The sequence below is a fragment of the Lissotriton vulgaris genome, chromosome 4_1, assembly GCF_964263255.1.
Source record: "Lissotriton vulgaris chromosome 4_1, aLisVul1.2, whole genome shotgun sequence".
Classification (NCBI taxonomy): domain Eukaryota; kingdom Metazoa; phylum Chordata; class Amphibia; order Caudata; family Salamandridae; genus Lissotriton; species Lissotriton vulgaris.
Genome location: NC_141691.1, coordinates 851464595 through 851752952, shown reverse-complemented (window position 1 = coordinate 851752952; position 288358 = coordinate 851464595).

The following is a 288358-nucleotide window of genomic DNA, read 5'->3' as shown; positions in this document are numbered from 1 at the left end:
TGGGGGGTTTTTACATCCATCTTGGGGGAACGTAGGCCCGAATTGCTGCCCGAATTGCCGATTTATCAGTCACGGATCATGGGGTATTCAGTATCTCACGAGGGCAATCATTGGTTTTGTTACGATAATATTTTCAGAAAAGCGAAAGAGCATGATAAGAACTTAACTTGGGATTGTTATGATTCTGTGTCCTGGTCCAAAATGGAGGACTCTGGTATGTTGAAGGTGCCATTGGTAGGGAGTAACGTTGGTGAATCCTCCCGCCAATATGCGGGGACGCCCTTTCGATCAGGTACGAGTAACGACAATCACTCGAGGCCAACCGGCAACACAGGTAAAAGGGGGGTCTGTTGGAACTTTAACAGGGGGAAATGTACTAGGCCCCAGGGGTCATGCAAATTTAGGCACAAATGTGGGGGGTGTGGGCAATCATCCCATCCTGAGTCCATGTGCAGAGCCAAAACGGGTGATAACGGGGGTAGAGGAGGCGCCAAACAGGTCTGACATAGTCCGAGGGGCGCCTTTACCTACCCCGATTGATACCATGGCAATGATTCCCTGGCTCAGCGAATACCCGGATCACGCTTCCGCTGGGGTGTTGCGGAACGGATTTTCATATGGTTTCCGCATCCCTGTGGGAGAGTTTCAGGGTATAGCAAAATGTAAAAACCAGATATCGGTCTTACAGCATACGACCGTGGTACAGGAAAAGATCGGGAAGGAGGTGGCTCGAGGTCGAGTCGCCGGTCCATTTAATGTGCCACCAGTTGCTAACTTTGTTTGTTCCCCTTTAGGGGTGGTCCCCAAGAAGGACCCGGGGGAGTTTCGGCTGATACATAATTTATCAGCCCCACGTGGTCTTTCAGTAAACGATGCGATAGACCCGGAAGTGTGTTCGGTGCGGTACGCATTCTTCGATGATGCCGTAGCCATATTGAATCGCCTGGGGCCCGGTGCGCTGATGGCAAAATCTGATATCGAGTCAGCGTTCCGGTTGCTCCCGGTACATCCAGACGATCAGCGTCTCCTTGGTTTCATGTTTCAGGGTCATTATTACATGGATAGGTGTATGCCGATGGGGTGCTCTATATCTTGTGCCTATTTCGAAAAGTTCAGTTGCTTCCTGCAATGGGTCTTCACGAGGAAAACGGGGTTTCAACAAGTGATGCATTATCTCGATGACTTTTTGTTTCTGGGGGCAGCCGGGGATCCCGAATGTGGACAGGCTTTGACTGCATTTTGTGTTTTGATGAATCAGTTTGGCGTGCCATTGGCACCAGGTAAGACTGTGGGTCCCTCGACTTGCCTCGAGTTTCTGGGGATCGAGCTCGATTCCGAGGAAGGTTGTTTTCGTCTACCAGGTGACAAAGTGTTAAGATTCAGGGCATCCCTGCAAATGTGTATAAGTGAGTCTAAGGTTAGGCTACATCAATTACAGCAATTGGTGGGACAGTTGAATTTTGCCCTAAGAGTTATACCGATGGCCCGCCCCTTTTCTCGCTCGATCGCTCAAGCCATGGTCGGCCTGAAGGAGGGTCATCATCGCACAAGGCTCTCGGCAGAGGTTCGCCAGGACATGCGCATTTGGTTGGCATTTCTGGCGGATTTCAATGGCCGAATTGTCTGGAACAAACCGGCCGTGTCCTCTGAGGAGCTGGGGCTGTGGACGGATTCGGCAGGGAGCATTGGTTTTGGTGCCATATTCGGCACTCAGTGGTCGGCACAAAAATTGCCGTCATGGTGGCATGAGAGTGGTCTGACAAGTAACATTGCTTTCCTAGAACTTTTTCCCATTCTGGTGGCCCTGAGAACTTGGCCCGAGGGGTTCAGAGATCACTCTGTGGTATTCTGGTCTGATAACATGACCGTTGTTGAGTGTATCAATAGCCAGGCAGCATGATGCAAGTGGATTCTGAGATTGCTCAAGGAAATTGTGTTATTGTGTATGCAATTGAATGTACTATTTAAGGCAAGACATGTCCCGGGGGTGATGAACCAGGCGGCTGATGCGCGTTCTCGTTTTCGTATGCAGGCCTTCTGGGGTTTTCTGCCCACAGCGGACCCGGTGGCAGCACCCTTTCCCGAAGCTCTCTGGTCTCTCGGTGCCCCGAACTACAGAACCTCGTGGGAGAGAGTTTAGCACCCAGGACGAGGAAGGCATATGAAGGGGCGTTCCGTCCCTATTGGGCCTTTTTGGGGGCAGCTAGAGGGGAGCTTTGGGGCCAGGAGGAGTTGGTAGTGAAATTCCTGCTGTCTTTACGTCAGGCAGGCAAATCAGTGGCTACGGCCCAGAGGCATCGGGCCGCCATTTCCTTTGTGGCGAGGGCTCATGGGATCCAGGACCCGACAGCGTCTTTCGTTGTGCAAAAAGCGCTACGTGGGTGGCAACGCCTTGAGGGTCGCAGAGTAGATGAAAGGCGCCCGATAGGTCTGGATAGGTTGGCTTTGTTGTTATCTGTACTTCCTGCAACATGTTCATCCCAGTATGAAGCAGTGTTATTCCGAGCCGCTTTTGTGCTAGCATTCCATGGGGCTATGCGGGTAAGCGAACTAGTGGCAAGGAACAAGCAGGATACCATGGGGGGACTGTGCCGAGAGCACGTCCAAGTCAGGGGGGAGACAATGACTGTCTCATTTGTCAAGTCCAAGACCGATCAGGGTTCGATGGGGGACTGCATAATGATACGAAGGATCCCCGGGTCCTCCATGTGCCCGGTGAGTTGTGTAGAGGAGTATTTAGCACAAAGGGTGGCATCATGGGGGGGGACCTTGTTGAGACACGCTGACGCCACCCCACTGACGAGGTTTCAGTTTCAGCGGGTGCTTGCGATGTCGATTACTGCTGCGGGCTTGACCCCGGGCGAGTTTGGGACCCATTCCTTTCGGATAGGGGCTGCTACAGAGGCTACGGCCAGGGGTCTGAATGTTGAACAAATTAAACGTGTGGGGCGTTGGTCCTCCAATTGTTATAAGAGGTATGTGCGGTTGCACATGTTGTGAAGCCGTAACGATGTACTCACGCTTCTTGTTTTTTGTTTGGTTTCAGTTGCGCAAGCCTACGAGGCGGGGCGGACTATGCAGTCGACCCAACACCGGGCCAGCGGTCGCACTTCACCGGCTGTGAAAAAGGAGGTGTGGGTCGTGGGCCACTCATACGTGAGGCGTGCCGCGGACGTATTCAAAGCAGGTGACATGAATCACGTGGCTGGGGAATACGGGTACAGTGTGTCCTTCTACGGAAAGGGCGGACTCTGTATTGACCAGTTTCAATCATTTTTTGAGGGTTTGCTAGGGCGGACGAGGTCACCGCCGTCTATAGTCATAGTACATCTTGGGGGCAATGATTTGGTCACCACTGGTAGACGACTTCTTCTTGAGGCGATGCTTTCCACTGTAAGTTGGTTGGCGAGGAGAGTTCCAGGGTGCACGATTGCATGGTCACATATGATCCCACGAAAAGTATGGCGGGGGGCTATTTCTGTTTCTGCTCTGAATCATTCAGTAAGAAAAATTAATAATAAAGTGAGTAGATTGTTCCGTTCCAATACACTGCATTCTATTTCGCATGGTTGTATTACTGGTGACAGTATGTATTTGGGGGATGGTGTTCATTTGTCCCGGGTGGGGAACGAGTTACTCATAGGAGACTGTATAGCTTGGCTAAAGACTTTAAGACATGACCTTTAGGTAGGAGTGTTGTGGGGGGTCCGGATAGCCGGTCAACTATCCGGCCTGTGGCGGTAAGGTCATGATCGGTGAGCACTAATTGGAAGATCCCTATGAGTGGGCGTCACCCATTACGGATGGGAGCGCTCGAAGGAGGTGGCCATTGGCCCCTCAACGGGGAAGGCAGTCCCTTCTAAGGATGGGACGCCGAAAGGAAAGGAAAGGCGGTCAAGGCCCCTTCCTGGGTAGGAGGGGCTACAGCCCCCTCCCGGAGAATTTCCCGGGGCCAGGACATCTGCGACGGCAGATGTGGTAAGTTGTGTGGGGTTTGGGGGGGGGTCTACGCTACCTTCTAGATTCCTCACACGAGTCCTCGGACGACCTTTAAGTGGCGTCGAGTTTATTGGGGCCCCCGTCAAGTCAAGGGAAATTGGTAGTTGCACTCGAGGTACACCTCTGTGCGGTCGCCCCTCACAAGTGAGGGGGATATTTCTGGTTAGGGATCTTGACACCGGTTACGACCTTGCCGTTGGCCCTTAAACGTTAGGATGTACAATTTCAAAATTTCAAGTTAGATGTTTTGTAGGATGTTAGTTCGGCTAGGAGAACCTTTGTATTAGAGAATATGTTAAGGTTAGCCAAACATCGCAATGTGGTAATGAAATTGTACATAATATGAAACTGTTATTTTAATGTTTTAATTTTGTTTCATATTTTAATAAATACGGCCGGGAGGGTCACTCCCTCCCGTCTTCCAAAAGTTCAGAACTGTTTCCGGTTTCCCATCCTTGGGGATTGTGTTGAGAGGGGGTGGCGGGTATCTCAGCCATATGGAAAGGGGCGACCATTCGGTCCCCCCGAACGTATGGCGGAGTACCACGATCCCCCCGGGAAGCCATCTTGGGCGGGAGGCGAGTCTCGGCTGGTATGCCCGAAGCGGCGTAGCCGGGGCGCGCCTTTTTCCCGCCCTGGAGTGGGCTGGCCTAGACACTGACGCGGCCGGGCCACGCCCTCGGGGCAGGCCGGGGCGGGTTTACGCCCGCCCTGAAGACGGATAAAAGGAGCAACAAGCCAAGGAAGCATCCTCTTGTTCCTGTGCTCTGAAGCTGCACCACCTCGCTGCACGTGAGCTCGAGCCGGAACGAAGAGCCAATTTTGACCCACCCACCAGCCCCTGAGGACAGCAAGTAGTTTTGAATAAAGTTTGATGTGGTAACTCTTTTGTTTGCAGGTCCGGATTATTATCGTGATAACCTTGAATATGCAATAAAGAAATGGTCAATTTGTGGTATGTTTTGCAAATAAAGTAATCCTGCTCTAGTGTTGATCAGTAGCATGTTTTTAATAAAATTGTTGCTTTTAACTGTCTTTTAAGTAATTTAGTCATTTAGTTTAGAACTCATTTAGTTTAGAACTGTCGTATTTATTTTGGTCGGGCGGTAAGGTCATGATCGCTGAGCACTAATTGGAAGATCCCTATGAGTGGGCGTCACCCATTACGGATGGGAGCGCTCGAAGGAGGTGGCCATTGGCCCCTCAACGGGGAAGGCGGTCCCTTCTAAGGATGGGACGCCGAAAGGAAAGGAAAGGCGGTCAAGGCCCCTTCCTGGGTAGGAGGGGCTACAGCCCCCTCCCGGAGAATTTCCCGGGGCCAGGACATCTGCGACGGCAGATGTGGTAAGTTGTGTGGGGTTTGGGGGGGGGTCTACGCTACCTTCTAGATTCCTCACACGAGTCCTCGGACGACCTTTAAGTGGCGTCGAGTTTATTGGGGCCCCCGTCAAGTCAAGGGAAATTGGTAGTTGCACTCGAGGTACACCTCTGTGCGGTCGCCCCTCACAAGTGAGGGGGATATTTCTGGTTAGGGATCTTGACACCGGTTACGACCTTGCCGTTGGCCCTTAAACGTTAGGATGTACAATTTCAAAATTTCAAGTTAGATGTTTTGTAGGATGTTAGTTCGGCTAGGAGAACCTTTGTATTAGAGAATATGTTAAGGTTAGCCAAACATCGCAATGTGGTAATGAAATTGTACATAATATGAAACTGTTATTTTAATGTTTTAATTTTGTTTCATATTTTAATAAATACGGCCGGGAGGGTCACTCCCTCCCGTCTTCCAAAAGTTCAGAACTGTTTCCGGTTTCCCATCCTTGGGGATTGTGTTGAGAGGGGGTGGCGGGTATCTCAGCCATATGACACGGTGGGTTCTTTGCCATTTAGCGCCTTTTCTTAGTTTGGTGAGAATTTGTACTTTTTGGAGATATAAGACCAAATGTGTGATTGTGGTATCTTTTTCACATTAGACTTATCCATAAAAAATGTTCAGAAGCATTGGATTGCCGTGCACAGCAGTTTGCACATGTATAGAGATGAAAAACACTCTTTAAGGTAGATTTACAAGCCCCTTCCGCCACTAGTGCGTCACGTTGTGTGACGCACCGGCTGCGCAACCTGCTGAGTGATATTTACAAGCACAGGTAAAGCCACTCTGTAATCATCCCTTTTCACACAACACTCTGTGCGTTAGGGGGTTGCCATAGGTATTGCAGTGGGTGTTCCCATGCAACACCCATGTCCACAGATGCATTTCCAGATTTACAAGGAATCGTAAATCTGGAATTGCATCAGAATGCTACGCTACCCTAGGAGTGGCGTAGCGAGGTGCAATGAGAAGAAATGTTTTAATTTCTCCTTGTTTTTTCTCTCATTCAATGCATGCTGCATCCTACAACACACATTGGAAGAGGAAATCACCAAAAATGACTGTTTTCAGGCAGGAAGGTACCCCTTCCTGCACAAAACAATCTCCTCATGGTGCAGGCATCTTTGCACCATGGAGCAAGGGTGCTTGCGCCGAAACATGGCAGCAGTTTCTGCGCCAGCGCAGGGAAAAGCACAGAGATGTGTGTATTGTTGTATTGTTGTAAATAAGTTGCATCCCTGTGCTTCAAAACTAACGCAGTGCGGTGCAGTAAAATGACTTGCCGCACCACGCTGCGTTAGTTTCTTGTAAATCTGCCCCTGTGAGTTTACAAACACTATATGAATGTTAACGTCAGAGTAAAAGCTGAATTCAAGGTTGGCCTAGGCAAAGCGAATACCCTGGTGTTCTACAGTGAAAAGTGAAACCAAACACTAAAAAGCTCACTCAAGTTTATTGTATGATTAATTAAAATCGTTACAAATATCTAAAACAGTTGAATATCATTACGTCCACAGTTAAAACCATGCTACATTAATGCTATATCCTATCAATTACAATGAGAGGTTTCTACCAATACATAAAATATTTAAAAACTAAAAAAAAGTACAATAGATAAAATTTAGTCCAGCGTTTCTGAGTAGGTCTAATTTACAGTTAAAATGTAGTCCTGCTTTTCTAAGGAGGTCTAATTTTTAGTCCTTTTATTGCACAACTTATTCCAAATAAGACTATGTCCAGTTGCTCAGACCTCTCTGGTCCCCTCCTGATCAGCTTTGAGTAATAGTTTTTTAATTTCTGCCAGGTATTTCACTCCTCGGCAGGCCAGGATAATAGAAGAGCCGTCCATCCAGGGTATAACGGCTTGCCTGCATGTGCGAATTTGGAGTTCAATAAAGATAGGTCTTAGGTAGTATCTCCTCCAAGCCGTAACTGCTGGACAAACGCAAAAAAGGTGAGCTAGGGATTCATTTTGGTAGCCGCACAGGCGACACTGAGGTATTTGTTTGGGTTGTTTCCAAGATGGCCGTAAATCTTTCGAAGCATGCAAACCCATCCTGTAGTTTATGTAAGACTTCTTTAGGTGCCAGCTAAAGTGGGATGTTAGGTAAGCTTGAGGTTTCAGTACTTTGTAGGAAGAAATAATTGTCCACCCGTGCCTACGTTTAGATGTTGTAATTTTGTCCTCCAGAAAGGATTTCTTTTTTGCTGCGTCGTTTATCACCTTACTAAAAGTTGTTTTTTCCTGGCTTTTTTCCCAATCTGCTTGTATTTCAAGGACAGCCAGGCAGGTTCTCAGGTAACTTCCCCATAAGTTTGATGGTTCTTGACCCGTCTGGGGCTTAATTTCCTCCCAACATAGTCTGTCCATTGCATCTGGTTCTGTAGATCGGAATTTGTGGCAGAGCTTTAGGAACCCGCTCATGCTCCGAAATTTTTGATTTAGAAGGCCGAATTCTAGCCGGACTTGAGATGGAGAGGCTGACTTTGGCAAATTAAAAACGGCTTTATAGATCCTTGTCTGGAGGTCATTGAGTAGCTCCACCTCTTTACCACACCAAGTGACTAAACCGTATGACAAAGTAGGCATACTTTGTGCTGACATTACTTTTAGAAGGTGATTATTATTTGGGCAGTCCAATTTACATTTTAGTTGCTGGTAAGCAAAGATTAGTGACTGTGCTTTTGCTTTAGTAAAATTTTTATGCTCCTTATAGATTGTACCCTGCCCTATTGTGATACCAAGGTATTTATATGAACCTTGCTCTTCAACCTTCGTCCCTTTTACTGTCCATTTGAACTTAATTTTGTGTGAATCCACGAAACGGACAACCTCAAAGATATGGGGTTTACTGTGCCTGTGACCCTTACCACTCTGCACCATTTTGCTGTTTGTAAGCACTAGGGGTCTCATTAACAACAAAATAATGCAGCACGGGCTGCAAGCAATTTTGCTGCGCCGAGCTGTGTTTTTTTTTAAACACAGAGATGCGTCTTTTTAAAAACAATACAATGCATCTGTGTGCTTTAGCCTGCGCTGGAGCACAATTGGCTGCCACACACGAGCCCAGGCACTCTTGATTCATGTTGCAAAGGTACCCATGCAGCAGGGCTCATTATTATTGTTCAGGAAGGGACACCTTCCTTCACATAAGCAATAATTGATGGCATTTTATACTTTCTATGCATGTTGCAGGGTGAGGAAAAACTAGTTCTCCTTGTTGCACCACTCCTATGTGTCCCATTAGATGGCGTAGGATTCTGACGAATTCCCAGCTTTACAAAATGTTGTACATCTGGGACTGTGTCAGATTCCATGGATGTTAAGTGAAAACACCCACACCAACCCTTCGAATGCCCCTTTCTTGCAGGGTAATGCGTGTAAGATCCCATATTTACAAGGCCATGAAAAGTCACGCAGGGTGGCTTTGTAAATATGGGATAGCCCATTTTACCGCTGGTGCATTAATTAAAGTGATGCTCCAGTGGCACAATGGGCTTGTAAATTAGTCCTCAGACATGTAACAATACACAACATGTATACAAAACACATCTCAGGGAGGCATGAGCTAAGCCCATGACTTGGCATTTTTTAAATACATGCCCAGCCAAATGCAAAATAACGAACTCATTGGTATGGTGTTTCTCTTTGGCCAATACCACAATGCACCCTTTTAATGTACATGAAAACTAAACATAGAATATTCACAACATAGATAACACATACACAAAATGCACACAACGTTGGATCAGTGAAAGCACTATGTTAGTGGTCCTCCATTACACATCCATACACACACACATACAGAAAACAAAACTCAGATATATGGTATTTTCCTTTGCAACACACCACTTTGCATCACTTTGGCGTTAATGACCATAATACAAACAACACACATAATACACATGGAAAACACACCTGAGCTCCAAATGGGCAAAGAACACAACTTGGCTCCCGACAGCCTCATTTACAGGAATGCACCCTTAATATCAAATTGAGGATATCGATGGCACTAAACATCGAAGCCAGAATATTTAGAATATAATATTATTGAGGTATTATCATTGGCAAGTATATTGTTTTTTCTATTTTATACAATACTTTTGAAGATTTCTATATCCAAAACCTCAATATCATTGTATTATAATAGCATTTTAAATGTTGGTAATGTATTATTTACATATATATTTTATGTTGCCTATTGTTTTATATATATATATATATGTATATAATCGTCGGCTAAATTAATGGGCATCCTAGTGAAATATGCGGAGAGCGAATGGATGAAATTACAGTTGGAAATAGAGAGTGTGGAGACCGAACTGGGCAAAATGGAAAATATTGAAAATATCAAAAAAATGTGAGAGGAAATGATGACTAGACTGGTAAAAGAAGAAGATATTATAAAAAAAAGAAAAGCTTTTAAATTTGAACGTGACCGGTTGGAATATTTAAATGGACACATTTTTACATTTGCCCGCAGATATGACAATATTAAAGTGCAGGTGGGGAAATCTGTGCAGAAAACACGAGATGGAGCAACGGCGTCAGCGTCATCTACGGACCTGAGCTCAGTAGCTGAGAGTGATACAGAAGGAGACCCTGCGAAAGCACAGCGGGTGGGGTTTACCAAGCTATCCCTGGCGCAGGAGGTAAGTTGCTTCTGCGAAAACAGCCGGGATACTCTCAGGACCAGGGTACAGGTGGGTAACAAACAAAACAACAAAGGGCCAATTGCAAGCGACTCCAGCGACGGAAATGCCATGAAAGAAAAAACAGGTGGAGAAAAGAAATCTAATTGGGGCAAGTGGAACAGGTTTCAAAATCGAGTACAGTCACCAGCACCAATTCAATAATCAATTTAACCGATATAAAGCTGACACAAAAAGAAGAGGCGAACTTGGGGCTGGGACTGACATATTGTCCACCATATGATTTTAATTATGCAAATACTCGAATGGAGGCATTCAGGTTTGTAGTAAAATTAAAGTTAAGCAAGTTCCATCGCATACAGCCACACAAAAGGATTAGGACAGAAGCAGTACAAAGTCCTTCCTTATTGACGGCAGCAGAGGGCCCAGCGTTTGAAGAGATTTGGGCACTCCAGCAGGAGAGTACCGACATGGACAATACACGGGCATCAACATCTGTGGATAATTTGGGAACCTGTAGCACTCCATTCAAATTGAAATCTACTTTTCAACCAATTATGATTCATGATAACCTGGATGTTTACCTGGAACTGATCACACATGATTAAAAAAAACTCTATATCACCACCAACAAGAAACAATCCACCATGAACAAACAGAACCAATTTTATAGAAACATGATTAAAAAATTGGATTCCGACCAAAATGGTATTGTGAGACAGGCGGACAAAGGTGGGAACATTGTCCTCTGGCCTCGCAGTCTATACATCAAAGAAGCAGAATTACAACTGGGGGATCCATCATGTTATAGGAAAAGTAACATTATGGCGATTAAAACGGCATGGGCTGAGCAAAATTCTAAGTTAATGGCATAATTTCCAATGATGAATTTTATTTTTTGAAAAACGAATATCCTGTAATTCCAACATTTTATTTAAGTCCAAAAGTCCATAAAAACACTGAGGTGCTGCCTGGTAGGCCTATAATGTCAGCGATTGACAGTTCAACGGATAATATCTCTGAGTACATTGACTTCTTTTTGCAGGATTGGGTTAAGAATTTGAATTCCTATGTAAGGGATATCACAGATTTTATTTGTAATTTGGAAAAGTTAACCTGGAGCGCTGATTATGTGTTAATGACTCTTGATGTCACCTCATTATATACGTCCATTAGGCATGGGGACGGCATTAAAGCTGTAGAACACTATTTAGACAAACGCCATATAAATGTTTCCAACCGCAACAAAATGATCGTCACCATGTTGAAATTGTGTTTGGAACAAAACTTTTTCATATTCAGCAATCAGGAAATAAGAGGTGTTGCCATGGGGGCTGCTTCTTCCCCAGCTTTGTGTGCTTGCACATAGGGCTGTGGGAGGAGCAGGTCCTCATGGGTAAACACAAAGACATCATGATTAACAATGTAGTATTGTACCTGAGGTATATAGATGATATTGTTATGGTGTGGAAGGGGTCCAATAGCAATGCTGAAACCTTTGTGAAACAGTTGAATGATAACAGCTTCAACTTAAAATTTACTTTTGAAATTCATGGGGAATCAGTATGTTTTTTGGATGTGGAGGTGTTTGTTGAGGACAGCAGTCTAGCATCCAGATTGCACAGGAAGGCAACTGCGGGAAACAAGGTGCTACATGCAGCAAGTCAACACCCGCGCCATCTCATTTGCAGCATCCCATATGGGGTATGCTGCGATTGAGACAGATCTGTACTTCTGATTCAGACCGTGCCAAAGCCCAGGAGGCGAGTAAGGAACGTTTTCTGGAAAGGGGGTATACTGAGGAAATAATCAATAAAGCCATTGCTCGTACTAGATCAATTTCAAGACAACAGGCATTAATCCCCAACACAAAGATAAACAATCCAGAGATTGACAGTACACAGATTCAATCAAGAGTCATTGTAACATACAACAAACAACACTCGGAGATCATTAAAATCTTTAACAAAAATTAGAATTTGGTGAGGAGGGATCCAGTAATTGGGGGTTTGGTGGCCAACAAACCCGAATTAACATTCAGAAGATCCCCATCAATGGCCAATGGTAAGCAACAGCCTTGACACTACAATTTCGGGCACTTAGATGGCCTTAAGCAAAGGTTTTAAGAAATGTATGTCCTGCAAGGCCTGTCGCTTTGGCATTAATAAAACCCATTATTCAAGTCCCATCAAGAGTAAACCAATGCCAATCAGCAAAAGATTGACTTGTAAAACGGAATATGTGGTCTATGTGCTGCAGTGTCCATGTGGGCTATGCTATGTGGGCAGCACAGGTTTGCCCACCCACAAACGGATACTGCAGCACATTAGAGCCATTTCAGGAAAAGACCAGGCATACCCGGTGGCCCGGCACTTTGAGTCTAAACACAAAAGGGACCCTAAAAATCTCCAGTATTTTTTGGTTGACACCATCTTACCCCTGAAATGCGGAGGAGATAGGGAAGCCAAATTTCGCCTCTTAGAGACGCGTTATATATTGGAGCTAGACAGCAAAAGCCCTGGGGGTTTAAATGCCAGTGAAGATTTCTACACCTGTCTTTAGGAAAAATTGGTCTTTATTAAATGTGAAATGTATGAGGAGTTGCGATAGAGTCATTTGTGGCATGTCTGGGTAGTGAGTTTAGGGAGTGACCAGTTAATTAACTAGGATATTATCACAACATGCTGATTGCCTAGTAAGATTTTCTAACATCTTTATTTGGTCAATAGTAGACTCGGTTGTTTTTAACACTGTACAGAAATATACATTGGTTTTAAAAGCACTTGCACTAATTAAATACATACACATGATCTACAGCACTCTGGGAAGGCGTTGACATAGAGTCATGCAATAAGAATTTACTAGCTGCTGCTCACAGTTTGAAAATGCTCACATGAGCTTAATTAAGTCTGGAGATTCAATATAATTGTTTCTGTGAAATTCTTTACAAACTAGCTGGTAGAGATTGTAAATTGCACGTAAAATACTAGCAAATTGAATTGATTTGGACTTAAATCATTTGAGATATTAATATATTAATTATTTTGTATATAGACATGTATATATTGCATATATATATGTATTTTGATAATGTATATTATTTTTTCAAAAATAGTATGTATATTTTTTCTATTTCTATTTATATAGGATGATCAAATGTTTTTTTTTTTAGACACTATGGGCCCCATTAGGATGGGTGGCGGGCTTTGCCCGCCCGCCATCCTGTCGGAAATCAGGCCCGCCCGCCCTAAGGGCGGGGGTCCCGCACACACCATTAGGATGTGCCCGCCACAGTGGCGGGCACATCCTGTATTTATAGTATTGTGGCGGGCAGAGCTCTCTGCTCCGCCCGCCACAATACTAAAAATGCTTAGCAGCATTTACGTAATCAAAGCGGCAGGCACCGCGCGGTGCCTGCCACTTTGATTATGCAAATGCAGAGGGGTACCACAGGGGGGTGCCACCCCCCTTTGGCCTTCACTCCGGGGGCCCACAGGGGGCCCTCAGAGTGAACACCGCCTGCCTTTCCGTGGCGGCATTGCCGCCGCGGAAAGGCATTGCACACTTGCCATTGTAATATGGCTAGCGGTGTCTCATAGACACCGCCACCATATTAATAATTTTCCGCCCAGGCCGCAATGCGACCGGGGCGGAAAAGTGGCAGGCTGTGTTTTGCTCCGCCGTGGTCCCCCCCACCATTCTAATATGGCGGGGGGGAATACAGGGAAGGATGGCGCCAGCCTGGCGGGGGCAATCCGCCCGCCATCCTAATGGAGCCCTATGTCTTTTATACATTGTCCAAATGTCACAGATTCTAAGTAGGATTTCTTCACTGCCTATTTCTGTATAATGAGCAGCTTGTTCGCGCACTTTTGTGAACTATAAATGCCTTCCTCAATGTCTATGACATGTCATGTGATCAAGCCTCTTGGAGGAGGCGAAACGCGTCATGGCGGACTGCTGGCTTATCATTTTGCACGAATAAAGCACTACGGATTTACACCAGTACCTGGGTCCACTCTTCGTTGTTCTTTTTCGTGAAGGGAAGCATTGAATGACGATTTTCGTATATATATATATATATATATATATAGATGAAAATCGCCATATATATATATATTACCTACTGGCGATAGCCAGTAGGTATATATAGTTAGGACCTAGTTACCATAGGAAATGCCGAACATTCTATTGGGAATACCTTTGGCGCCGATTGAGGGATCTACCTGTAATTTTCCTTAAAATTGCCTCGCTGCGCTCCGCTCCTTCCTTTAAAGTTTCGGGGGAATTCGTCAAGCGGGGGCCGAGAAAAAAGGGGGGTCCCAAAACGTGTTTTCCCCATGTTAATTTCCATAGGGACATTCTGACATGGCTACAGCTCGAACGGCTGAACGGAATTACACCAGATTTGGCAAAATGGTTGGGACTGGTATGGAGCAGTGCCTTTTGTACGATTGGTGTAAATCCCTCCAGTAGTTTATGAGAAAATTGAATGTGAAATTGAGTCCAATGCAATTTTCCATAGGAGCTTTAGGCACAGCACCAGCCCAACGGCTGAATGGAATTACTGCAAACTTGGCAAAATGGTAGAGCCTGGTATGCAGAAGTGACATTTGTATATTTGTTGAAAATCCCTTCAGTAATTGTTGAGAAAATCGACTTTTTTCAAATTATATTTCTATAGGCGGGACACGGTGCGCTCCCGTGCGCGCACCGTCTTTGCACTGTCCATGCACGTGCGCGGACCTTAGCGTGCGCGAGCTGCATGCTGATTGGCTGCCAATGTCTGTCAACACTCCAAAACAGAAATTGTTGCCAGCCATCTTGTGCCTCGGTAGACTGAGGCACAGGAAAGCAGAAAAACAAACGTGTAGAACTCAAAAAGGGGGCACGGTGCGTGCACCCCGTGATTTAAAAAAGAAACCCTGAGCAGGCCTAGGGGGTCAGGGTGCTTCTACCCTGCCCCCTTTGCGTGTTTTGCAACTTTGTTTCACTGCTTTCTTGTGCCTTGGTTCTACCGAGTCACAAGATGGCTGCCAACACTTCCTGGTTTGGAGTGTTGACAGACAGTGGTAGCCAATCAGCATGCCTTTCACAGGAAAGCAGCATGCTCATTGGCTGTCAACACTTCTAACCAGGAAGTGTTGGCATTCATCTTGTGCTAGGTAGACCGAGGCACAAAAGAAGCAGAAAAACTAACGTGTAGAACGCAAAAAGGGGGCAGGGTAGAAACACCCTGACCCCCTAGGGCTGCTCAGGTGGTCCCAGAAGGATATTAACATATTTAAACGTTATCCGCTAATAGAATTAGCATTTAAAAAACCTTGCAAATTCACTTAAAAAAACATAGGTTTCAGGTCATATATAGTTAGGAATTAGCATTTAAAAAACCTTGCAAATTCACTTAAAAACCATAGGTTTCAGGTCATATATAGTTAGGAGTTAGCATTTAAAAAACCTTTGAAATTCACTGAAAAAACCATAGGTTTCAGGCCTTATATAGTTAGGAATTAGCATTTAAAAAACCATTGAAATTGCTCCTATATAGTTAGTTGTACTAACTATATTTCGCGCACCTGCAATCCACTGCTGATGATGTCACATATTACATCATTCAAGACATGGTCAGTGACATCACTGATGACATCTCAAATGACATCAATGATGACATCACTGATCACATCATCCATGTGACAATCACATACACCTTTTCATACACTAGTAAAATCTTTCATCACTCTTTGTAAAATACAGAGTATCATATTTGAATCCATTGACACAGCAATACAAGTATCTAAAAACCCACTCATTGATTCCTAGATGTATACACACATCTAATCACTTACTTGTAGATTCACTCATACATGCTGTCAATGATCAATAGAACACTATCAAAAATACTTATACACCTATATCGACATTACACACCAAAACACAACCTATTCACATATGAAGTTATCCTACTCACTTATGCAAACAATGGATTATACTTACATACTTACTTAGCTACACACTTATACAAACACCACTTCATCTATTTATTTAGATAGTAAGTCAAATTTAGTTTAGAATAAAATTATTATTACAAGTATAGAGTTATCCATACTGTCACACACACAATCATTGAGTCTTATGTATACTTATTTATATACAACAATTGACACATACACTGCCTTTTATTTTTCTAGTTTATCTACTGAATCAACTATTCGCACATCTTTGGGCAGTCACACACCCTCCACCGAACCACACACACATTCACTCTCCCATACAAATACTCAGTTAACTAATCAATAACTAATAAAGACTTTCACATAGCTAGTAACCAACTGGAGAACCAGTTTACACAACTGACAAAGTGATACAGATATTCACACAGTTTAGTCACTATCCACTATATTTAGTGAGACACTATAAATTGTTAAAGTCCTCCATCGAAATATTTATTTTTATATATCCACTCATACTTCAATGCAAATTGCTATATATATAATGCATATTTAAATAACGAAGCAAACCACATTCACTGGATGATGTCATCAGTGATGTCATCATTAATGTCATTTGAGATGTCATCAGTGATGTCACTGACCATGTCATGAATGATGTAATATGTGACATCATAAGCAGTGGATTGCGGGTGCGCAAAATATAGTTAGTACAACTAACTATATAGGAGCAATTACAATGGTTTTTTAAATGCTAATTCCTAACTATATAAGGCCTGAAACCCATGGTTTTTTCAGTGAATTTCAAAGGTTTTTTTAAATGCTAACTCCTAACTATATATAACCTGAAACCTATGGTTTTTTAATTGAATATATATATATTTATACATATATGTATATATGTGTATATATATATATATATATATATACTAGCAGCCCGTCCCGACGGTGTCCGGGTATGAATTTCTGCCGGCCAGTAGTATATTGTTTTGTAGGATTTCGTTTTGATAGCATTTCTTATCTGTGACAGGCCTGTGAAACGCTCCGATTCACAGTGCACTGCTGATGCACTTAAGAGTGCGCGTTCAGTAGTGTGTAAACTCGAGTTTCCCTACTTTATTTTTCCTTGCAATATTATATAGCGCAAACTTGACAACATTGCATGAGCACAATTTACATTACAGAAGAACACATTCATTTGTAGTAGGCACGGGGAGACAAAGCGATTTGCCTGGAATCACAGGATGTTGAGCTGATGCCGAGATTCGAACGTAGCTCCCCAGCTCTAAAGTTCGCAATTCTAGAAGATGTGGCGGGAGGTGTGTCTAAAAGTGTATGTCGGTGCTGGCCATCAATGAGAGAGACCTGTGCCTTTTTCAAATGGGTGGTGAAAAAATATGAGTATGTTGCTAGAGATGTGGGCCGCCGTGCCACCAATGTACTTACCGGGGGAGGGTAAACACCCATTATTCTGCAACTTTTTTTCCGCATACCATCACTCAGCATACTTTCATTACGAAAGTACCATGACTCCGCAATGCCATTATAAGGCATGGCATTACATTTTATATGCTTTTACCACGCATACTTTTACAACGAAATTCGTTGTGAATGCATTAATGGTAAAAGCATGTTTTTTTTAATGTTTGGATAAGGTAAGTATGGGTATAGGGGTATATGTTTTGGGGTACTGAGGTATATGTTTTGGGGGTGTTTGGGTATTTTAAGGGTTCAGATATAGTTTTGGGGTACAGGGGTAGTTTTAGGGTTTAGGGATAGGTATGGGTTTTGGGGTACAGGGGTATTTTTAGAGTTCAGGGCTAGGTTTGGGTTTTGGGGTATAAGGGTATTTTTAGGGTTCAGGGGTAAGTTTGGGTTTTGGAGTACAGGGGTATTTTAAGGGTTCAGGGCTAGGTTTGGGTTTTGGGGTACAGGGGTATTTTTAGGGTTAGAGGCTAGGTTTTGGTTTTGGGGCACATGGGTATTTTAGGGTTCAGGGGTAGGTTTAGATTTTGGGGTACAGGGGTATTTTTAGGGTTCAGGAGTACGTTTGGGTTTTGGGGTACAGGGGTATTTTAAGGGTTCAGGGCTATGTTTGGGTTTTGGGGTACGGGGGCATTTTAGGGTTCAGGGGTGGGTTTGGGTTTTGGGGGACAGTGGTATTTTTAGGGTTCAGGGCTAGGTTTGGGTTTTGGGGTACCCGGGTAATTTTAGGGTTCAGGGGTAGGTTTGGGTTTTGAGGTACAGGGGTATTTATAGGGTTCAGGGCTAGGTTTGGGGTTTGGGGTACAGGGGTATTTTTAGGGTTTAGGGATAGGTTTGGGTTTTGGGGTACAAGGTATATTCATAGGGTTAAGATGGGTTAGTGTTTAAGGGTGTTGGGGTATTTTAAGTAGTAAGGGTGGGTTATGATTATGGGGTGCAGGGGTATTTAAAGAGAACAGGGTGGGATTAGCGCACAATATGAGACATGGCATAAAGGGTGGAACGTACCACACGCCCCCAGCATTTGTCACGCCCCAGCACACGCCCACAGCACAACGCAGCCACTCCCACAAGGGACTACTTTGCTGGCACGGTTCTTTTACCTTTTAAATGTATATGGTGGGCGTCTGCATAGCCTATGTCCCTCTGCTGCAACTGCCCTTTCCAACGCTGTATTGGGTGTTGTGATTGGTGCTGTGGTTCCTGAGATTACCCGCCTCAAAGGTTTGGGCTCTCTCTTTAGTATATTAGTATGGATTAACTGAAAAAACCATAGGTTTTAGGGGGTGGTATAGTTAGCTAGACATTTCACTTGTACAAAACCATTGAAATTCCTCTGTTATAGTTAGTTGTACTAACTATAATGCGCGCACCCGCAATCCACTGCTGATGATGTCACATATTACATCATTCATGACCTGGTCAGTGACATCATTGTGGCGGGCGGTGCACTCAGCAATGCCAGGAAGGCATGTTGTGCACTTCTTTGCACAACATGGCAGGCACCGTGCAGTGCCTGCCATGTTGTGCATGGAACTGCATGGAACTGCTGGGAGGTACCATGGTACCCCCCCATGTGTACCCCCCACCCCCCAGAGTCCCAGGGGGCCCGTAATGGGCACCCACAGTCTATACCTGCATGCATTTCCATGGCTGCAATGCCGCCACGGATAGGCATGTTACTGCACCCATGGTAATATGGCTGGGAGTGACTGACAGACACCACCACCATATTAAACCATTTTGACCAGGCAGAAAAGCGGTGGGCGGTCTTTCCATCCTCCGCAGCCCCCCTCCAAAGATATAAAAAAAACACTGGCCATGCCCCGGGCATGAATATTGCCTCAGGAGGGGGGCCATGCAGCACCTTCCATTTTAAAAAGAAAAATTAAAAATAGGGTCAGGCCCTGAGGGATGGGGTCCCCAGAGCCACTAAAATAGGAAAGGAAGGCCGGCCACCTCCCCTACTTAAAAAAAAAAAAGACCGGCATTGCCAACTAGCCCACCAGGAACATCAAGTATTCACCAGGGAGCTGCGTTGCAGAGAGGTGTTCAGAGGCCGTGCCCCTTTTTACACCTCTCTGCAACTCAGCTCTGTGGCACTTACTGGAGGTACCTGGTGGGCTAGTTGGACCCCAGGGACCCTCAGGATTCAAGAACACTTAATCCCTGGGGTCCAACTAGCACACCCTGTACCTCCAGTAAGCACCAGAGAGCGGCGTTGCAGAGTGGTTTAAAAAGGGGCGTGGCCTGGGCTACCTCTCTTCAAAGCAGCTCAGTGGTGCTTACTGGAGGTATCTGGGGGCGAGTTGGCATACAGGGACCCTCAGGATTGAAGAGGAATTAATTCCCCAATTTAAAACACGCCACAGAGCGTGTTTGCACACATGTCCCCTCCGGCCCCCCCTCCCTCCCATCACCACTGTGCAAATTCGCCCCCTGGCACGTTGTAAGTTGGGGAATTAATTCCCCTTGAATACTGAGGGTTCCTGGGGGCCAACTAGCCACCAGGTACCTCCAGTGTGCACCAGGGAGCTGCGTAGCCTATGTTTTTTAAATGCTAATTTCTAACTATAACTTGCCTGAAACCTATGTTTTTTTCAGTGAATATAACTTTTAACTGAGTTCTAATTTTATATGCACATGCATAGTATAACAAATGTTGATGTTGAGGACGTACTTGCTAAAAAATACACTGTTGTCTTTTGTTACAGATGTTGGACCCCTGCCCACTTGGGCGTTATGATGATACTGTCAATTACATATTCTACAACACATCAAATGGTGTATGCCCACTGGGGCGTTATCTTCTATTGGAAACACGCGCAATATGGATTCAATATTGTGTGACTTTCTTTGTGTTGTGTGCGATGTTGATCACAACTATTACGTCATAATTCAGGCTGGTTCAACGCCTTTCATGTCTGTAACATAATTTGAAGCTTCTTGTATTTCTGACCTACAATTGGATTGGTCTAGAAAAAGCTACACGCCTGCCTTTTAGAAATTCATTGTTTACAACTCTGCTTATACAATTCCATGCAACACTGTATTGCTAAACATATTATTTTTCATTTATCAGTATGTGTTTGATTTAATGCGGAGTACTTGTAACAATGTAACACGATCAGTATGTCTTCACTGTTTACTATCACGTGTTTTGTGTAAACACTGCACCTTTCACTTTAAAAGTTTGGCGCGTTGACTTGCACTCCACCCGTGAGCAAGAGGTAGGCTTACCTCGAAACGCGTAGGGGTTGTTTTTCTGCCAAATAAACCTATAGCACTTTAAACTTTACTTGGGCTTCGACTCTGGTGTTTCAAAAAGGAATATTGCACCAGGAACTTTGTTATATATAGGGACAATAAACCTGTTTGAATTCAACCACCAGAGTGTGGTTGATTCTTTTGCGTGCTGACAAGGAAGTTGAACCTGATATATATATATATATATATATAAGAGCAAAAGCAAAAGCAAGAAAAAGCAAGAGCAATTGTCAATGAATCACAAATCCACAAGAACTTTACTATTGCTGACACATTGGCTCTTAAGACTGCTCATTCTCTTGCCAATGATGACGATGCCCCGAATAACACCCAGGATGTATTAGGTGCTATGGGAATCAGTAGTGGCAGTGCTGGTAATAGTCCTTTTTGTCCTAAATCTACGTTTGTCCCGGTGATGCCTCGGGATGCCATCGACATCTTTAATGATAGGGTTGTGGAAGACTTAAAAGAACTGAATAAAATTGTGGCTAAGAACAAGAAAAGAAGAAGCTTTAGAGACAAACAATATTCTCTGCTTATGCGAAAAATCAAGTCAAAAGGCGACATCATTGTCAATAAAGCGGACAAAGGTGGAAATATTGTCTTGTGGCCACGTACTTTGTATCTAGAGGAAGCAGAAAGACAATTAAATGACCCAGCTTGTTATAGGAATGCCTCTTTTAATGAACTCAACAAAGTAAAAACTCTTGTACATTCTAATCTGGCATCTTGAAAGAGGGAAGGATTGATTAGTAAGAAGGAATTTGATTTCTTGAAAAAGGATTTTCCCATTACTCCGACGTTGTATCTTTTACCAAAGATCCATAAAGGCACAACACCGATACCAGGGCGACCAATTATTTCCGCCCAAAATAGCCTGTTGGAACCCCTCTCCAAATATGTTGATTTCTATTTACATGAATATATGGAGGCCTTGCCTAGTTACCTAAAAGACACTGGTGACTTTTTGATGAAATTGAAAGAAGTTGTGTGGAAACCTAACTATCTCTTTCTAGTCATGGATATTACATCATTGTACACCTCTATTAATCATGTTGATGGTTTAAATGCGATTGAATACTTCCTGTCTACTAGAGACATCAAGTATTATGAACATAGTAAAATGCTCATCAGCATGATTGATTTGTGCCTTAAAAATAACTTTTTTCTTTTCAATAATGAAGTCTTCCAGCAGCTGCGTGGTGTCGCCATGGGTGCGTGCTTCTCCCCCAGCTACGCGTGTTTACACGTGGGCTGGTGGGAGAGGCACGTCCTGGGTAGGATCCGCAGTTGTTTGGAGGAGGATGAAACTGGCATTGTAAAGATGTGGCGCTTCATTGATGATGTTTTTATAATCTGGCAAGGAGGTAGATTATCAGCTGAAGAATTTGTTAGTAACATCAACAACAATTCTCTAAATCTAGAATTTTGTGCCAACATTAGCAATGTAAGTGTCAATTTCCTAGATGTGGAGGTCTACATTAAAAATAACGAGATCATGACTAGGATGTACAGAAAGTCCACAGCTGGAAATTCAATTTTACATGCCCAGAGTAACCATCCACATCATCTTATTAAAAGCATCCCTTATGGGGAGTTTTTAAGAATTAGACGCATATGCAACAATGAGATTGACCTCATGAATTGTTTGAATGGATCTTACCAGAGATTCTTACGAAGAGGCTATGAAGTTACTAACCTCACTAACTCTCTTAAAAGGGCTTTATCAACTCAAACAGTTGCAATGGTAGAACAACCTGCCTCAGTTACTCCAGAAGAGGCTGTTGCTACAACTGAAAAATATTTCATTCGCCTAATCACCACTTTTAACAATCAACACAAAAAGATGAGGCAAATCATTAAATCTAACTGGCCCATCTTAAAAACAGACATTGTGGTGGGCCCTTTGTAGGGAGACATGCCCAATATTACTTTCCGACGAGCACCCTCCATGAGGGATGCTCTGGTTAAAACTAGCCCTGAAACCATTACTAAATCTAACTGGTTCTCTAACAAAACAGGTTTCCGGAAGTGTAGTTCATGCCGGGCAAGCAAATTTGGTGTGAACACCAGCGAGTTTGTTGAGGGTCTAACGGATGCTGTGATTCCTATTAAGAATGTGTATACTTGCAAAACTGACCATGCGGTCTATGTTCTCAAATGTACGTGCGAGTTACAATATGTTGGCAGCACTAAGTTGCAGGTATATAATCGAATCTTACAGCATCTCCGTGCCATTGTTAATTCTGACCCTAATTATCCAGTGGCACGCCATTTCAAGCTGGTGCACAATAACAATCTTAATGACCTGCAATACTTTGTTATTGACGCAGTTCCCCCGAACAAAAGGGGTGGAGACAGAGAGAAGAGACTTAGACAATTGGAAAGTCAATACATTTTGAGGTTAAACAGTAAGATCCCTAATGGCCTGAACATGGGAGAAGATCTTAATAACTTTTTGTAAATATTTTACTCCATCATATGCATGACTTTTTTATAATGGATTTTATACCTATTTATATGGTTTTAATCTATTTATCCATGTTGAGGATGGTCTATGAAGATTTATATTGTTTACTCTGATAATCAATTTATTGATAATATTGATCTCTATACTTTTTATCCATTATCCAGCTGTACTACTATGAAATTATGGGTATGCCCGATTACTTGCTGCTATATATGAATCCAATAAGGTGTGATTGCCTTTTTTCTCCCCCCAGTTTAGATATATGCACTGCCGCATTGTTGCACTTTTTTTTTGGCACTTTGCACTTTATCACCCAAATTTTTTATTCTGCTCCAGGTTTTCACCTGGATATACCATGTTTGCTCCCAACTTCTGGGATTATGCACCCTGCACTTTTCTTTGTTGCACTATAAATTCTATTTGTGGTTTTTTCATCAATTTACTGGTTATATAACATATCCCACTGACACTGGTTTATATTGTTCAGTTACAATATAAATTTTAATACTGTGGTCATCCATTGGGCACTTGCCCTTTATGCCTTCAACAGATTTAATTTTTTAAACTGTTAGAATTGTATAGTGATTTTAATATTGTTGCATTCATGCACTTAATTGCACTGTACATTGCATTTGGATTGTCCGCTTTATATACTGAAGGATATTTCCTTTATGTCTATTATTTTGTGGGAGGAGTTTCGTTTGTCTACCAGTATTTAACCACTTATGTCTCTGGGTCTTGTCATGTGATCAAGTCCGGGTTTCCCGGACGAAACGCGTTATGCTGCCATCCCCATTGATGGAATAAAGCACATTATTTTCTTCTAAAATCCTTGGTTTGTGGTCTGTACCTGGCTGTGTCCGTTTGCTGTTTCGGCGCTTCAGGATCGTGGATTCCTATATATATATATATATATATATATATATATATCCGGCCACATCGGTTCGTTTTCACCAGGAATTGCAGCGCTCACCACGGGTGTGGCTCCCTGTGGCGGAACAACACCCCTTTCAATATTCCAACACAATCCTTCTTACGAAGAACAAATACGCTGTTTAATCTTTGACCATTTTTAAATTACAGGGCAAAAAGCGAGTGATCTAGGGATTTCGGTATCGATGATACCTTGGTCACGATCAAGTCTTCACTCTCTCTCACAGCATTTAAATGTATTGCAAGTTGGTAATTGCATACTTTCCTGTCAGGTGGTTTCATCGTCCAGATGCATTATGGGTGCTGTAGTTTTTTATATTTAAAAGGGAAGAAAAAAGACTATTTTTTTACAGATTATATCACAAGTTCATGCTACTCTTTCTGGGAGTATTTTTGTCAATAGTACCACCTTCCAACTGATAGTCCCTTTATTTAATGTTTGCTTTTAATTTTGTCCTGTTTCCCTCCAGTGGAGCTTCATAAATGTATCTATCCATATTTCCTTTTTAAGTCCCTCTAGTAGGATGTGATGGTGGATATTATCTTTATTTTTCTGCTTTCATTTTGTTATAATTTTTGGGTATTTTGTTTTTCTTTTGTTTCATTCCTTATTCATTGTTCTTTACTTCCAGAAACTCTTTCTCTTCCTTTTAAGTGAATATATAACTACTACAACTGATTCAGCCTTGTGGACTCAGAGTTCGAAGATTTAGAATGTGGCGAGATTCTTTCTGCCATAAAAGTTTCTCCTTTGTTACCCCCACGCTCTTTCTTTGGGACTGTTTCGATGCCGTAGAACTTCAATCGCTTCCACTCCCCCTCATGCGATTGTTCCATATGCTTTTCAAATGCATTTGTTCTGTCTTTGTGGATCGTTGCTCTTACGTGCTCCATTATTCGTTTTTTCAGTTCATATATTGTACTTCCCACGTACAATTGTGGGCCGGACATTCCACCACATACACAGTATACTGTGTTTTGCAAGTGATCAGTTGACGTACTTCCCACATTTTGTTATTTGCCATTTTGACTTCCTTTGTTTCGCAATTTGGCACATTTTGCATGCGTGACATTTCAGAAGCCCTTTGGTTTTCAGCCATGTTTCATTCCTTTTTTGGTTCAAAATGGCTGTGGATTAGATGGTCTTTTAGATTTCTTGCCCTTCGATAGGTTGTGGTTGGATGTTTACCTACTATTTTGCTCACAGTATCGTCCAAATACAAAATGTTCCAATTTTTTCTTAAAATTAGGGCAATGTCTTTACTTTACTGTGAGTAATCAGTTATTAGCCTTATCGGGTCTGGATTATCATTTCTTGCTTCACTTTGACAATTTAGACATTCTTCTCGAGATTTCTCATTAGTTTTTGTCCAACATTTTCCACATTACCTGCGTTGTATTTCCGGTTCTTGAACCTTTTTCTTGTAACCGCATCAATGATGTCATTTGAGATGTCATCAGTGATGTCACTGACCATGTCATGAATGATGTAATATGTCAAATCATCAGCAGTGGATTGCGGGCGCGCGAGATATAGTTAGTACAACTAACTATATCAGAGGATTTTCAATGGGTTTGTACAAGTGAAATGTCCAGGTAACTATAACACCCCTAAAACCTAAAGTTTTTTCAGTGAATTTCAAAGGGTTTTTAAATGCTAATTCCTAAGTATATCAGGCCTGAAACATTTGTTTTTTTCAGTGAATTTCGAAGATTTTGTAAATGACAATTTTTAAACTGTATTAATTGTTATGTTTATTTATTTTGATACTGATTTACTAAATTTTTATTATAAATCTTTTTATTTATTTTATTTAGTTATATTTCACATTCTTAATGTAAAAAAATAACAAAACTAAATTCAAAAATGATTTTTTAATTAATTAATTATTATTATTTTTTAATATGGGCTGAAAGATGCAGCACTGAGGTCTGTCCTGATACCAGGTGAGTACATTGGAATTCGTATTTCTGCTGATTTTTGAGAAATGTTTTAAAGTTCCAAAACTCCACACTTGAAAGAATTTCCAAGTGAAACCAGTCAATGTTAGCCTATGGAAGGAAATTCAAGTTACTGTAAGTATGGTTAGAATTACATTTCAGGATCAGTACTTGGCTGAAAGATGCAGCACTGAGGTCTCTCCTGATAACAGGTGAGTAAATCGGAATTTGTAGTTAGGCTGATTTTTGAGAAATTTTTTAAAGTTCTAAAACTCCACACTTAGAAGAACTTCCAAGTGAAACCAGTCAATGTTAGCCTATGGAAGGAAATTTAAGCTACTGTAAGTATGGTTAGAATTACTTTTCAGGATCAGTAGTGCGCTCAAAGATGCAGCACTGACGTTTCTTGTAATAACAGGTGAGTAAATTGGAAGTCGTAGTTCCGCTTATTTTACAGGAATATTTTGCTCAATAGTGAAGGAAGAGGGCGGGGCCTGAGGTAACATGTGTGCAAACACACCCTGTGGTGTGTTTTAGATTGGGGAATTAATTCCTCTTCAATCCTGAGGTCCTCTGTGAGCCAACTAGCCCACCAGGTACCTCCAGTATGCGCCAAGCATCTGTGTTGCTGAGAGGTGTTCAGAGGGCACGCACCTTTTTTACAACATTTTGCAACACAGCTCGGTGGCGCTTACTGGAGATACCTGTTTGACTAATTGCCCCCTAGGGGACCTCTGGATTGAAGAGGAATTAATCCCCCAACTTAAAACGCGCCACAGGGCATGTTTGCACTCACATCACCTCAAGCCCCGCCCGCTATCTTCACCACTGAGCAAACAAGCCCTGTAGCGTGTTCTAAGTTGGGGAATTAAGTCCCCTTGCATACTAGGGGTCCCTGGGGGACAACCAGCCCACCAGGAACCTCCAGTATGCGCCAGGGGGCTGCGTTGTAGAGCGGTGTAAAAAGGGGCACGGCCTCATTACACCTCTCTGCAACGCAGCCCCCTGGAGCGTTTGCAGAGGAGGAACTAATTCCCCTTGAATACTGGAGGTCCCTGGGGGCCAACTAGCCCAACAGGAACATCCAGTATACGCCAGGGTGCTGCCTTGCAGAGAGTTGTAATGAGGCCACGCCCCTTTTTACACCTCTCTGCAATGCAGCCCCCTGGCACGTTTGCAGAGGGGGAACTAATTCCCCTTGAATTCTGAGGGCCCCTGGGGGCCAACTAGCCCACCAGGAACTTCCGGTATGCGCCAGGGGGCAGCATTGCAGAGAGGTGTAATGAGGCCAGGCCCCTTTTTACACCTCTCTGCAATGCAGCCCCCTGGCTATTCAAACCACAGGTTGCCCTCTTTGAAGATGTCTCACATGGAGAGGTTGAAACATACGCAGTGCCGGTAGCAGCAGTAGAAGCCAGCCCGCTTTCCCTCCACGATAAGATCGCCAAACGCGTTTCGAGCATTGTGCAGCTCTTGGTCACTGGCTACACCACCACACGGAGATAGAGGGCTTTAGAGGAATCATGTTTTATTCAAATTAATAGTCCCGCCCATGTGGGCGTTAGCAAACACAGCCTTCTGGGTATCGTAGTTTATGCAGATTGTTGCCAGGACTTATGATGCCAAATGTCAACCTGTTTAGGTGCCGCTACTCCGTGTAAAAAATACATAAAATGTCTAAACCCCAGTGGGTACGGTGGAGTTTTCTCTCTGAATATTACCCCCAGTGGGTGGGAGGTTAGGTGGACTTGCTGTACTGCTCACAATATGTCCCGGCAAGCAGGCCCCCTCCGTTCCAGTCAGTGGTTTTGGTTGTTAAGCACCATGGATCCGCCTGGTTCAGCGGCGGGACATCTTCGCGACTGAGCCAGCCGCTATTAATTCAAACCACAGGTTGCCCTCTTTGAAGATGTCGCACACGAAGAGGTTGAAACACACGCAGAGCCGGTAGCAGCAGTAGAAGCCAGCCCGCTTTCCCTCCACGATAAGATCGCCAAACGCGTTTCGAGCATTGTGCTGCTCTTGGTCACTGGCTACACCACCACACTGAGATAGAGGGCTTTAGTGGAATCATGTTTTATTCAAATTAATAGTCCCGCCCATGTGGGCAATAGCAAACACAGCCTTCTGGGTATCGTAGTTTATGCAGATTGTTGCCAGGACTTATGATGCCAAATGTCAACCTGTTTAGGTGCCGCTACTCCGTGTAAAAAATACATAAAATGTCTAAACCCCAGTGGGTACGGTGGAGTCTTCTCTCTGAATATTACCCCCAGTGGGTGGGAGGTTAGGTGGACTCGCTGTACTGCTCACAATATGTCCCGGCAAGCAGGCCCCCTCCGTTCCAGTCAGTGCTTTTCGTTGTTAAGCACCGTGGATCCGCCTGGTTCAGCGGCGGGACATCTTCGCGACTGACCCAGCCGCTATTAATTCAAACCACAGGTTGCCCTCTTTGAAGATGTCTCACACGGAGAGGTTGAAACACACGCAGCGCCAGTAGCAGCAGTAGAAGCCAGCCCGCTTTCCCTCCACGATAAGATCGCCAAACGCGTTTCGAGCATTGTGCTTCTCTTGGTCACTGGCTACACCACCACACGGAGATAGAGGGCTTTAGTGGAATCATGTTTTATTCAAATTATTAGTCCCGCCCATGTGGGCATTAGCAAACACAGCCTTCTGGGTATCGTAGTTTATGCAGATTGTTGCCAGGACTTATGATGCCAAATGCCAACCTGTTTAGGTGCCGCTACTCTGTGTAAAAAATACATAAAATGTCTAAACCCCAGTGGGTACGGTGGAGTCTTCTCTCTGAATATTACCCCCAGTGGGTGGGAGGTTAGGTGGACTCGCTGTACTGCTCACAATATGTCCCGGCAAGCAGGCCCCCTCCGCTCAGGAATGAAGAGGTCCTAACAGCTGGATTTACATTGGCTGGGTTGGAAGCGGTCCTGGCAATCCTCATGCCCACTGGGGTAAACATTAATTTGTGAACATTCCAAGCTGAAAAACGGTACCCAACCGGGTTGTGTATGGAACTAACAGAGAGCGACGATGGGCTACACTACAAAGACCATGATGCCCTGTTTTGCTAACGCCCACATGGGCAGGTCTGTATACTCAATTAAAGCTGTTTCCACTCAAATCCGCTTTTCTCTGCATTATGGAATGAGCCAGTGATCAAGAGCATTACATGCTCGAAACGCGTTTGGCAGTCACGTTTTGAAGATTGGAGGGCTGACTGAGAATCCTGCTGCCAGCAGCTATGTGCGCTCACCTCTTCATGTGTGATATCTTCATATGGGGCAACTCGTGTTTTTGATGTTTAGCGGCTAGCCTGGCCGCGAGGATGTCCTGCCGCTGCTTTGCGGCTCCATGGCGCTCGGATGTGACGAGCGCAGCCAGGAATGAAGAGGGCCTAACCGCTGGATTTACATTGGCTGGGTTGGAAGCGGTCCTGGCAATACTCATGCCCACTGGGGTAAACATTAATTTGTGAACATTCCAAGCTGAAAAACGGTACCCAACCGGGTTGTGTATGGAACTAACAGAGAGCGACGATAGGCTACACTACAAAGACCATGATGCCCTGTTCTGCTAATGCCCACATGAGCGGGTCTGTATACTCAGTTAAAGCTGTTTCCACTCAAATCCGCTTTTCTCTGCATTATGGAATGAGCCAGCGATCAAGAGCATTACATGCTCGAAACGCGTTTGGCAGTCACGTTTTGAAGATTGGAGGGCTGACTGAGAATCCTGCTGCCAGCAGCTGTGTGCGCTCACCTCTTCATGTGTGATATCCTCATATGGGGCAACTCATGTTTTTGAAGTTTAGCGGCTAGCCTGGCCGCGAGGATGTCCTGCCGCTGCTTTGCGGCTGCATGGCGCTCGGATGTGACGAGCGCTGCCAGGAATGAAGAGGGCCTAACTGCTGGATTTACATTGGCTGGGTTGGAAGCGGTCCTGGCAATCCTCATGCCCACTGGGGTAAACATTAATTTGTGAACATTCCAAGCTGAAAAACGGTACCCAACCGGGTTGTGTATGGAACTAACAGAGAGCGACGATGGGCTACACTACAAAGATCATGATGCCCTGTTCTGCTAACGCCCACATGAGCGGGTCTGTATACTCAATTAAAGCTGTTTCCACTCAAATCCGCTTTTCTCTGCATTATGGAATGAGCCAGTGATCAAGAGCATTACATGCTCGAAACGTGTTTGGAAGTCTGAAGGGCTGACTGAGAATCCTGCTGCCAGCAGCTGTGTGCGCTCACCTCTTCATGTGTGATATTCTCATATGGGGCAACTCGTGTTTTTTTATATATATATATATATATATATATATATATATATATATATATATATATATATATATTCACAGAAAAAACCAAAGGTTATAGACCATATATAGTTAGGAATTTGCATTTACAAAACTTCGAAAATTCACTGAAAAAACCATAGGTTATAGACCATATATAGTTAGGGATTAGCATTTAAAAAACCTTATTTTATTTGCACAAAACCATTGAAATTCCATATATAGTTAGTTACACTAACTATATATCGCGGACCCGCAATCGACTGCTAATGATGTCACATATTACATCATTCATGATCCGGAAGCAGTACCAAAGCGAATGTGAGAATAACATCCTCCATTGGAGTCGTTTCATTGATGACTTATTTGTTGTCTGGAAAGGCTCTATGTTAGACCTTAACCTCTTTCTGGCAAAAATGCAGCAGAACAGCCTGAATCTCAAGTTCACTAGTACCGCTAGTACTGAATCTGTGAACTTCTTAGATCTTACTGTTTATGTAAAAGATGGTAGAATACAAACCAAAATATACAGGAAGGAGACCTCTGGAAACACTGTGCTACATGCCAGTAGCTTCCATCCTACATGTTTGGTAAACAGTATCCCTTATGGGGAGGGTCTTAGAGTGTTGAGGAATTGTAGTGATTCACAAGACAGAGAGAATGCCCTGAAAGATTTACAAGAGCGCTTCAAACAAAGAGGATACATTGACAATTGTTTGGAGACATCCTTTAATAAAGTCAGACAGAAAACAAGAGAGGAAGTTCTTTTCAAAGATAAGAGGATTAAAAAGCAGGAAGGGAACGATTGCAGGATAATCACGAACTACAATAAGTTGCATGGCTCTGTGAGGAAAATACTTAGCAGGCATTGGCATGTCATTAAAAATGACCCAATTATTGGTCCTGCTTTAACCACAAGACCTCTGATTACTTTTAGAAAGGCAAGATCCTTTAAGCAGTTACTAGTCAAAACCACACTGACTAAGGTAAAAAAGAAGAAAACAAATAGGAGTGATTGGTTGGCCAGAAAAGATGGGTTCCTTAAGTGTAAAAAATGTAAGGCTTGTGAACATGGGAGAAATACCAGTACATACAAACCAGGCCTCTCAAATAGAATGAAAAAAATCAAAGGACAATTTGACTGTAAAACGGAATTTTCGATTTATGTTTTGAGCTGTGGATGTAATCTACAGTATGTTGGTAGTACAATTAAACCCGTCCACCAGCGGATACTACAACATTTGAGGGCGATAAAAAATGCTGACAGGTCATATCCAGTCGCCCGACACTTCAAAAAATTCCATGACAAGAATGTGAACAGTCTATCCTACTATGTGATTGATTCCGTGCCCTTGAATGAAAGAGGGGGGGATAGGGTGAAAAAACTGCGCAAACTGGAGTCATGGTACATAGTTGAACTGAATACAAAAAGCCCGTATGGATTGAACATTGAAGAAGATCTATACACTCACCTATGATTTACTTTATGACTTTAAAATTAATTTTTTGTGGTTTACTTGACTTACTGCATAACAGAGTTCATTTTCTCTAGGATAAAAGTAGTAATGAATTGTTTTTAAATAAGTGCTCTTACAGTCAATAAGTAGAACAGATTGGGTTTGCCCACTGGGGCTTTATCTTTGGATAAATTATTAGCGAATCATCTATGCACAATAAGAGTATTAGTTAAACAATATTGAATTTAGAGGCTGATTACTGTTTATAAATTGCCAACTGAGGTGGTTTTGGTGAATTAAAATAAGCCCACTTGGGCTGAATTGGCTTTACTAGAAACTGTGTGAACATCCCGAATTGGGGTAGAAGAATGAGTATATATGAAAGAAATATTTATTGTTTCTTATTCATTCTTTCACTGTTTTTTACCACTTTGATTAGAGGCTTTATTTATGTATATTGCATCTTGATACATTTATCTAAATGACATTGTAAAATATTTCTTTACTCTATTGCTGTGCACGATGAGAACTTGTGTAAATAACTCTTCTAGTTCTATGAATTTGTTAGTCACGTGATGCGTCACGTCAGTATTGAGCACTTTAAATGAATGTATGTGTTGACATAAACCCTATCGTGACCAAGCCTGCTGGGTCAGGCGAAACGCGTCGTAAGCGACTTTTGAAATAAAGAAGGTTCTTTCACTATGCTGTGTCGTCTCCTTCGGAAACTGGTTCGAAGTGTTGAGCGCTTGATATATATATATATATATATATATATATATATATATATATATATATATATATATTCACAGAAAAAACCATAGGTTATAGACCATATATAGTTAGGAATTTGCATTTACAAAACCTTGAAAATTCACTGAAAAAACCATATGTTATAGACCATATATAGTTAGGGATTAGCATTTAAAAAACCATAGGTTATAGACCATATATAGTTAGGGATTAGCATTTAAAAAACCTTATTTTATTTGCACAAAACCATTGAAATTCCATATATAGTTAGTTGCACTAACTATATATCGCGGACCCGCAATCCACTGCTAATGATCTCACATATTACATCATTCATGACATGGTCAGTGACATCACTGATGACATCACTGATGACATCTCAAATGACATCACTGATGACATCACTGATGACAACACCCAGTGACTGTATGTTTTCTGTAAAGTTAAAATATGTCTTACATATTGAAGAATGAGTGGATGTATAAGTGTCTGGATGAAGGATTTAGTAGGTGCATGACTGACTGTATGAGAGAATGATTAAATGTGTCTCACTGAGTGCATGGGTTAGTGATTAAAGTGTCTTAATTTGGCAATCATTATTTATGTTGTTCTGTAAACTGCTGCATGTTTAAATCAGTAGCTATATCAGTAACTATATGGGTTATTGAATGGTTGCCCAAGTATTTGTATAGGAGACTGAGTATGTGTGTGGGTGGCTGAGAGGTGTATAACTCTGTGCATAGATGTGTGAGCAGTTGATTCCCTAGGTGTATGGGTTCAAAAGTGCATGTAGAAACAGCTGTATGGACAGTTGACTGTGTGCATGAGTATATTGGTGAGTGAATGGATATCTCAGTGCTACATGTCAAAGTAAGTACATATGTAAAACACACTCCATGTGAGAGTTGACATATATAAATAACTGAACATAAGAGCCAGTGAATGTGAGAGTGGCTGTATGAATCATTGTGAACTTGTATCAAGGATTGTATAAAAGAGTAAATATGTGTTAGTATATGTTTAAATAAGTAAGGTGTGTATAACTGTATAGTTGAGTAAATGGAGATGTGATTGATTCTTTGCATGACTGACTAGGTGTATGAGTAACTCCATGGATGTGTGACAGTCTGTGAGTGTCTGTTTACACTGAGTGTATCTAAGGTTATATTAGAGTCTGAAGATGTATTATCACATAAATGATATCATCAGTGATGTAATCAGTAATGTCAAATGAGATGTCAGTGATGTCATTAGTGATGTCATTTGAGATGTCATCAGTGATGTCATCAGTGATGTCATTTGAGATGTCATCAGTGATGTCATCAGTGATGTCACTGACCATGTCATGAATGATGTAATATGTGACATCATTAGCAGTGGATTGCGGGTCCGCAATATATAGTTAGTGCAACTAACTATATATGGAATTTCAATGGTTTTGTGCAAATAAAATAAGGTTTTTTAAATGCTAATCCCTAACTATATATGGTCTATAACCTATGGTTTTTTCAGTGAATTTTCATGGTTTTGTAAATGCAAATTCCTAACTATATATGGTCTATAACCTATGGTTTTTTCTGTGAATTTCATTGGTTTTTTAAAAGCTAATATCTATAGCTGTAAAATATATTCTTTATTAAGTGACGTATCACGTAGCCCGTGAGACGCCTCATGATGCATCGCATAACCGTGACGTATCGTCCCTGCAGCGCAGACCAAACCCAAAACGTAAGCGCGCCAGAACACGCTTAAAGATATATATATTTTTTTAACCTTAATTAGACAAAATCCACACGTGCACATATCACAAACGTTCAAAAAACACAATATGTCGGACTCCCGTTACGCTGCCGGTTAGCTGCCCGGTTAACATACCAGGAAGCACCTTTACCGCGAAAAATCGCAATTTTTTTTTTTTTTTCACCCTCCAGGGAACTTTAACAGCCCCCTCATCAATCCTAGGGGTTCAGGAGGGGTCTGCCTTACCCCTTTCATTCATTTACACCTTTTTTTTTCCACCTCTTGTCTCTCGATCCCACAGAGAGACAAGATGGCGGCCGCTCCAGACTGTTTACAATGATAACAGCCAATCAGCTTCTCCTCAGACTCCCGTTACACTGCCGGTTAGCTTCCCGGTTAGCTGCCCGGGTAGCTGCCCGGTTCGCATACCAAGACGCGTCTCTACGGCGAAAAAATTGGATTTTTTTTTTTTTTTTTGGCCCCGCGTGGCTTTATAATATCCCCCTCATCAATCCTAGGGGGTCAGAAGGGGTCTACCTTGCCCTCTTTCCTTCATTTCCCCCTTTGTTGTGGCCTCCTCTTGTCTCTCGATCCTACCGAGAGACAAGATGGCGGCCGCTCCGGACTGTTTACAATGTTGACAGCCAATCAGCTACTCCTCAGACTCCCGTTACACTGCCGGTTAGCTTCCCGGTTAGCTGCCCGGTTAGCTGCCCGGTTCGCGTACCAAGACGCGTCTCTACGGCGAAAAAATCGGATTTTTTTTTTTTTGGGCCCCGCGTGGCTTTATAATATCCCCCTCATCAATCCTAGGGGGTCAGAAGGGGTCTACTTTGCCCCCTTTCCTTCATTTCCCCCTTTGTTTTGGCCTCCTCTTGTCTCTCAATCCTACCGAGAGACAAGATGGTGGCCGCTCCGGACTGTTTAGAATGTTGACAGACACCGGAGAGCCAATCAGCTTCGCATCGCAAAGTTCCGTTACGCAAAAAGTACGCGAACCGGAGCGCTGCCCGGAGCGCTGTTACAGATATATATCTTATTTTAAACGTTAATTTCTCAAAATCCACTGAAGCACATATATTGAGACCTAGCAAAGGCACATCGGGCTAACAGTCCCTACAATTTTGCCAAGTTTCGTGCAAATCCATTCAGCCGTTCGAGCTAAAAGTGAGGCCAACCGCCCTATGGAAAAATGAATGGGAAAAACGCGTTTTGGGACCCCCCTTTTTTCTCGGCCCCCCCTTGACGACCCCCCCCCCAAATTTTCAGGGGCTGCTCAGAAACAAAATGTGCCATTTTCCTGAAAATTTCAGCCAATTCCGTCCACAAACGCCAAAGTTATTAGGCATAGAATTTTCAAAAGTTCCATAGAGAAAAAATCCTAACTATATATACCTACTGGCTATCGCCAGTAGGTAATATATATATATATATATATTACCTACTGGCGGTCGCCAGTAGGTATATATAGTTAGGATTTTTTCTCTATGGGACTTTTGAAAATTCTATGCCTAATAACTTTGGCGTTTGTGGACGGAATTGGCTGAAATTTTCAGGAAAATGGCACATTTTGTTTCTGAGCAGCTCCTGGAAATTTGGGGGGGGTTCGTCAAGGGGGGGCCGAGAAAAAAGGGGGGTCCCAAAACGCGTTTTTCCCATGTTATTTTCCATAGGGCGGTTGGACTCACTTTTAGCCCGAACGGCTGAATGGATTTTCACGAAATTTGGCAAAATTGTAGGGACTGTTAGCCCGATGTGCCTTTGCTAGGTCTCAATATATGTGCTTCAATGGATTTTGAGAAATTAACGTTTAAATCAAGATATATATCTGTAACAGCGCTCCGGGCAGCTATCCGGTTAGCGAACCTTTCGCGTAACGGAACTTTGCGATGAGAAGCTGATTGGCCCTCCGGTGTCTGTCAACATTCTAAACAGTCCGGAGCGGCCGCCATCTTGTCTCTCGGTAGGATCGAGAGACAAGAGGAGGCCAAAACAAAGGGGGAAATTACCATAAGGGGGCATAGTAGATCCTCGTTGACCCCCTAGGTTTTATGTGGAGGTTTTAAAAGGGCCTAGAGGGTCCAAAAAAAAAAAATTTTTTTTTGCGTGGTAAGCGCCAAGTTCGCGAACCGGATAGCTTTCTGGGCAGCGAACTTTATGGATAAAAGAATGAAAGACTTTTCTAATACTGTATGTTAATTGTTTGTTGTTTTTCTTGTTTTTTTTTGTTTTCTTTGTTTATTTTTTTTTTATGATGTTTCATATTTTATTAAATTTTCTAACATTTCATTGTCAGAAATGTCATAATTTATTATAGGGTGTAATTGTTTTTCATTTTGAAGCAAGTTGTCTACTGCTTCAACACATTGTAGAAGTTCGTGGTCTCTACTGTCATCCATAAAGTCATCAAGTTTGTCTTGGCTGTTCTCCTTCAGTTCAATCGAAAATGAAACTTGTTGTTCGCCTTCCATTTTGCCTGAAATTTTGAATAAGAAAATATATATTAGTAGAGATAGGGCACTGTTGGGATTAATTTTAGATAGGCAGTTTTTATCAGTGAATTTATCTTTTGGCAGTGTATAGTATGAGAGTGGAAATAGGACTATAAAAAAGTGTATGTGATTTAACCAAGACAAGCCTTACTCCATTGATAACTATAACAGAGAAGTCTATCTAAATACATTACTACTACAGAGGGATAGTGTATATCTAGCAGAAAAAGTCTACTATATTAAGTCATAGTGCACAATATATTAAATTATAACTTACCTTCACAAAGAAGTTGAAGTTTTTTGAAGCTTTTGAAATAGGAGGTACAACAAGAAGTAGTAGTCAAAATGGCTGTGTTTCCTTCTCTCCCTTTATATATATACAGGTATATAACCAATCAAATGTCAGGTAATAAAAGTAGAAAATGAAAGTAACATTTTCATTGGTTGTCAATTCCAACAATTCAGATGTGTTTTGTGAAGTAATTTACCTCACGGTACTTGGAGAGGTCTACAGGCTAAATGGCTAAATGGAATTTCAATGAAATTTGTGAGAATGGAAGGGATTGTTATGTAGTATGAGCTAATCTATATTTGATGAGAGTGTCTCTAGTCGTTTTTCTGTAAATTACTTTCCCGCCTTTTTTTAGGACCGCTTTCCGGGAAGCTGCCCGGTTAGCGAACCTTAAGCGTCACGGGAGTCCACCATTTTGTGTTTCGTTCGCATTAAGATACAAGATGGAGGGCAAATAATGTTTAGAATGGGTAGAAGGGGTCATGGTAGACTTATCTTGACCCCCTAGGTTTTCTGAGCGTGGCTGAGGAGGCTTATATGTGCGGGAAAAAAAATTTTTTTTTAAAAAATTCCGCGAGGTTAGCTTTCGGTTAGCGAACCGGGTAGCGCTCCGGGGAGCGAATTTTGTGGAAAATTAGTGAAAAAAGTTAGAGAAAAATAATAATTGTGAGTGATCAGATGTAGGGTAGCTCTGAGAAGAGCTTTTGGGTTTATGGTACATTTAGGTACTTATAAGTAGGTACCAATGCACAGTCTTAAATTCAGAATGAAAATTCTGTTGCCCTCATCTGAGAAGTGAACTCCATCTCCTCTGTAGATATCTTGCATGTAGTAACGCAAGTTGTTGTTGTACAGAGAGCCCATTCCATGGTCTCTCATGTAAGCTGAAACAGATTTGTTTACATGCTTCCTCGCTTTCTCAATTTGTGGACAAAATTGGTTGGACCACCTCCATTTCTGTCTTTGGCATATATTGGAATATACCAAGGCAGTTTGAGGAAAAAGTGCCATTAATTGCTCCAAGGTGTCCTTTAATAGCATTTCCAGACCTACCCCTGTCAAAGTGCCCAAATCATTACCTCCACAGTGCACTATTAACAGGTCAGGTTTTGGCAAATGCATAAAGGTTTTCACCAATGGAATCAATTGGTGACATTTTAATCCTCTTTGGCCCAACCAGTTAATTTCCACATCTTGTAAATTGAGGTTGTGTAAATTTCTGCTCTCAGCATACCTTTGAGCCCAGTGGATGTAACTATGTCCAACAATCCAGACGTTAAACATGGTGGAAGAAGGTTGTTCTGCAGTCAGATGAAGTGTGGTAATGAAAGGGCAGTTGAAACAGTAGGAGTTTCTAAAGAAAAAAAACTGTGGTTTTACTATGCTAATGATTCATTAGCAGTGATTGGTGCATTTCCATTTCTGAAAACAGAAAGTTAGGGTGCATGGATGTGTTCTTTGAAAGATGTAATTTGAATGGTCAAGGAAGAAACAATTAATGAAAGATTGCACTGGATACGCAGGTGCACTGAGAGTTCAGAGTTCAATTGAAACATTGTTTTGTGAATTTGGAAACATGAGAGGTCTTCCAGGAGGTGGTTGCTATGGAAACAAGGCAGACAGGGCAGAGGGGGGAAGGGTTTTGATTTGAAAAAAGTGAGGGAAGAGGTATGATTGGCTAATATGAGAGATATGTGAAAAGAATATCTGTATTTCTGTGCTTTCAATAGCTGCAGCCTTTGGAGTGCATCCTTTTTCTTCTGCTGAAGACAATTTGGTGTATTTCTGAGACTGTTTTCAAAACTCAAAAAATATTTGCTAAGGTGAGAAAAGATTTATTTAATTTAGATAGAGAATAGTATGATTTAAGGAGAAAATGATGAAGAAAGCTGTGTTTTTAAAATGTGGTTTTGTCTCTAGTGATATACTAATAGAATTAGTTTCATAGAGAAATTATAATTGCATATTTGGTGTAACATTCTGGCATGCAGTAACACAAGATATTGTAATACATGGAGGCCATTTCATGGTCTGTTATGTAAGCTGAAACAGATATGTTGCTTTTAAAAACGATTTAAGAAATCAATTACATTTCTGGATATGTACTGCTAGAGCTTTATAGGTTGTTTTGGGCCATATTTATAAGGTATTTGAGTGTCTAAGATGTTGTGTTCGCCTTTTAAAATGTAAAGTGTTCCTCATGGGACAAGTGTCTTGTAAATACGCTCCCACTTGTGCTTCGCAAATTTAGATTTTGATTATGGGAGTTACCTAGCCATGTTAATAGTGTCCCAAAAATGGTGCTAGGGCATTCCAGAAAACACTTTCATGTGTCTCAAGGATATTTTTAGTTATTTCTTCATGAATGCAGGTATACAATTGATTTATATGCTGTGTTTAAAAACGAATTTTGAAATGAATTAAATTTCAGGATATGTACTGTTAGAGCTTCATAGGTTGTTTGGGGTCATATTTAGAAGGCATTTTAGTGTCTTTGAAGTTATTTTTCCCTTTTTAAATGGAAAGCGTTCCTCATGGGGCCCTGAGCAGTTCTTAGCCATGTTATTTAATAGGAAGTGGATAACATGGCTAATAGCATTTGCTGGAAAATGCATGAATATCGCTGATTTTTCTGCTATATTCTTGCATTGTGGCCGTTTTTTTTCACATTGCTTCATAGGTTGTTTGGGTTCATATTTAGAAGGCATTTTAGTGTCTTTGATGTTATTTTTCCCTTTTTAAATGGAAAGCGTTCCTCATGGGGCCCTGAGCAGTTCTTAGCCATGTTATTTAATAGGAAGTGGATAACATGGCTAAGAGCATTTGCTGGAAAATGCATGAATATCGCTGATTTTTTTGCTATATTCATGCATTGTGGCCGTTTTTTTTCACATTGCTTCATAGGTTGTTTGGGTTCATATTTAGGAGGCATTTTAGTGTCTTTGATGTTATTTTTCCCTTTTTAAATGGAAAGCGTTCCTCATGGTGCCCTGAGCAGTTCTTAGCCATGTTATTTAATAGGAAGTGGATAACATGGCTAAGAGCATTTGCTGGAAAATGCATGAATGTCGCTGATTTTTCTGCTATATTCATGCATTGCGGCAGTTTTTTCCACATTGCTTCATAGGTTGTTTGGGTTCATATTTAGAAGGCATTTTAGTGTCTTTGATGTTATTTTTCCCTTTTTAAATGGAAAGCGTTCCTCATGGTGCCCTGAGCAGTTCTTAGCCATGTTATTTAATAGGAAGTGGATAACATGGCTAAGAGCATTTGCTGGAAAATGCATGAATATCGCTGATTTTTCTGCGATATTCATGCATTGCAGGCCTTTTTTTATCACATTTGCAAGCACTTCTTAGCCATGTTATCCAATGGGAGGTGGATAACATGGCTAAGAGCATTTGCTACAAAGGTTGTTTGGGGTTATATACCATTTTTGGGAAATTATTAACATGCCTATCTAACTCCCATAATCAAAATCTAAATTTGCCAACCGCAGGTGGGAGCGTATTTACAATAAATTTGCACCATGAAGAATGTAAAATAGCATACTAGATACTCAAATAACTTATAAATATGACCCAAAACATCTTATGAAGCACTAGTAGTGCATATTCCCAGAAATGTATTGGTTTTCATTTAATGATTTACTTCATTGGTAGGCCTTCACATGTTTTTTTACCTTGGTTTTTTTTCAGTGAAAATCTTATCTGCAACCATGTGTTGGCCTCACCTCAAATAAACAAAACAGGTGATGGACTGAATGTGGATCAATGACACACATTCACCCCAGTCCAAAGATCTGGGCCTAAACAAACCTTTAGATAGGCTACATCTTATCGTCATCCTGAATTAATGATTTAAAATATTAGGGAGTGATTTATGAGTGTTGTATGCCTGTTTTGTACCATTGAGTGTCATTTTTGTGATGCAGTGCTGGTGGAAAATATTTGCTATGTTAAATAATTAGTACGGCATTAAGTTTTAGATGACTGTTATTTATTTACTGTTTGGTAATAGTGGTTAATAACATTTTATATTATATTTTTTCACAGATTCAACTGCAGATTCTTTCATAGTTTGGAAAATGCCTTCCAGAAGTCGAATACGAAAGGCTAGAAAACGTCAAAGACAGCAGGATGATGTTTTATTGCAGCAGTCCTCTTCCCCAAATACTTGTCAAAACACCAAGAAAGGGCCGGGTAAGAGCACGAAATCATTCTTAAGAAATATTTGTAGTAAAAAAAATTTTGCACAAAAAAATGTGTCTGTTCACAAAAAAAAACGTAATTTAAATGGAAAGGAGAGACACATCACAAATGTTACTGGTAGAGGAAGAGATAACTCTGTGCATGATAGTAGAAGGAAACAACAGTTTAGGGACATTCGACAACGAATGTTCCGTAATAGGATATTAGTTAATTTATTGAAAAATATTAAAAAGAAAGGCCAACAGAAAGCGGCATTTTATAGGAAGAAGAAAAATGTAGAGAAAATTATTGATCATGCTTTTGAAATCAAGCGAAAGTTGTTTATTTTGGTAATTAATAGAATTAGGAAACTAAGCAAGGTAATTTCTGATTTCAAAACAAAAAGTAGATGGAAGAGAGTAGTAAATCGTACTAACTTTTGTGAAGTTTTTTCTGGAGAATGGATGCATAGTTCAAGTTCTGAGGCATTTTTTAATGAAGAGACTTATTTTCAGGATAATGATTTGGTGCATGCAGTTGACATCAATGGTCGAGCTTATGAAGTGAAGGATGGTTGTCCAGTTGAAAAAGAACAACTTGTGACAACAGAGACAGAAGAGGCGCTAAGTGATGAGGTTTTAGGAAGACGTCCTAAGGGTCCTGTGTACATTTGGAAGTGTAGTTCAGTTTGCAGTGTGCGACAGGTTTCCATCAATTTGCTTTGTGATTTTATACGGACATTTAATAAGAAAAGTTTGAAGCAGAAAATGAAGTTGTTGCAAAATTTAGATCCTTGCAGAGTGAGACAAATGACAGGTTTGCGTGGTCATTCACTGGCTTGTCTTTCCAGGAGAGTATGCCAGAGTGTTTTTCATCATTTCAGGATGCTAGCAGTGCATCATAATAAAGTGAGAAATTTAGTGAGAATGTTGTATTATGCTAAGAGTCCAGCAATTATGCTTAAACAGTTATGTGCTGCTCTTTTGCATGGTTCTGAAATAGATGTGAAGAATCTTTGTGAAGAAATTGAGTTTTGTTACTTTGGTAGTAAAGATGAGAATGTTCAAATTGACCCTGAAGTAGAGGGTAATGTGGAAGATAATGTACAGGTTTCCAGTACAGATAATTTTCAGAAGGAAATTGCCACGTTTCAGATGAAATCAAGTGAGAGGCCTAATTTCACTTGTGTATGTTGTCGACGCACTTATTATAAGAATCAGACTAAGGTAGTGGATTTATATGCAAAAAGTGAAAGGGAAAATAATAGTGAATGGAAGGATTTAGCCACATACTTGATGGTAGAAAATTATTTTGATTTGGGATCGGATCAACGTGTGTGTACTTATTGTTGTAATAAATTAAACCAAAACCAGATGCCTGCTAGGGCAGTTCATAATAATCTGGAATTGGTTGAGATTCCTTCTGAATTGAAGGATTTAAATACTTATGAATCTATTTTGATTCAAAGTATCCATCCCTTTCAGGCTATTGTAAGAATGGAGCCAAAGACAGGGAAGTTGCCTCCAGCAGATTTACAGAGAGGATTAAAGGGAAGAGTTGTTTATTTGCCTCTAGATTTGAACAAAAACATTAACACAATTGGAATAGAAAAAGTGGAAGAGGAACCTCTGGTTATCTTGGTTAATGGGGTTCCGACAAAGAATAAGAAAATATGGCAAGATTTAGTGGATGTTAGGAAAGTCAAAAAGGCAACAGTGTATTTGAAGAAAAATAATAAGTACTATAAGAATGTATATGTTGCAGAAGAGGAAGTAAGTGATGAAGAGGATAGCGATTTGTGTGCTGGCCAAATTGAGAAACTAGAGGCCTCTAAAAGTGAAGAAATATATGAACATTATAGTGTTCATCCTTTGCATTCCAAGGAAGTCATGGGGAATGCTATTGAGTTGTTTCAAATGAAACAAGCCAAAGGGAGTCCCATTAGTGTTTGGGAGGAAAGTTTGGAAGCTCGGTGTTTCCCACAGCTATTTCCCACAGGTCAAGGAGGAAGATATGATGAGCGACCTCGTGAAATTCCTGCGTCTGAATACCGGACTTTACGATTGTATGCAGAAGATCCTAGGTTTCGGCAATGCATTCCCTATTTGTTTCATCTCCTGTTTGAAAGCGATCTGTCTGGACTTTCATATGCAGTGAACCACATCTTAAAAAGTGGTATACAGATGCGAAACATCTCGGCAAGTGACTTTATGCATAAAGTCAATGTCCAAGACAGTATTTTGGATTCTCACTTAATTAATCTCATGGCGTGTCAGCGTGGTACTAATGAGTACTGGTACCGTCGTCATGGTGATTTAAAATGTATGCTGAGGAACTTAGGAACTCCGACATGGTTCCTCACTCTGAGCTGTGCTGAGTATGGCTGGGATGACTTACTTGAATTTCTACGAGAGGCAAATGGAAATATTGAAAACATTGAATTCAAGACACCTGGAGAACTGTGTTCTTTGGATCCTGTGAATGTATGCAGGTACTTCAATCATAGATTTGAAGCTATGATGTCTTTCATCACAAATAAAAAGAATCCACCTCTTGGAGAGGTGTTGGATTTCTTCTGGAGAAAGGAGTATCAAGCAAGAGGTGCCCCTCATATACATATGTTGCTGTGGATCAAGGATGCACCTAAATTTGGAACAGATCCGGATGACTTAGTGATGAATTTCATCGAACAGTATTCTACATGTGCTGTTCCAAACGCAACGGAGAAGAAAAGTCTAAGAGAACAAGTTCTACGTTTCCAAAGCCATCGTTGTGGGAAGTACTGTCGTCGTAAATTCAGAAACAAGGACAAGTTCTACACCAAATGTCGTTTCAACTTTCCACGACCGGTGATTTCTAAAGGAAGAGTGAACAGTTTGATGTCTTCGCTGCGACATAATGTGACGAGGAAATCACCCAAGAATACATACAATTTGAAAAGGAACGAAGAGTCCAAGTACATCAATGACTACAACCCAGTGATTTTGTCCATGTGGAATGCGAACATGGATATACAGTTTGTGGCTGACAACTGTATGGCAGTGGCTCGGTATGTGACATCTTACATCACCAAAAAAGAAAAGACCGAACTGAAGGATATGTGGGAGGACATTTCCCATGAAAAGAGCCTCAGCAAGAAGTTGTACAGTTTCAGTCTGAAGATGTTGTCGCATCGAGAAATCGGAGCTTACGAATGTTCTGATCGATTGTCTTCAGCAAGTCTCTATGCCAAATCCAGGAGTCTCGTTTGGGCGAGTCTTGGTCTTGCTGCAACGCGAAATCGAGTTCTAAAACCTGTTCGGGAAATTGAGTATTTGGCAGTAAAGGAACCAAACAGTACCGACATTTTGAAGACCAACATGTTGGATACATATTATCCAAATCGAAGCAGTCACCTTGAGAATGTTTGTCTATATGAGGTTCTCCAAAATTATATATTCAAGAGGAACATCAAAGAAGATATTGAGAAAGGAGTGTATGCTGTAATTGGAAGTGAGGGATGCCTGGTCAAGCAAAGAAAATGCCAATTAGTAAACCATCGAAAATTAAGTGGCGAATCTCCAGAAAAAAAGGAGTTTTTCTATTTAGCACTTTTGCAACTTTTCAAGCCTTGGCGTGCAGAAGAGGAACTGCTTGGAGATTTCCTCTGTTACGAAGACTCTTTCAATGCAGCCAAGGAGTCCATAGAATGTCCTGCTTTTTCTAAATATCAAGAAATGCTAACTTTGGAAATTGAGCAGGAAGCAACGATTGCAGCCGAGATTGCCAGAGACAGTTCTCAGGACAGTCAGAGTTCTGTTTCATTGAGTCAAGATCCACTTGGAGGACCTATTATCGAAAATGAAGCTGCCACTGCTATGAATGAAGTAGAAAGAGCCATGGCACATGCTCAGGAGGATTCAGTTAACTTACAAGACTTGGAAAAACAACTCAACGTTGAGCAGAGGAAAATATATGATGAAGTTACCAAGGAAATTGAGCACGGATTAAGTCATGAGAAGAAAGAGTGCTCGTGTACGTCGTTGAAGCCTGTCCGACTGTACGTGAGTGGAGAAGCGGGAACTGGAAAAAGTTTCCTCATTAAAGCAATCTCTTGTTATTTGCAGGAAAGGACTGAGTCATCGCTGTCTTGTGTTGTCACCGCTCCTACTGGACTGGCAGCACATAATATTAAAGGTATTACTTTGCATCGTCTATTGATGCTGCCGGTGGAGCATGACAACAAATTACAATACAACAAGTTATCTGGAGATGCTTGCTGTGAAGTTTCAAGAGTCTTGAGGAAAATGAAACTACTTATCATTGACGAAGTAAGCATGGTTTCCAATGTCATGCTTGCCTTTGTGCATTTGAGAATGCAAGAAGTACTTAAAACTGAATATGATGTCTTATTTGGTGGGAAACACATTATTGTTTTCGGAGATCTTCTACAGCTGACACCAGTAAAAGGTCAACCTGTGTTCAAAATACTCACGCATGAAGATACCAGGAAGTGCCTAGGGAGCATTGGCAACGTCAATATATGGTTAAACTTCAATTATGCAGAACTGCATCAAAATATGCGTCAGGCAAAGGATGAAGATTACAAGAATATTCTACAAGATATTAGAATTGGAAAAGTGACCGAGTATGGGAAAGAAGCTTTAAATGCACGGTTACTGTCAAATTTGTATCCCAAACAAGAGATTGTGCCTGAGAATATTTTTCAGAAAATTACTGAGAAGAAATTTGGGATATGTCTCATGCCAACTCTTGCAGAATGTGCCATCTTCAACAACAAAATGTTGAATTTAGAAAAGCAAGAGATTGTGAAACTTGAAGCTATCGACAAATTAGAGCATATGGGATCAACAATTATTTTGTCAGATAATTTGAAATCAAAATTGGATTCATTAGAGAAGACTATATCTAAGACAGCGGGTTTTGAAAAGACTCTGAATGTGTGTTTAAATTGCCGAATCATTTTGAGACGGAATTTACATGTAGAAAGAGGTCTGGTAAATGGATCAATGGGTAATGTTGTTGATTTTGAGAAATACAGAAATAGAGATGGAATAGAATTTTTAAGAATTAAATTTGATGGTATTGAGGAAGTACAGAAAATTGCTTGTTGTTCTGCTAGGTTTTTGCTTGTTAAAGACTTATATGTTCGCCGTAAACAGTTTCCTGTTTGCTTGGCATATGCGGTGACAATCCATAAATCGCAAGGTTTAAGTGTAGACTGTGCATTGGTGAATATTGGCAGTTCAGTGTTCAAGGAGGGTATGGCATATGTGGCATTGTCGCGAGTTAGAACTTTATCGGGATTGTACTTGATTGACTGTGATGTCACAAACATTTGTGCGGATCTAGATTGTGTTAAGGAATACAATAGGTTAAGAAGAGAGTATGCGCCACATTTGCCTCAATATCCTTTGTTTGAGAAACGTGTGGTAGGCCGGAAACGTAGAAATAGTAGTAATAGTAGGGAGGTTGTTGCAAAAAGACTAAAAGTCAATGAACCGAAAGTTGTTAGCAGAAATAAAGTGGATTCTGTTGAAGATGTTGTCGGTTTTCAATTTGAAAACAGTTCTGGTGTCAACTGCTATGCAAATGTAGTGGTTAATGTTCTCTTTTCACTAGAGAGTTTAAAAGAACAGATTCTGTTGAATTCTGAACAAATTTTATGCTGTTTGTTGAATTCTGTTTTCGAGAAATGTAGCACTGATCGAACAAAAGTAGAAAGTGTGTCTGAAGTTCGTTATCTGTTAGATGAATGTTCAGGTCAAACAGACTTCTCTGAAAATAATCAGCAAGATTGTCAGGAGTTTTTAATGTATATGCTTGATATATTGCAAGTTGAGGGTGTAGATGTAGATCACCTGTTTGGGCTTTCTTATCAATGGCAGCATGACTGCGAGAACTGTATGGTATCAAGTACTACTAGTGTAGACTCAGAAAGATTTATATATTTAACTTTGCCAGACAGTAAATCAGTCTCCTTTAATAAGCTAGTAAATGCAGCGGATCACAACATGGAGTGTAGTCAATGTAAATGTGATATGATGTCAACATTATTTATACGTAGATATGGCCAGTATGTCATTTTAATGATGCAACGATGTAGGCCTGATGGAACAAAATTGTCAACTTTAATAAAAAATTTTGTGGCTTCTCAGCTGTCAATATCAGGGAGGACTTTTGTTACTGTAGCAATTATCTATCACGATGGTTCATCAACTACATCAGGACATTATACAGCTTACTTAAAGTCTGGAAACGGCTGGTCATTCTGTAATGATTCTGTTGTAACGTTCAAAAAAAAATTGCCGTTTGACCTTAAAAATTCTTACCTGGTGTTTTTAAAACCAAAATTTTAAGTAGAGGGAATGTAAGTCTGCAATGCTGTCTCGATTAAAAATTCAACTATATAAACCTGATGCAAGTAAGTCTGCTTCATAGTAAGCAGTATCAGTGTCATAGGAAAAGGAGAACATGAGTGACAAAGAAGAGTAAGATATTAGTAGTCCAGGATTGTGAAAATAATCTCAAATATTTTATTTTTGAAAGTTGCGAAAATAGAAAATGTCGGGATTTGATTGGAAGAATTACAAGATTTGCGAATCGCGGCAACATGATTTGGCCTAGTGGAAACATGTGATATAATGAGAGAAGTTTTTTTTCTATGTAACATATTTCACGTATCGATGGAGGTTTTCTTTCAGAAAGTGGCGGGCTGAAAATATTTAAAGCACAACAGAGTGGATGCTGTTTATAGGAGATCCTTCGACGTCATTGAAAGTAAGTTAATTTTAAGAAGTTTTGAAATCAGATTTCTTAGGTTGTATGGGTTTTTTAAACACAGTCATTTTGATTGTGTTTTTTTTTCCCCGCTGTTACATGATGAATACCTTCAAGTCACTGATTTAAGTGAAATTTGATACATTCTGAGAACAGCAAAAATAAACCATTTAACATGTATAATTAATGTTATGCTTTTTGTCCTTATGATATACATTTAGAAATGTGTGGTACATATGGGTAAGCTGAGTTCTGTAAATATCAATTTTAATGCTTAGAGTGCTGTACTTCTGGGTAGTGTTTTTTTTTTTATAAAAAAAAGAGGCCTCACCTCAAAGAAAGCTCTTGAAAGCACACATCTTATTTGCATCCTAAAACAATCATTTACAATGTTAGACACAATTTTTTTATGGCTTTACATCTTTTTTGCGCTGCTATTGCATCACTATTGTGAGACATTAGCAGTGCAAGAAAAACATCATGTTCCAAAATAGGCCTCAGTTCAGCAACATCAAGATACAGTTTCTTTCGAATATATATCTTTAGGATTGTGTAGTGAACGTAGAGAAGCAGAGACTTCTGTAAATGTCAAAGTTGTTGAAAAACTGTTTGTTTTTGAACCTTTTCCCTTGTCTTTTCTAATTTTTAAATACATGTTTTAATATTTTTTGAAATGTTTGTTCTTTGTTTTACAGATTGAAAGTATGAAAAAATATTTAAAAAAGGTAACAAGAATTATAAGGTAAATGTTTTCCACTCTTTTTACCCGCAATGCACTGCTGATGATGTCATTGACACTATCTCTCATTTACTCTCTCTAGCTGTCTTTCTTTTTACATTATTCTCTGATTACTTCCCTTATACTAACTCTTCTTTTTTTTAAAAAAATATTTTTTTAGTTCGCTTAAAGTTCGCGAACCGGTCAGCGAACTTGAAGCGAACCAAAAGAAATAGAGCTTGCCAGAGTGATAAACATTCTAGCAATTTTGTTTGAAAGGGGAGGTAGTTCTGAAAAGAACTGTTTTTTTTTGTTTTTGGTGTTTTATATTTTTTTTTTATTTTTTGAAAATTTTTTGATTTTTTTGTATTTTTAGAACTGTTTTATGTTTTTTTTGTTTTTTTTATGGAGGGGAGACAACAAAAAACAGGCTTTCAAAACGGCTCAACTGGAGCAAAAAAAAGAAAATTACTTTTTGGGTGCATTAGGGCATTTATGATTTTCATATGCAATGTTCATGAGGTTGACACTCATGTTGCCATATGACAGCATTTCACCACAGTAAACACAAGATAACTTTATGTGCTGGAAGTTAGGTTGGATGTTTGGCACAGTCTCTTGTGCCTCTCTTCCCGTCAAAGACAATGTGGATGTAGATCTTGCCACAGGAGTTGCCGTCGGATTGTCTACAAGATCCCTTAACTCAGCCCGGCTGTAGTTCAAGGGATGCCACCTGCTCATGTGACGATGCATTGTATAGTTCCCCATACTGTACTTCTTTTCTGTGCCTCTCGACAATGTGTGATCACAGATGAGGCAGGTGGCATATTTTGCATTCACTTTCTTTGTTCCAGGAGGGATGGTGAAAAACTGCCATATGAAACTGGATTTTCGTTTGGAAACCCGGGGCAACTCATCAACAAATTGTTGTTCCTCTGTCTCCTCTTCTTCTTCTTCCTCATCTTCCTCCTCTCTGTTAGTCATAATTTGTCTAGGTGGTCCTCTCTTCTTATGAGGAGGTGGAGGTGGTGGTGGGGGTGCACCAGCTGCAGCAAGAATGGAAGCCATTGTGGATCTTCAGATAAATGGTCTTTCTCTCACCAAGATGAAAGTCAGAGTGAGGAAATAAGGAGGGGTTTACATGATTTGGGGAAAACAAAAGTTCTGAGCCAATGAAAAGTGTTATTTTTAGGTCACATGACCTAGTCATACATCATTTGGAAACCAAAAGTGAAATGAACCAATGAGAAGTTTGATAAACAAGTCACATGACCTGTTCCGCTTACGTTACGCGGCGCGCGCCGCGTCCCAGATCGCTTCTGGACCGCGGTCCGGAGCACTTCCGGGAGCGCTAACGCGACGCGTCATTAGACGCATTACGCGATAACGTGATATGTCAACTCTCACATGCAGTGTGTTTTACATATGTACTTACTTTGACATGTAGCACTGAGATATCCATTCACTCACCAATATACTCATGCATACAGTCAACTGTCCATACAGCTGTTTCTACATGCACTTTTGAACCCATACACCTAGGGAATCAACTGCTCACACATCTATGCACAGAGTTATACACCTCCCAGCCACCCACACACATACTCAGTCTCCCATACAAATACTTGGGCAACCATTCAATAACCCATATAGTTTCTGATATAGCTACTGATTTAAACATGCAGCAGTTTACAAAACAACATAAATAATGATTGCCAAATTAAGACACTTTAATCACTAACCCATGCACTCAGTGAGACACATTTAATCATTCTCTCAAACAGTCAGTCATGCACCTACTAAATCCTTCATCCAGACACTTATACATCCACTCATTCTTCAATATGTAAGACATATTTTAACTTTACAGAAACATACAGTCACTGGGTGTTGTCATCAGTGATGTCATCAGTGATGTCATTTGAGATGTCATCAGTGATGTCATCAGTGATGTCATTTGAGATGTCATCAGTGATGTCATCAGTGATGTCACTGACCATCTCATGAATGATGTAATATGTGACATCATTAGCAGTGGATTGCGGGTCCGCGATATATAGTTAGTGCAACTAACTATATATGGAATTTCAATGGTTTTGTGCAAATAAAATAAGGTTAGCGCTCCCGGAAGTGCTCCGGACCGCGAACCGGAAACGATCCGGGACGCGGCGCGCACCGCGTAACGTAAGCGGAACAGGTCATGTGACTGGTTTATCAAACTTTTTATTGGTTCATTTCACTTTTGGTTTCCAAATGATGTATGACTAGGTCATGTGACCTAAAAATAACACTTTTCATTGGTTCAAAACTTTTGCTTTTCCCAAATCATGTAAACCCCTCCTTCTTTCCTCACTCTTACTTTCATCTTGGTGAGAGAAAGACCATTTTCCAATATTACAGCAATGGCTTCTATCCTTGCTTCAGCTGGTGGACCCCCACCACCACCTCAACCTCCTCATGACAAGAGAGGACCACCATCACAATTCATCTCCAACAGAGAGGAGGAAGAGGAGGACCTAGAAGAAGAGGACACAGCTGAACCTCAATTTATTCAGGAGTTGCCCCATGTTTCCCGAAGGAAAACAAGTTTTATATGGCAGTTTTTCTCAATCACTCGAGGGGAGAAGAAGGTTAATGCCAAATATGCCACCTGCCTAATCTGCAAATACAGATTATCCCGAGGCACTGACAAGAAGTATAGTATGGGCAACTATACTATGCATCACCATATGGCCAGGTGGCATCCATTAAACTACAGCCGGGCAGAGTTAAGGGACCTTCAAGATAATCCCCCGACAACTCCTGTGGCCAGATCAACATCAACTATATCTTTGACAGGAAGAGAGGCACAGGAAACTGTGCCAAACATACAGCCAAACTTCAAGCACATGAAGTTTACGTGCATATATTGTGGTGCTATGCTCTCATGTGGGAACATGAGCGTGAACTTAATCAACTTGGTGTTTGAAAACCATAAGTGCCCTAACCCACCCAAACAGTAATTTTTTTTTTGCTCCTGTTGAGCCCTTTTCAATGCCTGTTTTTTTTGTTGTTTCCCCTCCATGAAAAACACAAAAAAACATAAAACTGTTCTAAAAATACAAAAAAAACAAAAAATGTTCCGAAAAAAAAAGTTCTTTTCAGAACTACCTCCCCTTTCAATTAAAATTGCTAGAATGTTTAGCACTCTGGCAAGCTCTATTTCTTTTGGTTCGCTTTCCGGTTCGCTGCCCGGTTCGCGAACTTGAAGCGAACCAAAAAAATATATTTTTTTTTAAAAAAAAGAGTTAGTATAAGGGAAGTAAACAGAGAGTAATGTTAAAAGAAAGACAGCTATAGGGAGTAAACCAGAGATACTGTTTAATAGATCTATTTATTAATTCAGGATGACGATAAGGTGTGATCTCTCCTGAGGTTTGTTTAAGGTGAGACCTACTCAGGGTTACAGATCAATTTTACACTTGTTGAAGAATACAGAGCAGATAATGCATGTGAAGGCCTACCAATGAAGTAAGTCATGTCCTCTTATTACATCATTCATGACATGGTCAGTGACATCATCAGCAGTGCATTGCGGGTAAAAAGAGTAGAAAACATTTACCTTATAATTCTTGTTACCTTTTTAAAATATTTTTTCATACTTTCAATCTGTAAAATAGAGAACAAACATTTCCAAAAATATTAAAACATGTATTAAAAAATTAGAAAAGAAAAGGGAAAACGTTCAAGAAGAAACAGTTTTTGAACAACTTTGATATTTACAGAAGCCTCTGCTTCTCTACGTCCCCTATACAATCCTAAAGATATATATTTTAAACAAAAAGTATCTTCATGCTGATGAACTGAGACCTATTTTGGAACATGGTGCTTCTTTTGCACTGCTGATGTCTCACAATAGTGATGCAATAGCAGCGCAAAAAAGATGTAAAGCCATCATAAAATTGTGTCTAACATTTTAAATGATTGTTTCAGGATGCAAATAAGATGTGTGCTTTCAAGAGCTTTCTTTGAGGTGAGGCCTATTTCTTTTTTTTAAAAAAAAACAGTACCCAGAAGTACAGCAGTGTAAGCATTAAAATTGACACTTACAGATGACTCAGTTTCTCCATATCTACCTCACATTTCTAAATGTATATCATAAGTACAAAAAGCAGAACATTAATTATACATGTTAAATGGATTCTTTTTGCTGTTCTCAGAATGTATCAAATTTCACTTAAACCATAGGCTAAAAAGGAACGTGCGCGAAGCCCCCTCCAATTTACATAAGTGACCCCTTGCAAGGAGACCATTCACAGGCACTGAGGGGGCCCCATTGTCCAGCATTTTGACGCCCCCACAGTTTTAACTTTAAATCCACACGCATATCTCACACCTTCATAGGTGTGAGAATTGATTGTGGTCTAAAAGTTAAAACTGTGGGGGCGTCAAAATGCTGGACAATGGGGCCCCCTCAGTGCCTGTGAATGGTCTCCTTGCAATTGAGGGAGCGTCTCCTTCTCCCTCCCCTATACCTCCTGACACCATCCATGGGAGGCCCAAGGAGGGGGCCCCCTGCAATAGACCTTAATTGCAGGCGACACCTTTCTTTGTGAAAAAAACACTATATAAATAACCAAACTGCCAATCTGTACTGAAACCCAACAATGCCCTTTCTGTACTGATATATTTTTTAAAAATTCATTTTTCAGAATTGAAAATGGAAGAACAACAAAACAACATGAAAACTGAAACTGAAGAAAAAATTGAGACACAAGATGACATGGATTTCTACGACGACACAATAAATAATGAACTTGTCCAATGCGTAGATGCAGTTGATTTTCTACTAAAGGATGAAGAAAAAAATGATCACGATTTTTTAGATTTTCTTTTAAATTTTGAAAAACAAAATGAAAAATAAATTTTAATTTCTTAATTCAAAAATAAATTTAAAATAAACAAAACAAAAAAAAAACAACAAAAACAACAAATGATTAACATACAGTATTAGAAAAGTCTATCATTCTTTTACCCTTATAGTACGCTGCCCAGAACGCTTTCCGGTTCGCGAACTTGGCGCTTACCACGCAAAAAAAATAAAATATATATATATATTTTTTGACCCTCCTGGGCCCTTTTAAAACCTCCACATAAAACCTAGGAGGTCAACGAGGATCTACTATGCCCCCTTATGGTAATTTCCCCCTTTGTTTTGGCCTCCTCTTGTCTCTCGATCCTACCGAGAGACAAGATGGCGGCCGCTCCGGACTGTGCCAATCAGCTTCGCATCGCAAAGTTCCGATACGCGAAAAGTTCGCTAACCGGATCGCTGCCCGGAGCGCTGTTACAGATATATATCTTGTTTTAAACATTAATTTCTCAAAATCCACTGAAGCACATATATTAAGACCTAGCAAAGGCACATCAGACTAACAGTCCCTACAATTTTGCCAAGTTTGGTGGAAATCCATTCAGCCGTTCGGGCTAAAAGTGAGGCCAACCGCCCTACGGAAATTAACATGGGAAAAACGCGTTTTGGGACCCCCCTTTTTTCTCGGCCCCCCCTTGCCGAACACCCCCCAAATTTGCAGGTGCTGCTCAGAAACAAAATGTGCCATTTTCCAGAAAATTTCAGCCAATTCCGTCCACAAACGCCAAAGTTATTAGACATAGAATTTTCAGAAATCCCATAGGGAAAAAATCCTAACTATATATACCTACTGGCGACCGCCAGTAGGTAATATATATATATAACTCCAATGACATCACTGATGACAATATCCAATGACTGTATGTTTCTGTAAAGTTAAAATATGTCTTACATATTGAAGAATGAGTGGATGTATAAGTGTCTGGATGAAGAATTTAGTAGGTGCATGACTGACTGTATGAGAGAGTGATTAAATGTGTCTCACTGAGTGCATGGGTTAGTGACTAAACTGTCTTAATTTGTGCATCATTATGTCTGTTGTTCTGTAAACTGCTGAATGTGTTAATCAGTAGCTATATGAGTAACTATATGGGATATTCATTGGTTGCCCAAGTATTTGTATGGGAGACTGAGTATGTGTGTGAGTGGCTGGGAGGTGTATGACTCTGTGCATAGATGTGTGAGCAGTTGATTCACTAGATGTATGGGTTCAAAAGTGCATGTGGAAACAGCTGCATGGGCGGTTGACTGTGTGCATGAGTGTATTGGTGAGTGAATGGATATCTCAGTGCAACATGTCAAAGTAAGTACATATGTAAAACACAGTACATGTGAGAGTTGACATATATAACCGTGCATTAGAGCCAATGAATGTGTGAGTGGCTGTATGGATCATTGTGAACTTGTATCAGGGATCGTATAGGAGAGTAAATATGTGTTAGAATATGTTTGAATTAGTAAGGTGTGTATAACTGTATAGTTGAGGAAATGGAGGTGTGATTGATTCTTTGCATGACTGACTAGATGTATGAGTAACTCCATGGATGAGTGACAATCTGTGAGTGTCTGTTTACACTGATTGTATCTAAGGTTATATTAGAGTCTGAAGAGGTTCATCGTATTATCACATGAATGATATTATCAGTGATGTTGTCAGTGATGTCATTTGAGTTGTCATCAGTGATGTCATCAGTGATGTCACTGACCATGTCATGAATGATGTAATATGTGACATCATCAGCAGTGGATTGCGGGTGCGCGATATATAGTTAGTGCAACTAACTATATATGCGAATTTCAATGGTTTTGTGTGAGTAAAATAAGGTTTTGTAAATGCTAATTCCTAACTATATATGGTCTATAACCCATGGTTTTTTCAGTGAATTTTCAAGGTTTTGTAAATGCTAATTCCTAACTATATATGGTCTATAACCTATGGTTTTTTCAGTGAATTTCAATGGTTTTTTAATAGCAAATATCAAAAGCTTTAAAATGTCAAGTACTTGGTAGGTAAAAACATTTTCGTGTCTATGCACGCTGATGTGCTTTGAACGCTGCCCCCTCCCCCCTCTTTTCTTTTAGGAGTATTCTCTCTTTGCAGATAGTGAAGGGTAGGTAACGCAGGCCTTTGCCCCCGTTGTAATCCGTCATGCCTGCTTCCCTCTCCATTTGATTGATTGTTATCCAAGCATTTACTGTTTTGAAATTGGTTCTCTTTGGTTCATTCTCTATTTACAAACAAGCACAGAGTCGCAATACTCTGTTTAGTCTTTGCAGATAGTGAAACATCGTTAGAAACAACAAAAGGAATCAAGCAAAACCAGTAGGCCACTAATGGGATCTATTTTTGACCTTGCTAAAATAGATACATTAGGAACAACCCCTCATGAGAAATATGAAACTAGTGAGAGGAACTGAGCTCGACACCATGATGGCTGCAAGACAGCTCGGCTCCGTCGTCCACCCCGCCCAAAACAACGACAAATCCTATGCAAATATTATAAATATATACAACACACCAGCAAAGTAACAGGGTAAAACGTTTTATTAAATAACTATTTACATGGCAGCCTGCTGCAACATCGATCCAAACAAGCCTTTGTATTTGGGGCTGAAAATCAACAAGTAACAGGGTAAAACGTTTTATTAAATAACTATTTACATGGCAGCCTGCTGCAACATCGATCCAAACAAGACTTTGTATTTGGGGCTCAAAATCAACCATCAATAGTAAGATTTTCATAGGTGAGTGTTCGTGGTTTTCCATCCACAGACTAAAAGCCTGGAGTGGGAGTGAAAGAACAATAACTAGGTAAGAAGGAAGGCAGAGGCTGTGGGAAGGACTCTGGATATGGTATGTTGCTTGGTCCCTGAGATGCTTCAATGTCACTGCCTTGCACAAATGGCATAAGTCCTGGATGTTGGGTGCCATAGTTGAGGGTTCCGAGCAGCGCTTGTAACACTGTCTGAAGCTTATTTGCACCTGCTGCAGCTTCACTATTCTCAAAGTAAGTGGGGGCTGTTTGTGGACCTGACTGCATTAAAAAACAATGTGATGCGGTGCCTCCCTGAACCGCTTGACGGAGGCACCCGAGGGGCGTTGTGATGGCGCGGACTCGGAGGGGACGCTTGGCTCCTGCCTTCTCCCCAAGTCTTGTTGCCCTGGTGTGGCCTAAGATCGCCCCCGACATAGGCGGCCGGCTCCCAGGGTCAGGCGAAACTTTTTGCCTTTTAGTGACTCTTCCATTCTGGACCTTGTCCCACAATCCGTTTGACCTGAAGACACGTCCTGCGGTGCCCTGGTCCGACCATCACATATACCTGCGCCAGGAGGCGGCGTGGGGTGCACTAGAAGGGAGAGGTGGTGCGAACGAGCCTCCCCCACCTTGGATGGAGGGTGAGGCACTGTGCCGCAAGAGCGGGCGGAACTCAGATGGATGGAGGGTGAGGCACTGTGCCGCAAGAGCGGGCGCAATTCAGCTGGATGGTGGGTGAGGCACTGTGCCGCAAAAGCGGGCGGAACTCAGCTGGATGGAGGGTGAGGCACTGTGCCGCAAGATTCGGGCGGAACTCAGCTGGATGGCGGGTGAGGCACTGTGCCGCAAGAGCGAGCGGAACTCAGCTGGATGGCGGGTGAGGCACTGTAGCCGCAAGTGCGGGCGCAACTCAGCTGGATAGCGAGTGAAACGCCAAGGTGCGCCCCACTGCAGCTGAGGAGCCTCCACCTGGGGAGGCGGGAGAGGCCCGTTCGTGCCACCTCCCCCCCCCCAGGGCACCCCACGCCGTCTTTCGGCACAGCATTGTAGGATGGCCACACCAGTGCAACTTGCTGGACACCACCTCGGTGCCATCCGGATCTCGGCGCATTATGCTGCCTTCAGCCTATTCGCACATCGGTCCGCTACTGACGCCGCCTCACAGGCCAACAGATTTTGTAGGCTTTTTATAGCCCAAAGCCGCATAACAGGTCATGTGACTTGTTTATAAAACTTTTCATTGGTTCATTTTACTTTTGGTTTCCTAATGATGGAAGGCTTGATCATATGACCTAAAAATAACACTTTTCATTGGATTGGAACATTTTTTTTTCCCAAATGATGAAAGCCCCACCTTTTTTTTTCTCACTCAGCAGTCCAAAAAGGTTCCGTTAGATGATAACAGAGGGGACAGGCAACAAGAACCATAGGTCAAAAGAGGGCAAGTTCTTCCCTACCGGGTCACGTTGGGGCTCCACCGGAAGTCATCGAATTGGTAGTCTACAGTGTTTCTGGATGTTTCAGACTGAAGCTGGCGTCAGCATGAGAGCACCACCATCTCGTGGCTCCGTCGTGGCCATTCCGCAAGCAATCATGACAGCCGCTCCCCACCGGAAGCCTGCGGGAGTCGGGGGCCCCAATGACTTTTGTAGAATCTTCAAGGCTGAGGGGACGCTTTCAGGAATGGGGCCCATGCCCTAGCAGGCAAATGTCCGAGTTCAAATGTGTCCCAGGGCCATTTTAGTGGACCAGGCCCAAATCCGAAGAGCCATCCGCCATTTTGAGAGTCCTGTGGCAGCGCCTATAGCTGCACCGCAAGAGTGGGCGCAGCTCAGCTGGATGGCGGGTGAGGCGCTGTAATAGCAAGAGCAGGCGTAATTCAGCTGGCCGAGCGAGGCACTGTGTCGCAAGAGCGGGCGCAACTCAGTTGGATGCCAAGGGGCGCCCCAATGCAGCTGAGGAGCCTCCACCTGGGGAGGCAGGGGAGGCCCGTTCGCGCCGCCTCCCCCCGGGGCGCCCCACGCCGTTTTTCGGCGCAGCATTGTAGGATGGCTAGACCAGTGCGGCAACTTGCTGGACACCACATCGGTGCCGTCCTGATCTCGGCGCGTTGTGCTTTCTTCGGCCTATTCGCACAACGGTCCGCTACTGACACCACCTCACAGGCCGACGGATTTTGCCGACTAAAAGACAGACCAAAGCAGCCCATTGTTGCTTTGAGATGGATGTTGCAGCAGGCTGCCATGTAAATAGTTGTTTAAAATGTTTTTTTTAACGTGTTTACTTTGTTGGAGCATTGTATATATTTATAAGTTATTAAAGTGTTATAATCCTACTACTTTGTTGGAGTGCTATATATTTTTAATGTGACACATAATTGTGAAGACTTTGATGTACAAAAAGGCATCCCTGGAATCTTCCGCTTCAGGCTCGGTCCCACACACCCTTACAGTGAGAATCCCCTCCCCAATCAGAATACAGGATCGTTATCAGATAGTAGGAATGCGTGTGGTGTGACGAATCTCATGGGGTGGGGGCCTTGATCTACTGTAACTCCTTTGAAGAGGGGTGATTCTTTACAGTTGGGGCCATAAACTACATCCGCAGAGGAATAGGTGATAGCCTGGGACCGTCCTGGACAATCGGACACAGAGGAAGAGGAGTGTCAGAGGGTGTGGTAGTGAATAGGGTGAAAGGGAGGTGTTGGGCGGGCACAGGGTGTGATTCTCAGGGAAGAGCAGCGCAGATGGGGGGAGGTTTATGGCCCATGCATGAGAAAGAAAGCGTGGGTGACCAGTGCGAGGGGGAGATGCTTGCGAGGGTGGGGAGCCATGCTGAGGATCGGCGGCGTGCAGAGAGTGGGTCTGGTCAAGGCATCTAAAATGGCTGCCGTGCACGACAAAAGTGTGGCATTGGAAAAAAGGCAAGATGGCGCAGACAATGTTTATCAATACGAATTAATTTATAACAATTATTTTTAAAAATATATTTACTCACAGCGACAAAATGGCGGTCAACACTTCCTGATTTCCTTCTAATCGAACGTTAACAGACGTCACGCAGCAACAAAAAAAAATCCGCTCACACGCAGCCGCTGGAAGACATGTATCAACATATATGAGCATCCTCAGCCACCCTCAGAAAACATAGGGGGTCAGGATACGTCTCCCGTACCCCCTTATACCCATTTCCCACATTGTTTTTCCTCCATCTTGTAATTTGATTGAAACGAAACACAAAATGGCGAATTCCCATTTCGCTACCGGTTCGCGAACCGGGAAGTGCTTCTACTGCGATAAATCACCAATTTTTTTATTTTGACCCACGGGACCCTTTAATAACCCCAACATCATTCCTAGGGGGTCAAGAGGGGTCTACCTTGCACCCTTTCATTAAATTCCCCCTTCGTTTTTCTCTTCCACTTGTCTCTCGATGCTACCGAGAGACAAGATGGCGGCCGTTCCGGACTGTTTAGAATGTTGACAGACACCGGAGAGCCAATCGCTTCGCAAAGTTCCGTTACGCGAAAAGTACGCGAACTGGAGCGCTACCCGGGACGCTGTCACAGATATATCTGTTTTTTAAAATGTTAATTCCCCAAAATCCACTGGAGCACATATATTGAGACCTAGCAAAAGCACATCGGGCTAACAGTCCCTACAATTTTGCCAAGTTTCGTACAAATCCATTCAGCCGTTCGAGCTAAAAGTGTGGCCAACCGCCCTAGGGAAAAATGAATGGGAAAAATGTGTTTTGGGACCCCCTTTTTTCTCGGCCCCCCTGGACGAAAGACCCCCAAATTTTTAGGGGCTGCTCAGAAACAACATGTGCCATTTTCCTGAGAATTTCAGCCGATTCCGTCCACAAACGCCAAAGTTATTAGACATAGAATTTTCAAAAGTCCCATAGAGAAAAAATCCTAACTATATATATATATGCATTCGCCATTCTGTGAAGATTAAAGTGTGTTGCTTTGCCAATCCCCTCTGAGGCTCCCGCTTCTTTCTTTGAGAGGAGACTTTTTTTCTACATTCAAATTCACGCGTGTGCCAGAAGCGCGTTCAGGAGCCCACTCGCTTTCTGTGGCTTGGAGAATCTGGACCCAGTCTTGGCTGTCTCTGTTTCTTCACGGTAGTGGATATCTCCAAGCTTGCCGGATGTCCAGGTGAATTGATGCGGCTTAATGAGGCATTCCACCTCTGCCGGGCGGGCCACATTGTTCTCCCGCCCCAGCAACTTTGCTTCTTGGTCTCCGGTCTGCGAGGTGGGGACGCGAGGCGGCACCTTCAACTTCTCATGCATGTCCTGTCCTGCGATGACCCCAACCCTCGCTATTTTGGACATTTGGACCAACGCCCCTCAGCTACACTTACCTTGGAACTACTAGTGCATCCTGGGTCATGTAGTCCGTGGACCTCCCCGGACCAGCTGATAACTTATCCTGTGAGGGGCCGAGCTAACATTTTGCACCTATCGGTGTGCGGTGGGGTGTATTTCCACTGCAGGACTTTTGGGACTTCCTATTTCACACTCTGCAGGCGCTGACGAAGGCCAAATCCGGCCGAAATGCATTCGCCATTCTGTGAAGATTAAAGTGTGTTGCTTTGCCAATCCCCTCTGAGGCTCCCGCTTCTTTCTTTGAGAGGAGACTTTTTTTCTACATTCAAATTCACGCGTGTGCCAGAAGCGCGTTCAGGAGCCCACTCGCTTTCTGTGGCTTGGAGAATCTGGACCCAGTCTTGGCTGTCTCTGTTTCTTCACGGTAGTGGATATCTCCAAGCTCGCCGGATGTCCAGGTGAATTGATGCGGCTTAATGAGGCATTCCGCCTCTGCCGGGCGGGCCACATTGTTCTCCCGCCCCAGCAACTTTGCTTCTTGGTCTCCGGTCTGCGAGGTGGGGACGCGAGGCGGCACCTTCAACTTCTCATGCATGTCCTGTCCTGCGATGACCCCAACCCTCGCTATTTTGGACATTTGGACCAACGCCCCTCAGCTACACTTACCTTGGAACTACTAGTGCATCCTGGGTCATGTAGTCCGTGGACCTCCCCGGACCAGCTGATAACTTAACCTGTGAGGGGCGGAGCTAACATTTTGCACCTATCGGTGTGCGGTGGGGTGTATTTCCACTGCAGGACTTCTGGGACTTCCTATTTCACACTCTGCAGGCGCTGACGAAGGCCAAATCCGGCCGAAATGCATTCGCCATTCTGTGAAGATTAAAGTGTGTTGCTTTGCCAATCCCCTCTGAGGCTCCCGCTTCTTTCTTTGAGAGGAGACTTTTTTTCTACATTCAAATTCACGCGTGTGCCAGAAGCGCGTTCAGGAGCCCACTCGCTTTCTGTGGCTTGGAGAATCTGGACCCAGTCTTGGCTGTCTCTGTTTCTTCACGGTAGTGGATATCTCCAAGCTCGCCGGAAGTCCAGGTGAATTGATGCGGCTTAATGAGGCATTCCGCCTCTGCCGGGCGGGCCACATTGTTCTCCCGCCCCAGCAACTTTGCTTCTTGGTCTCCGGTCTGCGAGGTGGGGACGCGAGGCAGCACCTTCAACTTCTCATGCATGTCCTGTCCTGCGATGACCCCAACCCTCGCTATTTTGGACATTTGGACCAACGCCCCTCAGCTACACTTACCTTGGAACTACTAGTGCATCCTGGGTCATGTAGTCCGTGGACCCCCCCGGACCAGCTGATAACTTAACCTGTGAGGGGTGGAGCTAACATTTTGCACCTATCGGTGTGCGGTGGGGTGTATTTCCACTGCAGGACTTCTGGGACTTCCTATTTCACACTCTGCAGGCGCTGACGAAGGCCAAATCCGGCCGAAATGCATTCGCCATTCTGTGAAGATTAAAGTGTGTTGCTTTGCCAATCCCCTCTGAGGCTCCCGCTTCTTTCTTTGAGAGGAGACTTTTTTTCTACATTCAAATTCACGCGTGTGCCAGAAGCGCGTTCAGGAGCCCACTCGCTTTCTGTGGCTTGGAGAATCTGGACCCAGTCTTGGCTGTCTCTGTTTCTTCACGGTAGTGGATATCTCCAAGCTCGCAGGATGTCTAGGTGAATTGCTGCGGCTTAATGAGGCATTCCGCCACTGCCGGGCGGGCCACATTGTTCTCCCGCCCCAGCAACTTTGCTTCTTGGTCTCCGGTCTGCGAGGTGGGGACGCGAGGCGGCACCTTCAACTTCTCATGCATGTCCTGTCCTGCGATGACCCCAACCCTCGCTATTTTGGACATTTGGACCAACGCCCCTCAGCTACACTTACCTTGGTACTACTAGTGCATCCTGGGTCATGTAGTCCGTGGACCTCCCCGGACCAGCTGATAACTTAACCTGTGAGGGGCGGAGCTAACATTTTGCACCTATCGGTGTGCGGTGGGGTGTATTTCCACTGCAGGACTTCTGGGACTTCCTATTTCACACTCTGCAGGCGCTGACGAAGGCCAAATCCGGCCGAAATGCATTCTCCATTCTGTGAAGATTAAAGTGTGTTGCTTTGCCAATCCCCTCTGAGGCTCCCGCTTCTTTCTTTGAGAGGAGACTTTTTTTCTACATATATGCAAGGGCGGATGCCCGAAACGCGTCAGATTCTGTTGGACTGAAGCTTTAAATAAATCTTGTGCCTTTACCTACTTGTCGGATTCGTGTGGTTTTCCTGGGTCGACTTCAAGCGGAGCCTTTGTAAAACTGCTGTTGCTGCATATATATAGAGATATATATATATATATATATATATATATATTACCTACTGGCGATAGCCAGTAGGTATATATAGTTAGGATTTTTTTCCTATGGGACTTTTGAAAATTCTATGTCTAATAACTTTGGCGTTTGTGGACGGAATCGGCTGAAATTTTCAGGAAAATGGCACATTTTGTTTCTGAGCAGCTCCTGAAACTTTGGGGGGGGTTCGTCAAGGGGGGGCCGAGAAAAAAGGGGGGTCCCAAAACGCGTTTTTCCCATGTTAATTTCCATAGGGCGGTTGGACTCACTTTTAGCCCGAACGGCTGAATGGATTTCCACGAAACTTGGCAAAATTGTAGGGACTGTTAGCCCGATGTGCCTTTGCTAGGTCTCAATATATGTGCTTCAGTGGATTTTGAGAAATTAACGTTTAAATCAAGATATATATCTGTAACAGCGCTCCGGGCAGCGCTCCGGTTCGCGAACTTTTCGCGTATCGGAACTTTGCAAAGCGAAGCTGATTGGCTCTCCGGTGTCTGTCAACATTCTAAACAGTCCGGTGCGGCCGCCATCTTGTCTCTCGGTAGGATCGAGAGACAAGAGGAGGCCAAAACAAAGGGGGAAATGAAGGAAAGGGGGCAAGGTAGACCCCTCCTGACCCCCTGGGATTGATGAGGGGGATATTATAGAGCCACGCCGGGCCCAAAAAAAAAAAAAAAAAAATTCCGATTTTTTCGCCGTAGAGACGCGTCTTGGTTCGCGAACCGGGCAGCTAACCGGGCAGCTAACCGGGAAGCTAACCGTCAGTGTAACCAAAAAAAAAAAAAAAAAAATCCGATTTTTTCGCCGTAGAGACGCGTCTTGGTTCGCGAACCGGGCAGCTAACCGGGCAGCTAACCGGGAAGCTAACCGGCAGTGTAACCCAAAAAAAAAAATCCGATTTTTTCGCCGTAGAGACGCGTCTTGGTACGCGAACCGGGCAGCTAACCGGGCAGCTAACCGGGAAGCTAACCGGCAGTGTAACGGGAGTCTGAGGAGTAGCTGATTGGCTGTCAATATTGTAAACAGTCCGGAGCGGCCGCCATCTTGTCTCTCGGTAGGATCGAGAGACAAGAGGAGGCCAAAACAAAGGGGGAAATGAAGGAAAGAGGGCAAGGTAGACCCCTTCTGACCCCCTAGGATTTATGAGGGGGATATTATAAAACCACGTGGGGCCAAAAAAAAACAAACAAAAAAATCCGATTTTTTCGCCGTAGAGACGCGTCTTGGTACGCGAACTGGGCAGCTAACCGGGCAGCTACCGGGAAGCTACCGGGAAGCTAATCGGCAGTGTAACGGGAGTCTGAGGAGAAGCTGATTGGCTGTTATCATTGTAAACAGTCTGGAGCGGCCGCCATCTTGTCTCTCTGTGGGATCGAGAGACAAGAGGTGGAAAAAAAAAAGGTGTAAATGAATGAAAGGGGTAAGGCAGACCCCTCCTGAACCCCTAGGATTGATGAGGGGGCTATTAAAGTTCCCTGGGGGGTGAAAAAAAAAAATTTGCGATTTTCGCGGTAAAGGTGCTTCCTGGTACGTTAACCGGGCAGCTAACCGGCAGCGTAACGGGAGTCCGACATATTGTGTTTTTTGAACGTTTGTGATATGTGCACGTGTGGATTTTGTCTAATTAAGGTTAAAAAATATATATATATCTTTAAGCGTGTTCTGGCGCGCTTACGTTTTGGGTTTGGTTTGCGCTGCAGAGACGATACGTCACGGTTATGCGATGCATCATGAGGCGTCTCACGGGCTACGTGATACGTCACTTAATAAAGAATATATTTTACAGCTATAGATATTAGCTTTTAAAAAACCAATGAAATTCACAGAAAAAACCATAGGTTATAGACCATATATAGTTAGGAATTTGCATTTACAAAACCTTGAAAATTCACTGAAAAAACCATAGGTTATAGACCATATATAGTTAGGGATTAGCATTTAAAAAACCTTATTTTATTTGCACAAAACCATTGAAATTCCATATATAGTTAGTTGCACTAACTATATATCGCGGACCCGCAATCCACTGCTAATGATGTCACATATTACATCATTCATGACATGGTCAGTGACATCACTGATGACATCACTGATGACATCTCAAATGACATCACTGATGACATCACTGATGACAACACCCAGTGACTGTATGTTTCTGTAAAGTTAAAATATGTCTTACATATTGAAGAATGAGTGGATGTATAAGTGTCTGGATGAAGGATTTAGTAGGTGCATGACTGACTGTATGAGAGAATTATTAAATGTGTCTCACTGAGTGCATGGGTTAGTGATTAAAGTGTCTTAATTTGGCAATCAATATTTATGTTCTTCTGTAAACTGCTGCATGTTTAAATCAGTAGCTATATCAGTAACTATATGGGTTATTGAATGGTTGCCCAAGTATTTGTATGGGAGACTGAGTGTGTGTGTGGGTGGCTGGGAGGTGTATAACTCTGTGCATAGATGTGTGAGCGGTTGATTCCCTAGGTGTATGGGTTCAAAAGTGCATGTAGAAACAGCTGTATGGACAGTTGACTGTGTGCATGAGTATATTGGTGAGTGAATGGATATCTCAGTTCTACATGTCAAAGTAAGTACATATGTAAAGCACACTCCATGTGAGAGTTGACATATATAAATAACTGAACATAAGAGTCAGTGAATGTGAGAGTGGCTGTATGAATCATTGTGAACTTGTATCAAGGATTGTATAAGAGAGTAAATATGTGTTAGTATATGTTTGAATAAGTAAGGTGTGTATAACTGTATAGTTAAGGAAATGGAGATGTGATTGATTCTTTGCATGACTGAATAGGTGTGTGAGTAACTCCATGGATGTGTGACAGTCTGTGAGTGCCTGTTTACACTGAGTGTATCAAAGGTTATATTAGAGTCTGAAGATGTATTATCACATAAATGATATCATCAGTGATGTAATCAGTAATGTCAAATGAGATGTCAGTGATGTCATCAGTGATGTCATTTGAGATGTCATCAGTGATGTCATCAGTGATGTCATTTGAGATGTCATCAGTGATGTCATCAGTGATGTCACTGACCATGTCATGAATGATGTAATATGTGACATCATTAGCAGTGGATTGCGGGTCCGCGATATATAGTTAGTGCAACTAACTATATATGGAATTTCAATGGTTTTGTGCAAATAAAATAAGGTTTTTTAAATGCTAATCCCTAACTATATATGGTCTATAACCTATGGTTTTTTCAGTGAATATATATATATATATATATATATATATATATTTATATATATATATATATATATTCACAGAAAAAAACATAGGTTTCACACCAGTTATAGTTAGGAAGTTGCATTCAAAAAACCTATTAAATTCACTGAAAAAACCATAGGTTTGACACCAGTTATAGTTAGCTGGAAATTTTACTGGTAGGACAATTTGTGGAAGGACAATTTGCTATGGAGAGCAAAGTATTAAACTGATTAACCACGCCCCTTTTTACACCTCTCTGCAACGCAGCCCCCGTGCATGTTTGAAGAGGGGGAACTAATTCCCCTTGCATACTGGGGGCCCCTGGGGGCCAACTAGCCCACCAGGAGACCCTAGTATGCACCAGGGGGCTGCATTGCAGAGAGGTGTAATGAGGCCACACCCTTTTTTACACCTCTCTGAAACGCAGCCCCCGTGCATGTTTGAAGAGGGGGAACTAATTCCCCTTGCATACTAGGGGTCCCTGGGGGCCAACTAGACCACCTGGAACCTCCAGTATGCGCCAGGGGGCTGCATTGCACAAAGGTATAATGAGGCTATGCCCCTTTTTACACCTCTCTGCAACGCAGGCCACTGGTGCGTTTGCAGACGGGGGGGTAATTCCCCTTGCATACTGGGGGTCCCTGGGTCATATCTACCCAAACACCAATATTCCAAACGATTGAAAATGACTTTTCTTGAGAAACATTCGGATTTGGATTATCAAGTCCTATACTTTGGAATTTTTGAAAGATTGACTTTGAGGATGCTATAAATTACTCAAGTCTGCCCGAATTGTGTGGGTAAAATTGATACCTAGTGGAGTCTCCTGGTGGGCTAGTTGGCCCCCAGGGGCCCCCAGTATGCAAGGGGAATTAGTTCCCCCTCTTCAAACATGCACGGGGGCTGCGTTGCAGAGAGGTGTAAAAAGGGGCGTGGTTAATCAGTTTAATACTTTGCTCTCCATAGCAAATTGTCCTTCCACAAATTGTCCTTCCAGTAAAATTTCCGATGTGCCTTTGCTGGGTCTCAATATGTGTGCTCCAGTGGATTTTGAGAAATTAACGTTTAAAAAAACAGGTATATCTGTGACAGCGTCCTAGATAGCGCTCTAGATCGCGTACTTTTCGCGTAACGGAGCTTTGCGAAGCGAAGCTGATTGGCTCTCCGGTGTCTGTCAACATTCTAAACAGTCCGTAGCGGCTGCCATTTTGTCTCTCGGTAAGATCGAGAGACAAGAGGAGGCCAAAACGAAGGGGGAAATGAAGGAAAGGGGGCAAGGTAGACCCCTTCTGACCCCCTAGGATTGATGAGGGGGATATTAAAGTGCCCCGCGGGGCCAAAAAAAAAAATTGTTTTTTTCGTGGGGTGCGCCCGGTTCGCGTACTGGAAAGCAATCTGGGGAGCGTAGTATAAGGAAACAAGAATGATTGACTTTTAACTTATTGTATGTTTATTGATTGTTCGTTTTGTTGTTTTTTTTGTTTATTTTTATTTACGTAGCTACATGTAGGTATCAATGTAGAGTGTATAATTTAATAAACGCCATCTCCTTTGTAGATATGTTGCTTGTTGTTAAAGAAGTTATTGTGGTATATGGAATTCATACCATAGTCTGTCTGGAAAGCCGAAACAACACGGAGGCAGGAGATGATAAAGAGATGTTGTTGATGTTGTCACTTGTTGTTTTTGCAAATACACATTGGAGATAATATAGTGGGAGAAAGGAAGTAACTATGTACAAAGTTAGTATGTAACACCAAAAAGTTGCACAGTATATTTAAAGTCTGACTTCACGTTATAATCAATTTGCTACTAGTTTTCAATATATATATAAAAATAAATAATGTGTCAAACTATTTTTGAATTAAGAAATTAAAATTTATTTTTCAGATTGTTTTTCAAAATTTAAAAGAAAATTTAAAAAATCGTGATCATTTTTTTCTTAATTTTTCAGTAGAAAATCTACTGCATCTACACATTGCACAAGTTCATTGTTTATTGTGTCGTCATAGAAATCCATGTCAACTTCTGTCATTTTTTTTTCTGTTTAAGTTTTAAAGTTGTTTACTTCTCCTTCCATTTTGAATTCTGAAAATATAAATATATCAATACAGATAGGGCACTGTTAGGTTTCAGTACAGACAGGCAGTTTGGTTATTTATACAGTGTTTTTTTCTTTGGGCAGTGTATGGTATCAAATTGGAAGTAGAAATATGAAGAAAATTATCAAATAAACTCTTAGTCAATATGCTGGTACTTTGACAACATCTGGATATTGCACAGCTTATTTAAAATTTTAAAAATGGCTATTCTGTCAGCAAACATTACTAATTGAGTATGAAGCAATGTTGCCTTTTAACTTGATTTTTGAAGTCAGAATTTAGGGTAGGTAATTGGACTACAATGATTCTAGGTGTTGCTGTAACTTAGTGTGCTGTTTCAAATTGCTTTGTATGTCTCAGTTTTCTTAAAACAATTGAGTTTATCTTTCAGAAAGTGGCGGGCAGCAAATAGTTACAGCACAACTGAGTATAAGCTGTTCATAGGATATACTTTGACGTCATAGAAAGTAAGTTACTTTGGAGAAGTTCCTATTTCTGCTTATTTATATTATTTGGGGTTTTTAAACACAATCATTTTGATTGTGTTTTTTTTTCCCCGCTGTTATATGATGAATACCTTCAACTCTGATAACAGCAAAAATAAACCATTAAATATGTTTCATTAATTTTCTACTTTGAATTGTGATTTTGTAATATGTATATGGATTGGTGTGGCTCACTGATTAGAGGCGGTAGACCCAGAAGCAGAGGTCGACCTGGGCCTTGGTCAGCGGACTTGATAATTTTTGCTTCGGTGCCTACTCCAACCATGGGTCCCACTCAGCAACTTTGGGTAATAGCTTGCTTAATCTCAACTAACAGCCCCATCAGCGCCGGGGATGCCTGGCATCACCTTGGGGATGCTCAGGAGGGTTTATCTCACAGGGAAAACCAGGATGGGTTCCCCAGCAAAATACAGCGCCGGGACGCTTCTTTGCTGGGTCAGCTGTACGCTTTACTAGTATACCACATTTAACATTTAACATTCATTTTGTCTTATGCTCACTCTTTTTCTACCATCTTGTATTAATTTAAATTTTTTTGTTCTTTCTTACACAGATAAAAAGTATGAAAATGACAATACAGTACGGTAATGACAATTATAAGGTAAGCGTTTAGTACTTTTTACGTTACATGTCTATCAGATTTAACTTTTATTAGTTCCTCTGCTTCTTTTTTGTAACCCTTAGTTTCCTGTCTTTGCTACTTCCTTTATTTCTTTTTCTATTACTTATTTATACTACTCTTTTCACTTCTTTTATCAGTTCCTCTTTCTACACTAACTGTGTGTTATTCACTCTATTTTTCTTTGTTTTCACATTACTCTCTGTTTATTAATTCGTCTTTTTTTTAAAAAATATTTTTTTTTACTTCGCTCCCGGTTCGCGTACTCGGACGCTAATCGGGAAGCGTATCAATAGAAATAGAGGATTCTAGAGTGCTAAACATTCTAGCAATTTTTGTGGAAAAGGGAAGGTAGTTCTGAAAAGAACTTTTTTTTATTATTTTTGATGTTTTATATTTTTTTGGGTTTTTTTTGAGGAAGGAGAAACAAAAATGATTTACTTCAAAGGGCTCAACAGGAGCAACAAAAAAAAAATTACTTTCTAGGACGTTTTGGACATTGATGATTTTCAAATGATCTATTTATTAAAGTAATACTCATTTCTCCGCATGAAATTAATTTTCCACACTGTACACAAGTCAATCTCATCTGCCCAAACTTCTTTTGCAGATTTGGAATCGTTTCCCTTGCCTCTGACTCACTTATTGTAAAGTCATTGGTGGATGTTTTTGCCAGTCGGGGGTTATCCACCAAATCTCAAAGTTGCGCTCTAGAATAATTAAGAGGATGCCAAGTCTCCATGTGCCGATGCATGGTATGATTACCAAAGCTATATTTTTTTTCGGTCCCTCTCGAGAGTGTTTTTTTGCAGATGAGGCAGGTATCGTACCTAGCATTAACTTTCTTTCCATGAGAAGGAAAAGAAAAAAATTGCCAGATAAAATTCACTTTCACACGGGACGTTCTTGGCCTTTCTTTCAGAAAACCACTTGTCCCTTGCTCCTGTTCCTCGTCTTCCTCTTCTTCTTCTTCCTGGTCGAAGATGACCTGGCTAGTCGGTCCTGTCTTCTTTGGTGGTGGTGGAGGTGGTGGAGATCCACCAGCTGCAGCTAATAGAAATGCCATGTCTTAGCAAACAAAAACAGGTCTTTCTCTCATAAAAATGAAAGTCGGAGTGAGGAAAAAAGGTGGGACTTTCATCATTTGAGAAAACAAAATGTTCTAAACCAATGAAAAGTGTTTGTTTTACGTCATATGATCAAGCGTTCCATCATTAGTAAACTAAAAGTAAAATCAATCAATGAAAAGTTTTATTAACTAGTCACATGACCTGTTATGCTTACGTTCCGCGTCCGCACCGCACCTTAGATCGATTCCGGGGCTTTACGTTTTGTGCCTTTGTTCGCGTTCCAGAACGCTTCCGGTGCGCTAACGCAGCACGTCATAAGGGGCATTACGTAGTAACGCGATATGTTGCGTTTATGGGACGCGTCACGATGTGCCTTTCTAACGCGGTATTTACACTAACGGAACGTTTACCGATTCGCGGACCGGCAACGAAACAAGAAAAAATAATTTAAACTATAATATAAATTGAATTAAAAAAATATAATACAAATATATATAAAAAATATTTGTGAATTAGAATAAAAAAATATATGTTACAGCTATAGATATTTGATATTAAAAAACCATTGGAATTCACAGAAAAAAACATAGGTTTTAGGCCATATATAGTTAGGGATTAGCATTTACAAAACCTTAATATACTCGCACAAAACCATAGAAATTTGCATATATAGTTAGATGCAATAACTATATATCGCGCACCCGCAACCCACTGCTGATGATGTCACATATTACATCATTCATGACATGGTCAGTGACATCACTGATGACATCACTGATGACATCTCAAATGACATCATTTATGACATGGTCAGTGACATCACTGATGACATCACTGATGACATCTCAAATGACATCACTGAGAAAATCACTGATAACATCTCATTTGTCATTACTGATCACATCACTGATGATATCATTCATGTGATAATACGATCAACCTCTTCAGACTCTAATATAACCTTAGATACAATCAGTGTAAACAGACTCTCACAGACTGTCACTCATCCATGGAGTTACTCACACACCTAGTCAGTCATGCAAAGAATCAATCACACCTCCATTTCCTCAACTATACAGTTATACACACCTTACTTAATCAAACATATACTAACACATATTTACTCTCTTATACAATCCCTTATACAAGTTCACAATGATCCATACAGCCACTCACACATTCACTGGCTCTTATGCACAGTTATTTATATATGTCAACTCTTACATGTACTGTGTTTTACATATGTACTTACTTTGACATGTAGCACTGATAAATCCAATTACTCACCAATGCACTCATCCTGATAGTCAACCGCCCATAAAGCTGTTTTCACATGCACTTTTGAACCCATACATCTACTAAATCAACTGCTCAGATATGTGAGTGCAAATAATAGTGTTGTATTGATGGGTGACTGTATGGGTGAATGATTGGATATGTGTGTGAATTATTGAGTGCGTATGCACTAACTGGTATTGGTGTGTGTACTGTTTCGAAAATGGTAGTCTGTATTTTAGAGTGGGTGTATCAAAGGGTATACTAGGGTATGACGAGGTGCATCAGATTATCACGTGGCTGATGTAATCAGTGATGTCATTTGAGATGTCATCAGTGATGTTATCAGTGATGTCAATGACAATGTCATGAATAATGTAATATGTGATGTCATCAGCAGAGCATTTCGGGGGCGCGTGTTATAGTTAGCTGAAATAACTATAACAGCCGAATTTCTCTGGTTTTGTACAAGTAAAATGTCCAACTAACTATAACATCCCGGAAACCTGTGGTTTTTTCAGTGAATTTCTAAGGTTTTGTTAATGCTAATTTCTAACTATAACGTACCTGAAACCTATGTTTTTTTCAGTGAATATATATATATATATATATATATATATATATATATATATATATATATATATATATATATATATATATATATATATATATATATATATATATATTCACTGAAAAAACCATAGGTTTAACACCAGTTATAGTTAGCTGGAAATTTTACTGATATAAAACCATTGAAATTCCCACGTTATAGTTAGTTGGACTCACTATAACTTGCACGTGTAATGCACTGATGACACCATCCAGTGAATGTGTGTCTTTCAGATAAATAAATATGTTTTATATATGTATGTTAAGGTCGATGGAAGAATATTTGTTTAAATTATTGTCTTAATGGATGTTTTAAAAAAAAAAATAATTGGATATCTGCCTTATTAAGTGTATCTTAGTGAATACATATATTAGCGAGTGAAAGTAGGTCAATCTCTCTGTCATCAGTGATGTCATGAGCGATGTCACTGACCATGTCATGAGTGATGTAATATGTGATGTCATCAGCAGTGCATTACACGTGCAAGTTATAGTGAGTCCAACTAACTATAACGTGGGAATTTCAATGGTTTTATATCAGTAAAATTTCCAGCTAACTATAACTGGTGTTAAACCTATGGTTTTTTTCAGTGAATTTGATAGGTTTTTTAAATGCTAATTCCTAACTATAACTGGTGTGAAACCTATGGTTTTTTCAGGGAATTTCATAGGTTTTTTAAATGCTAATTCCTTTGTATATCGAGTTTCTATCCTTTTTTTTTCTTACAATTTGCTGTTTTTTTTTAAGTATTCATTTTTTTTATATAATTTTTTTCTTTTGCGCTCTGGTTGCGCGCTCCGGGAAGCTTTCAGCTAAGCTCTCCGGTAAGCTTTTCCGTGAGCTCACCTGAAAGCGCACCCAGAGCGCTACTGTCGTTCGTGAAAAAAATATGAATGAAAAGTTAATAATAATGCAAAACATTTCGTACCATACAAATAAAATTAGTTTTTTTTAATAAGGAAAATGATTATGCATTTCTGTAAAAGTTTGATGACGTCACTTCGGCGCGCAACGTAAGTGCCCTCGGAAGCGCCTACGTTCGCGGCGCGTAAACGCACGCAAAAGCGCCTACGATCGCGCCACGTTTGCGCCCCGGAAGCGCCTACGATCGCGCTGCGTAAACGCACCCGGAAGTGCTCCGGAGCGCGCAGCGTAAACGCGTCGGGTCATGTGACCCTAAAATAACACTTTTCATTGGTTGCTAACAGTTTTTTTTACAATGAATGAAATCCCCACCCATTTCCTTCACTTCTTCTTTCACTTTTGTGACTGAAAGACCTGTTTTTTGCACCTGGATCTTTTGTGAATTACCATGGCTGCCAGAGAATCCAGCAGTGAGGATGAACCTGAGTTCATCAATGAAGAGCCTCCTACCCCAAAGGTGAAGGAACATTTTATTTGGACATTTTTTAAGTTTCCAGCAGACCAGAAGAAGGTGAATGCACCAAAAGTGGAGTGCAGGATCTGCAAACAGGTCCTGTCACGGGGTAACCCCCCAAAAAAGTACTCTTTTGGGAACTTTACCATGATCCGACATGTGGAGAGGAGGCACCCCCAGAATTTTGCCCGGGAAAGTGTCAGGGCTCTGGCACAAGAGGTTCCCAGAGATGGGGCCTCTACATCAACCGGAGGAGCAACTTCTTCTGGGAGAGAGCAATCGCAGGAGCAGGTGCCAAACATACAACCTGCATTTAACCATGGGGTCGTCAGATGCAGATACTGCAATCAACTCCTCACCTATGGGGAGCAAAGTGTCCAGCTCATGGTTCGAGCATTGGAGAACCATCGCTGCCCTTCCCACCCCTAATTTTTTTGTTTTCTTTTTGCTCCTGTTGAGCAGTTTCCATTCACTGTTTTTGTTCCTGTTCAGTTAAAAGAAGAAAACCAAAAGTTCTTTTCAGAACTACCTCCAATTCTCATCAAAGAGCTATATTCTTAAAAAAATGAAGAGTAAGTGAAATATAGTGCATTGATAATTGAAAGGAGAATGAGTAAGAAAGAACAGAAAGGTATGAGAGGTGAAAGGAAGTGAAGTAGGAGGAATGAAAGAAGGTGAGTGTTAGAAAAGAAAGTTATGACACAGTGAATAAACTGGAGGCCGCATTTCTGAAAAGTGACGCATCGCTACATGAAAACAGCGATGCGTCACTTTTCTGGACGCACTCCTTATGACATTCCAGATATGTAGAAGTCCTCTGGACGAAACGCGTTGGCTACTTTGTGAAGACTGAAAATAAAGAAAGAAAAGAATACATAATGGCTTACTGATATATTTTTTGACCTCTCTCTCTGATATTACTCATTGAACATTTTGTGGTGTGCCGAACTATTTCGTTGAATTGTGTACAGTGCCCTGGCACTGATTTTGGAGGCCTAGGGGTATATGGCCTCAGGTTCTTGGCACCCCTAGATATAACTTGACCAAGATTCATTAGATTGAGTGCAGTTAAGTGTCCTACCTTATACCCTGTTCTAGTGTTATAAACTTCTGGAAAGTGCCTTATATCTCACATTTCAGGTGCTTCATCCCCTGTGTAATCATGGGAAAAACAGACGCATGACTAAACTGCAGTTTGATCCCCAGAGACCCACTCATGTCCTGCGTGTTAGTTTGGACCAGACTGGTGTGGAGGAGTCACCCATTGAGGTCTCCTCTGAAGCAGTAGACATGAATACACTGCTCATGGCAATTCAGCAAAGCCTTGTATCCATTGAGGCAAAAATGGATACTATGGGCACTAGAATGTACTCCATAGCACATAAATTAGAAAAACATGGCAGTCACGTAACTGAAGGAGAACAAGGAATTTCTACTGTTGAAGATAGTGAGCAATTGCTCAACATGTCGAAGGTGCTCAAACTCACATCCACTAAAAATGAAGACTTAGAGGTGAGATCTCGTATGAACAAAATGTGAATATTGGGGACTCAGGAATCCACCAACACTGGAAAAATGTAGGAATACATAGAGCGGTTACTCATCACACTGTTTGGTGCAGAATCCTTTTCCACAATGCTCATTTTTGAAAGCACCCCTGTGCCCTGATGGCTCGTCCTCCACTTGGTGCCCCATCGAGGCAAACTGTATCAGACTTACCCAGATGCCAGATTTTGCACACTTGTTTGATTTCATTCCTATTTTATTGACTTTTTTGGTGCACAGTGAAAACTTTCAATAAGGAAATATAAAATTGCAAGAAAATTATCAGAATGTTAATCACTACATGTACCACAAAGCTCCTTTGCAGCTGAATCATGAGGATAGACATAACAAATTGTAAAGCAATTAAAAAATGATTATGTAATCACTACATATGCAAACACAAATTAACGATAGACGGAGTGCTGATACATTTAAGACACTCGCCCCAATCACAGAATCCATCATCGTTCATTAGCTCACTTTGTCACCCCAGTTCAGACACTGCTATTTGCAAATCAGTCTTTACCCTTTGCCTCATGGTAATACTTCAGCCCAAATTACCTAACCATGTTTTCCCCGGACTGGAACCAATCATCTTGGGACCTGTATTGGGGTAATAGCCCTCATCAGCCAGGATAGCTGGAATCCAGTGGCAAAGGGAGCAAGGGACCCACGTCTGGGCATACCATGCCAACTTAGAGCGAACAAAGCAAACACAAGGAGATAACGGATGGAGTGCCAAAACTTTTCAGACGCTCACCCCCAGTCACAGATCTGGGTTGAATCCATCAACGTTCTTTAGCTCACTTAGCCACCCCAGTTCAGACACAGCTATATGCAAATCAGAGACAAACTGTACTTGGGACACCCACATGAGTGAGGTATCATTTTTATCGGGAGACCTGAAGGAACATTGGGTGGTAGGACATTTGTGTCAGCCTGTTGATCCCACAACCATTCCACACAGAAATTTCTGAAAAAAGTGATTTTTCAGCTAAGTTTGAGGTTTGCACGAGACTGTGGGTAAGAAAAGCTTTGGGGGGTCCAAGCAAGCTATACCTCCCTGGACTTCCCCTGGTGTCTAGTTTTCAGAAATATGTGGGTCTGGTACGTTTCCCTAGCCCGGGGCGAAAAACCCAGGAGGCAACCCTTGCAAAACAGGTTTGTTTGTGATAGGTGCTCTACGGACTTTGGGGGCAATACAAGTTACTTTCCTGCAGCTTTCCTGATCCCGCTGTTGGTCTTCCTCTGCCACCGCAGCTCCTTGTCACCGCAGCGCGGCTGCAGTGAGGGGGGGACTACACTCCCCGGGAACCTTCGTGGCAGGAAGCCGCCACCGCCCATTCTGCGCCCGGAGGCGCTTAAAGCAGAGGAAAGCCGCTGCGTCATGGGAACAAGCGCAGGCCTCGCCGGGCTTTCGAGGCAAGAGAGGCTGGGCTGGGCCACCCCCCCTAACATTGGAGACTGATTAAAAATAGTAAGTGCACTTATTTGCATTAACACGATGTCGCTGTAACCACACAAACCCGTAATGGCTGGTCGCTCAGGAAGAGGGAAGACTGCTATATCTAGAGGCTCTGTGGCAGGATCATTAGACAAATTCATTGTAAGAGCTGCATCAGTATTAGCCCGTGAAATTGATCTCCCTAGACCCAGTCTCCAACAAACGGTCTTCATTGGGACACATTGCACTGTCTGATAGCCCAGAAGGAAGTACAAATATTAATGCCATCAATAACGCAGCAGCCATAGGTTTGAATAGCGATTTAACAGCAGAGACTACAACTACTATGGCTGAGGGAATCGCCAACACACAGACTTCAAACACAACAGACACAGTGATAATTTTGCCTGATGGAGTATCCATCCGCGCACAAACGCTGGTGGAGAAAGGGGGTATTCCTCCCTTGCCGGGACATACACCAGGAGCAATACCTAAACAGAAGAAGGTGGTGGGCACGAAAAGGGGCAGACAACAAAAAGCAGCAGAAGCTAATAAAGACATTTCGTCGTTCGCCGTACAAACTACCCCTGACATACATGCATTGAGAATAAGTACTACGTCTGCCAATGTGCTGGCTTGCCCCTCGGCGCTTCTGGGTGAGGGTTTCTGGGCAAAACTAGGTGATATCTTAACACCCTTCATCCGGCCCATCATAGACAGATTAAAATGTATGGAAGAAAGACTTAAGAAATTCGAGCAATTGACTTTATCGAACCACAAGCCTATTAAAAAGATACACCCGATAATGCCAACAGCGACCCAAGAGAAACCTCCCCCATTTAAAGAGACAAGGAATGCCCTGGTGTTATATTTCATATCTCAGACACCTGGACTTGATCTAATGATAGGATCACTACGGAGAAGTGCCGAAGGCAAACTGTGTCCAAAGAACGTTGAAAACGCTCCAGGAAAAATAGGCTCAAATCATTCGGGGGTGGGGCAACCACTAAAACCATGCAGGAGGGTGGGAATAGTACTGATACAAATGATGATCAAGGATGTCTGTTACCGAGTATAGATCTGCCCCCAGAATCTATCCCTTATGTTATTATTCTGACAGGGGTCCCTGAACCAGGGAAAGGTATCTCCGAATCATTTGTAGAACTGAAAAATAAAACCATACATTGGCTTAAAGCTAATAGATCCCTTCCCCCACATATTCATAGCAAGATCCTGCTTGTACGGAGAGTCAGCTGGGTAGGGAGGAGCAGGAAAAACATCCCAGGGGATTGCATCATCATAAACTTTAGAGATAGGCAAGCTCCCCAGTACATCTGCGATGGGTGGCCCTACATGACAAAAACAAGAATACAGCCATTTGATCTTACCTATTTCTATAGTCCTAAAACAAATAGATCAAATTATGCCTTGCAGGGAATAACCTTGGAGGGGAGGACAAGAGTAAATCATGCCAGAAAGAGGACAGCTTTTGAGGGCTATGGGCTGGAAATGGGTTTTCCAACTAGTAATAGATACAGCATACTTGACATGGTGGATTGACTCTTTCCAAACATCGCCATCCCCAATAACTCTAGGCAAAAGACTGAAGAAACTAAAGTTAGTGGAAATAACCCTGAAAAACAATCTTTTAATAGGGTCTTATGTAGGCTGGAAATCCCTTCCGTCCAGAGCAAAAAAGGTGAAACGGATAAAGGGCCTTACCCTGACACTATTATAGAAAATAATCAATACACACAGAACAAAGTCGACACCCCATTCAAGCCACATTTAATTACAAACTTAACAGTAAGGGAAGTACCTCTGGTACTCAACAAACAGGCCAGCATTTATAGTGAGTATTAACTGATATGCCAAAGTACAACTGGTAGCATATCAGGAGACATACCCCTACATATAACTGATAGGACAAAAGCTACTAATATAGATATAGAAGATAACATCAGACTGATGTCTTGGAACATCGCGGGGCTATCAGCCAAGATAAGGGATCCAGCCTGCCTGTCATTTATGCAAGAATACTCAATTATTTGTTTACAGGAATTTTGGGTGACGGAGGTCATTCATATAAATGGCTATCGCACTTTACACACTCCCGCTACTCGTACGGTAAGGGGAAGGAACAAGGGAGGTCTTTGCACTTATGTATCAAATCTTTCAAATGGCATAACAGTAAAATTTGAACCCGTCTCTAAATACTATCAGATATTGCAGATGACGGTTGGGGGAAACCAAAAAATAGTCCTGATGAATTTTTACAAAAACATCCCAAAAGCAGAAACAAGCAAGATTGTAGAGGATATGTCCCAAACCCTTAAGAGTATTGAAGAGAAACAGACAGGGGATAGATGTGTCATATGAGTGGGCGATTTCAACTGTTTTTTATGCCCAGATAGCCAATTGAATATCTGTGGCCTGGGTTCAGGCAGAGAAGATTCTTGCAGACATTTCTCCCATACGACCCCGGGCAATCTTTTTAATGATTTAATTTTTCACTTAGACCTGGGCTTCATAAATGAATTATGCTCTCCTCCAGTCCCTTTTGAGCCAACATATATTGGAAGGGGATGTAAATCTGTCATTGACTTTGCTTTAATATCTAAGTGGCATTCCTGTTGCGTTCTCACTAATAACACATTTGAGTTGGCTATGAGTGACCATTTCCCAATTAGCCTATTCCTCTCTTTTGCAAGGTGCTAAGGAAAAGCAAACAAGCTAATTGAAAATGTATATAATTACGAACTAAGCCTCGCAAGGAAAAATGGATATGCTATAAAGTGGAACAAATTAGAGCCAGTGGCTTTCTTTGCAAGTCTTATTAAAAATAAATACAGGAATTTGAAACATGTCTCACTGAGAACAATGGTCATGCCACAGTCAGTGAGGCTTTCCTCAAAATTACAGAGGAAATCCGAAAGCTTCTCACAAGATCGCAGACATATGGCAAAACTAAGACGCAGAGATGGTTCAACTCAGAGTGCAGTAAGACCCATGCACATTTGATGGCAACGCTAAAGAGAGAACCAAGGAACCCGCTTGAAATAAGATCCGCCAGAACTACCTATTAACATGTTGTCAAAAATCGTAAGAGAGAGTTGAAAAAGGAAGCCTGGCGGGCGTTACATCAAGCCTGTCTGACTAAAGCCAACACTGGGTTTTGGAAGGTGGTAAATGCCCCTTTTTCTGAGATAACGAAACTGACACAATAGAAGTGGCAATTACTGAAGACACATGGGTAACCTACTTTAGCGAGCTCTATCAGACAGATGTTTCAAATGAGGCCGCGAGATCAGAACAAACTGATGGAGCAGTTGCCGCGGGTCAAGAAACCTTCCCTGTAAATATTGATTTTTCATTGATGGAAGTTCAAATGGCTATTAACAATAGTGCTATAAGGAAAGCCCCAGGACCGGATGGGGTGCTGGTAGATGTATATAAATCCAACACAAAATTATGGGCCCCACGTTTAACCAAGGTCTTAAACAGCTGTAACAAATATGGGTTTTTTCCTACATGGCAAGAGGCCATTGTGGTTCACATTTTTAAGAAAGTGGACCGTAGTGAACCAAAATGCTACCGACCAATTTCCCTATTGGATTCACTTATGAAGGTTGCTGGGAGGGTTATACTTAATAGACTGCAACTTTGGGTGGAAGATAAAGGCATACTTTCACAGTTTCAATATGGGTTTAGGGCAGGACTTGGCACAACGGAGCAAGGCCTGGACTTAGCGCTGATAATAGCCAAGTATGGAGCGGCTAAAAAAGAAAAAATATTTTTAACTTTCGTAGACCTAAGTTCGGCCTTTGATGGTTTGAATCATGACAAACTCTGGACCATATTACTGCAAATGGGTGTAGAACCGAACCTGCTAAATTTCATAAAGGAATATATATCGGGGGGCTGGGGCTAGGGTACGGTTCGGGAATAAGGGCGAATGTACCTCTAAATTTGATATAAAAAAGGGAGTGAGACAGGGATGTATACTTGCACCATTCCTGTTTAACTTATATATAAACAGTGTAGCCTCTCATCTCACTGAAGATCAGCAGGATTACCCCAAAATTAGGAACACCTCAGTCCCCATTTTATTATATGCAGACGATGCAGTAATTAGGGCACGAACCCAAGTCAGCCTCCAAAGAACGCTCACTAAATTTTCACAGTACATGAGTGATAGAGGTCTAAAAGGAAATATAAGCAAGACTTTCACTATGTGCTGTACTACGAAGAGGACTCCTACATGTAAAATCTTTCTTTCAGACACAAAAATAGATACTTATATCAAAAATGGAGGGAAGAGGATTAGAAGTCCATTCATTTCCCCTGAGTAAATATTCATGAATCAAAAATAGAATGGACACTAGTTTCTACAAAACCATTGGTTTGTATTCGAAAACCCTCATAGACATTCTGGTATTGTCGTTTGCGGTGTATCTTTTTTCCTCCCCATCAGGAGTCATGGCGTATTCATCGGGTGATCGATTGACGTGCTGGGTGCCTGCCTCACCTGAGGCTACCTCTGGTAATAGTAGAAGTGTCCAGAGATCAAAATTATGTACGTGAAGGAATAGACTAAAAATAGTGTCTAATCAAAAAAAGGGTTGTTTATTCTGGATAGTTTAGGCACTATGGTTAAAAAGGAGTTGCGATACAAGGTGGTCGGGTTACTGGATCACCATATCTTTTTAGGTACGTGTCGACATGTTTCAGCTCGCTCGGCCCGGTCGGGTCTATGGAGATTTCGTCAGGACAAAAAAAACGTATATACAGACAAACAAAATTATGACATGAGCTTCACACAACTTGTGTGGGATTCAGTATTTAGAAGAATGGGAATTTCCCATGCTGTGGAGACAAAAACCGACACAGACTATTGTTAATGTCGGTACTCAGTACAGGTGAGTAGACAGTCAGGCTAGATTCTGTGAGGAGCGCTATTACTTTAACTCCAAAAATGCGCCAAAATTGTGGCAGTTACACAGTGAGTTGAAGGAAAAAGGAGAACAATTGAGGTCTTAGGAAGTGCAATATTGGCGAAACCAAGGTCGGTATCAAGGCAGAAAATTGTTACACAAAACATACGAGTGTATCACATGCACATTAGCTCGATGTGGCAACCGTGCTGATCCCAGGTCTGTTATCAAAGGGGATTCTAGAGTCTAGGTGCCCCGCAATTATCTGCTATAATGGGAACCAGTGCATGGTCAGGGGTGGTAGTTATTAGATGAGTCATATTGGATTGTATAAGGGAGACGTGAGCAGTGACTTATATAACCCTCTTAAAAAAGTTTTAAATACCTGTTTTGCGCAAGATGAGTACTTCAACAGGGGAACCAGAGTCGCATGTGGTAATTTACTGTCAAAGTAAAGGTAGGCCCATTGATTAGTACATTGATTTGTCTTACCCGTTTGGCTGGAGAGCGGTGTGCTACCATTCTTACCCATGAGGTACAGCTAGGTGTCCCTTGTGCTGACTCTTCCCCTGGCTATGGGCGGGGCTACAGAGTTCAGTCTTTTATACTGGTCTTGGAAACAAAGAAGGGACAACTCTATGTTTTAAGAAGAGTACTGGTAAAATGGAGGATATTCAAGACAATGTTATTTCAGTAGAACTGGTGCCAAGGAATATGATCGTTCATCCCCAGGGTGTCTGTTTTGAGGCGGTCTACCCATCTTTGCTCCTTTTCGAAGAGAGTTTGTTCTGCGTTCTGATTTTTGAATTGGAGCATTTCAATGACTGTCCATCTCAGCTCATCGCAGGTATGGCCTGCTTCAACAAAGTGAGTACATAGTTTAGTGTTGTTTTTCTTGAGTCTGATGTTGCTCCTATGTTCTCCTATGCGGAGTTTTACTTTGCGACAAGTCATGCCTATGTATTGGCGTTGGCAGGGGCAGGTGATGAGGTAAATTACATGCATTGAATTACAGTTAGTGTGGCTTCTTTGTGTCCACAGTATGGTGTCTGTTAATTGCAGTGTCTTGGTGGTGTTAGTGAACTTGCAGACTCCACATGTGCCACATGGGTAGTGGCCAGTGACTGGGGTCATGTTTGTATCCCTGATGGTAGACATAAGGGGTTTATTCCCTGGCCTAGTGTGTACAAGGACGTCTTTGATGTTCTTTGTCCTTCTGTTTGCAAATCTGGGTTTGGGCCAGTTGAATTTGCCTGAAGTTAGTATTTGCCAGTTTTTCCTTATGAGTTTCTGTACATCATAGGTTGCCGGGCAGAAGGTAGTGACGCAGGTGACAAGATCTTTTATTGGTTCTTTGTTTGTGTTCTGTAGGAGGCATTCTCGTGGTTGATGTTTAGCACGTTTCTTGCATTTGGAGATTACTGCTGGGGTGTAGTCTCTATTGCGTAACTTTCGACTCAGTTCCTGTGCTTGTAGTGTATAATCCTCCTTCTTACTGCAGTTGCGTTTGTGCCTCAAAAATTGACTGTAAGGAAGGTTGTCTCGCAGTGGGCGGGAATGATAGCTGTTGTAGGAGAGCAGGCTATTTTTTGCTGTAGGCTTCGTGAACGTTTTAGTTTCCAGTTTGCCATTCTCTGCAAAAATTGTGAGGTCCAGGAAATCAATTTTTTGGTTATTCGCAGTGAAAGTGAATTTCAACCACTGGTCTCTACCATTGAGCCATTCTATGAAGGTAGTGAGATCTAGTCTGGTGTCCCAAATGAGCAAAACATCATCGATGTAACGTTTCCAGTATAATATACTGGAAACGTATGGGTTGGTGTTGTGGAGCACACATTCTTGTTCGAGACGGCTCACATAGAGTCCCGCTACTGACGGCACGAAAGCGCTGCCCATGGATGTACCATGGCATTGCAGGAAGAATTGGCCGTTGTATTCAAAGTAATTTTCTTGTAGGGCCAATCTACAACATTCGAGAATGAAGTGTCGAGGGGTTTTATGTGTCCAGTCTTCCAAAAAGAGTAGATCTTCTAGCATCTTTAAGGTATCCTCTTGGGGTAAGCTGGTGTAGAGGGATTCCACATCCAAACCCACCATTAGCATTGTGTCTGGATTGAATTCTCGATCTGTAATCTGGGTCAAGAGGTCTCTGGTATCTTTTAAGTAGGTGGGGGTGTTCTGGACTAGAGGTTTCAAATACTCATCTGCGAACTTAGATAAGGGGTCCAGCAGAGATCCAATACCCGATACTATCGGGCGTCCCGGTGGTGGGGACCTGTTCTTGTGTGTTTTGGGCAGGGAATAGAAAAAAGGTATTTTTGGTCCTTTTGGTGTCAAGAAATCTGCCTCTTTTTTAGAGATCCAACTATTTGTCTCAGCCTCATGTATCATGATGGCAATGGTGTTGGTAAGTCTCTCAGTGGGATCAGTGTCCAATTTTTTTATAGAACTTCTCATCTGATAGTAAGGCCAGACATTGTTGGTTGTATCCTTCTTTTGTCAAGATGACCACACCACCACCCTTGTCTGCGGGTTTTATTATGATGTTTTCATTGTCTCTCAGTTCATTCAAGGCTTGTTTCTCTTTATTGCTCATATTTTGATAGATTTTCTTTTTGTTGTTCATTTTGTCAATCCCCTTCATGACTGCCTGCTCAAAGGCTTGTATTTCAATGGGTACTGCACTGGTTGGAGGACAGAATTTGGATTTCCTTCTTAGGGTAGTGTCACCTTCCATGGTCTGATTCATGGATTCATTGAAAAAGGCTTTTAGTTTAAGGGTTCTGCAGAATTCAGACACTTCGCATTTAAGTTTGAATCGGTCTGTTGTTGGTGTGGGCACAAAGCCGAGTCCTTTGTTGAGGACAATCGCTTGATCCTCAGTCAGGACAATGTCGGTTAGGTTCACTATTAACGAGTCTTCTTGCTCGTTCCTGGTTGTGCTGCGGCCATGCTCCTCGTTTGCACGCTTGGTTGTTGATCTTGCCATCTGAGGTTTTTCTTTCTGCCCCGGGACTGATTTTAGCCTCTTCCTAAAAAAGGCAGTGACTGATGTTGATTTGCGGTGTGCGACATTTGGTGGGTATCCATTGTTTGTTGTTGGTTCATGCCAGGATGGTAAGGATTCATCCATCCCGCATAAGGAGGCATGTAGGGTGGATAATATGGCATTGGATTTCCATGGAAAAAAGGTGGTCTTGGCCATCTGTTTCCTCGTCGTGGGCGTTGGAATCTAAAGTTATTTCGGCCCCTCCTCAGTGTGGACTCTTCGGAGCTGCCTTCTGAACCCTCTGACGATGTCACCCCTGTGGAGGTTGTATCCGATCCATTGATGGTTGTTGTATAGTCATCTTTTGAGTATGGGTGCATTTTTTCTTGGCTGAATTTCTTCAGTTCCTTGGTTAGCTTCTGGAGTTTGTTTTGCGTTAGATATTCTTCCATTTCATCCATATCTTTTGTTATTTCATCTATGAGTTTTTTGTATACTTGGGGATTGATACTTTTTTTGAGTTCATTTTCACATTCCTGTATCTCCACCAATAGTGCGTCAGAAAGTCTCTTTGCTGTCTTTACTATAAGGACTAGGTAGTCCAAGGTGCACTTCCACGAAATGGACGACCAATCGCGTCTGAATACAAGGTCATGTAAGAAAATTCTAGGAGCATTAGTAACCCATAGGCCTCTCGGGGCTGATTTTGATCTGAGGTATTCAGTCATTATTATGCCGTGTATCGAGGTTCGAATCTGTTCTCTCTTTTTGTTGGTCAGAGTGTCCCAATCATCTGTTTGAGCAATTGCCTGTATGAACTCCTGGTTCTGTAATAGTGATTGTCCTGCTAAGATTTCATCTATGTCACTTCCTGAAAAGCTCAGACCGGTATTGTTCTCCATGTTTCGTCTCTCTGTGTTACAAAATTTACAAGAAAAAGACACCCTAAAAAGCAAAAATAAGTAATTCTGCAAGGGTGTGGTTGATTCCCGCAGCTGTCCGCTGCTTAAAGGCTTCTATCAAAAATGGAGGGAAGAGGATTAGAAGTCCATTCATTTCCCCTGAGTAAATATTCATGAATCAAAAATAGAATGGACACTAGTTTCTACAAAACCATTGGTTTGTATTCGAAAACCCTCATGGACATCCTGGTATTGTCGTTTGCGGTGTATCTTTTTTCCGCCCCATCAGGAGTCATGGCGTATTCATCGGGTGATCGATTGACGTGCTGGGTGCCTGCCTCACCTGAGGCTACCTCTGGTAATAGTAGAAGTGTCCAGAGATCAAAATTATGTACGTGAAGGAATAGTCTAAAAATAGTGTCTAATCAAAAAAGGGTTGTTTATTCTGGATAGTTTAGGCACTATGGTTAAAAAGGAGTTGCGATACAAGGTGGTCGGGTTACTGGATCACCATATCTTTTTAGGTACGTGTCGACATGTTTCAGCTCGCTCGGCCCGGTCGGGTCTATGGAGCTTTCGTCAGGACAAAAAAAAACTTATATACAGACAAACAAAATTATGACATGAGCTTCACACAACTTGTGTGGGATTCAGTATTTAGAAGAATGGGAATTTCCCATGCTGTGGAGACAAAAACCGACACAGACTATTGTTAATGTCGGTACTCAGTACAGGTGAGTAGACAGTCAGGCTAGATTCTGTGAGGAGCGCTATTACTTTAACTCCAAAAATGCGCCAAAATTGTGGCAGTTACACAGTGAGTTGAAGGAAAAAGGAGAACAATTGAGGTCTTAGGAAGTGCAATATTGGCGAAACCAAGGTCGGGATCAAGGCAGAAAATTGTTACACAAAACATACGAGTGTATCACATGCACATTAGCTCGATGTGGCAACCGTGCTGATCCCAGGTCTGTTATCAAAGGGGATTCTAGAGTCTAGGTGCCCCGCAATTATCTGCTATAATGGGAACTAGTGCATGGTCAGTGGTGGTAGTTATTAGATGAGTCATATTGGATTGTATAAGGGAGACGTGAGCAGTGACTTATATAACCCTCATAAAGAAGTTTTAAATACCTGTTTTGCGCAAGGTGAGTACTTCAACAGGAGAACCAGAGTCGCATGTGGTAATTTACTGTCAAAGTAAAGGTAGGCCCATTAATTAGTACATTGATTTGTCTTACCCGTTTGGCTGGAGAGCGGTGTGCTACCATTCTTACCCATGAGGTACAGCCAGGTGTCCCTTGTGCTGACTCTTCCCCTGGCTATGGGCGGGGCTACAGAGTTCAGCCTTTTATACTGGTCTTGGAAACAAAGAAGGGACAACTCTATGTTTTGGGAAGAGTACTGGTAAAATGGAGGATATTCAAGGCAATGTTATTTCAGTAGAACTGGTGCCAAGAAATATGATCGTTCATCCCCAGGGTGTCTGTTTTGAGGCGGTCTACCCATCTTTGCTCCTTTTCGAAGAGAGTTTGTTCTGCGTTCTGATTTTTGAATTGAAACATTTCAATGACTGTCCATCTCAGCTCATCGCAGGTATGGCCTGCTTCAACAAAGTGAGTACATAGTTTGGTGTTGTTTTTCTTGAGTCTGATGTTGCTCCTATGTTCTCCTATGCGGAGTTTTACTTTGCGACAAGTCATGCCTATGTATTGGCGTTGGCAGGGGCAGGTGATGAGGTAAATTACATGCATTGAATTACAGTTAGTGTGGCTTCTTTGTGTCCACAGTATGGTGTCTGTTAATTGCAGTGTCTTGGTGGTGTTAGTGAACTTGCAGACTCCACATGTGCCACATGGGTAGTGGCCAGTGACTGGGGTCATGTTTGTATCCCTGATGGTAGACATAAGGGGTTTATTCCCTGGCCTAGTGTGTACAAGGACGTCTTTGATGTTCTTTGTCCTTCTGTTTGCAAATCTGGGTTTGGGCCAGTTGAATTTGCCTGAAGTTAGTATTTGCCAGTTTTTCCTTATGAGTTTCTGTACATCATAGGTTGCCGGGCAGAAGGTAGTGACGCAGGTGACAAGATCTTTTATTGGTTCTTTGTTTGTGTTCTGTAGGAGGCATTCTCGTGGTTGATGTTTAGCACGTTTCTTGCATTTGGAGATTACTGCTGGGGTGTAGTCTCTATTGCGTAACTTTCGACTCAGTTCCTGTGCTTGTAGTGTATAATCCTCCTTCTTACTGCAGTTGCGTTTGTGCCTCAAAAATTGACTGTAAGGAAGGTTGTCTCGCAGTGGGCGGGAATGATAGCTGTTGTAGGAGAGCAGGCTATTTTTTGCTGTAGGCTTCGTGAACGTTTTAGTTTCCAGTTTGCCATTCTCTGCAAAAATTGTGAGGTCCAGGAAATCAATTTTTTGGTTATTCGCAGTGAAAGTGAATTTCAACCACTGGTCTCTACCATTGAGCCATTCTATGAAGGTAGTGAGATCTAGTCTGGTGTCCCAAATGAGCAAAACATCATCGATGTAACGTTTCCAGTATAATATACTGGAAACGTATGGGTTGGTGTTGTGGAGCACACATTCTTGTTCGAGACGGCTCACATAGAGTCCCGCTACTGACGGCACGAAAGCGCTGCCCATGGATGTACCATGGCATTGCAGGAAGAATTGGCCGTTGTATTCAAAGTAATTTTCTTGTAGGGCCAATCTACAACATTCGAGAATGAAGTGTCGAGGGGTTTTATGTGTCCAGTCTTCCAAAAAGAGTAGATCTTCTAGCATCTTTAAGGTATCCTCTTGGGGTAAGCTGGTGTAGAGGGATTCCACATCCAAACCCACCATTAGCATTGTGTCTGGATTGAATTCTCGATCTGTAATCTGGGTCAAGAGGTCTCTGGTATCTTTTAAGTAGGTGGGGGTGTTCTGGACTAGAGGTTTCAAATACTCATCTGCGAACTTAGATAAGGGGTCCAGCAGAGATCCAATACCCGATACTATCGGGCGTCCCGGTGGTGGGGACCTGTTCTTGTGTGTTTTGGGCAGGGAATAGAAAAAAGGTATTTTTGGTCCTTTTGGTGTCAAGAAATCTGCCTCTTTTTTAGAGATCCAACTATTTGTCTCAGCCTCATGTATCATGATGGCAATGGTGTTGGTAAGTCTCTCAGTGGGATCAGTGTCCAATTTTTTTATAGAACTTCTCATCTGATAGTAAGGCCAGACATTGTTGGTTGTATCCTTCTTTTGTCAAGATGACCACACCACCACCCTTGTCTGCGGGTTTTATTATGATGTTTTCATTGTCTCTCAGTTCATTCAAGGCTTGTTTCTCTTTATTGCTCATATTTTGATAGATTTTCTTTTTGTTGTTCATTTTGTCAATCCCCTTCATGACTGCCTGCTCAAAGGCTTGTATTTCAATGGGTACTGCACTGGTTGGAGGACAGAATTTGGATTTCCTTCTTAGGGTAGTGTCACCTTCCATGGTCTGATTCATGGATTCATTGAAAAAGGCTTTTAGTTTAAGGGTTCTGCAGAATTCAGACACTTCGCATTTAAGTTTGAATCGGTCTGTTGTTGGTGTGGGCACAAAGCCGAGTCCTTTGTTGAGGACAATCGCTTGATCCTCAGTCAGGACAATGTCGGTTAGGTTCACTATTAACGAGTCTTCTTGCTCGTTCCTGGTTGTGCTGCGGCCATGCTCCTCGTTTGCACGCTTGGTTGTTGATCTTGCCATCTGAGGTTTTTCTTTCTGCCCCGGGACTGATTTTAGCCTCTTCCTAAAAAAGGCAGTGACTGATGTTGATTTGCGGTGTGCGACATTTGGTGGGTATCCATTGTTTGTTGTTGGTTCATGCCAGGATGGTAAGGATTCATCCATCCCGCATAAGGAGGCATGTAGGGTGGATAATATGGCATTGGATTTCCATGGAAAAAAGGTGGTCTTGGCCATCTGTTTCCTCGTCGTGGGCGTTGGAATCTAAAGTTATTTCGGCCCCTCCTCAGTGTGGACTCTTCGGAGCTGCCTTCTGAACCCTCTGACGATGTCACCCCTGTGGAGGTTGTATCCGATCCATTGATGGTTGTTGTATAGTCATCTTTTGAGTATGGGTGCATTTTTTCTTGGCTGAATTTCTTCAGTTCCTTGGTTAGCTTCTGGAGTTTGTTTTGCGTTAGATATTCTTCCATTTCATCCATATCTTTTGTTATTTCATCTATGAGTTTTTTGTATACTTGGGGATTGATACTTTTTTTGAGTTCATTTTCACATTCCTGTATCTCCACCAATAGTGCGTCAGAAAGTCTCTTTGCTGTCTTTACTATAAGGACTAGGTAGTCCAAGGTGCACTTCCACGAAATGGACGACCAATCGCGTCTGAATACAAGGTCATGTAAGAAAATTCTAGGAGCATTAGTAACCCATAGGCCTCTCGGGGCTGATTTTGATCTGAGGTATTCAGTCATTATTATGCCGTGTATCGAGGTTCGAATCTGTTCTCTCTTTTTGTTGGTCAGAGTGTCCCAATCATCTGTTTGAGCAATTGCCTGTATGAACTCCTGGTTCTGTAATAGTGATTGTCCTGCTAAGATTTCATCTATGTCACTTCCTGAAAAGCTCAGACCGGTATTGTTCTCCATGTTTCGTCTCTCTGTGTTACAAAATTTACAAGAAAAAGACACCCTAAAAAGCAAAAATAAGTAATTCTGCAAGGGTGTGGTTGATTCCCGCAGCTGTCCGCTGCTTAAAGGCTTCTATCAAAAATGGAGGGAAGAGGATTAGAAGTCCATTCATTTCCCCTGAGTAAATATTCATGAATCAAAAATAGAATGGACACTAGTTTCTACAAAACCATTGGTTTGTATTCGAAAACCCTCATGGACATCCTGGTATTGTCGTTTGCGGTGTATCTTTTTTCCGCCCCATCAGGAGTCATGGCGTATTCATCGGGTGATCGATTGACGTGCTGGGTGCCTGCCTCACCTGAGGCTACCTCTGGTAATAGTAGAAGTGTCCAGAGATCAAAATTATGTACGTGAAGGAATAGTCTAAAAATAGTGTCTAATCAAAAAAGGGTTGTTTATTCTGGATAGTTTAGGCACTATGGTTAAAAAGGAGTTGCGATACAAGGTGGTCGGGTTACTGGATCACCATATCTTTTTAGGTACGTGTCGACATGTTTCAGCTCGCTCGGCCCGGTCGGGTCTATGGAGCTTTCGTCAGGACAAAAAAAAACTTATATACAGACAAACAAAATTATGACATGAGCTTCACACAACTTGTGTGGGATTCAGTATTTAGAAGAATGGGAATTTCCCATGCTGTGGAGACAAAAACCGACACAGACTATTGTTAATGTCGGTACTCAGTACAGGTGAGTAGACAGTCAGGCTAGATTCTGTGAGGAGCGCTATTACTTTAACTCCAAAAATGCGCCAAAATTGTGGCAGTTACACAGTGAGTTGAAGGAAAAAGGAGAACAATTGAGGTCTTAGGAAGTGCAATATTGGCGAAACCAAGGTCGGGATCAAGGCAGAAAATTGTTACACAAAACATACGAGTGTATCACATGCACATTAGCTCGATGTGGCAACCGTGCTGATCCCAGGTCTGTTATCAAAGGGGATTCTAGAGTCTAGGTGCCCCGCAATTATCTGCTATAATGGGAACTAGTGCATGGTCAGTGGTGGTAGTTATTAGATGAGTCATATTGGATTGTATAAGGGAGACGTGAGCAGTGACTTATATAACCCTCATAAAGAAGTTTTAAATACCTGTTTTGCGCAAGGTGAGTACTTCAACAGGAGAACCAGAGTCGCATGTGGTAATTTACTGTCAAAGTAAAGGTAGGCCCATTAATTAGTACATTGATTTGTCTTACCCGTTTGGCTGGAGAGCGGTGTGCTACCATTCTTACCCATGAGGTACAGCCAGGTGTCCCTTGTGCTGACTCTTCCCCTGGCTATGGGCGGGGCTACAGAGTTCAGCCTTTTATACTGGTCTTGGAAACAAAGAAGGGACAACTCTATGTTTTGGGAAGAGTACTGGTAAAATGGAGGATATTCAAGGCAATGTTATTTCAGTAGAACTGGTGCCAAGAAATATGATCGTTCATCCCCAGGGTGTCTGTTTTGAGGCGGTCTACCCATCTTTGCTCCTTTTCGAAGAGAGTTTGTTCTGCGTTCTGATTTTTGAATTGAAACATTTCAATGACTGTCCATCTCAGCTCATCGCAGGTATGGCCTGCTTCAACAAAGTGAGTACATAGTTTGGTGTTGTTTTTCTTGAGTCTGATGTTGCTCCTATGTTCTCCTATGCGGAGTTTTACTTTGCGACAAGTCATGCCTACGTATTGGCGTTGGCAGGGGCAGGTGATGAGGTAAATTACATGCGTTGAATTACAGTTAGTGTGGCTTCTTTGTGTCCACAGTATGGTGTCTGTTAATTGCAGTGTCTTGGTGGTGTTAGTGAACTTGCAGACTCCACATATGCCACATGGGTAGTGGCCAGGTACTGGGGTCATGTTTGTATCCCTGATGGTAGACATAAGGGGTTTATTCCTTGGCCTAGTGTGTACAAGGACGTCTTTGATGTTCTTTGTCCTTCTGTTTGCAAATCTGGGTTTGGGCCAGTTGAATTTGCCTGAAGTTAGTATTTGCCAGTTTTTCCTTATGAGTTTTTGTACATCATAGGTTGCCGGGCAGAAGGTAGTGACGCAGGTGACAAGATCTTTTATTGGTTCTTTGTTTGTGTTCTGTAGGAGGCATTCTCGTGGTTGATGTTTAGCACGTTTCTTGCATTTGGAGATTACTGCTGGGGTGTAGTCTCTATTGCGTAACTTTCGACTCAATTCCTGTGCTTGTAGTGTATAATCCTCCTTCTTACTGCAGTTGCGTTTGTGCCTCAAAAATTGACTGTAAGGAAGGTTGTCTCGCAGTGGGCGGGGATGATAGCTGTTGTAGGAGAGCAGGCTATTTTTTGCTGTAGGCTTCGTGAACGTTTTAGTTTCCAGTTTGCCATTCTCTGCAAAAATTGTGAGGTCCAGGAAATCATTTTTTTGGTTATTCGCAGTGATAATGAATTTCAATCACTGGTCTCTACCATTGAGCCATTCTATGAAGGTAGTGAGATCTAGTCTGGTGTCCCAAATGAGCAAAACATCATCGATGTAACGTTTCCAGTATAATATACTGGAAACGTATGGGTTGGTGTTGTGGAGCACACATTCTTGTTCGAGACGGCTCACATAGAGTCCCGCTACTGACGGCGCGAAAGCGCTGCCCATGGATGTACCATGGCATTGCAGGAAGAATTGGCCGTTGTATTCAAAGTAATTTTCTTGTAGGGCCAATCTACAACATTCAAGAATGAAGTGTCGAGGGGTTTTATGTGTCCAGTCTTCCAAAAAGAGGCAGATTTCTTGACACCAAAAGGACCAAAAATACCTTTTTTCTATTCCCTGCCCAAAACACACAAGAACAGGTCCCCACCACCGGGACGCCCGATAGTATCGGGTATTGGATCTCTGCTGGAACCCTTATCTAAGTTCGCAGATGAGTATTTGAAACCTCTAGTCCAGAACACCCCCACCTACTTAAAAGATACCAGAGACCTCTTGACCCAGATTACAGATCGAGAATTCAATCCAGACACAATGCTAATGGTGGGTTTGAATGTGGAATCCCTCTACACCAGCTTACCCCAAGAGGATACCTTAAAGATGCTAGAAGATCTACTCTTTTTGGAAGACTGGACACATAAAACCCATCGACACTTCATTCTCGAATGTTGTAGATTGGCCCTACAAGAAAATTACTTTGAATACAACGGCCAATTCTTCCTGCAATGCCATGGTACATCCATGGGCAGCGCTTTCGCGCCGTCAGTAGCGGGACTCTATGTGAGCCGTCTCGAACAAGAATGTGTGCTCCACAACACCAACCCATACGTTTCCAGTATATTATACTGGAAACGTTACATCGATGATGTTTTGCTCATTTGGGACACCAGACTAGATCTCACTACCTTCATAGAATGGCTCAATGGTAGAGACCAGTGGTTGAAATTCACTTTCACTGCGAATAACCAAAACATTGATTTCCTGGACCTCACAATTTTTGCAGAAAATGGCAAACTGGAAACTAAAACGTTCACGAAGCCTACAGCAAAAAATAGCCTGCTCTCCTACAACAGCTATCATCCCCACCCACTGCGAGACAACCTTCCTTACAGTCAATTTTTGAGGCACAAACGCAACTGCAGTAAGAAGGAGGATTATACACTACAAGCACAGGAACTGAGTCGAAAGTTACGCAATAGAGACTACACCCCAGCAGTAATCTCCAAATGCAAGAAACGTGCTAAACATCAACCACGAGAATGCCTCCTACAGAACACAAACAAAGAACCAACAAAAGATCTTGTCACCTGCGTCACTACCTTCTGCCCGGCAACCTATGATGTACAGAAACTCATAAGGAAAAACTGGCAAATACTAACTTCAGGCAAATTCAACTGGCCCAAACCCAGATTTGCGAACAGAAGGACAAAGAACATCAAAGACGTCCTTGTACACACTAGGCCAAGGAATAAACCCCTTATGTCTACCATCAGGGATACAAACATGACCCCAGTCACTGGCCACTACCCATGTGGCACATGTGGAGTCTGCAAGTTCATTAACACCACCAAGACACTGCAATTAACAGACACCATACTGTGGACACAAAGAAGCCACACTAACTGTAATTCAACGCATGTAATTTACCTCATCACCTGCCCCTGCCAACGCCAATACGTAGGCATGACTTGTCGCAAAGTAAAACTCCGCATAGGAGAACATAGGAGCAACATCAGACTCAAGAAAAACAACACCAAACTACGTACTCACTTTGTTGAAGCAGGCCATACCTGCGATGAGCTGAGATGGACAGTCATTGAAATGCTCCAATTCAAAAATCAGAACGCAGAACAAACTCTCTTCGAAAAGGAGCAAAGATGGGTAGACCGCCTCAAAACAGACACCCTGGGGATGAACGATCATATTCCTTGGCACCAGTTCTACTGAAATAACATTGCCATGAATATCCTCCATTTTACCAGTACTCTTCCCAAAACATAGAGTTGTCCCTTCTTTGTTTCCAATACCAGTATAAAAGACTGAACTCTGTAGCCCCGCCCATAGCCAGGGGAAGAGTCAGCACAAGGGACACCTAGCTGTACCTCATGGGTAAGAATAGTAGCACACCGCTCTCCAGCCAAACGGGTAAGACAAATCAATGTACTAATCAATTGGCCTACCTTTACTTTGACAGTAAATTACCACATGCGACTCTGGTTCCCCTGTTGAAGTACTCACCTTGCGCAAAACAGGTATTTAAAACTTTTTTAAGAGGGTTATATAAGTCACTGCTCACGTCTCCCTTATACAATCCAATATGACTCATCTAATAACTACCACACTGACCATGCACTAGTTCCCATTATAGCAGATAATTGCGGGGCACCTAGACTCTAGAATCCCCTTTGATAACAGACCTGGGATCAGCACGGTTGCCACATTGAGCTAATGTGCATGTGATACACTCGTATGTTTTGTGTAACAATTTTCTGCCTTGATCCCGACCTTGGTTTCGCCAATATTGCACTTCCTAAGACTTCAATTGTTCTCCTTTTTCCTTCAACTCACTGTGTAACTGCCACAATTTTGGCGCATTTTTGGAGTTAAAGTAATAGCGCTCCTCACAGAATCTAGCCTGACTGTCTACTCACCTGTACTGAGTACCGACGTTAACAATAGTCTGTGTCGGTTTTTGTCTCCACAGCATGGGAAATTCCCATTCTTCTAAATACTGAATACCACACAAGTTGTGTGAAGCTCATGTCATAATTTTGTTTGTCTGTATATACGTTTTTTTTGTCCTGACGAGAGCTCCATAGACCCGACCGGGCCGAGCGAGCTGAAACATGTCGACACGTACCTAAAAAGATATGGTGATCCAGTAACCCGACCACCTTGTATCGCAACTCCTTTTTAACCATAGTGCCTAAACTATCCAGAATAAACAACCCTTTTTTTGATGAGACACTATTTTTAGTCTATTCCTTCACATACATAATTTTGATCACTGGACACTTCTACTATCACCAGAGGTAGCCTCAGGTGAGGCAGGCACCCAGCACGTCAATCGATCACCCGATGAATACGCCATGACTCCTGATGGGGCGGAAAAAAGATACACCGCAAACGACAATACCAGGATGTCTATGAGGGTTTTCGAATACAAACCAATGGTTTTGTAGAAACTAGTGTCCATTCTATTTTTGATTCATGAATATTGACTCAGGGGAAATGAATGGACTTCTAATCCTCTTCCCTCCATTTTTGATATAAGCCTTTAAGCAGCGGACAGCTGCGGGAATCATACACACCCTTGCAGAATTACTTATTTTTGCTTTTTAGGGTGTCTTTTTCTTGTAAATTGTGTAACACGGAGAGACGAAACATGGAGAACAATACCGGTCTGAGCTTTTCAGGAAGTGACATAGATGAAATCTTAGCAGGACAATCACTATTACAGAACCAGGAGTTCATACAGGCAATTGCTCAAACAGATGATTGGGACACTCTGACCAACAAAAAGAGAGAACAGATTCGAACCTCGATACACGGCATAATAATAACTGAATACCTCAGATCAAAATCAGCCCGAGAGGCCTATGGGTTACTAATGCTCCTAGGATTTTCTTACATGACCTTGTATTCAGATGCGATTGGTCGTCCATTTCGTGGAAGTGCACCTTGGACTACCTAGTCCTTATAGTAAAGACAGCAAAGAGACTTTCGGACGCACTATTGGTGGAGATACAGGAATGTGAAAATGAACTCAAAAAAAGTATCAATCCCCAAGTATACAAAAAACGCATAGATGAAATAACAAAAGAGATGGATGAAATGGAAGAATATCTAACGCAAAACAAACTCCAGAAGCTAATCAAGGAACTGAAGAAATTCAGCCAAGAAAAAATGCACCCATACTCAAAAGATGACTATACAACAACCATCAATGGATCGGATACAGACTCCACAGGGGTGACATCGTCAGAGGGTTCAGAAGGCAGCTCCGAAGAGTCCACACCGAGGAGAGGCCGAAATAACTTTAGATTCCAACGCCCACGACGAGGAAACAGATGGCCAAGACCACCTTTTTTCCATGGAAATCCAATGCCATATTATCCACCCTACATGCCTCCTTATGTGGGATGGATGAATCCTTACCATCCTGGCATGAACCAACAACAACCAATGGATACCCACCAAATGTCGCACACCGCAAATCAACATCAGTCACTGCCTTTTTTAGGAAGAGGCCAAAATCAGTCCCGGGGCAGAAAGAAAAACCTCAGATGGCAAGATCAACAACCAAGCGTGCAAACGAGGAGCATGGCCGCAGCACAACCAGGAACGAGCAAGAAGACTTGTTAATAGTGAACCTAACCGACATTGTCCTGACTGAGGATCAAACGATTGTCCTCAACAAAGGACTCGGCTTTGTGCCCACACCAACAACAGACCGATTCAAACTTAAATGCGAAGTGTCTGAATTCTGCAGAACTCTTAAACTAAAAGCCTTTTTCAATTAATCCGTGAATCAGACCATTGAAGGTGACACTACCCTAAGAAGGAAATCCAAATTCTGTCCTCCAACCAGTGCAGTACCCATTGAAATACAAGCCTTTGAGCAGGCAGTCATGAAGGGGATTGACAAAATGAACAACAAAAAGAAAATCTATCAAAATATGAGCAATAAAGAGAAACAAGCCTTGAATGAACTGAGAGACAATGAAAACATCATAATAAAACCAGCAGACAAGGGTGGTGGTGTGGTCATCTTGACAAAAGAAGGATACAACCAACAATGTCTGGCCTTACTATCAGATGAGAAGTTCTATAAAAAATTGGACACTGATCCCACTGAGAGACTTACCAACACCATTGCCATCATGATACATGAGGCTGAGACAAATAGTTGGATCTCTAAAAAAGAGGCAGATTTCTTGACACCAAAAGGACCAAAAATACCTTTTTCTATTCCCTGCCCAAAACACACAAGAACAGGTCCCCACCACAGGGACGCCCGATAGTATCGGGTATTGGATCTCTGCTGGAACCCTTATCTAAGTTCGCAGATGAGTATTTGAAACCTCTAGTCCAGAACACCCCCACCTACTTAAAAGATACCAGAGACCTCTTGACCCAGATTACAGATCGAGAATTCAATCCAGACACAATGCTAATGGTGGGTTTGGATGTGGAATCCCTCTACACCAGCTTACCCCAAGAGGATACCTTAAAGATGCTAGAAGATCTACTCTTTTTGGAAGACTGGACACATAAAACCCCTCGACACTTCATTCTCGAATGTTGTAGATTGGCCCTAAAAGAAAATTACTTTGAATACAACGGCCAATTCTTCCTGCAATGCCATGGTACATCCATGGGCAGCGCTGTCGTGCCGTCAGTAGCGGGACTCTATGTGAGCCGTCTCGAACAAGAATGTGTGCTCCACAACACCAACCCATACGTTTCCAGTATATTATACTGGAAACGTTACATCGATGATGTTTTGCTCATTTGGGACACCAGACTAGATCTCACTACCTTCATAGAATGGCTCAATGGTAGAGACCAGTGGTTGAAATTCACTTTCACTGCGAATAACCAAAAAATTGATTTCCTGGACCTCACAATTTTTGCAGAGAATGGCAAACTGGAAACTAAAACGTTCACGAAGCCTACAGCAAAAAATAGCCTGCTCTCCTACAACAGCTATCATCCCCGCCCACTGCAAGACAACCTTCCTTACAGTCAATTTTTGAGGCACAAACGCAACTGCAGTAAGAAGGAGGATTATACACTACAAGCACAGGAACTGAGTCGAAAGTTACGCAATAGAGACTACACCCCAGCAGTAATCTCCAAATGCAAGAAACGTGCTAAACATCAACCACGAGAATGCCTCCTACAGAACACAAACAAAGAACCAATAAAAGATCTTGTCACCTGCGTCACTACCTTCTGCCCGGCAACCTATGATGTACAGAAACTCATAAGGAAAAACTGGCAAATACTAACTTCAGGCAAATTCAACTGGCCCAAACCCAGATTTGCGAACAGAAGGACAAAGAACATCAAAGACGTCCTTGTACACACTAGGCCAAGGAATAAACCCCTTATGTCTACCATCAGGGATACAAACATGACCCCAGTCACTGGCCACTACCTATGTGGCACATGTGGAGTCTGCAAGTTCATTAACACCACCAAGACACTGCAATTAACAGACACCATACTGTGGACACAAAGAAGCCACACTAACTGTAGTTCAACGCATGTAATTTACCTCATCACCTGCCCCTGCCAACGCCAATACGTAGGCATGACTTGTCGCAAAGTAAAAGTCCGCATAGGAGAACATAGGAGCAACATCAGACTCAAGAAAAACAACACCAAACTATGTACTCACTTTGTTGAAGCAGGCCATACCTGCGATGAGCTGAGATGGACAGTCATTGAAATGCTCCAATTCAAAAATCAGAACGCAGAACAAACTCTCTTCGAAAAGGAGCAAAGATGGGTAGACCGCCTCAAAACAGACACCCTGGGGATGAACGATCATATTCCTTGGCACCAGTTCTACTGAAATAACATTGCCTTGAATATCCTCCATTTTACCAGTACTCTTCCCAAATTATAAAGTTGTCCCTTCTTTTTTTCCAAGACCAGTATAAAAGACTGAACTCTGTAGCCCCGCCCATAGCCAGGGGAAGAGTCAGCACAAGGGACACCTAGCTGTACCTCATGGGTAAGAATGGTAGCACACCGCTCTCCAGCCAAACGGGTAAGACAAATCAATGTACTAATCAATGGGCCTACCTTTACTTTGAGAGTAAATTACCACATGCGACTCTGGTTCCCCTGTTGAAGTACTCACCTTGCGCAAAACAGGTATTTAAAACTTCTTTAAGAGGGTTATATAAGTCACTGCTCACGTCTCCCTTATACAATCCAATATGACTCATCTAATAACTACCACCACTGACCATGCACTAGTTCCCATTATAGCAGATAATTGCGGGGCACCTAGACTCTAGAATCCCCTTTGATAACAGGCCTGGGATCAGCACGGTTGCCACATCGAGCTAATGTGCATGTGATACACTCGTATGTTTTTTGTAACAATTTTCTGCCTTGATCCCGACCTTGGTTTCGCCAATATTGCACTTCCTAAGACCTCAATTGTTCTCCTTTTTCCTTCAACTCACTGTGTAACTGCCACAATTTTGGCGCATTTTTGGAGTTAAAGTAATAGCGCTCCTCACAGAATCTAGCCTGACTGTCTACTCACCTGTACTGAGTACCGACATTAACAATAGTCTGTGTCGGTTTTTGTCTCCACAGCATGGGAAATTCCCATTCTTCTAAATACTGAATCCCACACAAGTTGTGTGAAGCTCATGTCATAATTTTGTTTGTCTGTATATACGTTTTTTTTGTCCTGACGAAAGCTCCATAGACCCGACCGGGCCGAGCGAGCTGAAACATGTCGACACGTACCTAAAAAGATATGGTGATCCAGTAACCCGACCACCTTGTATCGCAACTCATTTTTAACCATAGTGCCTAAACTATCCAGAATAAACAACCCTTTTTTTGATTAGACACTATTTTTAGTCTATTCCTTCACGTACATAATTTTGATCTCTGGACACTTCTACTATCACCAGAGGTAGCCTCAGGTGAGGCAGGCACCCAGCACGTCAATCGATCACCCGATGAATACGCCATGACTCCTGATGGGGCGGAAAAAAGATACACCGCAAACGACAATACCAGGATGTCTATGAGGGTTTTCGAATACAAACCAATGGTTTTGTAGAAACTAGTGTCCATTCTATTTTTGATTCATGAATATTTACAAAAATAGATACAACTGATACATTTTATTACCTGGGTATTAATTTTGATAAAAGGGGGACCTGGTCTTCGGCAGCCCGGGCTAGAAAATTGGCCTTCTCATTAGCAATCTGGGCTGTCCGAAATTTTGCTAATAAGTTGGGGGGTCGTCCGGTCCCAGTACTTGTGGATATATACAAATCTAAATGTATGTCCACGGTGACATATGGTGCAGGGATATGGGGAAAAAGGAGGAAACTCACAACTTACAGCTCTGTGGCAACGCATTCCTCCGCTACTTATTAGCTGTCCCGGGGTCCACTTCTACTTTTGTGTGCCTTCAAGAACTAGGTCTACATTATATCTCAGACCTCATTGAAGTTGATCCCATCTTATTGTGGCACAAGGTGTGGTCAACCGACGAGACAGGCCTAAACAGAGATGTAATTGCGGATTGTCTTAACCTAGAGGGGGTCTCAAGGATCCCCTGGATTATGAATGTGAAGAGATTCCTAGTTGACATTAGACACTGAATATTTTGCCTCCCCGAGTTGCTAAGCGACTCTTCCAAGGAAGAAGCTGAAAGAAACCTGCTTGCACTTTCTAGAGAACAAACGATGGATGGCAGAAAAAGGTAAGAGCTCAGTCATGGAGAACCATTTGATTCTTCAAGGATAGAGCATTCAGCCATATTTGACTCAGGTGCAAAGTTGTCATTCTCGCATGCTACTCACACAATTCAGGGGGTGACCTTTTTTAGATTTGTTACGTTTCCCGATTTAAATTGCTGGTGAAAAAATGTATGTCCCTGTGACAATGTTTCTGTTCAATCCACGTTACACTGCACACTTTTTTGCAAATTCTATACCCTGCCAAGGAAAAGATTTTTAATCCCAGTGTTAAGAAAGTGGGGTTTGAGACAATGTAGGACAGCGTTTATCAGACTGCAAATGCTGGAAGATGAATTGATTATGTACCTTGTGTCATCATTCCTAAAAACCATAATTAGATCCATGACCACAATGAATTGACTTATTATAAACTTCAAAATCATTGTAACTCTTCCTTTTAAATGTATTTTATCCTGAATTTTTTCACATGAATTAAGATGTAAATGTATATTTACTGTTTTTATCGTGCTTTATGGTTTTTACAATCAAAATCGAATAAAGCTGTTTTTGACTTTGACTTTGATAGGTAATTTTGAAGTCTCTCCAATACGTTTTGGGCCCTTGCCTGTCATGGGTACTTGGCCCACCCATGTGAGTAAGGAAACATTTTTATCAGGAGACCTGGTGGAATGCTGGGAGGTAGGATATTTGGGTCAGCCTGTTGATCTTACAACTATCCCTCGCAGAAATGTTTATTAAAAAGTGTGTTCAGCTAAATTTGAGGTTTGCAGGGGATTCTGGGTAGGAAAACGTTGGGGGGGTCCATGCAAGCCATACCTCCCTGGACTACCCTCTGTGTCTAGTTTTTAGAAATGTATGGGTTTGTAGGTTTTCCTAGATGACCGCTGAGCCCTGGCCAAAAACCCAGGTGACCCCCCTTGCAAAACCAGGTTGTTTTGTGATAGGTAATTTTGATGTCTCCTCAATATGTGTTAGGCCCTTGCCTGTTGCTGGTACTTGGGATACCCATATGAGTGAGGTAACATTTTTATCGGGGGAATGTTGGGTGGTAGGAAATTTATGTCAGCCCACTGATTCCACAACTTTCCCACACAGAAATGTGATTTTATTCAGCTAAATTTGAGGTTTGCAGGGGATTCTGGGTAGGAAAACATTGGGGGTCCACACAAGCCATACCTCCCTAGACCCTCCCGGGTGTCTAGTCTTCAGAAATGTGTCAGTTTGGTAGTTTTCCTCAGATGGCCGCTGGGCCCGGGTGATTCTACCCTTTCCAACTATACATCTCCTGACTTTCTACATGCTCAGGGGGCTCAGATAACCCCCTGAGAATGTAGAAAGCGAAACTGAAATGAGCCTCTGGGTTTCAGCGCAACATCATTTCAGGAAAACCAAAGATACAGCTTTGGGAGCAAGGGAAGCCCTTCCGCAGCTCCTTGGGCTGTTGGAGTCGAAAGGGATTCCCTATGGTGCCCACACCAGAGGGATTCCCTGTGCCATGTGCGAGGACGTCCGGAAACCATCTGACGCACATGAGTTCTCATGCCCGAGACAGGCCCTGGCAGTCCGACGCACTTAAGGGGTTAAGGACAGGTGGGCTTCAGCATTTTGTACTCTGGAGCTTTTTTAGGCTTCCTTTCGTACATCCCATGTAGAGCACATTGCAGTAGTCTAATTGGGATGTCACCAGCGCATGAACCATTGTTTTTACGTGATTCAACAGGGGAGGTGGTGCAGCGTCTTTCTTAACATTTTCAGAGTGCCGCAGTTTTTCCCAGTTGCACAGCTGATTTGGGGTTCTACAGAAAGATTAAATCAAATCAAACGCCTAGGAGTTTGACTTTCAGCTTCGGTTCAGGGATCTGGACAAGGATGTGTGACCACCAAACCATTGACCATATAGGGGGAACCTTGCCAAAAATCAAGATGTCAGTTTTATTGGCATTGAGCTTTAAGCAGCTCCTGGTCATTCAAGAGGCAAGTTTCACCAGCCAGGATTTGAATTGCTGAGAGAGAGTCAAAATTGATTGTGTGACATCAGTGATACTACTTTTGCATTGTGTCGCTCAATGAGTTCTGCTAAAGGGCGCATGTAAATATTAAATAGAGTGGGGCTCAGAATGGAGCCCTGGGGAACTCTTTGCAGAAGAAGCAGTGTCTCAGAGGTGAAAAGTCTCTGAGCAACTTAAAAGGTGTGGTTAGAGAAGAAGGAAGAAAGCCATCTTAGGGCCACACCACCAACACCACATTTCCCCAGCCTCTGAATCATGAGGCCATGTGAAATAGTGTCAAAAACTGCACTCTTATCGAGCAGTTTTAAGGCCAAAGGGGGCCCTTTTTATGCATTCTGTTTTAACGTTTCAGTCGTGAGTAATAAGGCAGATTCTGTCTAGTGGGCAGCTCTGAAATCTGATTGAGAGGGGTAAAGTAGTTATCTTTTTTCAATGAAGCGAATAAGTTGATAATTCAAGTATTTTTCCCACATTTTCACAGAGAAGGGCAAGAGAGAGATGGGTTTGAGGATGTCCAAATTCAAGGGGTCATGAGTGAGTTGTTTCAAAATGGGGAGGACAATATAATTTTTACATTTCTGGCGTACACACCCCAAACTGAGAGACATCAAAATAAGTTGCCTGAGATGGGGAAGAATGCAGAGCATTCCCAACCAGGGAATCCTAGGTAGGGCCGTATCCAAACCAGATCCCGATTTACTTTGTAGGAAGAGTTCCTGTAATTTCTTCATGGAAGGGCTGGTAAAACACCCTGGGTGAAAAAGTTATCAGTTATCCGTAATGTGCCAATGTTTTCCTTGGTTTTTAGTGGGAATTATTCATAAATGCAAACTACTTTATGGGCCAGAAAATAAGCAATGTTGTTACAAGTATTCTGAAAGGGAAATCTCAAGACGGTGAGAGAGGACATGGATTTGAGTATGGTGAAGAGTTTTTTAGTGGAGTTCTTGGATCTATCAATCTCCTGAGCATAGAACTCTCTCCAAGTCTTTTTAATCAGTTTATGATAGTGTTTATGTTCTAATTTGAGGTTGGGGCAATCTCTTTGAATGTAATCCATCCTCCAGGTACAGTGCAGGTGTCTGCATACTTTATTGGCTGCCAGTAGATAATTAATAAACCAGACTGCTGAGGAAGAGGTGTGTGTGAGATATTTAGGCGCTAAGGGGGCTATTGTGTCTAAGGCTTCACTTATCCATAGATTGATATTCCTGTCTGCCTTATCCACATTCTCATCTAGGTTGAGGGGGAGGCTAATGGTGCCTTGGTGACGGTCTCAGTGTCAATCTTGGCCCATTTCCTACAGCGCACAATAGCATCCTTAATGCATCTGAGAGTATAATCCGAAAGTGGAAAAGAGAAGGATATCGTAAAATAATCAGACCAGGGGCAGTGATGTGGTACCCACCGCCAAAGTGGGAAAATTCTAAACAATGAGATCTAGAGTGTGGCCTTTCATGTGAGTGGGGCCCGAGACTCTCTGTGCCAGATGGGGAGTTTCTAGGTCATTGATAATGGGCCAAACCCCCTTTCAGGAGCTTTCTTCAAAGAGAAGGTTGGGGTCACCAAGAATAATAAACTTATTATGACAAACTGCTATTTGATAAGTGCAGTCCACCAGTATGATATACATTTGGATGAAGATCCCAGAGGGCGATAGATTAAGATTCCTTTTAAAGTGCAGCGGCTTGTAAGTGCTAGTGGGAAAAGAGAAGCCTCACACTCATCAATGGACACCTCGCTAAGAGAGCATTTCATGGTGAGCTTAGAGGTAATAGCAATTCCTCCTCCTCTCTGGGACGGGTGGTCTTGTTCACTATACCATATCCATTGGTATGGCATCTAAAATCTCTGGGGTGGAGGTATCCGTGAGCCATGTCTCGGTCAAGAAAAGCGTGCTGGGTTGTAAGTCACTAATAATGTCAAAGATCTCCTGTTTGTGTTTGGTAAGGGAGCCCCAGATACTAGTGATCTCCCCTATGATAATCCAGATGTTGCTCTTGTACTGGTAATACTATTACCCAGTATAAGAGAAGCACTACGATTTTTAAGAGCAGGCTGTTTTGGTACTCATTCAGTGCCTGGGAGCTTGTGCCTGTTCTCCAACCGGCTCTGCAACATAGCTCGTGTTGGAGAGATCAGAGTGCGCATGCCGGGTTGGCCATCGTAAGACAGCCGGCCAAACCAACATGAACAGTTGTAGTGCCCGCCATTCCTCCTCCATGAAGCAGATGCTCTCCAGGCAGCAATGGCTCCATCTCCGCCCTAAGACACAGATAGGCTGGCAGCCTGCAGGATGACAAATAAAATGATAACAACATTGTTTTATTACCATTTTATTTTTCATGATTGACTTTGATGTGCTCACAGCAGTGGGGCAGCGCTCCTCCACCCTCATGGGGGAGCAGCCGTTGATGCTAAGGTGTAGCACTAAATGCCGGTTTTTCATTTCACATAATTTTGTGTAATTTTGCATAATTGTTACACAAATGTAAATTACCTGAATTTCAAATACCTCTAATTATAACTCATTAAACAGTTTAAATCAATCGGCCACTAGTCAATAGTGCCATTCTAATTCAAATCAACTACGTGTTGTTGAAAAAAACACAACAATACAGTGTACTCCAGCTCATCCTCAGTGGGGGACAAAGGAAATAGATGTTGAAACATAACCACCAGGAATTAAAATGTTGTGGTCCAAAGCAAATTACACAGAATCAGTATTTTGTGCTATTACCAATTCTTTGGTAATTGCTTTGCACCACAAAATTCATGGTATTCTTATAGGGACTTTCCTTTTTTGGCTTAGTGTCCCCGCTGCGAGTCGTTCTGTGTTACAGGCGGTGGGGCTTTTTTTTGGGAAGTTCCCTGGTAAAGCAATGATATTAGAATGGTATTCCACCTTTAAAAGTTCAGTCCAGACTTTCATGCCCTTTCATCATGTGATCCATCATGTTGTGTCATGGTTCTTTCATCTCCTTTAAAAGGAGATCCTTTGCGAAGTAAGCTGTTTTGCAATTAGCTGTAGTATTTTTCGATTGGTTCATTACCACCTTAGCCTGCCCTTTCCCATATTTCTTCTCTTGCCTCTAAGTGCCTACTGGACTGGTATCTGTTCAGTTTTGTGTTCTGTGGGCTGTTGAAACTGGTTTCTAGTGAGGGTTTTGTCTCTGAAAACTCCTGCCTCCATGTATTGGTCTCTGTGGAGTTTATTTTTGCATCTATGGCATTTTCCTCCAAATTGTCACAATTATTGCAGACATCTGTTCACCCCTCATTAACAGTAAGGTATTGGTGTTGTAGCTTCTGGAAAGCACCATCCATACCTTGGACGACCAGGCCGCGAATTAGGAAGATTATCAAGTGTCCAACCTTGGACAGCTTGTGCCACTATGTACTTTGCTGGAAGCCTGGTCACAACAGAATCAATAATTTAGGCAGAATTTGGGGCTTAGGGATCTACAGTGGGGCACCAGTCCCTCCAAACCAGTCTCCACTGGGATGCTCATAATCATATTCTCTCTGAAAGAGGCGCCCCTTCCTATTAATACCATTTAATTAATTGCTGTATTTCTCCTCTTTAACAGAAAAAACAATATTCCCTAGATTTAGATTTATTTTACAGTTTATTCAATTTAAATCCAAAAACACAGCCAATACATATTTCGAGGGGAACCCCTTTCTAACAGCTGTAAACGGTATACAAAGATGTATAAAAAGCATACTAAAATATGACAATAATTATATTAAAAATACATATATTATTAAAATCATATCCAGTACTATACTTATGTTTATTTCTCGTAATGATGGTGGCATAGTCCATCCTAAATGTTTTAAAATCTTAATGTAAGGAACATCTAGTACTTGACTCAATGTGAGTAATTATCAACTGGAGGAAGAGAAACTAAAAAGAGAAAGAAAAAAAGCAGCAACGTAAAAGTTGAAAATAACAAAAATTAACAGATGTAAAAAAAAGAAAAAAGAAGCGAAAGAAATTAAAAAATAGAAAGAAAACAAGACAGAAAATGAAGAGGAAAAATAAGTAAAAGAGGTACAAAGATCATCTCCCAGGACTATTAAAGAAACTCAGAGTTTTATAGGTTTAATAAATGTGTATTGCTGATTAGTAAAGACTTTGCTTCTATGACCTGTCATATTTTCAAAACTTCAAAGGAGCTGAATTGGTCGAATTGGTCAAAGACACCTTTCAAGATTTAGGGACCAATTCTGACCACCTGATTACAATGCTAACAAACACTGTTATGTCGCATACTCCCATTTCGCTATGGAAGCTTGTGCTACGGCCATAAACCGGCCGTAATGCAGGCTTACATCAAGAAACGGAAGTGTGTGTAAAACCATGCCCCTATAGCAGTCACCCCAGGGTGCCTGACACAGTGCAGGGATTTACAGGCGGCACCCTAGGTACCCCCTCGGCCACCTACCGCAGCCCGCGGAGGCAAGGGGTCCCAGCTAGGAGTCCCCAAAGTCAATTTCCGACACCCTTTCTGTGTCAGTAAGGCCGGCACGGAAAGGATGTCAGAAAACAAAGTTGTAATCCAGACGGCAGAAACACCGTCCATAGGGGATTACGGTGCGGGTCTGACCATCCAGAAGACTCCGAGAGGTAGTCGGAACTGCGTCAGAATGATTGGCTGGTTTACGATCTAACCGCTGACATCGTAATTTGTCTTTTTGCCTGCACACAGACAGTGTTGGTCAGAAAGTCTTTGACCAGAGTCAGAAAGCTTCCGTCTAGCAGTTGGAGTCTTTCCGACCGGCATTGTAATCGGCCCCTTAGAAGGGCCTTTACTCAAGCTCCTGTACTTTGGAAACCAGATCCATCACTAACATTCATAGTAAGGATTGATGCCAGGAAGACTGCAGTTGGAGCTGTTCTGTTATAATCTCAATCTAAAGACATCTTATAGAATCCAATATTACACCTTTCTCGTGTTCTGAATTCCTTGGGGCAAATGTACCCCATGCTCGAGTGAGAATTACTACCAAAGAAGCAAGTGTTAACAGAACGGAGACGCCTTTTGATAGAAGCAGGAAAACCATTCAACCAGACCATGGAAATCTACAGTTCCAGCTAAATATGTAAAGCAGAAATATCTAAAAGGCCATTGGGCATTTTTTTCCAATGAAATTTCCATGTAACCTATATTCCTTGCTCCCAAGATAAAGTTTCAGCTTCCCTTTCTAGACGATATTCTTCTGTTGAAAACTCTGAAGCTTCAGCAATTAAAGGTCCTGAACGGATTAGCAGTTTAGCTTAATCTTGCTCACAGGTCAAGGAGGTCGAAACCAATTTATACTCTGAGGATCTTAACGCCATTCAAAGCACAATTCCTTTAGAAACACATCAAAGTCTAATGTTTTCACAACAAACCTTGCTTGTTGTGTTTTAAGCACCACGTACTAACTGAAGTCTGAATGCTTTGTCATGACTCCACTTTTGCAGAGTATACTACACAAAATATACTTTAGATTTTGTACTGCACTCCTTTTGGATGGACATTCATTCATCAGGATGTGGAACAGTACATGAAATTCTGACCAGCATGAACACTCTTCATGACAAACCCTTTATATTGGATCTACCCCCTTCTGGTGGTTTTCTGCTTATCATGGTCATAGTAATATTTGTATCAAAGTTGGCAAATGTTTTCTTTTTCAACTTCTTACTTCTTCTTCCAGCATGGTAAGACAGTTTATATAGACATATTTTTCAGATACAAGGTGTATTGGAATTTATAGTTTAAGTTAGAGGTTACCAATATATTTTTTCCTTCTGGTGAGCTGCCTGTACTCATCAAGGCTTTCAAGAAACATTATATTCTGGATTTCGTCCACAAACCAATGGCCAGACAGAAATGGTCAACTAATATCTGTAGCTGTACTTAAGATATTTTGGTAAACTGAGATGGCATGGTTTCCAAAATACCTATAGCCTGGAAAGCAGCCTGAGTAATTACCAGTGGCTGAGACTAATGCAAACTTTCCATCCTTCACTTTTTTGTATACGTGAGTGTCGGACCCTAAGTGGGATGACCGTTCCCAGACATTGTCCTTTGCACGCCTTGTTATTGGAACCAGGCTGTACTTGGTTGATGAGTCCTAACTAGGGCAAAGCGGGTGCTGGGTTGCTTCTGTTCCAGTTTAAGTATCTCGCTTGGAGGTTCAGGCTGGACTATTCCCATTCAAGCAGGGTCACAAGTGATTTGCACATAGCTGGGTTCAAACTCAGGTGCCGTGGTTTGCAAAATAACGGTGGACTGGGATGCAGCCAGTGGCTGAAATCAATTCAAGCATTCCATCCATCTCTTTTTTGTATACTCAGAGTAACTGGGAAGAGTTCTTACCTTTGGCTGAATTTTCCTATAATAACACCACTCACTCTATGGTTTCACCTTTCTGCTGTACTCAATGATATCATACCAGACGTTTCCCAACAGTTCAATTGTCTACAACCCTAGTCTCACCTATATGTGAATTTCTGGACAGACCAAATCCTGAAAGAAAAAGAATCGCTCAGAATTTACAACATTCTAAGCCAATTACGAAATTTAAATCCAATGTTCACAGGATACCAACTCCAGACTTCCATGTAGGCGATAAGGTTTAGTTATCTTCTAGATTCCTTCCTATTACACAATTGCCAGTCAAATTTCGTCCATGGTATGTTGGAAGCTTCACCATAGTGAAGCAGATTATTCCTGTTGTGTTTCATCTTCGTTTCTAGCTTCATGGGAGATTCACCCCATCTTCCATGTACCTCAGTTGAATCCTTATATCCTAGATTCCTATCGCCACAGTACTCCTCCCCAATCAGTCCTGGTTAACAGTCTTCTGTAGTATGACGTTAGTTAGATTTGTACCTCCCACAGTTTCCATAATCAGCAACAGTTCTTGGGACTTCCTGTGAGCGGTTGATCCTGGTTTATAGCTTTTTCAAATAAGTATCCAGTTTCAATCAGATGATTTATTTCAATCCTTCCCTGGGAAACCGGAAGCCTTGCAGAGAAGGGTAAACTGTCACACCGCAAGGCCAAGGGAGTGACCTTGCATGACGATTGCTGTCCGATAAGGTGAGATCAGCTCTGTTGGCAGAAAAGGGAGAGCACCTGCCAGCTCAAATTTTCTGGTGACCTTTGGACTCGTAAGCTTGTTGTGCTCCCTCCTTCAGGCAATAGTTCTCCTTGTTGAGCTGTGCATGCTGGCAGTGTGTTGGTCTGTACTGCAGAGGGGTGAGTCAGTTCATTTTGGTAAATTCTCTGGTTGAGCCAGGAAAATAGAAAAAGGACTCTTCCTCTTTGAAAGGCTTGCAGATTACTTTTATTGGGTAATTCTGTTAAATGTCTAATTTGCAATGGCAAGCCAGCTCTTTATTCATTAGTATCATACAAGACTTTCATGGTGTTTTCTCATGTGATGCATCATGTTATTTTCTGTTCCTTCATTCTTCCCTAAAGGGGTCTGCTTTGCCATGGAAGCTGTGTCGCAATGTAGCTTTAATTTTTTGGGTCGGTTCATCACCCCTTAGCCTAACTTTTTCCTCTTCCTTTGAAGTGCCTCCCGGATTGTGGTATCTCTTCAAGCTCACTTTCTGTGGGGTGTTGGAACTGGCTTCTGGAGAGTTTTTCCCCCCTGAAGACTCTTGTCTGTGGGTGTTGGCCTCCGGGAACGTTTTTAATGCCTTTCTCTCTTTCTTCCAAATTGAGACCCTTCTTGCAGACGCCTGTTCATCACACGTTAACATCAAGTTAGACTACTAATTGTTTCGTCATTCCAAATGTGATTCTTAACTACAAAAAGTCTTCAACGTGTATTAAAAAAATCACTCCCTATGACACAATCATTATTTGAGTGGAAGCCTAAACTTCCTAAGTTTAATATGGGAGCATCAACAGCAATGTTGTTTATTCCTTCCTTGTTCTACCCAATGAGATTTCCATTTTTTATTTTATTGATTTAATTACTACCATCATATTCTGCAGCAGTACTGTTCAATGACACCTATTATCCGTATAAATGATGTTCTTCTAACCTAAATTAGTCGCATCCCCCTAGGCACATCTTTAGGTTCCTTCAAAAGAAATTGGACTCCAAAATTGTTTGTATAGTTTCTGAAATACTCTTTTTATTCCAGTGTTTGTTTATATTAGTCATGACATTTTCTTCATTTCATTCTTAAGTCAACATATTCTTCAAAAACATCGAGTTCTTTGTGTATAGCATAATTAATGGCTCCTATGCATTTCGAGCTGAAAGCCCTTCTTCAGGGAGCATCACTAAGAATCAAAATCATAGCACAAACATTTATCCATAGATTATATAACCCATACATTACTCACGAAAATTCTATTATCCTTATAGACCTTGGTGTGAAGTGTTATAAAACTTTGAAATCTGTGTGTTGTCATGTGAAAACCGTGTGCATCAGTTTGAATTATTGTGCTCCCAGTGTATTTTAAAATGTGCGCTAATAATGCCACAAGAAAAATGTGTCACAAAACTTAGGGTGCTTCAACTCGATCCTACTTGAGCTAAAAAAATAAGAAACGGAAGGGTTAAACGATCGGATGAGCGGTCAAAAACGTACTCGCGTGATATAAGTGTTCCAGGAAAAACTCCTCATTCGTGCCGAATACAAGCAGCACTTCTGTATTATCTTTCCCGTTTCTCCCGATAGGTTAAGCAAGTGCGATCACGTGCGCATTGATATAAACAAATGGGGTTTTGTGGGGGGGGGGCGGCCCACCGTCGGGAGGCCTGCCACCCCCGGGGGGGGTTTGTGGCCTGGAGGGAAGGGGGGGGATTAGCAGACCACAGGGGGATTCTGGGTCTACTGGGCTGGTTGGGCTGCTTTGGGCAGTTTGGGCTCCTCATTGGGCTATCTTTGGGCTGGTTGGGCTGCGGCCTTTATCTACAGCCATCTTGGGTCACTAACCACCATTTTAGTGGTAGTGACCCAGCAGCCGGAGGGGACCCCTGGTCGGGAGTTGTTTCCCACCCGCCCTCCCTGACTCTCGCTCTGGGGTCGGGTTTTTTTCCCAGGGACTTCCGTTTTCCTGTTATGGTCAGTACCCTCCTTTCTTTCTGCATAGGGGGAGGGTTGGGGGGAGGGAACTCTGTTCCTTATGAGGAGTTTTCTTGGGGTTAAGGTGCATCAGGTTTTCAGATGTCGGTGCTTATTGTGTCGCTGGAACAGGTGCTGCTGTGCAATTCAGTATGTTGGCGCTTTTCCTAGAGTTAAAAGGGGGTGAAGGGTAGGAGGCCTGGGCTTGTTTTGATAAAGGTGGGGATCACTGAGTTCAAGGAAGGTCCAATTTGGTAACGAGGCATGGTTCAGGTGGTATGCAGTGGTTATGTTGTGGGTGTTGTGTTATGTGAAATGGGGAAAATCATTTAGGGGAGATGGTGGGGGTTGGTCAGGTAGTTCTTATTTAGTGAGGGGTAGTTTTATTCGGCACAGGCCAGGTTTTTTTTTTTAGGATGCACCTGCTTCCAATAAAGTGGCCTTTGTCACACTTTATCACTTGTCTGTGGTCGTTGCTTCACCCCTTGCCCTCCAGGGTAGGCCCCAAAGACTTACCCGACAACGCGGTCAACGAAAACAGCCGCAGCTGTTCATAATATGTACATTAACCATTATTCTACAACAGTGCAAAAAAGATGCCAATAAAAGAAGAAAAGAAAAAGTTACTTTGCAGTTAAAACAACAAACAGCAAATAATAAAAAGTGACGAGAGTGACCCCAGTCATTATTAAGTTTCATATTCAGTGAATGTAGTGTATGCGTGTGACGTAAATGATGGTTTGCATTACTATTTAATGGAGAAATGTAAAACATGCAAATAATTCACTTTGCTGGAAAAATTCATGTTGATCGCAATACATGCTCATAAAGATACACCACCAATACTTATAGTAAAGGTAACAGACACTTGAGCAGCAAAAAAGCTGTTACGCATTTTATCAAAGATAACATGCAAGTTCTATGCAGTCATTGAGACCATTTGGTTTGCTAGAGTTCAATTTGCTTATCCAAACGTTTTCACGTCGCAGTCAGTATTTGTATTATTGATCACACGTTTAAAAACATCAAACCTCAAAATATACAATAAGTTCATTCAAATTAGAATTTCAATTTACGAACAGACTGCCTCAATATAATAAAAAGAAAATATAGTGTGACACATATGAGAAAAAGTGGTCCCAGAACTGGAAATATGCGTGGTCAACACTTGGGAGTTTAATTAGCTGTCCTACCAATATGGTTTTAGGGAACTTTGTCCTATATATTAACATTTTCTTTGTCCTTCAAACCAAAACAAGTCAATGGTTGCTTGAGCTCCTGTACAGAAGGGCTGAGGCTAAGTAGCTTCAACTGGGCTGCTCCCTATAGAGCAGTACCACGGCTGGGTAGTACATGACTGGTCCCCTTAAGAATATGAATCTAAAAAAAACAATGGTCAAGAAGGCATCAAAGTAATTGTCAGTAATCCAAATTAATTCAATTATTTTTTGCTGTTAATGGCAGACACTCAGAGGGGTGTGAGTATGCCATATTTTAAGTCCCTTGCTTGCATCATATTTTAATTTGACATCTCACTGATGACCCCAGTAAGTATTCAATTGGTACAAAGTTGTTGTAGAGGTTCTGTAGCCTAGCAGTTTGTTGGGGATTTTTTAAATTGGAGTAAGACTGATTTGTCTACTCTTTATGTTAAACCCTAAAACGCCAAAAATAAAATGGATTATGGCTTAGAGTGACTGACTGTCAGCAATTCAACCGTTCTCCTGATCACTTATTTCTTCTTAATATAGAGATGCCTCAAGGTGAGTGAGTGCCGTGCCTTACTGTGCAGTGGGGCTCCTGTTACACATCACGAGTGAAGCTCAACAGGGCTGAAACCGAACTGCGGTTGCATCTGTTCCTGTCAAGAATGTAGGTGGCCTATTAGCTTTTGCGGAACTGTATCAACTGGAGCAGCTTCAGGGATGATTTTCATATGGTTGGTCCCTGCCTGTAGTGGCACAATGAGCATAGTTTGAACAATTGATCCGTAGCCTTGAGTGATTGCTAATGTCTGACCTAAATTAAAGATTGTAACCTACTACTTCTGTGCCTTTCTTTACCAAAGAAACATAAAAAAATATTGAAAGCAGTTTCAGTGTATCAACCTGGTGACATGATATTATTATTAATTAAGCATTTTGTCCTAAACTGACTAGTCTTGATGAGTGTTCAGGTGTGAACAGCAGCATTTTATGATAAGCTGCATTGATTTGACCTTCTTGTACCTGCAGCACACTGTTGATGTACATTTTATGTGCAGTATCATTCTCCATCACTGTAGAACCTAAAAATTAAAGACTTAAAAGGGCAGCCTGAATTTTGGTTCAAGTGGTTAAGATTAGAAACTAGAGTAAACCTGGGGACACAAGTGTGAAACTGTGACTCATGTAGACATTATTATCCATCTTTGTCCTTTTGCTGTGAGCCTTCATTGTGTATAGCCACATGTAGCCTGCCCACAGCATCCACGTCCCGGCACCCCCAACAGCAATGGCCTCCTCCAGACCATGTGACATTACCAATGTCTATATATTCAATGAGACAGTGTCATGGAGAGGGAAGAATGTGGCCACATGATGCTATCATGAAAGTATTCCTCAACTAGGCTTGTAACAGCCAAAGAGAAAGGAATTCTAACGTATGAGAATGGAACAGATTTGAACTGTCACCTCATTGGCCTCTGGTTTCTTGTTACCTGTCTGCACCATTGTAAGCCACATTAAGCTGCAGGGTCATCCTAAATGCTGTATTGATTTTGAATTCCAGGTGATTTTAGATGTGAAATATTCATTCAATTTCTTAAAATTCCAGTAATGGATATTCAATTATATCTCATTAGAATTAAGCCTCCATCACTTCTGCACCTACATACCTCAAAAGTCTCCAACTTACGGTCTGATTCTGATGTGGTTTAGAAAGCTTCCCAACCAAATGGGTTTGGGACTGGTTTTCATTGACTTCAATATGAGCCTTTGTTCTGACCGAATGCATAGGCCCCCATTGAAGAAAGGAGTGGCTGGGGAAAATCAGGCATGCTGTGGTGGGCACCCCGGATGCCTGCTACACTGTTCATGGTAGTTAGGGAAGACCCATGGATACCCCCACGGGCCCAATTGGGAAGGCTCCAGGTGCATGGGGCCCTACTACTGGCCCCCAAAATCTGATTCCGACTGCTGATTTGAGTCGGACGGCATGATTCAGAAAGGCTGTCCAAATCCAGCATCGTACTCGGTCGTTTGGAAATGCGGCCCTTAGAGACGTACAATTCTGCTCCATACGGCTTGGTCATTCCAAATGCCATCAGGTTAGGATTGGGATATTCTTATGCCTAACTCGCATAATACTCGGTTGGTTGGAAACCTTTCCGAGTCGGTTGAAAAGGCACATTCCCATTGTGATTTGGATGGAGAAAATGCCATTAGGAAGCCTTTCCAAACCGCATCAGAATCAGGCTTATAGGGCCCTGCTACAAAACTTGTTCAGACTTCACAATATTGGACATTCAGCACACTAACTGCTATTCCTGGGCTCTTGGGAACAGAACACCAGCTCTAAATCAAATGTACTTGCAATCAACGACTCACTTATGCTAATCTTTGTAGGCTATGTTTGCAAGTCATGCTATCTGCAGAAAAGGTCCAATAATCCTACAGCAACATCTATGCTTCTACTATTCCTGCTGGAGCTTCCTTTAAAACGTAACTTGATGATGTACATTCTGTTTGATCTTCATTCACATGGTATTATTCTTTTTACTGCACTTATCGTAAACATTGAGGATCATCTCGTTTGACTTCTGGGCCATTAAAATGCAGCCCTCCCATATCAACTTCTGGAACAAAAGTAGGGATGTTTTGCTATCTATTGCTCTATATCCAACCTTGTGTCTATGGAGTTATTACCCTGAAGCAACGCTCTAATCTACCCCCAGCTAATAAATGAATTTAGGGGATAAGAAAGGACATGTGTGTATTCCCCTCCAATGTACCTCTCTGACAGCCTGGCGTATTCAGTTGTAGCACCATGTTTATCACAGCATATTGGGATAACACCTCTAGGAGCCAAGCATAAAACCATATCATCCATAGTTGGATACACATTACTGTACGCCTCTTCATCCTTACACTAAGCCACATTGTCTCTTCTATTATCTTATGTTTTTTACTATCATCACACTTAAGCCACAGTTCCATATTCACTGTGAATAGATATGAGCACCTCTGATAACCTCATGCACAATAGTAAGTAACTATCAGTTGTGAAAGACTCCAGCAAGCTCCTGCTTGCAATGACACCTAATGATGTGTCAGCACCACAAAGATATGCAAAAGGCAGGTATGAATTTCCAAAGCAGAATGCCAATAGCAATGTCTATAACAATATACATCTGCTACAAGATTATTTATTATACTGATATCAAAAAAGAAAAGAAATCTACAGAATATTATATGAACCAGTCACTCACAAATGTTCGGTTGTAAATATGATTCCCAGTTGTAATGTACTAAAGTGGAAGTAAATGTTCCTGTGGCAATCTTTTGCGAGCTAGAGACTCCTGCTTTTCCTTATGTTCTACGATTAACATATTTTCTAATCTGCTTTTTTTAATCTTTGTTAGAATTGGGGGTCTCTAGTTGGCAGAGGTAGGTAACTTTGACCAAATAGGGACCTTTTCTTCTAGTCTGGGTAAGGGGGAAACACTCTGTAGATAACCCCTGCTCACCCCCTTGGTAGCTTGGCACGATCAGACAGGCTTATTTCCAAGGCAATGTGTAAAGTATTTGCACCAACACCCACAGCAACAGTGAAACACCACAAATCGACAACACACAGGTGGTTATAAAAATAAAGTATCTTTATATGATTTCTGCAAGACCAAAACAACAAAAGAATCCAACACACATAATTCTTCTTCTTTAGAATGTTCTTTGGAGTGTTTATACTAGGGAAATTGTTATCAAAACAGGCTTTTTCCTCTCTTTAAATGCAAAACCTCCACCACTGTATCCCTCTCTTGGCAGTAAGGTGCTAGGTTCTGTTTTGTCCCCAAGCACCTGGTCCTCGTTAGAGATGTGCGGTGCCTCCTTAAGCCTTCAAATGGCTTTGTCCCTTACCACGGCTGACTCAGTGGTCAATACTGCCACAACATTCCCCCAAATTCACTCAACAGAGGCAGGAGGCGAACTCGGGCCCCCGGGGCGGCCGATCCAGCTTGGTCCACTCACGGCAGTCAGCAGTCCCCTCTAGATGGCAACCCACACCCAGGCAACGCCACACACTCGACGGCTCTGGACTTCATTCCAATCGTTATCCGGGGGGTTGTTCTCCTTCCAACATCCCGGCCTTCCCTGCACAGCCACCCAGACTCTCGAGGGCTCCTTGGTGATACTGGATCTCGGCCTGTGAGAGAGAGCACGTCTCACTCTCCCCCTGTGATTGACCAGCGTTGCTAGGCAGGGTTTGCCGCTGCTCCTGCTGCGATCTCCTTCTTGAGCTCGGGCCATGAACCGCGATTAGACAAAGGGGTTTGGAGCGTCTCTCGCTGCCAGGGGCAGCACGTCACAGCTTCTTGATGTGCTCACCAGAAAGTGTTGCTCAGTCTTGTGAATTATGATTCAGAAAGGGGGTGGTGATGAACAGAGTGTCTGAATTAAGCAGACCACTCTTACCCAGTCCAAAGATCAGGGCTTGATCCATCACCGTTATTTATCTCACTGCACCATCCCAGATCAGAACCTGGCTATATGCAAATCAGTCTGTCCCTGGCCCAGTGCATCATGGGAACAGGGCAGACTAAACTACCAAGCCAATTCTTCACCAGAAAGGAGACAAGCTACCGGGGACCGGTTTCTGGCATTTCAGCCGTCTTCGGCCCGGCTTGCTTGAATCCTGATGGTGCAGTGAGAAAGGGACTCATGTCTGAGTATACCCTGCCACACCTATAGTGGCCAAAAACGATTCAGAAAGGGGGTAGTGATGAACAGAGTGTCTGAATTAAGCAGACCACTCTTACCCAGTCCAAAGATCAGGGCTTGATCCATCACCGTTATTTATCTCACTGCACCATCCCAGCTCAGAACCTGGCTATATGCAAATCAGTCTGTCCCTGGCCCAGTGCATCATGGGAACAGGGCAGACTAAACTACCAAGCCAATTCTTCACCAGAAAGGAGACAAGCTACCGGGGACCGGTTTCTGGCATTTCAGCCGTCTTCGGCCCGGCTTGCTTGAATCCTGATGGTGCAGTGAGAAAGGGACTCATGTCTGAGTATACCCTGCCACACCTATAGTGGCCAAAAACAATTCAGAAAGGGGGTGGTGATGAACAGAGTGTCTGAATTAAGCAGACCACTCTTACCCAGTCCAAAGATCAGGGCTTGATCCATCACCGTTATTTATCTCACTGCACCATCCCAGCTCAGAACCTGGCTATATGCAAATCAGTCTGTCCCTGGCCCAGTGCATCATGGGAACAGGGCAGACTAAACTACCAAGCCAATTCTTCACCAGAAAGGAGACAAGCTACCGGGGACCGGTTTCTGGCATTTCAGCCGTCTTTGGCCCGGCTTGCTTGAATCCTGATGGTGCAGTGAGAAAGGGACTCATGTCTGAGTATACCCTGCCACACCTACAGTGGCCAAAAACGATTCAGAAAGGGGGTGGTGATGAACAGAGTGTCTGAATTAAGCAGACCACTCTTACCCAGTCCAAAGATCAGGGCTTGATCCATCACCGTTATTTATCTCACTGCACCATCCCAGCTCAGAACCTGGCTATATGCAAATCAGTCTGTCCCTGGCCCAGTGCATCATGGGAACAGGGCAGACTAAACTACCAAGCCAATTCTTCACCAGAAAGGAGACAAGCTACCGGGGACCGGTTTCTGGCATTTCAGCCGTCTTTGGCCCGGCTTGCTTGAATCCTGATGGTGCAGTGAGAAAGGGACTCATGTCTGAGTATACCCTGCCACACCTACAGTGGCCAAAAACGATTCAGAAAGGGGGTGGTGATGAACAGAGTGTCTGAATTAAGCAGACCACTCTTACCCAGTCCAAAGATCAGGGCTTGATCCATCACCGTTATTTATCTCACTGCACCATCCCAGCTCAGAACCTGGCTATATGCAAATCAGTCTGTCCCTGGCCCAGTGCATCATGGGAACAGGGCAGACTAAACTACCAAGCCAATTCTTCACCAGAAAGGAGACAAGCTACCGGGGACCGGTTTCTGGCATTTCAGCCGTCTTCGGCCCGGCTTGCTTGAATCCTGATGGTGCAGTGAGAAAGGGACTCATGTCTGAGTATACCCTGCCACACCTATAGTGGCCAAAAACAATTCAGAAAGGGGGTGGTGATGAACAGAGTGTCTGAATTAAGCAGACCACTCTTACCCAGTCCAAAGATCAGGGCTTGATCCATCACCGTTATTTATCTCACTGCACCATCCCAGCTCAGAACCTGGCTATATGCAAATCAGTCTGTCCCTGGCCCAGTGCATCATGGGAACAGGGCAGACTAAACTACCAAGCCAATTCTTCACCAGAAAGGAGACAAGCTACCGGGGACCGGTTTCTGGCATTTCAGCCGTCTTTGGCCCGGCTTGCTTGAATCCTGATGGTGCAGTGAGAAAGGGACTCATGTCTGAGTATACCCTGCCACACCTACAGTGGCCAAAAACGATTCAGAAAGGGGGTGGTGATGAACAGAGTGTCTGAATTAAGCAGACCACTCTTACCCAGTCCAAAGATCAGGGCTTGATCCATCACCGTTATTTATCTCACTGCACCATCCCAGCTCAGAACCTGGCTATATGCAAATCAGTCTGTCCCTGGCCCAGTGCATCATGGGAACAGGGCAGACTAAACTACCAAGCCAATTCTTCACCAGAAAGGAGACAAGCTACCGGGGACCGGTTTCTGGCATTTCAGCCGTCTTTGGCCCGGCTTGCTTGAATCCTGATGGTGCAGTGAGAAAGAGACTCATGTCTGAGTATACCCTGCCACACCTACAGTGGCCAAAAACGATTCAGAAAGGGGGTGGTGATGAACAGAGTGTCTGAATTAAGCAGACCACTCTTACCCAGTCCAAAGATCAGGGCTTGATCCATCACCGTTATTTATCTCACTGCACCATCCCAGCTCAGAACCTGGCTATATGCAAATCAGTCTGTCCCTGGGCCAGTGCATCATGGGTACAGGGCAGACTAAACTACCAAGCCAATTGTTCATCACCACCCCCCTTTTCTGAATCATTTTTGTCCACCATAAGCGTGGAAGGGCATACTCAGATGTGAGTCCCTAGCTCATTGCACCATCAGGATTCAAGCAAGCCGGGCCGAAGACGGCTGAAATGCCAGACACCGGTCCCCGGTAGCTTGTTTCCTTCCCAGTATAAGAATTGGCTTGGTAGTTTGGTCTGCCCTGTTCGCATGGTGCACTGGGCCAAGGTCAGACTAATTCGAATATAGCCAAGTTCTCAGCTGGGATGGTGCAGTGAGCTAAATAACGGTGATGGATCAAGCCCTGATCTTTGGACTGGGTAAGATTGGTCTGCTTAATTCAGACACTCTGTTCATCACCACCCCCTTTTCTGAATCAGTCTTGTGAATTGGCCAGCGGTTTGGATGGCCTCTCATTGAACACGGCTATAGGCACTTTGAAATGGCCCCCCCAGTTAGGCTCTAGTACACACACATAGCACCACAGTTTTGTGCAGGGGAACAAGGCAGTCTCAGGATGCAGGCTTCCACGAAGATGCCCAGACACACGCCACTGCAGGGAAAGGTGGTTCTTGGAAATGTTTTGTATCTGTGTGTTTCATCAACAGGAGGCCAGCTCTCCTCAGGCCCTAGGAAACTTGGTATTCTTTCAGGACACAGGACACAGCAAAGTTCTCCTTGCAAGCAGAGGGGACACAGCAACGTCCCATGTTCTCTCCTCAGTAGAAACAGCAAACTGTAGGCCAGCCCCTGACACACAGCAAGGGCAGTTCTTCTCTTCAGTCTCTTTAGTTGATCTTCCTTGGCAGAGGTTCCTCTTGATCATGAAGTAGTCTAATTTACAGGGGTTTCAGCTTTCACATTTATACCCCAAAAGTCTTTGATCTCTATGTGTAAGGGATCCTGGGCCAAGTCCAAACTAATTCTGGGTGCACCCTGCCAGTGCACAACTTCTTTCTTTGTGAATGTGGCCCAATGTCTTCAGACGCACCGCAGGAGGTGGAGCCAGCATTGTGCAAGGCAGGCACAGTCCTATTCAGGCCCATGTGCTACTCCTCCCACCACTCCAAATGCAGATCGGCCTATTAAGCATAGCGCCGACTCACCCAGACTCCTGGCGGCACCCCAGCCCCTGTCACTCTCAAGCCAGACAGTCAATCCACACACAGGCAGAGGCACACAGAAAGGTTGAACAAGAAAATAGCCACTTTTCTAAAAGTGCTATTTTCAAACATAGAATTTAAAAACCTTCTTTACTAAAAGATGGGTTATTAAATTCTGAGTTCAGGGATACCAGACTCCAATTTTCTATCTCACATGTCGCACATCATTCCCCATTCTGTCCTATGGCAAGATAGCCTTTCAATAGAGAAAAATGAAATTATTATTATTATTATTATTATTATGTTTCTTATATAGTGCCTGAATCGACCCCCGAAGGGGTATCTCCGCGCTTGCCTTGGGAACCCGTCCTGGCTTTTCACCTGTGAGATAGCCCCTACAGGGCATCCCCAAGGTGAAAGCCAGGCATCCCGCCGTAGGGGGGCCGTTGTGGAGATTAAGCAAGCTTAATGCCCAGAGTTTCAGAGTGTGAACCCATGATTAGGTCAGGCACCGAAGCGAGAATTATCAAGTCCATGGACATTTGAGCTCAAGACCCTGCCGCGTTGGAAATTGAACCCTGGTCCCGGATCTGACCTCTGCTTCAGGGTCTGCCTGCTCTAACCAGTGAGCCACACTTCTCCACAATTGGCAAAAAATTGGCAGTATTTAACTATCAGGACATGGTACACACACCTGTACATGTCCTACCTTTGACATACACTGCACCATGCCCAGCAGGGGGGTATCTTGGGCCTACCATAGGGGTGTACTATGTGTAAGAAAAGGGAAGGGTACACTGGCCAGATCACAAAGGGCAGTTAGCAAACTGCGTGCAGGCACTGCGGTGGCAGGCCTAAGACATCTCTTTGGGGCTACTCATGAGGAGGGCACAATCAGTGCTGCAGGCCCACTAGTAGCATTTGACTTACCAGCCCTGGCACACTTAGGGCACTTTACTAGGGACCTACTGGTAAAACAAATATACCAATCATGAATAACCAATCACAATGACAATTTACACATAGAGAATATGCACTTTAGCACTGATCAGCATTGGTAAAGTGCCCAGAGTCCTAAAGCCAACAACTACCGGTCAGGAAAAAATCAATCAATCAATCAGTCATTTGTAGAGCGCACTACATACCTGCAAGGGTCTCAAGGTGCTGGGAGGGGGGCCGCTACTGGTCAAAAAGCAAGGTCTTGAGTAGCCTCCTGAAGGTCATCAGGTCTTGGGTCTGTCGTAGGCTCAGTGGGAGGGTGTTCCAGGTCTTGGCCGCGAGCTGGGAGTAGGCTCTCCTGCCGGTTGTTGTTTTTTCAGATGAAAGGGGCGGAGGCGAGTGCTAGGTGGGCGGAGCGGAGCTGGCAGTTGGAGATGTAGAAGGAAAGTCGTCTGTTGAGGTAGGCTGGGCCTGTCTTGTGGACTGCCTTGTGTGTGTGGATGAGGATCTTGAAGGATATCCTCTTGTTGATGGGAAGCCAGTGCAGGTTTCTCAGGTGGGGAGGTGATGTGGCTTTGGCATGGAATGTCCAAGATCAGTCGTGCAGATGCATTTTAGATGTGTTGCAGTCGTTTGATGAGCTTGGTTGGGGCTCCCGCATGGTAGTCGAGTCTGCTGCTGATGAGGGCCTGGGTGACTGTTCTTCTTGTATCTGTCGGGATCCACCAGTAGATGCGGAAGGTGTTAAAGCAGGAGGAGGAGAAGGCGTTGACTTGCTTGGTCATGGAGAGTTTTGAATCAAGGATTATTGCCAGGTTGTGTGCTTGGTTGGTGGGTGTCGAGGCTGCTGCCAGTGCCTTCAGCCACCAGGAGCCGTCCCCGGCCGAAGGGTTGGAGCCGAGGATGAGGACAACCATCTTCTCCATGTTCAGCTTCAATCTGCTGATTTTCATCCAGTCGGCAACGGCCTTCATTCCTTCATGGAGGTTGGATTTGGTGATGATGAGGTACTTGGTGAGGGAGAGTATCAGTTGAGTGTCGTCAGCTTAGGAGATTATGTTGAGGTCGTGCTGTCGGGGGACGTGAGCGAGCGGGGCCATGTAGATGTTGAACAGTGTCGGGCTGAGGGAAGATCCCAGCGGTACGCTGCAGATGATCTTGGAGGGTTCAGATTCAATAAATCAATCAATCAATCAATCAGTCAAATTTTAAAAGCACGCTACTCACCCTCTAGGGTCTCAAGGCGCTGGGAGGAGGAGTCGCTACAGCCATGTCTTGAGTTGTTTCCTGAAGGAGAGATGGTCCAGGGTCAGCCATAGGTGGGTGGGGAGGGAGTTCCATGTCTTGGCCGCCAGGTAGTAGAAGGATCTTTCTCCGGCGGTGGATTTGCGAAGTCGTGGGACGGAGGCGAGGGCGAGGCTGGCAGATCGGAGCTGGGGGTGGGTGTGTAGAATGAGAGGCGGTTGTTGAGGTATTTTCGGACCCATGTTGTGGAGAGCCTTATGTGCGTGGGTGAGGAGTCTGAACGTGATCCTCTTGCTGATGGGGAGCCAGTGCAGGTCTTTCAGATGGGCAGAGATGTGGCTGTGGCGAGGGATCTCCAGGATGAGTCGTGCAGAAGCGTTCTGTATGCGCTGGAGTCTTTTCTGGAGTTTGGCTGTGGTTCCAGCGTAGAGGGTGTTCCCGTAGTCTAGCCGGCTGGTGATGAGGGCCTGGGTGACCGTCTTCCTGGTTTCGGTGGGTATCCACCGGAAGATCTTTTGGAGCATGCGCAGGGTGTTGAAGCAGGAAGACGAGACAGCGTTGACTTGCTTGGTCATCGTGAGGGAGGAGTCCAGGATGAAGCCCAGGTTGCATGCATGGTCCGTTGGCTAGGGTTCGGTGCCCAGGGCAGGGGGCCACCAGGATTCGTCCCAGGCAGAGGAGGATGGTCCCAGGATGAGGACTCCCATCTTGTCTGAGTTCAGTTTCAGACGGCTGAGCTTCATCCATTCTGCGACGTCTTTCATTCCTTCCTAGAGGCTGGCTCTGGCGGTGGCGGGGTCGATGGTGAGGGAGAGGATCAGCTGGGTGCGTCGGCATAGGAGATGATGTTGAGGTTGTGTTGGCGTGCGATGGCTGCGAGAGGGCTCATGTAGACGTTGAAGAGGGTGGGGCTGAGTGAGGATTCCTGTGGAAAACCGCAGATGATTCCGGTGGCCATGGATCGGAACGGGGGGAGGCGGACTCTCTGGGTTCTACCGGCGAGGAACGAGATGATCCACTCCAGGGCCGCTCCTTGGATTCCGGTGTTGCTGAGATGCTGAGGATGCAGTGGCATACGGTGTCAAAGGCTGCTGAGAGGTCTAGGAGGATGAGGGCGGCAGTTTCCCTGTTGTCGAGCAGGGACCTGATGTCTTCGGTAGCTGCGATGAGGGCGGTCTTGGTGCTGTGGTTTGCTCGGAACCCAGACTGAGAGGGGTCGAGGGATCCACTGGACTCGAGGAAGACGGAGAGTTGTCTGTTGACGGTCTTCTCGATGACTTTGGCCGGGATGGGGAGGAGCGAAATGGGGTTTGAAGTTCTTGAGGTCGTTGGGGTCCGCTGTGGGTTTCTTCAGGAGGGCGCTTAGCTTGGCATGTTCCCAACTCTCCGGGAAGGTGGCAGATGTGAAGGAGTTGTTGATGATGTTTCGGAGTTGGGGTGCGATGATGGAGTCAGCTTTATTGAAGATGTGGTGTGGGCAGGGGTCGGTTGGGGAGCCGGAGTGGATGGTGTTCATCAGGTGGGTGGTGTCTTCGGTGCTGACCGGGGTCCAGGTGCAGAGGGTGGTGGTGGGTGGCATCGGTTCGGTGGATGGTTGCGTGGTATGTGCTCCGAAGCTGTTGTGTATGTCTGCGATCTTGCGGTGGAAGAGCGAGGCGAGTGAGTCGCAGAGGTCTTGCGAGGTTGTGATCTTATTGTTGCAGGCGCTGGGGTTGGAGAGCTCTTTCACGATGCTGAAGAGTTCCTTGCTGTTGTGGGTGTTGTTGTCCAGTCGTTCTTTGAATGTTGTCCTTTTGGTGGTGCGGATCAGCTGATGGTGTTTGCGGGTGGCGTTCTTGAGGGCTGTCATGTTTTCTGTTGCTTGTCGTGGCGCCAGGCTTTCTCAAGGGTGCGGCAGGTTTTCTTGGAGTTTTTGAGGTCGTTGGTGAACCACAGAGCTTTCCTGCAGCTGGGTCTGCTGGGAGGGTTTTTCAGTGGTGCGAGGTCGTCGGCGCAGTTGGTGTGCCACTGTGTGAGGTTGCGGGCTGCTTCGTTGGGGTCAGTCGTGTTGGTGGGAGGGTTCTGGCTGAGGGCGGTAATGAGCTGGTCGGCGGTGATCTTGCTCCAGCTTCTGCGGGGAACCTGTTGCGGGTGGTGGTGGGTATTGGTTCTCCTGAAGTTGAAGTGGACGCAGCTGTGATCTGTCCAGTGTAGTCCGGTGGAGTGGCTGAAGGAGATGTGCTTGCTGGAGGAGAAGATGGGGTCAAGCATGTGGCCGGTGTAGTGGGTGGGGGTGTTCACCAGTTGCTTGAGTCCGAGGTTGTGGAGGTTGTCCAGCAGGGTGGCGGTGTTGCAGTCCTTGCTGTTCTCAAGGTGGAAGTTGAGGTCCCCTAGGAGGATGTAGTCTGAGGAGGTGAGGGCATGTGGACTGATAAAGTCTGCAATGGCTTCGCTGAATTGGGCGCATGTTCCCGGGGGTCTGTGGATGAGAGTGCCTCTGAGGGTGGTCTTGGGGTCGGTGTGTATCTGGAAGTGAAGGTGCTCGGCGGCAGTGAGGGTGTCGTTGGAGTTGGTTGTGATGCGGATGGTGTTTCTGTGTACGATGGCGATGCCTCCTCCGGTTTGGTTGACCCGGTCCTTTCAGGTGATCTTGTAGCCATCTGGGATGGCTATGGTGATGTCGGGGGCTGAGGAGGCGTTCATCCAGGTCTCCGTGAGGAAGGCGACATCCGGTGCTGTTGTGTCGAGGAGGTTCCAGAGCTCGACGGCGTGCCTGTGGACGGAGCGGGTATTGAGCAGGATGCATTTGAGGTGGTTGTTGCTGGTGGTCGACTTGGTGGGAGCGGTGTAGGTTAGGAGGCAGGTGAACTTGCAGGCTTGGCAGGTGAAGGGTCCTTGGGTGCATTTCGGGGTGGCTCGGTAGCAGGAGGGGTTCCGGCCTGCGTTGAGTGCGTGGAAGGTGGTGGCGTTGTAAGTCCATCGGGTGGGCTGGCATCATCGAGGACCAGGGGTTCTGGTGCTGGGGCGCGGTCCAGACGGGCGTAGACGGGCTTGCCTTTGGCGTGCCTTCGGTGCACAATCGGTCCACCCGCTGTGTGTGTCCACTGCGCGTCCGCCGTGTGGCCTCAGTATAAGGCTCTGAGGGAGGGAGGAGCAGCTGGGAGTCCGGAGCGGGGTGGCGAATGGGAACGGCAGGGTGGCGGGGGCGGGGCCGCAGGGAGCAGCGGCGGGAAGCAGAAGGCGAGGCGGGAAGCAGGAGGGCACAGAAGGCAAAGGGGGAACGAGGGGTACAAACAAATAATAAAATCAGCACAAGTTACAAAAGGCAAAAGGGGAACGAGGGGTAAAACGAATTAACAAGCACAAGTTACAAAAGGCAAAAGGAAAAAAACGAAAGAATTACAACAGCACAGGTTACAGGTACAAGCTCGCAGAATGGGCGGTCAGAGCGCAGCAGCACGGGGAGGACCACGCGGCAGCTAGGGGGGTGACCTACCTGGTGACAGGGTCAAGGGTTGCTCCCTTTACCACTGTGCGGCCTCCATTGGAGGGGCTGAGTGAGGGAGGAGCAGCTGGGAGGCGAGAGCGGGGTGGGGAATGGGAACGGTGGGGGGCGGGGCCGCAGGGAGCAGCGGAGGGAAGTAGAGGGTGAGGCTGGAAGCGGGAGGGCACAGAAGGCAAAGTGGGAACGAGGGGTAAAAATGAATAATAAAACAAGCACATATTACAAAATGCAAAAAGGGAAAGAAGGGTAAAAAGACGAATTAACAAGCACAAGTTACAAAAGGCAAAAGGAATTATACAAAGAATTACAACAGCACAGTTTACAGGTACAAGCTCGCAGAATGGGCTGTCAGAGCGCAGCAGCACAGCACGGGAGGACCACGCGGTGGCTAAGGGGGCAACCTACCTGGTGACAGGGTCAAGGGTCTCTCCCTTTACCACCGTGCAGCCTCCATATGAGGGGCTGAGGGAGGGAGGAGCAGCTGGGAGGCGGGAGCGGAGTGGCGAATGGGAACGGCAGGGGGCGGGGCAGCAGGGAGCAGCGGCAGGAAGCAGAGGGCGAGGCGGGAAGCGGGAGGGCACAGAAGGCAAAGGGGGAACGAGGGGTAAAAACTAATAATAAAACAGCATAAGTTACAGAAGGCAAAAGGGGAACGAGGGGTAAAACGACGAGTTAACAAGCACAAGTTACAAAAGGCAAAAGGAAAAAAACGAAAGAATTACAACAGCACAGGTTACAGGTACAAGCTCGCAGAACGGGCGGTCAGAGCACCCCAGCACAGCATGGGGAGGACAACGCGGTGGCTAGGGGGGCGACCGACCTGTTGATTGGAATGGGGGAGGCGGATGCTCTGGGTTCTGCCGGAGAGGTAGGAGGTGGTCCATTACAGAGCCTTGTCTCGGATCCCTGTGGCATCGAGGCGTGCACGTAGTGTGCGGTGGGAGGCGGTGTCGGAGAGGACCAGGAGGATGATGGACGGGGTCTCACCATTGTCCAGTAGGGTCCTAATGTCTTTGGTGGCGGCGATGAGGGTAGTCTCAGTGCTGTGGTTGCTGTGGAACCCTGACTGTGAAGGGTCCAGGACTTTGTTTTCTTCGAGGTATTGGGTTAGCTGTCTGTTGACGATCTTCTCAATGACCTTGGCCAGGAGCAGAAGCAGAAAGATGGGCCGGAAGTTCTTGAGGTCTCTTGGGTCTGCCTCAGGTTTTTTGAGTAGGGCGTTGATCTTAGCATGTTTCCAGCTCTCTGGGAAGGTCATGGTCAGGAAAAAATTGGAGGAAGAAGCAAAATGTTTGGGGCTAACCCAGCAAAAAAGGCCATTTCCAACAATGTTTTACTCCAGGAAAGGGGACATATGTTTATTTAAGTATTTTTGATTATTGTTAAAATATATTTATTTCCAAATTGGTTTATTTTTCACGTTCAAATCATATCCTATGGCTCACTTATTTGCTGACTATTTCATAAATGCCACTTTACCTTTCATAAATCCGATGGAGTTCATTTTTCCTGACTCCCAATAGATGCTATGGGAAAGTTATGTGCTTCAATATTATGAACCTCATTCTGATGTTGGGCGGACTGACAGGGTGTCAGTAGCAGTCCGCCCCACATCCAGGGCAACGGTCTGGATAAGGATCTTTGTTGTCATAGCACAGCAGGTGGGGTGAAAGACCGCCACTTTAGACAGGCTCAAGTAATCAGTTGTTGCGGTGACTGGACAGTAATCCTATATATGAAGGCTATGCCTGCGCAGGTACCGTAGTAGTGATTACGATGTTCATTTCCCACCTTTTTCTTTGTGGTCCCACTGCCATGGAAAGGCTGTCCGAAAAAGACTTTGTAGGCCCCTAGCAGGGCCACTGTCCCCCGTGGGCCTCCGCTATGTGACCAGGGGGCACTTGTGGTACCCCCCAAGCATCCATGCGCCATGTGCCAGGCCTCATTTGGACCATTTTGATATAAGTTTTTAACAGGTATCTTGCTGGACTTGATGAAAGTCGGATTTCCATCAAGCAAACTCAAAATCGGTGAAGCAAGTAGACCACTGATCATCTGGATGCAAGAGTACAAATATACTACAATTACATCTCCACTGTTTTTAAACCTGACAAGTTTTCCTTTTAATAATGAAAAATTGGAATATCACCATTAGGCATTTTTAGCCCTTCCCAGGATCCCCCACAAGAGAAACTGTGAGTCCACCTGGTTGGTTGAAATAGCTACACCGGGTGAGCACCTGATGGTAAAGCATGTCACTGGGAACCATGTGGGTAAAAGTTCTTCTAAACAATGACTCAGCTCCCTTTCTTCATGCTGGAAATTGGAATGAAGTGATCCTACTTAGATTAGTAGGCTTCCTCTACAATACAGGTAGTTTTTCATAATGCACTAGGGAGAGCAAATAGCTAAAGAGAGAAGTAAGTGAGACTGAAGAGACCCATGATGAAAAAGTTAAAAACTATAGAAAGGAGCAGGAGAAAACAGCCACAGAAAAAGAGAAACAAGTTCAACAAAGATAGTATTAGGTTGGAAAATTGAGTTATTTTGGAGCAAAGCTGCCAAGAGTTGCATATAGCAAGCGATAGCGGGAGTGATACATTGAAATTGTACACACAAAACCGAATGGTGGGAAATTGATAAAGCAAGGCAATGTCTGGTAGCAGATAAAGGAGGGACTTGAGAGGGGCTGTTCTCTACACTGACCACAATCCAGCTTAAACACAGTACGTGGAAGATATGCAAATCCACTCCTTACATCTCTGGGTGTGAGGATTTGTTTTTTGGCCAATAGATAATTAATGGCTGAGTTCAACAGATTGTTGTAGAAAGCTTTGTGAGTGCTTCTGCTAGGTGGAGGAGGCAGATGGAATTGTAATTGGGAGATAGGGAAACACAACAGCAGGACAGGAAGGGTCTAAACCCACATTATGGGTAATTCAACACTAGCCCATAAGAAGTATTGGGAACCCACAGAAGTAAGATACATTTTGTTCTTCTGGAAAAGAAGTATGAAGTGGGATAAGGAAATAAAGAGGTAAATGACAATCTTGTCATTTGTGACTTAAATATTGTTTCATAAAAATGGCAAGCTTACGAGAAGCGCTAATGCGCGAGCCAAGATGGAGGTTTGCAAGTTAGCTCCGGCTCACCCGTCTTATTGACAAGGTGAAAAAAGCCAAAAATACAGGAATTTTATACTTCCTGTCTACAACACCACTTACCTAATCCAAGGAGAGCATCTGAGTGGTATTCTGATGAATTTGACGATCTTGGACATCCTTGAGCTGCAGTTTCCTTCTCTCCGAGACTTGTGTCAGCCTGCTCCAGGATTCCTGTCAGGGAGGGGGAGTTCAACTTCAGGAAAGGGCGCGGCTTCGGCCTTGGTTTCCTCCCACAGCTAGTGTTAGCTGCTGCATCAGTTTGAAGTACTTTCCTTTTATTTTACTGTAATTCTGACCATTCTGCTTGGGGTTATTTATTTATTTCACTAAAGATGGAAAATAAATCTGCAGCAAAGAAACGCAAACAGACTGTTTCTCTTACTCCTCTAAAGTTTTAATGGTTGATTCATCAGAACCTTATCTTGTTACTATCCTGGAGGAGTTAAAAACTGTCAGGTCAAACACTAACAATATTGCCACACTCACTCTATCTATCTATCTATCTATCTATCTATTTATCTATCTATCTATCTATCTATCTATCTATCTATCTATCTATCTATCTATCTATCTATCTATCTATCTATCTATCTATCTATCTATCTATCACCCTCACTCTATCTATCTATCTTTTGCCCTCACTCACTCTATCTATCTATCTATCGCCCTCACTCTATCGATCTATCTACCTATCACCCTCACTCTATCTATCGCCCTCACTCTATCTATCTATCTATCTATCTATCTATCTATCTATCTATCTATCTATCTATCTATCTATCTATCTATCTATCTATCTATTGCACTCACTCTATCTATCTATCTATTTATCTATCTATCTATCTATCTATCTATCTATCTATCTATCTATCTATCTATCTATCTATCTATCTATCTATCTATCTATCTATCGCCCTCACTCTGTCTATCGCCCTCACTCTATCTATTTATCGCCCTCACTCTATCTATCTATCGCCCTTACTCTATCTATCACCCTCACGCTATCTATCTATAGCCCTCACTCTATCTATTGCCCTCAATCTATATATCTATGTTCCTCACTCTATCTATCGTCCTCACTCTATTTATCACCCTCACTCTACTTTTATTTAGGTATTAATTATTTAAAAAAATTAAAAGCAATTGTTATTTGTAATATCAATACATCTAAGTCCCGTAAATACAACAGATATTGCATTACAAATGCTATGGGTGTCACATTTGCGAAAGTTATAAGTATTGGCATTGTAAATGACAAAGTTATTAATTTCTCGACTTTCAAAACCAACACATAAATAAAAAATGTGTCATTTACAATACCAATAGCTCAAACTTTCCCAATGCAAGACCTATTGCATTAGAAATGCTTGTTTTTTTTTGCTCACTCTGTTTCGGCCACAGTCTAGTGGCATTCAGTGGTGGGCACACTGCACTCTAACAACAAAGCCTGCAATTACATTTTAAAAATACATGTTGCGCGTCCTTATCTGTGATTCGCACAACATTTTTTTCTTGCTTTAGGTGATGGGGACACCACTTCCTAACAGAAAATCCTGCAGTTAAAAAAAATTGGCATGGTGCTTGTCCTTATCGATGATTAGTAGACAATTTTGTTCACATTTTCTAAGTACTGCTGGAAAGGTTCCACATTCACCATTGATGAGGTTTTCAGGTCATCACACTCATTGTTTTCAGTGTTAAATCGTCATCATTGAACATTAACATGTGTGAGGTAGAAAACATTGAAGTTTGACAAGGTGTTCAGGGATGAGATTGGCTGTGTGAAAAGATTTTTACATTATGTAAGATTGAAAGAGAATTAAAAACCAGTTACCCACAAAATCAGGAACGTGCCATTGAGTGTCGGCAATGATTTGAAAGCATTGCTAGATAAGATGTGTGAGAATAAAATCATCTTTCCAGTGGAATGTGCTGAATAGATTTCGAGTATTGTTATTGTACCTAAAAAAACTCAGAGATTAGGTTGTGTGGAGATCTTAGTTTGCTGAACAAGAATATCATTGTGAAGTGTCATCCACCCCCAATAATAAAGGCGATGCTTGCTCAAATAGGAGACATGTGTGATTTTAGTACCATCGATTTAAAATCTGTTATCAGATTTGATTTACTGATGAGTCCCAGCATTTAATGACTCCATTACCCCTTTCAAAACTTTCAAATACCTAAGGTTGCCTGTTGGGTTAGCGTCGGCTACTAGCGTCTCTCAAAGACTTATGGATTTTTTGTTTGTCGGTATGGATGGTGTAATAACTTATCAAAATGATATTCTTATTTTTTCTTCTGATATGACTCAACATGACATGATTTTACACAAAGTGCTGAATGTTCTTTAGGAACGTGGTATGACTATACGCAAGTATAGGTGCTAATTTTGTGTAAATGAGATTTAATTTTAGGCCACCTACTGTCTGTGGGAGCCATTGAACCAAAAGAGGATTTGCCAAGAGCAATTAGAGAGGCCCCCACACCCAAGGATAAGGGCAGATTACATTCTTTCTTAGGACTTAGGGAATACTGTGCCAGATTTGTTTGTGGGTTCAGTGTCATAGTTGAAACTTTGATGAAGTTGTAATGGAAAAAAGAGACATTTTATTGAACAGTGGAACAAACAGAAGCAGTCGGTGAGGTGAAAATGTAGATTTTGAGATGTGATGATTTGAAACTGTTTATTCAAGGGAAATGGTTGAGATTACAGTAGATGCAAGTAAGTATGGTCTATGTGCCATCTTAAATCAAAGGATGAATGGAAAGAAGAGAACTGTGTCTTTCATATCTTGCACTATCAGCTTAGTCAAGATACAGCACCACATACAGGTTAGACTTAGCTTGCATGTGGACTATAAAAAAATTGAAAACATATTTATGCGGTCAAAGTTAAAAATGTTGATGGATGGTAAACCGTTAGTCTAGCTGACAAATGACAATGGAGTTGGCAAGTCATCTTCAAGGTTGGTCAGATTGATAACGTCATTACAGGAATTTGACTTCGAAATAGCTTGTGTGCCTTATAGTTTGAACATAAGTGCTGACGGTTTGTCACGTCAACCAGTGCAAGGTAACTACGTAGATGATGAGTGTTTGTCAGATGAGTGTGTGGTAGCTGCTGTGGGTGTTGTTGAGAAGTCTTGTGCTGTAATATCTGCAGAGGAAGGGCATAATGAATGCATGAGGACAGTCAGTATCAACTTTGGGATAAAATAGTTGTTGATTTGATGGGACCTTTTGGTTGCTTGCTAAATGATCAGAGATATTTTATTGTTCTGATCGATTATGTTTCAAAATGGATTCGTTTTACAATTGTGAGAGAAATCACCATCGAGACGAAAATTATTGAATTTCAGGGTGAGGTGTTTTTTTTTAAGAGATACCAAAGATGACAATGATACACAACTAGTATCAACTAAAATGTGTGAGTTTCTGAAAGTTAATGGTATAACTCATTGCAAAGTTGCTCTTTATTTGCCACTTTTGAATGGACTTGTGTAGAGGGCAAAAATAATGATTACAGAGGGAATTCAACCTGCTATCTCTGCTCATTTGGATGCATGTACATATTTGAAACACAAGATTAGTTGTAATCGCAACTCTCCCCATTCAACAATGGCGGCAACACCGTTTAAACTCTTGCGGAATAGAGTAGGGTTCTCAAAGACAATTCTGCCATGGATGGCCTCCCCAAAAAATAATGAAACACTTAAGGATCATTCAGAAATGTGAAACAATGTACAGAGAATTCAATCAGAAAGGAAGGTCTACTATCATAAAAAATAAATCGTAAAGAGCAAGAACATTTAAGTTGGGGACGTGGTACTCATAGAAAAAACCTATTGGGTTTCTAAAGGTCTTTCCAAATTACAAAAACATCTTCTTGTGGAAAAAGTGGGAAAAATCAGTATTTCTGAAAGATGAGGGTTGGTGGAACTTGAATAAAGTAAACCTGGTCGCAGCTTCCCATACACATATTTTAAGTAGAGGGTCAGACAACAAGGCCATTGGAAAGAGTCAGTTGAGTGACTCCAGTCATTTACAGTGAGTTGACGGAGGTGCAAAGGTCCTCCTTGGTGGTGCTACTTAGTCCACGGTGAGAGATTGAGTTCCTTTTGGATCTTCTCATGCTCAGAGCAAGTACTTGGTAAAAGTAAATGCTGCTGTTAGATCTGCAGGAAAATTGTTTTACCACAAAAACTCAAAGACTTTCCAATGTGAAAAATAAATGTTTTTTTTGTGGTTGGGGGGCATGTAGGCTGAGGTGTACTATTAACCTCATTATATTAACTGTTGAATAATGTTCTATGCTGTTTTATGCTTTTGCTGTGTTGCAGCTCTGCATCAGTCAGATGGGCTACTGTGGTTTACGTTGTTGTTTGTAATGAGTATGTGAATTGATGTAAGTGCCAACAGTGGTTTCTCCATGGGAGCGGAGGAGCGCCTCCCCTCCCCACACAGCTGCAGAAAGCTGGAAAAATAAAATTATAATGACATAATTTTATTACCATTTTAGTTTTTCTGGGGTTCTGCCGAACTGAGAGGGCAGGGCGGAGCCAGTGCCTCATTGCTACTAATTGACAGCAATGACCATTGGCCCTTTCAGTGTGAATTGGGCATGTCAGTTTCACCAGCTACATTATTATGGCAAACAGACATGCTCAATTCAAACTCTCCATAGACAGCTGGGTTGGAGAGCAGGCACAGGCCTTCAGAGCTCTTTGGAGCGCTGAAGCAGCCTGCTCCAATCAATCCAGACACTGCTCTCATGCAGAATGAGAGCAGTGTCTAGATTGGATAAGGAGATGCAAACCTCACGCTGGAGGAGTTGGGAACTGGCTGGAGGAGTCCGGTGCTGGCTGGAGAACACCAAGGGCAGGTCCTGCTGCAGGCTAAAAAGGTAAGTGAAACTTTTTTTATTTTAAAATGTAGATGTTTATGTGTATATTGTTTAATTTTTATCTATGTCGACTCACCATTTTCGTGGGTCACCAACCACCACTGGTATGTACAGGATTGTAGGGAAGAGAGTTGATGGCTGGCTAACTGAGCAGAGGACACAGAATGGTACCGGGCTTCTTTTATAAGCATATCAACAGCCTCGGTGCACACAAGGATGGTTATTATCTTTGTCTTTGACCGTTTGCCTGCACCCTTCCTAATATCGTCATCCACAGGAAAATAATGTAGTTAATCCAGGCATTTAAGAGGAGCTTCTATTGTAATTTTTAATGGTTCTACGCAGGATTTCCATAGACCGTTTGCTCGAAATTCATAATTATGACGGAGAATGAACGTAAAGTATTACCTCTGCGGCTTTATTTCCAGGATTTATTTTCGGAAAGCATTTATGCTGTCTAAACCTCTGTGTCTTTCATCACTGTTTTATTATTGCACCTGGCCACCTGTTAGGTACTCTCCTTCCGCTCAGTGATTTCATACACATTTTTATGAAAAGTGTTGTCATTTCTGTCAGCTATTTTAGGCCCGCGCGTCTGGTCCGTAAACCTTAGCTGTCAAAATGTTCATGATCAGATTTTAAAGCCCCCTGACTGTAAATTGTGTTCTTTTTTCAATTAAATACAAATGTTGCATAGACTTAAAATGTGGATGTACTCTCCGTTATTAAAATTTTTGCAGAAATGTTGTTTTTGAAAACATTGTTTTAAATGTTTTTTCTTTTAAAAGTGGTTAGTTCTGAAAGTGCGAAAGTCAAATTTAAAGACACATACACAAGAGTCGTTATAAGGCATGACATGCACATTTGTAAAAACTAAGGGCCTCGTTTACAATATTTAGTTGAAGGCTAGAACTGCAGCACACCCTGCAGCACTACCGTACAGCAAAAGAAAAGGGCAGGAACGCAACAGATCTGTCTATTCTCTTAAACCTGCGCTAGCGCTCAATTTGTTGTCATGCGCCAATACACGCACACTTGCACCATGGTGCAAAGGTGCCTGCATTGTGGAAAGGATTGCTCTTTTGTAGGAAGGAACTCTTTCTTGCACAAAAACAATCAATGGAGGCAATTTCCTCCGAAAGAGGAAAAAACAAGGAGAAATAAAGGTCGTGCTCCTCGTTGCACCTCCCCTACGACTCTCCTGGGGAGGAGGAGGCTTTTGACACATTCCCAGGTTTACAGAGTGCTGTAAATCTGGGAAAGTGTCAAATGCCAAGGGAGTTAGATGGGAACACCCTTCGTAACGCCCATGGCATGCCTCCCCATCGCAGTTTGAGGCAACGCAGCAACTTGCACTGCATTGCCTCACATCATATCTACAAGGCCATAAAAAAGCCAGGCAGGGTGGCTTTACGTGGGATTGTAGTTATGGCACTTCAATGTGCACCACTGTAAGATCATTAAATGTAACATTCCAGAGGTGCAGTGGCCTTGTAAATGAGGCCCTAAATCAACGATGGAAGAGGATGTTAATTTTCCTACAGTTACATTTAATTTAAGTCAAGCGCAGCTTTAGTTAAAATCACATTGTTTTACCTTGTTCTCGTAATATCATGTAGTTTTTGTTAGTATACTTCACATACTTACCTCCTCTTATACCCAAGCAAGGCTGAGTGTGACAAAACATGTACATGCCAGATTTCCAGAGGACATTTGGTGGACACAGAAGATGAGTAGGACACTTGAATTAATCAATTGGTGAGAGATCTATATATCTAGTTGATTTGCTCCTTTTTTCCTCTCAAGAATATTTGCGATTTATCAAGGTTGTCTATGATAATCAATGGATATATATGTTGGGAGGTCCACTGTTCTCTCTTGACAGGGACTATGTAAGTGACCACTGACTTATAACCATGGTAATTCCACGTCCCCAAGTTTTGCTTCTCCACTATTACAGCGGTCTACATAGCCATATCCTTAATGTAATAACAAGAAATGTTTTGGGTAGTAGTTGTTACAATTATCGCACCTAGTATATATAGCAAAATATACTGTGGGTAATGTAATACTTAAAGAGGAATTAAGTTATTATGGTAGCTATATAATTGTTTGAAGCACACTACTACTGGAGGTGCAGGAACACGCAGGAGAAAAACCAGTGCATTTAGCTCATACCATGTCAAAAAAGTATGGAGAAAGGTTTGGTATCACAAGTACAGGATAACCTAATAAGACAAGGAGTCCGTGATAAGCTCCAATCTGAACAGTGCCGTGCGCCGTATGTCCGTGCCACCCAACTCTTCCTTGTAATGGCCTCAGATGGTTCTCCATACTTTATTGTGTGGAACAATACATTAGTTTGCTTGACACTTTCTTTCGGGGGCCTGGTAACTGACTAGTGCTCTAATAGTCAGTGGGCATACGTTACATAGTCTCACTTGAAGTGATATGTTAGAAATGGGATCTCTGGTTGGCTGTGGCTTGCTCCAAAGCCAGACAGGGACCACCACTCAAGTTAGGGCAAGGAAGTTACACTCCAAATATATCCCCTGCTCACCCCCTTGGTAGCATGGCACGAGCAGTCAGGCTTATCCCGGAGGCAATGTGTAAAGCATTTGCGCACGCACACAACAGCAACAACGTCCCAGCCCCCCCCCCTCAAAAGGAGCTCCACACAAGGTTATATCAAAAATAACCTTTGTATTCTTAAAACACATTAGAATAGTAAACACATAATGCACACTGTGCCAACTGGCACGGGGCAATATTTACAAGGGATTATGCACACCTGACAGGGCCACATGGAACACTGTCAGAACCATCACAAAGTGAACTAGGTAAAAAAAAATAGATCATAACACGTACAAACAGTAAACACTGGTAATCACTGTACTCTGCAACAGTCTGTGACATAAACTATCTTAAGCACAGTATCCCACAAGTCTAAATAAATTGGACCCTAACCACCTCAGGATAACTCACATTAGTGGGGTAAATCTCACAGGGAAGTATAATCTCCCTAACACAAACCAAGATAGGTAAAACAACCTCATAATCATAGACCATATTTAGTGGTATCAAACAGGGTGCGTAAAACATACTATACACAAAACATTTCCTAGCACCAAAAGCACCAGCACATAAATCCCGTTAGGGCCTGGTGCCCTATAAATGTAACCACCCCCCTGGCCAACTGGCCATCCCAACTAGGGGGCTCAAATGTCCTATGTCCATAAAGTCAGAACTGCTGCCTAAGCAGCAAAGGTCAAGGGTGTGCCACTGCGCAAAACCTAAACGTTGCAGCTGCCCACTACTTGCTGGGCCCCAGCAGCAGCACGTGCCTGGTAGATTCAAATAGGAAAACAAGAACATCTTCATGGGGTCACAGCCCCTTCTTTTATACACAACACTCCCTTTGTGACACTTCACAGGGCAAGGAGGGAACCAGTTACAACTGGTTCAGGAGCACTTGAGCACTTTGTTTTGCTCAGCTCCTCTCCTCTATTCACAGGACAGGCCAGGGACATGAGGCGCACCACAGGGGGTGGAGCCAGCATTGTGGAGGGAAGGCCCAGCCCTATACGGGTCCCAGGTGCAACTCCTCCCTCCCATCTACATGCAGATCTCCCTATTTATCACCGGGCAGACCCATCCTGGCTCCTGGAGCAAAGCCCACCAGCCAGCCCCTGTCACTCACAAGCCAGACAGTCAATTTACATTCACTGCACACAGAAAGGCCAACTTCTAAAAGTGGCACTTCTACACTAGACACATTAAATCTGCGCACACCGTTGTGCAGCATTTAATCACACGAGTTCGCACATACCAAACTCGCCCCTGCACTCCTCTCTCATCAGGAACTACCATGGACACACATATCCCCTATGCATTCCTATGGGAGGGCAGGCCAATCTCACCACATGCACTCAGAGAGCACACGCACTTTACACTGGCCCAAAGTGCCAAAGTGCGCAGAGACTAGAAATTCCTACTATTATGTTATATTAAACAGAAAAAAAGTTCAAGGGTGAACCTGCCTAAAAGGCCAAGTCCAACATGATCCTTTTGTGACTTATGTCACGTGTAAAACCATACGAAATACTGAAACGTAATTACTTACCTGTTTTAAGTTGAGACCCCAGTGCTGGACCTAGGAGCTCAGTACTAGATTGAAAAAGTAACGAGATCGTACTTTACCTGCAACCTGAATTTTCTCCCATTGGATAACATTGCCAGATTTCTGTTGAAAAGTTTCTGAGTGTGAACTTTTAAAATAGCTTTAGATTCCAGAAAAATCACTGCAATAACTAAAATGTTTTTACTAAATTATTTTCAGCTTAGACCCCAGGACTGAATCTAGGATCCAGTCCTGGAACTACCAAAGTAATCTGCAAAGTAATCAACTGTGTTTATATAGAAAAACCCATTGAGCTCAATGCTAAATTGCGTGTAGAATTGTGTTGCTACTGCAACCCCTGTACCTATTGTGTTTACCAAGTTTATTGCCTTTCTGCAAAGTACTCATCTGAGAACTCATATTGAGAACAGTCTATTTTGATACCTGTTGGTTCTAAAAATAAAACAACTATATCTTTGATAGAAAAACAATTGGCCAGAAGTTCAGTCTTTGAGTGTGTGAAACCTTTTGCTGACTGAGTGTGTACAACAAATGCTTTACACTGTCCTCTGGTACTGCCTTACTGCTTGACCAAGCTACCACTTTAGAGAGTAAGGTCACACTTGGCTTTAACATCTGTTATACCTCTGGGGTTTGTGGACTCTTTACACATTGTACCTTATTCTGGTCCAGTATATATAGAGCCACTTTCTCACATTGGTGGATCAGCGGTGGGATACAAACTTGCATTTGTTGGACTTCTTGGATACCATCTGATCACACAACAGAACTCATAAATTGCCTTTAGAATTCTGAAATAGTTTTTTCCCAAAATACTAAAAGTCTGGTAGGGCCTTGCTTAAGTCCCATTAGAAATTAGGTAAAATAAAAGTCACTATAGTTAGGGTAGAGGGTTAGAGCTGTCAGGTTAGAATGTCTCCACAGAACCCAGCTATTAGCGGAGATAACATGGACCTGGTTGAGAAGCTCGACCACACACCTTACTTGCACTTTCAAGGAATTGAGGTCCCTTTACAAATTTAAAAATATAGTCATGGACCTGCATCCAACAAAACAAGAGCTCCAGGGGCACCTGGCTGAGTATGCAAAAGGTCACCCCTCTGAACAGGGTGACACCAGGTCAGAGGAGGAAGCGGAGGAGGAGGAGGAGGAGGAGGAGGAGGCGTAGGAGGATAACACCAACCCTCCCATCTTTAGGGAGGTAAGGATCTATGTACCCTTATCTCCAAGAGTCAGCTTCTGGGAGCCTAGGAACCACACAGGTGGACTAGGCCCCAGAGAACACATTGGGGGGAGCCCCAATGAAGTGGACTACTTTTTAGCAAAGTTGGCCAAGAGATTAGACTTAGAGTCCAGACTCCTGGCTCTGGAGAAAGAAAGGGAAGAGATGGGCTTAGCCCCCATCTCTGGTGGCAGCAATACCAATAATAAGGATAAAGAGCCATCTTATGATCCTAAAATCAAAGGGATTGTCCCTAAATTTGAGGGAGTTGATGATATCACCAAGGGGTTCGCAGCCTTTGAGAGGGCTTGTGATATCAGAAGACTAAAGAAACCTCTCTGAGGGGCACTCCTGTGGGAACTGTTCTCTGGTAACTACAGAGACGGGCTTCTGACGGGCTTCTGACCCTCTCTGGGCCAGATGCATGGTCTTATGACCTCATGAAGAAAACTCTGATTGAGGGAATTGGACTCACTACTGAGGAGTACAGAATTAGGTTCAGGGGGCTCAAAAAACCCAGACCCAATCCTGGAACGATTTTGTAGACTACTCATTAAAGTCACTGGATGGTTGGTTAACTGGACGCTATGTGCATGATTTTACTGGACTTTGTAATTTGTTTCTGAAGGTACACATTTTGAGAAATATCACAAATGAAAAGTTGCATCAGCATTTGGTAGACCTAGGTTTAATTTCTCCCCAAGAATTGGGAAAGAAGGCAGACCATTGGGTCAAGTCTAGGCTGACAAGTCAGTCACTGGGGGTGACCAACTTGAATACCAAAAGAAGGTGGTTACAAAACCTTACTGGGGAAAGGTGGTGAAAATCCCCAAGATAAAAAGTCTGAGTCTTCCAAAGGACCCCAAAAGCCTGTACAGGTGGATGGGTCCCAAACTACTCCCTATGTGCCTCAGCCCTATAGGGGGAAGAACTTTGATCCTAACAAGGCCTATTGTAACAACTGTAAAAAGTTGGGACATTTAACTGTAGACAAAAACTGCCCCCACAATAAAGCCCCTACGGCACCCAATACAGATACTCCAGGGACAGTGAATCTACCGATGGGATCAGAGGAGTGCCCAGATCAAATCTGGGAATACACTCAAGCTAGTGTAGTCTCCTTGTGGGAAATTGAGTTTGCCTCTGTGGATGGTTGGCCACCCAACTGTAAAAAGTATTTGCTATACCCCTCCATTAATGGAACTAGAGTAGAAGCCCTGAGGGATACAGGTGCCAGTATCACTATGGTGAAGGAAATGCTGGTTTCCCCAGAGCAATACTTGATTGGAAAAACTTACCCAGTCACCAATGCTGACAGTATTACCACCCAACGGCCTATGGCTATGGTGTAATTAGGTTGGGGGGAGGTTACTGGCCTGAAACTGCTGCTGGTCTCTCCACAATCACCAGCTGACTATCTGTTTGGAAATGACCTGGAAACCTCAGCCTGGCCTGGTTTGTGTGCAAACTAGAGCACAGAGCAAAAAGAAGGGTGAACAAGTAGGTTTGGAGCCTGAAAGTATGGCCGAACCAACCAAGAGAAAAAGCAAGAAGACTGGAGGACCAGCTTCTACACAGCAAGCCTCTCAGGACCCCTCTCCTCAGGGAGAGGACTAGGAGACCCTAGAGGTAACTGAGCCCATTGACTGGGTATGAGTGTTTGATTGATTCAGATGCTCCGTCCATCACCACCCTCTTTTGTACCGCTTTTGGCCGCCATAAGTGTGGCAGGGTATGCTCAGACGTGAGTCCCTTGCTCACTTTGCCACTGGATTCAAGCAAGCCGGGCGGAAGACGGCTGGAATGCCAGAAACCGGTCCTCGGATGCTTGTTTCCGGTCCAGGGAAGACATGGTTTGGCAGTTCGGGCTGGACCGTTCCCATGAGGCACAGGGTCAGACTGATTTGCATACAGCCTTGTCTGAACTGGGGTGGCAGAGTGGGCTAAAGAACGGTGATGGATTAAACCCAGATCTTTTGACTGGGTGTGAGTGTTTGATTGATTCAGATGCTCCGTCCATCACCACCCCCTTTTGTACCGCTTTTGGCCGCCATAAGTGTGGCAGGGTATGCTCAGACGTGAGTCCCTTGCTCACTTTGCCACTGGATTCAAGCAAGCCGGGCAGAAAATGGCTCGAATGCCAGAAACCGGTCCTCGGAAGCTTGTTTCCCGTCCAGGGAAGACATGGTTTGGCAGTTCGGGCTGGACTGTTCCCATGAGGCACAGGGTCAGACTGATTTGCATATAGCCTTTTCTGAACTGGGGTGGCAGAGTGGGCTAAAGAACGGTGATGGATTAAAACCAGATCTTTTGACTGGGTGTGAGTGTTTGATTGATTCAGATGCTCCATCCATCATCACCCCCTTTTGTACCGCTTTTGGCCGCCATAAGTGTGGCAGGGTATGCTCAGTCGTCAGTCCCTTGCTCACTTTGCCACTGGATTCAAGCAAGCCGGGCGGAAGACGGCTGGAATGCCAGTAACCGGTCCTCGGAAGCTTGTTTCCGGTCCAGGGAAGACATGGTTTGGCAGTTTGGGCTGGACTGTTCCCATGAGGCACAGGGTCAGACTGATTTGCATATAGCCTTGTCTGAACTGGGGTGGCAGAGTGGGCTAAAGAACGGTGATGGATTAAACCCAGATGTTTTGACTGGGTCTGAGTGTTTGATTGATTCAAATGCTCCGTCCATCACCACCCCCTTTTGTACCGCTTTTGGCCGCCATAAGTGTGGCAGGGTTTGCTCAGACGTGAGTCCCTTGCTCACTTTGCCACTGGATTCAAGCAAGCCGGGCGGAAGACGGCTGGAATGCCAGAAACCGGTCCTCGGAAGCTTGTTTCCGGTCCAGGGAAGACATGGTTTGGCAGTTTGGGCTGGACTGTTCCCATGAGGCACAGGGTCAGACTGATTTGCATGTAGCCTTGTCTGAACTGGGTGGCAGAGTGGGCTAAAGAACGGTGATGGATTAAACCCAGATCTTTTGACTGGGTGTGAGTGTTTGATTGATTCAGATGCTCCGTCCATCACCACCAAATTTTGTACCGCTTTTGGCCGCCATAAGTGTGGCAGAGTATGCTCAGACGTGAGTCCCTTGCTCACTTTGCCACTGGATTCAAGCAAGCCGGGCGGAAGACGGCTGGAATGCCAGAAACCGGTCCTCGGAAGCTTGTTTCCGGTCCAGGGAAGATATGGTTTGGCAGTTCGGGCTGGACTGTTCCCATGAGGCACAGGGTCAGACTGATTTGCATATAGCCTTGTCTGAACTGGGATGGCAGAGTGGGCCAAAGAACGGTGATGGAATAAACCCAGATCTTTTGACTGGGTGTGAGTGTTTGATTGATTCAGATGCTCCGTTCATCATCACCCACTTTTGTACCGCTTTTGGCCGCCATAAGTGTGGCAGGGTATGCTCAGTCGTGAGTCCCTTGCTCACTTTGCCACTGGATTCAAGCAAGCCGGGCGGAAGACGGCTGGATTGCCAGAAACCGGTCCTCGGAAGCTTGTTTCCAGTCCAGGGAAGACATGGTTTGGCAGTTTGGGCTGGACTGTTCCCATGAGGCACAGGGTCAGACTGATTTGCATATAGCCTTGTCTGAACTGGAGTGGCAGAGTGGGCTAAAGAACGGTGATGGATTAAACCCAGATGTTTTGACTGGGTCTGAGTGTTTGATTGATTCAGATGCTCCGTCCATCACCACCCCCTTTTGGACCGCTTTTGGCCGCCATAAGTGTGGCAGGGTTTGCTCAGACGTGAGTCCCTTGCTCACTTTGCCACTGGATTCAAGCAAGCCAGGCGGAAGACGGCTGGAATGCCAGAAACCGGTCCTCGGAAGCTTGTTTCCGGTCCAGGGAAGACATGGTTTGGCAGTTTGGGCTGGACTGTTCCCATGAGGCAGAGGGTCAGACTGATTTGCATATAGCCTTGTCTGAACTGGGTGGCAGAGTGGGCTAAAGAACGGTGATGGATTAAACACAGATCTTTTGACTGGGTGTGAGTGTTTGATTGATTCAGATGCCCTGTCCATCACCACCCAATTTTGTACCGCTTTTGGCCGCCATAAGTGTGGCAGAGTATGCTCAGACGTGAGTCCCTTGCTCACTTTGCCACTGGATTCAAGCAAGCCGGGCGGAAGACGGCTGGAATGCCAGAAACCGGTCCTCGGAAGCTTGTTTCCGGTCCAGGGAAGACATGGTTTGGCAGTTCGGGCTGGACTGTTCCCATGAGGCACAGGGTCAGACTGATTTGCATATAGCCTTGTCTGAACTGGGGTGGAAGAGTGTGCTAAACAACGGTGATGGATTAAACCCAGATCTTTTGACTGGGTGTGAGTGTTTGATTGATTCAGATGCTCCGTCCATCACCACCCCCTTTTGTACCGCTTTTGGCCGCCATAAGTGTGGCAGGGTATGCTCAGACGTGAGTCCCTTGCTCACGTTGCCACTGGATTCAAGCAAGCCGGGTGGAAGACGGCTGGAATGCCAGAAACCGGTCCTCAGAAGCTTGTTTCCGGTCCAGGGAAGCCATGGTTTGGCAGTTCGGGCAGGACTGTTCCCATGCGGCACAGGGTCAGACTGATTTGCATATAGCCTTGTCTGAACTGGGGTGGCAGAGTGGGCTAAAGAATGGTGATCACCACCCCCTTTTGTACCCTTTGAACTTGAGCCTTACCAGGTTGAACTCCTGGGCTTAGGAGGACCAACTAGGGAAGAGCTGTACCAAGGTCTGCAAGACTGCCCCACTCTTGAAAGCCTAAGGCAGCAAGCTGTTTCAGAAGCCCAGGGAGATATCAATGGTACCCACAGAGCTTATTGGGAAGAGGGATTGCTGTATGCTGAGGCAAGAAACCCCACTCCTGGAGCTACCAGGAGGGTGGTAGTGCCACATAAGTACAGAGAGTTCCTCCTAACTTTTGCTCATGACATCCCCCTAGCTGGACATCTGGGGCAGAACAAAACTTGGGAAAGGCTAGTTAGCCACTTCTAATGGCCCCATGTGAACCAAAAGGTGAAGGAGTTTATGAGCTCCTGTGTTACCTGTCAGGTGATTGGCAAGACAGGTGGCAAACCAAAGGCCCCCTGATATCACTGCCAGTGGTGGGGGTACCCGTTGAAAGGTTAGGTGTGGACTTTGTGGCTCTATTTGAACCTCCCACAGCCTCAGGGAACAAATTCATTCTAGTAGTAGTGGATCATGCTACTAGGTATCCTGAAGCAATTCCCCTTAGGGTTACTACAGCTCCTGCAGTAGCCAAGGCCCTCATGGGTGTTTTCACCAGGGTAGAGTTTTCTAAGGAGGTGGTTTCACACAGAGGTTCCAACTTCATGTCTACTTCCCTGACACAAATGTGGATGGAGTGTGGTGTGCAGTACAAGTTTACTATCCCATACCACCCACAAACCAATTGTCTTGTTGAAAGATTCAACAAGACATTGAAAGGTATGATCATGGGACTCCCTGAAAAACTCAAAAGAAGGTGGGTTGTCCTGTTGCCATGCCTGCTTTTTGCTTATAGGGAAGTGTCTCAGAAAGGAATGGGGTTTTCACCCTTTGAGCTTCTGTTTGATCATCCTGTAAGGGGACCACTTTGTCTTGTGGAAGAAGGATGGGAGAGGCCTCTCCAAGAACTCAAACAAGACATTGTGGACTATGTGCTTGGCCTAAGGTCCAGAATGGCTGAGTACATGGACAAGGCTTCCAAGAATCTTGAGGCCAGCCAGGAGCTGTAGAAGCACTGGTATGACCAAAAAGCTGCCATGGTTGAATTTCAACCTGGACAACAGGTGTGGGTTTTGGGGCCAGTGGCACAAAGGGCTCTCCAAGACAGATAGAGTGGCCCTTACCCTATCCTGGGGAAAAATAGTGAGGTCAATTTCTTAGTGGACCTGGGCACCAGCAGGACACCCAAAAGGGTTATCCATGTGAATCGCATGAAACTCTACAATGACAGCGCTGACCTACCCATGCTGATGGTGACTGATGAAGAACAGGAAGCAGAGAGTAAATTTCTCCCTGGTCTCCTCTCTTCCAGCACAAAAGATGGGTCAGTGGATAGAGTGATCTTTTCAGACAACCTCTCTCCCCAACAGCAGACTGACTGCAAGCAAGTCTTGCAATGGTTTGCTAGTATCTTTTCCTTGAGCCCTGGTCTGACTAGCTGGTGTACCCATGATGTGGACACTGGTGACAGTAACCCTGTCAAAAGCTAAATCTATTGACAATCAGACCAAGTCAAGGAAAGCATCAAAGCTGAAGTCAGCAAGATGCTGGAACTAGGAGTGATTGAACCCTCTGAGAGCCCCTGGGCTAGCACAGTGGTTCTCGTCCCCAAACCTCATCAACAGGGTGGAAAGAGAGAGATGAGGTTCTGTGTGGACTAAAGAGGACTTAACTCTGTCACCAATACAGATGCTCACCCCATTCCAAGAGCAGATGAGTTGATAGACAAGCTAGGGGCAGCCAAATTCCTCAGTACCTTTGATTTAACTGCAGGGTACTGGCAGATTGACATGGTCCCAGGAGCCAAAGAGAAAACAGCATTCCCCACCCCCTGATGGGCACTATCAGTTTACTGTAATGCCTTTTGGGTTAAAGAATGCCCCTGCCACCTCCCAGAGGTTGGTAAAACAAGACCTGACTTGATTGGAGTCCTTTAGTGCAGCTTGATGTTATCTTGATGATATTGCGGTGTTTACCTCCACCTGGCAGGATCACCTGATCCACCTTGGGAAGGTTCTACAAGCCCTGCAATCTGCAGGACTGACTATCAAGGCATCCAAATGCCTGATAGGGCAGGGTCTTGTGGTGTACTTGGGCCACCTTGTTGGTGGAGGCCAGGTCCCACCCTTACAGCCCAAGATCCAGAGTATCCTGGACTGGGCAGCTCCAGCCATCCAGACCCAAGTCAGGGCATTCCTTGGCTTGACAAGATACTACAGGAAGTTTGTGAAGGGATATGGGTCCATTGTGACTCCCCCCACAGAACTCACATCCAATAAAATGCCCAAGAAAGTAAACTAGACTGTTAGCTGCCAAAAAACTTTTGACACCCTGAAAGAAAAAATGTGCTCAGCACCCATTCTTAAAGCACCGGACTACTCCAAGCGGTTCATAGTGCAGACTGATGCCTCAGAGCTGGGGATAGGAGCGATCCTCTCCCAGATCAATGAGGAAGGCCAAGACCAACCTGTTGCTTTATAAGCAGGAGGCTACTACCCAGAGAGCAGCGTTGGAGTGCCATTGAGGGGGAGGACTTTGCTGTGGTTCGGTCCCTGAAGAAGTTGAGGCCCTACTTTTTGGAACTCACTTCCTGGTTCAAACTGACCACAGACCTCTGAGATGGCTAATGCAGATGAAAGGGGAAAATCCAAAACTATTGAGATGGTCCATCTCCCTACAGGGTATAGACTTTGAAGTGGAACACGGACAAGGTACTGTCCATGCCAATGCAGATGGACTTTCCAGGTTCTTTCACTTAGACAATGAAGGCTCCCTAGGGCAAGGTTAGTCTCATCACCTTTTGTTTGGGGGGGGGGGGGTTGTGTGAGAAAGTGTCATCTATCTTGCATTGGTATGCCCCCACTTTTTTCTGAACTGCTGATGTGCCTTGACTGAGTGTGCCCTGGGCTCCTGCTAACCAGGTACAAAAGACCTGTGTTCCTTCCCTAAAACTGTGTTGAAACTAAAACCCATTTGGCATCTCTGGCCACCTGTCAGCCCCTAGTAAATGGTATCCTAGGCACCCAGGGCATGGTGATCAGAGAAGACCCCTGAGGGCTGCAGCACTTATTGTGCCACCCTCAGGGGCCCTGTATCCTGACGCCCACACACTGCCTTTGCAGGCTGAGTGTCTAAGTACAGAACTAATCAAAGAGTCAACATGGCACATATCCCTGTGTACCATGCCCACAGAACCCACTCCCCTGGCATACTTCAGTCACCCCTGTAGCTGGGTGCCCTATGCCAGAGGTGTGGGCACATGTGCATGAGTCCTGTGCCCCTACAGTACCCAGGGCCATTCCTGGGCACTGTAAGTGCAGTGATGCCATTAAGAGTATATGGTGCTGGGAGGTTGTCATTACGAACTCCAAAGCACCATAATGGCTACACTGAAGACTGACGAGTTTGGTACCAAACTTCTCAGCACATTAAACCTTCACTGATGCCAGTGTGAGATTTAATGTAAAATGCAACAGAGGGCATCATAGAGATGCCCCTGACAACCTAACCTACAATCCACGTCTTGGCTGAGTAGCTGCAGAGGCTGTCACCCAGCAGACATGTTGCTGCACTCCTGGGTGGAGAGCCCCCCGCTCTCCTGGGCCTTCACAATGCACATCCTGGGCGAGGTGCTAGGTGTCCTACCCCAGGATGGGCAGGGGGAAGCTTCAAAGGCATGCCACCTCTGTGAGCTCCTCCAGATCATTTGCTGTACTCTGGCAGGAAGACTGGGGGAAACCCTACGTCAGAACGGGGGGTGTGCCAGCCTGTGCCAACCCCACCACTCAGGTGGGAGAGGCGAGGTGAAGCATGACCCCGGGCTCTGGCCATCTTGAAGATGGGGAGCCCTGCTCAATCACATCTAGGTTCCTGCCCCCCTCCCACAGGAGAGGAGCAGGCTAGGGGGTGTACCTATTGGTCCCTGCCCTTGCCCTACCTGTAACACCACTAAATGTAGTATTTAGGGGCACCCAGAACCTTCCTTCCTCAGATCCCGATACTGAAAAGAAGAAAGAAGATCAAGAGGGAGAAGACCAGCTGTGCAGCTGCTAACAACAGGACAATCACAACTGACTTAGCCCCAGCCCTACAGACCTGTCGATCCTGGAACCTGCTCTTGTCTAAAGCCCATCGACTCCAGCGGACAGCAACCTTGGGACACCCAGAGGACCTGCCTGCCTTGACCTTCTTAAAGACTGGGACTCCCATCAGCAGAGGCTCTGCTGCAATAACACCCCTGGTGCCAGCCAGGAAGCTACGGAACAGCCACTCTGCATCCGCCAAGCCTGGCCCATGCCCAACTGATCCAAGACCACAAGGACGTCCCCCCGGCGACTGCGACCCAAAGTCCAGTGGCCAACGACCCTCCTCGATGAACCATGGGCCCCACTCAGAACCAGGGGCCCCTCCAACCCCGACCAGCTTAGGGCAAGCTTTCCCAACACCTAAAGACACCCATGCACCCGGCGCCCTACAGCCCCATGTGCCTTCCTTTGGAGTACCTACCTGTGCTCTAAGATCCCAACTTAACTCTCGAAGTGGTGGTCGCCCCTAAAGAGTCTCCGTCCCCGAGCCTGCAGCCTTTGTTTGTTTGTTACCTTTCCCATTGAATAACATAGAGCGCTCGATGGCTCAAAAGCACCCTGCACCCAGCCGCCGAGTACAGCTGGCTATCCACCTTAGCCCTATCCTACTTCCCCATATGCCCTGAGCAAGTGACCAGGAGTCCCACTCACACAGCCGCATGATCTGCTAGCCAGCAGCTACCAACAGAAGGCCCCCTGACCCTCATTGGATAACATTGGGCCGAACTACCTCTGCACCCTGCCGCCCCTGTGCCGCTGAGGGTGAACCAACTTTACCTACCTGACCCTGGGTGACACCGTGAGTCTATGCCCAGAACCTTAACTTCACCAGTCGAGTACTCACCTGGAAACCGGTAACTCACTTACCTGCCATTGGATAACATTGACTGGCTTGACTCGAAAAATCTTCAAAGTGTGAAGTTTTGGAAACTTAAAATATTCATATAGATTCAACCGAATTCCGAACTCCGACGTACTCAACTGTGATCAGGAGAGAAGCCAGTACTGTACCTTGTAGCCCAGTACTGAACCGCAAAAGTAATCCTTACCGGGTTTACTAGTAACCTGAATTTCCTCCATAGAAAACCATTGTCTGCTTTTCTATGAAATTTCTTCGAAGTCTCTACTTTTCAAAACTTGAAATATTCTTTAAAAATCATACGAAATACTGAAACGTAATTACTTACCTGTTTTAAGTTGTGACTCCAGTGCTGGACCTAGGAGCCCAGTACCGGATAACAAAAGTAACAAGATTGTACTTTACCTGCAACCTGAATTTTCTCCCATTGGATAACATTGCCAGATTTCTGTTGAAAAGTTTCTAAGTGTGATCTTTTAAAATAGCTTTAGATTCCTGACAAATCACTGCAATAACTAAAATCTTTTTACTAAATAGTTTTCAGCTTAGACCCCAGGACTGAATCTACCAAAGTTATCAAGTGTATTTATATAGAAAAACCCATTGATCTCAATGCTAAATTGTGTGTAGTTTATTGCCTTTCTGCAAAGTACTCATCTGAGACCTCTCATACTGAGAACAGTATATTTTGATACCTGTTGGTTCTAAAAATAAAATAACTATATCTTTGATATAAAAACAATTGGCCTGGAGTTCAGTCTTTGAGTATGTGAAACCTTTTGCTGACTGAGTGTATACAACAAATGCTTTACACTGTCCTCTGGTGCTGCCTTACTGCTCGACCAAGCTACCACTCTAGAGAGTAAGGTCACACCTGCCTTTAACCTCTGTTATACTTCTGGGGTTTGTGGACACTATACTAAGTATGGGCGAAATTTGCGAATTCGCGTGAAATCGAATTCGCAATCCGCAAAATCCGCGAATTCATGCGAATTTGCGGATTTTTGGTATTTTGCACATTCGAGGGGTATTTTGCGTGTTCCCAGGGTTTTTTGTGTGTCCACAGGGCTTTTTGCGTGTTTGCGGGCCGCTTGCATGGCGAAGTTACCCATGCGGTCGTGTATGGGCACAGCACCCTCTGGTTCACCACTGCCACCCTCTGGTTCATCACTGCCACCCTCTGGTTCACCACTGCCACCCTCTGGTTCACCCGTGCCACCCTCTGGGTCACCACTGCCACCCTCTGGTTCATCACAGCACCCTCTGGTTCACCCCTGCCACCCTCTGGTTCATCAGTGTCACCCTCTGGTTCATCACTGCCACCTTCTGGTTCACCACTCCCACCCTCTACCGAGACCTTTTGTGACGCAGCGGCAACACAAAAGATGCGCCATGGTGCTGGGTATTAACAACGCGACGCATCTGAGAGATGCGTCACGTTGTAAAGCCCTGTGCCATCAGGAGGCGTTCCGGCGCAGGGTAGGGCATTCCTGCGCAGGAATGCCTCCTAAAAGTGGCTGAGTGAAATCTACAATAATTCACTCAGTCACTTTTAGGCCAATGCTGCGTCAAAATCCTGCGCCTGCTTGAAGCAGGCGCAAGGCTTGATGCAGCATTGGGGAGATAGGGCCCCCCAGAGCATTGCTGGACCTGCGTTGCAAGCTCGACGCAGCTCCAGCAATGCGCTGCTTTTACGGCACAGATGCGTGACGCATCTGTGCCGTTTTTGCCACATGGTGCGCCGCATTGTAAATGCGGCCTACCATGGGTGGCGGAGCTGCGGCGCACAATAACTGGCGCATCCCTGGGGATTCGCCAGTTATTGTAAATCTGCCCCTATACATTTAGCCAACGAGGGAGCACTTACTGATTAGACAGTAGAAAGTACTCCAGTTGAGTAGAGGTATTGCACAAAAAGGTGGCATCTTCGTGGACAAACACGCAGGGCGGGATTCATTCTGCCCCCTGTTGGACTCATTTTTTGTGCCCTTCTGCCCTCTGTTAGACTCGTTTTTCACTTGTTTTTCTGCCCTTCTGCCTCCTGTTAGACTCGTTTTTTATGCCCTTCTGCCCTCTGTTAGACTCATTTTTCGATTGTTTTTCTGCCCTGTTAGACTCGTTTTTTGTGCCCTTCTGCCCTCTGTTATTCCCCTGTTTTTCTGCCCTTCTGTCCTCTGTTAGACTGTTTTTTGTGCCCTTCTTCCCTCTGTTAGACTCGTTTTTCCCTTGTTTTTCTGCCCATTCTGCCCTTTGTTAGACTGCTTTTTGTACCTTTCTACCCTCTGCATCACCACATCATCACTCACCGCTACCCCAGCATCACTCAGCACCACCACATTATCATTCAGCACCACCACATTATCACTCAGCACCACCACAGCTCCACTCAGCGCCACCACAGCACCACTCAGTGCCACCACATTATCACTCAGCACTGCTACAGCACCACTCAGCACCACCACAGCATCACTCAGCACCACCACAGCATCACTCAGCACCACCACAGCACCAATCAGCACCACCACAGCACCACTCAGCGCCACCACAGCATCACTCAGCACCTCCATAGCACCACTCAGCACCACCACAGCATCACTCAGCACCACCACAGCATTACTCAGCACCACCACAGCACCACCACAGCATCACTCAGCACCATCCCAGTATCACTCAGCACCACCACAGCACCACTCAGCATCACCCCAGCATCAATCTGCGCAACCATTCACAACTGGTTCAAATATGTTCTCTCAATGTTTCAAACTTTATTACAAATGCCACAAAAAGATGTTAATATTTCACTTCTGTTCTTGGATTTTCGTCACAATAAAACATACTGAACATAATCTTCACAAAAGTTATTTACAAAAGTTTAAGCTATTGCCATTATAAATTAAAATCACTTTTATTTAAGTATTAATTATTTAAAAAAATTAAAAGCCATTGTATTTTTGTAATATCAATACAGCTAAGTCACGTAAATACAAAACATGTTGCATTACAAATGCTATAGGTGTCACATTTGCGAAAGTTATAACTATTGGCATTGTAAATGACAAAGCTATTAATTTAGCTATTTTCAAAACCAACACATAAATAAATAAAAAATGTCATTTACAAGACCAATAGCTCAAACTTTCCTAATGCGAGACCTATTGCATTGCAAATGCTTGTTTTTATATCTGTCAGTGCTTCCTGTTGAGGTTTAATTTTCGTGACAGCCGCCTCATTGCCTACTTGTAACTATTCTCTGACCCTGCTTCAAGGGTCAGAGCAGGGTCAGAGAATAGTTGCAAGTAGGCAACGAGGCGCCAGGAAGCACTTACAGGCTTACAGCAGCAGGTGCCCAAGTTGAAGTTAATTTCTTTGTAACCCTTTTGTAAAAGGTTACAAAAAATTTGCTTCAACTTTTGCACCTGCTGCTGTAACCCTGTAAGTGCTTGGCTGAAAATTTGTCCTGCTGATTCGCGGATTTTACCGCGATTTCGCGAGATTCGCGGATCGCGAAATTGTGGAAAATCTGCAAATTCCGCGAGCGGAACGAATTTTCAGCCCATGCTTACTCTATACACACTGTACCTTATTCTGGTCCAGTATATATAGAGCCACTTTCTCACAACCATGACACGCACTCTGCCCGCCTGAGACTCACTTCTTCTTTCAGTGCACACAATGACCAGGCGCTCCTCATCAATGCCATGGCCTGCACCACGACAAGCACCCTTCGCGTTCGAGTCTCACCTCGTCTCCCCGTGCACAGGACGACGAAGCACCTTGGCCTGCACCACGACACTCACCCACAGTGTCCGAGACTCAGCTTACTCCTGCATGCTCACAATCACAAGGCACAACTTTTGAGGGTCTCAAGCTGCAAAAGCATGGTCACACCACATTGCTTTGGACTTCTCCTGGAAACTTTTATGTTCCTGTGTTTCCAAACAGGGAGCCAGCTCACCTCGGGCCCTTGGGGTAACAGACAAAGCACAAATTACAGTCTTCTTCAAGCAGAGAGATACAGCGCCTCCAAGCATAGTCCCAACAGCCTCTCCTTGGTTAGAACAGAAAACTGCAGACCAGCCCTAGATCACAAAGCAAGGATCTGTATTTCCACAGCAGTCTCTTCAGTTGCTCCTTTCGTTAGCAGAGGTTCCCCTTGAACACAGAATGGGTCCAAGCCTTTTCAGCCTCAATCCATTTTGATTTCATTCCAACGTTCAGGGGTTTCATCTCTCATAGTTAGACCCCTTAATGTCTTTGAAGTTCGTTTGTGCTCAGGGATCCCTGACCCCTCCCTAAATCAGTTCTGGGTGTCTTCCTCCGAGTGTCACCTTTCTCCCTTTGATACTGGGGGTCTGGATCCATAATCACTCAGCAGGAGATGGGTACATTTGTTTATAGCACCAGCCCAGGCCTTTTCACCTTCTGGGCTTCTCCTGACCCTAGTCTCCAGATGAAGGGCAGCCAGGTGCCATCTCAACCCCTCCCTGGGTCAAGACCTCTCCCAGCTCCTCTCACCTTCCAGATCCAGAAAGTCAATACTGATTTTAGCAGGGACACACAGAATGCTTAGAGTACAAAACTCAGCCACTTTCTAAAAGAGTGGTTTCTGAACACACAGTGACAAAACTACCTTCACAGAAGGAAGTGTTATGACACTGTGAGTTCATACATACTAAACTTCACCTCTCCATTAGAAACTTACGGTATACTATGCTAACAAACACAACACCCAGCCTTCCCCAATTCTGTCCTATGGGCAGGATGGCCTTTCAGCAGTGAACCATAAAATGGAGTGTTTTTCACTATTACCTGGGACCTACCACAGGGGTGCCCAATGTGTATGCAAAAGGGAAAGTAAGACCTGACAATTGGTTGCACTTGTCAGGACAACATGCTAACTTAGCAAACTGCGTGCAGGCACTACACTGCAGGCCTGAGTTCCCTTCTCCGCACGCCTTTTTTCATTACTTGCCCTGGCACACACAGTGTACATCACTAGGAACTTTACTAGTAAGACAAACATACCAATCATGGCCATCCAATTACCATTGCAATTTACATAGGGAACAATTGTACTTTGCCACTGATCAGCAGTGGCAAAGTACACAAAGCATTTAAATTGGCAACTCTATGTCAGGGAGAAAGCAAACAGTTTAGGGAACTTTAGCCAAAAAGGCAAAGTCCTACAAATACCTACATCAGATGAAAGCTTCAGTTGTTCCAGCCTTGTAACCTTTACAGGGCTCCTGAAATATTTCTATGACGCATGCCTGGTTCAACTGTCTCAGTAGACTGACCTTCACTAATATTCCTGAGAATTGGTTTGTAAAACTGAGTCAACATGGGGGACAGGCAGGACTGTGAACCAAAAGCAGCCCGGGCAAATTTTGTCAGACCAGCACCCATACAGTACATAGCATGCGAGCATAGAGAACAAGCCTTACCATTCCAAGGGGACTTGGGGCAGTTCTCCTCCCCCGCCAAAAAATGTGGGAAAATTGTGTATTCTACAACACATTTGTCATTCTATATTTGATTGTATTTGCTTTCAAAGCATGATAAATGATGACCTTACTGACAGCAGGATATGACAATCTTTATTTGAGGCTATTTAATGATTCCCTCACTATCACTCTCCATCAGTGCTTCTCATGTCTCTATAGTCTCTCTCCCATGTTTTTTATTTGTTTTATAGCGCTTCTCATACCAGTGTAGGCCGTCGGAACATTTTACATAACACACACATACAGAGACAATGAACCATATGTGTGTAAATCAGAGTATAGAAAATGTTACATAAGACAAAGGGGACTCCAAATTGTAGGATTCACATGTCATCCTTACTGATAGACATTTGTTGAAAGTGCTTATTCTGTGGGAAGAACTAACTCAGGATTCAGACTGTAACACAGCGATTAGGGCTGACTTTACTAATAAGAATGTATTTGTACCCAAACAAACCCTTTTTAACAAATTTAGGATAATGTAAGACTCCTAACCTAGATTACAATTGTAACTTATGAACTGAACAGTGACAAAATGATCTCTGTGAAAAAGGTGTAAACCACTGAGCTATGCACATAAAATACTGCTCTGTGATCTGCATAGTACATGCTCTTTTCATCATGCATATTAACGTTTACTCTACCTTAAATGAGTCAAAATCGCCATTAGACAAAACTCCCATCTCTCCCAAGGAGATAGATTCATCACCAGAGACATCTTGGAACTTTTATTGTTGCCTGAAAACTGTTGGCCATACAGGGAACTCTGTATTGCTTTCAAAACTGTTGCACTGCTACAAAAGCAGCCCCCAGTAACAAAAGAAGCCCCCAGTAACAAAAGCACTTCCAGCCTCCCGAGAAAACACACTGATGCCTTGTAATGCCAGTCCGGCCTTGGTGGGGTAGAGTTATTCCACTTTACTCTTTGTTTGGTGATAGCCCTTAATGCTGTTTTGCAATGTGGGTTAGTCGTGTACTCTAACCTTACAGATTTGGGAGCTTACTTTTTATTGGTATATTGTGTTGCATGATGGTTGTCATCTCTAGGATCTTAAGACCCAAGTGGCACTTTTGGAGCCTAGTTAGGAATAGGATGCCTCATTTATGAGAAATGACGCATCGCTGCGTGAAAGCAGCGATGCGTCACTTCTCAGTGCGCACTCCTTGCGACATTCCTGATGCGTCATATTTAATGTATGACGCATCATGTCGCAAGGAGTTACAGATACGTCAGTATTTCTGACGTACCTGTAAGTGCAAAAGTGACGCATTGCTGGAGTGTGTCACAAAAGTGACGCAACTCCAGCAATGCGTCCTTTCACATGGGGCAAGCCCCATGTGAAAGGGCCTGCGTCAGTCTTACGCCTGCTGTGAGGTAGGCGCAAGATTTTTACGCAACAGCGTCCTAAAAGTGACGCAGTGAAATCTCATAGATTTCACTGCGTCACTTCTACGACCCTTCCTTGCGTCAATACGTCCCCCTTGCATACATTATACCTGGCGCAGGTATAATGTGGCGCAGGGGTTTACAAAGTGACGCATCTACCTAGATGCGTCACTTTGTAAATATGGCGCAACAAGGCGCATTTTTTACTCCGGTGGTACATCACAAAAAGTGACGCACCGGTGGCGTAAAAGTGACGCACAGCCTCATAAATGAGGCCCCGGGTGTGCTATGCACATTAGGCTGCTGGTGGATCAGATGATTGCTAAATCCCGGATGGGTGTGCAAATGTTACTCTGGTGCGTTGAAAAAAGTATGTGCCTGTCTCTTGCCCCTTCTGATAGGTTGATGTACTTTTCCAATGAATGACCCATTGCATTGTGGTAAACTTCATTTCCGTTCATTTTCCTGTGAAAATGTAACTTTGTCTTTCAAAGTATTTGTGAAACAATGTCTGTGTTGGGCGCATCAACTGTTATCTTAATCTTAGTTGCTGTTAATAAAAGTGTGATGCATACCTTTGATTTCAGACACAAATGGGCTGTCTTCGAACTGTACTCAGATGCTTGAAGGTCTATGGGAGCTTTCTATTTTGTGGAGATGCTTTTTTGTGTTTGTATGCTTTTCTCTAATGGGATTTGTGTGTGCACGTGTGACCAACAATTTGTCCAGTATGATAATATGTGTTTTGTTTTTCTTCAATTTCCTTAAAAAAACCTCTGGTGTTAGGACGATCATATTTGGTTGTATGGGCAGAGGCTTACCTAGTTTTAATGTTTACAATGAATGGTGCTGTTGTATGCTTCTTTGTGATAATGTCGCTGTAACCTGACTTTGCAGAGAATTTGTTCAATGTTCGTAATTCGATTGCCTCTGTAAGATTTAGAAAGTTTGGTTTGCACACTTTTCATCTCTGAAGAAACCATGGGCAATTTGAACTCAAACCCTGTTGGTTTCTGCATATGTGTACATATATTGAACATTAATTGTACTTGTATTTATATAGCAGTTTATACACCAGACGAGGCATTGAAGCACTCCCCCGGGACCCTAGTGGTTTAATGGTGGATAAATATGGAGAATATACGTTTTTAATTGAAGTGGTCGACATGGGAGTCCATTAGTTGGATTGAATATGATAAAGGAGGGATAGAGGAGGAAAGAATCTGGAAGGCTTTATTTGGAAAAGTATCGTTGTAAATTAGGGATCAGTAAAGGAATGGATAGAGGAGGGAAGTGTCCTGGAAAGGGTTAGTTGAGAGATCATAGTAGCAGAATGAGGTTTAGGAATTAGTATGAGTGAGTGAGAGAGTGGAGGTGGAGAGCATTTTGAAAGAAGTATAGCTTGAGATAGAGTAGTGTGCTTGAGAGAGTTGATGTTGTTGTTCCTACAGTGGGAGTAAAGTGATACATATATAGATAACTACATAAAGAGGTATACATGTTTATGGAAATAATAATTAGAAACAATATTGTGTTATCTAAAGTCTCATGTGTACATATGTAAATAAATATTTCGAAACTAAGGGGAATTTACCTGAAAAGTGACAGAGCGCAGCGTTAGCCTTCTTGGTTGCACATGAATAATTGTGCTTGATTTTGCTGTTTTTATGTGTGCCGGACAATGCAGCACACATATAAACAGCAAAAGCGAGGAGAAATAAAGCATTTCTCCTCATTGTGGCATGTAAAGACTAGCTTTTTTTGGGGTCTTAATTTTGGCGCAGCCTCATATTTACGCCATCCTTGTAAACATGGGGCAGATGCTTGTTTCTGGTCCAGGGAGGACCTGGCTTGGCAGTTCAGGCTGGACTGTTCCCATGAGGCACAGGGTCAAGACTTATTTGCATATGGCCAGGTCTAAACTGGGGTGGCATGGTGAGCAAAAGAATGATGGATTTAACCCAGATCTTTTGACTGTGGTTGAATGTTTTGATTTGTTCTGTATTCTGTCCATCAGTTGTGTGTTTTTTATTTACAATGCAGCGTTAAGCCATGTTAAGCAGGTTAACACTGCCTGGTAAATAAGGTGAAACCTGTATCGCCACAGGAACCTGAAAAGAATTGACGTTCCTGTGGTGATAGGGGCTTGTAAATATGCCACTAAGACTTTTGAGTGTTGCTGTACATACGGGTCATTTATATATTTGTATTAATTTGTTATTGTATTTTGTTAATTGTATATTTTTCCCAAAATTTCAGTAGTGAAGCACTTATAGATCCAATTGTTATCATCATATTTACACATTATGCTAAATAAACTAAAATAAAACAGACCCACAAGCATTGCATCAAATAACTTTTATAACGCAACACATGTTGTGATAGATAAATAAAATAAGAGCAGAGACCCATAAGCATATAATCAAATAACATATGTAAATTATGTTGTGACCTTCATACATGCTAAGCATAAAATTATATATATATATATATATATATATATATATATATATATATATATGTAAATATATATAAACTGTAAGTAACAATATACATTTGTTAAGCAGAGCTATACGAAAATCTATGTATTTTAAACAATAAGAAGTATATTTTTTTACAAAAAAATGCATATATGTAAATGCACACATATAATCGAATTATACATTTACATACGCATGCATATGCTGTATATTTGTCATCTAAGAAGAGAAAGAGCCAACCACTGAGTAGTCTTCTGAAGATAAGATAGTTATCCTTGGATGTTATGCTTGGGGGTATTGAATTTCATAGTATGGCTGCTTGAACAGAGAAAGATTTATCAAACATACTTTTTTCTTGTATGCTGGGGTTTTGAAGTGGGTTGCCAATCTGGAGCGGAGGCTCCTTTGTTGTATGTATTCGGTAATTTTGTTCCTGATGAAAAGTGGTCCAATTACATGTATTGCTTTTTGGGTGAAACAAAGCAGCTAGAAGGTGGATCTTCAGGCAACTAGTAACCGATGCAGGGTGCACGAGGAAGGGGAGATGAGTGCTTGTGGCATTACATGCAGGAGTTGTCTGGCAGCAAAGCTCTGAATTTGTTGCAGTGTTTTCATAGCTGATAAAGATAATCCAAGGCAGACACCATTGGCGTAATCAAGTTTATACATTACAAGAGAGACGGCTGCTGGAAACTTGTGTGGAAATCCTAGGTGGGGAAGATGCGTCGAAGAATTGTCATAGTAATGAAGCGTGATCATGTTACCTTACCCACTTTGGCTTCCATTGATCAATCAATCATTTGTAAAATGCACTACATACCCGCGAGGGTCTCAAGGCACTGGGTGGGTGGGGCGCTACTGATCATACAGCCAGGTCTTGGGTATCCTCCTGAAGGTCAGCAGGTCTTGGGTCTGTTGTAGGCTCAGTGGGAGGGTGTTCCATGTCTTGGCTGCGACGTGGGAGAAGAATCTCCCACCGATAGTTGTTCTTCAGATGCGCGGGACGGTGGCGAGTGAGAGGTCGGCGGAGCGTAGTTCGCGGTTGGGGAGGTAGAAGGAGAGACATCTGTTAAAGTAGGCTGGGCCGGTCTTGTGGAGTGCCTTGTGTGTGTGGGCGAGGAGCTTGAAGGATATCCTCTTGTTGACAGGGAGCCAGTGCAGATTTCTCAGGTGGGGGGTGATGTGGCCTTGGCATGGTATGTCGAGGATCAGTCGTGCTGAGGCGTTTTCGATGCGTTGTAGTCGTTTGATGAGCTTGGTTGGAGCTCCCGCGTAGAGGGTGTTCCGTAGTCGAGTCTGCTGCTGACGAGGGCCTGGGTGACTGTCTTTCTTGTATCTGTTGGGATCCATCTGTAGATCTTGTGGAGCATGCTGAGGGTGTTGAAGCAGGAGGAGGAGACAGTGTTGACTTGCTTGGCCATTGAGAGCGTTGAGTCGAGGATGATTCCCAGGTTGCGTGTGTTGTCGGTGGGTGTCGGGGCTGCCCCCAGTGCCGTCGGCCACCAGGAGTCATCGCAGGGGGAAGGGTTGGAGCTGAGGATGAGGACCTCCGTCTTCACCGAGTTCAGCTTCAGACGGCTGGTATTTATCCAGTTAGCAACGCCCTTTATTCCTTCGTGGAGGTTGGCTTTGGCAGTGATGGGGTCCTTGGTGAAGGAGAGGATCAGCTGAGTGTCGTCGGTGTAGGAGATTATGTTGAGGTCGTGCTGTCGGGCTACTTGTGCGAGCGGGCCCATGTAAATGTTGAACAGGAGGATCAAGGCGTACGCCGCAGATGATCTCAGAGGCTTTATGAATGGAATGAAGGGAGGTGGGCGCTCTGGGTTCTGCCGGAGAGGAAGTAGGTGGTCCAATCCAGAGCCTTGTCTCAGATCCCTGCTGCGTAGAGGCATGCGCGTAATGTGCGGTGGCAGACGGTGTTGAAGGCGGCAGAGAGGTCTAGGAGGATGAGTGCCGCGGTCTCGCCATTGCCCTGCAGGGTCCTGATGTCATCGTTGGCAGCGATGAGGGCAGTCTCGGTACTGTAGTTGCTGTAGAACCCTGACTGGGAAGGATCCAGGATTCTGTTTTCTTTGAGGGATTGGGGGTAGCTGTTTATTGATGGTTTTCTTGATGACCTTGGCCCGGAAGGGGAGCAGAAGACGTGCCAGAAGTTCTTAAGGTCTCTTGGGTCTGCCTTAGGGTTTTTGAGAAGGGCATTGATCTCAGCGTCTTTCCAGATCTCTGGGAAGGTCGCGGTCTCGAGGGAGAGATTGATGACCTTGTGCAGGTGGGGTGCGGTGGAGCTGCTTGCTCAGTTGAAGACCTGGTGCAGGAATGGGTCTGACGGAGAGGTCTGTTGTGTTGCTGTCTGTTGGGGCTGTCTGGGTGTTGAAGCTGTCGTGGATGTGTGCTATCTTGCGGTGGAAGATGGTGGCGAGGGAGTCACACAGGGCTTGTGACAGTGGGATGTCGTTGGTGTTGGAGCTGGGGTTGGGAGTTCCTTCATGATGTTGAAGAGATCCTTACTATTGTGTGCGTTGTTGTCAAGGCGGTCTTTGAAGGAGGTCCTCTTTGCCGCCTTGATGAGGTAGTGGTGGTTGTGGATGGCCTTATTGTGTGCTGCTTGGCTGTCCGGAGTTTGTTCACTGTGCCATTTCTTCCCTAGTTTCCGGCAGGCTTGCTTAGAGGTTAGGAGTTCTGGGGTTAACTATCTGGCCCTCTTGCTGGTGTCTCTGTGGGGTGGTTTCTTCAGCGGGGCGAGGGTGTTGGCACAGTCCTCCATTCAGCGTCTGAGGCTGTAGGCAACGTCGTCAGTGTTGGAAGGTTCAGTGGGTGGGCTGAGAGTGAGGTTTGCGTGTAGTTGGTCTTCGGTGATTTTGCTCCAGCAGCGACTGGGGATCTGTTGGTTGCAGTGGTGTGTGGTGGGTTTCTGGAAGGTGAAGTGGATGCAGCGGTGGTCGGTCCAGAGGAGTTCAGTGGTGTGGCTGACGGAGACGTGCAGGCTTGAGGAGAAGACGGGGTTAAGTGTGTACCCGGAGGAGTGGGTGGGCGTTGTGATAGCTTGGAGTCCATATTAATTCCAAGATTTTTACTGCCTTGGATACTTTAAGAGGTGGTCACAGATTATCAGGACAGGAGCAAAGTGGATCATACTTTTTCCAAGTGCCACTTGTGAGTATTTTAGTTTTGGGAGCATTCACTTTGAGATAAATCCATGTCATCCACTGATCAACAGTTCTTAGGCAACTGAAGGTTGAGTTTCCAATGTCTTGGGGTTTTCCAGTTTAAGAAATATTTTGTGTTATCTGCATAGTTATAGCATGTGAGCTGAAATTCATTGATCACTGATGGTAATGACTTCATGTAGATGTTTAAAAGCATGGGAATGAAGAATCGTTTTTATTTGCATAGTTAATTAAAACCATTGCAATACAAACTTTAAAATAAAACAATATATCAGAAAATGTTGTTACTTCTATTTACAAAGAAAAAGAAACAATATATCACCACTCACAAGTTTCCCTCCTAAATAAAGTCATAAGATCTCACATTTTAAATAACAATATATAGATTTTTTAGCAAAATTATCTAAAAAACTGTTAAGAACAGATTTTGGCGAATTCTTTTCCTCTGCCTTCATTAATTTTATAAGACTGCTGTGATACTGAGTGTCATGAAATACGAAAATTATTTAAAAGACAATTAAGAGCATTGTCAGGTCCATGCCAGGTTCAGTCACAAGTTTCCCTTCAGTGCCAGTTTTCAAGGTTCGAGGTAACCCCTTGCCTCGGTTTCCAATTTGGGGGTCAATTCAGAGACAGGTCCAAGTTTGCAGACAGATGGATGGTTGGTTCACGCTTCCTGATTGTCCCACTAGGGTGCCAGGTTAGCGTTCTAGTGTTTTTCTCTTGGTCCACCATTTCCCGCTCCTGCACGTTCTTTGTGGCGCACTTCAACCGTCATTCTTCGGCAGTAAGACGTCCAGTATTTGGCTCCTGTCAAGAACTACTCATTCTGTCTAGTTATATTCCCTTTCCAGTCAATATTTTCCTCAATTCATATTCTGGGCTTCATTGGGGAATTGTTTTGACCTCAGTTCGATATTTTGAACAGCTGCCGTTTTCCCGCCGCAGCTCCGCATTTCCGAGTATTCCGTGGAGTGCGGATGGGATTAGCAGCGGCTGTAAATCTTCAGCGAACCTTCCTTCTGGCAAGTTAATCGTCCGCTCCGAGTCAGTGTGAGAGCGGTAAGAAGTTTCTATTCTTCAAGTTGAACTGCATAGCGGCGCAGATTTGGGCATTCCTGAGCATTCCTTGAGCTCATATTCACAGAGCAGCAGAGACATTTGTTTCCTGGTGAGAGAAAGCGCTGAGCCAGTATTGAACTCAATCTGTGTTTTCCTATTTAGTCAAGCCAGTGTACGAACAGTAATTCTATAGAAAAGAGTCAAGTGTTTCTTCAGTGATTTAACTGAAGCTCCATGTGAACAGAGAGCAGCTGGAATCCTTTTCTTATCATTTATTCAGCAAGGCAAAATCGATACGTACAGCTTCAAGTATATGAGAGTATTAATTATATGCATATGGTTATACTTTTATTTACCACCTCTACAAGAATCTTCCTCTAGCCTTGTCACAATCTACAATTTGAGTTCTACAAATCTGCTGGAAAAGACTTTATTGTAGCAGATTATTTTTACAAGAGAGGGGCTAAATTCCACACAGTAACAGGTATTGAGAGGTGTTAAACTGAGAGTAGAATTTTCAAAGTGCTGCTTGAACTGTAGTAATGTTCTGTTAAATGTTTCAGGTGTCTTCCAGCTTCCTGAATACAAGAGGTAGTGTGAAGAAGGCACCAGTGTGGCAGTCTCTCTTTTGTTTGTTATCCACTTCCCCTTTCCCTACCATTTCTGGGCTTGGAGAAATCCGGGTGCAGGGGTGTTTGGGAATTTGGAAAATATTCAGCATTGAAGCCTTGGTCATTCGCTCCCACGGAATCAAGATAATTCAGGTACTGCTTCTGACAAGCATGACTTGATATTTTCTTAAACCACTGCCTTCCGGAACTTCCCAAGCCTGCAGATCAAGTGAGGTTCACGAGATACAAATAATGTCTGAAAGGCAATTTAGAGTCAGCTTTTGGCATTTTCTTTTCCACTGCCATCATGAACCTCACAAATCTACAGTTCAACCGAGGATCCTGGTGTGCGAGGCAGGCAAGAACAAACTGTCTTTATGAACCGATTCCTCGTTGGTTAAAATGGAATTTTAGCAGGTGCTTTAGTTCTTCCAACAGTTTGGCACAGGAGCACAGCAAATGTTTCATATCCTCCAGCGCCGAACCACAAAAACGACAGAGGGAGCCCGCCTTTTCCTTTAACCAATGTGGAAGATGCCGTATACAGGGTGGCAGACCCAGCCTATACTTTAAAATTTTAATTGGTTATTTTTGAGTATCCCAAATTGAGGTAGCTCTGCGGTGCCTGTGTGGTATATGAGTTCAGGATCATCCAGCAGTGTGATCTTTTTGCGAGTGATTAATTATCTTCAATCTATGAGAGACGCTTAATTGTTTTCCCGATCAATCTTTTCCACGTGGTATGGCTTGTCGGGGTGTCCCAAAGCTGTTGTAAGCCAAGATTCGACAAGCTCCTTTTAAGATACTTCACAGCTGGTGAGGCTGGAGGTTGTTCTAGTTCCTTCCATAAATGGTAATTTAAGGTTACTTGTTTGGTTTTTCACGTTTAGTCCCAAACTGCTAAACGTCCCCTGTCTTTCCAGGAGCTGTTTCTGGACACCAAACTCAAGCCTGATTTGGGCCGGTGAAGTTTGTTTGGGCAGGCTAAAAATATTCCAATACGCAGCTGTGACTGTATTGTCCAGAATCTTGGCATCTCTACCTCTCAGCACTTCTCTCCCGGAAGTTATTGTAGGCAACAGTTTTGCTCGTAATACTTGTGTCAGAGGCAGGAGAGATGGGCCAGTAAGTTTACTATTTAGTGTTTTCAGAGCAATTGTTGAGGCTACACCTTTACCTCTAATGCCATTTTTCTGTACAGTAAACAGGCCATTGTTATCAATTTTTACACCTAGATATTTGTATACAGACATACTCTCAATACAAGGGTTATTCCAGAACCAGGTATATGACTTGTTCCGTTTTTTAGTGATTGTCATTATCTGTGTTTTTGCTAAATTTATTGTCAGGTCATTTGTGTCCAAATATCCCTCCCTGTGTTGCATTCACAAGATGTTGTAGCCCAACTTTTGTGTGGCTGATTAGGACTATATTGTCCCCATAGAGGAGACAAGGTAATAATAGCCTACCTAATGTTTTTGCATGGGAGTTACAGTTATTAGGTATACAACGGTTAGCACGCATTTATTACAACGCGGTGCTGTTACCACGCTACTTTTACCACGCAAGTCGTTACAACGACTTGCGCTGGAGGGCGCTCCAGGATAGTGAATAGTTTAATTTACTATCCAACTCCTTCCCTAGAGTCCACGGGGACTGGAGTTGGAATAGTAAATTAAAAAATGTACTATCCAGCGCCCCTCCACGCAAGTCGTTGTAACGACTTGCGTGGTAAAAGTAGCGTTGTAACGGTACGCGTTGTAAAAGTACGCGTGGTACCATCATACATCCCAGTTATTTAGGATAGGGATTAAATCCCCTAAAAACAAGTTAAATAGTGTGGGAGCTAGGACGGAGTCCTGTTTAAGATCCTTGTTGGTTTCTATACGTCTTGACAGAAGTGAACCATCTATCAACTTTATCTGAATCCACGTCTCCGTATGCAGGTTGATCAGCAGGTTTAGCAATGGTCTTGGTATCCCCCATCTCTTTAATTTGGACCATAACATATTCCGGTTTATATGATCAAAGGCAGCCTTATAATCTATTAAACAAAAGTGAATCTGCATTGTTGTTGTTTCAGCCTTATCTATTAGCATGCCGATTGTTAAGATGTTAGAGTTTGTTCCCACCGATTTAGCAAAACCGGTCTGGTTAACCAGAATTAGGGATTTCTCTGTGGTCCAATCCTACAGTTCTTCCAAAAGTGTTCCTGCTAAATATTTGGCCTCATTGTCCATAAGGGCAACCAGTTGATAATTTTGGTGAAGAGACTTGTCCCCAGATTTAAATATGGGAGAGCTGATTGAACCCTTCCAAGAGCTGGGCAATACATTGCAGTGTCTTACTTCCAAGAATAATGGCTCAAGTGCTGCAGCCCATTTTTTTTCATTTTGTTTATAAAGGATGGGCGAAATTCCCTTCGGACCTTCTCTGTGGTCCAATCCTACAGTTCTTCCAAAAGTGTTCCTGCTAAATATTTGGCCTCATTGTCCATAAGGGCAACCAGTTGATAATTTTGGTGAAGAGACTTGTCCCCAGATTTAAATATGGGAGAGCTGATTGAACCCTTCCAAGAGCTGGGCAATACATTGCAGTGTCTTACTTCCAAGAATAATGGCTCAAGTGCTGCAGCCCATTTTTTTTCATTTTGTTTATAAACGATGGGCGAAATTCCCTTCGGACCTGGTGCCCCCTCTTTTCTCCCCTTTTTGATTTGGCGCTTGATATTTTTTTGTAAACTTGACACTCCTTCATTTGCGGTTGGTGCATAACTTTTTTGATTACCTATCTTCCTATGCGATGACAGTGGTTTTCTGTTAACGTAATTTTTTATCACATTAACAATTTCTGTCTCCAAATAAAAATCGTTTTCCTCATCAAAATGACTTCTGAGGTGGCTTGCCCAATTTTCTTCTGTGATATTAGAGAAAATTCCTTCATGCACAGGTCTTAAAAACTGATTCATGGTTTTCCAAAATCTTGCACCATCATTCCATTTACAATCTGCATATAGTTTTGCCCACATATTTTCCTCCACAAATCTACTGGCTTCCCATTTTGTTTTTTTAAACAATACTTTCCATTTCCATAGCAGATCCTGTTTCTCAAAATCCATAGGATTATACCGTAGTTGTCTCATCGTTTGATAGATTGATCTTTTTATCCACTTGATCTTCTCTTTATGTTCTCATGTGAAGTTTTTCATACTACTGCGACACAGTTGTACCTGTTGCTTGGGTCTTGTAGAGTAGGTTGCCATAGTTGCAATAAAATACTCCCATTTCTACTAGAGCTGACTCTAGTATGGAAAAGCTGTCTGGCCTTTTCTAACGTACTTCCATTGGTTGCTACTGAGTATTTTATCCTTTTGTAGTTGATTGTGTGGACTGACTCTTTAGACACAGAGGATAGGTTTCATGATGTTGAGAACAATTTCTTGATGACAACGATCACTATCAGCTTTTTCCCCTATATGAATTAAGCTCATTCATTGAAATATGGATAATGAAATGAAGGTATAATCCAGTGTTGAATGAGTTCTAGTTGAATGAAAAGTGGTGGCCGGGGGGTTATCTCCAGTGAATCTTTTGTTTAATTCTCTAATATTAAAGAGTTCAAGGTCCTGTAATATCTGTTTGTCTAGTTTTATCTGTTTCAATGTCTTTGACTGCCCTTGTAATGGTATGTCCCAGGTTGAGTTTTAAATTAGGTTCTCGTCATCTGACGAGTTTCCCATAAAATGGAGATTAAAATCCCCACTAATTATCAGATCTGTTGATGCTGTTTCCCGTATACACTCCTCTATGCACTTACATAGTTCTTTAGTTGCCTTTGATTTCCTTTTTGGGTGGACGTAAGCATTGATCAAGGTGAGGTTAGTTCTCCCCGAGCCTGTTTCTGATAGCGAGAAATTAAAGTTTACTGCCATTGAACCGAGGGAAGATGGTCCGACTTCTTTGACCACATGGGCACTAGTGACTGAAACGTAGGTTACTAAACCACCTTGAAGATGTCCATATTTTTCCCTCCTTGTTGCACCTATAAAAAAATGCAAAAATCTGTGAAGGTGCGGTGGGTCTGCATGCCATGTTTCTTGCAGTACCAAAATTTCTAATGACCTTATATAGCTGATGAATTCCGGGTCCGTCATTTTAGAGGCGATACCATTAACATTCCATGAACATATTCTTAAGTGGTTTTCCTCAATCAATCTTAAGTTTGTCGTGTATCAATTTGAATGGGTGTTTATTGTTCTAGCGATCCATCTTAGATCACTTAATCCTGTTGGAGATGATGTCCCGTCCTTCATGTTTCTTGCTCCACTTGACCCCACCGCACCTCTAGGTACCGATGTTCTATGCCTGATTTCAGAATCCTGTGGTCCCTCTAGGTCTGCAGGGATTAACAAGTCCGGATATCTTGGTTTTATGTATGGATTTATTGTTATCCCCCTGTTTTTAAATGTTTGATCCTCTGCAAGTATTTTTTATGCAATTGATGATGTTGACCATGTTTAGTTTTTTCACCGCTTGATCCCTCCTCGGCTATGAATTCGATTGAAACCAGATCTGCTGTTGTCACATCTTCTAGAGATTGAATGTGAGATAGCAGCTGTAAGATATTGCCTCTGTTCAATATTTCATGCCTGCCTTTTGATATATAATCTGGGCTTAGCCATATTGTGTTTGTTAGGCTTCCTGAGACACCTGGGCTGCAGATCTTTTTGTTGGATTTGCTCATTTTAATAAATTCATGACCTTTTGTTTCTGACAGTGGTGCCTGATTTGTAGACAGTTCTTCTTCCACTCTTTTTTTACAACGCATTGTTTGTTCTCCTCCTAGGTTTAGCATTTGTCCATCCTCTGCTTGCCCAGAATCACCACAGTCGTTCCCAATTCCTTTGTGGGTACATATGTATCATCTCTTTGATTCTTCTTTCTATGTATAGATGATATCACTTGTTCAATGGAGGCCTGTTCTCTGTTGATTGGCTCTGCAAGATCACTTTTTCTTGTTATTATTAGCATCTTAGGCAGTATCCGTTGAACCGTTTTGTTCTCAGGGTTTGATACCAAAGTACCTTTACCAATTATTGTTTTATTAGCAATATGACAGATTGTAGTATCACTCTTTTTTGGTTGGTTCTACTCAAGCTTAGATTGTGTTTTTACTGTTAGTTGGGAAGTCAAGTTGGTCCCTACCTGGTGCGTGGCTTCTACTTCCTTATTCTTAGCGTCCACCGAGGTATGAGCTTTCTCAGTCGCTTCATTCACTTTGTTGACAGACTGCTTTGTTGTTTTTGCGCTTGCTGCATTTCGATCAGGGGTCCCTGCTATGCTATGCTATGCTCATGTCATCTCCGAACTCGAGTACGCATTGTGCTGGTTTCGATGACGTCCCAAAAAGACGCTTGAATCCTTTATGATTTAAGTTTGTTCTTTTGATTTCGGTCTTTCCATTTTTTTGCTTGCCTTTGTTTTGCGTTCATTAATTTGTCTACTTTCTCTTCCAATGAGGCTCCAGGCGTCTGGTGCTTTTGTTTGTCTGGTGTCTCGTTCTCTAGTCATGTAAGCCTGGGCTTCCTTTGTCCTAAGGCCTCCCTTGTTTAAGCTTTAGTTGATGCTATATTTGTTGTGTTTGTTAAATCACATGTTTCATTTACCATGGGATTCTCAGGAGATTATTTATCCGAGCCCTGCGTGGACTTTTTGAATTGGTTACATAAGTCGTTCAGCATAATTGGAAGGGAGGCCAATTTATGGGCCCGCGTCCACAAGTTAGGTTCACACATTGCGAGTGATCGTCTTTATTTTGTAGAAATGTGTTAAATGAACCCTACTTCCCATCAATGGCAACCACAAAGACAGCCAAGGTGTCTAATAGCGTCAGTCGGGTGTCCATTTTATCGGATTGGTAATAAAGGGCCTCGACCAAGAGTTGTATTGTTTTTAACAAGTTAGACCAAGCACTTTTCTGATTTATATATTTTTGTGGACCTTCCTGACTTCCTGAATTTTTTGTCACATCTTGGTCACAATTGCACTCCCTCCCCAAATGTTGATCTTGGTTACGTTCAGGTGTCCCACTCAAAGTGTTCCCAGTGGGTTAATTCCTACATTTATCTTGGGAATAGGCGGCCATGAGATCTTCCCACTCTTCCTTTCCCAGGTATGAAGAGATTTCTGTCATTTCCACTGAGTCAATTGCTGGCTTCTCCTCCTTTTCTTTTACCCCCACTATTTTTACCATTGGGTTTTGAACTGTTGCTTGTTCATTCCAATGAGGAAGTGGCGTAGGAGCTACCTGAGAGATTTCTGTACCTCACCATACCTCCTTTACCATTTTCTGGTCAGATTTGTTATTGATCGGGGTGAGTTTTGCCTCAAAGCTTCTCAAATCGCTCTTAACTGTATAAGTTCTGCCACAATTACAAATACCGTTATTATTTTGCGACGGTCCACTGGCACCAACTGTGTCATCGAGATTTGATTGTTTTTCCTCTATGCACTCTATATGATCTATGTCTTCTTCCAACATTCCTAGTGCATCCATGGATCTGTGTACTTGGATTAAATCAGTGTCAATTATCTGTTCTTTACCGGTAGCATTAATGTCACAAGTCATCCGAATTTGCTTACGTTGCATAAGTTGTGGAGTTGATGTTACTTGTGATGGACTGATAGCTGACGTAATGGGCGTATTAGTCGCCTTAGGACTTCCCTTTTCATCTTTAATTCTATGTGTGCCAGAAAATTGTATTAGTTGTATCGGTTGTATTGGCCTTGCTGACTGTTCTGGCAAAAGTGGTGGATGAAGACCCTGTACTTCTTTCACTTTTGAAAATAGAGCGTCCCCTGTGTTTTTCTTATTTATTTTTTTTAGTCAAAAGCTTTTATTTTGGTTAAAAACCATAAAAAGACATATTTACATACAACAATACAGTTTTAGCAGCATTATACATGATAAAATAATAAAAAAAGCTCAAGGGATCCAACTTTATATGTAGGATTAAAATGATGTAAATACATAGATGAATATATCACATTAGCGCTCCGAGGAATCCCACCAGTTTGCCCAATTCGCTTAGATAGAAGAAACCTTCCCATTTTCTTCACAGTAGGTTACCCTGAGGGGAGAAATTGGTTGGAATACCTTTTTTAAAAGTTCCACACCTTATAAACCACATGGACAGAAGGAATTTAGATGTTACATAGACTGTCAAGAAGGCAGTATCCGTTTTAAGGATTCTATAGGTCTCCCTATAGTCCCTAATACTCCTGGACTTACAAAATTGAATTATCCATTTCGCTCTGGGCCGAGAGTACGAGGGGCGGAAGAGCAGAACGTGCAGATCTGTCTCTCTGCTACCCTGGCAGCCTGGGCAAGTGCTCACTGAAGTAGAGACTAATGACCACTTAGCTGTTAGGTCCCTAAGGGGGAGTGCGCCATGCCTAAACTCGGTATAAAGTTTCCTGGGCAGGGGAGGCTAAATGTCATCCAGAAATCTCTCCAAGTTAGGGTGGGCCTTGGTCACTAGGAAAGTGTCAGTCAGCCTACCCAAGGAAGAACTTGAAGCTACAAGAGCCCAACCATGCTCTCTCAGTGTCGTGCTTAGATTTTTCTTAGGGAGCACAGGGCAAGTCTCCTCGGGGGAAGACCACAAATCCCCCCTGCCAATGATCCTGGAGAGGTACTGGATGTGCTTTAGCCATGAAATATTCCCCGCACCCCTGGTTGCTAACAGGTCCCGTAGATCCTCCCTGTAGCTCTCAAGTTCCGGGATGGCCCATAGTCGTCTCCAATATAACAAGGGACGATTCGAAATAACGTCTTAGATAGGGTCCAAGCCCAGATCTAACCTTAGTGGGATAAGGGGTGTGCTTTTTGGTAGCCTCAAAAGGCGCCTGTGTTTTTTAAGAAGCAGAATTTTGTATAGATTTTTGGTTGGAATAAAGATCGGCAGTTTTTAGGTTTGTAAGTTGTTTCCGAAGTTGAAGGCTGCTCTCATTTTTGTGTCCCTGAATTATTTGTGTCTTTGCTTACTTCACTTATTTCAATTAGGGAAGCGTCCTTCTATGATATAGGCCTGATTTTGGGTGATGGTTCATCCATTGAACCCTCGAGCAACTTGGACGTCTGCTTTCTCTTTACATTAACCGTTGCACCTTGGACCCGGCCTGATCTCACGGTACTCTTTGGTACTCTTTGGTAATTTATAGTTCCTAACAGTACCCAATACCCGGTGCCCAGTACCCGGCACAAAAATTAAAAACTAAATTAAGGTCTTTTAAATTTTAAATTGGTTTTTGGGTGGCAGTAAAATGGAAAAGTAAGGTAGGCTGCAAATAATACAGTTAATGTCCGAGCCTTGGTTTGCCTGAGTTAGAGACTCTGCTCACCTCTGACTTCCCCAAAGACCTCAGTGTCCTCAATGCACAGCCTCCACTGGAGCCTCTTGTTGGTTCTCACTGTCTCACTATCTCTGCAACAGGACTCGCTAGGGAACAGACGTTCCCACCTAGCTGCTACAGAGCACTGCCTCCTGACACACCGAAGGGGGCAGAAAGGCTCCCTGGGCCGCACTTTGTACCTTGCTTGCGGCACCCACAGCTGCTCACCTCCTCTCACGGCGCCCTCAGCTGCTCTTTCCGGGCCACACTCCACCACACCCCTTCACACTCTGTCTCTTCCCGCAGCTCGTTAGTTGCAATGACAGAACTGGCAGGGGCCTCACAAACGCCGAGGCACCATGTACTGAAAGGGTATTGTGAAGTGTGTCTCCTGCGCACCAAATGAGGGGGGAATGTCTGCAGGACCGCTCTTCATTTGCGGCACTCGCTCCCCGACTCTGTCCCAGCCGTGCACTAAGGAGGGGAGAAATGTTCTGCAGGACCACTTGCTACTCGCAGTACCCCAGCTGCTCACTCCCAGCGCCCGTGACGCAGCTCTCCTCCTCCAGCCGCAACGCAGCCGCCGCTCACCTCTTCTCCGCTCACTCCCTCTTCTGGCTGTCAGCTGCTGTGGGAGCAGAGGTAACAGTGTGGCGTTCTCCCATGTGCTCTCCTCACTACTAGCTTCTAACACAAAATGGTTGGCTGGCTGACCGGCACAATCCTCCCAAAGGCAGGGTGTAGTTCAAAAGCATGAGTGAGATGAAAGAGCCTTGGGGCACCCCTGCTTTTGTGAAGTACAGTCTGGATGAGAAAGAGGGAGTGTGGATGACATTTGTTCTGCTTTGAAGGTAGGATGTGAATGAGTCGAGAGCCATACCTTCTATGTTGGCTTTGTGGAGTCCTTGGATTAGGGAGTCATGATGAACTGTGTTGAAGGAGGCTGAAAGGTCCAGGAGAACTAGTACAGTGACCCCGTTCCAGTCTACTGTGTTTTAAAGGACATCCCAGATGAAGATGCAGGCAGATTCTGTACTTCTTTGTGGACAGAATCCTGTTTGAAAGTCGAAAAGTATGAAGTTTATTTTCAATGAAATGTGATATCTGGGCAAATGTTGCTCTTTCTTTCAGTTTGCCAGGAAAGAACCATTTTTTAAATTTTTTGTTTGGGTCATGTGGGTCCAGGTTTGTTTTCTTTAATAATGGGCGTATGTATGCCTTTTCTAAGTCTTTTATGGATAGGCTCCTGCTGTTAACGAATTATTGATGATTGTTCTGACTGGTGTGGCAGCAGAGTTAGTTAAAAGAATGTTCTTGAACATTTGTGGTGGACATGGTTAAGAGGAGCATCTGGGTGGCCTGTTTCTTTTTTTTACAAGAGCCATAAATTTCGTTTCCGATAGTTGTTTGATTGAATACTGAGGCTGTGTTAGCCTATTATTGGAGGAGATTGTTAAAAAACGATTTGTGTTGTTTTTGTAATGAATAACCAGTTTGTCAATAAATTCTTGAGAAAAGGAATGTGTTCCTTCTGTGCATTTAGGTTTATGAAATCCAGTGAACATTTTATAAAAAATCTTTATTTGCACATTAAGCATTTTGAATTCTGATTGAATAGTACGTTTTTTTACATTTTTAATTGTTCACATGTATAGTCTGTTTAAGTTTTGTAGGTGGATGTTGTCATAAGAATTATTTGTTTTGAACCAGGTGCGTTGCAGCTGTGCAATTTGTTGATTTCTCTTATTTAGTTTTAAATTTCTCCATGGTGCTTGTTTTCTTTTTTCCTGTTTTGTTTTTTTCAATGATATTAGGATTTCATAAGCTTCCTGGAGAGAGTCATAGATCGTTTTTGGAAAGCAAAGGAATTTGTGGTGTCTAGATCTGTGTTGGATGTTAGTTGCATTTCTAAGTATTCAGAATTGAATTTTTCCCACAGTGGATATGTTGTTGCATGTAAGGTGGCCATAGGTGTGGTGAGTTGTGGTGTTTTGTGTTGGAAAGCTAAAAGATGGTGGTCTAACCATGTGACAGGAGTAATTCTTTGAAAGGAAACTAGTCCTGGATTTGCAAAAATGGCATCTAGGATGTGTCTAGCGATGTTTGTGGATTTGTGGATGATCTGATGTAGGTTCAGTGTCTAGACCGTTGATGATAGTTCTTGAATGGGGTAAGTGGGTTTGTCTAACCATATATTTAGGTCACCAAGGATGCAGAGGTTAGAGTTTAGTGTCATAAGGTTTGAGTCTGGAGATGTTGCATTGCTAGGTGATGGCCTGTAAACAAGGAGGAATTTAGAGAAGGAAGGGTTACATCTGGTGATGAGTCCTCACAAACTTGTACGGAAATGTCATCACAGAACCCTTTCCCATATCTCTCTTTGTCTGCAGCGCTAAAGCATTGATTAGCTTGTGTATTAGGAGTAAACTGACATATTATAATAGGTATTTAGTGGGATTTCCTTGTCATCTCTTTGCTCCCTTTGATTTACCACCAGGGGTTAATACAATGTAAAGCACACTGTCACCATAGGCATGAAGATACCAAGACCACACAAATAAAAAACAGAACACACAGCCATACCATCAATCAACAAAATGTAAATTCACAGGAATTTGTAGAATGTTCTAAAGTCTTCCACCTGGAGTAACTGGACAAAGGGCTTCCCATTCCATTCTGATCCATCCTCTAGTGCACAGCTCTATAACACCCTGCTATGATGATTACAGTTGGTGCAGGAGAGATGCATAAACATGGACAGAGGTTGAGGAATTTCCTTGTGGAAATGTAGCTGATTTGAGAAGTGACACTCCAGGAGGCTCGGACCAGAGTGGAGTTTCTTTAGGATTTTGCACTGTCCTGTTAACACAGACCACAGTAGTAAAACTCAGTCGCTATTTACTATTTTCAACATCCAACTTGCTCCTAAATAAAACTGAAAGTACCTCCCCTGTACTCTCCTCAAAGGTGTCACTTGCCGTACTGCCATATGTTGACAGAGTAGGACTGAGGGGAAAATTGCGCAAAAACAAATCATGCCATGTTCCTTCTAGCAAGCTAAAGGAGGGAGTATAGAATGTTCCTTCCAAATACCGGAGCCTGGAGGGTTCAGACAGATGTAGAAGGCGAGGACAAGCTCAGATTCAATCACAAAGAAAGAATTGTCCAGTCAAACTGAAATCCACCTTTAAAAAGACTTTTACTGGCAGCATGGCAACACTGACAGGAGACCTGGGTAAAGACATTGCAGGAATCAAGACAGGCATGCTCTTGGTAAATCAAACACTGAGAGTTGAATGGAAAATGCGACAGGGAATATGATGAGAAATGTGTATGTGTCAGCTTAAGCTAGTGTCCTGTGACCTTCTGACCTAGTGCCCTTCTTCCCAACACAAAGTATGGCTGTGTAGGTCATCTTCCTCCGGCAGTCACCCTGTAAACATCTGCTGTCCCTTAAACATTAGTCATCATATATCATTTTACATGACTAATGTTGAGCATTTTACAAATTTCTGTCTTTTGGGAAGAAGGAACTGTTTGTAATTGTAGAAGACTTGATCAGATAGGTCACTCACCTTTCAAACCACAAAACACTATGAGGCATACTTATGAGGGCTTTGTGTCATGCTTGCACCGCAGAATTTGGTATATGCATGATGCAAACCTCTAGTTCATATTTATAAAGCCATGTAAGGCCACTTTGCAGGGCTTTGAATGGCTTAAAAAATCTGGAGTAATGCGCTGTGTTACATAACTCTGCGCAAGGGAGACGTTCCAAGGGTATTGCAATGGGTGTTCTTTCGTAAGTCCGATGCTTTGTGATGCATTCCTCGATTTACCAAACCTGGTAAACCAGGTAATGCGTAAAAAGATATGCCTTCCCAGGTGAGATGTAACAAGGAGAAATAATCCTGCCTACTGTTGCAGGGTTCTGCTCTAGACAGGACTGTGCTTGGAATCAACAAACATCAGTATGTAGGGTCTAAGTCACCATACCACTTCAGTATCTTATGGGTCTGACTAGCTATAGTGCCTCACTTGCCCTCCTAAGCTTACCAGGGAAATAAGTGAATTGATACCCCAGAACACAACGCTCATGATACTCTCAGGGGTTGTTCTAACAGGGCACACCATTTCACTATTTCGCTCTCACTTAGAATATTTATTTAAACTATTGTGCTCTGAGATGCATTATGTCACAATTAAAAAACAAATTCATTATAAATACAGCCGCGTTCTTGTGTTATGTCTAGGTGCTAGTGTCTGGCCAGATAAAATAACAAGGATCATTGTTGTTTGACCTTGTCTGTTGTGTTCGGACTAAATCGTAGGAAAATAACCGAATTCAAAAACATATGCATGTTCGTTGTGAAGGGACAATGTGGCATTAAGTCAAGCATGTTTATATAGCAACGTGTGCAAAAGGATAATGAGGCCTGCAATGTACACAGTTAGGCTAACATAGGGTAAACTCCTATGGGCCATGAAGGAAAGACACAACACTAGTAAACAGGCACCCTTGCACCACAATGCATCTGCAGCAAAAACAATACTGCATGCAACACAGTCACTCTTGCCCCATGGTGCATAGGTGCATTCTTGGTGCGAGGCTGCCAAAACAGCACCAGTGCAAGGAAAAAGGACAGAAATGCGCTGTATTGGATAAATAAAGTGCATTCCTGCCCTTTTGACAGCGATGCATGGCAGCGCAACAAGGTGACTTGCTGCGCTGGCCTGCGCCACAATTTTCATAAAGATGCCTTTATGTTTGTACAAACCCCATCTTCAACTGGGGAGAGTTATATAAATGCTGGTTATGTTTCCAGTCTCAGGAGTGTGGTGACTGACTGGGATGTGATGTGTTCCTCGTCTGTAAGCATAATACTTCAGCGCGCCAAAATAAACAAGTACTCTTGTATTACCTAATTACACATGCAAAGATTTTTTTTATTTATAAACTCCCACATAAGTAAGACTCGCCTGGATAAATGTATACGGGTGTGTTTCAATAAAAAATGTAATGGCCTCTCCAGACATCATATTTAACAACAAGGGGTGGTGATGGACAGAGTTTCTGAATTAAGCAGAATACTCTCACCCAGTCAAGAGATCAGGGCTAGATCCAACACCGTTTTTTAGCTCACTGCACCATCCCAGCTCAGAACCTGGCTATATGCAAATTAGTCTGTTCCTGTCCCAGTGCATGATGGGAACAGGGCAAACCAAACTACCAAGCCAATTCTTACACTGGGAAGGAAACAAGCTACCGGGGACCGGTTTCTGGCATTTCAGCCGTCTTCGGCCCGGCTTGCTTGAATCCTGATGGTGCAATGAGCAAGGGACTCACATCTGAGTATACCCTTCCACGCTTAGGGTGGACAAAATATTTAACGACAAGGGGTGGTGATGGACAGAGTTTCTGAATTAAGCAGAATACTCTCACACAGTCAAGAGATCAGGGCTAGATCCAACACCGTTTTTTAGCTCACTGCACCATCCCAGCTCAGAACCTGGCTATATGTTCATCACCACCCCCTTTTCTGAATCGTTTTTGGCCACTATAGGTGTGGCAGGGTATACTCAGACATGAGTCCCTTTCTCACTGCACCATCAGGATTCAAGCAAGCCGGGCCGAAGACGGCTGAAATGCCAGAAACCGGTCCCCGGTAGCTTGTCTCCTTTCTGGTGAAGAATTGGCTTGGTAGTTTAGTCTGCCCTGTTCCCATGGTGCACTGGGCCAGGGACAGACTGATTTGCATATAGCCAGGTTCTGAGCTGGGATGGTGCAGTGAGATAAATAACGGTGATGGATCAAGCCCTGATCTTTGGACTGGGTAAGAGTGGTCTGCTTAATTCAGACACTCTGTTCATCACCACCCCCTTTTCTGAATCTCTCCAGACATCAGGCACCATCACTGAGCAGCATCCCTCTGTACTATTCTGAAATGAGTAGTTAGGAAAAATGAGAAGAGATGGCACTTCATGGATAGGGTGCTCACTTTTGGAACCTAGCTTGGCTGTGGAAAGCTCTGCCTCCACATAAAGACTACATGTTTACTCCAGGGAGAATGGTACTGTAGATATGGGGACAGATCACCATTAGAGGAGGCCTGAACTCCTTCCCATCCCCACATACCATCATCCATCAGAATGGAGATAACGTTTGACAGAAAATGGGTGCAGAACTCTGGCAGACCTGTTTCAATATCGCCATATCAAATCGTTCATTCAGTGCAAGGCTGAATATGCTACACCAGAATCAGACAGGCTTCAGTACTATCAATTTATTCATTGAGCCCGCCACACCCCTAATGCACTGGAAGCCACTAGACCCTTCACCCCCTGTAAACATCTCAGTTAGTCCTCACTCTGGCTCTGGACTTTATTCCAAACATTTATTGAACACCAACAAAGGGTGAGTCAATAAAGAAAGTGGTGCTACCAGCAAGGATGGGAAAGAACTGCCTACTGTACACAGATGAGGATTGGTTGACTCGTCATTCCAGTATTCCCAAGATGCAACCATCCTGCACAGGACATTTGAAAAAGTGAGGTTCCTATAGTGCTTGATGACAACATGATTCCCAGCAATACCTCTTTTGCACTAGACTTGTACTGGAGGTTCCTGAAGGATAGTCAGCCTCTGCTCCACATTTGGTGGTCCTGCCCAATCACTCAAATATTTTGGAAGGCAGCTCTGTCATGTTAAAAAGAAGTCCTGGGGTGTCCTGTACTTGCAGACCTGACAAGTCACTTTTCTGAGCCTACAATTTGGCCTACTAGAGAGAATTGAATCTCAAGACTACCTTTTCCTCACACATACCAGGGGCGCACAGCAACTTCTAGAAAATAACAAGCATTTGCAATGCAATGGGTCTCGCATTTGCGAGAGTTTAAGCTATTAGTATTGTAATTGACAATGCCTTTTATTTATGTTTTAAAACACAAAACATAAATAAAAGGCATTGTCATTGATGAGATACAAATTCAATATAAGTAATGTTGGCCTATTGTATCCAATATAATCACATTATTGTGGTGTTATAGGTAACCCTAGACATATAGTTGCAGGAGATAATCCTTTTTCTATCTCAGGCCTAATGGTATAACCGACACCATCTTAGTTTTGTTTCCCCGTGTTCACTATGGGCCAGATGTAGGTAAATCACATTTACCAATTTTGAAATACCGAATATTAACGAATTTTACCGATTCGGTATTTCAAAATCGGTAAATGGGATGTAGGTACCAACATCTGGATTTTTTACCGATTCCTTAAAATTAGGTATTTACCGATTTGGTAAATACCGAATCGGTATTTGCTATTGAATCCTATGGGCCTTGAAGCCCATAGGATTCAATTCAAATACCGAATCGGTATTTACCGAATCGATAAATACCGAATTTGTCAAGGGTGCAGGGGGTGTCAATTTGACACCCTCTAGCACCCCCAAAACGGGCATGTGTGCAATGTGGCACACAGACATGCCCTAAGGGCACGTCTGTCTGTCACATGGCACATGTGTACATGCACAGATGTGCATGTACACAGGAATCGGTATTTTACCATGGATTTGTATTCCATGGTAAAATACCGATTCTGAAAGCCATGTGCCAATGGAAAATTGGCTACCCACATTTCAATCTTTCATTTTCAGTATTTTTACCGAATCGGTAAAATTACCGAATCGGTAAATTTATCGATTCAGTAACTTTACCGATTGGCTATATGTAGCTAATTGGTAAAATTACCGAAAATGCCAGATTTAAGGGCCTCTACATGTCAATGGCCATTTACCGGTCGGTAACGGCCGAATTCGGCCGTTACCGGTCGGTACATGGCTATTTTCGGACACCTACATCTGGCCCTTAGTTCCTTGGGAAAACACGTGATGCACCCCTGCATGGAAATTTAAGCTGGTAGCCCGGCCTGAGCATAGATCGTTAGTTTGTAGCCTCGGGAAGACCCAAGGTCACGTCTGCTCTTCTTGAAGAATACGCACATTCTTGCACGCCCCGTCCCTATCAATCTCTGTCTCCAGATAGAAAGGGAGGCACCTTACTGACCTGCCCCCGGAATAGCTTAGGCCCAGCTACTAGAAATCTATTGTGCCTTATATGGGTTTTTCTGCTGGCTCTCTGACAAATAGTACTTTTCCTTGTTAGGTGATATCATACTGTTTGAGAAATGTATATATGCTTTGTATTGTTTATAGTCGTCAGTCTTCTCTGTGCACCTCCGAGGGTCGTGTAGACTGAGACTCCCCTACTTAGGGCCTATTTTGCAAAATAAACGATTGAACCTTCTCCATTGCCGACTGACTCATTACCTGTAAATAAGGTTTAGGGGCTATTGGTGAGTATGGCCCCATTATAGAAATTTTCGGTACATCAGTTAGCGACTCCGCCGGGACTCCGTAATAGGGTCGTCCCCTCCTGTAAACAGGAGTAGAGGGACAGGGAGGAGTTCTGGCCGAGTAGGTGGACGGAAAGAGGATCCTGATTTGAGACACCAGTTTGTGGTAAGAAAAACAAGAAATTCCACTCACGAGTCCAGTATCTTTCCCAGCTGTTAAAAGACCCTTCGCCGGAGTCCTACGGGCTTAACTCGAGAGAGAGCTGACCGTGTTGGTCTGAAGAAGAGTCGGCAGTGGAGAATCCGCAATCGGACCTGAGTGCACCCGGTGAGTGAATTGTACTGTATATTTGATTTGGCGTCAAAGGAAGTAGAGAGCACTTGGAAGAAGTGATTTCATTTTTGCAACAGTTAACTGTATTTGGTAGTGGTCGGTGAAGCTGAGCCACAAGGGAATCTGGGGGTCTGACTTGGCAGCGGAGTGGCTGCACGGGTGGATGCCCCACAGACTTATTTGGTGAGATCTTGAGACAACGCCTGACGCCTTAGTGTTGCACAAGGGTGCTCACTTGGCCGAATTCTCTTCGGAAGAACCCATGGGAGCAACTGGGCAAGCTAGGGTTCTGGAGCGATGCACCCAGACGCCCGGCCCAACCAGCACAGGACTATGGGATGGTCTGTAAGAGGGTTTGTGGTTCGCCTGTCAGGTTATGGCAGAACAGTCTGGAATCCGGCGAGATCGATTCCCAGGACAGGAGTCGACGGGCTCTGTTCAATTTTGAAGACATGTCGTACTTGTATGAAATGAATAGTAAGAAATAAGAATTGAGGAGTTCCCATATTTTCCTTTCAAGCACTTTAAGATTGTGTTTGGCAAGCGTGAATGAGCATGTGGTGTAGAGGACGCGTCCGAATGCGAATGCAGGTGGTACGTGGGTGACGTGTTGAGAATTGCCTAAATATGCCGTGTTTTAGTAAAATATGTTTTGGATGCTGCTGTTGGCGACATTGGAGGTTGGAAGAAAGACAGCCTGCCCCTCCGGAGGGCAGCCCAAGTTTTGATATGTATGTGAAACATGGTCTTACACCTATTTTGATTAATACTCTTTGGAATAAGTACACCAAAGACAACTCTGATTTACAATGGCCTCTAACAGGGTCTTTTGACGAGAAAAAGATCAATTACTTGCAGAATAAGTTATTTATGAAAAAGAGCCAACAATCGATGTTTGATTCCTTGAACTTATGGTTGAAGGAAGCGAAACGACGACGGATAAGGGAGGAGAAATTTGGAAAGCTTAAATCAGGACAGAATATTACTCAAAAGGCTGTAGCCTATGAAAACGAAAAGGTAGAAAAAAATATTGAACAGATGGACAGACAATTTCGATTAGAAACGGATAAAAGTTATGTAACTCATACAGAAACTGGGGATGAGATAGAAGAACTGTTGGAGGCTCGTCCACCCCCTCCGTATGCCCCCCAGGGATTATACCCTGCCGTGCCTTTGGTTCGGGCGAGCCAGGTTGGAGCTGCGCCAGCCGTGGGAGCACCTGTGGCTGCGGCTGCTACTGCTCCGATAGATGGCCCCCTCATGCACCGATGTTACCCCCTCCTACCCTCCGGCCCACTACCTCAGCATTAATTTCCTTAAGGCCAGATTCTTCTGTCCCCTCTCCCTTGCACCCTGTGTTTTTGACACCCCCTACGGGAGGTCTAATGGACCCCCGATATGAGACCACTTCGGCCCTTATAGATACAACACCCATTGCGTCCTAGGGGAGACTTGAGTGATTAAGGAGTGTTCACTAGGTTATCTTTGGGTTCCGAAGAAAGACAATCTAAAGTAATTCAGGCATCCCAGTGGATGTGAAACCCAATCTATACCTTAGAGGACATTTGGAGTACCATGAAAGACTTTGAACCCGTTGCTCAGCAACTGGCCCTTGAAAACATGGCGATCCGATTGATTTCACTATGGGAACAATGTTTTGAGGAGGGACTAGCCTCTCAGATATTTTTGACATTAGGGATTGAGCTTTTAAGTTTAACTTACAGACTGCTGAAGTGTTTCAAAATGTTGCAACACTTGTACACTAACGTGAAAGAATGCACAGAAAAGGTGCTGATTGGGGAGCGCAACACCCAATGAGGTACGTACACCCTCTTTTCCAACCCGAGCTTCCCGAAATAATGGATGGTAATGGACAAGTAGTGAGGGGTCGCGTGGACGCCCGACTTCAGGAACAATGGGTTTACTCCCCTTGGAAACGAAGTGTGGTCCTTACCTTAAAAGCACATCTCCCTGATCCACGTAAGAACCCCACTGCCTATTATAAGGAATTGACTGAAGCTGCATATTCGGCTGTTATGACCTTTGCTGACAATGAATTGTTTTTCTGCCTCCTGATCCCGGTAGATATCTAGAGACAGATACACGACACCGATCACGTTCCAGAATTAGGAGGGACCTGGGATCAGATTAAATTGTGGGACAAAGAGCGTAAGCCAGGAGACAAACCCAGAGATGAAGTTTTGGCTGTGCCAGGACGTATTATCACTTATAAGCAGACTCTCCTTCCCCCTAGGAAGGTTGACTGGGATAAGTTAATGGCTTGTAGACAGAAAAAGGACGCAAGTGTTTCAGATTTCTTCACACGTTTTGAGAAAGTGTTTATGGATTTTAGCGGTCAGGACTTATCCACAGAAGGTGGAATTCGACTATTTGTAAATAGGTTTGTTACCAACTTGCTCTCTGAAGTAATGACCCACCTCCAAGCTGCAGAAAGTACATTGGCTACAGCTGCCCCGTCGGTCATTCTTAGTATGGCGCAATATTATGAACACCGAGAGAATGAGAGCAAGGATAAATCGGAGAAGGATTAAAAAACAAGAGTCTTATTACAGCAGGTCAGTAGGGGACAGAATAATGTCAGAGGAGGGCGAGGTTCATTTCCATGAAGAGCAATGGGTGGAAGAGGAGGTGGAGAAGGAGCCCCGACCATTGGGATAAATCAGTGTTCCTATTGCAAGCAGGAAGGGCACTGGAGGGCTGACTGCCCTTTGCTTCAAGCAAGAGCAGGCCCCAGTAGAGGAAGGAGTATAGGTCGAGGAAATATCGATCGGAATAGCATGCAACGTGAGGAAATGATAGGTGGCGTTTCATGAAAAAACTATTTTGATGATCCCCAGAGCAGACAGTACTATCATGAGAATTATCAGGACGATGGGTACGATGGGAATGGATATGCATGAGACAGCCAAGGACAGAGCATGGGCCATATAGCAGTACCAGTTGATCAGTAAGGAGCTTATGTACAAGGACAATTGCTGGGGATGTCTGGAAAGTTTCTGGTGGATACTGGAGCAATGAATAGTTCTGTTGCCCATACACTGGTCCCAGGGGCTGCTCTGTATGGGCAAACTATTGTGTCAGTAGGGTTCTCAGGAATCCCCATTTCTAAACCTTTACCTCTTACTATTGGTCCGATCACTGTAGACTCTGCTTTCCTTCTCACTTCTAATTGTGGGGAAAATTTGTTAGGATTAGATATATTGAAGAAATTGCATGCACAAATTTATTGTTCTCCTGATGGTGTTTATTTAACTATGCAACGACCACTTCAAAGTACTTTGCAATGTTTTGTTAAAAACAAACTCCTCCCCCCTGAATTTTCTACCATTTCCCAATCACTTTGGGCAACAGGTGATACTGATGTAGGATTGTTAAAAATAGCCTCAGTGTCGATTACCTTGAAGCCCAATGCCCAGTTGCCCGGCATTTCTCAGTATTAAATCTCACCGGAGGGTGAGCAGGCCCTGTTGCACATTATCCGTGACCTCATTAAACAGGGAGTAGTTGAGGAAACGGCTGCAAACGTATGTAACAGCCCTATTTTACCGATCTTGAAGAAAGCCCCAATAGATGGTGCTCCCGATTACAAGAACACATATCGCTTTGTAATTGACCTCCGAGAAGTCAATAAGATAGTAGTTCCCCAATATCCGGTTGTTCCCGATATAACTGCTATCTTGACTATGATTCCCTCTTCAGCTCAGTATTTCTCAGTAATAGATCTGAAGAATGCTTTCTTTAGCATTCCGATTCACCCCGAGAGTAGACATATCTTCAGATTCTCATTATCTGGCCGCAGCTTTAGATTTTGTCGTGCTCCTCAAGGCGATACTGAGAGTCCCAGTATTTACAGCCAAGCTCTGAAAGCAGTTCTCAATGAACTTATTTTGCCCTCTGGAAATGTTCTCATCCAATATGTGGATGATATCTTGGTGGCCTCCGACACACAGGAAGGTTGTAAAGTAGCCACTGTTAAATTATTGACTCATTTGGCAGCTAATGGCAATACATTCTCCCTGTCTAAATTTCAGTATTGTCGACAGGAAGTGACCTACCTCGGCCACTTACTGTCGAAAGCGGGGAGAAGCCTAACTCCAGAAAGAATATCTGTGATTACTAATATGTCTGTGCCTCGCACTCAACGTGATGTCCGTGCTTTTCTTGGCATAACCTCTTACTGTCGCCAATGGATTCCTAATTTTTCACTTTTCGCTAAGCACTTGTTGTATTTGACTACCAAAGATGTGCATGAACCCCTGCCGTGGACGGATGAGTGTCAAGATGCCTTTGACTCTTTAAAAGCTGCTCTTTGTTCTGCACCCATCTTGGGTACTCCAGACTACCAAAAGCCTTTTGTACTCTAAGTGCACGAGGTGGATGGTCGTTCGCTTTCACTGTTAACCCAGGTTTTTGGTGGTAAGCAACGACCCTGTGCACACTTTTAAGCGGTGCTGGATAACGTCGCTAGAGCCCTTCCGAGTTGTCTAAGGGCTACTGCTGCTGTAGCGGTGGCCGTTCGGCAGTCAGAAGGGATAGTCTTGAATACTGAACTCTCAGTAATGGTACCGTATGCTGTGGATATACTCTTGAATCGAACAAAAACTCAGCACCTTACGAGTGCAAGATTGACAGGATATGAGTTTACTTTATTTGCACCCCACAATACCAATAAAAGATGTGGCATTCTAAACCCAGCCACCTTAACACCCCCTCCCTTCTAATGATGAAAAGGACGATGTCCATGATTGTATATTTAGAACAGAGGAAGAAACGAAGGGACGTGTAGACCTCACTGACACCCCTTTATCTGACCCCCAAGGGGAGTTGTATGTGGATGGCTCTTGTTTCAAGTTGTCAGATGGCACCACAACAGCTGCTTATGCTGTTACTACACTTCGAACTGTGGTGGAGACCGCACAGATTTCTCATTACTCAGCCCAGGCAGCTGAATTAATAGCCCTGTGTAGAGCATGCAAATTGAGCAAAGGGTTAAAGGTGAACATTTTTTAATGGACAGTCAATACGCCTTTGGCGTGGCCTATAGTTTTGCGAGGATGTGGAGAGAGAGAGGATTTCTCACTTCACATGGACAGAAAATACAGCATGGCCCCTTAATTGAGAGATTGTTGTTTGCTTTGACACTGCCTAAGAAAGTAGCCATTATCAAATGCAGTGCGCATAAAAAGATTACTGATTCCACTGGAAGAGGAAATGCTTTTGCTGATCAAGTAGCCAAGGATACTGCACAGACAAAAATGACAGCCACGTTCCCTAGTGCATCAGCAATGTGGGTGGCGGAGACGTCCCTGTTTGACAATACTATTGAGAGTGTAAAAGAATTACAGAAAGAAGCTACCCCAGATGAGTTACTAAAATGGGAACAGGAGGTAGGGAAAATGGACAAGAACAACTGTTGGATTGATTTAACTGAAAAACAGCGATGATTATTACCTAATGCTTTGGTTTATGCAGTAGTAGTGATAACCCATGGCCCTGCACATATTGGTGCAAAAGGTATTTGTGCTGTACTAGGCCCAGTATGGAATAACCCAAATATCCCCAAAACTGCAGCTTATGTAGTGAAATACTGTATGGTATGTTTACAACATAACCCTAGAGGTGGGGAATCGGTCCTTGGAGGACACTTTGCGCCACCTACCTTACCTTTTGAAGTGATACAGATAGATTATATCCAGCTTGACAGAGTGAACAATTTGAAATACGTATTGGTGATGGTATGTGCTTTCAGTAAATGGGTCGAAGCCTACCCCACCAAAGAGAACACTGCTATTGCCACTGCTAAAGCCCTTATCAAAGAATATTTGCCTAGATTTTGTTTGCCGGCCATTTGTTCGGTCAACGGGGTACATTTTAACGCACAACTTGTGAAAAATATCTGTCAAGGACTGCAGATTACACAAAAATGCCATACTGCTGGACATCCCCAATCTGCAGGCCTAGTTGAAAAGTACAATGGCACATTGAAACTGAAAATGGCAAAGATCTGTGAAGCAACAGGTCTAAGTTGGCCCGATGCACTCCCTTTGGCCCTAATGTCCCTAAGAGTCACACCTCACTCACGAGCTGGATTGTCTCCTTATGAGGTTGTTCTTGGGTGACCTGCAAATGTGTGGGGAGTCCAGAGACCCCGATCTTTTCGAGACATTGATTACCCTCTGATGACAGATTATCTGTACGCTTTGACTAAAGATTTGCGTTCTATTCACCAGCAGGTATCTGCTATGCTACAGCCACTGCCAGAAGGTCCTGGACACCGCCTGGAACCAGTACAGTGGGTCTTGGTGTGGAAATACCAGTGGAAATCAAGTTTGGAGCCGAGGTGGAGCAAACCCTATCAGATTCTATTGGTCACCAGAACAGCAGTAAAGGTGGATGGGAAGAAACATTGGATACATGTTTCCCACCTGAAGCGGCTCCCCCTTCCTCTTCCTTTTCATCAACAGAACCGAGAAGGAGTTCTAACGCAAGAAGGATAGTGGAGGCCGAGCTTTGTACCATTCTCAAATGCCCGTGAAGTAGAGCAACAGATGAAGTGTTGCCATTATACGACAGCGCGACAGCTGTACGAGAGGAAGCTGTTGTTTCTGAAACAACTCAGGATCTTGTTGCACCAAATGCTCCTGCTGTTGGGTTATTTCAAGACCAGGAACAACCTGGCCATCTCAGATACAACTTGCGGCTTCAGATGACAGGAGTTAGAGAAAGACTTGAGTTGAGGGACTGCAACTAGTTTTCTGAGGTACTGAGCGAGACACTGGACTGAGCGCGTTGAGAGCTGGGAACTTTATTTGTTGCTCTGTTCAGAAAGAAAGACTGTGTTAGTGGCCACAGTTGCACCATTGGAAAGTCACTGTGGTTCTCTTTTGATGAACGATAGGAGTCTGCCTGTGAGGCTCTAACTGACACAGGGAGAAGATCCCTTAGAGGGAAGAAGAACCTTCTGGCAGTGTGCGCGTTTGTAACCCGAGTTTAGTTTTGGACTTTTAGAGAGGATGTATCCTTTTGCCCGATTTGCCATGGAAGATGAATAACCCTTTGCCCCTAGACACTATTTTGAGAATGTGACAATGTTTCCTGGATGGCCTACCAGAGTGAAGGTGGACTTCATTGTATTCATTATTGTGATTTTTATTATTATGATAAGTGTGTTTGTGTATTTAGAGTTTCAATACCCTATGCACACAATGTTAGGAGCCACCTCAGCTCCAACTGAGCAATTTTTCTATTCCTTGCCCCCTCATAAGGAGACACATCGAGAAACATATGTAAAGAATGTTTTTATTGAAATGCTGCATCAGGCTCACAGTACCCCTAATAAGACTAATTGTTGGGTTTGTGGTCTACTCCCATCTGTAATGCACCAACATGATTTGTTCATTTCACTGCCCTTATCACATTTAGCTAGTTGCGAAGCCTGGTTCAGTTATTATCCCTTATGTATTTACACTATATAGCTGAGCCTAAAAAATATACAGAACATTATTATGAAGCAATTCTGAAATATATCGAAGAACACCAAGGTTTTGATGAATTAGGAAATGAGGGTGAAGGGTCTTTAGACCCAAATGCATGTATGAATGTATATACTGCCCATAAAAATGTCACCTGGTTAAAAGAAGAAATGCAGGATTTCGAACAATTTAATTCCACCTTGTATTTTCAGCATTTTCAAGAACGGAATGTTACAGATGACAAAGCTATGCCGGTCCCTATCATGAATAGTACCTCTTCTTTCTGTATTCAGGGGTGGGGTCATGTTAGAGTAGGAAACAGTAGATGTAACTATACATATACAATGCACACCAATAGTACCCCGCCTCTGATAACTCTGCCTAATGTATATTTTGTGTGTGGTGAAAATGCTTACACCTGGCTTCCGCGAGGTTGGGCAGGAAGATGTTACCTTTCTTTTCTCCACCCTCCGGTATATATAGCTCCCTCCAATTACCACAAAACACACCAGTTAGTTAGAAGGGAGACAGAATCAAATAGGAGTATTCGAAGTTTTAACACCGAAGATACAGATCAGACAGATACCGCATTACAACAGTGTGTAGACATTGAAAAGGGTCTCTTTCCCATATGGGGTCCGATATTTACCAGCCGAGATGTTAGACGTCTGGCCAGAGTAGTAGAAAATGTAGTTCAGACTACTACTGAGATCTTGACAAACCTTACCATTGAGCTTCAGGTGACAAGGCTTCTTTCGCTTTAGAACCAAATGGTTCTTGACGTCATCCTAGCAGATAGAGGCGGAGCATGCCACATGATTGGCAGCTCTTGCTGTGTTTACATACCAGATTCTGCTTCCACTATCCACCTGGCTACACAAAAATTGCATCAGCTAGCTGCCGAGGTGCATGTCGACACCCGTACATGGTCCCTTACTGGTTGGTTCTGGGGCCTGTTGACCACCTGGGGTTGGAAGGTTTTTATGATCCTTGCAGGAGCTTTTGGTATAGTATTTACCTGTTGTCTGTGTCTCCAGTGTGGGCCTGCTTGCTGTTCCTTTTGTGCTACTAGACTGACTTCAGCCTTGACTATTTCTCGGCAGGCCAAGGTTGATAAACAAATGACCCAGAAAGAGGTCTCAGACCTCATGCAAATTGAAGAAGGTGTATTCTTAGATTAAACAGATTATATTGGCCACATCAGGCCAAAAGGGCGGTCTGATGAGATACAAATTCGATATAAGTAATGTTAGCCCACTGTATCCAATATTATCGTATTATTGTGGTGTTGTAGGTAACCCTGGACATATCGTTGCGGGAGATATTCCTTTTTCTATCTCAGGCCTATTGGTATAACCAACGCCATCTTATTTTCTTTTCCCCGTGTTCACTTAGTTCCTTGGGAAAACACGGGATGCACCCCTGCATAGAAACCTAAGCTGGTAGCCTGGCCTGAGCATAGATCGTTAGTTTGTAGCTCAGGGAAGACCCAAGGTCACCTCTGCTCTTCTTGTAGAATTCGCACATTCTTGCACGCTCCGTCCCTGTCAATCTCTGTCTCCAGATTGAAAGGGAGGCACCTTACTGACCTGCCCCCGGAATAGCTTAGGCCCAGCTACTAGCAATCTAGTGTGCCTTATATGGGTTTTCCTGTTAGCTCTCTGACAAATAGTACTTTTCCATGTTAGGTGATATCATACTGTGTGAGAAACGTATATATGCTTTGTAATGCTTATAGTCGTCTGTCTTCTCTGCGCACCTGCGAGGTCGTGTAGACTGAGACTCCCCTGCGTAGGGCCTATTTTGCAAAATAAACGATTGAACCTTCTCCATTGCCGACGGACTCGTTACTTGTAAATTAGGTTTAGGGGCTATTGGTGAGTATGGCCCCATTATAGAAATTTTCGGTACATCAGTCATTTACAATGCTAATAGCTTAAACTTGTGTGAATGCAAGATCATTGCATTGCAAATGCTTGTTTAATGGCCTGAATACTTCCACGGCTCACATCAGGGAACTAGCAGCATCAGCAAAAGCATAGGCAAAGCCAAAAAGTGAGACCTAATGGCTTTGCCAATGCTTGCTAGTGCCACATGTACCCCTCAATACTTGCCAGGCTGCCCCGGGCCCACGAAGGGGCCCTCCTAAGAGGGCGGCCACCCTTAGCGCCACAGGATGGCACATTCACCAGAAGATTAGTGTTTGGGGGACCTTCCGGGAGAAGAGGGGGGAGAGGTACTTATACCTCTCTCGCCCTCTGAGCGCCCTCTTTTCTTGCTTCTGGGCGATGGTGCCCCTCCTGCCTAGCTGCCCTGGTGCTGTTTTGGAGTGAACCACTAATCGCCCCCACCAGCCCCTTCCCCGGGGGCCGGGCGGCTCCTTCACCCGCATTCTAGGCATTTTTTCTCGGGGGGATGTGTTTCATGGTCAGAGTGGGGGCAGCTAGGGAAGGGGGGTTTCTCCTCTGGGGGGCCGGATTGCACCTTTTCCCAACCCGATTCCTCCTCCGGGGGATTCATCCTTGGCAGGGGTGGGGGCAGCAAGGTGAGGGTGGTGCCTGGGGAGACACGGCTCGAGCAGCTGAAGCCCGGCATGGGGAGGTGTTCTTCGGCATCCTTGCATGGGGGTTGATCTGGCGGGTCCGGGGCTCCTGGGATCGTGCGGTGCGGGTTTCCTTACCTGCAGCTGTAGGCTGCTTCCTCACTGCACGCTCCCCACGCTGCTCCTCGCCCTGCCTGCCTTGCAGCCTGGTATCGTAGCGCATCGCTGCGGCTCTTGTTGAAATTGATTTGCACTTTAGAATTGCTGGACTCACTTGCGCTAGACTGCCTTTCATCTCATTCACAGGATTATGGTAGCGCTAGACTGCCTTATTTGCCTCTCATTCGATTCAGTGTAACATCGTAGCGCTAGACTGACGTGACTGCTTGTCTTATTTTTAATCTTTCTGACATCGTAGCGCTAGATTATCAAAGTGCGCTGTTACCATAATTCCATTTGCCTGCTTGTTTATTTGAAGGTGTGTCTGACTTTACCGCTGCCACTGCCATTTGCCTCGCATTTGCTTAGTGTTGCGTTTTAGGCTGCCTGCCATTTTGTTTTTGTTGTTGTTGTTGTGTGCCTCCCTGCCCGGGTCTCCGCCCCACTCTCGCCCCTCCCCTTCCACTATCCACATATGACAGATGCATTCGTGCGCCCCAGTCGTGCCGAAGGTGCGCCAAAGTTAAGCCCGTCTACGCCCGTCCGCGCCTGGACCGCGCCCAGCGCCATACCCCCTGGCCCTTTCAAAACCCACTCCTCCCGCATTACGTACGATGCCGCTGCTCTCATTGCCCTTAACCCCGGTCGCAAACCACTATGCTGCAAGGCTGTCCCTGGACACACCCATGGACTCTTCGCCTGCCACTCCTGCAAATTCACCTGCGTCAGGACCCAGACCAAATCTACAAACTCCAAACACAGCTCCGACCCCACCCACCTGAAGTGCATCCTGCTGAACACCCGCTCGGTCCACAAACACGCCACTGAACTCTGGGACCTACTCGACACCACATCACCAGATGTCGCCTTCCTTACAGAAACCTGGATGAACGCCTCCTCAGCACCCGACATCGCCATAGCCAACCCGGACGCTTACAAGATCATCCGAAAAGACCGCACCAACTAAAAAGGAGGAGGCATCGCCATCGCCCATAAGAACACCATCCGAATCACGACCAGCTCCGACGATAACCTCGCGACCGCCGAACACCTTCACCCTCCAGATCCACACCGACCCCAGGACCACACTTAGAGGCACCCTCATCTACAGACCACCAGGAACCCGCACACAATTTAATGAAGACATCACTGACTTCATCAACCCACATGCCCTCACCTCCAAGAACTACATTTTACTGGGAGACCTCAACTTCCACCTTGAAAAGAATAACAACAACAACCCCACCACCCTTCTGGACAACCTGGCCAATCTCAGACTCAAATAACTTGTTGACACCCCCACCGACCTTGCCGGACACACGCTCGACCCTATCTTCACCTCCAGCAAACACATCTCCTTAAACCACACCACAGCTCTCCATTGGACGGCCCACAGCTGCGTTCACTTCAGCTACAAAAAGACCACGACCCACATCCGACCACAACCTATTCCTCGAAGAAACTGGAACAAAATCACCACCGACCAACTCCTCACATCGCTTAACCAAAATCCCCCCGCCATATCATCAGACCCAAACCAAGATGCCACCAAATTCACACAATGGATCACCCACAGCGCTGACAAATTACCACCCTTGAAAAACCACCAGATCAAACAAGGTAGCAAAAAGGCCCCTTGGTTCAACGATGACCTTAAGAAATCCAAGAAATTATGTCGTACCCTCGAGAAAACCTGGAGAAAAAACCCAACCACTAACAACCTGACCAACTTCAAGGACGCCACCCGCAAACACCACCAACTGATCCGATCTACCAAGAAATCAGCATTCAAGGATCGACTCGACAACAACACACACAACAGCAAAGAATTGTTCAACATCGTCAGAGAATTTACCAACCCCACCGCCGGCACCGACGACATCACTCCCTCCCAAGACCTCTGCGACTCCCTATCCTCTTTCTTCCACAACAAAATTGCTGACATTCATAACAGCTTTTGAAACCTGTCCGAAGAACAACCCACTCCACCCACCTCCGAACCAAAACAGCACTCTCACAACCTTTGCGCCTGGAACCCAATCACGACTGAAGACACCATCCGCCTGATGAACTCCATCCACTCAGGATCGCCAACCGACCCATGTCCCCACCACATTTTTAACAAAGCAGACTCTATCATCGCACCCCATCTTTGAGATGTCATCAACTGTTCCTTCAACTCCGCCACCTTCCCAGAAAGCTGGAAACATGCCAAACTCAGCGCCCTTCTGAAGAAACCCACAGCGGACCCCTCTGAACTTAAAAACTACCGCCCCATCTCACTCCTCCCCTACCGGTCAAAGTCATTGAGAAAGCCGTCAATAGTCAGCTCGCCGCCTTCCTTGAATCCAACAATTCACTTGACCCCTCACAGTCCGGCTTCAGAGCCAAACACACCACCGAAACCGCCCTCATCGCTGCTACAGACGACATCCGAAAGCTACTGGACAACGGAGAAACAGTTGCCCTCATCCTACTTGACCTCTCCGCTGCCTTCGACACAGTCTGTCATAACACCCTCATACAACGCCTCAGCAACATCGCAATACACGGAAAAGCGTTGGACTGGATCATCTCGTTCCTCGCCGGCAGAACCCAGAGAGTTCGCCTCCCCCCCTTTCAAATCAGAGGCAACCGAAGTCATCTGCGGCGTACCACAAGGATCATCACTCAGTCCCACCCTCTTCAACATGTACATTAGCCCCCTCGCATCCATCGCGTGACAACACAACCTCAACATCATCTCCTACACTGACGACACCCAGCTGATCCTCTCCCTCACCAAAGACCCAAACACCGCCAAAACCAATCTACACGAAGGAATGAAAGAAGTAGCCGAATGGATGAAGAACAGCCGTTTAAAACTAAACTCGGAAAAAACGGAAGTCCTCATCTTAGGAGCATCCCCCTCAGCATGGGACGACTCATGGTGGTCACTGGCCCTGGGCACTGCACCCACACCTACAGATCACGCACATAACCTGGGCTTCATCCTAGACTCCTCCCTATTGATGACCAGACAAGTCAACGCCGTCTCATCATCATGCTTCAACATCCTACGCATGCTCAAAAAAATCTACCGCTGGATCCCCACCGAAACAAGAAAGACAGTCACCCACGCACTAGTCACTAGCCGACTGGATTAATGAAACACCCTCTATGCCGGAACCACAGCCAAACTACAGAAAAAACTCCAACGCATCCAAAACGCATCAGCCAGACTCAAACTGGACATCCCCCGTCAAGCTCACATTTCCGGTCATCTGAAAGATCTCCACTGGCTTCCCGTCAATAAGAGAATAACGTTCCGTCTCCTCACCCACGCACACAAGGCCCTCTACGACCTCGGACCCGAATGCCTCAACAAACGACTATCCTTCTACACACCCACCCGCCAACTACGTTCATCCAATCAAGCCCTCGCCACAATCCCGTGCATCAATAGATCCACCATGGGAGGAAGATCTTTCTCCTACCTAGCGGCCAAAACCTGGAATTCTCTCCACACTCACCTCCGCCTCACACAGAACCACTTCTCCTTCAGAAAGCAGTTCAAAACCTGGCTATTCGATAAATAATGCACCCACCCTCACTCAAGCGCCTTGAGACCCTCTGGGTGAGTAGTGCGCTATACAAATTACTGAACTTGAACTTGCTGAGGCCTGTTGTCCGTGCCAGGTAGCGCCTCTGTCTATGTTGGTGCCCCGGGCCAGCCGACGCTACCCGGCCATTGGCCTTGTGCTCGGTGTCAGATGTGGAGTGCCAGGGGTGTGCGGCCGGCTCCCCGTCCTTGGTCCGGTTCGAGCCTTCTGCAAGGGCGGTGGGAGGGGCTTCCAGGCACACGGCGGCGCTCCGGTCATGGCGGGGTATGGGGTTGTCCCCTTTCCCGCCCACTCTTCAAACGCTGCGGAGCAGGGACTGCATTCGGTTCTATAGGGTCATGGCGTGCAGACCCCCGCCCCACCCCAGTGGGGCAGGGTGTGCTCCCTTTCCCGCCCACTCTCCCGGCGCTGCACCCAGTTTCTGTGGGTCATCGCGTGGGGCCCACCCCTGCCCGTGTGCACCCTTTTCCGCCCGCTCTTCCGGCACTGCGAAGCATGTGCTGCCCCCGGTTTCACATTTTAAGAAAAACAATGGCTCCTATGGAATAGATACTTATTAATGTGATCAAGAGGAGGCGAAAAATTGCATGTATAGGCAGGGTTAAGGTGAGATGGCAAATAGAAAATACAGGCCAAAAACACAGGTAAGTCTTTTCAAAAAGAAATTGTATTTAAATTTAGATATACATTGAAAACAATTATTACACTAAATATCAAAGGTTATTTACTGTTGTGTAATGTGTCCCAAGTAAAATGATGAACCCAAAAACATAGAAATGGCGTTTGTGACACAATATGTGACAAGGTTTCAAAATAACGTTTTTTTATCCAAAAAAGCGACGACTCTCATTTTTATTTTTCACAATATATAACATCTATGTAATTATAGAATGTCAGTTTCAGTAGTTCACTTTTCTTAGTTGTCGACGGCGTTACGACACTAATAAGGATGTAGGGTCCATTCAGGACCTACAGTTTTTTGTGGGACATCTGATTGTCGAATTGCTAGAGTATTAGTGCTGTGAGTGAAAAACCATGTGCAGGTGAAGGTAGAAACTGTTTACTCAATAGGAATTCCGTCCGGGTTCCCTTTGGAGCATGTGGGTTTCAGCAATTCATGGAAGCTCAATGGCTGTACTCTGTATTGTATTGTTGGTAGTCCTTGTTATATTCAGTGCAGGTGAATTACTCGCATGTGTCCTTTGCTGAGCAATTTCTCTTAAGGAAGATTGCACCCCCTGGAACCGACGCAAGCGGTCCGGTCATTGGCAGTCCTCCTAGATCTTCCTTAAGAGAAATTGCGCAGCAAAGGACAAATGCGAGTAATTCACCTGAACTATGCACACTGGACAATACTTGGCGATCTCTAGTTTGTTCAGCACGATCACCCTCCCTTCCCCTGCCTGGTCCGTTTTAGATCTACGTAGCCTTACGGTGAGGCCCTTGCCTGCCAACACAGCATCCTGTTTGTTCAACGCCACCCCAGATATGTCCTGCTTAGACCTCGCTACCAGATCCCCCATTCTAAATGCCCCAAAGAAGGCCAGGCTAAAGGTTGCCGAGAAGAGGGCCGCCACAAAAGCAGAGGGAGTCACCCTGTACACCCAATTCAGCATCCGTTGTAGCATCTCAAAATCTATGGCTAACCTGTTGTCAGGTGCTCATGGCTCACTCCTGGCCCAGCCTTTGAGCGCCGACTGGATCAAGAAAGACTTAGTGGAATCTACCTGTCCCACTAAGTCACATGAAGGCGCTTGTACGGTCAAACGTTTCTGCAGCCACTCTTTCAGAATAGGGGCAGCGACCACGGTTTTCCGGGCAGGCTTGCTGGAGAATCCCATCAAACTGGTGAGGGGTTGGGAGTCCAACTTTTATAAAAAGTACATACGATCATGAGGGACACCAAGCAAATCCGGATCCGGGAAGAGATGTAGTTGTGTAAACAAAGGTTGCGACATAGGATCATGGGCGTCCGCAGACATTTTTCCAGGGGGGTGGGGGGCAAATTGTTAACGTCATCACCGTCCTCCGACATGATGTGTGCCAGGTGGGGCACACGAAACACTGTGGCGCAGAACTAGGATAGACTCAATTAAATGCCAGGAATGCAGGACATGTGACTGACCCTGCCAGGGGCCAACAAACACCACCTGTCGGAAAACGCTAAACTTTCTGACAAGGTGCTTTATCTCTGTCTGCTAGTTGTGCAGACTTCTGGGTCCTCGATCCAACACCAATCAAGGCTGTCTTCAGCACGAGTCGATTTTTATCAGAATACTTTGAAACAGCCTATGATTAAAGCACCTGATTACATATAATGTATGCACAGTGTATGTTAAGGATAATTTGGAGCACACATATTTACCAATATTGGCTGCTTGGTGCTAGAATTCATGATAACTTTTATCCAAAGTTAAAGCACAACGTCAAAGTTAGTCATAAATAATGTAGCAATCACACACGCTAGTGATTTGACAGTGGGTGCTCCCGTTACTAGAATTCGACGGGCATTGCTAAATTTTGCAGACATTCAATTAATTTATACAAAATAAAATGTATAGGTCCAAATGTTAGTTATATTTTTTTAAAGAAACTTAGAGTCCCTCTACCTGTAGTCAATGTCAAACTGACATCGTGCGCACGTTGAGGGATACAATAATGGCCAGCTCCCTTATGCGGAAGTCTGGCACCGTAAATGTGGGGCACATGCGGCGCTCGCAGTTGCGCAACATCACAGGTCCAGGGATGCTAGTCTTACACAGTGGTTGAAGTGGGAGAAAAAAAGTAGGGGTACAGTGGGCGGAGAATCAGAGGCGGGAATAACCCAAGGATTGGATCTGTGGGTGGACCAGAGGTGTGGCTAGAATGCGCAGACATCCCAATTTTTTGTATTTGTTTAGCATTTCACTGCCCAGTTTAATCAACCAATGGATACACATGATTATTTAAGGTTATAATGAGTTATTGTCTTTAAAATATATTCACAAAGTGGGATATGCTTCTAATCACAGAATGTACCAAATACGATAAAATGTGGAAACACAAGCCATTTGTCTCCGAGCCATGGAGTTTCTGTCATCAGCACTTCACCCTTTTTCAACAACAGCGGTTCAAACATGAATGCAAAATATCCTAGTTTGCAAATGTTTTCTCTAAAATTATGGCTCCGCCATATTTGCCTCATAATGCAAGATCTGCTGCATGATCTGACCATTTAAACTAATAAATTGTTTGTAGCTCAGACATATCAAAAGTTAATATAAAATGTGAGTTGTGTTGCTGCGGAGTGGATCGCCTATTGTAAAGGTTGACTGGTCACCTTTCTCACTGCTGGATTTGTATGTTACACTGGTACTAATAAGGCAAAATCTTTCCAGAGATTGTTAGCATGTGTACACACGTCAAAATAATAAAATATCTGAAAATATACTGCATTACGCTGCAGCCTTTTTTTAATGCATAATTTAGTCAACACTACGGCATAATGTTGTCATCCTTTGCTGCATACTTAATTCCAGTGGCCCCACAGCAGGCAGCACATGTTAAAAGTGCTTTTTGAAAGAAGCAGGGAGACTGTGAAGTTTGCGAACTTAGTTTGACGTGTGCAAATCCTGCATTGCCAGTCCCTGGTGAATTGCAGCTACTGCTGCTGAAACAAGGCCAATGGAGGTACCTTTGGGTGAGGCAGACTGGCCTCAAGGGCAGGGCCAGCCATAGCACTGGTGGTGTCCTGTACATTAATGTTTGTTAGTCCCCCCAATGACCACCTCTGCCATGGATTCCCTCAGTACCACCCTTTAACTGTGACCTCCAAGTCTCCATAACCACTCTCTCTCAGATGCATTTAATTTGATTTACAGCGCCACTCATACCATTGTAGGGTGTCAGAGCACTTTACATCACACACATTACACAGAGACAATCAATATGTGTGTAAATCACTGTATAGAAAATGTTACATAAGACTAATGACTACAAGGTGTAGGAGTCACATGACAACCATACTAGTAGCCCGTATCGTTTTATATTGATTGGTCTGGAGAAACACAATACCCAGAATTTAAAACGTAATACCATGGTAGGGGGTTCTCTTTAATAATCAGAATTGATTCCTATCCAAAAGAACACTTTTTGGGACATTAGGATTATCAAAGAGTGGGGGACGGGGGGAGGGAACATAACGCTCGAATTTATACCTTGCAGTTTGTATGCAGCTCTTAGATGACAGTTAATAGCTCACTGTTCTAAGTTAGGATTTTAACTTATCAACTGCAAGTAACAAAAGGATCTCTGACAAAAGCAGTAGATCACTGACCTATTTACATTATGTGCACTTTGTCATCTGGATGGCGCATGTTCTTTGCAGCCGATACATTAACCCTTTGAGCTACCTTTCCGTGAGTCAAAACTTCCACTAGACAAAATTCTGATCTCTCTCTAGGAAGAACATTATTCAACAGAGTCATCATGACATTTTTATTGTTGCCGAAAATTGCTGGAAGCCAGGAAGGAGGCAGCAAGTGTTTTTAAAACCATAATATACTTCCAAACATGATGCCTCCACCTAAAGTTAGCACCCGGTGCGGTCACACTGGTTGCATCGCCCTAGAGCTGGCCCTTCTCAAGGGTCCTGTGACCTTAGTGACTGCTGTTCTAGGGTGTGCTGCTTCATAGGCCTGCCCGCAAGACTGGAGGTGAACTTCAGTATGGATAGTGGTGGACAAGCCTTGAAGGTTAACCTACACTTGTCTTGCTAGGGTCCACCTGCTGGTGCGAAGACACCAGGACTTCTAAGGTCTTGCAGAGGCTTCTAAGGTCTAGCATGTGATTGTGCTCTCGCAGGAGAGTGGTCTGCTGGGCTGGTTATTAAGGCTGAACCTGGTTCCCAGTTCCAAATTCAGCTGCTCTGACCATAGTGCCACATCCATTCCCCCACTGACCACTGTACAGCCCCACTGAGAAAAACTCCCACTGTTTTCTACTACAACCCAATTGTTGCCCGCTATAAACGCCTGGATGCACAATTTAAATTACGCACTAGACAAGAGCAATATGCGGCCTACAAAAAAAAGGAACAACATCCTGGAAGAAGCAAGCACTTATAGGGAATTCAAAATTTAGCAAACCATGTGAAATGTAAGCAGGAACAACATGGTTACCTTAATGCTTTTACACTCACTATTCAGAAATCAGTGAGTGCTTTTGCCTGAAAAGTTAAGGACACGACTACAGGGCCCATTTCAATGGCCATTGCTTATATCCTTACAAAACGTAAGCAGTATGGTGAAAATACCACATCCCTGGACGCGGAGCCGCAGTACACATTTTGTTTTCCAATCCACACATTTTGGTACCTTCAGGATTGGTGCACTAGTTCCAAGTCCAGGGAAAACAAAGACAGGAAAACAAAAATAGCGCATCACTGGCAAACTCTGTAAAAGTGGCGCTAATGTGTTTCAGTGTGAATAAAATCAGTTTGGCCAGTTTGCTAGCACTCTGTCTTACTTTATTTAGTTATGTTAAGAAGAGACTCCACAAGGTATGATGTGAGAGGGAGTTTATTACGAACCGGATTCTTCTGTGCCAACCACTAGAGTGAGCTCACCAACATTCTAAGGTGAGCTTCACTCCAACATTCTAAGGTAGGTGGAACCAACAGGGGTATAGGAGGGGTGCCGATTGCGAAGAGTGGCATACCAAGTTACAACAAGTTATTTATCTATTTTTCATATTTGTAGCCTTTTATTCCCAATGCTGAACTTTGGAATTAAAATGTCAGAAAAATACTACATTTCCAGCAAAAGCATCTTTCTTTTTTGGATCCATTTCACAGGGAAGCAAATGAAAGAAAGGAGAGGAAAGAGAGTGAGAACACCACTGCAGGGGGGGCAAGGAGGGTCGCTCCAGGAGGGGGCAAGCGCCCCTCCTTGCCCACCCCTGCGGATGCCCATGCATAGGATGTTGGTGTATCTGTTTGATGTTATTGCGTGCAAGTGTAAAAATGTGGTTGTTGTGTTATATTCAAGAAATCGTGTTTCAAACTTCTACATCTTCATTTGCCAGGTAAGACGGTCTGGTTGATAGGCCATAGTGGATGCCGACACGTCAAGCATCAGATTGAATCTGGTTGTATCCCTGGATTGAATCCGGTCTTCAATAATTACCCCAATGAATGAGATTCTAATATCCAATTAAGAAGGACCACTGCATCGCCAATGCCGTTTTGCATTTTTCTGTCGCACAAATAGTGACGTCTCCTTTCTACTCACTGCAAACATTGGAGAGCCCTGGAGCCCCCTCTTCTCCCAACAGCTGGACTGTGCGAGTTACCCCTCCCCGTCGCTACACTCATGGTGCCCACCTTACCTCTCACACCACACTAGTCCTGATGAAGACCCCATCAGTAAGGGTACAAACACCTACAGACAAGGGGTCGAAACGTCCGTTCAACAGTGATCTATTAACTGTGACTTTATGTGTGTTAAATGGCATCATATCTTTAATATTTTGAGGTTGCCTATTTGGTATATAAGCATTTCTATACCATAATTATTTGTGATTCACTGTCACTACCTCCCAACTACCCTACCCATCACTAACTACCTCGCACTTCCCTTCCCTCCTGTGCACCGCCTATGCGAGTAATTATGAGATGGTTTCATGCAAAGTCATATATGTAAATAAGTACTTTCACCGATGTGATTAAAAAACATTGGTTGAAAATAAATCGTTCTTTCGCCTCTTTGAAATTCTGAAAAAATTGTTTTGATTTAAGTTTTCTTCCCTATGTCAATTTAAATATTTTTTTTGCATACTAATCAGTACCCAGGTACTAGTGATTCCGGGTTTACCCTTTTCTGTAACCAAAAATTACATTCAGGCAGGTATGGCAGGGCGTGCGTCCGGGGGACACCATGGAGACATAGCGCAGGAGAGTGAACTGTGCAATGCGGAAGTTCACTGAGCAATGGGGTTTTGGGTTTATCCGGCATGGGTTGCTACACGCTATGTGCACCGGATGTTTCAATGCCGATTGGATACACCTGTCCAAAGTGGGTATGGATTTATTTTTGCTGGATCTGGGGGAGACCTTGGAAACAGCAGGGTGAAAGTGAATAGGGCTATATGGTGGGGGGACTTGGGGTGGTGGGGGCCGCACCCAGGACTGTAGCGGAGATCAGGGCGATCCACAGGCTGTAAGGTACAGAAGGGAACCCTCTACAGGAGCACAGTAAGGGTTCTAAAGCCAATTATCCCCTGGAAGGTACACGCATGGGACCCTGGAGGAGCGACGGCGCCCCGTTAGTCCTTCGGGTGGTTGTGGACCTGAGCAACTGGGGGTTGCCTGCAATGCTCTGCCCCCCTTAGCGGGGAGGGGCGTGAATAAGGGGTGGAATGGCGGTCTGTAAGAGTGGATGAAAAATAAGTTTCACGAGCGAATTTGCGGATTTTGGACGATTTCGCGATCTGGGAATCGCGCAAATTTACCCAATAATCCGCAAATTCGCAAGCTACAAATTATTTTGCTTGGTCGCGCTTGAAAAATACAATATTGCACACGCGGCGTTGTCTTACCGTGATTCTGAGTCCGCCGAGTTGTTTTTCTTCAGATTTTGCGTGTGCAGCTCCATTTTTGATCTTGCTGCGTGATCGCGCGAGAGTTTTTCGAATGCAATTACGTTATCGCGGCTTGCCATCTTGCACGACGAGAGTTTGACAACGCGAGTACGTCATAAAAGCCCGTGACGGCACGCAGCTGACTTCCGGCAGGAGATTGAACAGCTCGTGTTCCCAAAATAGCAAAAATTGCAACTCTGCACAAGAAATCCACCGCAGGAAGCATGACCCTTGTGAAAATGATGATTTTGATCAGAATAACTCCTCAGATTGACATTTGACTGCACTTTTTGGTGCAGGAGTCCATTTTTTGGGATGGGGTGGGAGGAAGGATGTGCCTCAGAGTCTCCAACTTCCTGTTCCTGTCCAGCAGGCTCCTCCCAGTGCTTTGTGCATGTACTGCTCACTTTTCATTTGGCTGTTGAGCTGGAAGGATTACTTTCTGTGACTGCTGCTGGATTTGTATTTGAGGACTTTTTGGACTTTGGAGTTTGGATCACTTTTGGACTTGAGATTTTTCAAGTAAGTTGGTGTTGTTTGTTTGGGGCATTGCAGTTGAGGCAACTACAGTTCTTAAACTTTTTCACAACTTTAACAAAATATATATTGTGGTGGGTAGCCACAGTATCCAGTAGGCCCAGGGTTAGTCATGGGTGCATGATACAGCTGTTTCTGTGATTTGTTTTTTAACTTAATTCTCATTTATGTCATGGAATTTTAGCTCACTGTTCTATGTTGATTTTTTTAAAAATGTTGGGGTGCCTATAAAGCCTCACTAGCCAGTGGGCCCAGGTGTAGTGAGTGGTGCATGGGCCTAGTCTTTCCCTGGGGTGTCTTGAATTTAAACATCATTGAGGGCATGGATGGCATGGATGGCTTTGGATTGTGGTGATTTTTGAGTGTTGTTTTACTTTCTGAGTGCTGTTGGGGCCTGCCCATGTGGGTGGGGGCCATTTTGAGGCCTGGTACAGGCAGGGCCTGGCCATGTGGTGGGGGTCAAGAGGCCATTTTTAAGCCAGGCAGTGTGCTCAGGCCTGCACCCACATTGCCTTGCTTTCAACCATTATGCTCAGGGGTACTCAGTGGTGCATGGGCCTAGTCTTTCTGTGGGGTCTATTGAATTTAAACATCATTGAGGGCATGGATGGCATTGGATTGTGGTGATTTTTCAGTGTTTTTCGACTTTTTGGGGTGGTGTTGGGGCCTGGCCATGTGGGTGGGGGCCATTTTGAGGCCTGGGACAGGCAGGTCCTGGCCATGTGGTGGGGGTCAAGGGGCCCTTTTTAAGCCAGGCAGTGTGCTCAGGCCTGCACCCAGTTTGCCTTGCTTTCAACCATTATGCCCAGGGGTACTCTGTGGTGCATGGGCCTAGTCTTTCTGTGGGGTGCCTTGAATTTAAACATCATTGAGGGCATGGATGCCATGGGATTGTGGTGATTTCTGAGTGTTTTTTGACTTTTTGGGGTGGTGTTGGGGCCTGGCCATGTGGGTGGGGGTCATTTTGAGGCCTGGACAGGCAGGGCCCGGCCATGTGGTGGGGGTCAAGGGGCCCTTTTTAAGCCAGGCAGTGTGCTCAGGCCTGCACCCAGTTTGCCTTGCTTTCAACCATTATGCCCAGGGGTACTCACTGGTGCATGTGCCTAGTCTTTCTGTGGGGTGTCTTGAATTTAAACATCATTGAGGGCATGGATGGCATGGGATTGTGGTGATTTTTTAGTGTTTTTTTATTTTTTGGGGTGGTGTTTGGGCCTGGCCATGTGGGTGGGGGCCTTTTTGAGGCCTGGGACAGGCAGGGCCTGGCCATGTGGTGGGGGTCAAGGGGCCATTTTTAAGCCAGGCAGTGTGCTCAGGCCTGTACCCAGTTTGCCTTGCTTTCAACCATTATGCCCAGGGGTACTCACTGGTGCATGGGCCTAGTCTTTCTGTGGGGTGTCTTGAATTTAAACATCATTGAGGGCATGGATGGCATGGGATTGTGGTGATTTTTCAGTGTTTTTTGACTTTTTGGGGTGGTGTTGGGGCCTGTCCATGTGGGTGGGGGCCATTTTGAGGCCTGGGACAGGCAGGGCCTGGCCATGTGGTGGGGGTCAAGGGGCCATTTTTAAGCCAGGCAGTGTGCTCAGGCCTGCACCCACTTTGCCTTGCTTTCAACCATTATGCCCAGGGGTACTCAGTGGTGCATGGGCCTAGTCTTTCTGCGGGGTGTCTTGAATTTAAACATCATTGAGGGCATGGGTGGCATTGTATTGTGGTGATTTTTGAGTGTTTTTCGACTTTTTGGGGTGTATAACTGATGTTCCTCTGGCTTCCATTGCTGTTAGGTGCACAAGAGAACCACCAGTGCCAGGAGGAAGTCCTGCAGTGGTGTGTACAGCACAACATCACGTGACGTCACGTGTGGCCACAGATCAGATAAGACAACTCTGCAACTGCGGCCTGCTTTTCTGACATCTCAAGAAGATGGCCCCAAAGAAAGTTGGCCGTAGCGCCTCAGCGAAAAAAGTCGCCTGTGCCACTGCCAGTAAGAAGGAGCAGAAGAAGCAAGTGGCACCACCTACCAAGGAAACTGGTGTGGCCACCGACACCTTTTTGGGAAAAAACCTACGCCTGCAGCAGCAGCGGTGTCCGCAGGGGACCAAGCTCGAAGCTGCACCTCCGCTTCATTGGGCTCAGTGCCACCACGCCAAGTTAGGTCCAAGACCACCATGAGTGCTGCTGCGGCAGCCACTTTTGTTGATGAATCACCATCGACCAGTGATCTTGGCTCATCACAAGAAAGTACCATCCAATCAACGCCAGGTGAAACTCAGCTGACGAATGTTCAACATCCACAGCCACAAACACAGGTGCAACTAGTACAAGCGCAAGTACATGGGCAAGGAGAGGCGCAAGTAGAGGCGCAAGTAGAGCCGCAAGGAGAGGCGCAAGTACAGCCGCAAGGAGAGGCGCAAGTAGAGCCGCAAGGAGAGGCGCGTGGACAGGTGCATGGAGAGGTGCAACTAGAGGTTCATGGAGCGGCACAACTGCCTACAATGCTTGTTCCTCCAGAAGTAGGGGCACATCAGGAAATTGCTATTCAAGAGAAGGTATCATCCGAGGAAGCCACTCCTCCTGATGAAGATTATCCATTGTCTTCCAGATCCCCAGCAACAAAAAGGTCAAGGAGGGCTACTACAAGTTCTTTTTCAAGCCCCCTTCCTTCTGATGATGTTGATGTTGATTGGAACCCACCAATGCAGTCTGAGAGTGAGTCAACCCATGATGAGCCGACAAAGGTAGCTAAGCCTAACAGGAAGGCTCCCACAAAGCTTCCACTTATGGGTGATGACGATGAAAAAGAAGTGGTATCTTCTGCTGCTGATGAACAGTCTGACGATGACCCAGTCATCACAGTCGTCTCTCCAGCCCCAGCAGGCATGCAGTAGACAGACATTTTAACCCTAGCCCGAATGGCTGCTGAGCGGGATATGGGCGACGTGGCACTGGTACCACCACCTTTAACTACAACACCAACACAACCTACAGCTTCCATATTTTTTAGGCAGAAGGGCCGGCAGTGACCTCCATCTAGCTCGACCTCAGGTAGTTGTGCTGTAAGTGAACAACAGAAACAAATTCAGCCACGCCCATCCTCCACTTCATCTGGCATTGAATGTCAAAGTAGCATCTCCACCATCAGCAGACATCACCCGTCCCCAGTTTGGGACTTCTTTACTGTTAGCGCAATGGCGGAAAACATGGTCGTTTGTTCGATTTGTAAAGTATTAGTTAGTCGGGGTAAGCATGGTTCCAACTAGGGTACTGGAGGCCAGAGAGGTCATCTCAAACAACACCACCCTATCCAGTGGGAAGCACACATGAGGAAGATTGAGGAAGCCAAAAGAAAAACAAATCCAAATGTATCCCTTGATATTGCATCTGATGATGACGAGAATCTGATCGTGCAGGGGGGAAGTGAAGAAGCAACAGACATTTTTTCTGGTACACCCAGTTCTGCAGCCAGCAGCACTGCAGTGGTATCGCCCTCTGCCCCGGCAACATCTATGAGGCACACTAAGAGTGTTGTAGAGTCACCAATGCGAGAAACTACATCAATGGGCCTAACTGGTTTGAAGAGGTCATCATCATCATCATCACGTAAAATGATCCAGCCCACCATTAGCGGAATGTTCTGGTCGGAGGGGCCATTTGAACGCAACCACCCAACGGTACGTCTGTATAACGCAAAGCTGGCTAAAATGCTAGCGCTGGACCTTCTCCCTTTTTCTTTCGTGGAAGGGGTGGGGTTTCTAGAATTAGTGGTAACAGTCTGCCCTAAATGGAAGGTTCCTAGCCGGTCCTATTTTGCCAGAGTTGCGGTTCCAGCACTACATCAAGATGTGCTGGAGGTGATTGGTCAACTTTGCAGAAGAGTGCTGTTCACACTATCCACTTGACAAAAGACAAGTGGACCAGTTTCCAAGCCCTTGATTACATGTACATCACTGCACACTGGGTCTCTTTTGCAGGGTCTTTTGCAGGGGTTAGAGACAAGTCAAGTGCAGTTGTTGACCTGGACACAGTTTTTCAAGCTTCTAGGAAACATGCAACATTAGCCATGTTTGCCAAGTAGAAAACTCATACTGCAAAAAACATTTTGGATGAGTTTAACAGTAAGGTCTCTGAATGGCTGCAACCAAGAAATTGCATAGTTGGTTATGTTTCCACAGATAATGGCAGTAATATAGTTAAGGCCATGCAGGACGGTGAATATTTCAGAGTGCGGTGTTTGGCGCACTGTATAAACCTGGTTGTTCAAGATTTCTTGAAAACTGAAACCCAAGTCAAGAAGTTACTGTATATCTGCCAAAGATTCTGCACACATTTCAGCCATTCTTTTAAGGCCCGGAAGCAGCTGAGGAGCATTCAACATGTACGTAAAGTGCCAGTCAAAGGACTCATCCAGGAGGTGGCAACACGTTGGAACTCAACCTTTTATATGCTTGAGCATCTGTTTGAGCAGTGCAGGGTAATCAATGACTATATCTTTACAGTAGGTTCTATTGACCTGAGGCTAGAGTTGGAGGAATGGCAGCTAGTTAAAAGCCTGACAGACATGCTTCGTCCTTTTTAAGACTTCACGCGTGAAGTCAGCAGGGAGGACTGCTCTTTGAGCAAAGCTATCCCATTGTTGGGCAAGCTAGAGCACCAACTGAAGGCGGTGTCTTCAACGTTGAGAGATGATGGTGGAAAGCAAGCTGCATATCTGTTGGCTGAGAACTTATTAAGCCGCCAAGTTGCCAATGAAAGGTTTCGAAAGATACATACAGTACAACATTACATTTGTGCCACTATTCTGGATCCATGGTGCAAAAAGGCAGTGGCCAGCAAAGCATTCATTCCTTTTGATGAGGCAGATGTTTCAAAGTACAAACATTGGATAGCTGTGTCAGCCAGACGGTTCGGAAAAGATCGACAGAAAATTCAAGGAGCCGTCAGAAGTCCAACTGAATCAGCAGGCGATCCAACGTTAAGTTCAACTTATGAATCTGTGTCTGAAGGAAGTCACTTTCCCTCACAGCCGTTAATGACACCAGCAGCAACCCTATCATCATCCTCACCTGCACCAGGCCCAGCAATATTATTGTCGTAAGCGGATTGGCTAACTGATCAAGGGTTTGTTCATTCCAGTGCTGAAAGGCCACAGGTGGTACGCAAAGTGGAGCAACCATGGGGAACCTTGAGCTGATGGTGCAGGCCTATCTGGATGAGCCAACAAAGGTCTTTGTTCATACGAACCCATTGCTGTATTGGTACAGGAAAATAGCTCTATGGCCACTGATCGCCAAACTGGCTCAAATTTTATTTGTTTTGCTCACTCGCAAGCGTGTCTTCTGAACGTGTTTTCAGTGCTGCTGGTGCCATTGTAACTTCAAACAGGTCCCGCCTCTCGGCCAAAAATGTGGAGAGGTTAACACTGATCAAGATGAATCAGCACTTGATACCCCCAGATTACAACGTACGTGAATGCACGCAGGAAGAAGAGGACACCGACTTAGGTGACGGAAGGTCTTCTCTGTTACCTGACCTACTCCCGTCTCAAATCATGGAGTTGGAGGACGAGCTCTACTTCCCTGATACCGAGCCCTGAAAAATACTTTCTTTTTTTCGTCCTTATTCACTTTTATTCCTGTGTGTCTCTCTGTGTTTTGCAACTTTTACCACAACAAAACTCTAATCACATAATCACAACAAGTTCATCAGCAGCACTGTCTTCATCTAATAATCCTTATTGATTTGAAGGTGCCCCAGTCTGCATTCCTGAGGTTCACAAGTTCACAACTCAATCATGCTCCTTTATACTCCTCCTCCAGACTCCCCCTATCCATTTCCCTCAAAGCAGATGGATGGATTACGACGAGTCCCCTCAAGTGGGACTGAAATTACTGACTGACTACATGCTTGCTGATTGCTGACAGAGTTACTTTTGATATTGACAGGAGAGGCTGCCCTGTGGGCCCTCACTTTGCGAAGAAGATGCGGACAAAAAGTAGAACAGGTAATGAATAATTGAGAAGATGGCATGCACTGGACAGCAATGGCTGTCTGGCTCTGATGAAACCAATTGCTGTTTGTTTTTGGTGCATGAAATGATGATTCATATGTCTTGTCTTAGTTATTATCTAATCTTTTACACAGTAATTGTAACTCATGTCAATCAACAAATCTTTTTTTACCTTGTTTAATTAAAATTCTACTTCAAATTCAGGGGCCACTATATTGCATTTCACAAAATATGCAAAATGTCCTTGGAGCGGACTCACTTGCCAATATACCATGATGATTGATTAAATAATACATCTTTTTTCTTTACAGTCACTCACTGGTATGGATGGATCATCAGCGTCGATTTACGGAAGAACTATGGCCAATTTGTGAGTGGCAAACAGGTAAACCAGTCTACAACAACTACTACAGCAGGACTACATGTCTGTCTATTCGTGGTATGTATTGGTCGAGGGCGAGGCAGTGTACTGTTGTTGTTATGCCAGGCAGAGTCCACTCCAGACAGCGTTCATAAAAAATTGGGGCTATGTGGCTTGCTGCATACATTTAGATATGCTTTGTCTGTCTGACAAAGAGCCTAGGTATGCTACATCAGGTTGCTTCACTCAGTGGTGCCTGCCATTACCCTCTGCATTTATTTATGTGTCTTATAAAGGGCACTATCACCTTGCAGGCATCCTGGTGATGATGGCTCAAAGAGGGCAAAAGTGTCAGACAAAACAGGACAGAGCGGGCAGTTACACATCCTAAGGAAACAAACAGTTTTTAACCTTTTTTCTGAACGGGAGAAGCTCCTTGATTTGCCTGATTTAGCATGGAAGCAGGTTCGACAGCTTTGCCGCGCCACCCTCAAAAGATCTGACCCCTGATCTGGTCTTCCTAAACCTAGGCACTCTCACCAACATAGCCGCTGAGGAACGAAGCAGCCTGGTTGGGGAGGGCCTATTCCGTCTAAGGCCTTAAACACGAGGCAGAGGGCCTTAAAATGTACCCTCTGTCTCAAGGGGAGCCAGTGCAGCGTGCCAGGGCCGCCGGCGCATGTGCTCTCCTAGGAAACCCCAGGACCAACCTAGCAGCCGCTGATTGCAGTCTTTGGAGCCTGTCCAAAAGGAAGCCAGGGGACTCCAATAGCAAGGCGTTACAGTAATCCAGCCTACTGAGGATTGTACACCTTGCCACCTAGGCACGCGCCTGGGATGGTAGTAGTGGCATGATCTTCCGCAAAGCCACAGAATAGCAAAAAAGCATGAGGTCGTCTTTTTGACGTGTGTCTCCATGCTGAGCTTCTGATAAAGCATGACCCCTAGGTTGCAAACTGATTTCCCTGGCTGCACTTTCATCTCTGTCTCAGGAGGCCAAACATTTTCTGGAAATGGCCGGGAGATCTTATTCCCAGTGCTAAAGAGCACCTCCGTCTTCCCAGCATTAAACTGGAGGGAATTATTCTTTAGCCAGCATGACGTATCACGCAAACAGTTGTGGAATACTTCCACAGGTGTTTATTCCTCTCCCTCAAAGGAGAGGATCATCTGTGTGTTGTCAGCATAGTTTAATATTTTAATTTTATAGGCTTTAATAAGTGAGATCAGAGGTCTTAAATACAGGTTATAAAGAATGGGACTAATTTCTGATCCCTGTGGCACCCCGTTTAAGACACTGGAAAAAGTCGATTGAAAGGGAGGCAGGGATACCGCCTGCTGTCTGTCCTGCAAAAAAGACCAAAACCATCTCAGAGCGCTGCCCCCCACCCCAGCATCACTTAAGCGGCCCAGCAGGATCTCATGGTTTACCGTATCAAAGGAGGCAGACATGTCAAGCAGGAACAAAACCACTGCCTGTCCCGTGTCTGCAAGCCTTTGAAGCTCCCACCACGGCAGTGACCAACGCTGTTTCAGTTCCATGAGACGGCTGGAAGCCAAATTGATCTTCCTCTAATAAGTGATGCTGTTCCAGGTGTTTGGAGAGAGTTAGACTAACCCAGTGCTCCACAATTTTAGTGGGAATAGGTAGCAGGGAAATGGGTCTATAGTTCTTAGAGCAGCCCGGGTCTAAAGAAGGCTTCTTCAGCAGGGGAGATATCACTGCCTGCTTCCACTGGGCTGGAACAGTACCCATGTCAAAAGATTGATTGCAGATCAGGCGGAGAGTAGGAAATAATTCCTCTTCAAACTCCTTCCAGATCTTAGGTGGCACCGGGTCCAAAGGAGAGCCAGACGAGATCCCCCATGCCAGCCCGCTGAATGCTTCTTCCGTGAGTAGCAGGAACTCTAATAGAGGTTCACCCAATGACCAAACCTGCTCATTGATCTTGTCTACCAGCGCCCCATGACCCGTAGCCACTGGACAATTAGTCACAGTGGAGTCCTCCAAGTCCTCAATGATTAGCTCGATTTTCTCCTTGAAGAATTTGACAAGGTTCTCACAGAGTTCCTGAGACGGAGCAATGGATTTCTTAGAACACTCGGCCTTAGATTTACTGATCTGATTCTTGTATTCCAAGATTTTAAGCTTCCACTGCATCCTATAGAATTCCTCATATTTGCGCCTCCAGCATCTCTCCGCTTTTTTAGAGCCATGCTTCAGATTCCTCAGCGTGTCGTTAAACCAAGGGGCAGAGTTTTTTCCCTTGCAGCTGCGAACTTTAAGGGGGGGCGTGTGAATCCAACACCTCTGTGATCTTGGTGCAGAGTGATGCATAGTTCTCAGCTTGCTTATCCAAAGCAAAACACTCTCCCACTTCAAACACTCGGCCTGAGGACTTCAATCGGGCAAGAGCCTTCCAATCTCTACACGGAAACTCCTTAGTCACCCGTGAAGTCCTTGTTTGAGAACCCTTGCTTTTGATATAGAATTTGACAAGGGAGTGGTCTGTCCAATGCATAGGTAGAATTTCCACCGTAACCACCAAGTCTGGGACACTAAACACCAAATCCAGGAGGTGTCCTGCCTTGTGGGTAGCTTCAGTGACTTGTTTATAAAGTCTGGAGCTTTCGCATGAGTGAAGCAAATTTGCTAACCCTACATCCAGGGAGCCATTTAGCCAAAGGTTAAAATCCCCATAAAATTAGCAGATTATGATGGGAAGCTGCCATATTAGTTAGGGTCGCTAATAGCGATTGTTGCTGCTGAACGTTAAAGGCCCCTGGAGGCCTGTAACACAAGACTCCGGAAAAGATAGTCCCGGAACAGCTCTGAATAGATAGGCCCAGCAGCTCTGTTCCCTCGGCCGGGTCCATATCAATAATTCCAATCTTCCAAGTGGTTTTATAAATAACCCCTACCCTCCCTACCCTACCCCCCACCACTCCCTTTAGACCTGGGGAGGTGTAGGAATTTAAAACCAGATGGACAAGCCAAGGCGGGGTCAACTAAACAATAAGGGCGAGTCCATGTTTCCATCATGAACAAGATGTCAAGCTCATGTGTTTCAATTAGCAGCTGGATCTCCGCGCTGTGCCTAGGCAGGGATCTCACATTCAGAAGCCCACACAACAGGAGATCATTACTGAGAAAATCCGCCTGTGGGTGTACCAAAGGCCACAGCCTAAGGGTCCCTCTATCTGCGTGGAGCTTACCAATGTGTAGCAGAGTCTCCCTAGGATATACTGGGCCGGAAAATTGTCGGCAGTCCTTGGAGTACCCCAAACGGGCAGCATAACTGGCACTGGGCGCTTCCTTGGCGCGGACGGGCACAGACGGGCTTGCCTTCGGCGCGCCGCAGGCTCGCCCACTGCGCGTTCGCTCTAGTGTTGTTCTTATGGAGCCCAGAGCGTGCCTCCCCGAGCACTAGAGCGTGTCCCAAACTACCCCCAAGATGGCGGGTCCGCTCGCACGGACGGACCCGACCAGGGGAAGGCAGCCAGACACCCAGGATCCTCAGGAGACCACTCTGGTCCCCCACAAGGTAGGCACTGTGCAAAGTAGCAATTTAGAGCAGCTGTGGTGGTTTTAGCAGCAATATTCAATTATTTAAAAAACGAACAACTTTAAAATAGCAGGTTTAAAAATCAGCAATTCACTTCAAGAGAGCACCGACCGTGCTGACAGAGCCCTGCCAACACGTCGCCACCCTGTGAGCCGAGATTAGGGGTTGCACGCTCGCTCCAGCCCTCTTCTTATGGAGCCCAAAGCGTGCCTCCCGAGCACTAGAGCGTGTCCCAAACTACCCCCAAGATGGCAGGTCCGCTCGCACAGACGGACCCGACCAGGGGAAGGCAGCCAGGCACCCAGGAGCCTCAGGAGACCACTCCGGTCCCCCACAAGGTAGGCGCTGTGCAAAGTAGCAATTTAGAGAAGCAGTGGTGGTTTTAGCAGCAATATTCAATTATTTAAAAAATGAACAACTTTAAAATATCAAGTTTAAAAATCAGCAATTCACTTCAAGAGAGCACCGACCATGTTGACAGAGCCCTGCCAACATGTCGCCACCCTATGAGCCGAGATTAGCATGGCACTGCCTCAAGCTTGGGCAAAACATCCGTTATGTTTGCAAAATTTGCTGTTTTTCGGTATTTCGCAAATCTCGCGAAAGTACCGAAAAATCGCTAATTCTTGAGCGGAACGGATTTTTGGCCCATGCTTGCGGCAGGGCCATGCAGACGGTCAAGGCAGGCACCGCTGAGTGAAGCATCCTCCTGATGTAGCATACCTAGGCTCTTTGACACAGACAGAAAAAGCATATCTACGGTTTAGGGCTCAGTGCGTTTTACTAGGCTTTTTGGCTTTAAGTTGGTATGGTTCACGCTGATACTAGGGCTCAGGCCCGATGCATGCTGGTTCATAATGATGTTGGCAATGTTTTAGGGGGGGTTTGGTGTTTTTTGGTCCAGAATTGGCAGAATTTTGGCATTTTCGGGTGTTTTGCGGGCGCGTGTGTTTGGGTGAAAAACTAAGTGAAAACTAGTCGTGGACCTTCTTCTTCTTCTTCTTCTTCAAAGAGCGCAGTGGTTCGATTTTGTTCTGCCTTGCTGAGATTCTTGTGAATTGCTGGAACAAGTGACTGTCCAGGTGAGTTTCAAGAGGATCAAAGTAGTGGAAGTGCTAAAAACAGCAATGTTTTGTGAACAGCGCAATTTGCCATGTTTTGAATATACCAGTATTGCTTGTATTTGGGGGGCTGTTTGGGGGTGTTCTAGATTTGTGGGGGAGGGTGTGGGGGTCTGGAAGCACTGCTGGGATAGCATTATTTTTATTGGAAGTGATTTGAAGAAAATCCATGGTGGGAAAGAAGAGTTAGGGCCTAGCTGCAGAGCGAGTTTGGACCGATTGTGACTGGTTGGCTGAAAACGTTTTAAGTATGAGTTATTGCATTTTTGCCTGTTTAGGGGTGTTCTGATTTTTTGCGGGTGGCTGAAGGGGTCTGGGGGCATAGCTCAGAAGGTCTAATATCGGAATCAAGTGTTTTGGACCAAATCCATGGTGAAAAAGTTTTTGCATTTTTGCTCACTTGTCTGTATTTCGGGTGCTGTTTGGGGGCTTCCAGGTTTTTGTGGGTGGGTTTTGGAGTCTGGGAGCACTGCTGGCACAGTCTAATGTTGATTGCATTTGTTTTTCAGGAAATCCATGGTGGAAAAGGGGAGTTAGGGCCTAGCTGCACAGCGCATTTGAACTGAATTCCATGTAGGCTCATTTTTGCTTTTTGCCTGTTTGGGGATGTTCTGCTTTTTTGCGGGTGGCTGCAGGGGTCTGGGGGCATAGCTCGGAAGGTCTAATATCGGAATCAAGTGTTTTGGACCAAATCCATGGTGAAAAAGTTTTTGCGTTTTTGCTCACTTGCCTGTCTTTGGGGTGCTGTTTGGGGGGCTTCCAGGTTTTTGTGGGTGGGTTTTGAGGTCTGGGAGCACTGCTGGCACAGTCTAATGTTGATTGTATTTGTTTTTCAGGAAATCCATTTTGGAAAAGGGGAGTTAGGGCCTAGCTGCACAGCGCATTTGGACTGAATTCCAGGTAGGCCCGAAATGTGCTAAGTCTCACTTTTTCAGTTTTTGCATTTTGGCTGTTTGGGGGTGTAAAATTTGTTTCCGCCAGGGTTTATGGGTCTGGGGGCATTGCTGTGAAGGTCTAATACCGGATAAAAGTGGTTTGGAGAAAATCGGAGGTGAAAAAGTTTTTCCACTTTCAGGAATTTCGCTCACTTTAGCGTTTTCGGGGGGCAGTTTGGGGGGTTCCTATGGTTTGTGGGTGGGTTTTGGGGTCTTTGAGCAATGCTGGGTATGGATACTTTTGATTGCAAGAGGTTTGACAGAAATCCATGGTGGCATAGGGGAGTTAGCGCGCATGGATTGATTTTGGAACTAGGGCTAAATATTTCTAAGTCCCCATTTTTCTGTTTTTGCTTTTTGGCTGTTTTGGGGTGTTAAATAAGCATGGGTGGAAAATCCGCTCCGCTCGCAGATTTCGCGGATTTTCGGTAAATTCGCAATCCGCGAGATTCGCAAATTTCCCGCAAAATCCGCGAACGGAACGGATTGGGTCAAAAGTTCAAGCTGACTTTTGTAACTCTTTTAGAATGGCGCCGGCAAGCTGCCAGAGACATTCTAAAATAGTTACAAAAGTCAGCTTCAACAGGAAGCTCTAATAGATAAAGTAAAGCAGGTGCTGCTCAAATTCAGTTACACAATCATTAATCACCCCAAGCTTGGGGTGATTAATGATTGTGTAACTTAATTTGACCTTCAACTGGAGCACCTGCTTTACTTTATCTATTAGTGCTTCCTGTTGAAGCTATTTCTAGCTATTTTAGAATGGCGCTGGCAGCTTGCCGGCGCCATTCTAAGTGGGGCTGAGGGCAGAAGGGCACAAAAGTGGGACAGAGGGCAGAAGGGGACAAAAAATGAGTGGGGCAGAGGGCAGAAGGGCACAGAAACGAGTGGTACAGAGGGCAGATGGGCATAAAAAACGACAGGGTGGCAGTGATTAAGCAGGCAAAAAAAAGAACGCGAAATTGGAAAGCGCCTCATGAACACCCGCGAGCACGCAAAGCGCCTCGCGAACACCCGTGAACACGCAAAAACAAAAAAATTCGCAAATTCGCGCCAATTCGTGAATTTTGCGGATTGCCAATTCGCAAATCCGCAAATTCGCGAATTGCCAATTAGCAAAATTCGCCCATGCTTAGTGTTAAACTTGTTTCCGTCTGGGTCGACGGGTCTGGGGGCATTGCTGTGAAGGTCTAATACTGGATAAAAGTGGTTTGGAGACAATCTGAGGTGAAACATTTTTTCCATTTTCAGGAATTCTGTCACTTTAGCTTTTTCGGGGGGCTGTTTGGGGGGGTTCCTGGAGTTTGTGGGTGGGTTTTGGGGTCTTGGAGCAACGCTGGGTATGGATACTTTGGATTGCAAGAGGTTTGATGGAAATCCATGGTGGCAAAGGGGAGTTAGGGCCTAGCTACAGAGCGCGCACGGAGTGATCTGGGAAATATGCAGAAATTTGACAAAGTGCCTATTTTTCCATTTTTGCTTTTTGGCTGTTTGGGGGGGTTAAACTTGTTTCCGCCTGGGTTGACGGGTCTGGGGGCATTGCTGTGAAGTTCTAGTACCGGATAAAAGTGGTTTGGAGAAAATCGGAGGTGAAAAGGTTTTTCAATTTTCAGAAATTTCGCTCACTTTAGCGTTTTCGGGGGGCTGTTTGGGAGGTTCCTGGGGTTTGTGGGTGGGTTTTGGGGTCTTGGAGCAACTCTGGGTATGGATACTTTTGATTGCAAGAGGTTTGACGGTAATCCATGGTGGCAAAGGGGAGTTAGGGCCTAGCTGCAGAGCGCGCAGGGAGTGATTTTGGAACTAGGGCTAAATATATCGAAGTCCCCATTTTTCAGTTTTTGCTTTTTGGCTGTTTGGGGGTGTTAAACTTGTTTCTGCCTGGGTTGACGGGTCAGGGAGCATTGCTGTGAAGGTCTAATACCGGATAAAAGTGGTTTGGAGAAAATCGGAGGTGAAAACTTTTTTCTATTTTCAGGAATTTCGCTCACTTTAGCGTTTTCAGGGGGCTGTTTGGGGGGTTCCTGGGGTTTGTGGGTGGGTTTTGGGGTCTTGGAGCAAGGCTGGGTATGGATACTTTTGATTGCAAGAGGTTTGACGGAAATCCATGGTGGCAAAGGGGAGTTAGGTCCTAGTTGAAGAAAGCGTTTGACACTACTTTTAACTTAGGGCTCATTAGGGTTAGCAGTATTGCATGTGTTTGGGGGTGTTCGAGATTTTAACAACTGGGTTCTGGGGTCTACTCTTGGAGCACTTGTCGAGAAATGTCTAATTTTGGTTGCAAGTGGTTTGAAGAAAATCCATGGTGGGAAAGGGGGGATTTGGGTCTACTTTACTTTCAAAGTACGTTTTGTCATCATTATCCACTAGGCCTCAGACAGGTAGCAGTATGGCACGTTTTTTGGGGTCTGATTGAGGGTATTCTATATTTTAGCATCTGTGTTTTAGGGTCTGGGAGCACTGCTGGGAAGGTCTAATTTTGTTCTAAAATCGTAGTTTACACTATACCTAGCTTAAGGGGAAAGATCCGCGAAATTCGCCCATACTTATTTATCCTTCAAAAGGAGACTCAGATTACGCCCTTTCGAAACTATTGTACTGTCGATTCTGAAACTGAAAGTGTGACTTTTTGCACTACACAGCGTACGTACCTTATATTTTTTTCTCAGTGGTGTTTTAATATCACTTCCTGTTTTTGCATCAACATTTACAGGGCGGCTTTCACCCTGTGCAATGGGAAAAAGGATGAAGTCAGGCTTCACATTAGCGACCCGCAATTCAGCATCCGCCGGGCAGGCAGTGGACAGGGTGTCTTCTGGTCACCAACATTGGTCGACGGAGCGTCAGATGGAACGGAGGAGTACCGCAAATAAGAGGAATACCTTGATGCATGCAACTTCCCAAATTTAACAGGACAAGTACAACAACATACAGTAACAGTATCCATTCATTTCTACTTATCTTTTAAGTAATGTTATTGCTGTGAACTCCTATGAATGTGACTCTGCATTTCTTTGCTTGCTGCCTCTAAATTTGCTATGTTTTTGCTATGTTTAACAGTACTTTAATGTTCTAAGTGTTTATTCTCTCTGAGGGCAGAGAAGCAAGTGAAATTGTGTAAAGACTGCAGCCCTGTACTCTCAACTTGTTTCTTCGTTGTTACTAGTAAGTTGCAGTAAGTAGTAGTGCTACTTTGCAGTAACCTAACCATCCATTTAGTAAACAACTTCTGGCATGCAGTAGTGCACTTCCTTTATGTCCCTTTAAAGATTTATCAATATCTTCAAATCCAAAGATTTGTTTATCTTCCTTTGTTGTTTGACTGTCCATGCTGTGTTTTTTCCTCTCTACCAAACTTTCCCAATAAACCCCATTCCCATCCAATTTTTAAACCCTAACCCTCTTCCCCCCGGCTGTGTGGTATTTCATTGCGGTGTGACTGACAACAACAATAAATTCCACACACTTGCTGGGGAGGATAAGGTCAAAGCAGCCAAAATCATTACAATCAGAAGTTCATGGGCGCCATCGTGGATTGATAAGACCATCCTCCTCCTACACGACGTGAACAATCAAATGCTTAATGCTTACGTTACGTTGATGACGTGTCCTTTGCCTTAATTTCTTATAGCAGTCCAGCTCCACGCAACTACTACTTATATTTACATTAATTTAACACTGCTTAGGCTACAATTTAGGGCACTGTTCTCTACCGTACTATCTAATGTACTGTTTCTAATGCTACGCTCAGCCCACTCAATGTTTCATTTCCTTTTTTTTTTAATATGGTGATACTACCAGTGTGTACCACTACTGCTACCAGCACAACAATGATATTGTATCAGTCCAGGATTCAAGTCAACAACCAACCTTATTCACCAACCGTGATTCACAAATCACAGGTAAGATAAGCATATTGGAGAGGTAGTAGAATAATGGGCTAGGACTAAGTTGGGAGGAGAGCAGAGACTGTCAGTACTACTAGTAAAGGACACTAGTAGGGCTACTGAATTGACTAACTCGGCTACTTGCAATTTGGTATATTTCAGCGCAAGATGTTTAATTCATGCTGTTAAATTTGAAAAACCAAACGTCCAGTAACCACCGCCAACCCCCACACAAAATAATATGAGCGCGTATACTGTGTTTTGGTATGAAAAATATAATTATTAAGAAATATAAATTATGGATGTTGTTGTCACAAAAATAAAATAAATTACCCCAACTCACCCCCCTCACTAACCAAACTAATGTCCAAAAATCAAAAAGTCCCCTTTCCCAAAAACCCAAATCCCACCCCCCCAACAGTCTTTAAAAAAGGGGCAAGGGACAGTCACTTCCTCCGGTGGCGTAGTGTGGACAGATGGTGCTGCACATCCCGCAGCTCTTTGCGGAGGTCCCGGAGCTGGCGCTGATGTTTTTCGCCCAACCGCTCGCGACGCACATGTGCCATCCAGGCTGTGGGGGGGGGCAGCTGTTGTTTTTGCTGCTGTGCGGCAGCGGGAGGCTGTCAGGCCATGGCTCCGTTTGGCTGGAGGTTTGTAGCTGGTGGACCCGGGGGCAGTGGAGGAGGATGTACTGGTTGTTGTTGAAGTTTCCTCTTGCTCCCGAGTCCACAACCGCCGATACTCGGCACAAATAGCCTCCAGCTTACGGGCCCTGGCCCGGACAGCCATCTCCTTGCGGGTGAGCTTTTTAGGAGTAGCATCTATCAAGAAAGAAACAAAAATACTGTAGCCAATAGTCTTTAACATAAAGTCAAAATAATTCAACGTAAAGTTGACACTCAGTAACACCAGCATCAGGAACACCAGCAAGTAGCAAGCACAGTATAACATTTTGAAGATAACGGACCAGGTGTTTTGATTGTCGATCCACAACTGGCGTCTCCCGTGTGTGACGTTATTTATCATTTCTAACCACTATTATGAAGGTGCCCCAGATAGGTGGAAGAACCTAAATCTCCAATTAGGACCAAGATCCAAACATAATTGATTCAACAGGTATCTGTGCACACGTTAACTTTTATAGAGTAAATGCTGTAGGTAATCAAACAACACAAGCAATAGACAAACAATGAGGAAGGAGTCTTGATGGAAGTTTTTCTTCAATTCAGATTTTATTCACCACACACAGCCAACAAGTGTTTTGTCAGGGCTAGTAGACCACGACTTCATCAGGGCTCCCGCGGGCAGCGGTTCCAAAGCTATTGCCACAATGGCTATGTGCTCTAAGCCGGTTCGAATTCCGACCCGGCTACCGGGTACTGTGGAGGTTCTTGCTGATTCGTCTCAGCCATCCGTGTAATGGTTAATACCAAAGATGCGACACACCATAGGAGTATCCGTGTGCGCGGCAGGTTAAGCCGTACTGCTTTCCAGCGTCTCCGCGTGTAAATGCGGAAGTCATTTACACACGGAGATACTGGAAAGCTGAGACGGCTGAGACAAATTAGCGAGAACCTCCACAGTACCCGGTAGCAGGATCGGAATTAGAACCGGCTGAGAGCACATAGCCATTGTGGCAATAGCATTGGAACCGCTGCCCGCTGGAGCCCTGATGAAAATACTAGCCCTGACGAAACACGTGTTGGCTGGGCGTGGTGAATAAAATCTAAATTGAAGAAAAACTTCCATCAAGACTACTTACACATTGTTTGTCTATTGCTTGTGTTGTTTGATTACCTACAGCATTTACTCTGTAAAAGGCGACATGTGCACAGATACCTGTTGTAACAGTATAACATTTTGGCATGTATCTTTCCGCCGTATTTGTAAGTCTGTGACATTACTGGGAGTTTCAGGAATTCCACTAGCAGCACTATGGGTGGACTCACTACTACATACATAGTCAGAGAGTACAAAAAAAGGCCTTTTTTACTTTTTTTCTCTTGTACTGCAAAAGAAATTACTGGTAAGTGAACTTGTGGTAGCCGCCTTAATGGCAGCTCACTCAGCTTTCACCCAAGAAATACAGACACAGGCCATGATGATGCAGACTCGCAGTACTTTAAGCAGTACATGCAGGTGGCGACAGGAATGTCTTACTTTTCTATAGGGGTGGCACTCCCACTGGCCATACATCATCCACTCAGCGTCTGCTCTACTATCATACACCTCTGCTATCGATAAGGATAAAGAAGATAATATCCAGGCTTCCAAAGTACGTCTATGATTCTTCCTAATGTCTCAAATGTACCAAAAATTTCATTTTGTCAACAACCAACTAACCCCCGTTTCATTATATTTTGAAACTGCTGTCTTCTTATCTTGAATTGCATTCAACAAAACCATTCTTTACAGTCATAAATATTAAGACTCGCTCTTCTTTCGTTTCACCCTTCTTTAACTTTCCGTTCTTCACATCCCTAAATTACATCTGATATGACTTGGCTTCACAATAAAAATTTGCCAGCTGAGTTGAAGTGAAATAGAGGGGGCCATTGGTTACCCGAGAAGTACCGCAGCTAATGCTATTACAAGTCAAGGTTGACTGTCTTCTCTGTGATAGTAGCCCAAAAAGTAGTTCTAAATTGTATGTATTGTATTGTATTTATTATTTATTACGCGCAGCTGTCACCCTACGGGTATCCTGGCGCCCAAACAGGAAAAAGTCAGATGGTACAACAATACACTAGCTGTCATGATATATAGAACAGCCGCCAGAGCTATTAAAATAGAGTTACGGAGATTATACTTTGGCGAACAGCCAGGTTTTCAGGCTCTTTCTGAAACCCAATAGGGTGTCAATTTGTCTGATGTTCTGAGGAAGCTCGTTCCACAACCTAGAGGCAGAGGTGCAGAAAGCTCTGCCTCCCATCCTCGATCTCCTGATCCTGGTAGTAGCTGCCAAACTCTGGCTAGCAGAGCGCAGGGACCTGGAAGGTCTATACCAGGAGAGCCTTTCCTGTAGAGGGATAGGTCCTGTGTTGTGCAGGGCTCTGTACACGATACAAAGGGACTTGAAGGCAACTCTACTCCCAATTGGCAGCCAATGTAGATCTCTTAGCGCCAACGTAGTGGAGGAACTACGAGGTCTTTTAAGAGCCAGCTTGGCCGCTATAGACTGGACCCTCTGGAGCCCCTGTAGAATATATAAGGGGGCCCCTAAATATAGAGAGTTACAATAGTCTAGTCTAGCCAGAATCACACTCCTAACTACTAGAGGTCTAGACTCATCAGGCAGGAGGGGCAGAATCTGTCTGAGTGCTTTCAACAATCCATAGCAGACACTGATGGTTTTATTGGTCTGGGAGGTCATTTGGAGATCCGCATCAAACAATACCCCTAGATTGCGCACAGTCTTAACTGGGATGCAAGGTTCTGCTCCCGGCGCAAGCCTGATCTCATGGGAAGGTTGTTGACTCAGTTTGGCTGACGAACAGTAGACAACCTCTGTCTTCCCCTCATTAAATTGAAGGGAGTTTAATGTCAGCCACCTGGCCACCTTGTTCATGCAGTTCTGGAAGGACTCCATGGTCACCGCCTGTCTTCCTTCTAAGGAGAACACCAGTTGTGTGTCATCGGCATAGTTTATCAAATCTATACCGAAGGATTTGATCATGGGGATCAGGGGCTGCAGATAAAGATTAAAAAGAATGAGGCTGATCGAGGAGCCCTGAGGGACTCCGTGACTGACCAGGGACTTGGGAGATGAAAAGGGTGCTAGGGTCACCACCTGTTGTCTACCTGTCATGTAGGATTGTATCCACCTCAGGGCCTTGCCCTTCACGCCCAGTTTTTCCAGCCTGCTTAACAGAACTGCATGGCTAACCGTATCGAATGCGGCCGACATGTCCAACAGCACCAGGACTGAGGAGTTGCCATTGTCGGCTCGCATCCGGAGAGTGTCCAGCATGGTTGCCAATGCAGTTTCTGTGCCGTGGCCTGGGCGGAAGCCAAATTGGTCCTTATCCAAAAGGCAGTTGTCTTCCAGATAACCTGACAAGGACCTACTGACCACCTTTTCCAGAATTTTTATCGGGTAGGGCAAGAGGGATATGGGCCTAAAATGCGCCGGAATTGTAGGGTCCAGCGAAGGCTTTTTAAGCAGGGGGGTGACCACTGCCTGCTTCCATGCTTCCGGCACTATGCCTTCTTCAAGAGATTGGCGACAGATCTGATACATCCAGGGGAACAGCTCTGGCCCATATTCTTTCCATATCCTGTGCGGAAGAGGGTCTAGAGGAGACCCAGATGACACATTCTGGGCCAGTTTAAGAAAGAGCTCCTCTGTAAGAGGGGTGAAGTTTTCCATTGAAGACAATGTTGATGAGGGTTCCTCTTCTTCAGTATGTGCCTCTGTATCTTTGCAGTTATCCCTTTCCTCCTTCAGCCCCCCCACAATTTTAGCAATCTTTTCCTCAAAATAGATCGCAATCTCATCACAGAGTTCTTGTGTGGCAACCACCTTATTACTCGTACAGGTGGGATGTGAGAGATCCCTTATGATATTAAAAAGGGTTTTGGTACTGTTAGGGGACTGAAGAATAGTAGTGGCATAGAAGAGTGTCTTAGCTTTGGCGATGGCTCCTTTATATATTGCCTGTTCCACTTTCAGCTGTTTTTTATCAATCTCAGAATAGTATCTACGCCATTTCTTTTCTGCCTGTCGGCGTGCATTGCGTAGGGCTTTCAGCTCCTCGTTAAACCAGGGAGCAGATGGTTTCTTCTTATTCTTTATAATTTTCAGGGGTGCAAGTCTATCCAGGGTCTTTGTGATTTGATTACAGTACTTTTGGTAGTTCAAGTCTACCGATTCCTCTGGGTCATAGGAAACATTACTCATAAAAACAGGCTTTGTTTTATCCTTTGGTAATTTAGACCAATTCCGTCCCTTCCTATAAGTCACCGGTCGCTCACTTCTGTTCCCCTCGATAGATAAGGAGATTTGGAAGTGGATTAGGGAGTGGTCGGTCCAGTGCTGAGGTAGGATATCAACCATCCTAGTCTCAGTCTGGTTGGCGAAGACCAAATCTAGGATATGTCCCCCTGAATGGGTTGGTTTCTGTACCAACTGATCCAGACCCCAGTTTCCGCAGTTGTCCTTCAGATCCCTCAGGTGGCTCCCTAGGGACCCGTTGTCCCATAGGTTAAAATCTCCCAGGATCAACATTCTGGAGTGGGACAGGGCAAGGGCAGCAATGGTGTTGAACAGCGCCTGGTATTGTGTTTCCGCCCCAGGTGGTCTGTAACATATCAATCCGGTCAGGATCCTACCTTTTGGTTCTTGCAGGGAGAACCCCAATAGTTCTATCCCCGCCACCCCATCAATCTGTAGAGGAGAAAAGTCCCACTTATCTTTATAGATCACTCCAAGCCCTCCTCCTCTTCCCAGTGGCCTAGGTTTATGAAATAGCTTGTACCCTTCAGGGCATGACAGTCCCAACTCAACTGTGGTGTCCACAGTAGTCCATGTCTCCGTGATGAATAGGGCATCTAGGTCCATATCATTTAGCAACTCTGACACTTCCAGGTGATGTTTCACTAAGGATCTGCTATTGATCAATCCACAGTCCAGCAATACAGCGCACTGTGGTAAAGTGCTTTGAGGTAAGCTCCCAACACTCTTACCTATGGTTAATAGCTCATCCCTAGAATACCTACAGTCGGCAGCGGTCCTGGCCCTGAGCCCGTCCGGGGCACGGACGGGCACAGACGGGCTTTCCTCTGGCGCTCCTCCGGCGCGTCGCTGCGCGCGAGCGCTGCGCGTTGGCATGCTGGTCTTTAAATAGTGTATGGCAGAAAGTTAATTGCAAACACTAGAGCGTTATCCCCTGGAGCGCTTCTGAAGCCCACACCCAAAATGGCGGTCGGGAGTGAGGCGGCTCCGAGTAAACCCAAATTGGTGAGTCCTCTAGGGTCTTATTAATTTCTATGCAATACAAGCAAAGGGGGAGCGTGGGGCACAATTGTAGATTATCACAGCATCAGGTAATACAATATAGCACCACCATACAGTCAGTACTACAATTACGAACAATTTTTAAAAAACGAGCAGAGTGTCTCTAAAATTATTATTAGACAGCAAAGGTTCTAAAACAGCAGCGGCAGCGTGACAATCCTATTTGTTTGTCCGTGCGAGGCTGACTGCTCCCCTAAATAGTGTTTGCCAGAAAAGTTGATTGCAAACACTAGAGCGTTATCCCCTGGAGCGCTTCTGAAGCCCACACCCAAAATGGCGGTCGGGAGTGAGGCGGCTCCGAGTAAACCCAAATTGGTGAGTCCTCTAGGGTCTTATTAATTTCTATGCAATACAAGCAAAGGGGGAGCGTGGGGCACAATTGTAGATTATCACATCATCAGGTAATACAATATTGCACCACCATACAGTCAGTACTACAATTACGAACAATTTTTAAAAAACGAGCAGAGTGTCTCTAAAATTATTATTAGACAGCAAAGGTTCTAAAACAGCAGCGGCAGCGTGACAATCCTATTTGTTTGTCCGCGCGAGGCTGACTGCTCCCCTAAATAGTGTTTGCCAGAAAAGTTGATTGCAAACACTAGAGCGTTATCCCCTGGAGCGCTTCTGAAGCCCACACCCAAAATGGCGGTCGGGAGTGAGGCGGCTCCGAGTAAACCCAAATTGGTGAGTCCTCTAGGGTCTTTTTAATTTCTATGCAATACAAGCAAAGGGGGAGTGTGGGGCACAATTGTAGATTATCACAGCATCAGGTAATACAATATAGCACCACCATACAGTCAGTACTACAATTACGAACAATTTTTAAAAAACGAGCAGAGTGTCTCTAAAATTATTATTAGACGGCAAAGGTTCTAAAACAGCAGCGGCAGCGTGACAATCCAAAATTAGTAACTGCTATTAACAGTACAGCCTACTTATACTAGTGTACTGTGTACTACTGTACAGTACATCATACACTCCTTTGCGAGCCTACTGAAAAACATTTAAATGAGTAAGGAGTATAATAACTTACCACCGTATGTATGTTGTTACAACGCATGCTTTTACCACGCATACCATTACAACGTGGTTTTTATAACGCATACCATTACAACGCATAGCGCTTTGGGGTGCTGGATAGTGAATAGTTTAATGTACTATTCCAACTCCATTCCCCGTGGACACTAGGGAAGGTGTTGGATAGTAAATTAAACTTATTCCCTATCCTAGAGCGCTCCCCAGCGCAATGCGTTGTAATGGTTTGCGTTGTAATGACTGTGTTGTAATGGTAGTGCGTGGTAAAAGATTTGTTGTAAGTGTTATATACCCTTACCACCGTCCGCCGCCGCTGAGTCTTCCCCCCCAGCTCCTCCTATTGGCGCCACCGCATCCAGAGTGGGCCCCTCCGCACTGCTGGCCCCGGCACTGGTGGTCATCTGTGCCGCATCAGATGTTGTGACGTCTAGGAAAAACATGTCATATTTTCAGATGCCATACACAACCCCCTATTTTATCTCGTAATGGAAGAAAATGTTACATAACACATTTGTTATTACTGGGATTGAAAAAAAGTAAAGGTTTTGGGGAGGAAGTGTTAACCTTTTATATGCTTATTCCATTAAATGCTACACTTCTTCTTATGACAACTGATGAATGCTTGCTTAACGTGCACCATTTTTCTCATTACAGAAAGAAGATTCCATTACCCTTCTGCCAGACCATTCACCAACTACTAGTAAGTCATCACCAGCAGTATTTTAAGTACTTTAAAGAAGGTGGGGGCTCCCGCACAGTTATTGTAATAATTTCATGTGTCTGTTAACTTTTATTAAGTTTGAGTAATACTAATTTCATTCATGGGAATGTTGTTTAAACTTTAACGTCATCTTCATCCTTCACCATTGCTCGCTACTAATACTATGCTCTTAACAATAAAGAAATCGTGTTTTCATTTTTTAATTGAAAATAAAACTTTAAAACTAACAAACACTGTGTGGTTTTTGTTCACGATTGAGTGAGCGGAAGGGTTTGAACAAATGCACTTGGCAGTCATGTTTCAGTGTCTCAGATAGGCCGGGACTCGGCGGTAGTCTTCTTCTGTTCTTCGGGGTCGTAAAATCATTGGTCAGACACACTAGATAGTCGGTCAGGGGATTGGGGGTTCAACTTCTGTTAGGACTGAGCTATGTCGAAAGTCGAACTGCACCTATCATCAACAATGTCCTATTTCTCTTGTCCATACTTCTTTGTGTGCAGAATAGTCCCTGAAACACTAGCGATATGGGATGTGCTCCTCTCAAATCAAAAAGGCAACTGCTACCTTTTACTTGGTATAAACAATGACATTTTGTTGTTGGAAATTGTGAAAGCACTTACATTAAGAAGACTGGAATAGACAACAAGGGCAACCCAGAGGACTGCACTCAGTGCCTAGAGCTATTGCTGGATCAGAGTTTTGTTTCACACCGTTTGCCGACTGGGCAAGCTTAGCTACCTACACAGACCGACTCATAATCGTAAATAGTAGTAGCACAGAGAGTGATGGTAGAGGCAGGATAAGAATGTAGAAAGTAGTCTACATTAGAAGAAGATCAAAGACTATTTTGTAAAACATAGAATTATTAGGAAACAGTTTGTAATGAATACGAGCTGTAAAAGTTAGGGAAGTATAAGTATTAATATAACAATAGAACAACTTACTGGGGCCAGCAGAAGAGCCTGCAAGGGACTGATCCTGTCCACCTTCTTCCAGCGGAGTCTCAGTCGCCATCGCCGCCTTGCCCCTGGGAGCTTCTGTTAAATATGAAATAAAGAAACACAACATGGATGATTGTTTTTTGGGAAATATTTGATTTCTTTGAACACAATCTAAAATTATGTTGTTGAAACAATTTAACAACAATTGCATCTGATCTGGTCAACTAGGAAGATAGTAGTACAGTATTGCAGGATTCGCAGACCATCTAAGGGAGCATTGTTGTGAAGGTCTAATACCGGATAAAAGTGGTTTGGAGAAAATCGGAGGTGAAAAAGTTTTTCCATTTTCAGGAATTTTGCTCATTTTAGCATTTGTGGGGGGCTGTTTGGGGGGTTCCTGGGGTTTGTGGGTGGGTTTGGGGGTCTTGGAGCAACGCTTGGTATGGATACTTTTGATTGCAAGAGGTTTGACGGAAATCCATGGTGGCAAAGGGGAGTTAGGGCCTAGTTGAAGAAAGCATTTGACACTACTTTTAACTTAGGGCTCGGTAGGGTTAGCAGTATTGCATGTTTTTGGGGGTGTTCGAGATTTTTGCAACTGGGTTCTGGGGTCTACTCTTGGAGCACTTTTCGAGAAATGTCTAATTTTGGTTGCAAGTGGTTTGAAGAAAATCCATGGTGGGAAAGGCGGGATTTGGGTCTACTTTACTTTCAAATTACGTTTTGTCACCATTATCCACTAGGCCTCAGTCAGGTAGCATTATTGCAGGTTTTTTGGGGTCTGATTGAGGGTATTTTATTTTTTAGCGTCTGTGTTTCAGGGTCTGGTAGCACTGCTGGGAAGGTCTAATTTTGTTCTAAAATCGTAGTTTACACTACACCTAGCTTGAGGGGAAAGATCCGCAAAATTTGCCCATACTTATTTATCCTTCAAAAGGAGACTCAGAGTACACCCTTTCGAAACTATTGTACTGTCGATTCTGAAACTGAAAGTGTGACTTTTTGCACTACACAGCGTACGTACCTTATATTTTTTTCTCAGTGGTGTTTTAATATCACTTCCTGTTTTTGCATCAACATTTACAGGGCGGCTTTCACCCTGTGCAATGGAAAAAAGGATGAAGTCAGGCTTTACATTAGCGACCCGCAATTCAGCATCCGCCGGGCAGGCAGTGGACAGGGTATCTTCTGGTCATCAACATTGATCGACGGAGCGTCAGATGGAACGGAGGAGTACCGCAAATAAGAGGAATGGCTTGATGCATGCAACTTCCCAAATTTAACATGACAAGTACAACAACATACACTAACAGTATCCATTCATTTCTACTTATCTTTTAAGTAATGTTATTGCTGTGAACTTCTATGAATGTGACTCTGCGTTTCTTTGCTCTCTGCTTCTAAATTTGCTATGTTTTTGCTATGTTTAATAGTACTTTAATGTTCTAAGTGTTTATTCTCTCTGCGGGCAGAGAGGCAAGTGAAATTGCATAATGACTGCAGCCCTGTACTCTCAACTTGTTTCTTCGTTGTTACTAGTAAGTTGCAGTAAGTAGTAGTGCTACTTTACAGTAACCTAACCATCCATTTAGTAAACAACTTCTGGCATGCAGTAGTGCACTTCCTTTATGTCCCTTTAAATATTTATCAATATCTTCAAATCCAAAGATTTGTGTCTCTTCCTTTGTTGTTTGACTGTCCATGCTGTGTTTTTTTCCTCTCTACCAAACTTTCCCAAAAAACCCCATTCCCATCCAATTTTTAAACCCTAACCCTCTTCCCCCGGGCTGTGTGGTATTTCATTGCGGTGTGACTGACAACAACAATACATTCCACACACTTGCAGGGAAGGATAAGGTCAAAGCAGCCAAAATCATTACAATCAGAAGTTCATGTGCCCCATCGTGGATTGATAAGACCATCCTCCTCCTACACGACGTGAACAATCAAATGCTTAATGCTTACGTTACGTTGATGACGTGTTCTTTGCCTTAATTTCTTATAGCAGTCCAACTCCACGCAACTACTACTTATATTTACATTAATTTAACACTGCTTAGGCTACAATTTAGGGCACTGTTCCCTACCGTACTATCTAATGTTCTGTTTCTAATGCTACGCTCAGCCCACTCAATGTTTCATATCCTTTTTTTTCATATGGTGATACTGCCAGTGTGTACCACTACTGCTACCAGCACAACAATGATATTGCATCAGTCGAGGATTGAAGTCAACAACCAACCTTACTCACCAACCGTGATTCATAAATCATAGGTAAGATAAGCATATTGGAGAGGTAGTAGAATAATGGGCTAGGACTAAGTTGGGAGGAGAGCAGAGACTGACAGTACTACTAGTAAAGTACACTAGTAGGGCTACTAGATTGACTAACTCGGTTACTTGCATTTTGGTATATTTCAGGGCAAGATGTTTCATTCATGCTGTTAAATTTGAAAAACCAAACGTCCAGTAACCACCGCCAACCCCCACAAAAAATAATATGAGCCCGTATACTGTGTTTTGGTATGAAAAATATAATTATTAGGAAATATAATTTATGGATGTTGTTGTCACAAAAATAAAATAAATTACCCCAACTCACCCCCCCTCACTAACCAAACCAATGTCCAAAAATCAAAAAGTCCCCTTTCCCAAAAACCTAATTTTCACCCCCCCCAACAGTCCTTAAAAAAGGGGCAAGGGACAGTCACTTCCTCCGGTGGCGTAGTGTGGACAGCTGGTGCTACACGTCCCGCAGCTCTTTGCGGAGGTCCAGGAGCTGGCGCTGATGTTTTTCGCCCAACCGCTCCAGGTATTCCACTCGCTTTCGGAGGCGGCGCACACGTGCCATCCAGGCTGTGGGGTGGGCAGCTGTTGTTTTTGCTGCTGTGCGGCGGCGGGAGGCTGTCGGGCCATGGCTCCGTTTGGCTGGAGGCTTGTGGCTGGTGGACCCGGGGGTAGTGGAGGAGGATGTACTGGTTGTTGTTGATTATTTCCTCATGCTCCCGAGCCCACAACCGCCGATACTCGGCACAAATAGCCTCCAGCTTACGGGCCCTGGCCCGGACAGCCTTCTCCTTGCGGGTGAGCTTTTTTGGAGTAGCATCTATGAAGAAAGAAAGAAAAATACTGTAGCCAATAGTCTTTAACATAAAGTCAAAATAATTCAACGTAAAGTTGACACTCAGTAACACCAGCATTAGGAGCACCAGCAAGTAGCAAACACAGTATAACATTTTGAAGATAACAGACCAGCTGTTTTGATTGTCGATCCACAACTGGCGCCTCCCGTGTGTGACGTTATTTATAATTTCTAACCACTATTTTGAAGGTGCCCCAGATAGGAGGAAGAACCTAAATCTCCAATTAGGATCAAGAACCAAACATAATTGATACAACAGGTATCTGTGCACACGTCAACTTTTACAGAGTAAATGCTGTTGGTAATCAAACAACACAAGCAATAGACAAACAATGTGGAAGTAGTCTTGCTGGAAGTTTGTCTTCAATTCAGGTTTTATTCACCACGCACAGATAACACGTGATGAAACCAGAGGGTGCTGTGATGAACCAGAGGGGGGCAGTGGTGAACCAGAGGGTGGCAGTGGTGAACCAGAGGATTGCTGTGATGAACCAGAGGGTGGCAGTCTTGAACCAGAGGGTGGCAGTGATCAACCAGAGGGTGGCAGTGATGAACCAGAGGGTGGCACTGGTGAACCAGAGGGTGGCAGTGCGGAACCAGAGGGTGGCAGTAATGAACCAGAGGATAGCAGTGATGAACCAGTGGGTGGCAGCCTTGAACCAGAGGGTGGCAGTGATCAACCAGAGGGTGGCAGTGATGAACCAGGGGGTGGCACTGGTGAACCAGAGGGTCGCAGTGATGATCCAGAGGGTGGCAGTGGCAAACCAGAGGGTGGCAGTGATGAACCAGAGGGTGGCAGGGATGAACCAGAGGATGGCAGTGATCAACCAGATGGTGGCAAAAATTGAACCAGATGGTGGCAGTGATCGACCAGAGGGTGGCAGTGATGAACCAGAGGGTGGCACTGGTGAACCAGATGGTGGCAGTGATGAACCGGAGGGTGGCAGTGATAATCCAGAGGGTGGCACTGGTGAACCAGAGGGTGGCAGTGCGGAACCAGAGGGTTGCATTGATGAGCCAGAGGGTGGCAGGGATGAACCAGAGGATGGCAGTTATCAACCAGAGACTGGCATCCTTGAATCTGAGGGTGGCAGTGATCAACCAGAGGGTGGCACTGGTGAACCAGAGGGTGGCAGTGATGATCCAGAGGGTGGCAGTGGCAAACCAGAGGGTGGCAGTGATGAACCAGAGGGTGGCAGTAATGATCCAGTGGGTGGCAGTGGCGAACCAGAGGGTGGCAGTGATGAAAAAGAGAGTGGCAGTGATGAACCAGAGGGTGGCAGTGGTGAACCACAAGGTGATGAACCAAAGGATAGCAGTGATGAACCAGAGGGTGGCAGTGGTGAGCCAGAGGGTGGCAGTGATGATCCAGAGGGTGGCAGTGGCAAACCAGTGGGTGGCATTTGTGAACCAGAGGGTGGCAGTGATGAACCGGAGGGTGGCTGCGATGAACCACAGGGCCGCAAACAGGCTGGACATGTAGAAACAACATGGTCGTGACCGTTGCGACCACAAAAGTAAGTTTGCGTTCCCAAAATTGTAAAAAACCCTTGTGGATTGCGAATTCGCATATTTTGCCCATACTTAGCGGTCTGCTGGAGGTAGGGGCTATCCCCTCCCCCAAAATGACAACACCGGTTGGTTAGGGCCATGGGGTTTTATGGCTCATCAGGTGGGCAGGCGGTGATGGGCTACCTGCCCTGGGATCGCCCGTAAGGTAACCCACCATGTTGACATATTGTTATGCAAATAAATCTGCAGCAATTTTCTCCACCAAAAATGTGTTGTGTCTATTTATTACATTTATTGCTGTGGGAGGGCTGGGGAGTGTGCCGATATTGGCATTATGCCAGGCTGCCCCGGGCCCACAAAGGGGGCCCTCCTAAGAGGGCGGCCACCCTTAGCGCCACAGGATGGCACATTCGCCGGCAGTTAGTTTTTGGGGGACCCGAGAGGGTCCCACTGTGGCATCACTTCCGTGAGGAGGGGGAGGGGGAGAGGTACTTATACATCTCCTGCCCTCTGAGCACCCTCTTTTCCTGCTTCTGGACGATGGTGCCCCTCCTGCCTGGCTACCCTGACGCTGTTTTCCCTCCCCACCGCATGTGAGGCGCACGGACGGGGTTCAACTAAACCTTTTTACTTTGTGTTGCAGGCGGAGTTATAGGGCGATCCAAAGGCTGTAAGGTACAGAAGGGTACCCTCTACAGGAGAACAGTAAGGGTGCTAAAGCTAATTATCCGCATGGAGGTCCTCGTGTGGGATTTTGGAGGAGCGACGGCATCCCGTTAGTTCTACAGGCAGTTGAGGACCTGAGCAACCGGGGGTTGCCTGCAGCTCTCCGCCTCCCTTAGCGGGGAGGGGCATGAGTAAGGGGTGGACTGGTGGTCCGCTGGAGGGAGGGGCTATCCCCTCCCCCAAAATGACAACACCGGTTGGTAAGGGCCACCAGGTTTTATGGCTCTTCAGGTGGGCAGGCGGGGAGGGGCTGCCTGCCCTGTGATCGCCCGTAAATTAACCCACCATGTTGGCATATTGTTATGCAAATAAACCAGCAGCAATTTTCCCCTCCAAAAATGTGTTGTATCTATTTATTACATTCATTGCTGTGGGAGGGCTGGGGAGTGTGCCGATATTGGCACTATGGTCTATGCACTTTCCTAGTTCTCCCAACTTTTTGCAGTGAAGAAAACTAGGCGAATGGAGACAGAATTATTTGTCCAGGAGCGCTCGGTGCACTACAAATCCCATGGTGCACTGGAGAGCCAGGAAGCTGACCCCAGCAAGCAGCTTCACCCATGCCACTGAAGGTCATGCTAAGAAGCGTCTTCGGACGTCCCTCCCGCGTGATCGCCCTATGAACTGTCATGCCGATTAGTGCCAATCATGAGGAAAACCAGTAAACCAGTTAATTAACATGGACTCAGTGTACACAGAATGAGGAAAATATATCTTGCAACCAACCCTAGGGGCTAACAAGGACACGCTGTGCCAGAAACTTCAAAGCGTGCGACTGACTCATCTCAACCCTTCCAGCCTCCATGACACTGACACCAGATAGCACTGTGCATCAGCTCTCCAAGGGGTAACCAGATTCAAATAGACACACTGAATGCTTCGGATAATCCAGAGGCAGATTTTCCTGAAATTACGTGTTTTACAAAAAGAGCCTCTAGATGTGAAATATCCAAGCCACAAACAGGAACTACTTAAACCATCACATATGCACAGGCGACACACAACTCTGCAACCAAACATTGCAATGACATCCTTGGAGGAGAGAAAACAGACGACTCAAGACATACTACCATTACATACACGGCCCACCTAAAAATCACACCAGGCACACAAACACACACCACAGGCTGAGACACCATGCCCCTTCCGGACACACTGCCCCACCCCCTCCCATGTTGTGCAGCTCCCAGAAAAACAACACTAAACACACATAGCCTGAAAATCTGAAGGAATCACATTATTTAATTCTACTCCCCGCGATTTTATCATTTGTCTCCTGATTTAAACACAACCCTTGTGAACTTTTAAAGTCAATGGTGGGTGGAGGTGCTACTGGAAATCCCGGTTTCCAACAATGCTTTTTAGGAACAGAAAACACGCATTCTGTGGCCAGCACTGTTTTTGCATTTCGACATTGAATGGAACGCATTTCAGGTTTCCAAAAATAGCCTGTGTAAGTATGTTTGCGACGTACTGACATGACGTGTTGTAAAGCGCAAGGCCTCTTATAGAAAATGGATTATTACCCAGAAGTACAAATGCCAACTGGCAGTCAAAAACGAAGGACTGGGTCAATCTTAATGGGTATTACATTTATGGCCAACAGATTACACAGACATCTGCAGCATGAGCTCAACCTTCTGCACTAGCAAATAACAGCGCACTTTAAAAAACCGAAAAAATGATATTTTACATTTCAATAGTAAAACTATTTTTAGGGAGGACAGTTGGAAGTGAATGGGTGCTGCAGGTTCATGCTCACTGAAGCCACTCAACAGCCCCCCCCCCCCCCGCTCACAAAAAAACACAGAAGGCGGGGCTGGACATGGCCTGTGTCCCGAGATCGACTCACTCCCAAGACTTCCTTAGGAGGGAGAAATAATTGACTTGTGTGTGCACCTGACTTGTGTTTTTTTCCCCTTCCCCATTGGCTAGTTATATTCCCCGCACATAATGGTCTGGGATTTGTTGGCCACAGTCAGGAGTGAAGCACACTGGCCGGCCCGAGTCATGGTGTTTTCGCTTGTTCATGTGAACCACCAAAACACATGCTCACCCCCAACTGTCAAGTGAGCTTACAACCCATTTATCAAGAAACAAAATTGTACATTCTCCAGAGTCTGAACCCTCTTCCCAAGAACAGAATCATCCGTGGCAAGGTCTGACATCTCAGTGCAGTGTGTAATCTCCCCCTCCCAAACTCCTGTCAAATATGCATGACCTTTCTACGCACAAACACCGAACCAGGATGAGTGAAAAGAGAACCACTCTATGCACAGTTCAGACAACAGGAGAACCCTGCCACTCGATGCAAAGAGAAGATAAGTAGGGCAACAGGAAGGACCTCTGCACCATGGATCTTAAAAAAATATTTGCAATGCCATAGGTCTCGCATTTAATTGCGAGTACTATGGCATTGCAAACAAGCGCCAGCTATTGTCCCGGCTCAATAAAGAAAAAGTACATGTACCGAGTATCAACCAAGTAAAGGGGCCAGTAGCCATGGGAGGATACAAATGACGACATGGCTGTACTAAAAAAGGACTCATAAGCCTATTAAGGAATCAAACACCAGAATTTACAAAGGACAAAGACACAAGCCAATGAAAAATATGGGCCAGGCTTCTCCTCTGTATTGTACCTACAACAGATCGCCAGAGCAGCGCTTGCATGCTGGCTCAGGCTCGAAGTAAAAATCCTTAAGAATAGCACTTTGGTTTGCTATAGTAACTGATTGCAATGGAAACGGTAATACACAATCTAACCCAGAATGAACACACATTCACTGCAAAATGATCCCCACTCAAAGGAGAGCAAAAAAGAAAGTCAACATTATCTCAGTTAGTTTCATATCAAAGATTTCATGGCAATTCAAAATTACATGCTCTTAGGTCATTAAAGGACAATGATGAGTTTCAGAAAGAACGGGGAAAGCCTCTCATATTTATTTATTCCAGGATGTAGGCTGGATGACATTGGAAAGACAGCAGACTACAGTCTAACATTTATACCTTGGCAAGTTTTATTTCAAACCCCTAAATGGTGATGTCAATATGCTATAAACTGAAACATGTGTCTTGACAGAACAATAAGTTTGATAGCATGCAGGGACTTAAAATCCGAATGTTATTAAAGTCATTCTTTTAAGGATGCAAATCATTAAGAAAATGTATGATTTAGCAGTTTCTCTTTGGTCATTTGGAGGCTAGTATGAAAAGCAATATAGTATATATGTTCTTCCTTCTATCAAGTTAATAGGTTGAGTACAAATGATTTGAGGACAATAGCGTGTATATCTTCTTTTTTCTGTTTCTGATAGATTTGTCAAAAGGCCTTCTTTTAGCACACTGCGAGGCATATTTCTAATAAAGTGGAAAAGCATGGCACTAAGCCAAGTAGGCTAAAGCCACGCAGGGCTGCACCATATTTACAAGAATATGGGGCAGGTCTGCATATCCCCCTGCGCTGGCACCGGCACCCTTGCACCTTGCATCCTTATGCCTGTGTTGAGGGGAAGATTGTTTATCAATCAATCAATCAATCAAAGCATTTATATAGCGCACTACTCACCCAGAGGGTCTCAAGGCGCTAGGGGAGGGGGGTCCGCTACTGCTCGAACAGCCAGGTCTTGAGTTGCTTCCGGAAGGCGAGGTGGTCCTGGGTCAGGCGGAGGTGGGTCGGGAGGGAGTTCCATGTCTTGGCGGCGAGGTAGGAGAAGGACCGTCCCCCTGTGGTGGCTCTTCGGATGCGGGGGACGGTGGCGAGGGCATGGCCGGTCGATCGAAGCTGGCGTTTGGGAGCGTAGAAGTTGAGGCAGCTGTTGAGGTATCTTGGTCCTTGGTTGTGTAGGGCTTTGTGTGCGTGGGTGAGGAGTCGGAAGGTGATTCTTTTGGTGACCGGGAGCCAGTGCAGGTCTCTCAGGTGTCCGGAGAGGTGGCTGCGGGGGGGGGATGTCCAGGATGAGTCGTGCTGAGTCGTTCTGGATCCGCTGAAGTCTTTTCTGGAGTTTGGCGGTGGTGCCGGCGTAGAGGGAGTTGCCGTAGTCCAGACGGCTGGTGACGAGGGCCTGGGTGACCGTGTTCCTGGTCTCGGTGGGGATCCACCGGAAGATCTTTCGTAGCATGCGCAGGATGTTGAAGCACGACGAGGAGACGGCGTTGACTTGTCTGGTCATGGAGAGGGTGGAGTCCAGGATGATGCCCAGGTTGCGTGCGTGGTCTGTTGGTTTGGGTGCGCTGCCTAGGGCGGGGGACCACCAGGAGTTGTCCCAGGCGGAGGGTGAGGATCCCAGGATGAGGACTTCCGTCTTGTCCGAGTTCAGTTTCAGGCGGCTGTTCTTCATCCATTCGGCTACCTCTTTCATCCCTTCGTGGAGGTTGGCTCTGGCGGTGGCGGGGTCGTTGGTGAGGGAGAGGATCAGCTGGGTGTCGTCGGCGTAGGAGATGATGTTGAGGTTGTGCTGGCGTGCGATGTCTGCGAGGGGGCTCATGTACACGTTGAAGAGGGTTGGGCTGAGCGAGGAGCCTTGAGGAACGCCGCAGATGACTTCGGTGGCTTCAGATCTGAACGGGGGGAGGCGGACTCTCTGTGTCCTACCGGCGAGGAAGGAGATGATCCACTCCAGTGCCTTCTCCTGGATTCCGACGTTGCTGAGTCGCTGCACTAGTGTACGGTGGCAGACAGTGTCGAAGGCCGCGGAGAGATCTAGGAGGATGAGGGCCGCTGTTTCTCCGTTGTCAAGCAGAGCTCGGATGTCATCGGTGGCTGCGATCAGGGCGGTCTCAGGGCTGTGGTGGCACGGAAGCCAGACTGCGAGAGGTCGAGGGATCCGTTCGTCTCGAGGAAGGCAGCCAGCTGCTTGTTGACGGTCTTCTCAATGACTTTTGCAGGAAACGGGAGCAGCGAGATGGGGCGGTAGTTCTTGAGGTCGGTGGGGTCGGCTGATGGCTTCTTTAGTAGAGCGCTGAGTTCGGCGTGCTTCCAGCTCTCCGGAAAGGTAGCGGTGTCGAAAGAGGTGTTGATGATGTCCCGCAGGTGGGGTGCGATGACAGCGTCGGCCTTGTTGAAGACGTGGTGAGGGCAGGGGTCGGTAGGAGATCCGGAGTGGATGGAGTTCATTGTGCGGACGGTGTCTTCGGTGCTGATCGGGGTCCAGGCGCGGAGGGTGGTGGTGGGGGGCGGTGGTTCAGTCGTGGCGTGCGTCGGTTGAGTGTTGAAGCTGTTGTGTATGTCCGCGATCTTGTTGTGGAAGTAGGAGGTGAGGGAGTTGCAGAGGTCTTGCGAAGGGGTGATGTTGTTGTTTCCGGCGTTGGGGTAGGAGAGCTCTTTGACGATGTTGAAGAGTTCCTTGCTGTTGTGTGCGTTGTTGTCCAGTCGTTCCTTGAATGCGGTTTTCTTGGTGGCGTGGATGAGTTGGTGGTGTTTTCGGGTGGCGAGCTTGAGGGCAGTCATGTTGTCCGGTGTTGGGTCTCTGCACCAGGTTCTCTCGAGGGCTCGGCAGTTATTCTCGGAGCTCGTGAGTTCGTCGGTGAACCATGGGGCTTTCTTGCTACCGGGTCTGCTAGGCAGGGTCTTTAGAGGGGCGAGGTCATCTGCGCAGTCGCTGATCCACTTCGTGAGGTTTGTGGCCGCTTGGCTGGGGTTCGTTGCGCTGGTGGGTGGGGTCTTGCTCAGGGCGGTCGCGAGCTGGTCGGCTGTGATCTTGTTCCAGCTTCTGCGTGCAACCTGTTGCTGGTGGTGGTGGTGGATCGTGGTCCTTCTGAAGCTGAAGTGGACGCAGCTGTGGTCCGTCCAGTGGAGTCCGGTGGCGTGGCTGAAGGCGATGTCCTTGCTGGATGAGAAGACGGGGTTGAGTGTGTGTCCGGCGTAGTGGGTGGGGGTGGTGACCAGCTGCTTGAGTCCGAGGTTGGCGAGGTTGTCCAGCAGGATGGTGGTGTTGCGGTCGTTGTTGTTCTCCAGGTGGAAGTTGAGGTCCCCGAGGAGGATGTAGTCAGCGAAGGGGAGGGCGTGCGGGCTGATGAAGTCGGCAATGTCTTCGCTGAATTGTGTGCGTGGTCCCGGGGGTCTGTAGATGAGGGTGCCTCTGAGGGTGGTCTTGGGGTTGATGTGGACCTGGAAGTGCAGGTGCTCGGCGGGTGCGAGGGTGTCGTCGGTGTTGGTCGTGATGCGGATGGTGTTCCTGTGGATGATGGCAATGCCTCCTCCGGTGCTGTTGATGCGGTCCCTTCGGACGATCTTGTAGCCGTCTGGGATGGCGATGGCGATGTCGGGCACTGAAGAGGCGTTCATCCAGGTTTCCGTGAGGAAGGCGACATCTGGTGAAGTTGTGTCGAGCAGGTTCCAGAGCTCGACGGTGTGTCTGTGGACGGAGCGGGTGTTGAGCAGGATGCATTTCAGGTGGCTGCTGCTGTTGCTCGTCTTGGTCTTGGTTGGTGCTGGAGTAGTGCAGGTCCGGATGCAGGTGAACTTGCAGGAGTTGCAGTAGAAGGGTCCGTGGGTGCGTCTCAGGGTGGCTCGGTAGCATCCTGGGATTCGGCCAGCGTTGAGTGCGTTGAGGGTGGCGGCGTCGTACGTCCGGCGGGTGGGCTGGGTTCTGCGGGGGCCAGGGGTCCTGGCGCAGGGCGCGGTCCAGGCGCGGACGGGCGCAGACGGGCTTACCTTTGGCGCACCTTCGGCGCTCAGTCGGCGCTCCCGCTGCGCTCGTCCGCTGCGCTCGTCCGCTGCGCGGCCGCTCCGGGGGCGTCATAAGAAGGGAGCCGGGAGGGAGGGTCCGCTGGGAGGCGGGGAGCGCGTGGGCCAATCGGCAGGCGGGGGGGCGGGGTTGCGGCAGGTACCGGCGGGAAAACCTATGCGGGCGGCCCTGTGGCGGCTGGGGCGCCGGGGATCCGAGATCGAGCGGCCCTGCGGCGGCTGGGGCTCCGGATCGGCGTCAGCAGGCAGGCAGCAGGTACGGAGGCAGGCAGAGCAGGCGGGGAGCGTGGGGGCAACCAGGCCGTGGAGGGCGCAGTGATCGCTCCTGAGCCGAGGTCAGGGTCCCCTTAAGAAGGGAGCCGGGAGGGAGGGTCCGCTGGGAGGCGGAGAGCGCGTGGGCCAATCGACAGGCAGGGGGGCGGGGTTGCGGCAGGTACCGGCGGGAAAACCTATGCGGGCGGCCCTGTGGCGGCTGGGGCGCCGGGGATCCGAGATCGAGCGGCCCTGCGGCGGCTGGGGCTCCGGATCGGCGTCAGCAGGCAGGCAGCAGGTACGGAGGCAGGCAGAGCAGGCGGGGAGCGTGGGGGCAACCAGGCCGTGGAGGGCGCAGTGATCGCTCCTGAGCCGAGGTCAGGGTCCCCTTAAGAAGGGAGCCGGGAGGGAGGGTCCGCTGGGAGGCGGAGAGCGCGTGGGCCAATCGACAGGCAGGGGGGCGGGGTCGCGGCAGGTACCGGCGGGAAAACCTATGCGGGCGGCCCTGCGGCGGCTGGGGCGCCGGGGATCCGAGGTCGAGTGGCCCTGCGGCGGCTGGGGCTCCGGATCGGCGTCAGCAGGCAGGCAGCAGGTAAGGAGGCAGGCAGAGCAGGCGGGGAGCGTGGGAGCAACCAGGCCGTGGAGGGCGCAGTGGTCGCTCTGTGTGCAGGAAGGACGCCTTCCTTCACATAAACAATCTTTAAATGCCATTTTGTAACACATATGTGTGCTGCTTAATGCAGCACACATAGAATTTGCAAAGCAGCATTTTTTTAAATGTTTGTTTATGTGCAAAACGAGGAGGAAAAAAAGCATTCCTCCTCATTTTGCCCGTTTAAGACCAGGTTTTCCCTGGTCATAATTTTGGCACTGCCTCCTATTTACATTGCTCTTGTAAATAGGGGGCAACATCAAAATCAATGAGTGTTGCGGTGGAATGCCCTCCACAACACCCATTTCCCGCCCCTTTCAATCTAAGTGTTACATTAAGTGGCTTAACGCTGCCTTGTAAATAAGGCAATGCTCCTATCTCCACCACAACGTCACTAAAAGTGACGGTTGTGATGGGGATAGGGGCTTGTAAATATGCCCCCAGGTTCGTCCTGGTCTTAATTTTGGTGCTGTCTCCTTGCAGTGGAACGCCCAATGAAACACCCATTGCCCTCCCCTTTCATGCAAGTACATGCTTCATTTACAAGGCAGCGCAAAGCCGCACTAAGTGGCTTAATGCTGCCTTGTAAATAAGGTGAAGACCCTATCGCCAAAACAATGTCACTAAAAGTGACGTTGTGGTGCCCATAGGGTTTGTAAATATCCCCCTACTTTTCTAAACAAGGAATAGAGGGGTTTGTGTAGTTTCTACATGTTTTGAGCTCATTTTCTAATAACTTGGGGGCATATTATCAAGTAACAGCGATAACATTATTGCCGCTTTAGCGGCAGAAAACTGCTGCTAAAGCGGCGATAATGGGCTTGATAATACGCCCTTGTGGATTCCCATAGAAGCCCATGTTCTGGTGTGAACATGGGCTTCTATAGGAATTCTCTATGGCGTATTATCAAGCCCATTATCGCCGCTTTAGCAGCAGTTTTCTGTTGGTTAAGCGGCGATAATGTTAACGCCGTGCTTGATGATATGCCCTAGATTTCTGTTCCTCATAATAAAATGTAGATGATGATTAGTAGCAAATCCTAACTATTTCTGGTATTTGTATTATTTACATTGGTAAATAAAGGGAATGCTTATAATTGTTCTGCAGGGACATGTTCTTTAATACACATGTTCTATGCTCACAGTATTTTACATTGAAATATCTCCCAGTTTAGTACAGACGTGTTTAGGAAGCACAAGCGTTATTTTGTCTGTGCCCCAGTTCAAGCATGCTTCGACTGTAGGCGTGCGGATGGTCTTCGCTACTCGTGCCTTTTAATATGGAAGACCAGCTACTAATGGACTGTTATTAATATAGCACCAACTGCGCCATCTTTTAGTCAATGACTTCCATTTCTATGTGCATGCGTTCTGGATTTAGTCCATCTTATACAACTCTAAACAGTAAACATATCCTTCAAGCGAGAAACCATGATTCAATAGTGTGAACTTTTATAATGGAAACAACGAGCATGCAGATACATAACATAATGCCTGCAGGCAAGAGAACAAAAATAAGATCACAGAGCAAGGCAACGCACATTTAAGAACAGAAGACAAAAGCCGAAATAAATGTGAAATGTCTATTGGAGCTTCCAGCAACATCTCAAGAAGAGAAGGTCAGAGACGGCAAGGGCTTGTTCTCGCTTCTCCAATGTCGCCCTCAGTGTGCGCCTCCTTGGACTCATTGCCACGAATGTGTTGTGGAGGCGGAGACCTTGAGCTGCTCCCACTTACAGTAAATAGGAAGGAAAACATGTTTTTAGAAATGAGTTCACAAAAGCTGCAACTATATAAACATACAACAGCTCCGAAGAATGTAGGGGAACAGGGCAAGACCTTAAACGGGACCATAGGTAAAGAGGAACATGGCGAAGATTGAACTCCCATTTGGCTATAGCGAGGTTATGAAGCATGCAGCTTTTATTCAGAAGTGTTTGCTGTGTGTGCTGCACTAGGCCTTGTACTGCACCACTGTATTTTCATTGTTATCTGAGATGATAAGAAGAATGATTGTCAGGCATAAGCAGGCCGTTGTACTAGGCCTACCCTGCGAACAACAAGGAAGATTCGGCCTCAGAAACAACATTGTAAATAAAGGGTGGAAGGAGAAAGGAATAAATATAAATACGTACAATGTTTTTTTTTTTTGTTTGTTTTTTTTGTTGTTTTTTTTTGTACTTAAATACGTACAATGTTACAGAGTTCTGGGGCACATGTATCGAAAGATTTGTCACAATGTGGAAGCACATTTTACACTGGATTTTGGCTACCAGTTGTTTTAAAATGGGGGAGCATGTAAACAAATCAATTCATGATATAGGCTTGGACCATGTCTGGCGGGATGACAATTAAATAAATGCTGAGAGCATTGCAGTTTTTAAAGAGGCATACTGGCATCTGAAGGTCACTGTTGCTAACAGCAACCTGAACCCTTTAACTGTCAACTATTTTGAGCATTATTTCCATAGCCAGGTCCCATATTTAGATTTGCTACAACTGGAAGTGAAATGTACATTATATATAAAGTATTAGAAAATTTTACAACTAGAGCATATCTTTCCAAATGGGTTGCACACCTCTCTTATGATTGAATGTGCACTTTAGGGGACAAGGGCACAATATCACATTTTTTGCTTTTTTGCACACAAAAAGCTAGTCCAAGACGGAATTGACTTAATCCTCTGTTCAGGAATTAGGCAATAGGAGGTTTTATCGCGGTGCCATAGGACAGATGTTATTAATACAGTTTGCACTGTTGCCTCTCACATATGGCCTGCTTGGTTTATTTTAAGATCAGAACAAGCCAAAGACTGCATTTAGCACTTGTGTTTTCTTGTGCACTGACTGACAATTGATGAAATGTTTTATGTATTATGAATTATGCAGTAGAATGCATTTTAATGTGGATTTATTGCTTTTCTCGTGATTTTAACATGAATGTATTAATGCTATTTGGTCGTCATTTCAGAATTTGTCGCCATCCCTCTAGGTTTGGGCGTGACTACCGGTCTGGCAGGACAACCAAACTCAGCTTTGCCCCATGGGCCCACCTGCCATTCGTTTTTCCGATCAAAACATGTACACAAAGACCTCTGTGGTGTTAGTATATTCACAATGTATTCACATCACAAGCTGGTATAAGATTCATCACGATTGATTGCATCGGTCATTAACATGCTCAGCTCTTTGCTTATCCTGTATTTAAATGTAAAGCATTCAGGTCATACTGGTCCAACGGTGTAGTGTCTTTTCTTTATTTCAATTAATACCATGACTCAGATATATGAAATATACCATCCTTAAAGTCATACCGTCTCTTTAATGGCAGTCATAAATCATTGTATGTCAACTGCTCTGCCAGCTCTTCTTCTGTCACTCACTACAAACACATGGATGGTGGCTTGCAAGGGAAACAGGAAACCTTTATTTTTAAGCAGCTTATTTCCCTTAAACTAATCAGTGAAACTTTAAAAACAAATTCCTTTGGGAAAACATTGAGGGGAGAAAGTAGTGATCCCCAAAACCTCTGCCCTCTTCCCTACTTGTCTACCAACACAATTCACAATGGGGATGGTCTCCTGAGGGAACACCTTCCACTTAGCATATCAGTCACCACCTCCTTTGAGATGTTGTTATTTGCTGAATAGGTTGCATCCGCAATTGTGGTCATAAACCATTCATACATAGCTAGCATTGAGGCACTTATGGTGTGATTATGATGGCGGGCGGATCGCAACCGCCTGGCCGGTGGTGGTGATCCGCCCGCCATCACAACCACATTTACCCACTGCCATATTACCATGGCGGGAGTACCGTGGCAGACGGAAAGTCCGTCCGCAGCTTTTTTGCCGGTCGGCAATCATCACAATTGCCGGCCAGGCGGAGTTCGTGCATAATATGGTGGAGGCGCCTGGGAGGCACCGTCATACATATTAAGAGGCTTGTTGTTGTGGGCCCCTGTGGGGGGTGGGGGGGCCGCACTTGGGGGTATCTATGGTACCCCACTTCATTGCATACACAAGGTGGCAGTCACGACACAGTGCCTGCCACGTTGTGCATGGCAATGCACAGCATGCCTCTTTGGCATTAGGGCGGGTGCTGCATACAGCGGTACCCGCAGCAATGCTGAAGATGCAGAATGCAACCACCAGGGTGGCGGTAGCATCCTAATTAGTGATGCAGGACTGCCACATCGCTGGTGGCCAGTCCCAGCATCGCTAGGGTGGCGGGCGGACTAAAGTTCGCCCGCCATCCTAATGAGCCCCAAGATAGCATGGAATGCCTCTTTTAATCGCCCATCTAACTGAACTTTGGAATTCATCGCACATCCAATTTTGAGAGTTATAAAGGCTTTTCAGACTCGTAAAAAAGATTTAGAACATAGAATAAAGCCTGCCGATCATGTGATTTTGTAAATCGTAGCGTTTTTTGGCAGCAAAGGGGCTTTATACATCTGGTCTTCTATCTCATACAGGAAGCAATAAAGAATATGACAACCAATGCATGGCCTTGATTTTGCAGCGATTTCGCAATCAGTTTTTATCCAGGTGTTTGAGGCAGTACATAATAATCTAGTTGCCCCAATGTAGAAACACATTTTATATCGAAAAGCACTCAAACACTGTAAAATGAGTGAAATAATGTGTAAGAAAATTGAAGGAGTGTGACTTTAAGTGTAGTATTGCATTACCTACTAAGATATTAAGATAAATTATCATTAAAATCCTCAGTTGTTCATCGCAGTTCCTTTTTTAACCACTGTAGGTTTTGAAACCTGTAACCCAAAAAATCTGTTTGGTATCAGGGCCTGGCCTTGTGATTCGAGTAATTAAAAATCTGCCACTTTTAGCTTGTATTGAAAAAAATTGAAAATGAAGTAATGTCTTTGTGCAATACCTCTACTGTCAATCATATTTGTAACATTGAAGACTATTAAGCTGCAAAGTTATTCTTCTTTGTGCATGATTATCATTCGAGGGTCTCAGCTTCTTCTTAGGCTTTTTAATCAACTCTACTGAGTGATTTTCCTTTAACTGGGGCTATATCAAAGGAAGATTCTAGGGGGCGTTACAGAATCTTCTGCTAGTTTTTTGGTCCCCACTTTAATCTTTGTATTACAAAGGGGCTGCAGATATTTGTGCTATACCATTTTCAGAATGAATTGTGGCATTATACATTTGTGATCCCAATGGGGCAACTGATCATTTGTATGGAGCATGACCACATACAAGTGAGAGAAACCCTTGGGCCTATGCTTGTACCCTATCTTACATGTAGTTGCAGAGATGAACAGGATATTGGGAGGTGAACTAAATGTAGAGGCACACTAGCAATACAGCCCTCATCATCAAAGGTGCCTCATGGAAGGCAGTGTGGGGGTCTTTGCGATCTGCCGGGCATCCACCCCCTGGTAAGTACAGTCACCTAATTATTCTGCCAGGTACTCAGCATAAAGTGGCAGCACTGAGATTTCATACCTCCTGTTTGCCTTTCAAAGATGTGCTTGGCTATCCACATTCCTGAGTTTGCACATGCACTGTCAGGCAGATGCATCAAAAGAAAAACTGGTCGCAAACAGGCAGAATCTCAGAATCTTCCCCTTTGCGACCAGTATTTTTGCATTTGGGATGCATCATCCGAAATGCAAAAAACGCAATTTAAGTAATCTCTAAATTGCGATTACTTAAATTGCGATTGCATTTAGGGAATCACAAATTGAGATTCTTTAAATGCAATGCATAAAAGTAAAACAAATCAGCGATTTTGCTAATGGGGGGCGCAAATTATCATGAAGTTGAACTTCATGGTAATTTGCAAAAACGTTGATAATTACACTTTTTTGTATTTTTCAAAGTTTCATGTTGCGCACACACATGCCCTTGGCATGTGTAGAAATCGCTATTTTTAATAGCTTGCATATGCTTTTGCGAGTCCTTAATTGCAATTCCTTAATTATCGAAATTAAGGACTCGCAAAATCCTACCTTGATGCATGTGCCTGTATGTATTTAAAGTAACATGGCCCAAATTATCTGTACCAGGCAAGGTCAATTGATAATGTGCCTGGTGAAGCAGGGGTTTTGTGCTGTTGTAACGTTACTAGGCCCATCAATTTTAATAGTTTGTATTTCCAAATCTTTCCCCATTCCAGATTTATACCACTTTCTTGGCCCTCAGATGAATCTTTCTTAGTGGTGATAGGGGTTGGATATGAAGGGTCCCAACAGTCATCCAATGAGGACCAGGAATTGGGTAACGAAACTATAAACTAGAAATCAGACTCATGTAAATTACCCAAAAAACAATACTAAAGAGATAAAAGATTATCCCAGGAAACCCAAATCTCCTGAAGAAACGTAGGTGAGCCAAAATCCTATAACCTAAGGGGGTCATTAGGATACCGGGCGCCATCCTATCGTGAAATGAGACCGCCTGCCATAAGGGCAGGGGTCCCGTGGGGGCCATTAGGATACACCCGACCTATTGGCGGGCGCATCCTGCATTCCTGACATTGTGGCGGGAGGTGCACTCAGCACCACCCGCCACATAGCCAGGAAGGCATGTTGTGCACTTCCATGCACAACATGCCAGGCACCGCGTGGTGCCTGCCATGTTGTGCATGGAACTGGAGGTGGGTACCATAGGTACCCCCCATGTTCACCCCCCAAAGTCCCTGGGGGACCACAACGGGCCCCCACAAGCAATTCCTGCATGTTTCCGCCCCCATAGTAATATGGCTGGCGGTGTCTAACAGACACCACCACCATATTAAACTCTTTTCCGCCCGGTCGACTTGTTGACCGGGCGGGAAAGTGGCGCACGGTCTCTCCATCCGGCGTGGTCCCCCCGGCCATAGTAATATGGTGGGGGAAATGTGTGGTGGGTGGGGACGGAACTCGGGCAGATCGCCACCACGCATGCGGGCGGTGTCGATCCGCCCTACATCCTAATGGGTCCCCTAAGAGTTCAGTCAAAGCTATGCAGGATAACAGCATTAGTATTTGATGTTCTGAGATCTAGCTAATATGATCTCCTCTAGACATTAGTACCAAATTAGGAATGCCCACTTAATAGAGAGAGAGACAATCATGATAACCGAGTAGGGATCCTGATGACATGAAATTAACTTTCCGTTAAACTACTGTAGACAATTTAATAACTATGAATCTAAGAACACATTCACTCTTTGACTAAAAAATCAGCTTTAGATTAACAAAAACATCGTCAGCAGAGGAAAATAGTCCATTGCTAACACCTGAAGGGACCCAGAGTTTAGAATCAGATTGACTATATGTATGGCCTAGATGGACGCCACCTTAGGGCAGCTCACATAGTGATATAAACTTGAGGCCCCCAAGTCCAGAGCAAGATCCCCTTGTTTTATATGATGCCGATTAGCACAGGAACCATCTACAAGTTCTGTTAACAATTCCAATGAACAATGACAACAATAGACAGATTTCCCTAAGCAGAATTCTTGATAGGTAACCCCCGATTTAGCTTAAAAAAACCTAAAGATGTTGTCTTGGAACATAGCTGGGCTACACAATAAACTTCTGATCCCGACTGGCAGGCCTATGTTAATACATTTGACCTGTGTCTATTTCAGGAGACATGGGCGGTTGAGCCTTTACACAAATTAGGCTACAGAACCTTCCATATAGGGGCCATTCCATTGAAGAGAGGAAGACCATCAGGTGAGTTGATCATCTGGGTAAAAATTACTTTAAACACTACCATAGAGATAGTGATCTCCGGCTCCAAGGACATATTAGGAATAAAGTTAAGACCTAAGAAGGGACCACTGATACACCTATTTAACATATACCTAGGACCAAGGGGGTATATAAAGGAAGCACCGGGCATCCGTCAACTTGAGGAAGTGCTTGACAGCATTGAGTCACATGGAGAGGTAATTGTTGGTGGCGATTTCAATTGCTGCTACGAACCGATGACTGGAATGGACACGATCTTCCACGAGGAAGACGTGGCCGGGGAATTCCTCTACTTGTGACAAACAAAAAGGTGGCATGTTCTGCACCCGCAACTCACATATATCACTTAACCATTGACAGAGGGCTAAGGGCATCCAATGGGCGGTCCCCTTCCGATAATGAGTGCTTGAATACTTTTAATAGAGGAAACGCCACCTCCCGTATTGATAGTGTGATGGTAAACATAGCATACTGGAACCAAATCCAAGATTTTAGGGTTGACAAAAGATTGGAAAGTGATCATTTCCCATTATGTTTAGATCTAGAGGGGAGCTGGTTTGCTAAACCCTCATTGAACCCAATAAACTGGGGAGAAGAGTTTCAGCTTCTATCAGTAAGCAATAACCGCGAGATCTGCCAAATGGCCAAAAATATTAGATCAAGTCAAGCCCCTCAATAATATATATATCAACTTCTGCGAGCTATTAATGTGCTACGCAGATTCGTGCCTGGCGCCAGTACAGTTTACTCAAATTCATCAAAAAATGTCTGAGATCATGAAAACAAAATTAACCAAAACCAAGAGGAGAACTGATAAAGCAAGATCGTGACCAGAATCCTCGAATCCATGGTTTAGTAAGGAATGTGCAGACGCCAAACGTAGACTCCTTGCAGCTTTAAAATCTAAAGATGTAATCCAGATCAGATTTAAAACATTTATCTTAAAAAAAGCAAGAATGAATGCCCTGTAGGACTGGGAGGAGAGCAGCTTAAGTGATCTCATTGTAGCGACAAAAGGCAAAGACAAATTCAAAATTTGGAAATTATTAGCACAGGGTAGGAAAGCGAGTAAGATGACCACTGATCATTTTTTGGATCCTGGCACATGGTTCAGACATTTTTCCGCACTGTACGTTGCACCAGATGAATTAGCCCCAGACCCACGAGTCCTCACTGAGGTCCCCTTGCCAGAAGTACACATTGCACACCTTGAATTCAGTTTGGAGGACACTAAGATAGCTTAAAGCCAGCAAAGGCGCCTGGTCCAGATAAAATTCCTGGGGACCTTTTGAAACATGCCCCTGATGTTTGGGCTCCATATATGAATCAATTGTGCAATGCAATAGCTAGGGGAGAGCCGGTCCCAGAAACCTGGAAGGGGCGCAAGATTGTCCCTATTCACAAAAAGGGTAGAAGGGACGACCCAGCAAACTACAGCCCTATCAGCCTGATAGATACAACCCAAAAGGTGTATGCCAAATACATTCCGGCTAAGTTAAATGCTTGGATAGAAGAGAAAGATATCCACTCACCTTTTCAGGCTGGCTTTAGACAGGTAATAAGCACAACTTACCAATTATTTAGACTTCTTAGTATAGCCTGGAAGTATACAATGATAAAACACTGACACTTAGATGTTGCCTTCATAGATTTAAAGGCAGCTTTTGACTCTATTCCCAGAGATCTTTTAAGGAAATCATTATGGAGTCAGGGAGTCCCAGAGAAAATCCTAGATCAGATCACAAAGCTTCACAATGGGTACTTTACAAAGGTTGACTGGGGGCACGGAGGGGAGCTGACGAAGAAAATCCCAATTAGGAGAGGGGTGCGCCAGGGCTGCGTGCTGGCGCCAACCCTGTTCCTATTATATGTAAATGATATGGTAGCACACCTGCACTCAGCCCTACATGACTCCCCCAAGCTTGGAGGCACCCACATCTGCGCCCTTACCTTTGCAGACGACGCAATACTGTTGTCACAAACACCGAGGGGTCTCCAAAATGTACTTGATAGCCTAGATAATTATTGTGAGACAAAGGGTCCTGAGATAAACCCCAACAAAACTAAATACATGGCTATCAATACACACAAACATTTCCAGAAAATGCTTTTGGAATGTGTCCCCAACTTTGTATATCTAGGTGTTACAATAGACTCAAAACTTTTATGGAACTCTCAAATAAATAATTCAAGTACAATGTTAATGCAAACCTCTATTCCAATAGTGAAGAAACAACACTCCACTGTATCAAAGGCCATTACCCCTGCACTAGAAGTTTATAAATCCAGAGTCCAATCAGCTACACTCTATGGATCTCCGCTATGGGGAGGAGAAAATCTTCAGCCTTTTATCACTGGGGAAAAAAATCATTAGAATGCTTGCACACTTGCCCAAAAATACACCACTGATCCCTATTACACATGATACTGGGATAAAAAGACTAGGACATCTAGCTGTATGAAGGACACTGGCCTATTGGATTGGAATATGGACAACTGAGGAATTAGAGATTTATAGGCAGACACTGAGGGAGTTATTGCATTTGGATGAATTTGTCACCTTTACCTGGTTGGCCGACATCAGTAAATGGCTCACGATTTGGGTTTGAACCGCTACTTGGTAAACCTGAGCTTGCTGACCCCTGATTCAAAAAGAGAGATCAGGGCCATATACTGGGAATTTATAATGCACAAAGTCACTTTAATCCTGAGTTGGGCAGATTGACTATTCAATTCCTGTTTTTTAAATTGACCAACCGTTTTGAGCCGTTCATAGATGAGATTCAACCGGTGGAGTGGTGTGGCTCACTGGTTAGAGGCGGCAGACCGGAGAGCAGAGAACGGCCAGGGACCAGGGTTCGATTCCCGACGCGGCAGGGTCTTGGACCAGGATCAGCGGACTCGATAATTCTCGCCTTGGTGCCTACTCCAACCAGAGATCACACTCGGCAACTCTGGGCATTAGCTTGCCTCATCTCCACAACGGCCCCTCACAAATGCTGGGGATGCCTGGTTTCACCTTGGAGACTCCCAGGAGGGACTATCTCACAGGGAAAGCCAGGACGGGTTCCCCAGCGGTCTATAGCGCTACGAGGCCTGCGGTGCGGGTAGAAGTGCGCTTTACAAGACACACACAATTACAACTGGCAAAGTCACTCTATATGAAATTTAGGTATTAAATACTACAAGTCAATGCTTTTATAGCTAAATTGACAAATTCGTGGGTGGCGGCTAATTATCCCAAATGCTCACTGTGTACAAAAGGGGTCAATAAGGACATTGTGCATGTTCTTAGCTTCTGCACAGCATATGCCACCCCAAGACGCAAGTGGCATAAGCTACTGTGCAAAAGTTTGAACATCAGGAGCTATTTAGAGTTGTTTAGAATATTAACATTTGACAGTCGCTAACTTATTGTATTTGGCGTCAGCAAATTTCTGTTGGCTGCCAGTCACATAAGACTTAGGAATGGGCTTAAATTTGAAAAGTTTTATAAATATTGATTTTTAGAATTGTATATGTGTTTTAACTTTTTATGGTCTCAAATTGAATCATCTGACAATTTTAGCAGTAAGGAGCCTAAATTGGTGCTGCCTGTGATAACTGAATAGTTATCTTTGTACTGTATTGGCACGAATTTTAATCAAATGAAGTGCAATTGGGGCGAAGACCAAAAGGAGAAAAATGTAAACTGAATATATGTCTTCTATTTTAGTCCCTTGTAATTGATATATGCTTTTATGTTTGCATTAGATGGTAGAAATTTGCAATATGGACAAAGGTTTGTTTGTTATGCTTTGATGATTCTTTGAATCGAATTAAGATTTTTGACTGATTGAGTTGGTATGTCGATTAGTTAATCAGATTTAGGTGAGCAAGTGCATCAATAAATTAGAATAAAGACTATTTAGATAGATTCTAATAAGGCATAGAAATAGGATACCTAATCTCAAGAGTTCAGGAAGGGACAGGAAACATGCCAGTTCAAGCAGTCTCCCAAACAAGGACAAGACCACTCAGGGCACACAGAGTATGCATCAGTTCGCAAAGGAAGCAAGGTGAGCCCCCTTTGGGCTAATCCGGATTTACCAAGGAAAGCTCCACAAAGGAATAGCCAACTTTTCATCCGTCACCCACGCCAGCCAGGCAAGATCTCAGGCTTTAACCGCCACTGTCCTTTATTTCGAGCAATATTATATTGTTGAAGTTCTGGGGGTGACACCTCCTGAAATCACCTCATCTAGTCAGTCCATTGGTCAATTTGTATAGGATGGCTGTCAAATGCCATAGAAAAGGACCATTATGCAAAAAAATTGTTGGGCTTATTACTCAGTCCTTAAGCAATACAGTATGTGAAAAGTTAGAAAAATGCTTCTTTAGCAAGAGCACCTAGTGAGTTCAAATTTACAGTTTCCCAAACATCTGATCAGGAAAGTATCAATGTAATGTAGCAAAGTATCTTGTACAGTGCATGACAATTCAGAAAAAAAGAAAACACTGTTTCACTGTATTTGTTCTACTGAGGAATTCTCTCACGAGCAGTAGATTCAGCAAGGCAAAAGGTTTCAGATTCAGCCCCACGTTAAATCAAGCTAATATAAAAAAGGATATGTATACTTATTTAAGCATATCTCTAATGCACTTGAAATCATGTAGTATGGGAACAAATAACACGTGTCAGTATAACAGACTTCTACTTATTCAAATGCATTAACCTGAAAATACATTTAAAATGTTCATGAATTTAATTCGTTCTGAGTGCACTTCATTAGTACATATATGAAATACAATCTATGAAGGTTTAATGAACACATCATTAAATTAGGAATGTTTCGCACCCACTTTTCTTTTCTCATTTTGGTGCACACATTTACACATAAAAGATATATTTAAATTAAATCTGTCATCATATTCAGGTTAAATCTCGATGATTGACTAGTTTTCATTAGTTATAAACATGCATAAATGACATTAAAATATAAATTAGAGATAAACTCCTTATTGTGAGAGTTTACCATTACGTTTTCTAGCACAAGTTAATAGAATATAGTTATTTCCTTTTATAAATCACAATCTATATCATTTGTACGAATGATATCATTGAAGCTACAATTTTCTGCATGCTTTTAAAATGCAGTAACTAAAGTTTTCTTATTTTGTCATATTTCTCGTACATATAGTTGGTGCATTTTTATTATTTTTATCTGAGAAAGTGTCATTTCAGTTTCTCAATGTCACTAAAGTTTAAATGTAAGTTGTGGCAATGGGGTGGTTGATGGGCTGAGTGTCTGACTTGATTAGGTGATGTATTCATGGACACATACTCAGCAAGGCATGAGCACGAGCATTTAATATAAGGCAAAGCATGTATTCCCCTTGTCGATTGGTTACTGAATGTTTCACAATTTAGCAGATAAAGGGTAGCACCAATTAGAGTAAAGACTAGAGTTTTTGCTACTCCTCGTCAAACCTCACCCTTTCCAGCATGTATTCATAAATCCAGACACACAATCCACTCAAGTACATGAGCAACATATTTATTTAGTATACACCTTCCAACTTAAATAGGATCATTCTCAATTACATTTACAGACAGACACATACTTGCTTCATAGCTCTAAATATGCTCTCAGGTCCCTGCAACAACCCCCAAAGTCGTCATTATGTCTGTCATCCATGACTAAATAAAAATAATAAAATAACTTTTTTATAAACATTTGGGGGTCCATTAGGATGTAGGGCGGATCACTACTGCTCGCATGGTGATCCGCCCAACATCCTACCCCGTGTGCCTCCAATTTCCCCTCCCATATTAGTATGGCAGGGGCATTTTGCTTTTGGGGGCCCGTTGCGGCCCCCCAAAGTATTGGGAGGTTGGAGTGCACAAGGGGGTTACCCCCTTGCATTGTCATTGACATGGTGGCAGGCACCTCGCGGTGCTCACAGCACTGCCTGCCACAATGCTGGGAATGGAATATGCCACCGCCAAGGTGGCGGTAGCATCCGTATCGCCGATGCGAGACCGCTGCACCACTGGCGGCGGTCCCAGCACTGCTAGGGTGGCGGGCGGATGATCCTAACCAGGCCCTAGATGTGGTTATCATTATACTTCAAAATTATTAACCTATTATCAAGTTTTCAGTAAAATACATGTGACTTGGACTATAAGATTTGGGATTATGTTGTCGGTTTTAGCGCTCTGAAGAAGTCGCCTGAATACTTGAGTGCTATAGGAAAGCAACAATTCTAACAAAAACTATCACACATATGTTTAATAAGAACCTTCTAAGTGTCATTTTCACCTGCTGTAAGTCACATGCTTCTCTTTCAGGTTTGAAGAAAGTTACAAAAAAAAAAGTAAAAAGAAATACAATGGGCTAGTTATTATCACTGTGTAAATACTGTGCTGCTTTCTTGTAAAGGTAATGAATTTGGCCTGATTTAGAGTTTGGCGACAAGTTACTACTTCTCAACCATGAAGGATTTCCCCTCACCTATGTTACAAGTGCCAATGGATAGGAAGCACTTGTAATACGGCGGAAAGGGTATCTGTCATGTTTGTGACTGAGTAAAGCTTGTACCAAACTTTAAAACAGGCATTTTGTTAAGAGTGAGAGATGCTAAGGATCCCTCTCATTTGTGCTTCCCAATATCAGCTGTTCACTTTGAAATGGTCATTGAGAAACTGATATCTTTGCAATGAAAATAGGTATTACATGGTTACCTGGATTAAAAGGATTTTGTGACTCCAAATTGTCTGCTGTTTCAGTCACACTAGTTTGGTTTACCAATTGATTTGGATAGCATTCCACCAATACACCTTGAGATTATATTATTTGTAGATTGCGATTCAGGAAGAACATTGTTGACAGATGAAACCACACTAAGACTTCAACAAGTCAGAAAAGGCATCATTCAAAGTATTAGGGTTTCCTTCTATTGGAACATATAGCCGGTTTCTTGTATCTTTCTAGCCAAAATGAGTATGTGATAAATGTACAGGGAAGTCGAAAAGTACACATTTATTATACTCTCAGGTCTTGTGCAAAACTTAAGAACACAGATATACTCCGTTAATCAGATGGGATATGAAATGTTTTTTCTTTAATCTCCTTCTTGCCAGATTCAGGATCAAATTGATTCAGGATTACATACCTTGCCCATTCAGTTTGCCAGTATTTTTCTTAGTTCATCTTGGACAGAAGGGTGAATGATACATCTCTATAGGGTGGGCTTTCTCACTCTAGATCATCTAAGTTTGTAAATAATTGTTTTTCATAACTCCCAGTTCCAGAAAAAGAACTTTCAGATTACCATTTCCGACAGCGAGATCTAAGCGAATAATCAGGTGTCACAATGTTTAAGTTTTAAAATCAGCCTGCGCTTGTATTGACTCCAGAGGCGTATTACAATAAGTGCCCCGGGGGCGCAACAGGTTTTGTGTCCCCCCTATAGTGCCCTTAGGGCACTTTGGTATTACAGAAGGTGGTGCAGATGCTTGTGTGGCCCCTTCTGTAATACAGATAGCACTGGCACACATGTGGCACCAGCGCTATCTCAAGAGCATGTTCCCTTATTTGCATATTGGTGTGCCCTATGCAAATGAGGGAACTATTTTGCCTCTGCGCCCACGCCATAATGATGCGGATGCAGAAGCAAAGAAGTTCCCGGATGTGCACTGACAGTGCGCCACCTTCATATTCTCTGTGAGTGCGCCCCATGAGAGCAGCCCTCAGGAGGGGAGAAAGAGATACCAATGGACCCCAAACATGCCCTTGCAGGTGGGTGCAGCCACTGACTGCACCCTCCTGCAAGGGGATCTCTAACCCACTTTAAAAGTGCAGGTGGGTTGCCACCTGCACTGTGAAAACACGGAGCATGAGTTCGCAGCATCCCTGTGGGCTGTGCAAACAACTTAATAGTGCGCATTGCCATTGTTTGCGCCCAGTGCACCATTTTAGTTGTGCGCCCGGCTCAAACAATGACAATTCAATTTACAGCACAGGAATGTTGATTTTCACAATATCTTCAAAATAAGTATATGAGTTAATATAGAAAATCTATATTTAATTATATATTCTATACTTGATGATATAGTGGCACTTGACATCACATATGATGTCCAATATTGTTAACCTACTGAACATGAAATATGTGTCTGGCCCATTTTTTGCCTAATTTTTAAATTGTTATTTTCCCTTCCCTTTTATGCATACATCACTTTATGGATCCAATTCTTGACATGGAGTATAAGTCTTTTGCTAGAATACATATTTATTGTACATTTCACCTTATGCATTATCTAATGTACCTGCTTTAACTTTATTTTGCTGTGATACAATGACTGTGTATGGTTGTTTTTTTGCTGTGCACTCTTATGGTTTTACAAGCCAAATGAAGATAATAGAAAATATGGCAATCGATAACTAAAATGTGGTGCTCATTGGTAGTGTTCACAGTGCCATCATTTGTCTTATCCAATGAACACATAACAGACTGCTTGTATTTTTCAAATGACATTTAAAGAATCACCATCTCATTGTAAGCAATTCAAATAATGCTTTTCGTAATATCACACCTGTAAAGCAAAAATGAAGAGACACGCATTATATCTACTCAGGAATGGTCTTTAATACCTACATCCATCAAAATGAAATTGTTTATTGATGAAACATTTAATTGACCATTGATCCACAATGTTCAAGTCCTGCATTATTCTCTTCATTTGATTTTACTGCAAACGTTATACATACTTGTTTCTAACTTACTATGAGTTAGGTACCTGCTATCTTTGTTTGGGGCTGAATTGTGGGCCAGAAAGAGTCCCGCTGTTTCCTTTGGCCGGGCTTGGATCCGCCGAGTCCCCTCCGTGACTGAATCGAGCCTGGGGATTGTGCTCCGAGCCAGGCTTTGTTCCGCTCCTTGACTGATGGACGGGCTAGGCTCTGCCGGAACTGCAGCTCCCAGCAACCCCGCAAGATGCCATTAGCAAGCACCAGGAGGCGTAAAAAGGAGAGATTGGGGAAGAGTCCCATGGGTACCTGCTATCTTTGTTTGGGGCTGAATTGTGGGACAGACATTGTCCCGCTGTTTCCTTTGGCTGGGCTTGGCTCTGCCGAATCCCCTCCGTGACTGAATCCAGCCTGGGGATTTTGCTCAGGCCGGGCTTTGCTCCGCTCCTTGACTGACTGGCCGGGCTTGGCTCCACCGGAACTGCAGCTCCCAGCAACCCCGCAAGACGCCATTAGCAAGCGCTAGGAGGCGTATAAAGGAGAGTTTGGGGCTGAATTGTGGGTTGGACATTGTCTCGCTGTTTCCTTTGGCCGGACTTGACTCCGCCGAGTCCCCTCCGTGACTAAATTCAGCCTGGGGATTGTGCTCCGGGCCGGGCTGTGCGCCGCTCCTTGACTGACTGGCCGTGCTTGACTCCGCCGGAACTGCAGCTCCCAGCAACCCCGCAAGACGCCATTAGCAAGCGCCAGGAGGCGTATAAAGGAGAGTTTGGGGCAAAGTCCCCTGGGTACCTGCTATCTTTGTTTGGGGCTGAATTGTGGGGCGGATATTGTCCCGCTGTTTCCTTTGGCCGGGCTTGGCTCCGCCGAGTCCCCTCCGTGACTGAATCCAGCCTGGGGATTGTGCTCCGGCCCGGGCTTTGCTCCGCTCCTTGACTGACTGGCCGGGCTTGGCTCGGCCGGAACTGAAGCTCCCAGCAACCCCTCAAGACGCCATAAGCAAGTGCCAGGAGGCATATAAAGGAGAGTTTGGATCCTCTCCCCGTGAGACACGCGCGGGACGTGCCGGGAGAAGCCCGGGACAAGGGCGGGACCGTCTGCAGCCGTCCTAGGCCGGAGTTGACTAGTCAGTAAGCGTGTATCCGGAATATTCATATGTTATAATAAGGAACTGGTGTGAGTCATACTGCTAATTGTAAAACTAAGTATTATTTAAATACTACTCTGTGGTGCAAGAGGTGGAATGGCCAGGAGACGGGCAAAACCTCTGCTAGAGAATACATGTAACACTATTGATACCTATTTGGTTAAAGCAGTTAGTGCTCTTAATGAGGAAATCGGTCGTTCCAAGAGGCGGCTGTCTATGGGCTCATGTACCAGGTAGGGAGATCAGATTAATTCAAGTATAGCCCTAAGTCCAACAAACGATGTTATGTTAGATATAGGATTACCATAGGTCTCTATTAATATTGAAGATTCACGTATTTCTAGTACCCCCCAACTATTAGCAACGGATACTCCCCTGAGTAACCCATCTCCTTCCCCAGATAAAATCAAGGGACCTAAAAACAAAATACAAGGGCAGGGGAACCCGAAAGTTAAAAGAGATAAGAAAGTAGGGTTAAACGTGAATATGGTAACAACAAAATCCAAACTGAATCCAGAAGTGGGCTATAGTATTCATGATTTGGAAGCTATTTATGATAAATTGATTGAGCTGAACAGGCCACTGCATGAAAAGGTTGATAATCTTGCGAGAGAGGTACAGAAACTAAGTGGCAATTTGGAAAAAATAAATATTGGTATACAACAAGATAGACAGAGAACAGAAAATTATAGTGGTAATAAGGGGGTAGTTGGTTTTAAGGACAGTGGAAACCTATTATCGGCCCTTGAAGCTAGCAAGGTTACCCCACGGATACAATCAAAAGAAATTTTAAATCCCGGGGAAATAGTAAAGGTCCCTACTAATAGGGAAATACATACCTCGGGCTGTACTATGGCTATAAGCGGGAAAGAAAACCTAACCCCCAAGGAACCTGCGAATACACACAAGCTAGATAGTATGCCTGTAACTACGAATAAGGTCACGACTTGTATTAATTTACCACAAGAATGTGGTGCCTATGTCGCGGTCCTTGTAAATGTGCCAAAATTGAGGTTGGATCAACAGGTAAATCATGACACACTTAAAAACAAAACTTTGAACTGGTTGACTAAAAATTTTGGGTTCCCAATGGAAGGGGCAAACGAGATACTGCTTACTCAAAGGGTGGGTTGGGTTGGTCATCTCAAGAAGAACTTTGGGGGAGACTGCATAATAATAAACTTTAGATCTACAGGATGGGCACGGTCCACACTAGCTAATGTCCCCCCATCACAATGGGAGTATAACACAACCCTCCTATCATTGGGATACTTCTTTAGGCACCTGATGACAACTAACAGACACGAAAACCCAAGTAAAAAGTTATATTCTAATACTTATTTTAATTTTAATACAATGTTACCATCTTGGAAAATGTGCCACGATTTTTCTGTGCCAACCTACAATAGATTCCAGGCTCTGGATTCTTTAGAAGACAATGATTGACTCGGACAGGGCTATGATGGAGATAATATTCATGATTCTATAGACAATAGACAGGAAGATGATTTAAATATCGAAGACTTATCATCCCCCCAGCAAAGAGATAATGCTAATAACCCTTATTTGGTAACAAGTCATACGGTAATGGAAAGGGAACTAGGCTTAACATTGAGGGAACAGGCACTAGTGACACCAGTAAGATCTGAGGCTATACCTCCCTGGCAAATCCATAATGAGGTAGATATTACTGACATATGACATTTAGAAATAGGTCATACTAAAGTGGAATGCAAAAAAGGTTTGTTGCAGAGAGAAGTAGTTACAACACCATCAGTAACACCTATGGTGGGTATAGGTGAAAATGTGACCCTAGCTACTCCTGTATGCAGACCCAAATTTAGACCAGTAATATTTAACCCAAAAGAAGGCTATAGTGTCATGACCTGGAAAATTGCAGGCCTCAGACAAAAATTGGATACACCTTTCTGGAGGGATTTTATTGTTTTAGGATATGATATTATTTGTTTACAAGAAACATGGTGCACAGAAAGTATTTTTATTGAAGGTTACATGTCCTGTTGGGTAAAGGCTGCCAATTCCACATCTGGTAGAGCGAAGGGTGGTCTCTTAATCTTAGTATCTAATAAACTGACTATGTGCAAAATTAAAAACTACACAATAATTGATAATCATAGCCAGGTAATACAGCTTAATTTTGGTAAAGGAAATGACCTGCTTTTAATTAATTTTTACAATAACATTTTTGATAATAGCAGGGGCTTATCATACCGGCATTGGGGAGGGCAATCAAAAGAGTGTTGGTGCTATCTAGTAATCAATGCACTATACTTTGGGTGGGTGATTTTAATTTTCAAGCTTGCCCATAGGCCACAAGTAATACTTGTGGATTTAGGAGAGATTTCAACACTGATAACCACACTGAAGATATGCACTTTCCCCATTGTGGTTATGGTATAGCCCTAAATAATTTAATTGCGGAATTAGACTTGGAACTCTTGAACTGCACAAAGAAACGGGAAAATATCAAATGGCCAACTTTCAAAGGCAGGAATGCCAATTCTAATATTGACCACATCCTTGTATCATATAATACTAATTTTTCTAATTTATGGATAACGGAAGAGCCGTTAATCGACCATAATAGTATTTCGATAACAATGTTATGTTAGGGTAACAAACATCTTCCCAGCAACCCATGTATTCTCGATATAGCCACTGTAAGATCTAATGGCATGGGAATTAAAATGGCTGGTGTGGACCCCCAAAAGATACAGAGGGATGTGGCAATAAGATGCAGTAAAGTGATAGATTATTGTTTAAGTAACGAAGTCCACCCTAGTATACTGCTTTCTAGTTTTGTAAGAATAAATGTAATTGTAGAGGGTCTTCTAACCAAGAAGAAGGGGAAAACCAAGCCATCTACTACTGGATGGTTTGATAAACAATGTTCGTAAGCTTTGCATAAAATAAAACAAGCACTTGTTTTCAAACCACGAAATACTTTACATATCCAAGAACAGCATCACAATTATAAAATGACGCTACTAGCACGGAAAAAAGAACTACAGACAGAGGCTTGGGATAAACTCCATCAAGCAGCAGACACAAAAGATAGTAAATTATTTTGGGAGACTATAAATAGCCCCTTTTAAAAAAAATGATAATGTATGTAAACTGTAGTGCTTGGATCAAACATTTTTCATGTATATTTAAACCAGGTAAGTTAGTTTTAGATTCGGATTTCCTCCCCTTGAATAATAAGTCAACCTGGTCCATTTTACCTTTAAAAATAAATTTAGATGAAGTTTATGAAGACATAGTAAGCAGCAAGGGAGGCAAGGCACCGAGTCTTGACGGTGTACCGGTAGACTTTTATAAATGTGAAATGAAATTGTGGGCTCCAATCATATTAAGGTTCTTTAACACAGGTACAGAAAATAACCTCCCCCTGTCTTGGGGCCAATCAATAATTATCCCCCTTTTCAAGAAAGGCTCAAAATCCGAGCCATGTAACTACTGCCCAATCTCACTATTGGATTCATCTATTAAAATCATGAGCAGGATTTTATTAAAACGTCCAGACACTTGGGCTTCTGACAATTATATATTATCCCAAGCCCAATATGGTTTCAGAAAGGGCATAGGGACATTGGAGCAATGTGTTAACCTGGATCTCCTCATTAACAAATACACAATTGCCAAAACGGGGAACTTGTTTTTATGTTTTGCAGATCTGAGTAGTGCTTTTGATCTTGTAGACCACTCTATTTTATGGCCCACACTACTCGATTGCGGTGCCCCAAGGAAATTATATATTTTTTAGCTAGATTATTTGAGAGGTTATCCTGCAAAGTGCGTTTTGGACTAGCTGGTGAATGCACTCCGTCTATTAGTGTGAAAAGAGGGATTCGCTAAGGTTGTGTTTTGGCCCCATTATTGTTTTCACTATTTATTTACCAAATTGATGTAATATTAAAAGAAATCCCTGCTGATGCCCCATTAGTAAATCGGAAACCAATTCCAATTCTGCTTTATGCAGATGATGCTGTTTTACTATCACGTACTCAATATGGCCTTCAGTTACTTATCAAAATGTTTCAGTTTTTATCAAAGGGAGGAAACTTTTAATTAACAAAACAAGACTTTTACTATGACATGCAGTAAGAAGATTAAATCAACTAGAACCTTTTACATAGATAATTCAAAACTAAAATGTTCTGTTATCTGGGGATAAGTTTTGCAAGCGATGGGAAGTGGTTCCATGAGCAAGAAAATGTACATTTTAAAATGAACAGGTGTATCAATAGTATTTTTAGGTTTTCTACTAATAAAAGACATGGTAACGATTTATAATGCAAGGTGCGTGTCATCCGCTCTATATGGGGCATGAGTTTGGGGTCGTCAAAAAGTAAAACAGCTCCAGATAGATGAGAATATTTTCCTCAAACGTTTATTATGTGTACCAACCTCGGCCTCAACTCAAATAATACATCAAGAAGTAGGATTGAACTATATTGCAGATTTAGCAGCCTTACACCCTTTGTTATTATGGCGTTCAATTTGGGCGAAAGATGAAGTTTACGCAGTCTATTATAAGAGGCTGTATGAAGTTGGAACATAGCTCCCGTATCCCATGGCTCAAATATATTTCTCATTGGTATATACTCTTGTTCAATTGAAGCACTTTCCTGGATCCAGAATATGCAGCCTTCCTCAATATCAAAAAAAGAGCTCAAAGCTACCTTTCTGGCGCATAGTAGTGTATCCAGGGAGAGTTTAATCGTGAAACTACCAACTGTTACATTTTATCAAGAATTAAATCTTAGAAGTGGTTTCCAGTTATATTTAACTGAGGTAACAAGAAACTTGCATCGCTTTGTGCTGGCACGCCTTAGGCTGGGAATTGTTTACCATATAGTAGCTTTCCCTGATATGAAAAAGAGTTCTAATTCCGCATGCCCATGTGATGGTAAATCTACCCAGAGTTGTTGCCATTTTTTAATGTTTTGTAAGTTTTATATCTTTTTAAGGAAATTTTATCTGAAACCATCTTTTTAAAATATAATGTTTGTACCACTAAAAATGCTATGAAGTTAATATCATCTAAGGAAGGCACAGATGTCTGTTTTTATGTCGCTTCATATAGTTTAAAATGTATAGCAGCAAGGAAATCCATTATTATCTGAATTTGCACATGCTATTTCCAAAAGCTCATCAAAGATTAAATATTGTGACATTTTAAATATTTAGTTAATTGCACTTGCACATTAGCAAGTTTTTGTACAAATGTATGCTGTTGGAATATGGCACTTTATTGAGTAATTTGCACTTGTTGCATATAGCACTTTTTGCATATAGCACTTTTTGCGGGATTTTGCACTTTATGTAACCTTGTATAAGAATTGTTTTTATTTAACTGTGTGGACTAATGTATTCATGTAGACAAAATTGCATCATGTATTATTTCAAAAATGACTGCTTGTATGGTTGTGTTTCACAAACCGAATAAAAGCATATGAACTGAACTGAGTTAGGCTTTGAGAGTAGAAATTTCATGAAATATCCAAGTTATTGTGAAAATATCCCTCTAACAATTGGCCTATGCCTCTTGCAAATTATCATAAATATTGATCGAGCTTTAGAGTTTAGATAGAAATGGCTGCTACCATCAAGTTTTGACCTCGCATACTTATGTTGCTATTGCCAATGCCTCTAACCCATCTCATTTAGATTTTATGAATCAATTTCCTGTTGTTTTACTTAGCAGAATAGTCAGTTCTCATGCTGATCCCTGCTCAGATGGACGGAGATCATGTCTCATGAATAATGCATCTCGATCAATTTCTCCTGAATTGTTTCTACAAGAATCACTGGCAAGAGCAAAACATCCAGCTCCACCAAAAACAAATACTGCTTGACCCGTGACCTTATTTTTGCAATTGTTTCTCCAGTAATCTTTCACAAAAAAAGTGTAAAGCTATTTGACATTTTCCAGTTTTCATCATTTTCACAATTGACTCGCTTTCCACATCACAAAAACACAATGCACCCATTCATTTTATGTTCTTTGTACCAAGCTACAAAAAAAAAACCAGCTGGTAGCGTACCTTTGAATTTTGTCAAATACAAATAAAATTATCCAAGTAACGGAATTATCTAGAACATATAATATTACATTATGAAGTCAGTGTTGCTGTGCTGTGAGTTAGTAATATTGTTGTCTCCCAGCACCTAATTTTTCTGGCACCATTTCCCACATCTGAATCCCTTGGGAAACCTTGCCCAGCTATTTATCAACTTTTACTATTAAGATATTTTGTTCCTATCTCCTTGCAATTACAGGGAAAGATATTAGAAACAAAACACAATTTGCAATCACAGATCTCTTACTGGGTGTGCAGACAAAATATCAAATTGGAAATTTAGAACTACAGAAGTACAGAAGTAACAAATCCTAAATATCGTCAGTGAGAATATTGACATCAAGAATATCGTCGTCAAGAATATCAATTTGAAGGTAAGGAATATCGTTTTTAAAATTATAGAAGTCAATAATATTGTTTGAAAAAATATAGTTGTTTAGAATATCGATTTTTTAATTAGTGTTATGTATTTTAGTGAATATTTTAAATGTATCTAAAGTATTTTTTGTATAAGTATTTGTTATGTTTATTAATATATGTGTCAAATTTTTAGTAGTTATCAATTTATCAATTATCACGGGTTGTGGGTTAATGGAGGTATTGTGTGGGAAGTAATTTAATTAAAATAAATTAATGATACTTTTTTATTTAATAATATTTATTTAATTGAGCTTTTATAGTTTTAATTGTGGGAAGTAATGTGTTATTTTTAATTAATTATTAATTTATTGTTAATTAATATTAATTAATTAATTGAAACTTAAATATGGAAATTGTGTAATTAATTTTAGGTGCGGGTTGTGGGGTTTATAGGGGTAAGCAATGGGAAGTAATTTATTTTGTATTAATTAATAATCAATTGTTAATTATTATCAAATAATTAATTGAAAATTCAATATGGAAATTGTTTAATTATTTTTAGGTGTGAGTTGTGGTGTTTATAGGCATAAAGGGTGGGAAACAATATATTTTTAATAAAAATAATAATTAGTTGTTATTTAATATTATTTAATTAATTGAAAATTAAATATTGTAATTGTGTAATTAATGTTAAGTGTGGGATGTGGGGTTTATACTGGTAAATGTGGGGGAAGTTAATTAGTGTTTATGCGTTTTAGTTGGTTTTTAATTAATAATATTTATTCAATTGATAATTAATTATGTTAATTATGGAGGTACATTTTATTTTTTATTTAGATGTGGGTTGTGAATTGTGTGGTGTTATAGGGCAGGATGTAAATAAAAGAAATGGATATAATAATGTTTTTCTTTCAAAATAATTTCTAACAAAAAATATTTGCTTCTGTGAAAAATATGTTTATATTTTATTAAATAAAATATTTGTAAGTATTTGTAATATGTATTTAACATTATAATATGTTTTTTTTGTCCTCATATCACCATTGTTTGCAAAGGCGAGCCTTAACACTCAACCTATTCCACCCTCAGGCAACTTGCAACTAAACATATAGCCCTGCTAATCCAGTCCTTCAAGTTTCCTGGTCACTGGTTTCATGCAAGTGTAATCATAGAATGTTACCTTTGGCCTTTGTTGTACCATACCAACTCAAGTAATCATCCCAGATCATGCTGCAAGGGCCCCTCTCAACACCAATATCCAGTTTACATATGATTTTAAGTGTCTTGAGCCAGTCAAACCCCTGAGGGGGCAGAGGAACCGTCCATCTCTTACAGATCTCTTTCATAGCTAAGGGCATCATATACAACAGGTGGTCTATTCCTATTTGCAGAGAGGGACTGACTAGTATAATCCTCCAACCCCATCATGGACTGATTGGTATATTTGGTCGAAAAATTTCATTAACAGCCTTCTCAACAGCATGCCAATAATCTTGTAATTTTAGACACTTAATAAACATTTGAAAGTCATCAGCTCTTAACATGCCGCATCTACAGCGCCTTGGGGTTGGTGTTGATACAAACTTGGCAAGTTTCAGGGGGGACCATAAGCCTATTGATTGTGAAGAAAATATTCCTTTTTAGATTTGCAGGTTTGACCACCTCATAGTTGGTTTTTAAACAAAGCTGTGAGATTGTTTGTGGCTCTATCATCTCAATTGCTCCTTCCCAGAATGTATATGAAGCTTCTTATCTTCAGTTTCCAACAAAGTCCAGTACCAATTGGCAACTTTCTTTTTACTTAGGGCCTCATTCTGTAGTTTTAATTGAATTTCTCACCTCCCACCAGTCTCTCGCCCGTTGGTCACCACCCAGGATGTTTGCTGCAGATACTTGGATCTTGAAAGGGAGTCACCCATTTTGGCAACCAGCACTTCCAACAGCACCGTACCCTGTATCGTCAGGAGATCTCCCACACTTAAATTCCCGCCCTCCTCAATGGGGGACTTAACCGATCTTGAAGGCACTCAGGTGTGCCTGGTGAGTCCCAGATTGGGGAGAAGCCCAAAAAATAGCCTATTCCAAGTATCTTCCTTACCCTCAACCAAAGAGTAAGTACTGCATTTAGGATCTTCAACGTAACTTTTTTAAAGAATTTTCTTGCCCCAAACTTATAAAGAAAACCTTTAGAGCCCCACTCCTTCACCATTTCTTCCATCAAACCACTGTATGCCAAAAGCCCAGGTCTATCAAGGAGGATTCTACAGTTCTTAAACTGAAATGCCGTACAGTATAGCCTTAAGTCCGGAAGGGCCAGACCTCCCTTCTCCAGCTTGTGCCTCAATTTCTTCCAGGCAAGCCGGGCTCCCTTAGATGCCCAGATGAAACTAACTAATTTCCCCTGTATCTTATCAATCATAGATTTAGGAAATGTCAGAGGGATACAAGTAAAGAGATATGTCAGTTTAGAGAGCATAACCATTTTAATTAAGTACACTCTCTCAAATAAAGTCATGGGGAGCCTCTTCCACCTGGCTAGCATCACATCAACATCTTTTGCTATCATCTCCAAATTGAACTGTGGAATTCCCTCCAGTGGTTTGATAAAACTAATTCTAACGTATTTAAGCTCATCCTGTACAGGTCCAATCTGGAACATTCCTACACATTATTCTGGTCTTTGCATTATTTACCAAATAACCGGACAATACCCTAAAGTCTTTCACAAGTGATTCTACCCTGGGGACAGCTAAAATCAGATCCACAGTAAAAATTACAAGGTCATCCGTATACAATGCAACTTTATTTTCATAGGTGCCTGAACTGAAAGAGATGACCAGATCATCCTGTTGCAATATTTCGGAAGGTGGTTCAATATAAATTTCAAATGAAAGTGGCGAGATAGGGAAGCCCAGCCATGTACCCCTGGAAATTGGGAAACTTCTCGTGAGGAAGCTATTGAGAATAATCCTAGCTTTGGACTGTTCATATAAGGCTTTCAATGTTATTATAAAATAGGGGCCGAAGCCAAGAGCTGCTAAAACTTCCCACAAATAGGATCAATAGACACGGTCAAAGGCCTCAGCTGCATCCAGTGTACCTACCACCAACGGAATTGAGTGTGCTGTAGCAAAATCTATGCATTCTCGCAATTGCTGAGTCAATTCGTGAATCTGCCTCCCTGGAACAAACCCTTTCTGGAAAAGATGTATCAGCTGGGGAGCCAGTTTAGCCAATCTCCCTGCCAAAATGCTGACAAAGATCTTATAGTGAGCATTAAGCAGGGATATTGGGCGGTACGATCCCGCCTTTGCAGGGTCTTAGGATCAGGAACATAGTGGCCTCTTTCCACAATTCTCAGACATGCACCTTCCCCATAAACATCAAGTTGAACAAGTTCTCCCAAACTAGGAGGACTTCCTCTATTAGCAACTTATAAATCTCCAAGGGGATGGCGCCAAAACCAGCAGCCTTCCCAATATTTAGCTCTAGGCATAGCTCCCCAATCTGTTCCTGAATGATCTTTGCTTCCATACTCTCTTACCCTTCTTTAGTCAATACAGGGTGGCCAACTACCCCGGCCAGTCTTTAAGCCATTGTGGATCAGGAAACTTATCTTCCCTATAAAGCATGGAGAAAAGGGAAACAACATGGTTCTGCATTCCTTCCCTGTTATCGATCACTTCACCTAATGGTCCCCTCAATTCTTTAATTGTGTTCCTAGTTCTTTCCACCCTGGTCTTCCAAGCCAGTAATTCCCGGCTTTTTCCCCATTTTCAAACTGCCTCATATTTCCTGCCTGGATTCCTTCCTTACACTTGGAATCCAGTTTGATTTTATAGTTTAGTTGTGCCTCTTCTAGTCTTCTTGCCAGCCCCTACCTATCTTCCCCATCACCTGAGTTTTGTATGAAGACCTGAAGAATGCCCCACTCTCTTTCCCTACCAGCTAGTTCTACCCTCTCTTTCCTTCCCTTTGCCCATCCGAGACGTTTAAATGCTCCCTGTATATATGCCTTAGAAGCATCCAGCTCTATACCAGGGGTAGAGGAGCCTTTATTTGTCAGAAAGTATTCTGATGTATCCTTTTTTAAAATAAGCACCATCACCTCATCTAAGAGGAGAGCACGTTTTATTGTCCACCTTATAATAGGCTGTTTCCCTGGGACCTGTAGTGTCATAGTGATATCTGAATGGTCTGAAATATGGGCCGGATGGTGCATGATCTTTTTAAGGTTTGTCCCAAAGCCTATTTTGACCAAAAAGTGACCTAATCTAGAATAGTGGCTGTATTTTTTGCTAGGTTAGATATAGCCTCTCAACTGACCTCTCAAATGTCTCCAAACATCCAAAAGCCCTAGATCCTGCATCAAGTTTTTCAGGACACGTCTTCTTCTAGGCAACCGGGCACAATCCCTTTGTGTGGAACGATCCAAAACAGGATCTAAAAAAGTATTGAAATCCCCTCCCAAGATCCATGGGACTAAAGTCTCAACTAACCTTTCTTCCGGATCTACAATATGCTGTGGTTCATCCGCATTGGGGCAATTAAAACCTAACTGAATAAATTCACAATCCGCCCACTTCATGCCAGCTAAGACCCATCTACCGGAGCTGTCCGTGCTTGAGAAATTATGCTTGATCCCAGCACCTTTCCTGATTAAAAACGCCACTCCCTTACAACATTGTACTTTGTCCGAGACTACAAAGTTCTGGATCCAACCATACTTATCTAATAATTGCTTGCTCTCCCTTGACACCAGGTGTGTCTCCTGAACACCATTATATGTGCCTTCCTTTCTTCCAGATACTTCAACACAACCGTCTGCCTAGATCCTAACCTCAGACTATTCACATTCCTTGTAAGAATATCTTTGTTAGCCATCATACCCCCACTCTGGTTCCTGCCTCCTGCTCTATTGCTGACTCACGTAATCATTTTTGAGTGATAACGAGGATTTGTTTTTAAAAAAATTTCCTCACCGCACCCCACCCGTGCATCATCACCAACCGCTTCACCCCACCCCTCCCCTTTTTATCTCCCCACAATTCAACACTTTCCCTACTGTTACACTCACTGGAGTGGGAATAGTAATTTGTACTTCTTTGCTATCTAACACTTTCCCTACTGTTGCATTGACTGGAGTGGGAATGATAATTTTACCCCTTTGCTATTTAACACTTTTCGTACTGTTGCACTCATTGGAAGGGGAATATTAATTTTTACCCCTCCGCTATCCAACACTTTCCCTACTGTGACACTCACTTGAATGGGAATAGTAATGTTTACCCCTACGCTATCCAAAACTTTCCCTACTGTTGCACTCTCTGGAGTTGGAATAGTAATTTGTACCCCTACGCTATCCAACACTTTCCATACTGTAGCACTCTCTGCAGTTGGAATAGTAATTTTTACCCCTACGCTATCCAACACTTTTCCTACTATTGCACTCTCTGGAGTTAGAATAGTATTTTTTACCCCTACGCTATCCGACACTTTCCCTACTGTTGCACTCTCTTCACTTGGAATAGTAATTTTTACCCCTACGCTTTCCAACACTTTCCCTACTGTTGCACTCTCTGGAGTTGGAATAGTAATTTTTACCCCTACGCTATCCGACACATTCCCTACTATTGCACTCTCTGGAGTGAGAATAGTAATTTTTACCCTTACGCTATCCAACATTTTTCTTACTGTTGTTTTATTTGGAGTTGGAATAGTATTTCATTCCCTCTGTTACTTAATATTTTTTATATTGTTTTAGTTAATGTAGTATATAATTATTTTAAAACATATTAAAAACGAATTTTTAAAATTTGTTTTGCATAATTATTTAATTTTTATTTATGTTATTATTTTATGTGTATAGATGAATTTGTATTATATCATATTTTTAATTATTTGTAAGTTATTACAATAAATATTACAAAAGATTATTAAGTATATATATATATATATATATATTATATTATATAACATCACCAAAGTTCCGGTTCACAACCAGTCACGTTCACGGGTGGGTCGGCGTAGGGCTACCGGTCACCCAATACATCCACAAAGTACCTTTATCCGTTTGAATAAAACGTCGCCGACACTCAGAAAGTTGCTGTGCACGAAGGATTTTAATAAGGCAGGAAAACAACGCGTTTCGCTTTACAGCTTGATCACGTTTACAAAGTGAATCACCAAACAATTGTCCTTTTACACTTTCTCTGAATCTAGAAAGAGGACAAACCACCAAGTGTGTAAAGTAATGGGTATCTACATGGCAGACATGTTTTAAGGAGCAAAGAAATATATATATATATTACATTCATATTATAAATTGTGCAAATGTGCCAAGAAAACTCTCGTCATAAACGCATATATGCGAATGTTAAATAGCAAAACCACGAAATCATATTGGCCGCTTTCATATTGACAGTTACATTTGCGTTGCCATAAAATATTGAAACAGAAGATAACTGTTGATCTCATTCACAATCTCTTTCTGCGCTATACAGAACATATTGCATAGATGGTAATGATCTCAGTGTGCAGATCGTACAGAGGCCACGCCCAAGTGGGCAAATAGCCCCCTCAAAACAAGATTTCCATCCCGGTGTTGAAAAATCCAGGCCCCAGTGGGCGAAATTCACTCAATGTTTGTAAATGTCAATGACAAGTGCAAAAGGGGTTCTGTACAAAGTCCACGCCCAAGTGGGCAAACCTTGTATATGACACTTTGTTAGAAATATAACTGTCAAGGCATGTTTCAAATCCATCAGTTTCTTAGATTTCAAAAGCTTTCAATGCTTGGTTAAATATTGCATGCTCCTTATTCTGTCACATCAATTCCTGAAGTACCTAAACAAAAAATGTAAAAAAAGGGGGGGGGGGAGTTAAAACATTTTAACTAGATTGCAATGCAGACAATACAGTAGTTTCATATTTATAAAATCTATTCAGCAAGATGTACCGCTAATTCCTCATGCAAATTCAATCTATTTGGTGTCATGCTCTCAAAGTCAATGATATAGCGCGATTCAAGTTGTCGTAGTGCAAGTTTTTTATTGCTGCCACGTGTGCCAAGGGTGATGTTGTCTATTACTACCATCCTCACTTGATTTTCATTCTGGAAATGATAGCTAGCAAAGTGGCGAGCCACTGGGTACTGTAGATTGAGATTCTTGATTGCCCTTAAGTGCTGTAGGACTCGTTCTTTCGCTTTCAGAATAGTACTTCCCACATACCAAAGGTTGCAGGGGCAGATAAGTACATAAACACAATAAGTTGTATTGCATGACAGGGACTTTTTAATCAAGAATACATTGCCTGTAGTGGGGACTGTGAGTTCTTTACAGTTAGTACTATTTCGACAAGCCTTACAGGATCTACAACATCTAAAGCCTGGAATATCTTTTGTCTCTGTCTTATCCACAACAACATTTTTACTCAGTTCATCCTTCAAAGATCTACATTTCCTGAAAGTGATCTGGGGGTTGTGGCTTAGATAGGGTTTCAGATGATGGTCCGTTAAGAGAATGCTCCAGTGTCTATTGAGGATTTTTCTAAGGTCCTGTGACTGACCAGAATAGGAAGTAATAAACCTTACTTTCTCATTATTTTCTTTGATCTTGTTGGAGTTGAGAAGTTCGTTTCTGGAACTAGCATATACTCTTTTACAGGCTTGGGCCAAGAAAGCAGAGATAAAATTATCTCCCTATCACCTAGCTGTCGCTAACACCAGTTAGCGACAGCTAGTAGGAGATAGCAACCATCTTGGGCCCCGCTTTGCATGTCAGTGATATTTATCACTAATGACATGCAAAGGGGGCGTGCCAAGATGTTAGCCACTGGAAACAGTCGCGAATATCTCCAAAAGCTAACACCTGCCCCTGAGCAGTTCTTAGCCATGTTATCAATGGTAGGTGGATAACATGGCTTAGAGCATTAGCTCGGTAATGCATGAATATCGCTGACTTTTCAGCGATATTCATGCATTTCGGCCAATTTTTATCGCTTAGGAGATAAACCTTGATAATAGCAAGGTTCCTAAGCGATAAAAATCGCCGCAGCTCGGCGATAAAAATATCGCCGCTAAACCAACATAGCGATAATTATCGCTAGTTGTTGGTAATATGCCCCTTTGTTCCTATCTCAAAATTTAGAGACATGTTTTACGCCTGAAGCTGATTTACAAGTAATGACAGCTGTATGAATAGAGATGATAATGCAAAATAAAAATGAATAAAGCCAACTTAGTATAAAGAAACAGTTAGAATCCTTGACCCAACAATATACATGGAACATGGAATCTGTGTCTCATTATAATGTGGACTTAATAAGGAAATTTAATTTTCGCATGGTCTGATGTTCTATCCCGTCATAGTCCATCATTATTTAATCTATGTCTCATTATATCGTGGACTTGAAAAGGGAAATTTTACATGATATGATGTTCTATCTTGCCATTACACGTAAGTATGGGCGTAAAATCCGCTCCGCTCGCGGATTTTGCGGATTTTCGGGAAATTCGCAATCCGCGAGATTCCCGGATTTCCCGCAAAATCCGCTAAATTCGCACGCAGCGGATTTTTTTTCTGGGTGATAAAATTTTTGCGGCGCGCGGCGTTCATCAGCATTTGCCGAGTTGTTTTTCTCGATATTTTGCGAGTGCTGCGCAATTTTGGATCTTGCTGCGGGATCCCGCGAGAATTTGGCGAGCGCGATTACGTAATCGCGGCTTGCCAACTTGCACAGCGAGAGTTTGTCAACGCGAGTACGCCGTGATCACGTACCGCGGGACTTCGCAATTGCGACCTTGTAGATGCGGGGAGCAGCAACAATCTTGCATTCGCGAAAATATAAAATTTGCAATTCTGCACAAGAAATCCACCAGCAAGCAGCATAAACCTTCTGAAAATGATGATTTTTATCTGAATAACTCCTTAGGTTGACATTTGCCTGCACTTTTTTTGCGAGGAGTCCATTTTAGGGAGGGGGGGGTGGGAGGAATGAAGTGCCCCACAGTCTTTAACTTCCTGTTCCTGTCCAGCAGGCTCCTCCCAGTGCTTTGTCCATCTCCTGGTCACTTTTCATTTGGATCTGGACCTGGAAGGATTACTTTTTGTGGATGCTGCTGGATATTTGGATTTGAGGCCTTTTTGACTTTCTTTGGATCACTTTTGGATTAGAAATTTCACAAGTAAGTTTGTTTGGGGCATTAAAGTTGCTGCAACTACAATTTTGGAATTTTCGATTTTTGGGCTGTTTTGGGGCCTTTTGCCCAGGGGTACTCAGTGGTGGGTGGACTGAGTCTTTCTGTTGGGTGTCTTGAATTTAAACATCATGGAGGGCATGGATGGAATGGGATTGTGCTGATTTTTCAGTGATTTTCGTTTTTTGGGGCTGTACTTGTGGCCTTTTCACCAGGGGTATTGAGTCTTGCATGGGCCTAGTCTTTCTGTGGGGTGTCTTGAACTTAAACATCATGGAGGGCATGGATGGAATGGGATTGTGCTGATTTTTCAGTGTTTTTCGATTTTTGGGGGTGTTCATGGGGAAGGACAGGCCATGTGGCTGGGGGCCATTTTGAGTGCTGCTACAGGCCCTGGCCATGTGCTGGGAGGCAAGTGGCCATTTTGAATGCAGGCATTGTTGTTAGGCCTGCAACCATTTTGCCTACTTTTCAACCTTTATGCCCAGGGGTAGTGAGTCTTGCATGGGCCTAGTCTTTCTGTGGGGTGTCTTGAATTTAAACATCATGGAGGGCATGGATGGAATGGGATTGTGCTGATTTTTCAGTGATTTTCGTTTTTTGGGGCTGTACTTGTGGCCTTTTCACCAGGGGTATTGAATCTTGCATGGGCCTAGTCTTTCTGTGGGGTGTCTTGAACTTAAACATCATGGAGGGCATGGATGGAATGGGATTGTGCTGATTTTTCAGTGATTTTCGTTTTTTGGGGCTGTACTTGTGGCCTTTTCACCAGGGGTATTGAGTCTAGCATGGGCCTAGTCTTTCTGTGGGGTGTCTTGAACTTAAACATCATGGAGGGCATGGATGGAATGGGATTGTGCTGATTTTTCAGTGTTTTTTGATTTTTGGGGGTGTTCATGGGGAGGGACAGGCCATGTGGCTGGGGGCCATTTTGAGCGCTGCTACAGGCCCTGGCCATGTGCTGGGAGGCAAGTGGCCATTTTGAATGCAGGCATTGTTGTTAGGCCTGCAACCATTTTGCCTACTTTTCAACCTTTATGCCCAGGGGTAGTGAGTCTTGCATGGGCCTAGTCTTTCTGTGGGGTGTCTCGAACTTAAACATCATGGAGGGCATGGATGGAATGGGATTGTGCATATTTTTCAGTCATTTTCGTTTTTGGGGGCTGTACTTGTGGCCTTTTCACCAGGGGTATTGAGTCTTGCATGGGCCTAGTCTTTCTGTGGGGTGTCTTGAACTTAAACATCATGGAGGGCATGGATGGAATGGGATTGTGCTGATTTTTCTGTTTTTTTTTCTCGATTTTTTGGGGTGTATAACTGAACTGATGTTCCTCTGTCTTCCATTGCTTTTAGGTGCACAAGACTCAAGAGAACCACCAGTGCCAGGAAGAAGTCCTGCAGCGGTGTGTGTGTGCAGCATAACGTCACGCGACGTCACGTCTGGCCTCAGGCAACTCTACAATTCGTGCAACTGGGGCCTGCTGTCTGACCTGCTCTGAAGAAGATGGCCCCAAAAAAAGGTCTCCGTAGCTCCTCTAGCAAGAAAGTTGCTAGTAAGGAGCAGAAGAAGCAAGTTACCAAGGAGGCTGGTGTGCCGCCCGCCGCGTTTTTTGGGAGCAAAAAAAAAAGTACGCCTGCTGCAGCAGCAGGATCTGCTGGGGACCAAGCTGGGAGCAGCACCCCCGCTCCATTGGGTTCAGTGCCTCCACCACCACGCCAACTTGAGTCAAAGCCCTTGAGTGCTTCAGAGGCAGTCAGTGTACTTCTCCAATCACCATCGACCAGTGATGTTGGCTCATGGCAAGAAAGTAGCAGCAATGTCCCTGAATCAACACAGGTTGTTGTAACTCATCTGACAAGTGTTGAACAACCACAGCTGCAACAACAACACCATGTGCAAGTACAAGCCCAAGTACATGTGGAAGGAGAGGCAGCGCAGGGAGATGCGCAAGCAGAGGTGCATGGAGGGTCACAAGTGCCCACAATAGTTGTTCCTCCCGAAGTAGGGGCACATCAGGAAATCGACAATCAAGCCGAGGTATCATTGGAAGTCACTCCTCCTGATGATCATTCATTGTCTTCCACATCCCTAGCAAGGAAAAGATCAAGGTTGGTGTCTACATCTTCTTCAAGCCCACCTCCTTCTGATGAAACGGATCCCAATTGGGAACCAGCACCACTGCCGTCTGACAGTGAGGCACACCATGATCTGACAAAGGTACCTAAGTGTAAAAGGAAGGTCGTTGAAAAACTCATAGCTATGGAGTGTGATGAGGCTCAACAAGAAGTGACGGATACTGCTGCTGGTGAAGCCTCTCACGATGACGACGATGAGGCAGTCATCATAAAGGTCACTGCAGCCCCAGCGGGCATGCAGCAAAGAGACATTTTGACCCTATCCAGAGAAGCTGCTGAGCGTGATGATGATGTTGACGAGGAGGCAATGGAAATGGAAACACAACAATCATTAGATTTGGAGTTAACTAGTACACCAACACCTACCGCTTCCATATTTCTTCCTCGCAAGAAGGGACCTCCATCCACCTCGACCTCAATTAGTGGTGGTGAAAGTGCAAAACGTCCCGAAGTTCGGCAATCCACATCCTCCACTTCATCTGGCATTAGCAGCAGGACCACCACCACCAGTATCGCCGCCTCCTCCGGCCCCCAAAGACATTTCAAGTCTGCAGTTTGGGACTTCTTTAGTGTTTGCCCAAAAAAGGAAAACATAGCCATTTGTAGCAATTGTAAGCTTCTAGTTAGTCGTGGTAAGTTTGGTACCAACTATGGTACCGGAGGCCAGAGAGGTCATCTTGAGGGACAGCACGCTGTCCAATGGTTTGCACACCTACAGGCGATCAAGGAAGCCCGAATTGCACGAAATGAAAACGTTGATGTTTCATCTGATGATGACAAGGAGGAAGAAGACGTGTCAAACACTTCACTTACACCCAGTACCCCTGTCAGCAGCTGGGTCAAAGATATCATCATCATCCCGTAAATCCTTGGTCCAGGGCAACATTAAAAAGATGGTGTTTACAGAAGCGCAATATGAACGCAACCACCCACTGACGCGTCTGTATAACACTAAGCTGGCTAAAATGCTAGCTCTGGACCTTCTCCCTTTTTCTTTTGCAGAAGGGGTTGGTTTTCTAGAATTAGTGGCAGCGCTCTGCCCTAAATGGAAGGTTCCCAGCCAGTTCTATTTTGCCCGAGTTGCGGTTCCAGCACTACATGAAGATGTTCTGGAGGTGATTGGGGCAGCTTTGCAGAAGAGTGCTGTTCACACTATACATCTGACAACAGACATGTGGACCAGTGGCGCAGGCGCTGATTACATGTGCATCACTGCACACTGGGTCACTTTTTCAGGGGCTAAAGCAAAGCTAAACACAGGTGTTGACCTGGACATTGTTTTTAAAGCTGCTCGGAAACATGCAACACTAGCCATGTTTGGTTTGGAGAAACGTCACACAGCAGAAAACATTTTGGATGTCTTTAACACAAAGGTCCTTAAGTGGCTGTCCCCAAAAAACGCCAGGTTGGTTATGTTTCCACGGACAATGGCGCCAATATAGTTAAGGCCATGAGGCTGGGTGAGTATTTCAGAGTGCCGTGTTTGGCGCACTGTATAAACCTGGTTGTCCAAAAATTCTTGGGTAATAAAGACAGTGCAGCGTACAGAGTATTGGACACCTGCCGAAAAATGTGCAACCATTTCAGCCATTCTTTTAAGGCCCGGAAGCAGCTGAGGAGCCAGCTATATCAACGTCAAATGCCAGTGAAAGCACTCATCCAGGAGGTGGTAACACGTTGGAACTCAACCTTCTACATGCTTGAGCGTCTGTATGAGCAGTATACGGTACTCGATCACTATTTCTTAACAGAGGGTACAGCTCAGAAGGAGGACCTGAGGATGGGTGCAGCGCAATGGAACATAGTTCAAAGCCTGACACGCATGCTTCGTCCTTTTGAGTTCTTCACGCATGCAGTCAGCAAGGAGGACTGTAATTTGGGAAAAGCTATCCCATCGTTGTACATGCTGGAGCACCAACTGAAGGAGGTGTGTTCTGTGTTTGAAAAAGATGTAAAAAACCAAGACTCTTTTGTTCTGGCTGAGAAATTATTAGAGCTCCTACAAGGTGATGAACGTCTTAAAATGATCCACTCAGAACAGCATTACATTTGTGCTACTATTCTGGATCCACGCTACAAAAAGGCGCTGGCAGGCCAAGCATTCTTTCCTTTTGACGATGAACATGTTCCAAAGTACAAACGTTGGCTAGCCTTGTCAGCCAAGAGGTTTGAAAGAGAACGGCAGAAAATTGAAGGAAAAGGCAGTACATCAGCATCAGCAGGCCATCCCCAGTCAAAACAATCCACTTCTGCACCTGTGGCTGTGGCACAAGTGACCTCTCAGCCGTTAAAGACACCGGCATCCGGCAACCGGATCATCTGCACCAGACACAACAGAAACATTGGAGGCTGAAGAGGATTGGCTAGCTCGGCTTGGGTTTGGTTCTGAAAAGGTCACAGGCACAGCAACAGCTAAGCAAAGTGGAGGAACCTTGGATGAGGACCTTGAGTCGATTGTGAAGGACTATCTGAATGACTCAACAGAAGTCTATGTTAATGCTGACCCATTGGCGTATTGGCATGGGAAAAAAAGAATTGTGGCCACAGCTTACCAACCTGGCTTTAAACTACTTGTCTTGCCCACTCGCAAGCGTGTCTTCTGAACGTGTTTTCAGTGCTGCTGGTGGCATTGTAACTTCCAAACGGACCCGCCTCTCGCCCAAAAATGTGGAGAGGTTAACAATGATCAAGATGAATCAGCACCTCATACCACCAGATTTCAGAGTACGCGAAAGCGCACCGGATGAAGACGAGGTGGCCAGCAACATAGATGAGGGAATTTCTACTCTGTCAGGTGACACTGAGCTCACCCTGCCTGAATTCGCAGAGTATGATGACGAAGCCTTATTCTTATTCCTGGACCGTGATACCGAGCCCTAAAAATGAGACAACGAATCAATAACTTTCTTTTTCGTCCTTATTCACTTTTATTCCTGTGTGTCTGTCTTTCTTTGTTGTGCACAGTTAATATAATTCAAACTTTAATCAGATAATCACAAAAACAAGCCCATCAGCAGAACTGTCTTCACTTGTTTGCTAATTGATTTGAAGGTGCCGCAGTCTGCATTCCTCAGGTTCACAAGTTCAGAAGAACATGCTCCTCTATCCTCCTCCTCCAGACTCCTATTTCCATCAAAGCAGAGGGCTGGTTTACGTCCAATGAAGAAAGACTCAGCACTTGTGGGAGTGTTGTTCTACCTCTTTGCAGGTGAGTTGACGGCTCTGGGGCCATTGCTGGGAAGCTCTAAAAGTGGTTTGGACCAAATCCAAGGCGCACATTTTTTAGTGTTTTTGCTGACTTGCTTGCCTTTGAGGTGCTCTTAGGGGGGGTCTGTCTGTTTGTGGGTGAGTTTCGGGGTTTGTCAGCACTGCTGGGACACTCTAATCTTGATTGCATTTGTTTTTCAGGAAATCCGTGGTGGCAACCCCGACTTATGGCCTAGCTACGCAGCGCGTTTGGACCGAAGGCCGAGAAATATTGTAAGTAGGAGATGTTGCTTTTGACCTGTTTGGGGGTGTTATGCTTTTGGCGGGTGGGTTGGCGGGTCTTGGGCCATTCCTGGGAAGGTCTAATACCGGGTGGAAGTGGTTGGGACAAAATCCAGGCCGTTTTTTTTTGGTGCTATTTCTGACATTTTGCTTAATGTAGCATTTTCGGGGGCCGGTTTGGGGGGCTTCCTGGTGTTTGTGGGTGGGTTTCGGGGTCTGGGAGCACTGCTGGCTATGGATACTTTACATTGCAAGAGGTTTGAAGCAAATCCATGGTGGCAGAGGGGAGTTAGGGCCTAGCTGCAGAGCGCGCGCGGAGTGATTTGGGAAATTTGGGAAAAAATGACTAAGTCCCCATTTTTGTACTTTTGCTCTTTGGCTGTTTGGGGGTCTTCTACTCGTTTTCTCTTGGGTTGACGGCTCTGGGGCCATTGTTGGGAAGCTCTAATACCGGATAAAAGTGGTTTGGACCAAATCCGAGGCGCACATTTTTTAGTGTTTTTGCTGACTTGCTTGCCTTTGAGGTGCTCTTAGGGGGGTTCCGTCTGTTTGTGGGTGAGTTTCGGGGTCTGTCAGCACTGCTGGGACACTCTAATCTTGATTGCATTTGCTTTTCAGGAAATCCGTGGTGGCAACCCCGACTTATGGCCTAGCTACGCAGAGCGTTTGGACCGAAGGCCGAGAAATATTGTAAGTAGGAGATGTTGCTTTTGGCCTGTTTGGGGGTGTTATGCTTTTTGGCGGGTGGGTTGGCGGGTCTTGGGCCATTCCTGGGAAGGTCTAATACCGGGTGGAAGTGGTTGGAACAAAATCCACGCCGAAAAGCCTTTTGGCACTTTTTGTAACTTAGGGTTCGTTAGCCCTAGCAGCAGGATTGCATGTGTTTCGGGGTGTTGTACATTTTTGCAACTGAGTTCTGGGGTCTTAGAGCACTCGTGAGAATGTGTAATTTTGGTTGCAAGTCATTTGAAGAAAATCCTGGGTGGGAAAGGGGGGATTTGGCATAGTTAAAGAAAGCCTTTGCCACTACTCTTAACTTAGGGTTCGTTAGGGTTAGCAGTATTTCTATTGCATGTGTTTGGGTGGGGGGTTTTCGAGTCTTGGAGCGATGCTGGCTATGGATACTTTTACTTGGTTGCTTGCAAGTGGTTTGAATGCAATCCACGGTGGGTAAGGGGGTATTTGGGCCTACTTTTACTTTCAAAGTACGTTTTGTCACCAGTTTTCTGCTAGGCCTCGTTTTTTCCGATTTGATTGGGGGTCTTCTACATTTTTGCGACTGGCTTTAGTAAGGGTCTTGGTGGGAGCACTGCTGGGAAGATCTAATTTTGTTCTAAAACACAGTTTACAGTACACCTAGCTTGAGGGGAAAGATCCGCTACATTAATTTGCCCATACTTATTTATCCTTCAAAAGGTGACTCAGACAGAGTACGCACTGTCAAAAATATTGTACTGTCTACTAGGAAAAGCAAAGTGTGACTTTTTGCACTCCACAGCCTACATACCTTATATTTATTTATCAGTGGTGTTGTAATATTATATCACTTCCTGTTTTTTTTTTTTTTTATAACTTTTTTTATTTTCTCCAAAAATCATAGTTACATTTACAACACGCATTACTCAATTAAATGTTTACAATACTGACATATTTCTTTTCCCACCAAAAAAAATATAAACATACAAATTCAAATAAACGGTACTAATAATATTTTCCAACTTTCAAATCTTACCAACTAATATCTTTTACTTTATAAGCCCTCATAACCTCCTCCCCTTCCTACGTTATCGGCCTGTTTTTCCAGTTTTCAATTGGGTTCCAAATCCTCTTACCCAAAGATCTACCTCTTTTCCCTTTCCTGTCATAAATTGCTTTTTCTAGATTATAAGTTGACAATAGTCTAGCAATCCACATTTGAAAAGTTGGTGGTGCCCTATCAAGCCATAATGTTGCAACACATATACGAAATACCGCGGCTACCATAAACATAAACTCAGTAGGAATATCATCTTCCCCTGTCACCAAGCCCAACAATAGTAATTCATCAGTTAGATTAACTTTATAACCTAGTGAAACATCAATACATTTTTCAATATCATTTTTCAAAGAATACAGTTGCGGACATTTTGAAAATACATGAATTATATCTGCATCATTAGCATCACACCTGGAACACGTGGTTCCTGTTGTACCTCCCCATTGTGCGATCCTTGCCGGAGTATAGTACAACGAGTACAAGGTTTTGTAATGCTGTGACTGTAAGGTTGTAGAGCATAGAGTGGTTCGACCCAAATCAAGCGATAATTGAAAACCCTCTGGTTGTAAACCAATTTTTTCCTCCCACTTCCTCACATATTTATCCCTATCATCACTTTTATATTTACCCAGTTCTGCATATAGACATCGAATTGTACAATGACTGCTGTTCTCTATATAATCCATTATACGACATGAGCCAAAGCCCAAAGATCCACCTTGTTTATTTAAAAGATAGCTTCTAACCTGAAGATATTTAAAAAAGCTATTATTCCCTACCAAAAAAATGTTTTGGATCTCATGAAACTGCATGATTCCACCCAGTTGGTCCAGTAAGTCCCCAATTCTCTTGATCCCTTTATCATCCCATTCCTTCATTACTGAATCTCTAAATATCTCCCCCGGGAGGGATCTGTTAGTATACAACCGTGTGTACCTGTTATATCTTCCTATCCCTATTTTCTTTGATATCGTCTTCCAGATAGTATAGGCAGCTTTAAGAGTTTTAAATCTTGTGTGCTTGAAATAGCTGAAATCAACTGTATTCAAAAATCCATTTAGTGCCCCGTCCCCCATCAACACCGTGTAAACATTGAAAAACCCTTGTGACCTAACTCCCTGTTCTTTATTGCCACCACCAATTAATCCCTGAAAGTACTGCAAAGCTACCGCCCAATAGTAGAATCTAAAGTCAGGTGCCCCCCACCCTCCTCTTTCCCTTGGAAGTGTAAGATGTCGATATGCTCTTCTGGTTTTACCATGTGCCCAAATAAATGTATTTACCATAGCTTCTATCTTGTTAAACCATATGTGATCAAAATAAAGCGGTATTGCCCTAAATAGGTATAAGAATTTAGGGAATGTTATCATTTTGATTACATTTATTCGTCCCATCAATGTCAGATGTAATCTATGCATCCTTTCTGTATTCTCTTTAACTTTATTTAATAGTGGTCTGATGTTAAGATCTACCAGCATATCCAGATCTGCTGTGACTTTTATTCCTAAATATGTTGCTTCCTTCACAACTCTACTATCCTGAAATATCATATAGTTATTTTGTACTATTTGTGTTTTCCCTCTATTGATTTTATATCCTGAAAGTGCTCCAAAGTTTGATGCTTCTCTTTCTATCTCTGGTATTGCTATATCTGGTTTGTTGGTGATGACAGCCACATCATCTGCGTACGCAAATACTTTATATCTTCTCTCATGTAACTCGATTGGGGGAATCCTATTGTTTTTTTCCAATCTCCGTAAAATGGGATCTATATAGAGGGCAAATAGAAGTGGTGATGCTGGGCAACCCTGTCGTGTCCCTCGTTGTATCTGTACTGTCTTGGTATACCCTTTATTTATTCTTATTCTAGCCGTAGGGCTGGAGTACACAGCCTGTATTGCTCTAATGTACGCTCTGCCAATTCCATACCACTCCATTACCTCCCATAGGTAGTCCCAAGAGACCCTGTCGAAGGCCTTCTCTGCATCCAAAAATATAGCCGCGACAGGATCTCCTGCAACCTCCATAGCGTCCAGAATCGTAATCATTTGCCTTGTGTGTTGTGTAGTGCCCTTCCCTGGAATGAATCCGTGCTGCGATGTGCTAACCAAGTGCTCTATAACCTTACTTAACCTATGTGCAAGTGATTTTGTGTATATTTTAGCATCCGAATTCATAAGTGTTATTGGGCGATATGACCCAGGTTCAAGGGGAGGCTTATCTTTCTTTAAAATTACAATAATGTCAGCCCCTGCCCAGGATTGTGGTACTGACTCTCCCCTCTGTGCCTGAATAAAAGTTTCGTGCATGTCTTTCCCTAGTATGTCCCAAAATGTTTTATAAAATTCTGCTGGAATCTGGTCTGGGCCGGTAGCTTTCCCAGAGGGGAGACTATTCACAGCTTCCTGAATCTCCTGTAGTGTGAATCTAATGTCCAATTTATCTTTCTCGTCCTCTTCTAATACTGGATGCGTTATAATATTTAAGTATTCTGTGATCTCAGATTTTGATTTAGTTATATCCTGTTCATAAAGTTTCGTATAGAATCTCTTAAACACGTCCTGTATGTCTGTTACCTTATTTACTACTACTCCTAACTCATTTTTAATTTCCTTAATCTCCCCCGCTGCTGACTTCTGCCTAGTTTTAATAGCTAGGAGGTGCCCAATTCTCTCGTTGTACTCATATCCTTCCTCTCTTTTGGCTAAATAATTGGCCGCAGCCCTCCTTGCTACACTTTCACCTGCCTCTGCCTTTTTTAGCTCTATATTTAGCAGTAGATCTTCCAACCGATCTTGCTTGGTAATTGCTAGTATTAGGAGGTCTTCTAGTTCTTTTAAGTCCCTTATCCTTGTTTCCATTTCCTCTCTCTCTTTTTTTGTCCGTTGCAGCGTGAAGCAGAGCGTTTCCCCCCTGATGCCTGCCTTAAAGGCATCCCAAACCATAGCAGTTGTTGCTGTCCCTCTATTAGTTTCCCAGAATTGTTTAATCCAAGCTGCCATTCTATTCACATATCCCTCATCTTTAAGGAGTCCTCTCTCAAAAGTCCAGTTATAAATCTTCCTCTCATCTGCTATCTTCTGTGGGAGTGTCAATACTAGCGGGTTATGATCTGATAACATCCTAGGCAGTCTCTCTAATTGACTAACACCTACTAGTGTGCTAGAGATCAGAAAGTAGTCTAATCTGACAACCAGTCGATGAGGTGCAGAATAGTATGTACTGCCCGTTCCAGGTGGATGTCTCTGTGCCCAAAGATCGATTAACGCATTATGTCTCATAAGATCACATACAGCCTTACAAACCCTCTTCTTCCTCCCCCCGTACGTCCCTCCACCCGTCATACCCGTCCTACCCAAACCGTTCATCCCATTTATGTTCAAATCCCCACAGAAGATAATTGGCTCTGGCCACAAAGACAATTCCTGATCCAAATATTCGAAAACCTCTGGGTCGTCTTCTGTAGAACCATAAATCGAGACTAAGGTACAGCATCCTGCACTAGTTTCTCCCTCAATTATAACCCATCTTCCCCCCTGATCTTCTTTTTTTCTTTTTGTTTTACAGACTCCCTTCTTAGCTAATATAGCTACTCCCTTGGTCTTGGTATCCTGTCTGGTAAAAGCTAATACCTCAAATCCCATTTGCTCAAGTAGATATTTATTATTTCCTTCAATATGTGTCTCTTGGAGACAAATTATATCCAGTTTGAGCATTCTTAACGTTGCTGCTACTTTCTGCCTTTTCCCTCCGTTATTGAGACCACATATATTTATAGAGGCAATCCTCAACGTCATCCCCAGGTCTTACATTTTTCCTTCAATTGATACCACATTCTATTCTCATAAGCTTTTGCCTGTAGTACTCTTTTCTCAAATGCATTGTATCCCTTTGTTTCCTCTTTGCGTGTTGTATTTAACCATATGTCGAACTCCTCCTGCCCCCCCCTCTCCCCCCCCATCCCTCCCCCCTCCCCCTGTCTCACTCCCCCCCTTTTACGGGCAAATAGGTCAATCCTGACCTATGTGTGGCCTCTTCAGCTGTAGGATCGCCTCTCTCTCCTGCCCTTGCCTGTTGCTTAATAGTATCATATTCTATGTTGTTTTAGGTGTATTTCTTTCTTTATTATTTCCCCCCCCCCCCCTGCTCTGTTCCGTAAGCTCAGCCAAGAATTCTCCTGCTTTAATTTCTGACGCAAACACCCTGATCTGCCCTCGATTAACAATCTTTAATCTTGCTGGGTAGAGTAAATACGCCTCTGCACCTAGTTTCTGAAAGGGGGAAATCAACTGCCGTAGCCTCCATCTTCTTTCAACTGTAACATGACAGAAGTCAGGTCTAGCAAAGAATGTAACATTATCACAAGTCTTCCTGGCGTCTGGTCTTGCTCTGTCCATAATCTCCTGTCTTGCAAGAAAGTTCCCCACGAACACAAGCATTGCTCTTGGCAATGCACTCTGCTGGGCTCTATGAATTTTCTTCATTATAAGCGGGAATCTGTGCGCTCTTTGAATTTCCGACTCCCACTGCCACTGGGAGTCTGGGAAAGCTCCTTTCAATAGTTTGATGACATAACCCCTTGGGTCTTGCCCCTCAAGTCCTTCCTCAATACCAAGTAGTCTTACGTTGTTCCGTCTTTGCCGATTTTCAAAATCTTCTATCTTCCATTGAAGATCTTCAATTTTCTTCCCTTGTTCATTTTTAAAGTTCTGCCAGTCCGTCATCTCATCCTCCATTCTTCCTGTCCTCTGTTCCACTTCTGACACCCTCTCCTCCACCACCTCGTACTTCCTGTTCAATTTTCTAATTGACGCCTGTATTTTCTTTGTATCCCGCCTTGCCCTCCGACTTTCCACCCTGGCCTCCGACTGTATCTGTTTTAAAGTACCGAACATCATCTCCATAGTTATGTTCTGGGATGCACTCCTTACTGGTGACCCCCCACCGGCCCCATTTCCATCACCAGACTCCTGATAAATCCCAGAGGTTGCTGAATAATCCCAAGACAACTTTTTATTTTTATTACTCTCTCCACTTCTTCTTGCTCCTGTTTTCTTTTTTCTTTGAGTGTTTTTATCCCTTGAGTGTCTGGAATTATCCGAATCTGAACCAGAGGTGGTGACCTCAGTAGTACTGCCCCCCTCCTGCTCGCTTAAATCCGTCGAGTCTGATCCTTCATTAACAGAATAAAACTCTGGAGACCCCCCTCTAGCGCCTCTGCTCTTAGCCTGCTGCTGAGAGTCTAAGCTCGCCAGACTGCCCCATTTAGCTTTGCAATTACTGTTCAGTTCCACATTTAATCCAGCCTCTACTGACAGTAAAGCATCCATCATCTGTGTGTTATTCATTTTTTCAAGGCTTTCAAGCGCCCCCAGCTCCCCATTCACTTCCCCACTCTCCCCTCTGCTCACCGTGATCGTCACTGCTTCTTTCCCTTCCATACCGGCAGCTCCCGCTTGATGCGTGTTAGACTGCGAGGGCTTCGCTGGTTGCCCGGCAACTATTCCACTTGCGTCCTCGAGGACGTCTTTCACTTCCGCATTCAGCGTGTGAGGTCTAATGCCTGTAACCTCGTTCTCTGCCTGCTGCTGAACTCCGTGACTCGATTTGGAGGGAAAGGATTCTGTTAAGGTAGGCTGCCTCATGCCCGTCACGTCTTTGGAGGGGAGGGGGAGGGGGTTTATCCTCTGCGCTCTGTGTTTCTCCTTTTCTTTCGTGAGCGTCGCTTTGGTTAATGGTGTCTCCTTCTGTAATTTTGAAGCCTCAGCCTCGGCCTCAGCATCCGTCGCTTGACCCTTCCTTTCAGCCAGCTCATTTTTCCTTTGTTGAGCTTTGGAGATAGCAATCACTGGAGCCGATGTCTGTTTTTTACTTGAGGCAGCCGCCTTCGGAATAGCACCCGTAGCTGAGGCTACTGGCGCCCCCTTGCTCGGCCCAAGCTGCTTATCCTTGTTACGCTGAGACATCGTTGACAGTCTTTGATGTAGGGCTCTATTGATCCAGTTTCTCCACTTTTGTATAATCGCCAAAGTTATCTGTGCGAAGCGTCTTTTTTCCGTACTTCTGCCAGTAACGTTCTGGATCCAATCTCCCAGCATGAGCATCCTTTTGTTCACTCTACCCACATGATACTATGTGGCAGGAGAGAGAGCAAAATTCGACTGCTCCCTACAGCATTGTAGCGGCCATCCTGCCCCCATCACTTCCTGTTTTTCATTGAATAATTACAGGCCGGGTTTCAGTCTGTGCAATGGGGAAAAAAGGATGGAGTCAGGCTTCACATTAGCGAGCCGCAATTCAGCATCCGCCAGGCAGGCAGTGGACAG